This window comes from Pinus tabuliformis, chromosome Q (assembly GCF_031772625.1).
Source record: "Pinus tabuliformis cultivar Carrire ecotype Pingquan chromosome Q, CPIR1, whole genome shotgun sequence".
Classification (NCBI taxonomy): Eukaryota; Viridiplantae; Streptophyta; class Pinopsida; order Pinales; family Pinaceae; genus Pinus; species Pinus tabuliformis.
Genome location: NC_142296.1, coordinates 227,765,649 through 228,054,006, shown reverse-complemented (window position 1 = coordinate 228,054,006; position 288,358 = coordinate 227,765,649). Strand labels below are relative to the sequence as shown.

The 288,358-nt window shown below is 40.4% G+C and overlaps 1 protein-coding gene across 1 annotated transcript; it reads left to right on the top strand.

The window, feature by feature from the left end:
* The first annotated feature begins 65,174 nt into the window (after positions 1-65,174).
* On the top strand, positions 65,175-246,467 carry LOC149219026 (kinesin-like protein KIN-1). Its single transcript, XM_089386687.1, has 18 exons — positions 65,175-65,288; positions 65,384-65,507; positions 66,101-66,144; positions 66,227-66,256; positions 145,066-145,188; positions 145,327-145,352; positions 145,615-145,696; positions 145,865-145,906; positions 145,990-146,023; positions 146,172-146,247; positions 244,013-244,161; positions 244,251-244,312; positions 244,433-244,524; positions 244,773-244,921; positions 245,274-245,350; positions 245,436-245,645; positions 245,807-245,906; positions 246,038-246,467. The coding sequence occupies exons 1-18, from the start codon at positions 65,175-65,177 to the stop codon at positions 246,232-246,234; spliced, it is 1,731 nt and encodes a 576-aa protein (XP_089242813.1). The 3' UTR covers positions 246,235-246,467.
* The last annotated feature ends 41,891 nt before the right edge of the window (positions 246,468-288,358 follow it).

Genomic DNA, 288,358 nt, shown 5'->3' with positions numbered 1-288,358 from the left:
TTGTTAATTAAATATAACAATTAGGTGAATAATTTCTATTTTTTGCAATAGGATTTTGGGGTTTCAAAATATTCACATGGTATCAGAGCTCAAATGATCAACCAAAGAGATCAGTAGCAAAGGAAGAAGGAGTTTTGTTGTTTAGTGTGGGAAGCATATCGAAATGCTATAGGCAGTGCAGTCACCTTAGCCAAGAGGCCGAATTTCTTGAGGAGATTTATTTTTTATAAGTGTGAGGCAGAAAAAATTTGATCTCTCTAGATCGAGGGATTCCAAAGGCAAAGGGAGCAACCTAGTGTTTTCGCAGAGAAGATCTCTATCTGTACACAATAGTTTTGCAGTAGTTTGCTAGAGTAGAGCTAGCGTTAGGTGGAAGAAGAGCACACACTAAGGGAAAATTTTCCTCTAGGAACTTCTAGTCTCATGAAGTTTGATTTCCCTTGCAGATCAACAATCGTTGTGTGCAGAGTTTCTCACTCCATAAGTGAGTGCGAATTGTTGAGCAGCAGCTGAGCAGAAGGGAAAATGATATTTTCAACATTTGTTGAGATGACCACTGTCGGGCTTCGAGATCAGGATAGGTTGGATGGTGATTCCATTATGTCAGCTGGAAGGCAAGTTTGTTCTTCCTTCTAGATGAATATGTCAGGAAGGAATTTATAGATGCAGTGGTACCTATCCCCACAGATGCAGATCAACTAAAGGAGTAGAGAAAGGAGATGGCATGGGTGAAGAGGTTGATCCTTGACGGTTTTTGGGATCACATTGTTTCACACATATCTAGCAATGGGACTGCCAGAGAAATGTGGGAGACTCTCACCACGCTGTACCAGGACACTTCCAAGTAGAAAAAGGTGTACTTAGAGGAGAAGTTGAGTTGCATGAGGATGCAGAAGGGGGAAGGCATAGACACCTTCCTCACCAGGATTCAGGAAGTTAGGGACCAATTGTTAGTGGTTGGGGCAGTGCCTAAAACCACAAATATTGTGAGATTGGAACTCAACAGTGTCTCTGAGAAGTGGAAAGTCTTTGTCCAAAGAATATTGGGTAGAGACAAGCTACCAGAGTGGGACATGATGTGGGCTGACTTGCAGCAGGAGGAGTTGAGACGAGCTCTAGTGAAGAGCTCCATCAATGGCAGCAGCAGTGGATTGAAGCAGGTGAAGGAGGAAGAGAATGTGGCTCTCACATTGAAGGTTCCTAGTCAGGGACAGGGGGAGAAGAAAGAGAAGATGAAGGACTTGTCGAAGGTCAAGTGCTTCAGATGTGGTGAGCTTGGTCACTACAACACCCAATGTCCTCTTAGGAAGAAGGACAAATAGGAGAAGCAGGAATAGTAGGCAACATCAACAGAGATCGATAAGATTTCCTCTAGGCTGAATGAATACTTCGCCATGTGTGCAAACATACCCCTAGGAGTCAAGTGGGGTGATTTGGTGTTGTAGCCCCATAGCGCTACAGATGGGCATGATTCTTGAGGAGGTCCACCTCTTGAATCAATACCTTGCTACAGGGGCCCACAATATTTAGTAGTAGGATGGATTAGTTGCGGTAGATGAAATTAGATGCCAGAGTGACAAATGCAAAGTCTAGTTGTAGTCAGATGCTGGGGAGCGCAGTGCAGAGTTGGCAGCAGTGCAGGTAGCATAGTGCAGAGTCAGCAACAACGAAAATTCCTCAGTGATAGCGCATATACTAGCAGCAGTCAGAGACTCGGGAGACATAAGTATCATACTAATCACAGTTGATTTAGTATTTGGGATGCTTCTCAGTTGCAGTTATAGCAGTTGCAACAACAACATATGAGAGGGAGTTGCAGGGCAGATGAAGTGTTGGAAATAGTTCAACAGGGTCAACAACAACACAAATGAAACATATATCAGAGTTTCACAGTAGTTGGTGGGAATCATGGCCAGACATTAGCAGCATAATAGAAGATGATGCAGAGACAGGGTATTGCTACAGGAAGCAGCGACGCTAGAACACATTCCTCACTAAGAGGGAGTGTTATTTTTTGTAGCATCATATGTGTTATAACCTTGAAATTTTTTGAAGATACTAGAATGCATGAGATCTCCAAAACTCAAAAATCATTTCCGGAAATTGTGCCTCGAAATGACTTAATTAGATTATTATTCAGTTTTTAAATATTTCCTAAGTCGAAACTTAGGGAACATGACTAATTAATCAGAACTAATTAAGTCAAGGTGTGAATGTTATAGAAACTCACACGGATCGACTTCAAGTTTGTAGGTTTTAACCCTGTACAGAAATTACTTGCATACGAATTCTAAAACACATAAAATAAACAATGCGAGAGAATAACACATAAAACACATATACACAGAGATTTTCCCCTGGATCCCAAAACAGGGACTACTAGCTTGATTTTTCATTATGTTCCTTTCAATGTTACAATACATATTTATACATGCCAAAGCATCCAATACTATGGACCGAAAAACCATCGCGTCCAAAACCATGGACCGAAAACCATCGCGTCCAAAAACATGTGTGAAAATCATGAACAAAACCATAGGTGGGTCCTAAAGTGGGGTTACGGGTACCCCTCAGACCCCCTGTGATCCCCCCCCCTCTAATCCCTGGTTAACTACGTGGGCTAGTCATGGAAATAATATAACACAACCCAACATTTTCCCACTTGTTGTTTTCTTTCCACAGGGGGCCACAAGAGAGCTTAGTCATTTATCCAGCCCTGCAACACCCATTGTTTCTCTACACCAAGAGAACTTCTCGAAGCTCACAGATTTTGTTAATGCATCTGCAGTATTCTTCAAAGTGTCCACCTTTACCAGCAACACCTTTTTGTCTTCTATCATATCCCTCACAAACTGATACTGAACATCAATGTGCTTTGTCTTTGAATGATATGCAGGGTTCTTTGCCAAGAAAATTGCACTTTGGTTGTCACAGTCTATCCTTATAGCTTCCTGTACTAACCCCATACTTGAACACACTCTCTGCAACCAAACTGTTTCCTTGCTTGCATGAGTGGCTGCCATGTATTCTGCCTCTGTAGTTGATAGTGCCACTACAGATTGTTTCTTACTCATCCAACTGACTGCACCTCCAAATAGGTTAAACACATACCCACTTGTAGATCTTCTCTGATCCAGATCTTCAGCCCAGTCTGCATCAACAAAGCCACAAATATCCAACACTCTGTCCAATCCTGGTCTTCCTTGGTAGCACAAACCATAATCACTAGTGCCATGCAAATACCTGAAAAACTGCTTCACTATTGTCCAATGCTCCTTCCCTGGTTTTGACATAAACCTGCTCAATACTCCCACTGCATGTGCAATGTATGGTCTAGTATAGACCATTGCATACATCAGGCTATCGACTGCACTTGCATATGGAACACATGACATGTCCTCTTCCTCTTCTTGTGTCTTGGGACACTGTTCAACAGATAACCTCACACCTATAGGAATAGGAACCTTCACCGTTTTACTATCCTGCATATTAAACCTCTGCAGTATTGTCTCGACATAATTCCTCTGGTTTAACCAGAGCTTCCTCTTTGCTCGATCTCTTTTAATTTCCATGCCCAAAATATAGTTTGCAGCACCAAGATCTTTCATGTCAAATTTGGAGGACAATTGGGTCTTCAAATCCTGGATAATTTCTTTGTCATTTCCAACCAGCAACATATCATCCACATACAAGACCAAATAAATAACACGGTCACCAATTAATTTGAAATACACACAGTGATATGCTTTACTTCTGGTGAAGCCAAGTCCCTGTATAAATGTATCAAATTTCTGATACCACATCCTTGGTGATTGTTTTAACCCATATAGAGACTTCTTTAACTTACATACCAGTTCTTTCTCACCCTTCACCGCAAAGCCTTCAGGTTGCTTCATGTAGATCTCCTTTTCCAGATCCCCGTGAAGAAATGTTGTCTCCACATCCATCTATTCTACCTCAAAATCAAAAGCAGCAACAACAGATAAAAGTAATCTAATAGAATCTACCTTGGAAACAGGAGAAAAAATATCACCAAAATCAATTCCCGGCACCTGGCAATAACCTTTTGCTACCAACTGAGCTTTGTATTTCTCCACCTTTCCTTCAGCATTTGTCTTCTTTTTGAACACCCATTTGCTGCCAATGGGTTTCCTTCCAACCGGCAACTCCACCATATCCCAAGCCTCATTTTTGTGCAAAGATGCCATTTCATCAACCATGGCCTCTTTCTAGAGTTTTCCATCCTCTGAATCCACTGCTTCCTTCACAGTTCTAGGATCATCATCAGTGACAGACAAAGCAAAATTTGAACAGAAAGCAGATGGACTATACCTTTCTGGCTTCCTTCTTTCTCGATCTGATCTTCTCACAGCCGAAGTTTGTGGCTCTTCATCTTTTGATTCCTCCTCTTCTGTAGAGTCTAATTCTTCCTCCTTTAGCTCAAACTCTATCTTCTCAGGTTCCTTTGGTTGGACTTCGTGTTTAATAACATCTTTCACCTCTCTGAACACCACATCTCGACTGTACACAACCTTTCTTGTTACTGGGTTCCAAAGCTTATAACCCTTTAAACCATCCTTATACCCAATAAAGATGCACTTTTCAGATTTACTATCCAACTTGGTTCTTTTCTCCTTTGGAACATGTACATATGCATCACATCCAAATACCCTCAGATGTGAAAGAGAGGGTTTCTTACCAGTCCATACCTCTTGTGGAGTCTTATCCTCCAACACTGATGAAGGTGACCTGTTGACCACTTAACATGCAATATCCATCGCCTTTGCCCAAAATTCTTGTCCTAACCCGGCACCACTGAGCATGCTTCTTGCCCTTTCCATCAACGCCTTGTTCATTCTTTCTGCAAATCCATTTTGTTGAGGTGCATATGGAGTAGTCTTCTACCGTGATATACCGCACTTCTTACAGAATTCTTTAAATTCCTTGCTGCAAAACTCTCCACCATTATCTATCCTCAACACCTTTATCTTTTTCTCTGTTTGATTTTCCACGAGAGCCTTAAATTCTTTAAACCTGTCAAAGACTTCAGATTTCTTCTTAAGGAAATATATCCATGTATTCCTTGAGAAGTCATCTATAAATGATACATAGTACACAGACTTACCCAGTGATGGAACCTTCATAGGTCCAAACACATCACTGTGCACAAGCTCTAATATTTGTTTTGCTCTCTTACTACCAGAGGGAAAACTCACCCGATTCTGCTTCCCATATACACAATTTTCACAGAAATCAAAATCCATAGAGATATTACTCATACCTTCTACCATACCTTTGCCATGAAGTATTCGAAGACCCTTCTCTCCAATATGTCCAAGCCTTTGATGCCACAACATGGTCTTTTCTCCAGAGACCACTAGATTTTCTGCTCCACTTTCAGAAACCACAGAACTGTTGCACCCATCAATAATAGTGCTACCTTGCAGCTTGTACAGAGTTCCAATTTGAACTCCCCGCATCAATACCAGTGCTCCCCGAACCATTTTGTAGGTATCCTTGTCGAACACTGTTTTTACACCTGCATCATCCAGCTTGCCTACAGAAATCAAATTTCTGGCTAATGTAGGAATATGCAGAACACCCGGAAGTGTTCTAACCCTTCCACCTTGCAACTTCAACTTTACTTTTCCGCGACCAACGATCTAGCCTTCCTGTCATCCCCTAAGAAGACATCACCACCATCATATTTCTCATACTCGCAAAACCACTCTCTATGAGGAGTGAAGTGAAAGGATGCACCTGAGTCAATCAACCATGCCTCATGATCTACATGTGTACTTGAAGAAGCCAAGTACACACCCCCACCTTCATCTGAGGTGGTTTTTGCCTCTGCAGAAGGAGCATCATCAGATCCCTTTCCTTTGTCAGGAGCTTTAGATTTACATTCCCTTTTGTAGTGCCCTTCCTTTCCGCATTTCCAGCACACCACCTTTACAAGTTTTCTTGGAGATTTAGATCTCCCCCTAGATTAGATCTCCCACTCGATGACTTATTTTTGTTTCTGTTCTGGGACCGTCCTCATACAAACAAGGCATCGCCATTCTGGCTCTCCATATTTTTCCGTCTCATCTCCTCCGTCAACAAGGATGAGACTATTTCATCAAACTGCAGGGCAGTTGCATTGCTACTTATTGCAATAACCAAACTATCCCACGAATCTGGTAGAGAACATAACAAACTGATGCACTTATCTTCATTTGAAATTTTAATATCAACAAATGCTAATTGACTTACGATAGTATTAAATGCGTTCAAATACTCTGTCACCGAGTCTCCATCTTTCATCCTCAAGTTATACAGCTTTTTCTACAGGAACAGTTTATTCACTAGAGACTTAGATTGGTACAAAGTCCCTAACTTGTCCCACAAAGCCTTTGCCGTAGCTTCCCCTGATACATTCAGCAATACTGCATCTGAGACACACAATCGTATTATGCTCTTTGCCTTTCGATCCAACTTCTTCCATTCTTCATCGGACACTCCCGTTGGTTTAGTACCCAGACTGCCGCGATCCACTGATCTTTATCTACCAACAGATCCTCCATCTTGAGTTTCCACAACTCAAAACTCTGACCATTAAATTTTTCGATCTCTATCTTTCCACTGCTCGCCATCTTCTTTCACCAACATAATTGATCTCGTAGATCTCCTACTGAACAGGGTCTACCACAGGCCCAAGCGAAACCCCTCAGCAACAAAGGCGTCCCCTTGAAGCCAAAACAACTATAATACCAAATGTAGGTTTTAACCCCGTACAGAAATTACCTGCATACAAATTCTAAAACATATAAAATAAACAATGTGAGAGAATATCACATAAAACACATATACATAGAGATTTTCCCCTGGATCCCAAAACAGGGACTACCAGCTTGATTTTTCATTATGTTCCTTTCAATGTTACAATACATATTTATACATGCTGAAGCATCCAATACCATGGACTGAAAAACCATCGCATCCAAAACCATTGACCAAAACCATCGCGTCCAAAAACATGTGTGAAAATCATGCACAAAACCATAGGTAGGTCCGCCCAACCTAACATAGGGTCCAAAACCAAATTTTTCAGGGGCACTGTCCCGGACCCCATAAAGTGGGGTTACGTGTACCCCTCAGACCCCTTGTGAGCCCCCCCCCCCCTTCTAACCCCCGGTTAACTACGTGGGCTAGTCGTGGAAAGAATATAACACAACCCAACAAAGTTAATCCTAGCCATCAATTAAGATATAATCTTGGCCGTTGAAGTTTCAACAGAGGATTATAAGAAGAAGTTGACGGGGCTTGGATAAAGTACTTGAGTAGTTCAATTTCATGAGTAGATCGTTTTCCTAAGTAGTAGGAGTCAGTTGTCGAAGAGAGAGCCAGTGAGATCTAAGTAGTAATTGAGGGGCAGGGACAATGAAATAGAGGAAATATTTTATAGATCTAGGGAGGTAGCAGTAAGTGAGTCTAATTATCCCAGAGAGGAAACACAGAGGGAATGCACAATCCTTTAGTCAGGTAGATCGATTTGGTGAGGATAAAAATCCATTCTCAATTCCAAAGGTCGGGAAGGAGTCCCAGAGGGCTGGAGAGATGATTTCTCCACTTCCAGAGGCAGAACAAATTCATTTGAGGCCAATTTAGTGCAAGTTGTCCAGATTGCTACACAGAGCAGCGCAGAGGCTGATGCAGTGCTCCACGGGGTCGAATTTTGATAGGGAAAGTCCAGTTAGAGATATATTGTGGGAGAAGGGTAATTCCATTTAGTATTTTACTCAGATTTTCTTATTGTTTGGATAGATAGTTGGGTGTCCATAGATGTACTTAGATTTCACAGCTGCATAATAAATAAAACCCTCACTATTGCACCGGTTTTCCCAATTTGGGTTTTTTAGGGGACATTGGTCCAAAAATAACTGTGTTATTTTATGTGTGTGTGCTAGCATTTATTTCAGCATTTATTCTTCCGCAAATTTATTTGTGTAGGTTGCAGTGTGAGTTATTTAGTGTTTTTTGTAGGAAACAATAAATAAATTTTTAATTAAAGATAACAATTAGATGAATAATTTCAAGTTGCTGCAATAGGATTTCAGATTTTTAGAATTTTCACAATGTCATGAGGAATGATGATGGAATAGAGTGGGGGAAAGAGGGAAGGCTTCAAGCCACATTCCATGGTACAAGGGTAGCTATGATGAAGGAAGCCCACATATTTGGGTGTATAGATGTAGGAGGGAGAAATCATGATACATGAGTTACTCTGACCTTTGTTTTTCCACCCTTCCTCATATGCCTTTTTCCTTTTATTTATTTTTCTTTGTTTCACTACTCAGGGCTCCAGAGTATGAGAGCATGATGTGTATGATGTAGCAATGATTACCCCCCTTAAGGTTTGGCAGTTCATCTCCCAATAGGGGTTGGGACAATCATAGGTTCCTTAGTGATGCAGGGGTCACTAATAGGGGCCCTAGGAGCTAGGGTGATGGCCTGATAGGGGGTAGAGCTCATGTTTGGATTTTTCCCATGCACTAAATTTTTATGTTCCGATCATGTTTTACATTTTGTGGTACATTTCATGCTGTAAGTGGCCAAATTATGCTTTTATCTTTGTTTTTAGATGCATCAACCTTTGGGGCATCGTTCCAGGCTTGACCCAAAGTGTGGACAAGGGGAGGTGGAGGATAACACCTTATGGACCCAATGGAAAAATGTGGACCCAGATGGGAAAAATGTCAAAGGGGATTATAATGAATGGAGGGGAGTGAAATATATGGTGTTAGGAAGCAGGACCATGCAACCAAAATTAGGGTTTCCCATGTAATTCCAATCCTAAAGCTAGTAGGTTGTAGAGGCGATCGCACGGGACTAGGATACAAGAATAACCCCTAGTCTGAGACAAGGTGTTGGCTTGTTGGGGACTGAACCAGGTTCAGAGTTAATTAGCTAAATAAATCCCTGTACTACTAGCCCTTTTGGCAATAGTCCGCGAAGCGCGGACTGAGGTCTCACCCAAAGTAGTGTGGGGGGATGCTGGAAGCGAGTTTCCACACCCTGGAGATGTCTGAGGGGTTGATTTGGTCCAATTGTGAATCCCTTCATGCAGGTTACTTCGAGCACTTCCCTGGCCTACGAGGCCTTCGCGCCCTGATATATTCGCCTTCGCACAACCCTAACCAGTGGCTGTGGGATTTCGCACTGCTGGAGTAGCGATTTGCACTATTTCCCCAAGTCACACCGTAGATCTTACTTATCTTCTTATAACAGTTAATTATCTTCACATAAACAGATACCTTGTATTATATTCACTTACTCAGCACATTTATATAAATTCGTGCAGTAAATAAACAATAAAATTGAAATTCATACCCAATAATGCATAGAACAGAAAAGCTACACATAAATATGGTAAAAATTATTTTTATTAATGCTTCTTATATTTACAAACTCAACTTGCCCTACGCACTCAATTGCAGGGGTCCGCGCACTCAGCTGTGGACTACTAGGCCTCTACGCACTCAGCTGCAGAGCCTTCTCCTACTCTACGACCCAAAGACACAACTCTACACTTCAGATACTTTGTTATGCTTCTATTCCATGATCCTCAATCCATGATGTTTTCTACACTTAGAGCCTCTCTCTATTTATACAATCCCATGGTCCGCGGACCATGGGTAGATCTTTCAAACTGACATTACATTACAAAAACAAGGGCGGACGACCCTATGACTCCATTATGACTTCGCTCTTGCGCCCACAAATCACGGAGTCTTTATAATGGACTTAGTCAAAACTTGGGCTTTAAGCCCCAAGCCATACCTTAGGGGGATCCCACACCCAACAGGTCCCCAACACAAACATCATGACTCGCCCCCGAGTCACTCTATCGGTGCGAAGATCTTCACACGGAGACCCTCCAACTTTGCTCAGATGGCTGCAAGGTTGGCAGCGCACTGAGCAATTGCCTACTAAATCTGCTGTACTCATTGTTCTAAGACCGTGGTGTCAGAACTGCTTCCCTAGATCTGTTCCTGCATCCCTTGCATCTACGCGAGCTTGCCTTCAATTGTTGTTGTGATAACGAAGGCCTCGTCAATCCAAGGCTGAACACACGCCTTCAAAACTGCTTCTTTGTGTCGCGTTGCGTCTACTTGCTCTTTAAGCGCTTTGGCCTATTGCATTCGTGCGAGCCTCTGAGTGAGGGCCACCGTCTGTGCGGTCCCTTTGACGTTGTCGTACTGCAACTGTAGCTCACGCGCCTCTGTTTCTAAGCACTGAATATTCGGGTCCTCCTGCATATTTGTGATGACCTCGAATGATTCTTCCAACATTCTGGTGCAGTTCCTTACTGCATTGCTGATTTCCTCCATCCTCGACATAATGGCGCTGGCGCATTGTTCCCATACCTTTGGAGGAGTGGACGGATGTGCCTTCAACTGCAACTCTTCTATCTGAAGGTTCAGCTCTAGCTGAACCTTGGCCATTTCTTCTCGCACCTCATGCACCCCTATTGCTAATATCTGGATGCGCGCCTCTTCTAGTGCTTCTGCTGGGATGGCCAACTCAGGGACCATCTGGAAAGCTTCTTTAAGTACCTGTACCATCTGCCTATTCTGAGACATGACCTCATCGCGTTGCAAGCTCAACTGCTCCATGTTTATCTTTTGCTCACTCAACACCTGTAATGAGCTGTTGTCCCTAGCCCGCAGTTATGCAGTAATCCCATCCTGCAGAACATAGAGTGTCTCCTGAGGGAGCGCAACCATGTTGATCCCTATCCCCTTCAATGTACTAACCGTAGACCGCTTGGCCTCATTTGTTGTATCCAGTGCCCCTTCTGGAAACACTATTGTGTTGGTTGTACGAGCGCGCAACATTTCCTCGGCTACGACTATCCCAAATGTGAGGCTGGTCGAGAGAGTACTAGCCTAAGGAGTGCACACCTGCAACTCCTGAATCTGTGCTTGGAGGGCCCCCAACACAATATGATTCTCCATCACGAAGTTCTGGAGGGCCTTTGTAGTGACGTTGCGCACTGTCTCTCCTATATCGTGCAACTCCCCCTCAGTAAGGGTGATCGGGTTGATAGATAGCTTGGACGCTTTTACCTTCTTGCGTGGCCCTGTCCGCTCGCTCGGGTGCTGGCGCTTCAATTGTGTCGACGCTATTTGTGGGTCCATGCCGCCCTCATCTTCCTCTGTTTCCATCTCTTTCTCCTAATCAGGCGAAGGCGACTTCTGGCCTTTGCGTGCCTTCTGTGCTGCTACTGCTGCGGCCTTTTTCTGTTCTGCGCACCGTCCCACGCCTCCTGTGCTTTTATTGTTGCTGCTTCTTTCCATCTCTTTTTTTCCAACTGCGCCACGCGTAGTTTTTCCTCCTCCTCCTTTTTCTGCGCAACAAACTTTTCCAGCGCAGAGATGTCTGGAGCGCGCCACTCCGGCGGCCACATCTCTAGTACATCGAAGATCACATCATCTATGGCCATATATGGGAGCTCCTTCCACTTCTTTGCAGGGTCCTTGTACGCCCTAAGGTAGATGTGATGAAAGTCCGTTTTAAATTTTTCAAAACTTTGCAAGTTGTTGTAGACAGTGGGTGATAACCGTGGCTTGTGGTTAATCCCCATTCTGATGTTCATCTCTATGAACACCCAAAATATTTTTCTGTCGCAGATCCTGTTTGCGTCCTTAGTGGCCCACAACGAAGCGTACTTTTCGGCCTCCGGTAGATTCCTTGCAATTGTGGGGAACTGGTTGTCCTCCGACAATTCCCCAGCCACCAGCACTATGGATAGCAGAAGTCATGCATAATGGAAAGTTTTTCCTTGTTCCTGTGCCTCGCGACAATTCTCCAAGAAATCCTTACACAAGAAATCATACCAGTTAAACTGAACCCTTCTGTGCACTATTTAGCAAGTGCCATCGCCGGTGCATGCACCTCATCTGTGCGACACTTCCGCATGAGCTTACTTGCTAGTATCTGAGTCACAACTCTGACTACTTTGTTGTTGATGTTGGAGATTGCGTAGCCCCTCTTTTTCTTCTCCAGTTTGTATTTCTTTTTCATGGCCTCCGTGATGGCTAAATCATTTCTCTTACCCTCCGAAATGTCTGCAGGATCCTCTCCTTTACATGGGAGCAGGGTAATTTGATGGATTAGGTGGTCCATGATGGGGATGGGCTCCTCCAGACACAAACACCCACCATGCACCAGGCAGATCAACTGCCTTATGACAAAGATAATCACTGGGGCATGATGGTAGTGCGACACCCATAGTAGGTTCAACAACCTAGCCTTTTCGACTCCGCATAACCACTTGCACGGCTCCAATTCTATAACTCCCGTCGCGGTGTTCTGCTTTGGCTTCATGAGCTGTGCGGTATCCAAATGAGGGAATTTCTCATGGTTGGCGAGATCCCAATCTTTGAACTTCAAATTCGGCATCCGTCCTAGGTGCGTGCCTTAAAAAATGATATCGTCCAGGAGGAACGGAGTCTATAGAGAGCTCGTGCTCTCATCGAGGTCCTTGGGCACCTTTGCCTTCCCTTTCCGCGGGGGGACAAATGCAGGCAGCTTTGTTGGAGAGTGTGCAGCTGGGGTTTCTTCCTCCACACCCTTGTCCTCATCTTCTTCAATTATGAGATCCTCAAGGTTTTCTTCCTCCTCATCAGTTTCTAGGTTAACTGCTTTCCCCTTTTCCTCCATCGTTAATATGGTTCACAACGAGTTTCGAGGGGACACATGCTCCAGAATCATTGGATGTTTATCTTTCTTCGGTCTCGGCGTGCATGGTGATTTAGGGATTTCCACAACAATCCCGACGCTCTCAAGGGCATCTTCTATGTTCATAGCCTGCGCGGCTTCTTTGACAGTCATCTCTGCAATTTCCTTGGCTTCTTCAGAAGCTGCCATCTTGTTCATCCATAAATCTCTTAACTATTCACTCAGGCGCTCAACCAACGTTCTCCACAGGACAAACATATCTTGATTCAGAATACTTGGTGTGCTCGACAGCTCAATTCGCAAATGACCAAGTGTTGTTTGCTGGGCAACCCTTTGTATTTTATAACGCCTTTTGAATTTGAATTTGACCGTTCCCCCCAAATCCGGTCCATTAATGCTCCCTTGGCGACAGATTTGCCCAAATATTGCCCATAAAACTTGTCTTAAATGGCTGCCACCCACTCCATTTGGTCTCAAGTCAAGCATCACATCGTGAATAGTGACTACAACAGTCACTTTCCAGCCAACCCGCGCGGTAGTGTAGCCCCCCTTGTGTGGTCGCGGACCTTGTGACACTTTGCTTCTGCGCGCACCCCCAACATTGCGCAGCTCTCGAGCAAAGTAGTTTATAGTCCCGCGCCTCCTTTCAATTGCCGAGAGTGCTAAGACTGTACTTCCCACGGTTAGTCAGGTGGCTGCGCCACTTGTACAATGTTCCAACTAGTCATCCATCACTTTTCCTGGAGAAAAGAGGCCTTTTATTTTGACTGTTTGCGTTGTGTATTTTACCATCGGCATCACGCCACCATGGGTGATCCCTTTAGTAATATGTAGTCCAATCCAAGGCATCAGGCTGATCAATGCATGTCAGTAGTCCCCAAATTCGTCAACGTAATTGTGCGCACCCTATTTTATTACCCTGGTTTTCTTATCGAGACAATCCTTCTTTATTTCGTCCTCAAGCTTCTTGACTTTCGCTTCCACCAGAGCATTTTTCTCCCTTAACTGCACCCTTTCTTTCATGAGTTATTGGAGCCTAAGATCACCTTGTCGGATTTTTTCCTTAGGTCCCAAGTGTTCGTCTTCGTTTAGCTGCGCTATTCCTTCTTCCAAGGCTTTGCGAACCGTCATATCCACCTGCGCTGCTATGCGTAGACTGGGCATACTATACTCGATTGGAACTACAACGTTTGCTCCATAGGCCAACCCAGAAAGCGTCTGCCCTGTCAGTTTCTTGCATGTTGTCTTATAAGCCCATAGAACTGCTCGTATGCGCAGGTCCCAATCACTCCACTGCGCATTATATACCCTGTTCAATGCTTTGCATACTCCGTTAAAGGCTTCTGCGTGGGTAGCTTTCTACGCACTTGTTCCTTCCACACTTCGTCGTCCCAATTGGAGGGACCGTTCGCGCAATTGCCTTGCCAACACTTGCTTATTAACCATGTTCCCTAACGCGAAGTCCATGTGCATCCGCACATGTTTTTTAGCATATGTATGTACCCATCTGGACAGATGCACGCACGGATCATTCCGTCTATCATACTTGTCTTTTAGACGCATCTGAGGTTTCCCAAAACGCATGTGCATCATTCTCCTCCATTCGCGCCAGTTCCCAAAGCTTCCTTGGTGCGTACCCCACCACCTCGCGGGTGTAGCATGCAATACCCATTTCAAAACCTCGAACCATTTTTGTTTCAGCACCTCTCTTTCAAATCTGTTCAAAAAATATTCTACCTCACTTATCCCATCATAAGTAGGTAGATCCCTTACTTCCGTTGATACGCAGTGCAACGATCTTGTCATCATGTTGCAGTTCAGCGTGGTTACCTTGTGTAACCGGCTCTGCCATTACTCTATCTCTTCATTCGAATTCGATGTACAAGAGCTTTCGCGCTCCCATGAGATTCGTCCATCTGCGGTGGGATTTACCCAGTCTTGCTCTCACGCGGTTATCTTGTAGATGCAATCTAAGTCGTCGTCGCTTTCACATTCGCGCACTGGCTCCGTGTAGTACAATCCTTCTGCAGGGTCCAAAGGTATGACTACGCGTAGAGAATTTTTCTCAAAAATCATCTTGCGCTTCTTCAGATTCATCACCCCGTTCATGTCAGTGGCCCAATCTATTCCTAATAGCGCAGGGTAGGGATCGCTATCATCAACAATCTCTATCACTTCAAAATCTGCCAGCGTGCTTGCTCCTTCAATATCCATGGTGATTCTCTGCAATATTCCCATAGGTAGGATCTATTGTTGATTCGCCATTCATAGTTGGATGGGAGACCATTGTAGCGTAGGCCTTCCCATGCGCTCCCATGTCTGCTTCAGTAGAACGTTCGCATTCGATCCTAAATCTAGAATCACTTGGTCGATATCATATTCTCCAATCTACGCAATTAATCTCATTTCTCTTCCCGTCCTTGTCGCATGCTTTCCAATCTTTCAGACTATGCGGGGTTCTCCTGGCGCAATCCCAGCGCATCCATTTATGAGTTCCTACAATCCCTTTACAGCCTTGCTGTCACGCAGTAGCTTCATGCATGTTTCTAGGAACGTCACGAGCATTGATGGGTCCATATCTGGCTCTGGTCTATCTTTGCTTCCTGAAGTGGAGGCATCAATGAATCTCTTCCTAGCTTCCATGAAGGTTTCCTTGGCGTGCTCCAAATCAAACTCTGGTTCCTTCGTCAGAGCCTTATGAACCCAAGTACTATCTTCAAGCTTCTTTCCCTTATCATCCCCTGTCGTAATTCCACTTCCAAGCACAATGTTTACATTAGGGTCTTCCTTGTGCAGCTTAGACCTCATCATTTGTAGGTTCTGAGTCGGGGGAGGTTGGAGCGCTCCCTTGTCGCGCAACCTCGTTATCAGTGTGGGAAAATCCTTCGTCTCATGATCAAACAATGTATAATACAAGCATGATGGGCGCGTTGGATTTGTACAATCACGGGCATAATGTCCTGGCCCCCCGCAATTGTAACATATCAGCTATCCGTGACCTCTTCTAGGTCCTCCTCTACCTCAGCCTCATCGCGCCCCTAAAATCCGGTTCGCACCACTCCTGCGTTCTAGTCAAGGGGCCGTGTTTCGCCCTTAACTCTGTAGGTGGTAGTCCTATCCATCATAATCTCATAGATTCTATAGGTGCACTCATCATGTCCTACTGATCTACAAAAATTACAGAATAACTATTGTGAATTCTACATGTACTTCTGCAACAAATGGCAGTTGTCTGTAGCATGCTTTCCTCCTATTTGACAAATCGTGCACCACAATGCAGGCACCGCGCTAGGTCCTATTTGGGCTTCCAGTCTTAACAACATCGGTCCTCCTCCTGTGAGGTAATTCGCAAACACTGGGCAGTGGTCCTTGTCATGACCTTGACCCTTACATTTAACACACCATACATGTTCGTGCATCTCCGGGCGAGCTGTCTTGTCCTGTTTCAGACTCTGCATCTGAAGGCATAAGTTTTTCAACTACGTGTGCATCTGCTGAACTCTTAGGTTAGGATCCTGTATCAGGGTCTCATGCAGCCTCATTGTGATCTCCAAGGCCTCTGCTTGAGTTGTTAACCTCTGTTGTGACAGCACGTTCCTTAAATGTGGCATTAGCGATGCTACAAACCATTCGCGGTGTTGTCCATCCTTCAAAGTCATATTAGCTTCGCAAATTGTGCACTTCAGTCTCTGATCCAACTCCCAATGAGTCTCACCCCATAGCATCGAGATCTCCTTGAACCCAATGATCGACTGCGCTTCTGACTTTGGTCTGCTAAATTCTCTATTCAGAGCAGTTTGGATATCCATGATCCCTGCATTCGGATTGTCATTAGAATGCTTAATATACCAGGTCAGCGCATGATCCTGCAGAGCGCTGACCAACGCCACCTTCTTTATATTGTCGTCTGTAACTCCCTGCGCTTCCCATACAACTTTTATCACGAACCAAAACTGGTCCAGATCTTCATTTCCTACTCCCTTGAACACCAACAACTTTATCACTCTTGCCATATTGAATCGCAGTGGTGGCAGAGGTGGTACGGGTGAAGATAGGGGTGAAGGCGATGAAGCTGGTGGTGGTGTGGGTGGGGGTGGTATGCACGGAATCCTCTACCTTATCAAATTGATCACACTTCTTGGTGAGACCTTCACGAGCTCTTCCTCGTCCCCTCACGGAGGTGAAATCAAGGGGCTAGTTTCTAGTTCTATACTACCTTCGTTTTTGTAAATTCTCCCACTTCACGTAGCCCCAAACATCGATGTATTCGCAATATTCACTTTTCACAAAGTAGCATTTTAATCCAAGTGTTCAAAGACTTAACGTACTTACCGCGGTCCTTTGAGGAAGCATCGTTCTGCCTTGCTATAGATGACTGAAGTATCTATTGCGAACTCAGTAATGAATCCTCCTATAATTCGATCGATCCAATGATCAACAACGCGCGCGATCTTATCCTCCGATGCTTCCAATCTGCGCACCAACTCTAGGGTCGACACAATAGGATTGTCGAGCTTGCACCTTCCTTGGCTATCTGCTAACTTCGCAATCCACTCATACAACTTAGTAGGGAAAGATGCGAAGAAAATTTCATGGATTTCTGTGTACAGGTAGTAGTCTAACCACTCTTATCTTGATAGTTGCAGATTCCTATTCTCCTGTGCTGCGAAATCATGAATTCTCCTGTCCAGCCAACCTTCAATTTCTTTCTTAGTTGGATTCCAATGATATGACATCAGACATCTCTATGCAGATTCTAGTTTCGACAACGAAACCATTTGTTGGCTTGTTGGGGCTTGACCCAGGTTTGGAGTTAATTAGCCAAACAAATCCTTGTACTATTGGCCCTTTTGGCAACAGTTCGCGGATCCCGGACTGAGGTCTCACCCGAAGTAGTATGGGGGGGTGTTGGAACCAGGTTTTCTCACCCTCGAGATGTCTGAGGGGTTGATTTGGTCCAATTATGAATCCCTTCATGCAGGTTACTTCGCGCACTCCCCTGGCCTGCGAGGCCTTTGCGCCCTGATATATTCGCCTTCGTGCAACCCTAACCAGTGGCTGTGGGTTTTTGCACTGCTGGAGGAGCGATCTGCACTATTTCCCCAAGTAACACCATGGATCTTACTTATATTCTTATAACAGTTAATTATCTTTGCATAAATAGATACCTTGTATTATATTCACTTACTCAACACATTTATATAAGTTCGCGCAATAAATAAACAGTAAACTTGCAATTCATACGCAATAATGCATAGAACAGAAAAGATACACATAAATATGGTAAAACTTCCTTTTATTAATGCTTCCAACAATTACAGACTCGACTTGCCCTATGCACTCAATTGAAGGGGTCCGCACACTCAGCTGCGGATTACTAGGCCTCTGCGCACTCAGCTACAGAGCCTTCTCCTACTCTACGACCCAAAGACACAACTCTACACTTCAGATACTTTGCTATGCTTCTATTCCATGATCCTCAATCCATGATGTTTTCTACACTTAGAGCCTCGCTCTATTTATACAATCCCATGGTCCACGGACCATGGGTAGATCTTTCAAACTGACATTACATTACAAAAACAAGGGCGGACAACCCTATGACTCTATTATGACTTTGCGCTCCGTGCCCACAAATCGCAGAGTCTTTATAATGGACTTTGTCAAAACTTGGGCTTTAAGCCCCAAACGATGCCTTGGGGGGTTCCCACGCCCAACACAAGGGAACAAGAGTACAGTACAAGCCCATCTTTCCATCGAATCCCCCACTAATCCATGTCCAACTGTGCCCTATAAAAGCAAGCATAAGCACCCATTTACATAATGAAAAGTCATACCTTCAGGGTTAGAAGGCCCACCTTCAACCATACGATCATAACAGATGGGAGATGACACACAATGGTTGGCTCAGGTGGCGGAGAATGGTGGCATATTGAGCTATTTGGTGGCTACAAAGGGTTGATGGCAATCGGTTGAAGACAAATCTAGGAGAAAATTTCTCCCATAGGGGTCACCCACTGGTGGTGGGTAACACATCCAAACCTATTTAAAGAATATTTTTTTGCTTATTTCATTTTGATGGTTGTTTTACAGGGCATAAGAATGCACATATTGTTGAACCTTTCAACTACCACAAATAAATAGTCACGTACTTTCTGAGTTATTAATGAACGACTTGCAAAATCCATTGAAATTTTTTCACAAGGTTGTGTGGATATAGGTAAGGGAAGGTATAGAACTTTCCTTCTATTAATGGGCTTGTTAGTGCAACAAGATACACATCCTTTAATATATCATGCTAAACCTTCTTATATTCTAGGCTAGTACACATACCTTTGTAAGTTAGTAATTGTCTTCCCAACACCAAAATGCCCTGGAAAATTGAAGGTGTGAGCCTCCTAGATAAGATGCAATATTTCACATTTAGGAACACAAAAATTATCCAGATTGTGGAGCAACCCATTTTAAAGATTATATTCAGCCTTCTTATCTCCTTCTTCTACATGAATTTTTCCCTCTTGAAGCTATCATAGTTTATGTATGCCTCTTTGTATGTGTCATGGATAAAAGGTTCCATGAGCATAAGAGTGCTTGAAGTTGTAACCATAGATGTGGGTGGCATCGATGCCATGTCTGCCAACCTATTAGTGTTTCCCTCCTCATACTTGATGATTAGATGAAAGTTCTATAAAAAATCCATTCACTAATAATGTCTAGTTTGTGAAAGCTTACTCTAGGCCTGCAAATATTGTAGTGGTTGGTGATTTGTGTGGATGATTGTTTATTTTCCCATAAAATAGTGCTTCCACTTCTCAAGAGTGTGCACTAGGGCCTATAATTTCTTATCATAGGTAGGGTAGTTTAAGAATCCCCGTTGAAACATGTCCAAATGATATCATATTAGCTTATCTCATTGCATCAAGACTACCCCTGTGACATACCCATTTCCATCCATATCCACTTTGAAAGGATTTTAAAAGTTTGAGAATATGAGATGGTGCTTAACTAATATTTTGTTTTAGCTTGTCAAACTCCTTATTTTGATTCTTTCTCGACTGAAAAATCTTATCACTTGTTTTCATGATGTGGAGTGGTGCAACTGCCACTAAAAAGGATACTACGAGCTTTCGTAGGTACTATGTTGGCCCTATTACCCATCTACATACATGGGTAACCCTAGGAGAAAAAATTCTCGTATAATTTAGCTTGCTAGCCAACAACCCCTACCATGAAATATAGATAGATAACGTCAGATGCATCTCACCCATTCTTTAATCATTATATTCATTTATCCATCATATTCATCCATTTAATTTGAGGACATATATTTTTAGGTACATTAATCATATTTGTATGAAATTGATTTCATTTAATGTTTTTGGAATAATATTTTGGATTATGGGTTGAAATTGGATTACATACCATGATGCCTGGGTTGTATACTTGTTTCTTTATTTCTCCTTGGTGGTTATCTTTTGTTCCTTGTCTAGTGTTACCTAGCTTATGGTCTTTCTTTCACTATCTAGGAGGGGAACGAATATGAGGCTTTGATTGCGGTAGAATTACATGTTGCACATACTTAACATTTGTTATGTTTCCCTGATTCATTCTCCGATATTTTGACTTGTTTTTGTTAGTTTCTCATACTGGTTTCCTATCTACCTTATCCTATGATAAGGGGTTGAAAATGCTTGAGGTTGATGCAATTGTAAAGCAAAGAGAGAAAAACATAAGCCGAATGCCAAAATGAAAAAGAATGGCAAAGGATGTAAAGAAATAAAAAGTCATTTGTTGCTTGAGTATCCACCCCCTCTTACATAGCCACTCACCCTTAGAGTATCCATGTATATTTCATGCCCATCAAAGTAAAAGGAACTCTCAAAGAACATCTTGCACCTGATGATGTGATAAATTTTCCATCATTAAAGGGGCTTACATCATATTTACATTTAAATAAATTAAGGTTGTTAAACAAACCAATTAGAGCAAAGAAAAAGGAAAATCAAGGGCTTGGAAAAAGAAAGGTGAGAGAAGGTAACTTAAGTAGCTAAGAAATCATTCTATAGAGGTGCTAATGGATGATGGTATTGCATAACATAGCATAAGAATATGAAACCTTTCATGAAGTAAAAACCCAAGCAAGAACATGTATCACTTGAACCTATAATTTAAAAATAGTTGGCCTAGGAATTGTTCCCCCCCTTAGAGTTGGAAGTACCTGATATGGTCATGTGATAACCCTCCCATACCTAGGTATCACAACTTGAATACAATCATAGGTTAATGATACATTTGAATATGATATGTGTACAAATTACTTTGATGGATTTGACACTATATATGGTCCACCTTAATGCTCTTAGGGTTCTCATACCCATGATATTGGTCTCACTTGTTTCCTTGAGTATGTATTAGACGAAGTTTCAAATACAACTAATATCCTTTATTGAACGATGTGATTCTTCTCTAACACTTCATAAAGGATGTTCCACCACCTTCCCTGATGACGCAAAGTGCTTGATGGACAACGTTGGGGTATACTTGAGGAGTTTTTACCTTATTGATGACCCAACACAATTATTGAGACTCTCCTCTAGCTTTAGGACCTTATAATGGATTTTTCGCTAACACATTACCTTGGGAATAAGTGAACCCATGAAATGACAAGATGCCCCCATGTTGGAATTATACATTCTTGATGGATATTTATCTTCTCTTAATGATTAGTGATGATGATGATGACTTGAGATCCCTTTGGAATGTAGATTACACCTTCTACCTTCATTATGCCATGCCCTAGCTCGATGACATCATTCTAGCACTCTATTTGATGAAGACATGAACATTTGGAGGGTGACATAGGAATTGAGAAGGCCATTTTGGTGATTAGGCACATCTTTTAGATGGAAATACATGACTTATGGGATGAGATACATCTCTTGATCCATGCATTGCACCTTTTCATGGAGAGACATGTCTTTTTTATGGTGACATCACCCTTGGCGACATTGCTACTCACATATATGGGTTAATTGAGATTATTTTCCATGTTATTTCATTTTAGAAGTTATCTTTTGGGTTGGTATTGATGACCTATCCACCTTGTATCATGGATTTAGTAATTTTTTTAGGGCCTAATTGAGGAAACTTGCATTAAAGAATCCGAACTAAAGTTTTTCATGCATTTCATAGAATTTTTCTGAGGCTGACATCAATGAATTTATTTCCATTTTTAAGTCCTATATAAGCCCCATGTTAACCTTGAAACCCCTTGCTAATTCATATATATTGAGTGATTACATTTCTATCGTTATATTGTTACATAGTCTAGAACCTCTAATGGTCCCATTTTATTATAATTGTACCATTTTTCTCCTATATATATACCAATGATGCCTAGTATTAGAAGCATCAAATATTGTCTAGTACATTGCATTCAATTGTAAAAGGAGGCTTTTCCCTCAAAGAGGACTTTAATTATTGGTTTCTAACCATTTTTAAGGCACAAGGTTCATCACATTTGGTATCAAAGTTCATGATCCTAGGGTTTTTCTACTTCAAGTAGGTCATCGTGGCATTTTCACTATATCATTTTTTCAGAGGTTTCAGATGGTGAAACTTGCAAAATATTAAGGAGATATATTGAGTAATATCTATTCCATATTTAAGTTCTTGGTTTGTTATATTTTGGAGATATGCTTCAAGGAAGTTAGGAATCTTGAATGCTCTTGAAATCGGTCCCAAACAAGTCCGTTTGTTATAACTTTTTATGTGAGATCTCAAACCATGAAACTTGGACCACATTAAGGTGAAATCTTGGTGAACATCTGATTCAAATTTCATATCTTGACTCACTTTAATTTAAAATATATGCTCTAAGGAATTCTGGGTTCCTCAGTGCTCCTGAAATCAATTTCAAAAATGTTAGTTTGGAATTTTCATATTTTTTTTAGGAGATATCAAATAGTGAAACTTGGACCCTATTAAGGAGAATATCAGGCAATATCTAATTTAAATTTTAGAATGTTTTTGTCTATACCTTTGGAGTTATACCTTGTGAATGTGACGGTTTGTGAACAATCATAAAATAAATTTTGAACATTTTAGCTTGGTATTTTTTCTATATCTTCTTTTATGGGATTTTCATACTGTGTAATATTCAAGGATTTCAATAGACATACAAAATTATCTAAACTACAAATTTCATAATTATATTTGAATCATTGGACATGTGGCATGCTATACAAGTTTTCTCGTGGGAAGAGGCCAAAAGTTAGCAAGTTTTGGGAAAGTTACCATAACTTTCACTTGGCATATCAAATTTTGTTCACACCTATGGAATTGCATAAAAGTCTATCAAAGTATTACATACAAAAGTTTTATATCCAAAAGGACTTCACTATCTATATATATATATATATATAAAGAAAACTTCATCCATTCAAATATTTTCCAAATTAAAGTATGCAATTTACACATGACCTAATTATTGATTAGAAGATCCCATTTTTTATGACTAAAAATTGTGATAAAGAGGAGTACTATTATTATTTTCCAACATGCCTCCAAAGAAAACTACCACACCAATTAAATATACTGAAGGATAATCCTTGACTCGTGAAGAAAGTGAAGACTTAGAATTTAGGTTATCTCAGTTGGAGAAAAAAGTTAATGAAATGGATGGTAGTATGTTAAAAAGGTGGATTTGTCAGGTTCTCAATAAAAACTTAAAATAGATAGAAAAGAAGATGAATGAAAACAAGAAAGGAATATAAAACAAGTTGAATGAAAATAAGGAATAAATAGAAAGAAAGATGAATGGAAATAAGGAAGAAATAGATAGGAAGATGAATGAAAATAAGGAAGAAAAACAAAAATACATTATGGAAGAAATAAAATAATTACAAAAAAATCTCTTAAAAGATCTCCCCAAAAGGGATGTGGAGATACAAGGAAATCATGAACATAATGAGGAGAATGGTTTTGAGAATTAATCTCATATAGGGAGTATGTTATCACAATGGGAGAGCACAAATATTGAATCGTATAACCATAATCATGAATTTTCAATCAAAGATCCACATAATCAGGGCTTCAAGTTAGCACCAAGGAACTACTATATTTTTAAGATCAATATGAGGAAGTTTGATGTTAATGATCCTATAACATGAGTATTTAATATGGATTAATACTTTGATCTACACCAAGTGGAATCCTTACAAAAGGTAAATATTGCATCCATTTTTAAGACCGACATGTATGGTATCAATAACTTTGTTAAAGGAAAAAGGATTATGTTATATCTTGGTTTATTTTTATAGAGTAATTGATAGCATATTGTGGGGATATTATTAGCAATAAATTCCTCAGTCAATTGGTAAATATTTGACAAAATGGTCCAGATACAGAGAAAATTCGATAATTCCAAAAGTTGAGTCTGAGTAAAGAATATTTCAAAGAATAATTTGTTAGACCTATTTATGGGAACTTTAGAACAAAGCATGCAACATGAGGTGCATATATTTGAACCTAAATATCTAGAGTATGCTTTCAATATGGAAAGGAAAGTTGAAAGTAAAAATATGACCACTAGAAAATTGGTCACTAATATCTATAAAGAAAATTATGCTCCCTCTCCTAAACCGATAAGGTTGAATCCTCAACAAATGGATGAAAGACGAGCAAAGGGACTATGTTACAACTCTGATAGCAAGTATAGTAAAGGGCATAAATGTATTTAGAAGAAATTATTCTAGATAGGATGTGAAGATGAAGAAGATAAAGAAGTGAAAACTTCACAAGATTTAGAGCTAGAAGAGACTACTGCAACAATCTCTTGGCATGCATTGGTTGGAATCAATACTCCAAAAACCCTTAAGATAGAGGGATATATCAAAAATAAAAAGGTAACAGTATTTATTGATTCATGTAGTACCCATAACCTCATCAATTACAAATTCGAAAAACTTCTTAATTGCTTTGTATATCCAACACTAGAATTTCAAGTAATGATTGCAGATGGAGGTACCATAAATTGTTTAGGAAAGAGCCATAATATTAAGTTGAATATGGGGGATTATTTGTTGGTTAGTTCCATGATTTCAATCCAAATAGGTGGTGCTAATTTTAAATTAGGGGTCTGTTGATAGTGCTAGAAGTCTGTCAACCAAGGGGGTCTCCCTGATGTGAAGTCCCAATTAGACCTCACACCATTTGGAGTAGGAGACCCATTCGGAGTATCGACCCATCCACCATAACTCAAATGTTTTCCTTAGATGCAATGGATAAAAAAAGAGAGTATGCACATAACCTTTGAAATCAGTAAGAATGTTGATATTGTGAAAGACCAATTGCAATGTGTAAAAGGAGACTTTCACAAGGGGAGAGATAGGAGTGAGTCTATGGAAGGAAGTAATAATACTAACCTAAAAGAGACACATGAGAGCATGAAAAGATTTGTTAGTTATCTAGTGAAGTAGTTCACATAGACAAAATGATCATTGAAGAAAATAAAACACACATTAAACAAGATAAGTACCAAAGCCACCGAAATAGTTCAATTTCCTTAGCACATGTGAACCAAAAACATGCCGCAAACATATAAATAATAGTCTTACTACATTCACGATACATGCATGAAAATGTGTTCACTGATCGAGCTTCTAATTATTAGGTGAAAAATGAAAGTACATAGTTACAACTGCGAGCCACTAGCTCCAATAGTGGAACATTAAGTCACTTGTTGCTTCTCGAAAGAATGATCCTCTCTCCTATGCTAATCTAGAGAAGCCAAGACTAGCTCTCCAAAGGCTAAGCCTCCAAAATCCATTTTCTTGAGTTATGAGGGTGTATTTATAACAAGAGGGATGAATTTTCATATCCCCATGACTCTTAAGATTCCCTCATGACTCTTAGACTTATAATGTGACTTTTGGAATTTCCCTAAAGACTCTTTTGTCCATACATTTCATATTCCACACATGACTCTTGGACTTCCACACATTACATTTTGTCCTTTACTTTTAATAATTAAATCATTACATCCACAAATGATGTGTAAAGACACATGGACACAAATGACATCGTGATGGCACTGGTACGAATCACAATTTAACAATGATGACATGGACACCATGATGAATTGGCAATGCCAAGTTGTTCCTCTTGCTACTTTGTCTTCAATGTTCGTGAGAGGTATGTTTAGTACTTCATGTTCATGAAAGATCTACTTTATTATTCTTCTTCACTCTCCAAGGGGCTTAATGGTATGGAGTCTTCATGTGGTCATGATCTTTGGTCTTCTGTCGTAAAATGGTGTCCCTTCATATTATTGCTCAATGATCATCTTGTCTTCACAACTTCCCAATTGTCTTTTAGCATAGTCTCCTTTTCCTTTTCTCTTAGCATCATCCTATCATGTCAAGTTGTAATACCTGCATGAAATCCACTCATGACAAGATGAACTCAGTCTGAAAAACTCCTAGTCTAACATACTTCATGAAAATCACTAACAAAGCTGCAAATGGGTACTAAACTGGGAGGAAGTATCAAGGATTACACAGTGCGCAGTTTTAGAGGCCAGGAGTGGAGGACTGAGGCTTGAGACTGCACAATGCATATTTCTAGAGGCATGGGCAAGATGACTACACAATTGAGGAGCTTAGTGAGGCAGTCTTGATTCTTGAAGTTTCCCAATGTGCAATACAAGAGAGAGAAAGGCCTAGGGATTGAGAAATTGTGCATCTCAAGGAGGCAGGATGACAACTTGAGGCTTGCTACTATGCAGTGCACAAAGGTAGGCTGATTGGGAGGATGAAATACATAGTTGTGGAGGTCAAGGGGCCAAAGTTAATAAATAAGACTATGCAATGTGCAATCCTTCGAGGAAGGAATTTTACATTACACAATTCCAAGAGGAAATGGATAAGCGTAAGGGTTGACACTACGCAGTGCGCAGTTCTAATGGTTGAGTGAGGCCAAGTTGATTGGGTAGGAACTTTCCAAAATTTGACTAAGTGTGGGATTATAAAAATTGATGACACAAAATTTATCACTTAGTACACAAGAACACCGTGATCCCCTCAATGCGACGATAATACAACAATCTCCTCTAAGTGCGACATTTATGATATACTTTGCAACGACAATGAGGACACTAGTGCGAAATTACATAACAATTTGGGAATGAAACTAATACATGTGTATATGATAAATATGACCCATTGACACCAAATTTTCCTGTTGAAATGAACCATAATTCCGCCTTTTGCGATGTGCGACACTTCCCATACCAAAAGACGACACTTACAAAAGTAAGAGAAAAGTATAAATGACACTTGTAAAGGCTGAAGAAAGTGGAAACAACACTTTCAAGAGTGAGATAACATGAAAATGACACTTATCAAAGTGAATGCAAGAAAAAATGACAGTTGTGAACGTGAAGGTGACACTTGAGAAAACAAAGGTGCACCAGAGTGACAGTTGAGGAAACTCACCAAAATGAAAGTGCAATTGCAATCAACGTGAGGGAGCCTATGCACACTAATTGCCAATATGTATTGCACAATGCACTTTGCTTATGGATTGCACAGTCACTATCACTAGTGATCACGCAAGCCTTACCTTCAAGAGCTGCACAGTGCCTATGTAAGCTTGCATCAAGAGAACTACACCCATGAATTCTTCAAGAACTGAGCATGCATAGGCAAGTGAATTTGACACTTAGAATTTGAGGTAAACCAAATTGACCATGAAGAAAATATGAACCAAGGAATGACAAATCCTTAAATCACAAGTAGGCTCCAAAATTCAAGTGTAAGAAATTTTTTTGAGGGTGTTTGTCACAACGAAAACACTTGGCGACACACTGGTAGAACTCCAACTTCTCTGCTTGGGTTTCACCCTTAAGTGCAAGGTATCAGTCTTTCAAGAAGTATTGATTCATCGCATGGATTACCATGGCTCCCCAATTTGACTTGGGTATGGAAATAGTCTCCTCTATTCCTTTTCTTGGCTAAGCACATTCACAAAGATTTACAAATCACAATTGTTTCGATTCAGGAGAAGGGTAATATAAAATTGTGAGTTTTAAGATAATCAACGTGTAGAAAATTTCTACAAATCTAGCTCTGATACCATGTAGAAAATCTGATGTAGGTTAACCCAATAATGCAATATAAATCAAATCAGAATACTATAACCTACTTCTACTATCAATTTGCGGAAGCTTAAAGATTGAGTTGAAAAATATAACCAAAATAAGAAGAATCAATCGCATAATACACATGAAAATACTTTGGGGAAAGCCTCAGCTAAAAACCCCATTATCTGTATTATCATACAAGGTGGAAATACATAGGAATTATACAAAACCTTAGCTCTCACAGCTAGCCAACTCTCAGTACAATCCTCACAGATGCTCATAGGAAATCTTGGCTGCTCTCCAGCCTTCCTCTCTGCCCTCCAAGCTCCTATTTCCTTGTGTTGTTCCTTGTGGATGATTCACCTTCAACCAAGTGGAAAACCTTTTTACCAAGTGGATGATCTCTTGATCTCACACACTGTCAGAACTACACAATCCTCAAGGAATGATACCTTGACTGCATGCATGAGTTTTCTTTATAAGAAAACACATGCAACTGATAGTACACTATCCTTGACATTTAACTCAACTGGGTCTTTCTCAGAATAGAAATGCATGAGTTTTTGATGAGGGAATCTTCAGTTAACTGGAGTAGCATTAGTTGAGTGCATGCATACATCAACTGACTGTTAACTCACCATTAGTTCCTCAAACAGTTTGAAACTAATTTAACTGGACTTAACTAAGTAAACTGAGTTAACTAATTACAACTCAAATATACCTCAATCTTATCTCCTTAATTTAAGGCTTATCTCCTTAATTTAAGGGATAACTATTGCATGACTTTAGAAAGACATCTAACTTGAATTTCTCCAACTAATTAAGTCAAAATAACTTAATTAATTATTTCCAAGTAGTTGTTAAGACTAAATTTGATTTTAATTCACAATTTAATTCAAGGGAAAATAAATTGGAATATTCTTGTTGGCACATTTCAACACTCTCTCTCAACAAGAAAGGGATTATCTGCCACCTTGATCCTATCTCTATGGAACTCGAATTTACACTTTGACAATGCCTTTGTCAAAATGTCAGCATCTTGCTCCTCTGTCGAAATATACTGTAGCAACATGATCCTCTTGACCTCTGAAAAGCCACGGGCAACAAAACTTTCCTTATGCTTCTCCACACTACCATCAATAGCTTGCTTTACCCTGTAAAGCCAATGGGAACTCACAACTGACTTGTTCTTGGTCTCAGAACCATGTCCCAAACATTATTACAAACTATGGAGTCATACTCCTCCACCATAGCATCAACCCAAATCGGATGCTGCACTGCTTCCTAAAAGGAATATGGCTCGGTCTCAACACATTCCCTAGCAAGGGCCATGTATCCAGTGTACCTCTCAGGTGACCTCCTCTATCTGCGCTGAGAAGATGGTGCTCCCACATTCTCTCTCACATCCTCCAACAATCTGTCAGCTTCTCTTGTGCGCTTCCATCCATCTCTGGAAGACTCTGCTTGAGTGGATGTCTCCCCTCCTGGAACCTCTGCATGCGGCTGCTCTACATCAGTTTGAGGTTCCTCCTCCTTAGGAACCAACAATTCCTCCACAGCCTATAGTTGGAGCTCCCTCTCAAGGGAAACTCACATTGCCTTCTGCTCAACAAACTTGAGATCTTTGCGAATCATTGTCCTCCGACTGGTAGGCAAGTACACCCAATAGTTGTGAGGTGTATCAGTGTACCCCACAAGTATCCCCAACTCTGCTGTCGACTCAAGCTTCTTTCGTGCATCCTTTGTCCCACAGAAATATACCGATGAGCCAAAGATCCTGAAGTGACCCACATATGGTCTCTTACCGGAGAAAGCTTCCTCTGGTGTCTTCATCCCAAGTATGCGATGCGGGCTTCTATTCTGCAAATAGACCGCTGTGTTGCATGCCTCAGCCCACAAGTGAAGTGGTAGGCCTTGGTCATGTAGCATTGCCCATGTTGCCCCTACAATAGTTCTGTTTTTCCTCTCGACCACCCCATTCTGCTGTGGGTTATGAGGTTTCGTCAACTCTCGTTTAATTCCTTCCGCTGCACAGAAGTCCTTAAACTCTTGAGAGACATATTCTCCACCATTGTCGCTTCTCAAGGCCTTGATCTTCTTCCTTGACTCTTTCTCAACCAAATATTTGAACTCACAAAACTTTGTGAAGGTTTGGTCCTTCTTCTGCATGAAATAAATCCAGCATTTACGAGAATAGTCATTAATGAAAATCACATAATACCTTTGCTTTGTTGTGGATGCCGTCGAGAATGGTCCACACACATCAGTATGAACTCGCTCTAAGATAGCCTCTGCTCGAATGTCTCGATCATGAAAGGAAGACTTAGTGTACTTTCCTAAGGTACAACCTTTGCATGTGTCAACTTGCTCAAGTTTACCTTTGGGAAGCCCTGTAGATATCTGCTGCATTATCTTCAAAGCCCCATGATGCAAATGGCCCAACCGCCTGCACCATAACTCGCCAATGTCTTGGCTTTGCACCAATTCTGCTTTCGTACTTAATGCTGCACAATCATCTAACTCTAGTTTATAGAGATTCTTCACCTGAATCCCTATCCTCTTGGTCTTACCCGCGGCTATGTGTCTTAGGAACGAATTTCCTTTACTGAAGACAACATCGTAGCCTTTGTACTCCAACATCATGACCGATACCAAGTTCTTCTTTAGTCCAGGCACATACTTCACATCTGTCAAGGTGATAGGAGCTCCATGCTCCCTCTGAAAAGCAACAGTGCCCACTCCTGAAACACTATACCTTCCATCGTCACCCATCTCTATGCGCATCTTGAGGTATTTCTCCTCCAAGGTACTGAATAAATTTTTATCATCGGTCATGTGGAATGAGGCTCCACTGTCAAGATATCAGACACAACCCATCATCGATGACACCATGCATGCGATGAGGGTAAAGTCCATTTCGAACTGAGATGCTAATGCCTCACCTTCCGATCCTTCCGAGGATCCCTTCTTGGACTTCTTCAATGGGCAATTAGTTGCATAATGTCCCATCTTGTGACAATTAAAGCATCTTACTTTAGACATGCCACCCTTCTTCCCTCCATGAGAAGAATTCGATTTGAAATGGGAAGCCTTCCCCTTCCCTTTCCTTGCCTTACTTGCTAAGGCCAGATTTTCTTCATCATCATTCTTGGATGAAGAACCATCTCGTGTGCTCCTCCTGATATCCTCCTGCATAAGATCCAACCACAGTCGTTCCCAATCTGACAGTTTCTCCCTTCCATTCACAGAGTCCCAGTAGCTATTCCAACTATTTGGAAGGCCAAGGAGAGCAAGGCTCACCATATCATCATCGACAGTAGTTATTCCCATACTACCAAGCTCATCTCTACAAGTGGTGAGCTTGTTCAGATATGTGGAAATAGTATCGCCCTTCTCCATCTTGATTCTTCGAAGCTTATCCTTGAGCGGCAATTTCCTCTGGTCACTACTGTTCTGGTAGAGGTCCTTCAATGTCTTCCACATTGAAAATGGAGTATCCTTCCCATGGAGACTCGAGAAAATATGTCTCGAACTCCCTCAAGGATGATCCGTCTCGCCTTCACCACTCATTTCTTCCACTCAGCCAACTCTTGTGCATTAGTTGAAGCTGGCTTTGGGATTTCTTGATCAATGAATTCCTTCAAGCCATTGTCTTCTAATACAATCTCCATTCTATCTTTCCATGCTATGTAATTTGAGCTACCTTCCAAGGCATACTCAAGTCTCAAGCCCTAGAACGCCATTGGCCAACCTTGAAGTATGATATGAATTTGATTTTCACCTGCAACCCCGAACTTCAAGCTTCGAATTCTCTTCTAAGTATACTATTCACAGCTACGATACCATTTAGGAAATTTCCTACAAATCTAGCTTTGATACCATGTAGAAAATTTCTACAAATCTAGCTCTGATACCATGTAGAAAATTTCTACAAATCCAGCTCTAATACCATGTAGAAAATCTGATGTAGGTTAACCTGATAGTGCAATATAGATCAAAGAAGAATACTATAACCTACTTCTACTATCAATTTGCGGAAGCTTAAAGATCAAGCTGAACAATATAACCAGCAGAAGAAGAATCAATCGCACAATACACATGAAAATACTTTGGGGAAAGCCTCAGCTAAAAACCCCACTATCTATATTATCATACAATGTGGAAATACATAGGAATTATACAAAGACTTAGCCCTCACAGCTATCCAACTCTCAGTACAATCCTCACAGATGCTCATAGGCAATCTCGGCTACTCTCCAGCCTCCCTCTCTGCCCTCCAAGCTCCTATTTCCTTGCGTTGTTCCTTGTGGATGATTCACCTTCAACCAAGTGGAAAACCTTTTTACCAAGTGGATGATCTCTTGATCCCACACACTGTCAGAACTGTGCAATCCTCAAGGAATGATACCTTGATTGCATGCATGAGTTTTCTTTATAAGAAAACACATGCAACTAATAGTACATTGTCCTTGACATTTAACTCAACTGGGTCTTTCTCAGAATAGACATGCATGAGTTTATGATGAGGGAATCTTCAGTTAACTGGAGTAGCACTAGTTGAGTGCATGCATGCATCAACCGACTGTTAACTCACCATTAGTTCTTCAAATAGTTTGGAACTAATTTAACTGGACTTAACTTAGTAAACTGAGTTAACTAATTACAACTCAAATATAACTCAATATTATCTCCTTAATTTAAGGGATAACTCTTGCATGACCTCAGAAAGACTTCTAACTTGAAATTTTCCAACTAATTAAGTCAAAATAACTTAATTAATTATTTCCAAGTAGGTATTAAGACTAAATTCGATTTTAAGTCACAATTTAATTCAAGGAAAAATTAAATTGGAATATTCTTGTTGCCACATTTCAACACAAAGTCTTAGTTTTCATCTCTGGTGTTGCTCCACTACCAGTAGGCCTAGACAATACCCCGATGGAGTCATTGCATGAACACAAGTATTGCTTTGTTTCCAATGATCCTGAACAATACCCAGACGAAGTTATTTGCTTCACCTCTCTACGCAAGAAGCCTTTCTCTTCTTTCAACCTTTATTTATTTATTTATAGGATTTTTGCTTAGGCACTTATTTATTTCGTTGGGATGGTAGAGGGGTCCCGACTTATTGAGTGTTATGAAACCAGCTCAAGAAAAGATAGATCAACGCCTTAGAATTCAGCCTCTTCGAGGGGGCAACCTCCTTTACATTACATAAATGAACAATTCTTGGATGATACAAATGACAAAACCTCCTTTCTATATATAGGAGTCTAAGGAGTCACAATATAATCCAGCCGACCTAACAATAATAATATAAAGCCACAAAAATAACAATAGAGGGATTCTATGGGGCACAGAAATAACAATATGGGGGTAATAGGGGCACAACAATATAACTACAATAGTAATGGGGTAATCACTAGTATTATAGGGACCCAGCATGCCCCTCTCCTTCAAAAAAGTGTTGTCCTCAACGCTTGAGTAGTTATGGATACTTCTGCATAAAATTCTCATCCTCCCATGTGGAATCTTTAGCGGATAAGTTCTTCCACTTGATAAGATACTCTGAAATTGATCGATTTCGTAGCTGTCGAGTTCTTGTTTCTGTGACTGCTTCCGGTTCCAATATAATTTTTCCTTCCTCGTCAAGTTCTGGCAATATTGTTTGAATTGGGAGCTTGTCGCCTATAACCTTCTTTAAACATGAAACATGGAAGTGCAATCGAGAAGCTGCAGGAAGCTCCAATTTGTATGCCATAGTACCAATCTTTTGCAACACCTTGTACGAACCATAATACTTTGGTGATAATTTATTATCCTTCTTAGCTTGCTTTAGGGACATTTGCTTATATGGTTGTAGCCGTAGGAATACCCAATCACCTACATCAAAACTTCTTTCACTGCGATGTTGATCTGCCTGTTGTTTCATTCTATTTTGTGCCAACACGAGGTTATCCTTTAAGAGTTGGAGGACTTGTTGTTGATGTTTGATGTGATGTTCCACTGCCTGAACCTTAGAATTTTCTCTTAAATATGATGTGATGGATGGTGGTTGATACCCATAAAGTGCCATAAATGGGGTCATTTTTGTTGCTGTATGGAAGGAAGTGTTATACCACCATTCAGCCAGAGGCAACCATTTGACCCATTGTGTCTGTTTATCAGATACAAAGCAACGAAGATATCCTTCCAAACATTTGTTTACTATCTCAGTTTGCCCATCAGATTGAGGATGATAAGATGAGCTATGAGCTAACTGAGTACCAAGACAAGAAAATAATTCTGTCCAAAAATTTCCAGTGAAAATGGGATCTCTGTCACTTACAATAATCTTTGGGTTTCCATGTAGCTTTTGAACTGTTTCCATAAATGCAGTAGAAACTGTACTGGCTTTAAATGGATGTGATAATGCACAAAAGTGTGCATACTTGGTAAGTCTGTCAACTACCACCATGATGACACTTTTCCCTGGGTAAACCTGTGATAAAATCCATTGAAACCTCCTCCCAACGTTGGCTTGGAATGGATAAAGGTTGTAATAGACCCGGTTTCTTAATTGTTTCAACTTTATTTTGTTGGCAAACCAAACATTCCGCCACAAACTTTTGAATATCTGATTTAAGGCCATCCCAAAAAAATTCCTTCTTAACCCTGTGGTAAGTTTTTAAAAATCCTGAGTGCCCTCCTAAGGGAGAAGTGTGCAATTCCATAAGAATCTTTTGTTTTAGCTGGGAATTCTTACAGAGGTATAAGCGATCTTTGTACCATAACGAATCATTTTGCCAGCTAAATGTATCAGAAGTACTGGAATCTTGTTGTAGCTTTCGAATAAGTGCCCACACTTCTTCGTCATTCTTCCATTCCTCCCTTGCTTCGTTTATCCAATCTGGTTGGATAATAGAAATGGCACACAACAATGCTTCCACATCCTCATCCTTTCTTGAGAGTGCATCTGCCACCACATTTTGCTTCCCTTTTTTGTAGATGATTTCAAAGTCATAACCCAACATCTTTGTGACCCACTTTTGTTGCTCTTCAGAGGATAATCTTTGTTCTAAAAAGTATTTAAGGCTATCATGATCCGTTTTTACCTTGAAGTGTCTTCCCATTAGGTAGGGTCGCCATTTCTTAAGTGCATGGAGTATTGCCAACATTTCCTTCTCATAAATAGCTTTGCTTAAAAACTTTCCCTTGATTGGACGACTTTCAAAAGCAATGGGTCTTTCATCTTGCATTAGAACAACACCAATTCCATTTCTTGAAGCATCACATTCCACAATAAAGGTTTTGTGAAGTCCGGTGTAGCTAAGACCGGTGCTTGGCACATTGCCTCTTTAAGATGTTTAAAGGCCTTTGTTGCTTTCGGAGTCCATGAAAATGAATCTTTCTTCAATAATGTTGTTAGAGGTGCTGCTATTCTCCCATAATTCTTAACAAACTTGCGATAATACCCTGTCAACCCAAGAAATCCTCGCAGATGCTTTATGGATGTGGGGATTTTCCATTCCTTAATGGCTTTAATTTTGCTAGGGTCTACCTTAACTCCTTCATGAGATACAATATGACCCAAATATTCCACCTCCTGGACTCCAAAGAAACATTTGGATCTTTTTGCATATAATTGTTTCTCCTCCAATAGTTGTAGCACCCTGTCAACATGTTCAACATGATCCTTCCAAGACTTGCTGTAGATTAGTATATCATCAAAAAATACTAACACAAATTTTCTAAGGAATGGTTTGAAAATTGAATTCATCAAACCTTGAAATGTTGAAGGTGCATTGGTAAGGCCAAAAGGCATGACCAAAAATTCATAATGACCCTCATGAGTTCTAAATGCCGTTTTCGGAATGTCTTCAATCTTCATTCTGATTTGATGATATCCCGAACGAAGATCCAACTTGGTGAAGTAAATTGATCCATGCAATTCATCCAGTAATTCATCAATGACAGGAATGGGGAACTTATCTTTAATAGTGAGCTTGTTGAGCTCCCTATAATCCGGACACATGCGCCATGATCCATCCTTCTTGTGCACCAATACTACTGGAGCTGAGAAAGAACTTTGACTCGGTTGAATTATACCAGCCTCTAGCATTTCTGCAACCATACGTTCAATTTCACTTTTTTGGACATAGGGATATCTGTACGGCCTGATGTTTGGAGGAACACTTCCTGGAATCAGATGAATAGCATGATCATGATCACGCATAGGTGGGAGACCTTTGGGAGTCTCAAATACCTTGGAATGATTGTCCAGAACTTTTTGGAGATCTGGAGAAATAGATGATTCCAATGTGGAAACATCTAGCGAACATAATTGTGCAATTACACCTCTTTGCTCCTTTTTTAGAAGCTTTGTCATGCCATTAGAGCTGATTATCTTTCCTGGTTTCCCTGCAATACCCCTTAATTCAACTTCCTTTCCTTCCGTAGAAAATTTGATGAAAAGTTCTTGAAAATTAAAAGCTATTGTACCCAAGGATTGTAGCCATTGGACTCCTAGTACAACATCAGCACCTCCCATTGGAATGGAAAGCATTGGGCTAGTCAATACATATTCTCCCATGGATAGCTTGATATTATGGCACTTTCCAGAGCAATTTATTGTTCCTCCATTTGCAATCATCACTTGACACTCTGGTGCTGGATATAGGAAGCAATTCAATTCTTTTGCTACCCTACAATGAATAAAATTGTGGGTGCTTCCTGAATCAATCAACACTATTACCTTTTTCTTCTTGATTTGTCCTTCTATCTTGATGGTTTGAGGAGTGGTAATTCCCGCCAATGCATTACAAGATATGGTCGGATTTATTTTTTCTTCATCTAGGCTTTGTTCCTGGAGTATATCCTCTTCTTTTGACCTTTCTTGCTCCTTTTCTTCTTCCTCTTCACAATCTATGTAGAATAATTTCTTCTCAGCACACTTATGACCTTTTGTGTATTTGCTATCACAATTGTAACAAAGCCCTTTTGCTCTTTTTTCTTCCAATTGTTGTGGTGTCAACCTTGTAGGTTGTGGAAGACTAGGGGCAACAACACTTCCGTCTTTATAGTTGTGAATGGTATGCTTCCTAGTTGCCATAATTTTGCTTTCCATTTTTCTTGCTAACCTGAATGCCTTCTCTAATGAATCAGGTTCCCAAAGGTGAACATCATGTTGGATATTATCCTTTAAAGACCCTATGAACACATCAATCCTATGCTCCTCTGGAATATCTTTTACCCTTATGTTCAATTTTTGGAACTCCTCAATGTGCTCCATTATTGAACCCTTTTGTTTGAGACTTATCAATTGGCTAAAAAAAGTGTTGCTTTTTGTATCCTCATAATGTGCTATCAATTCTTCCGTAAAAATTGCCCAAGTGATAAATTGTTTACGAGAACAAAGCCATTGATACCATACAAACTGATTTGGTTCCAAATATACAGTTGCCATACGTACCTTTTGTGCGTTTTGCACATTATTGAGATCGAAGAATTGCTCCATTTGTAATATCCATGTGGCGGGATCCTTGCCATCAAACTTCCTCATATCGATTTTTGGAATATGGTGATTCTTCGATCCAACATTAGCGTCTATGGAATCATGATTAATATTTCTTTTGTTCTCATCATGAGTTTCCTTCACTACCTTTTCACCATTAGTAAGTATTTCTTGTAGAAAATTTGTCAAATCTGTCTTCAAATCTGCCATGCCTGTCTTCAAATTTGTGTTCAAATCTATCTTCAAATTGTCCATCTTAGCTTCCATGCCATTCATCTTAGCTTCCACGCCATTTATCTTAGCTTCTGTTAACTTTTGTGAGCGTGACATTTGTTGCACTTGTTCTTGTAATTTTGATATATCATGTAGCATTTCTTCCTCTTCTTCATGAGTCATGCTAGAGCTTTCAGGTTCCTTACTAGGTGTTTGCATTTTCTTTCCTCGGGGCATCAGTTACCGATAACAATGCTCTACTATGCCCTTTGAATTCCTTCAAAATAAATTTTCAAACCAAGCTTAAGCAAAAATTTAAAAAAATCTACACACCTTTTTTCACTTTGTAGGAGCTTGATATTGCCTCTGATGTATCTCTGTACTTTCCAATCATCTAGTTCTGAGTTTGTGACCTGTAGTAGCTCTTTGTGTCCTCTTTCTAATGCCACCAGTCTGATCCAAATTGGATTCTCCAAGAAAGAGTTATGCACAATCTCCCAAGATGACCTGATTATAGACCTTTCCAGAAGAGCGAACTTGTATGAAGTGCCACGTGTAAAATTTTAGATCTTTGGTTCTGAAAAAGATATACAAGAAACTACAATCCATCCTCTTTCTGTACCTTCTTACGAAATTTCAATCTGATTCCCAGAGAGAAAGTTATGACGATTTTCCCCAGGTCACCTGTTTTGAATGTAATTCAGGAGTCTACAAAAGACCAACTTCCTCAGATCATATCTCCACAAATATCGCGCGAAAAGCTCTGAAATTCGGACCCAAAGTTCAACGCGATTTCTTCTCAAATGGATTTTTTTGCGACTTCTGAAACGTCACAGAAAAATAGTTATAGTGAAAATGGCACGATGACCTGTTTGGAGCAGCAAAACCCTAGAATCCAAAGCTCTGATACCAAATGTTATGAAACCAGCTCAAGAAAAGATAGAAAAGATAGATCAACGCCTTAGAATTCAGCCTCTTCGAGGGGGCAACCTCCTTTACATTACATAAATGAACAATTCTTGGATGATACAAATGACAAAACCTCCTTTCTATATATAGGAGTCTAAGGAGTCACAATATAATCCAGCCGACCTAACAATAATAATATAAAGCCACAAAAATAACAATAGAGGGATTCTATGGGGCACAGAAATAACAATATGGGTGTAATAGGGGCACAAAAATATAAATAAGGGGTATAACTACAATAGTAATGGGGTAATCACTAGTATTATAGGGACGCAACATTGAGAGTAGAATAGGTTGTTCCCTAAGAGAATGTTATATATACCTCTGATATTGGTTTGCTTGCTATTGATTTTTCCCTTTCCCTTCTTCTACTAGATTAGATTGAACATAGGAACACTATTTAATTACAACATTGAGTCAAGGAATGAAGATCCTAGAATAGATACGAGCTTTATAGTTCAAACAAAGGCTTTCCATTCGAATGGATAATATTTTCCATTCAGGCATCATTAAATTTAGAGATATGTAAACCCAATATAGAGAAGAGGATAACAAATAAGGAAAGCATTGTTTGTCATCAAAATTTCCCTTTTCAAATTTTTCCACATTGTATTTTGAGCCAAAAAATAAAATCTTTCATGCAAAGTCTTATTAAGAAAAACATGAAATAAAAGACAAAACAATGAAATAAGAACAAAAGACAATCGAATGGAGGTTGAACATAAAGAAACATTTAGACAGAAGTAAGAAAACAAAAGAAATGCATAAACTAGATGGAGACAAAACACAGGATGAGTGCGAAAAGAGAAACTAGAATATATCTAAACCTACTCCTAACCTAACCAACTAGAAGGTCAGGGTCAAGTGTAATGAGATTTCCAATGTAACCACTGCAGCTACTCCTAACTTGCAAACACAAAGATACCAACAATTAAAACTGATATATAATGATGTGAAAAAGAGAATATAAGAACGTGAATTGCTTGCACAAACTATTGAAGGTATTTTTTGAACTTAGACTTCTGTGATCCATAATAATTATCTTAACATCTTTCGAAAGAAATCATATAAGAGAGATTCTCGTCGACGCGTTTTGAACCAGCCAATGTGGTTCATCTTCAGGAAAAGATGAGGAATCCAATCCAGGCATTTAGATAAATAGATGTAGAGAGCCGCTAACTAGTCGTTAGGGATAACAACTAGTTTGTCTGAGGGTAGGAAATAGAAAAGGTTAATGACCAAAAGGGTAGGGAAAGAAATAAAACAATTATTATTATTATTATTTTGGATAAATTAATGATGTAAAAAGTTATAATTTAGAAAAAATAATAACCCTTTATAACTAAATTAATTAATATAATATTAAAAATTAATTTTAAGAGCCATAAATTGGGCACTATGAATAAATGATATTCTAAAAGGTATTAATATTTTAATCTTATTCATATAATTATTATTTAATATTCAATAGTCAACATTATAAAACTATATAATATAATCATATTGAATAGGGAAAATAAATAGAAAGGGATTTTACCACAAGGTTAAGGGAAACTAATTAACCTATTTTTTATATAGTAAATTATTCTCCTTAACAATTTAAAGAGATATAAATTATTCTCCATTTAAAGAGATATTTCACCATGTAAAGAGATATGAACCAAATGCATAAAATTTTATTTAAAGAAATCCTAATATGTATTTTCCTTAGGAAATTCATAACATAGGTGAAGGAATAAATTAGCAAAACCATCAATTGATTTACTAGGGTTCATTCTTAGTTGATTAATCCTTTTAAGGGCATCCCGATAATCATACTTATCGAAGGCTAAATAGAGATCCTTGATGAAGTGTTCAAAAGAATGGATGGAAGAAGATGGTAAGGTATGACACCATCGGTTAACTTGACCTTCAAGACTAAGGAAGAAAAGTATAAAAGCAACATCTTCATAATCGATTTCATAAAATTCACAAAAATAGAGAAAGTTAGAGATATGCTTGGCTATCGATATTTCACCCTCACCATTGAATTTTAATTGAGACAAGTTATAAATAGATTCATCGGGGATGGGAAGTTTACCATTGGATTTATTAGAAAAACACCTCAGAAGTATGATTTGGGGAAGAGCAATTTAAGATAAGAGATTTAAAAGACACTCAACAAGCACAGCTAATTGTCATATGGCCCTCCTTCTAGCACCAACTAATGATGGTGCTGGAAATATATCAACCAAGGGGGTCTCCCCAATGTGAAGTCATAATTACACATCGTTTGGAGTAGGAGCCTTATCTGGAGTATCGACCCGACCACCATAACTCAAAGGTTTTCCTTAGCTGCAATGGATACCATAAGAGAGTATGTGTTTTGGGAAGTTTTAGTGTTTATGGATAAGCGCTTAAACCCCTAGACTAGTAGCTAAGTCTAGAACAACAGTGCAAAGCATTTTCTACTTTTTCTATGACCAATAGATTAAATAAGACGTAAAGAAGCCTACCTGTAGCTTTCACTTACTCTTTATATCCCTTGACCAATTTTGTCGCTCCTTTCTGTACTTAATCCACTTGAAGAGTACCTGCACACAGACAGAAGACAAAAACCGATCAAAGAATATGATAATGATCTATTGATTAAACATAGTATGGAATCAAGTACATAGTACACATATGAAAGCATCAATGAATAACACGAGCATATGGAAAAATATTTGAACACTTTATTAGTAAAAGGAAGAGTTACAACCCAATTTGTTTGATTCAACATTACTCCTCCAGTTCAATCCCATCCTCTCCTCATAACAAGCAAGACAATTTGACATCATTACAATACTTGAAATCAACTCAAGTCTCATACTAATAGCATCTCCCTATAATTCAATGATTTCCAGCCCCTAATCACATAGATGAGTGGTCTTTTTATAGGTGAATGAAGGAAGTTATGCCATAAATGATGATAATGAATGCCCTCTCAAACTTAGGATTTAGTTCCATGGATGAAGGGATAAAGGGATTGGTGTTCCTTAACTCCCTATCTCATCCAAATTCGAGCTTAAAGGAGTAGATAAACTTGGTAAACTTCTAGATGCATCCAATGGATAAGAATATTCTAAACCCCAATGCAATTTCACTCAAATTCGCCCAGCGCAGGCCAAAGAGGGCTCAAGTGTGCTACATAGCACCCTATCAGTGTATGGACTACACTGCAGCGCACCCTAATGAAGGCCTGCATGTGCTGATCTTCTTAGAGGCAGTTTTTGGATGATTTTAGTCATGGAACTTCTTGGGAAGCTAGGGATTCTGATGGTTGACTTCTTTAGGGCATGTAACAACTGAATTCGGGTTTGATGGGCCCTAATAGTACTAATCTGTAGGTTGGGGTTGATGTGCCCAAATGGATTTGTAACAATATGCACATTAACTTTGAAATCAGGAATAAAGTTGACACTGTGAAACACCAATTGTAATTTGTAAAAGGAGACTTTCACGAGGGGAGAGAGAGGAGTGAGTCTTTGGAAGGAAGTAATAGTACTAACCTAAGAGAGACATACGAGAGCATGAAAAGATTTGTTATTTATCTAGAGAAGTAGTTCACATAGACACAATGATCATTAAATAAAATACAACACACATTCAACAAGATAAGTACCAAAGCCACTAAAATAGTTCAATTTCCTTAGTACACGTGAACAAAAAACATACCGCAAACATATAAAGAATAGTCTTACTACATTCATGATACATGCATGAAAATGTGTTGGCTCATCGAGCTTCTAATTATTAGGTGAAATATCCAAGTACACAGTTACAACGATGAGCCACTAGCTCCAATAGTGGAACATTAAGTCACTTCTTGCTTCTCCAAAGAATGATCTTCTCTCCTATGCTAAGCTAGAGAAGCCAAGGCTATCTCTCCAAAGGCTAAGCCTCCAAAAGCCCTTTGCTTGAGTTATGAGGGTGTATTTATAACAAGAGGGATGACTTTTCATATCCCCATGACTCTTGAGCTTCCCTCATGACTCTTAGAATTCTAATGTGACCTTTGGCCTTCTATATGAATTTTGGACTTTTCTTAAAGACTCTTTTGTCCATATATGATTATGTGACTTTTCATATTCCACATATGACTCTTGGAATTCCACACATTACATTTTTTCCTTTCCTTTTGATAATTACATCATTACATCCACAAATGATGTGGCAAGGCACATGGACACACATGACATCATGATGACACTGGTACACATCACAACTTGACAATACCAAGTTGTTCCTCTCGTTGCTTTGTTTTCACTCTTCGTGAGAGGTCTGTTCAGTACTTCATCTTCATGAAATATCTACTTTATTCTTCTTCTTCACCCTTTAAGGGGATTAATGGTATGTAGTGTTCACGTGGTCCCAATCTTTGGTCTTCTATCGTAAAATGGCGTGCCTTCATTTTATTACTCATTGATCATCTTATCTTCACAACTTCCCAAGTGTCTTCTAGCATAGTCTCCTTCTCCTCTTCTCTTAGCATCATCCTGTCATGTCAAGATGTAATACCTGCAAATGAAATCCACTCATTACAAGATGACATCAATTCATAAAACTCCTAGTCTAACATACTTCATGAAAATCAATAACGGAGCTGGAAGTGGGTAATGAACTCGGAGGAAGGCTTAGGGACTGTGCAATGCACATTTCTAGAGTTCGGGAGTGGAGGACTAAGGCTTGAGACTATGAAATGCACAATTTTGGAGGCCTAAGCAAGATGATTGTGTAGTTGAGGAGATTAGTGAGGCATTCTTGAGCCTTGAAGTTGTCCAATGTGCAGTACAAGAGAGAGAGGGACCTAGGGATTACGATATCGAGGAGGCAGGATGATAGCTTGAGGCTTACCACTGCGTAGTGTATAGAAAGAGGCTGACTGGGAGGATGAACTGCATAGTTGTGGAGGTTAAGGGGCCAAAGTTAAGCATTGAGACTACGTAATACACAGTCCTTGGAGGTAGGAATTGTGTATTTCATGGTTCTAAGAGGCAAGGGATCAACTGAAGGGTTGACACTACACCAGGTGTAGTTCGGGGGGGATGAGTGAGGTCAAGTTGACCGGGCAAGAAATTTCCAAAATTTGACTAAGTGTGGGATAAGTGAGGTAAAATTGAGTGAAGATAGAACTTGAACATGATCACACACTCATAAAAATCAATGACATAACATTGATCACTCATTATAAAATAACAACATCATCTCCTCAATGCGACGACAATACAACAACCTCCTCCAAGTGCGACACTTAGGATGTACTTTGTGATCACAGTGACAACACTAGGGTGAGAGTGCATAAAAATTTGGGAATGGATCTAATACATTTCTATATGATAAATAAGACCCATTGACACCAAATTTTCCCCTTGAAATGAACCATAACTCTACCTTTTGCGATGTGCAACACTTCCCATGCCAAAAGATGACACTTACGAAAGTAAGAGAAAAGTGAAAATGACACTTGTAAAGGCTTAAAGAAAGTGGAAATGACACATGCAAGATAAAATATACACATGAAAATGACACTTATCAAAGTGGATGCAAGAAAACGTGACAATTGCAAATGTGAAGGTGACACTAGAGAAAGCAAAGGTGTGCTAGAGCAATATTTTAGGAAACTCATCGAAATGAAAGTGCAATTGCAATTGAAGTGAGGGAGACTGTCAATGGAGAGTGCGCACCAACTACCAAAATGTATTGTGTAGTGTACTATGCTTATGGATTGTGTAGTCACTATCACTAGTGATTGCACAAGCCTTACCTTCAAGAGTTGCGCAGTGCCTATGTAATCTTGTATCAAGTGAAGTGCACTTATGAATTCTTCAAGAATTGAGCATGCATAAGCAAGTGAATTTGACACTTAGAATCTAAGGGAACACCAACTGATCATGAAGCAAATATGAAAAATCAAGGAACGCTAGATGCTCAGATCACAAGTACGCCCCAAAATTCAAGTGTAAGAAAAATTTTGGAGGGTGTTTGTCGCATCGACAACAGGCTCCATTGGTTAAAATCATTGGGAACATTGAACCTTAATTTTCAAGATATTCTAATAATATTTTTCTTAGAAGAAGAGGAAAATGAGCTTAAAGGTATCCAAGGGAAACCCGATAAAGTGCTAAGCTCTAATAACATGAAAAAATTGCTAAAAAAGGGTTACCACGGTGTAATTGCACAATTGTGTTTATTAGATGTTCAAACATCTATATCCTCTACTCCATTGGATCTCCAAAAAAATTATCAACAATCTTTATAAGGTATTTGGTGTGATGCATAAGGGTCTTCCACTTGCTTGAGATCATGACCATGCTACTTATTTGCATCTCCAAAGTGTACCACCTAACATTAGGCCTTATAGGTATCCACATGCATAGAAGAGTGAGATTGAGTGTATGATTCAAGAAATGTTAGAGGCAGGCATCATTCAACTCAACCAAAGTGCTTTATCTTCACTAGTGGTGATGATTATAAAAAGGGATTGTTCATGGTGTATGTATCCATATTACAGAAAACTAAACAAAATGACGATCAAAGATAAGTTTCTTATTCCTATTATTGATAAATTATTAGATGAATTGCATGGAGCAATTTTCTTTACTAAATTGGATCTTTGTCCTAGGTATCATCAACTTAGAATGAGACAAGAAGACATTCCCAAAATAGTCTTTAAAACACATGAAGATCATTATGATTTTTGGTTATGCTATTTAGATTTACAAATGCACCCTCAATATTTTAAATCTTTTAAAAATTAATTTGTAAAAATCAAGTGAAAATTAATATTTATGATAATAAAATAATCAATATGAATAATACAGAAAAACATAATTAATATTTTAAAACTTGTAAAAATCAACTTAAAAATTTGTAAAAAATCAATTTATTTATATGTAAAAATTAATATTTATAATAATAAAATAATGCAATATAAATAATAAAGAAAAACATAATTAAAGTAGTAGATGCTAAAATGCAGTGAAGCATGGATTCTGAGTCATAATCCTCTCTAGACCGAATTGATTGTATCTAGACGCCGCCACTGGAAGAATTGGCAGGCGATAGAGAGATAAAAAAAGATTGATTTTGAGGGGATGAGGAGGTGCGTGTCGAGTGTGGAGGAGCGACCGAAGCTCAACGAACCAGGCCTTTCGAAACTCTGGTGTCCATGGCCTTGACCAATCGATGATAGGCAGGTATAATCGAAGGACCAATGCATGCTTGATACTCCGCCGCAAGTCATCCATGCATACCTACCCTCCATCGTGCCGATACCTACTGTTTGTTGTCTAAAACTTCTCATGTTTACAGACTAGTATCTTAGTCCAGGTTGCCTTTTACTCGGTTCAAAGGAAGTATACTTCTCTTTGGCTGGTCTCTCCCAGTTTTTTCGTTTGTTCCTGTCATGGTTTCCATTTCTCTGGTTATTTTCCACCTGGTTTTCGTTTATGCTGGCGGACTTCATGCTCTCCCCTCGGCACGCGCCTGGTAAGAGGTCAGTATATTAATTTATCTCTTTAATCCTATACAGCTTCTTACGTTGTTTACGTTTCTGCGTTTTTCTATGTATCTGTCAAGGTATATAGCATGGCTTCTGAAATTTAGTGATGGTTTAGTCTGGGGATACTACGACGAATTATTCTTATGGTTCTGGTCCTTTACAAGTTAATTCTTGAATTAATCCCCCCAACCTGGTTGAGTTTAGTGGTACTGGGTATGTTATAGACATTTTTGTGCCTTGTAGCACCAAGCATGAAATGTCCATAAACCAAGGGCTCCTAAGTCCGTAAAAGTGTTGTTCCAACCCCTAAAGGAACAAGGTCAACAAATTACAGCTTCTCCCAGAAGTTCTCCACCAGAAACTGCTCAGAATCAGTCAAATCAGGATCATTTCAGCTGCTCCACTGGCTAGCTGCGTTGCATAGCACCTAAATACACTAGCTAGGTGCGTTGCAACGCACCTAAATGCACTATCAGGGTGCGTTGAGCGGGAAATGACAAATGGCAGTGTCATTCCGCGAGGTGGAAAGACAATGGAAGCTTCCAGAATCTTCTCCTATGACACTTGCCTCACTGAGTTCGACCAAGGATGAGTAAGAGGCTTTCAGTCTCCAAGTGGAAGCAAGAACTGACAGAGAGAAGACACTAATCAAATCATAAGCTGACTCATCCTCCTTGCATACATCTATATATGGATCCCTCATCCCAGAGATCCAGAGGCTGGAATTTTGTGCATTGCAAGGAATTGCTGTTGGTTTTAAGATAGAGATCAGAGTATTGGGTGATTTATGCTTTGTTGGAGGTGAAGAAGGGGCTTCTTTGCTGGGAGGTTGATGCTGGGTTAGGAATCATCGGTTGTAACTCCTCCTGGATCTTCTTGTTATATCAATAAAACTATTTGAGTTTCTCCTACATGCTTGTGTATCATTGATGCTTGTTACATTTGTATGTTTAGCTTAAATCTGATCCTAAGCTGTTTATGAACATAGATCCATGTCTTTGTATAGTTTTCTTCTTCTGTGATCTTAAAGGAACTTGGTGAAGCTGGGCAAGTAAGGGAGCAGGTAGCTGGAAGCTGTCAAAGAAGAGAGGGATTGGATCAAAGGATTAGCGCAAGACACAGGTCGGTTCTTTCTATCCCCCTCTATCTTTAATTAATAAAGGAAATACAAAAGTAGTTTTCTCTATTTGTTTCTAAGGCAGCTGTCACACCTTAGTGGGATAGAGCAGTTCTAAATAGACACTTTTCCCGGTAACAAAATGGCGACTCCACTGGGGACGATTGTCTAATTAGTTTGTTTGTGTATCTTTTGTTGTTTGTTTCATAAGCTTATAAGTAGCATTCGAACTGCATTTGCCATAACAAATGCAAAGTAGACATCTGCTACTTCAATCCATTCACTGGATCTGTTTATGATTTGAACAACTGATTCACAAATGATCTGATTGCCCTTTGTGATAGCTCTTAGACCCTCCTTAGATCTACCCCTGATTGTGCATTACTGATTGCTTTTACTCGGCCAAAAACCAAAGACTAAACTGCAAACCGTGACCCAGAACCCGGATAGAATTCTCGTTTCTTCCCCAGCGCAGGTACTGTGAAGAGTTCCTGCATTTCAGCGCAGTTCCCGAGAGGGCAACCTGCGCTGCAATCCAGTTTCTCTGTGTTACAGGTGCGCTGATCAGACTAGCCCTGTGCAGCTGAGGTTCTTGTGCTTCATTCTTTCCAGTTTTGTCTCTGATTTTTGCAGCCTGTGATCAGTGTATGTGTCTGTTTAAAAACCCCTTTTCCTTGCTGTAATTCCGCCTCCTTTGTACAAAAGAACTGTAGATGTTTTTGTGTGTTTGTTGCGTCGTTTACAGTTTTCCATTGCAAAAGTAGAATAGTCGTACTGTCGTCCTTTGATTTAGATCTGTCGCAAGTGTCGATTTCGATCATAGGAGAAAATTTGATTGCTGTTGATAGTTGACTATAATTTTACTTTTGCCTTTGGTCTGAATTTGTGATTTTCTAGTGTCAAAAACAAGTATTTATTTCAAAATCGTAAAGCGTCGTAATCCTCTTTATCTTTTGATTTCGAAAAGAAGCTTGTTTGTGTTTGCCGCTTGAAAGCAAATTCAGATTTGTACATCAACTTTCTTTTTAGCATCAATATTAAGGAAGTCGAAAACAAATATATGCACATGTGCATTTGCATATTGACGGTCTGTTTGGCTTGATTTAGGAAAGTGCATTTACAGTGTGCTCTTTGCTCTTTGTGAAAAGATTGTGTCTTTCTTTTCCCCTTGTAGCCAGGATTTTCATTGCTGAAAAGAGATAAAAGTTTGCTTATCATCTTTAGATTGCATTTTAGGAATTACATCTACATCTCGTGGTGAACCCAAAAGGCAAACTTCATAAGAAAGATCAACTTAAAATAAATTCAATGAATCTAACAACACTTTGGAACTTAACGCACAACATTTAGAGGTCTAGGCTAGAGACGTAATCCGGCGTCGTAAAGCCTGGTAACTGTTGTCCTCACTGATGCTTGGGTGATTCCTCCACTTGGAGACGATAAGTGCCAGTACGGACTTGTGCTCCCACGTACTGTCGAGTATATATTGGGAGACCCCTATAGGCTTAAATCCTTTATCCATAGGAAGCCGTGTCTGCCGCCCTATCGATTGCAATGCACTGAACACATCATTCGAGAAGATTGACTACCGTACCGTAAAAAGTATTCTGCAGTTTTGCGATTGGTTTGGTACTCCCTCTACCTAGATCTCCAGAGCAGTCCCTTTCGATCCTTTTCAGACTCCTTAACAGAAAAGGTCCATCTGAGCACTTGTCACTTCAGGCTCATTAAAAATCGAAGGAGACTAGAGTCATCTTTTGTTTTTTCTCGACTCTTTAAAACTGAAAAAACAAGTTGTGTCAAAGCGTCTAAAAATTTATTTTAAACGGAATATTCACTACCCCTTTCCTACGTTGATCTTGGGTTGAGAAAATGGAGTCTACCAACCAAGGGATTCCCCTTGGTGGAAATCCTAGTCCCTTCTCCTCTTGGGGAGATGTTGGTGCACCCCATATGGCCACATTGTCACTTCCAGGACTGACAATTGGTTTGCCTGTATGGCTCTTCTCAACCTCTGTCGTTCAGAACACCACTATTCCTGAACAATCGAATCAGCAATTAGACGAGTCCAGAGTTGCCCACCAACCTTCTACTTCATCTAATTCTTCCTCTCTTCCTTCCTCTTCGCTTGATAGGGCTGGTAAAGCCAAAAATCAAGTTCCTAAGGAGAAGAAGGAAAAGAAGAAGAAAGAGAAGAAGAAGAAGGAGCCAAAGGCAAATGGGGGAAAACGAGTGTCATCTAACGAAAATCCACACACTGCACCGACCAGGCCTAAATCACCATGTGTCATTTGCAAAGGAGACCACTTTCACAGAGATTGTCCTTGCATCCCTCGGATATTAAGGGATTGGTCTCCTAGATTGCACAACCCGGTGTCGTCAACCTTTGATGATCATGTTGAAAACACACCGTCGACTAGTGAAAGTGAAGTCCCAGGACAAAAAGGAAAATATAGATTTCCTTGTAGGCTGTGCGAAGGCGATCATGCCGTACACCGTTGTCCCTTCTTAGACGAAGCCAAAAGAGTTTTGGATGATCGTCCGGTTTCACCGTTACGACTTCCTCCTGGATATAAAAAACTCTTGCCGAGTCCATCACTAGTTGAAAATCCGGCTGGCCCGCTCAGGTGGTCGGCTGAAGCACCTACCATTGAAGATAAACCATCTGGATCCATACCAGACGAAAGTCAAAAGGTCGAGGTGGCAGTTGACCCGGTCTTGCCTTCAGAGGTTTCATCTTCAGATGATACACTCACTGAGGAGAACAAGGATGACACCGTCCAAATTCTCTTCATAAACACAGACTCCAACGAACATGGGGGCAATATACCCGTTCCTTTACCGCAAGAAGGAAGTTCGTCAGAGTCGTACCCGGCCGTCTATTCGGTCTCACCTCCAAGCAACCTAGTTGTCTCCTTCGACTGGAATCAACTAGGCAGACCCCGTTTACCAGCTAGTATACCATTCCGAATTATCGTTCAAATATATAGAATGGTTATGGCTGGTACCATCATAGATGAGGGGGCTTCTGTGAGTATCCTTTCCTCAACTGCTTGGAAAGCGCTTGGTTCGCCATCGCTTTTGCCTGAGATGAGAAATCTGATAGGCTTTGATAAAGGAACCAGTCGACCTTTAGGGATCCTTCCCGATGTGCCCATAACATTGAGAGGGAAAACCGTTCACCTGAACGTAATGGTAGTTCAAGGACCCCTAGATTACAATCTACTCCTTGGACGAGACTATATTTATTGCATGGGAGCGATTGTCTCCTCACTCTTTAGAGTAATGTGTTTTCCGCACGAAGGAAGAGTGGTCAAACTCGTGGACGAGCTTTCATTCCCCGGATCATACAGAGCAAATAGTCATATACCATCCCTGAATGGTCTTTTCACGCAAGAAATGTCTCAATCTCCAGTCTGTCCTCCCGATGAGCGCGAGTAATTCGGAGGGATATGACTGAAACCCAGGGGGCATGCATCCTGGTCTGCTTCGGCAGGAAAACTTCGGGTATAGAGTAGGTTTCCGCGGGAGAATATGCCTAGTCTGTACCCCCGTCCGTGAGTGGAAGAGGGGGTTATTCTAGTACAAGATTCTCTTGTCAAAGTTATGTAAGTTGGCGAGCACCGCCACTCACCTTTGTTTATCTCGGTAGACATCGCCGAAGAAGTGTTTTGTTTGCGCTGCGAATAGAACAATCTTTGGGTAACCTGTAAGAGGTTTACCCTTCCTGATAAAACGAATGTTTTGTCAGCTCGAATAGAGGGTGACCTTGAAACTCTGTTTTATACCTGGGGGCATGCAAGCCTTTTGGCATGCGAGTGAAGAGCGACTATTTATTTTTTTAAATTTTTAGGACCTCTAACCCTTTAAACCCGTAGGATTGGTCGTTTCCTAACTTGCATAAAGAAAGGATGTGGGGCAAAACTCTAAAAATTTCCATTTTTATATGAGACATTCTTATCATATGACTGGATTAATCGAGCAGTGTTTACCGCGAGGTTCAAGCTCGTTAAAAAATAAACCCGGACCGAGCAAATGTTTCCACCCGCGTTTAAGCTCGTTAAAAAATGAACTATTCCCCGGTAAATAACCGCCGTGAATGTAGTACTTCAGCCATTAAAGCCTTGGTCGTGTTTGCACCGTCACCTCCACTTTTACATTGGCCGATCATTCACCTCCATTTGATTGTTTACCCATTTTGAGGAACAGTTGCGAAGAGTGATTTCACTAGCCATCCTTGTGACACTGCCGTGATTGGAAAATTCCAAACCTTACCTGGAATCAGCTGCTACCCATTTTATCACTCGTTCCTCAAAAGACGAGTCTCCTTTAAGCTCTTTTCAACTGACTCGTAAAATATGAAAAGATTGCCGAGTCCTTGGCCTTCCAGCTCGTTAAAGGGACAGGAAGTGCTATCCCTCCTCTAGATTTTAATCTTTTTGGACCTGAGGGATTATTGCACAAAAAGATCGAGCGCTTGTTTTGTTCGGCTCGTTAAAACTATCGAAAATTCATCCCTTCTGTATTGTTTTATACTTTTTAGGACTTAAGGGATTAGATGAAGAAAAAGGAATTTTGGAGTTACCTTTACGTACCTTTTCAGACTCTCTAAAAATGAAAAGGACCGAGTTATCTTTGTCGTTAAACTCGTTAAAAAGATTAATAGCGACAAACTTGTCTTTAGACGAGAACGAGTTTCACTATCGCTAGGCTCGTTAAAAAATAGCGATGGGTTTGCCCAAAGGGAAAATTATAGAACAAGCATATGTTATCCTCCTCAAGCTTGAAAAAAATAAAGAGGTACTGGTCAGCAATGACTGGGGAAAAATTGGGAAGAAAACTCAAAGAATCTTTGTTGGTAGCAAGTCGCTCTTGAACATGACACTTCCACTCCGTGTCCGAGTCGGGTTGGGTTGTTTCATTCACCGATCACATCGCCATGGTCATGCCATACCATCCACATTTGGGGTTAATGCTACCGATCCATCACATAAGTGTCACCGACATGTTCAAGAGAAGTCATCCAGAGAAGTCACCTGTGTCCCACCCACTACCATACATTATACTCCATTCTTTCATGACCGCCATCCTGAACCATATATCATCAGATCGTTTTCACCTCCATCAAAATCATTTGCTCCGTTCCGTGTCATTGATGTGGGATTCATTAAGGCCCTCCTTTGACGGATCACTTCTTGTCGACATCAGCTCATTATCCAAGAAGTTGGTCTAGGAACACCCCATTCAGTACTTTGAAGCTTGCATGCCTTAATGGCAAGTTTCTCACTTCCGGTGACAGGTTTACATCAATGGCCTTCGACCGAAAGATTTTGCGTGGTGTTTGACGCCAAGTCCTTTATTCACACCACGTGAATTGTACTGTAGTACCTTGAGGATCATTATCATTATCGGTGATTCCTCTCGCGCTTGTTAACAATTTACATCATTGACTGGTAATCAAGTGATGTCTTTCCATGTTCGACTTCAGAACATTTCTCACATGGATCGACTTGTACTTCGAGTGAAGATCGGACGATATTGAAGACCCCGGATCTAGTTTCATCCATCCGGGCTGCGATATATATTCAGGAAAATAAAGACATTAAAATGTACAGCATTGCAGCACAGATAATCATCCTACCAAAAGGATGATGGCTCTATCAGAATCATCAGTCTACACTCAGACGATTGTCTGTCCTATGTACATGAATATGAATTTATAAAGCTGAGCATGGGAATGCCCGCCTCAGCTAGATCATGAAAAACAGTATGAAGATAATGTATTGTATTGTATCTTATTACAGGTCTCCTCCCAGCATTGAAAGAACTTCGGATCCTCATAATAAAGCATTTCACCCGATTAACGGCCTCATACTTTAGGGGGCAACTGTTATAGACATTTTTGTGCCTTGCAGCACCAAGCATGAAATGTCCATAAACCAAGGGCTCCTAAGTCCCTAAAAGTATTGTTCCAACCCCTAAAGGAACAAGGTCAACAAATTACAACTTCTCCCAGAAGTTCTTCACCAGAAACTGCTCAGAATCAGTCAAATCAGGATCATTTCAGCTGCTCCACTAGCTAGCTGCGTTGCATAGCACCTAAATACACTAGCTAGGTGCGTTGCAACGCACCTAAATGCACTATCAGGGTGCGTTGAGCGGGAAATGACAAATGGCAGTGTCATTTCGCGAGGTGGAAAGACAATGGAAGCTTCCAGAATCTTCTCCTATGACACTTGCCTCACTGAGTTCGACCAAGGATGAGTAAGAGGCTTTCAGTCTCCAAGTGGAAGCAAGAACTGACAGAGAGAAGACACTAATCAAATCATAAGCTGACTCATCCTCCTTGCATACATCTATATATGGATCCCTCATCCCAGAGATCCAGAGGCTGGAATTTTGTGCATTGCAAGGAATTGCTGTTGGTTTTGAGATAGAGATCAGAGTATTGGGTGATTTATGCTTTGTTGGAGGTGAAGAAGGGGCTTCTTTGCTGGGAGGTTGATGCTGGGTCAGGAATCATCGGTTGTAACTCCTCCTGGATCTTCTTGTTATATCAATAAAACTATTTGAGTTTCTCCTACATGCTTGTGTATCATTGATGCTTGTTACATTTGTATGTTTAGCTTAAATCTGATCCTAAGCTGTTTATGAATATAGATCCATGTCTTTGTATAGTTTTCTTCTTCTGTGATCTTACAGGAACTTGGTGAAGCTGGGCAAGTAAGGGAGCAGGTAGCTGGAAGCTGTCAAAGAAGAGAGGGATTGGATCAAAGGATTAGCGCAAGACACAGGTCGGTTCTTTCTATCCCCCTCTATCTTTAATTCATAAAGGAAATACAAAAGTAGTTTTCTCTGTTTGTTTCTAAGGCAGCTGTCACACCTTAGTGGGATAGAGCAGTTCTAAATAGACACTTTTCCCGGTAACAGGGTATGTTTTTTTTTCCTTGTTTCTGGTCTGGTTCTCCAAAATGCTTTCGGCATTTATCCTTAAACTGAAGAAATCCATAGTATTTTACAAACCGTGCTCTGACATTCGCTTTAGAATAGGGGCATGGTGGTGCATTGTTGAGATTTACTGCTGCTGCTTAGTTTGCCAAGAATCCTCTTCCAGTTAGATGCTCTTTATCTCATTCTCTGAGCGACCTGAAGCACTTTCGAACCAGTGCCAGTAATGGCTTCCTCCATTGGATGCCCGGATTGCGGGATCGGAAAATTTTCTCCAGGACCGGAAATCCCGTAATCTATCTCCGGAATGGAAATTCAAATTTCATTGAGATCTGGATTTTGTCCTTTATATGACGTGTTTTGTACATAAGTGTACAGTCAATCTAGGAACATCCCTCTTTAGTCAAATTGCCGGTGCGCTATCGTCATCCCTAGTTATGGTCCCTGGCTAAAAGTTGGTCTATTAATCTGCGCCCGCCTTGATTTTTGGAGCCATCCTTCCAGAGTCTTCTAAGCGCTGGTCCCAAAGTCTGATCTGATCCATCCTCACTTAATTCCCCTCAATTGGCATTTATCTCATCCAGGTGATATGTTCAGAAATGGATCAGAGGATGATTAATTTCTTGTACAATCCTGATCTGGAATTTAATTAGGACCCCAGGGGTTAATCTACCGAGGCGTGGTTTTTCTAGAGTCGAATGGACGTTGGGTTGGATGCATCGGCCACGGAGGCCATGGTCCGAGCCACTATTCTGGCTGAAAAGGCACGAGAGGCTTCCACGTTGTCTGCTGGGTGGCAATCCACCTTGGACGACATGATTGTCAAACCTTCGTGGCAAGATGCTGATTGGGAGAAGGATGGGCTCCACTCAATTCATCCGTCTCGGAAAGCATATAGCAAAGAGGAGTCCCACCTGAAGGATAAGCGGCTGCGCGATCATGCGAATCATTACAACAAAGCCAGGAACCCTGTCAAAACCACCCCCCCGCCTTCTGCTATCAATTTGGACAGTTCTCATCTTTCTGAAAGAATTGAAAGCCTTCAGGATCTCGCCTTGGTGGGCAGATGGCATTTTCCGGAAATGGACGATGCCGCGATGAGAAAATGGCTTGAGGACCGGTGGAAACCTCTGATCGGTTATACCCCCATCATCTCCCTCCTCATGAAAGAGTGGTATTGTTTTCATTTCCTGAAGGCCTGTGACTTAGAAACTGTCTTGAAGGGTCCTTGGGTTTTTAGAAGAAGTTTTTTAGCTCTCTACAGGTGGTATATTGGATTCGACCCGTTAAAAAACACTCCATCAAATAATTTGATTTGGGTTAAACTCCCAAATCTCCCTCTGGAGATGTGGTCCATGGAATCCCTCGCTGTAATAGGCAACTCCATTGGTAGATTTGTTTATGTTGACCCATGGTGTCGTGGAGAAAAAGACAAAAGGATAGCGTGGATTCTCATTGAGAAGGCATATAAGGGGGGTTTTCCAGATCATATTGAGATTGCTTGGGGGCACCTGAAAATTAAACAAAGGCTAGATTTTTGGGGCATCCCCTTCAGGTGCTCTGCATGCCACAAAACTGGGCATTTAATTAAAAATTGCAGGCGGCATGCGGCCCCAAAACCAAGGTTGTTTCATCGCAGATCCCGGATAGATTCTCCCATACCCTCTAAAAAGAAGATCTCTTCGCCTTTAGCCAGCTTATCGACGACCGAACTTGTGGATGATCAGGCCCTTAAAAATCTGGAACCCACTCTGTCCCCGCAGTTGTTGTCTCAGGATTTTTCTAATGGGCCTGAATCCAGACCAGTTTCCTCTGCAAAGGCTGCCTGTTCCACTATTAATAGGGCTCCGTCTATCTTCTGTTCGCCCATTCCAGAACCAAGGGATGACAAAGCTGTTCCCTCTCTTGCGCCCTTTCAGATTAAGGATTTTATCGTTGGCTCCCACCCCATAGTGATATCATCTTCATCCCCGACGCCGGACAAGAGTCATCTTCTTTCCTCAAAAGGCAAAGAGTCGCCGGACAAGAGTCTTCTTCTTTCCTCAAAAGGCAAAGAGCCTTTGGTGGCGGCCACTCCGTTCAATTCCCCTGAGTCATCTCCAGTTAATATGTGTGACAGTGATATAGATTTTTTACTTAGTAGAAAATCTCTCGAGCTGGAGCCTCTGACCATTCATAAACCGAATAACCCTGCTTCTCCCTTCATAAGTCCAAATTCTGCAAGGAATATTACAGTAAGAAAGAAACACAATGGAGGGAGCAGACATTTTAGGGGGAGGACAATTGTTTCAGAAAGCGGAGTAAGGAACTTATCCCTGATCGATGTTCCCATATATGATATGACTGAATCACAGCCTCTTAGAGCAAGCATGGCTGGTGACTCGTCCAAATGACCTTTATTGTATCCATGAATATTAGGGGTTTAGGCGCAAACCCAAAATTCTTGGTGCTAAAGGACATCTTTCACACAGCTCGGCCAAAAATTATTTTAATCCAAGAAACCATGCACAGCAGTCAGGTATCCATATCTTACTTTAGGAAAATGCTTCCTTCATGGTATATGGTTGCCTCAGAGGCAAGAGGCCTGTCAGGGGGGCTGGCAGTCTTATGGGATCCTGAATGGATCAGAGCCAAAGCCTACAAGTGTTTTGCTGGTATTCTTATCTCGGCATTTATCAGAGGTCAAAGATTCCAAATTAATATTTTGAACACCTATGCGCCTTATAAGAACAGAATCCCTTTCTGGGAAAAATTGTTTGCCTCGGAAATTTTTGATATTGAATCTCTGATGATTGCAGGCGATCTAAATGTAACTTTAAGCACTGACGAATGCTGGGGTAACTGCAGAAAAAGAGACTCGCTTGCTGACCGTATTAAGTTGGAACTTCTGAATAGAAATCTTGTGGATATTGCTCCTTCAAAAATGATGCCTACTTGGGATAACGGAAGGTCAGGAGAGGCGTATATTGCTAAAAGGATTGATCGGTTCATAATGCATGTTAGCATCATAGACAAAATGGGCATGCCTATCTCATCCATCGGGAACGCCTTTACATCAGATCACAGGCCAATTTTCCTCAGCTGGCGGGAGAAGGGTTTCAGAAAGGGTTATCCCTTCAAATTCAATAGAACATGGTTAGAGGACCCAGATTTCAATAAAATCATTTCAAATGCATGGAAGGATCTATCCGCAAGAGATTTGTCCCCCCCATTTATGACGTTTAGAGACAAGATGTCTGTTTTGAGAAAGGTGGCAAAAGAGTGGCAATATGATAAAAGAAAAAGGGACAGACAGGCGCTTCAAGAAATACAAAAGGAGTTGGACAGGATATTAAGGTCTATGGATGCAAATTTTTTTCCTCTTAGCATGAAATGCCGTATAAAAGATCTTGAAAAAAAAAACAAAATCTTTTGGAACAGGAGGAGGCCTCATGGAGGCTCAAAAGCAGGGCAATATGGCTGAAGGATGGTGACCAGAACACTAAGTTTTTTCATAAATTTGCAAATTCCAGGCGTGAAAAAAACACCATATGGAGAATTAATGATGGTAAGGGTGGTTTTTTCGTATCTCAACATGATATATCGAATGAAGCTGTGAGGCATTTCAAAAACCAGTACAAAAGAAGGGAAGTCTGTGATTTTCAGGACATTCTATGGGGTATTGAACTGGCTCCACAAATGTTTGATGATGAGAAAAACGAGAGCCTATTTTAGCCAATCACAGAGGAGGAGCTCCTTGGAGTTCTGAAGGCTTTCAAAAAGGATAAATGCCCAGGCCCGGACGGCTGGACCATAGAATTTTTTACTCATTTTTTTGATATCATCAAGAAAGACTTGCTGAGGATGGTTGAAGCATCTCGAATCTCTGGAAATATTCATCAGATCACAACATCCACACAGATTGCTCTAATCCCAAAAAAGGCAGAAGCGGAATCTTTCCAAGATTTCAGGCCGATCTCATTATGCAATATATCCTTCAAAATTATCACTAAAATTATTGCTGAAAGAATGAAAACGACTCTGGCCACCTTTCTTTCCAAGGACCAACATGCTTTTTTAAAGGGGCGTAACATTTTGGATGCAGTTGCAATAACACAGGAAAGTCTTTTTTCAATGATATCAAGAAAATCAGATGCGGCCATTCTGAAAATTGACTTACAAAGAGCCTGTTATCACTCAGGTTGTCCTTAAGCTCCGGAAAAGGATACGGCCGAGGTAACCACAGACCAGCTTTGGACTGCAGGTTCTAGCCAACCTGCAATCAGAGAGGGCTCTCTCTTTCAGATTTAGCTTTGTTGAAAAGGATTTTAGGCTAGGTTTTGAGTTCAGAGGGTTCTTGTTTTGTTTTTGGTGGGAAAATTGATGTTTTCAGACAGAGAGGCAAGGCATAGTCTGGAAGTTTCAAACCATTGGGCGTGGAGTCGAGGAGGAGAACTGCTGGTGCATTTCTTCGGTCACAAGAGAGGAAAATGGAGCAAGATAGCTGCGCATGAAACAATATTTCAGGTTTAAATGATGGAAAGAATGCTAAGTAATGAGAGGCAGTTAAGAATCTCTCAATCAGCTTAACAGATGGGGGTAACAGAGCTCTACCTAGGGGCAGCGAAGAATCCCTAGATAATTGGCCAACACAGGTGAATCGGGGTAAATATGAGCCAGGAGGAATTCATATTCATAACCTATTCATTTAGAGGAAAACATAAAGAAACAACAGAAATTGAGCATAGAGTGTACTTAAACAAATTCTAAGCTATTCTTTCTTTCTGCTATTTAGATAGTGGTAAACAATAAACAGAGGTAAGATGCACTTATTGCTTCAGACTGCAGCACAAGGATTCCATCTTCAGATCTTCAAAACATTCATTTACAACAGACAGTTTGCTCTCCAAGCTTTCAGCAATCTTTGATTATAGAAAAAACTCAGGTATACAATGCGAGTCTCTAGTGAAAATTCTCAATTAACCAGCACTTGTAACAATGTAGAGGGCGGTATATATAGGGAAAAACTCTCTACAACTGCTTTTATTACATCTTGACCTAAACAGGTCCTAAAGAATGATTAATTTGACCTAATCCTATCTGAAATAAATGCATGAAAATATCTTTGGCTGCACTGAGGGCCGTCGTATCAAAACTGAGTAAATGATGTTGTCCTCGGTGGCTTGGTGCAGTGTTTTCCGAAATAAATGTGTATGGGTTTCTGCTTCTTTGTTGTCTGCTTGTATTTAAAGCTTTAACTATGATTTGAGGGCAAGGACAGGCTTACGCCTCTTGATTTGACTTTCTAGGGGGCTCATCAATGTTCAGGTGCTTCGAGCCCCTAAAAAATCTTGACTGATACTCTTTGGCTCTTCTTCTTCCTCTGATACTCTTTGACAATAAACTGGGCCGCTGTTTTCCTTTGCTGCGGGTCTAATCACAAATTAATGGCCGCTGTTCGGCCTCTGTTTCCTCTAGAACTGTCTTATGCTCCTTACGGCAAGCTTTGCGAAGAAAAATGGGTCATTCAGCGCCTTTCGGGCTTGCTAGGCGCAAATCACTCATCAAAAACTGCCTCAGAAACTGATTCCGGGGCTCCGGAGTGCGATTTTCGCCCTTCGCGCTAAAAATGCTGATGACGTCAGCATGACGTGACTTTGTACGGCAGATGACGTCAGCAGAATGACGTCATCACGTACGGAGGTGACGTGGCAGTACGACGGGTCTGATGGTGTGGCAGGACACGTGGCAGGTGACTCGGCGGTACAGTGGCAGGAGGTCCACGCAGGCGGGTGACGTGTCATGGTGACTGGGCAGGGGGTGACGCAAGCAGGTGACGTCACCAGGCAGGGGCGGTTTCCGGTTTTGGGGCGCACCGCCTTTGGGCATGAGCGGTTTTGTCAGAGGGGGCTCCGCCACAGCCCAGGAGGTGACGCGTGGCGGGAGGTACGGCGGGAATACCGCCCATCTCCCGGACGCTAACCTTCGGGCGGTTCGGAGATGGGACGGCCCGTCAACCATTGATCTGGGCGCAAGACGATCGGACGATTGGCGGGAAGGGTGAGGCGACGGGAAGTTAGGGAGGGGAATATACAAGGGATATTCCGATTTTAATAATGCGCGGCGGGGGTTGTAGACTTAGGGAAAGTGGGTTATGGGGTTTAAAATGGGCAGGTTAATCTATTTACAGTTGGGGCTTAGGGATAAGGGGTAAAACATGGGTTTAATGCGCATGGGTTTAACAATTTCTGCCCGAAACTTAAGGTAAGGGGGCGAAAAAGAGGGTTTTTGAGGGTTTTTAGGGCTAGGGGAGAGGTTGTTAGCATGACCAGGTGTCATCTAACTCCTGCTATGACTCGGATGGGCTAAAAACAGCCCCAGGTGGACCATTTTTTCCCGGACTTGGAAAAAATATGGCTATATTGCCAGGGAGGGGATATTTACATAGGGGAATTTTATATACATAGTTTTAGTAGGGGAAGGGGAAAACTAATAGGGAGTTATATACTAGAGTTAGTAGTTAATATGGAGATGATAAGCAGGCGCTAAGGTCAGGGACCTTAGGCTAATTTTGGGGAAAAGAATTTGAAAAGAAATAAAATCCTTGAGTGAAGCAGATCTTCACCAAGGCAACTGATATGGATGATGATGAAACTAAGAGGAATCAAGTAGATCTTGACCTCTTTGGGAAGTTAGTAAGTGACTTTAGGGAATTAGAAGAAGGGGGAGTTAGTGATGTTCACCTTTGAGCTCCTTTGGATGAAAACTGCCTGCACTGTGATCTGTAAAGATGAAGCACTTTGTAACACAAAATTGATCATAAATCATCATTCTGCAACCTCACAGCTACCTACCCAGCCTACTTTCCTAACATTTTTTCTTCTTTTTGGTTTGGGTGCACTTAGACTTGCAGACCCTGATTTACAATTTTTCTTTTGAATGTTTCCTATCTAAGTCTACACTTATTTCTGCCAGGGGCCCAGATTAAACAGTTGGGTCCCTTTTGTTTCTCTACCTATCTACAAATCTGCCAAGATTAAACTGTTTGGACAGATACATTCTCTATATTCTAAAGCAAGAAATTGAAACCTAGGGAGACCAAGATTAGACTGTTTGGACCTCCCTTAATTGAAAACTCTTCAAAACTGGAACAACTCATCAAAATTGGAATTAGCAGTGGCATTTGGACTAGCACACTTCATGGCTTTCTTGTGGAAATATGGAACACTGCAGCTTGCAAAGTATGACATATTTGGCATGTAAAAATGTCAATCATGAAAGATAAAACCCTGTTGCAACAGGAGGCTAACAGAGCCTACGATTGTTTAGATCGGGGATTCATTAGATGTTTATTGGCAAAGATCGGCCTAAAATCAAACTCCATCAACTGGATTATGTCATGCATCGAAAATGTACACTACGCGGTCATCATAAATGGAATGCCTTCTCCTTTCTTTCCAGCGGAAAGGGGTCTTCGTCAGGGGTGCCCCCTTTCCCCTCTTCTGTTTATATTGGCAATGAATTCTCTTAGCCTTCAGATAAACAAGGCAGTGGCCGAAAATAGGTGCAGGCCTGTCAAGATTTGCAGGGACATCTATATCTCTCACAACCTCTTTGTTGATGACGTGCTCATCTTTGCTATGCTATGCAGGGTGTCCTGGATATGCCTCAACGATATTCTTAATAGATTCCAGAGAGCTACTGGGTTACAAATTAATAGAGCAAAATCTACCCTTTTCCACAATGATACCAACATGGAAATGGTGAATTGGATCTCTGAGCTGCTCGGTATAGAGTCGAGATCGCTAAAGGAGGGTTTGAAATATCTGGGATTTCAGCTGAAGGCCAAGGGCTATTCCAAAGCGGATTGGCAATGGGTGATAGAAAGATATTACAAAAAGATTTCGGCGTGGGAATATAAGACTCTTTCCTTGGCAGGTAGAATTATTTTAACACAGGCGGTCTTAGCGCAATTAGCTGTTTACTGGGCTCATATTTTCTACCTTCCAGCAAGTATCATACACAAAATGAACAGAGTTTCTGCAAATTTTATATGGGGCGGAAAATCTAAACAGAGGAAACTCCATCTGTCCAAAATGGATAAGATCTCTCTACCAAAGAATCTTGGCGGCTGGGGCCTGTTAGACTTGCGGAATTTTGGTAAGGCGCTCCTATGCAAAACGCTGTGGAGGGGTATTTATGGTGAAGGGCCGTGGAGTATCACTATTAAAAAGAAATACATGAAAGGTAAAGATTTGGAATTCTGGTACAGGAAGGGATCAATTGGAGCCAAACAAGGATCTGCTATTTGGCTCAGTCTCCACAAAGTTGAGCAATACTTCTTAAAGAATCTGAGATGGAGTCTTTATTCTGGCAGCAGAATTTTAATTGGAATTGACCCCATTATGGGTGGGCGCGAATGCTTATCCATCCCTGAAAGCCTCTTGTTCTTCTTTTACAGAAATGGCATTTTTACATGGGACAAATTAATATCAGTTTGGCATGGCCCAATTCCCTTATGGAAAGAAGCCCATGATCTTCATCTGTCAGAACCTCTGGTTTCCGTATGGAAATCTGTGAAGGATGCTCTTTGTAGTTATGGTTTCCATCGCTCAGGGACTGCGGATCATCTTATTTGGATTGTGCCAAATGCAAAGCTGCCGGCTCGTGTTAAAGATATTTACTCTGATATGATTAAATCAAAGGCATCTAGTTCCTGTTCTATATATCCTCTGATCCTCTGGAAGTCGGGATGCCCTCTTAAAATGATTCTTTTCTCGTGGCTGGTCTTCCACAACAGAAATTTGACTTGGGAAAATTTGAGGAAAAGGAACTGGCACGGACCGAGTAGATGTTCTATGTGCGAATCAGCGGAGGAATCCAATTATCATATGTTCTTCCAGTGCAATTCTTCTCTACAAATCTGGTATGAATTGTCTCTGCTTTATGGTTTCCCTCATGTTGTTTTTGTTTCAATCCAGGCAGCTTTTGAATGGTGGTGCGCTCAAAGAGAATCATGGAGATCTCTCATTATCATTGTCCTATGGTGCGCATGGAAATGGAGGAACGACAAAACCTTCAAAGACTCAAAGGAACCCCTAAAGTCTATCTTGCATCATATTATCTCCATCCACGATGCAGTGCCATTAAAACAACCCAAAATGAAAAAAGGTCGCATGAAAGAGAATGAAAGCCCTCTCAACAGAGTTCCTTGTGCTTTTTTTGATGGGGCCGAGCAACATAATATTTGTGGCTGCGGTGTCCACATTATTATGGACGAGAAGCTACAATACTTTATATCATGGAACGGTGGGAAAGGCTCTAATAGTTTGGCTGAGGCGAGGGCTCTTGCAGGCCTGCTTGCTTTCTGTGTGTTTTTTGATATTCAGGATATTTCAATTTACGGCGACTCAAAAACAATGATTGACCATGTAAAGGGTGCCTGCCACATTAGTAGTCCTCATTTGACTGGGTGGATGGACAAGATTATGTTTTTCTGGGGGCGCATGAAAGATTGCTCCATTCACCACATCTTCCGTTCCCAAAACGTCCAAGCTGACTGTCTGTCAAAGAAGGGGCTGACTTTAGATTCTGGCTCATGGTCCATGATGGTTTCTGATGGAGAGTTCTCTTGCTTCATCCAGGACTTTTCTATTCCTGGGTTATGAGTCTCTTTGGTTTTTAATTCAGCGTCTTTCTCTTCATCTTTTCTGCTTCTTTTAGTATATATCAAGTTTTTCTGGCTATCCTTATGCACTATCTCTTTTTGTAATATGTGTCTAGCCATCTGATGCTCTTTTATCTGAAGATTGTTAGCTGTGATTATGGACTGATGATGTTGGCTTCCGTATCCTTTGGGAAGTCCTATTCCTACAGGTTTTTTGTCTCATATATGCTGGTCTGCTGGCTATTTTTGAGCCCTTATGTACCATCTGAACTTTTATATTGACTCAATATAATACTATGATGCTTTTTCTCTCTGAAACAAAAAAATGCAGTGAAGCACATCTAAGAAAATTGTAATGACAAACCTACACATGATAAACTTGCTACTAAATGTAATGGATAAATTATAGTAATAAATTATAAATAATAAATTTGCAAAAAAGGGAAATTATTGATAAAGGTGTCAACGAGGATGATAAGAAAAGTGAATCGTCAATGAGGGTTTTCATCCACAAAAGGACCAACACCAAACACAAACAAGATGACCAATGACAAACATGTTGTTGACAAGTAGATCGTTGAGAGAACCACTAAAAAACGAACCATGGATAGGAAGACTACGGATAATAAAATTGTCGATAAGTGTGTTGGCAAAGGAACGAGTGATAAGAAAACTCTCGGTAAGGGATTTATTGACGAGTGTTGTTAGAGAGCAGTGCCAATGGAAAGTCAATAAATAGGAACCATGTTGGTGAAATTGTTATTGTCAATAGAGATGAGGTCAAAGAAATTGTTATTAATAATTTATGTACAAATTGTTATTATTATATATATATATATATATATATATATATAAATTGTTATGATATGGATTTATTATTCATAATTTTGTTGGGTTATTATTTTGTATTTATTAGGTTTCTCACTAATTTTTTTACCTGAGTTAATTACATTTAACTCAAAAATACATAAGAGATTTGGTACGGTAATCTCCGAATAAACAAAATATTTAATAACAAAAATTCAACCAACTATCTTTTACCCTCGCTCAGAACTCTAGGAGCTATATAAAATGCGACGTCAACAAGATGGGAAAGATGACTATGGGAAAGCCATGACACCAAAAAGAGCGAAGAAAACCTTGAACGGAAGTTTGAAAATAAAAAAATAATCCGACATTTTGCCCTATCAATGACCGTTAAATATAAAATCGCATTTTCTTTTGGGAGGAAGTACAATTTAAATTGCCTATATAGACCAGCGGCAAATGTAACCAAATAACGATTCTAAGTTAAGAAAGCAGATTCCGGCTAGAACATTGACTCTTGCAAGTTTTTCTCGAGAAATCTTTGCTGCAAAAAGCCACCGCTTCTTAAAGCCTCCGTGACAGGCTTTAAAGATGTCAAATCTCTCTGTCTGCGTTCGCTTTAGACCATTTAATGCACGGGAAAGACGGCAAAATGCCGACGCTTCTTGTATACGGCGCGCCGAAGATCAATCTTTTGATTTCAAGGTTTTCTTTGCCCAACGCCGTTTCATATTTTTTATTTTTGATGTACATGTCCTCTCAGGTAGAAAATTTCCACGACTTGGCTTGAAAAGTGATAATTCATCTCGAAATTTCCACAGGACGACAAGGAAGGAGAATTCACGTTTTGTTTTGATAGGATTTACTATGAAGACTCGACTCAAGCTGAGGTTTTCGAGTTTCTTGCCTTGCCTATTGTCAAAGGTAAATGACGCTTGAGCTCGAGGATTTTGGCAGATATTTATGAATAAAATAGTACAAATCAAGATTCTTATAATACAATAATTTCTGGTTAAAAAGCAAAACCGAGAAATGTAGATAAATCCGGTCATATACAGGCTACAGTATATTGTAATAATTATCAAAAAAAAGAAAAAAGTTACATGTATGATGGAAAAACCTGCCACAGATAAATAATTAGAAACAGACGAACTTATAACTTATCTTTTTCATCACAGATAAATGAAGCATTAATGATATGCATAAATACATTCAATCCGGCGAAAGAACTATAAATAGACGAACTCGAACGAATTTCAGACATATTTTGTTCATCCTAAATATTTGAGGCATTAGTGATTTGCATGAATACATTTAACGAATTGAAACATATTTTAACAAAATATATAAATAATTACCGTTTTGCATATACATTGAAGAATTTGCATAAGAATATTTAGTAATTTGCAAGATATAATTCTCATTAAAGAGCTGTGACTTTTATAAATTTTCATGCTACATCTATTTTCCTCTGAATGGGTCCGTTGATGAATTTACCTGGTTATTTTGCCTAATAGACGCAGTAAACGCAATTAATGGGACGATTCTCACCTACGGTCAGGTGAATATATTTTCGTCATGCAAACGCTTCTTAAATTCTCTCATGTTCGCGTGTATTTTATGTTTCCGTAACTCTTTGGCAGACTGGAGCAGGAAAGACGTACAGCTTGGAGGTAAGTTATTGTATTGGTTGATTATTTCTGCTAAATGCCGCTACTCGAATTATTTCTTTCAAAAGCAAGTAACTGGAGTGCTTATAGGTACGAATAATTTGTAAATTACACTGGTTCAACGCTGGCAAAATCCTTAACGTATTCATCGGGTTATTTTATAGGACACATTATTTTAGGGTTTTGCCAAGCTCTCTGCCGCTTTGCCGTTTGCACAGAGTTATTATGAATTTAATTAACCTTTTCCCGTTTTTTTATTTATTGAAGTGGCAATTCAGCAATTCAAAGATTTCGCTGCGCCTGTGTTGTCTGCATAGAGTTACTTTATGAATTTAATTAACCTTTCCCTTTTTTTATTTATTGAAGTGGCAATTCAGCAATTCAAAGATTTCGCTGCGCCTTTGCCGTTTGCACAGAGTTACTTTATGAATTTAATTAACCTTCCCAAAATATCTCATGTGATAAATTTATTTATGGATTTAAAAATACATTTTAAATAAAAAAATCGTTAGAAATGCTTTTTAAATAACAAAAAAATCCATAAAATCATAAAAAAATAAATTAAAAACATATCTCACGATGTATTCTATTTCAATGTTATTTTATTACGCACACATCTCTTCCACTTGAGCTATGAGATCGTCTATGCAGAAGAACTTTGACGTTGTTATTATTGTGCTTAAAAGTTTGTCGTTCCAAGTTAAACAGAGTTTCAAACTCGTTTGTCTGAATTTGTCTGTAAGTATTAAGTGACCTTCAATCACCCTCAGACTAATTCACAGCAGAATGGCGGAATGCAAGTAGTGTTTTGTCCTGGTTCAAATTAACTGCCAACCAAGTATGATTTCAGCTTACTGATAATAGTATGAACACCTCACTTCTCTTGGTGCATTTTTTTAAATTTTATTTTATTATGCTCACATTTCTCCCGCCCAAGTTATAACAGCACCTCGATTGTCTGTCCAAGTCATGCTATTCAGAAATGCCCTTTTTTCCGAAGTAAGAAGAGTTTAATACTTATTTCTCTTAATTTGTTTGCGAGTACTAAGTGGCACTCAGTCAAACCAATTCGTAAGAAAATGGTGGAATGCAATAATGTTTCGTCTTGGCTCGACTGTCAATTGAATATGTTTTAAACTTAATCCCAACATAGTAAAAGTTAAGAGACGGATAAGCACTTAATCGAATCTTGGGGTTAATGTAACTGTTATAAAATCTTCTTTGCACCGATGAAGATATAAGCTTACGCTTAAATATTTTACTAATTCGTTGAAGCATCGTACTGGTTCTGTAAAGAGACTGGTAAGAGTAATTCTCAGTAATCTTCACCGACTACTGTATTTTCCCTTTTTTGAAATATACTACTGTTGTTTAGAATAAATTCTTTTCATACAATATTTAAGAAAAAGAATATAATTAAAATGTTGTTTTAAGTTAGAATATAGTAATATAATTTGGAGTAAAATTTTGATTTTTTAAGGTATAAATAGATTTAATTTTTTAAAAAACTCACAAAAATATTCAAGCACTATATGTTTACAAATTAAATAATTTAAATATTAAAATATACACACTAAAATCACAAATTCATCTTAAAAATACCTATTAAAATATTATATATTTACAAATTAAATAACTTAAACTTATAATTTTTAAAATATTAAACTTATAATTTTTAAAATATCACAATTTCATTTAGTAGTGGCTGTGATTACATATATGTAAATTCACTCCTATGCAACTTCAAGACCCCTTCGATGACGACTTAGTTTATCTGTTCCGAAGTCTTTAAATTTTAGTCTCCTCCAGAGCGCATAATCGTTATTCCACATCAACCAAGCAGCTTTTTTCCCCACTAACACCAAGGGCATCTTTTATTGCCTGCAAGCTCTGATTTGAATTCAAACTCTGTTTAGCGGGAACCTTGTGATGGCGGCAGAGCAGCTAGACTGCCGCCAAATCTTCTCCAGCTTCGCCCACGCAACAGCCGTGGCCCAGGTTAATTCCTCCTCTGTCAACGACTGTGTGTCGCTTCCACTCTTAACAGCACTGCCGGTGCTTTCCCCAGTTTCTGAGCCTCTTCATGGGCATGGCTTCGCTCAGCCTTCGCCCCTATCTCCTCTATTCACCCCCAAATTCTTAGCCTCTTGATGGCGATGGCCTTGGCTCAGCCTTCGCCCCGATCTCCTGTATTCACCCCTAGTTACTGCCGTGGCTAATCAAGACTACGGGTCACGATACCTCTTTTACAGTGCAGTGCCTGTTGGTGCCTTTCTTGACAGCCCACAGAGCCACCATACCTCGACACAGCGTAACCCCCAAACTTAACGGGAGTCTCAACTCCAAAAGCGCAATCCTGCCCGTTCTTCAGATTTAATAGCCCTTAGCACCCGGGGCTTTCCCTCTTTTGGGCATATGGTCGCGCAGCCCTTAGCACCCAGGGCTTTCCCTCTTTTGGGCATATGGTCGCGCCCAGAACCAACTGCTTCCAACTGCTTCTCTTCGGAGGATCTAAGGCCTCGTGGCTCCTCCTTATTGGCGGAAAACATATTATAGCAATTCACCCCTTTTCCCCGATCCAACAACCTTCGATGGCAACCAACGCGGCTTTTCCCCTTTCCGGCACGTGATAGATCGTGGTAGCGGGATCTCAGGTCTCGGCCCGCCGCTGGGTCCGAGGCGCTCGAGCTGCTCCTCTACGCCGTTCTGCCATGTCCAAGAGCAAATTGTGCTTGGCTCTGATACCATTGTGATGGATGTCGGGCCCATTCCCAATTATGTTCGGCCGGTCCTCCCTAATTACGTCCACGATAACAGCCGTGGCCAAGCTGTTCGCTTGCTGTTGGCCGCAAGACTACAACAGAGTGCCAACTCTGTCACACGCAACCCTCAAGTTTACGTGCCCGCACCAGGGCTTAACCTCTTCATGGATACGACAACAGCTGGGACCCGCTCCGCTCCAAAGGCGCTAGGGTCTATTATTACCCGTGACCAAGAGTGGGTTTGGGTTTCGCTCCATCCCACTGTTCACAGATTCGACGACGTACTATCCGTCCCCACGTCTCGAGGGGCGATACGATCAATGACGGGGAAAATTACTGTCTATAGGGCCCGTTAAGTTACAGGTCGGCCCGTTGCATTTCGGGCCCTGCTGGCGACCCTCGTCGGCACTGAACTAATGTCCCGGTCGCCTGACACTGATAGACGAAGACGGCGCCGGATATTTTTCGGTTTGCCTGGGCCGTCAAATAACAGATCGGCCTATTGGGTTTCAGTTCTTGCTGGCGGAGGACTGGGTCCCGGTCGCCCGATGACCGATAGACAAAGACGGTGACTACAACTGACGGAGCTGGTTCCCATCTATCGGGATTCGGCACCATCAGCTTGACGGGGTCGCTAAGACGTCAATGGGTCGGGCCTTTTGGAAGACTCTCGCACGCTGGACTTTGATATGATATATTTTAATGACTTCCACCAGACCCAACTAAGGGACTTAACTCCACCCCAAAAAAGACCTCACAGTGTCAAGTTTCCTTCTAAAACAAGGTTTTTTCCATGAATCTTGATCAAAAAATTCGCAGTTTTGTGAAGCTTTGCTTCCTCAAACAGTTTGCTCACATTGTCCACCTTTAGACCACTTTCAAACTGATTATGAATGTCCTCGTACGCTGGACATTCCATGATAAAGTGCCACTCAGTTTCAACCTCTCTTGTCCTACAAAAGATACAAATTCTTTCTTCCCACTCTTCCTTGGGGGTTATCCATCTACCTGTTTCGCACTTAAGATGGTGAGGACCAGTCCTCAGCTGCGCTATTAAAATTTTAGCCTTTCCCTTTATTGTGACACTCAAATAAGTCTTTTCATCATGTGATTGTGATGGGTTGAAAATTTTGACATGTGGTGCTTTTTTTCTGCCCACTTGTTTTTCCCACATGACAGACCTGAATTTTTCAAGCAACCAATTTTTTATCTCCTCTTTAGAATTAGGACAATATTGCTTATTAATTCCCCATTTGCTCATCCATTTGTCATTTTGCTTCCTCCAAATTTTCTTCCTACGCTTTAGCTCCTTTACAATGATCATCTTGGATCAATGATGTGCATCTAGGTTTTCCACCTTTTTTAAATAACTTAACAAACGATTGATTGTTGAAGCCTCCATCAAGAACATTCCAACCTCAGCTAGTAGGATCTCGTATGGGATCGTTGACTTGACTTTGAGGTTACTAATGATTAAATGTTTTTGAATTCTTTCTGGTTGTCTCCACTTGTGATTTGACATGTTGCTCCCCCAAACTTCACATCCATAGAGGACAACCGAGGTAACCAACACTCCAAAAAGAGTTTTCTTGGTTTTCCAGTGCCATAATTCTGCGTTCCTACATCTATTTTGAAGAAGGTAAGAAGCTCTCCAACCCCCTTGGATCCTTTTAGTTATGCATGTCTCCCAACTAAGCCTATTGTGAAAAACAATTCCTAAGTACTTGTACTCTTCCACTATCTCCAAGGGTTTTTCCTCAAATATAAAGCTAACCTGCTGCTTTTTCTGTTTCAAAGAGAAGATCATGACTTTGGTTTTGCTAGTGTTTACTTGCATCCCAACCTCTTGACGGAAGAGCTCTAAGGCCTTCAAATGCTCTCTCAGACCATGAGCAAATTTTGCAATTAGGATAAGATCGTCAGCGTACAAAAATAGCTTCACCACATAACCTGCGAGTTGAATCCCCTCTCCATCGGTGATATTTACTTATCAATATATAAACCAAATAGAGTGGGGGAAGGGGGCACCCCTGCTTGACCCCAATGTCACTATCAAAGCATTATGAGAAGCCCTCTTTAGTTCTGATTTTAGCGTCGACTTTCTCATATAGTTTATGGACAACAACTCTATATTCATTTGAGATTCCAAGCTCTTCCATTCTTCTCCAGAGCTTGTCCCTAGGAACAGTGTCAAAAGCTTTTTTGAAATCAACAAAGCAACAAAAGGCTTCCCCACCCTGAATGTCCCATACTTTTTCGATGAAGTGCCTAAGAGTGATGCAATGATCAATTGTAGAGTGCCGTGGCCTAAAACCAGTGTGTTCTTTTGCTCTTTTCCCCTCTTTTTCTGCCCAACTGTTGATTCTATGCTCCATCATGCTCCCAAACAATTTTACAAGAAGAGGATTGACCATAATAGTGCGATAATTAGACGGATTATTGGTGTCTCCAATTTTGTAAAGAGCGATAGCAACACTTGTTGCCCATTCAACTGGAAAATTGTCTCATGTGATGTTGTTGAAGATCCTTTTGATGATTGGGCCCAAAATTTCAACAACCCATTTTAAAAATTGTTCCTGTAACTCATCAATGTCTTGGGCTCTACCACTTGCTAGATTTTTTATACCACGTTTGACATCCTCCTCTGAAAATAACACGGTTGTAGAGCTAATTATGGGCGGCTACTTTTCTCATGTTTTCTCTCATAGAGGAGCTTTGCATATTCCAACCAATGAGTATCCAAGATATTATTATCTATGAGCTTTCTCTTTTGTTGCAGTTCCTTTGAGGTTGTGCTTTTCGAAAGAGATTAATTCATTTCTCCTTGAAATTACATGAATTTTTTTTGTTTTTGTTTTTATCAGATTTTTTATTCTCTTTCCTGGTTTCACTGTCTGCGTTTTTCTCAAGGGATCTTTTAACAGCCTTGCAAGGATTAATTGGAAAAGTGTTTGAGACTCTCTTCTTAGGCCGAGATCTTTTGCACACCTAAGGCTTAGTGGATTAGAGGGATCAACCTATTGTTGCGAATACATTTTATTTCTGCATTGTCTTCCTTGTTTTTTTCACATCGAAGGTGTTGTTCTAGAGCAACAGCAAAGAGCTGATGCCCGGTGGCCGCTAGGGGAAGATAGTAATGAGAGCCCATTTCATCCGGTTGTTTGTCCAGTTACCATGTTACCATGCTTTCAGACCATGGTAGACTCCTCCCCTTCTCTCTATCCTGTTCAAACCAAGCAAAAGGTTGTTGGATGGTTCGAATCGTCCTACGATTGGACCTGAGGCTCTGTCACTTCGAAACAAGAAATCGAATATGCACACATAATACAGGATTAAGCTAGAAGCATGAGATAACTGAGAGCAAGAGATGGATACGCAGGGACAGAAAGAAAGAACATCAGTCTGGTTATTCCACAAGATAAGACTACACAGGTAACTCTATTCTATTAGCTTCTGGTCTGAAATCAAACAAAAGGCCAGCGCTTGTCTTGACCTAAGTAAATATCTTAAAACAAAAAGAGGTTTTAAGTAACAACCATCTCCTAATCCTCCATTTGTTTTCTCTAGAAGCTAAATGCCACTGTATTAATCCTCCATTTGTTTTCCCTAGAAGCTAAATGCCACTGTATTAAGCCTAATATTTGAGGACACCTCATGATAACTACCTAACAATAGAGATTCTTCTAGTTAATATCACGACTGCAGTATTTACAAAAAAAAAAAGGGAAATCGTTCATATTGCAAAATAAAATTGTGTTAGGATGCTCTTACATCACCTTGTCTACCTTATCTAAGAGGAGCATGTAACTTCCAATCATTTTGGTCAACCTCATCCTTCCAGATCTAACTGCACAGGATCCACAGGGAAGATATATATTTTACTTTAAATTCCCTGCTGGTGTGATGACTCAAAGAAGGAAAGGGTTGGTATCTCATGTGGAAATGAAAATTCAAATTTCATTGGCACTACCAAGAAGAAATAAATGAACTCCCTCTAGAGCTTGAAGTTAATTAGACCCACGGTAACTCTTGGCTCTGCTTGGGAAATCTTACTAACTAATCATGCTTGATATGTGGTATTTGTTGGACACCTAATGTTTTAAGGGTTGGTGTGGAATGTGAGGAGTCAAAGGGAGTCCAAGAGACCTTGGAATATGGAATCCAATGGTCACTCCAATGTATTATAAAATGTATATCATGTGAATAATATATGCATTCAATGCTTATCCTTCACTCTTGTTTTCACCATGGTGATGTCTAACATGGTATTAGAGCGGGCCATCCTGCCTCACTCACATTTGAGCCACTGGTTTTGTGGCCTCTTTGTGCATGATAGTTTTTCCATTTCTGTTCCCTATCACAAGTGTTTACTTTACTCACCAAACCTACTTACAGAAATTGTTGGAAGTTTGACAACGAATTATGTAAATATGAGTAATAATTGTATTAGTTACTACTAGTTAGTTTTATACCAAAACAATAGTTATGTAACGGAGGAGGCTCGTATAAAACTAGTGAATGCCTGAGAAAATGTAATCATGGAGAATCATTGTTGATTGAATAGAGATTCCAATCCCTTGCCCGGTGGATGTTTCCTTGACACCCTGTTAAGGTTTTACCACGTAAATCCTGTGCTGTTACTTGTGTGTGTGAATTCAGTTTTCCAAACAGTTATATGCTTTTTTGGTCAATGTATAACTAAATGTTTTCCTTCTTTACTCATTTCCCATTCGAACAACAATTGGTATCAGAGCCAAGTTTAGTTTTTTGAGTGAGCAATCTGTCATTCGTGTGAAGAGAAGAGCTGTGCGAGCGGCTTGTCATCGGCGTGAAGAGGAGTGCTGCATGGGCTGTTATCTGCAAGGAAACCTGTGTGAAGGTGTTGCTGCCTATCGCGTGAAGGTATTGACGCCTGCGTGAAGGTATTGCTGCCTCTACGTGTATTACCTTGTCATCTGTGTGTAAAATCAAGCAAATGCGTGAACTGTCTGCGTGAAGGAAGAGTTGCTGCCATTTGCGTGAGTGCAAGCCGTGTTATGCGTTTGAGCTGTGCGTGCTGCCATCTGCGTGAGTGCAAGCCGTGTTGTTGCGTGCTGCCAGAGAGCCACTGCCCAGGAGACCCACTGCGTGAAGGCCTGTCTGTCATCTGTGTGAAGGACTGTTGCGTGCTTCCAGAGAGCCGCTGCCCAGGAGACCGCTGCCTAGTCCAGCAGGAGCAGAGTAAGAGCCGCTGCCCAGTGAAAGACCCTGTCACCGGAGAAGGAAACCCGCGATTGTTGGCCGACCTCTGCGTGCTACTAGAGCCTGATCAGCAGATATGGATCTGGGTATTTTTAATGCTTGAGAGAAATTTTTTTTTCCAGAAAATTTTCAGAAATTAAAAAAATAAAATAAAGGGTGGATTTATTCAAATTTTGGAGGAAAGAACTTCAAGAAAATCAAATCAGAAATTTTGTTGAAAACAAATAAAAGGAGTTGATTTATTCAAATTTGGAGAAAAAAAATTCAAGAAAATCTTTTTTTGTTTTCACAAAAACAAAGGGTTTGAAATGAAAGAAAGGGTTTGCAAATAAAATTTTTTTTGCTGAAGGGTTATTTTTTGGGGAATTATTTTCTTTACACAAAAGTTTTTTTTGAAGAAAAATATAAACCCTAGTTGAAAGACTGAAGATTGAAACCCTAGAAAAATGGCCAAGATGTCGAATGCAAAATTCAAGGTGGAGAAATTCACCGGAAAGAGCAATTTTGCTCTTTGGAAACTGAAGGTTAGGGATTTGCTTGTGCAACAAGGGTTGCACAAGGCATTGGATGGGAAAACTAAGAAATCTGCAACTATGACTGATTCAGACTAGGATGGATGCCTGAGCTCTCAGTACCATTAGGTTATGCCTGGCAGATGAGGTTCTCTTCAACATTGTTGAAGAGAGTACAACTTCAAGATTGTGGGAAAAACTAGAAAAACTCTATATGAAAAAGTCATTAACCAATAGAATTTATCTGAAAAGACAGTTGTACAGTCTTCGAATGAAAGAAGGTTCAAAAGTTGCAGAACATTTGAATGTTTTTAATACACTTATATGCCAATTAACAGATATGGAAGTTAAAATTCAGGAAGAAGATAAAGCCATAACCTTGCTGTGTTCTCTGCCCGAATCATGGGATCACTTCGTAACTTCAATCAGCTTGAGCACTGCTGATTCTTTGAAGTTTGAATCAGTCGTGGGAGCTCTCTTGTCTGAAGAAGTACGAAGGAAATCCAGTACTGAAACAACTGCATCAGAAGCCATGATAGCTAGAGGATAGTCAAAGGAAAGAGGAGAAAAGACAAGGGGGTCTTCCAGATCTAAATCAAAGGGAAAGAAGTGTAAGGCAAAATGTTGGCATTGCAATAAAATTGGACACCTGAAGAAAGATTGTTGGAAACGAAAAGAATCTGATAACCTGAAGAAGGAAGCGAATCAGGTCGATTCAGGTATGATAGACGAAGTTTTATCTACTGAAGAATTATGTATGATAGATGAAACTTCACCTGAATGTAATGTCTCTCAGGGTTTAGAAAGCTGGCTGTTAGACTCTGGTGCTTCTCATCACATGTGTCCACACAAAAATTGGTTTACTTCGTATGAAAATGTAAATGGTAGTTCTGTGTTTATGGGTAATAATGTGTCATGTCAGACTGTTGGGATGGGAAATATCAGGATTAAGATGTATGATAATACAGTTAGAACATTAACTAGTGTTAGACATATACTTGATTTGAAGAAAAATTTGATTTCTTTGGGAGTGTTGGATTCGGATGGTTATAAGTTTACAGGTCAGAATGGCGTGTTGAGAGTCTTTAAAGGATCCCTAGTGGTTATGAAAGCAGAAAAGGTCGGAAATATTTACAGGTTAAAAGGAAGTACTCAGGTCAGTGAAGCAGCGGTTGCGTCAGAAAAGGAAGAAGCAGGTACTCGTTTATGGCATTGGCAATTGGGTCACATGAGCAAGAAAGGTCTTCAGACACTGATGAAATGTAAATCTCTTCCCGATCTGAAATATTTGAAGTTAGATTTATGTAAACATTGTGTGTATGGAAAAGAGTGTAAACAGAGATTTAAAATTGGAAATCATAATGGTAAAGATATTTTAGACTATATTCATTCTGATTTGTGGGGACCATTCCCTGTTGTATCATATGGAGGTGCTCTATATTTTTTAACGTTTATTGATGATTTCTCCCATAAAGTTTGGGTCTTTATGCTAAAAAGGAAAGCTGATGTATTCAATGTCTTTAAACAATTTAAAGCAATGGTAGAGAAAAGAACAGGGAAATCTATTAAATGTTTAAGAACTGACAATGGTGGTGAGTTCACTTCAATTGAATTTGAACAATACTGTAAGTATGAGGGAATTATTAGACACAAAACTATTGTTTATACTCCTTAGCGAAATGGTGTTGCTGAGCGTATGAATCAGACTCTTATGGAAAGAGCCAGAAGCATGATCAACAATGCTAACTTGCAAAAGGAGTTGTGGGCAGAAGTAGTATCCACTGCTTGTTATTTAGTTAATATATCACCTTCGGTAGCAATTAATTGTAAAATTCTTGAATAAGTTTGGACATGTCAGTCTTGTGATTATTCACATTTAATGATATTTGGCTGTGATGCTTATTTTCTTATTCCTAAAAATTAGCGTTCAAAATTAGATCCAAAATCGAAATGTTATGTCTTTGTTGGGTATGACTATGCAGTGAAAGGATATAGGTTGTGGGATCCTACATTGCGGAAGATAGTCATTAGTAGAGATGTAACATTTGATGAATCTTCTTTTTTAAAATCAAATGTTGAAAGAATTGAACAGGAATAGGTATCGCCAAATCAACGAGTTCAGTTGGAGGCTAGACTTTTCGGTGACAGTCAAAAGGAAAGAGAAACTTCTGGAGAAAAAGGTGTTGAAGATACAAAGGAAGTAGTTGAAGTTTCTGAACCAATTCAGCAATCAGTCACTCTAAGAAGGTCTACAAGGGAAATAAAAACTCCCAAAACGTATGAAGATTCTGCTTCATCTTTTGCTTTGATTACTGAAGATGGGGAACCTTCTTGTTATCAGGAAGTAGTAGATGATACAGATAGCGAAAAATGGAAAAGGGTTATGAAAGAAGAAATGGATTCCTTAGCCAAAATCAATACCTGGGATCTTGTAGAACTTCCTGAAGGGAGAAGTGTTGTTGGATGCAAGTGGGTCTTCACACTGAAACAGAAAGTTGATGGAAGTATCGAAAGGTATAAGGCGAGACTGGTAGCAAAACGGTATTCTCAGGTTGAAGGTATTGACTTTCATGAGATTTTTTCTCCAGTTGTAAAACTTGTTTCTATTCGTATTGTGTTGGCATTAATTGCATTACTTAACCTTGAGTTAGAATAGTTAGATGTTAAAAAGCTTTTCTACATGGTGATTTGAATGAAGAGATATTTATGGAGCAGCCAGAAGGTTTTGTACAAGGTCGCAGCAGAAGATTAGTTTGCAAGCTCAGGAAATCATTGTATGGTCTGAGGCAGTCTCCCAGACAATGGTACAAGAAGTTTGATTCCTTCATGGTGAGCCAGAACTTTATAAGAAGTAAGTATGATCATTGTGTATACTTCAAGAGTTTCAATGGCATATTCATTATTTTAGCTTTGTATGTTGACGATATGCTTATTGCAAGCAAAAGCATGGAAGAGATCAACATGTTAAAGGCTCAGCTCTCTAGGACATTTGATATGAAGGATCTTGGAGCAGCAAAACATATCTTGGGCATGGAGATACACAGAGACAGGAAAAATGGTAAGCTTTGGTTATCACAGCAGAAGTATGTGGAGAAAGTACTTGAAAAGTTCTGTATGAACAATGTGAAACCTGTTAATGTTCCATTAGCTTCCCATTTTAAGCTTTCTTCGGTTTTGAGTCCTAGAACTGATGAAGAAAAGCAGTATATGTCTCATGTACCATATGCAAATGCTGTAGGCAACTTAATGTATGCGATGGTATCTACAAGACCTGACATTTCACATGCAGTTGGAGTTGTCAGCAGGTTCATGGCAAATCCAGGTGAAGAACATTGGCGAGCAGTGAAATGGGTGCTTCGATACCTAAGAGGCACAAGTGACCATTGCATCATCTTTAGTGGTAGTGAAGGATCAGTCTGCGGATATGTAGATGCTGATTATGCAGGTGATTTGGACAAAAAAAGATCTACTACAGGTTATGTCTTTACTCTTGTAGGTGGAGCAATTAGTTGGATGTCAAAGCTTCAAGAAACAGTTGCATTGTCCACTACCGAAGTAGAATATATAGCTGCTTCAGATGCCAGTAAAGAAGCAATCTGGTTAAAGGGTCTGCTTGATGAGATTGGACGGACACAGGAGAAAGTGAATGTACTTTGTGACAGTCAAAGTGCTATTCACTTGGCTACAAATCCTGCTTATCACAGCAGAACCAAGCACATTGATGTAAGGTATCATTTTCTGAGACATGTGATCAATGGTGGAAAAGTAGCTCTTCAAAAGGTCCATACGCGAGAGAATTGTGCAGAAATATTCACAAAGCCAGTTATAGTAGAGAAGCTGCGATGGTGTTTAGCTTCTCTTGGCTTGCAGAAAAGATGATGAATGGGCATGGGCAAGGGATTAAGAAAATTGTTGTCAAGGTGGAGTTTGTTGGAAATTTGACAACGAATTATGTAAATATGAGTAATAATTGTATTAGTTACTACTAGTTAGTTTTATATCGAAACAACAGTTATGTAACAGAGGAGGCTCGTATAAAACTAGTGAATGCCCGAGAAAATGTAATTATGGAGAATCATTGTTGATTGAATAGAGATTCCAATCTCTTGCCCCGTGGATGTTTCCTTAACACCCTTTCAAGGTTTTACCACGTAAATCTTGTGTTGTTACTTGTGTATGTGAAGTCAGTTTTCCAAACAGTTATATGCTTTTTTTGTCCATGTATAACTAAATGTTTTCCTTCTTTACTCATTTCCCTATTCGAACAACAGAAACTCTTGAGTATGCAGTTAATTCCCTGAAATTTTGCTCTTGAGCTATGTGTTGAAGCCACTGCGTATTCTTTGTGCGTCAAGAGGAACATTCCTTTTACTAAATGATGGTGGCTGCTCACATCTGTGTTGAGGGATCTTCTATATGTAGAAACGCTCCTCTCTCTGTTAGAACACGTCAACTGCGTTTTTCGATGTCCACCATAGGTTGTTTGCAGTTTCTTTGGAGAGATTTCAAGTGAGCGTGTCTCTGTATGCGAGTCAAAGGAATTCAAAACGACGCTGGTCAAAGGAATTCAAAACGTTTTGAACGACCCTGTCCGTAGTCTCCATGTGTAATTTCTGGTATGAGAGTTGAATGATGATTCTCTGTGTTGAAGCCAGCAAGCATCCCATTTGCGCCATACCAATCTGCTCTCATATACGTTTTACGTTAGCTTTTAATACCTCCCACCCGTTTACGTATTGGTGATACGTTGCCATATCTGCCATATGCTGCCATACACTGTCATACCCGCCATACCTGTCATATGCGTTTAATACGCTGTTGTGCCAAGAACCATTGTAAAATTTCCAAACGTTAGTTGTGTTATCACACCTACCGGACACGAGCTTCTGAACGGGATCTAAGGGCTGACCCACAAGGGAACCAGGAGCGGAAGCGGGCGCCCATGAAACCGCCGTCACGCCCACCTGGTGAGCTTGATCTATAAGCGTGTTTGAGATTGAAACACAATCTGGTTGCAGTTTTTCGCTATTGGGCTTTTGGGTCTCTTCGAATCGATACTATCTGGCTTTCAGATGTCTTTGAATCAATATCTGATTTACGAAGGATGCGTTTTCTGGTTATTAATAGAAATATAACCATCAACGTTCGATTCCTGCCGAAAGTCACTAGAAGCCGCGGACCAACCAAATAATTAGGCGTACAAAACAATATACCGTGTATCCCGCTTCAATTCAATTTTCCAGGATCGACTCATCGAACTTCCTGGTGAAGCAACACCCGGTTTGGATTTTCGAGCGACAATTATAAGTAGGTCATGGCTTCGGCGTGGGAGCACAATAATAATGGGACTGAAACAAAACGAGGTTACTCTTAGAAAAACCGCAACCAATTCTATGCATTCGATTCTTTTAGTACTGTGACCATCAGTCTTGCACAAGTTTGACAACACCACCGATAGGTAACAAAAGAAAGCCGAAGAGGAGATCCACAAAGTCTTTTCCTGTCTCTCCATAGAGGACCTGTCGAGTTTTCTTGTTTAAAGAAGCCTTACATCCATTTTGCAATCAACGCTAGTACCATCCTCTGCCATTGTAAATACCCAATGGCCCCTGACTGAGATCTTCCTTCCAGAAGACCAGACAACGAATCTAGAGCATTGGTCGGATGTTCATGAGCGCTGATTGAGGTATATATATACTACTTATATGGCGTTGATGACATTGTTCTTATATCTATGAAATCATGTAATGTGAACTATGTTCAAGTTCATCCATGGTACTCTCAATAAGGTTTGTTGGCTCTTTATATATTGAATGTTGATGAGTCTTGTAGATTGAGGATTGTGCGCATATATGGTTGAAGATGAATTATAGAGGTGAACTTTGAGCTATATGGTTGTACCAATGTTGTTTATAGAACCCATTGTGTATTTTCTGCACTTAATATAAAAACAATCTTTTGTGGAGCAGGGAAGACATTTGTATTCGTTGTAATATTGGTGCATTTGTTGTGAAATGATTATAATTGGTGAAGTACTAGAGTTTTTGAAAACTCTGATACATTCCATTGGTCATGATACAGTGAAAATCAGCAAGAACACTCTTTGTGATATTAAAACATGTCTGCAGTATACACAGGAGAAGGTAGAATTCTTGGAGCTTGAATCTCAACTTCAGCAAGAAGAATTACAACAATGGAGTCATCGTTCTGACCCTGTTTATGTTCAGAACATTGAGACAAACTCCCATAAGCAACGAGTCAATAATGTTGCAATTGATTCAGATCCAGTGCCCAATGAAGCAGCAAAGTTACGTGCAAATACAAAAATTCAGCCTGCACTTCCCATGTGCATCATAAGACATTGGGAATAGCTTGTCTATAACAAGCACAAAATTGGTCTTGGATATGACAAGCATGTGTCCTTTCATATGTAGGAATTTACAGGGTAAGTTCCTCAGAAAGAATACCAAAAGGACACCGCTCACAACCAGATCACAGATCAATACACCAGTATTTTTGACGTGGTTAAAACCCTCAAAGTGCAAGGAGGGAAACAGTCCACGGCCTGTCCCAACGTGGGTACTACAGGCAATTTATTAATCAAAGAATGAAAATTTACATAAGCTTCTCTCATGCACGGATTACCCGAACAATGACCCTCCATGCGCTTTAAATAGAACTCATGGACCAATCGGGTGTCAAGCCACGGATCAAGTGTCGGTAATACCGAGGTGAGAGTGAACCGTCGGATCACTACATATCGTGACCGTCGGATTGTAAGTTACAAAATGTACAACGGTAAAGAAACACACTTTACCTAACTCTAACCTAACTCTATACTAGACCAAGTTGAACTTAACTATATCCTATGTGTCGGAATATCCTAACATCCCCTCTTAAGAACAACTTGGGATAGGATTGAAGGATTTACAAATATGACACAATAGGAGAAGGAAGGAGGCACTAGAGCCTATCCCCCCTTAGTGACAACTTCCTGAACTCCAAGCATATATCGAAGTTTAGTGAACTTCGCCTCTGTGAGAGCCTTTGTGAAGATGTCTGCAACCTGATCATCTGTTGGACAATATTGCACTTCAAGAACATGGTCATGAATGAGCTTTCTGATGAAGTGCATGTGTAGTTCAATGTGTTTGCTGCGCTGATGCTGGACTGGATCTTTGCATAGCTGAATGGCACTTTGATTATCACACCAAAGTGTGGTTGGATGCTGCTGCTCAAAGCCAAACTCTGATAGGATCTGACGAAGCCACAAGGCTTCCTTACTAGCTTCCACGGCACCACGATACTCTGCTTCTGCTGACGAAAGAGAAATGGCAGCCTGTTTCTTACAAGCCCATGTAATAGGTCCTGAACCAAGAGTGAAGACATAACCGGCAGTAGACTTCCGATCATCAGGGTCACCAGCCCAATCAGAATCAGTGAAACCAACTAACAGAGGAGCTGCTTTGGCACTGTAATGAATCCCAAACTGTACTGTACCTCGAACATAACGAAGTATTCTTTTAGCTGCTTTCCAATGACTTTCACGGGGGTTTTGCATAAAACGAGCAACAAGGCCAACAACAAAGGAAAGATCAGGACGAGTATGGGTTAAATACAAGAGTTTTCCGACAAGTTGACGGTATAAGGTAGCATCAACTTCAGGAGAAGTACAAGAGACTGAAAGTTTGACTCCAGACTGAAAGGGAGAAGGGGCTGGCTTACAGTCTTCCATGTGAAAATGACGAAGAATATCACAAGCATACTTGGACTGGGAAAGGAAAATACCCTCCTGGGATTGCAAGACTTGAAGACCGAGAAAATAGTGTAAGTGTCCTAAGTCTGTCATTTCAAATTTCTTTTTAAGGCTGGACTTCACATGGTTTATAAGGTTGGGATCACTACCAGTAAGAATAAGATCATCAACATAAAGAACAAGGATGATAAGAGAGTTGCCCACTTTCTTGGTGTAGACAGTATTGTCAGAATGACACCTAGAAAAGCCAGATTCTAAAAGAAAGCTATCCATTTTGGCATACCAAGCCCGAGGAGCTTGCTTGAGGCCATAAAGGGATTTCTTAAGTCGACAAACAAGGCTGGAGTCTGTTTGTATGAAGCCAATGGGTTGTTCCATATAGATTTCTTCCTGCAAGTCCCCATGCAAGAAGGCAGATTTAACATCCATCTGATGGACTTCCCATTTTAAAGAGGCAGCAAGGGAAAGAACAAGGCGGATAGAGTTCATTTTGGCAACAGGGGAGAAGGTTTCAGTGTAGTCAATGCCTTCAACCTGTGAAAAGCCCTTAGCAACGAGACGAGCTTTATGTTTATCAACTTTCCCATCTGGTCCATACTTGGTTCTGTAAACCCATTTACATCTAACAAGTTTGCGTCCCTTTGGTAGAGGAACAAGATCCCATGTATCATTTGTCATCAATGAATGATATTCTTCATTCATAGCTGCTTCCCAATGTGGATGGCCTGAAGCTTCTGCAAAAGTGTCAGGATCATGATTTACTGGAGCTTGAGCCAGTAAAGAAGAGGCTCTTTCAAACTGAGAACGTGTACGTCGCTGATCTGTAGGATCACCGGCAAGATCACCTGCTGCATCCCGAGTAGCACGGACCCATCTTGGAAGTTGAGGATCCTGAGAAGGTGGGGGAGGATTATCATCCTCGCTTTCATCATCTGAAGAAGAAATGTTTTCAAAAGTAGAAGAGATAGGAAGAGGTGGCACATCCGCCGGACTAGGCTCGCAGGCCGATTTATTTTCATCAAATTTTACATCTCTTCTAATGATAACATTTTTGGACTTAAATGGAATAAGTCTATAACCTTTTACATCTTCAGAATATCCAACAAAAGTACATTTCTCACTCTTAGGTTCTAAAGCTTTATGCTTTTCATCTGGAATATGGGCCCATGCTTCACTTCCAAACACACGAAAGTGACTTACATCTGGTTTAATGGAACTCCAAGCTTCTTCTGGAGTGATATTCTCTAGAACCTTAGTAGGAGTGCGATTGATTATATAATTTGCACAATTAATTGCTTCGGCCCAAAAACTAAGACTGAGTCCTTTAGATTGCAGCATACAATTAGCCATTTCCTTTAAGGTGCGATTTTTCCTTTCAGCTACACCATTTTGTTGTGGAGTGTATGGAACAGTATGTTGCATTTGAATTCCATTTTCGGTGCAAAAGTTGATGAATGTGTTTTTAACATATTCTCCACCATTATCAGTTCTTAGCTTAAGAATTTGATGTCCAGATTGTTTTTCAACAAAGGCTTTGAAGGCCAAAAAAGTGTTAAATACTTCGCTCTTGAGTTTTAAGAAGTATACCCAAGTGCGTCTGGAGAAATCATCAATGAAAGTTAAGAAGTACTTGCAGCCAGAGAATGAAGCAACAGGAAGAGGACCACATAAATCACTGTGCACAAGCTGTAAAGGGGCTGAGGCGTGCCAAGAGGCACGTTTGTCAAAACTGTCCCGATGATGTTTTCCGAGTACACATCCGGAACAAACACCATCTCTGCAAGATACCATAGGAAGACCTGTCACCATATTTTCTTTACATAGATGCTGAAGGGAGCGATAGTTTAAGTGACCAAATCGCTCATGCCAAAGTTTGCTCACTTCATCATTATGAGCAACAAATACTGAGGGAAGATGTGATGACCCAAAGTTGTGAAACTTATACAACCTTTTGGAATCATCAGCAAGACCAGTAGCTAGAATCTGTTTAGGATCTTTTAGATCCTTGATTACAACATCATGAGGTGAAAATTCAACAATTTTACCTTCACCTGAATGAGTTATCTGATAGACAGATAGAAGGTTGCAGGATAAGGTTGGAACACATAATACATCATTAAACTGACCATTGTCTAGATGAACAGTTCCAGTCCCTACAACATTAAGAGATCTATCATCACCAATATATATATTTTTGGTGTTACAATCATTTAAAGAAGAAAACATGGCTTGGTTTTTGGCCATGTGATAAGAGGCTCCAGAATCAATGAGCCACTCATGAGAATGAGAAGAAGAAGAAGATACATTTAATGCATAACCAGACTGAGATGATTGACAACGACATGCAGAAAGTGCCATTCCGGAAGTTGAAGTTGAAGTAGGCTCCACATGGATGTTATGTTTTTCATTGCGGCTTCCAAGGCTTCCATCTTCTTAAAGCATTTAGATTCTAAGTGGCCATCTCGATTACAAAAGTTACAATGTCTATCAGTCTTCTTCCATTTGTTTTTATTGGTCTTATCATTTTGCTGAAATGATCTTTCATTTTGAGGCTGAGATGGTTTAGGACCATTCTTTTGAGGATATGACTTCTTAGGATTCTTTGAATTTGGTTGCTGCTGGGCGGCTAACGCTTTCGTGGAAGAGTTTCCAAGATTAAGAAGACCAAGGTGTAAGAGTTTTTCTTGTTCTCTTATTAAGGAATCACAAAAGGAGTCAAAGGAAGGGGCCTTGTAGTCTTTTCCTTGACAAATGAAAGCTTCCCTTGTAGAATGGAAAGTGGAAACAAATACAGAGTAGGCTGGTCCCAACTTAGTAAGGATGGAATAAATAAGGTTACCATCTTCTTTCTTAACTTTAACACCTTCCAAGAGATATCTAAGGGTCTTGAATTTGGACAAGAAATCTTCAATGCAAGAAAAATTATTAGGATCCAAAGTAAGCAACTCATTTTCAAGTTGATGGGCTCTAATTTCATTTTTAATCCCAAAAACTTTAGCGAGTTTTTCTAATGCTTCATGAGGAGTCTCAAGTTCTGCAATGTGGAATCTAAGATCAGGAGAAATAGACATCCCTATCAAACCACGTGCTTGATCTTGTCTATTTTCCCATTTTGCAGCCTTGTCTTCATCTTTTGGTTTCTTCTCTTGGTCTGTGGCTATTCTGAAGAGACCTTTACTTCTAAGTAAATCTTCCATGTAGGCTACCCATTGGAAGTAGTTAGTGCTGTCAAGAATGACTTGGCATGGACTTTCCATTTTAAAAAAAAAAACTGAAGCTGAAGATGCTGAAAGTAAGTGTTCCAATGGATAGATCTCGAAAAAATAGGTGGTTTTAAAAAAAACGGCTCTGAAAAAGGCTTCCGGATGAAGAAGTTATGGCTTTTTGAAAAAAAATTGTTGACGTTGCCGGCAAAGTGCGCGAATGTGCGGGAATGAAAAAAAATCCGCCCCCACAAAATGGAGACTTGAACCCAAGACCTCTACTCTCTTAAAATAGCTTTGAACCAATTGATCTATACAAAAAATTTGAGAGAGAGAGAGAGAGAGAGAGAGAGAGAGGGGGGGGGGGGGCCTTGGTTTGCGTGCTTGCCTTGAGAAAGCTCTTTTTCCCTACAAAACACAAAACACAAAACCCAACACGAATATGCAAAGAAAAACGAACCTTGCGGCTCGAAGTTAGCTTTAGCCAAAAAACTAGAAAATTTTAAAAAAAATCTCAAAGTTAGCTTTAGCCGAAAAACTAAATATTTTTCTCAATGTTTCTGATTTTCCGAGATCACACTAAGGTGCAGGGAAAAGAGCATACGCATGAGAAAAATCCTTCCTTTCTGTTTCTGATTTGCCCAGATCGCACAGAGTCGCAGGGCAAAGAGCATACGCAGAAATGAAAGGTATAGATCCGGTTAAAAAAAAGGCTAAATAAACTGAGACCGAAATAAGCAGAGAGAAAATAACAGTAAACTGCAAAAAACATTGTATACCTCCCGATCTGAAAAATGACGCAGCTAGGGCTACCAGAAACCTTTTCGCGTGAAACGAAAGGGGTTCCTCACTGGAACAGATGCTCCGAATGCAACAGAGCAGTCCTCTCGGCCCGAAAGCAGTCAGAAACAGCAGATCTAGGAAACGACAGCCGCATGCAGTTCTACCGGCTTCAGATTTGGATCACCAACGGACGCGGCCCTCAAATAGCTCCGATACCATGTAGGAATTTACAGGGTAAGTTCCTCAGAAAGAATACCAAAAGGACACCGCTCACAACCAGATCACAGATCAATACACCAGTATTTTTGACGTGGTTAAAACCCTCAAAGTGCAAGGAGGGAAACAGTCCACGGCCTGTCCCAACGTGGGTACTACAGGCAATTTATTAATCAAAGAATGAAAATTTACATAAGCTTCTCTCATGCATGGATTACCCGAACAATGACCCTCCATGCGCTTTAAATAGAACTCATGGACCAATCGGGTGTCAAGCCACGGATCAAGTGTCGGTAATACCGAGGTGAGAGTGAACCGTCGGATCACTACATATCGTGACCGTCGGATTGTAAGTTACAAAATGTACAACGGTAAAAAAACACACTTTACCTAACTCTAACCTAACTCTATACTAGACCAAGTTGAACTTAACTATATCCTATGTGTCGGAATATCCTAACATCATATTCCAGATTACTCAAAGCCCATTCAGTTTCAGAGTTCTGGATTCCTTCATGACAGTTCACCTTCAAATGTTCCAGATTCTACGCCTCTTCCACAACAACAACAACAGAATGTTAAATGCCAACATTGTGACTGAGTTGGCCATATGAAAGATCACTGTTTTGATCTTCATGTGAAAATTCCTAATCCTCAAGGAACCCCTATTGCAGCGAATCTGAATCTACTTCAGCTACTTGATTTTAATTACATTCATCAAGTTATTCTTCTGAATACTGAAGCAAATTACTTCTGCAACCTACACTACTTAAATTTGATTTGCATAAAGGGTACAAGGGATTTGAAAAGGAAAACCCACCGCTTCACGCGCGCAGCAGCCCCTGGTGCGATCTGAGTAATCCCTTCATCGCCATGGCCCCAGGAGGGGGCCATGAGGCCCCTCCTCCTTCACCTCCTCCACCAAAGATCCTTACGTTCAGGACGCTGATCGGTGATAGTAGTAAATGCCCAGTAGACATTTACTCCCCTCATAATATAATAGTGGCTGGAGATCTCAGCCTCATCATTGATCCAAAAGAAAAGAGAGGTGGCAATAGTGGCAAGGTCCAAATGCTTCCATTAGTAGAGGAGCTAATACTTCATTGGGATCTTCTTGACTTCAAACCGAAGAAAGGTCTTTACACCTGGACAAACAATAGAGCTGGGGCAGAACACATCTCTGCCCGCCTAGATCGTTTCCTAGCGCAAAGCTCTTTGTTGCTAGGAAAAAGACTGATCTCCTCGAAAATTCTCCCAAAGTTGGCCTCAGATCACAAACCTATTCTCTTACAGCTGGAAGAGGAAGAAAATTTGGGCCCTATCCCCTTTAGATTCAACCCGCTTTGGTCAGGGAAAGAAGGGTTCATGGAAACTGTTCTGGAGGCATGGTCCATACCCGTGACAGGATCTCCCAGCTTCGTGTGGGAGCAGAAACTAAAAATAACCAAGAGAGCTCTGAAAAAATGGATTAAAGAACCCTCAAATTCTCCTACCAGCAACAGAAAGGAGACAGTTCAGTTTTTATCAGATCTGCAAATGGATTTGGAAAGTAAGGAGATCTCTGCTTCAGATTTAGAAAAAGAACAAGCTGCCCAAATCAAATCATTTCGCGCTTTCCGCCATGAAGAAGAGACTTGGAGGCTTAAGTCTCGTAGCCTGTGACTTAACTCTGGAGATTGAAATACCTTTTTCTTCCATTGGCAATATAGAGCCCAGCTATCTCGATATCATATCTCTAAAATCACTTGCTCAGATGGGACTGTGCTCAAAGGTCAAGAACAGCGGAAAAAGGCAGCAAAAGATCATTTCCAGAATCTGTATAAAGAGGATGGGAATGGGAGTGAAGAAGTCATCTCTGAATTTCTCTCCCACATTCCATCTTTGGTAAGCAAGGAGGACAACACTAGTCTTACGAAACCTTTCTCCGAGGAAGAAATCTGTAAAGTAATATGGTCCATGGAACCAGACAAGGCACCAAGACTTGACGGCTTCTCAATTCATTTTTATAGAATCTGCTGGGAAATAATAAAAACTGATCTTTTGAGGATGATTAAAGCTTTTCATCAAAAAGCCAAAGTGGGAGGCAGTACTAACTCTACCTTCCTTGCATTAATACCAAAAGAAGTGAATCCGGGCACTTTTGACAGGTTTAGGCCAATCTTGCTCTGCAATGCATCATACAAAATCCTGACAAAATTGCTGGCAAATAGAATCAAGCCACTGCTTGGGAAACTCATTTCTCCCACCCAAGGCGGCTTTGTCAAAGGGAGACATATTGGACATGTAATATAGGTGCAAGAAGTTATACATTCCAGTTATCTTCGGAAGGAGCAAGGTATGCTCATAAAGTTAGACTTGGCAAATGCATTCGACCGGGTAAATCTTTCTTTCCTGTACAAAGTCCTCCTTTCCTTTGGTTTCAGCTCTAACTTTGTCAATTTGATTAAATTTGTATTGAAAAGCCATGGATAGCTCCTTTAGTTAATGGCAGGTCAACGAACTATTTCCAAGCCTCGAGGGGAATAAGGCAAGGCTGCCACCTATCCCCTTTCTTGTTCATTCTGATGGCAGACTCGTTAAGTAGAAAACTGATAGCTGAAAAGAAAGCAGGGACAGCTCTAGGAGTCAGGTTGACGAAAGGGCTAGAGCCTCTCAATCACGCACTATTTGCAGATGATACTCTTCTTTTGGGCGGAGCCTCCATCAAGATAGCCAAAGTTTATAGTGGAATTCTTCAAAAATTCTGCAGCATATCAAGAGCTCTTATAAATAAAAGGAAAAGTGCAATATACGGGTGGAATGTGGATCAACAAGCAATTCAGAGAATAGCCCTCTCCTTAGGCTTTTTGGGATTCGCTTCTTGGGATAAAATCAAATATCTTGGGTTACCAATAACCTTGGGCCCTAACAAATTATCATTGTGGAAAGAGGTGATAAGCAAAATAAGTCCAAGATTACAGCGTGGGGAGGTCAATGGCTCACCAATGCTGGCAAACTCATCCTTATAAAATTTATTTTGTCCTCCCTGCCTATTTATCAGGCTTCCTTTCTTCTGGCTCCAAAGAAGATCATGGAATAGATCTCTAGACTTATCAGGGATTTTCTGTGGAGAGGAGGAAAAGGAAACCAAAGAAAATTCCACCTAGTGAATTGGGATATAGTTAAATGCCCCATCATTGAAGGAGGCCTACAAATAAGAGACCCAGGCCTTTGCCAATCTGGCTCTTGGAGGTAAAATACTTTGGACCCTCTTCTCAAACAACAAACACCCTGTCAGTCAGGTCATAAAGAAAAAATATCTAAAAGGCTCATCGCTAAGGAACATTCAGATAGATAACAGCATTAAAGAGACATCGATATGGCATCTCTGCCGCTGTGGGTTAGAGTTCTTCCAAAAGCACTTGTATCGCATTCTTGGCAATGGAAAAAACACGATGCTATGGCAAGACAACATAATGGGACAGTCACCTTTGAGCAAAAATGAAGCAATCAAAGAAATCTGGAACTGGCTCATTCAGGAAGGATTCCTCACCCTGGCAGATATCTTGACATGGGACGACTCCAGAAAATGGCGAGATTGGGCGCAGTCAAAAGACACTCCTGGAAGAAGCGTTAACGGGACTAGCACCGGTTCACATGCGTTTGATGGACAAATGGGGATGGGGAAAGACTGGAATCTACAACGCAAGGCATGGATTTGCCTCTCTTCAACCACAGCAAGCTTCGAGCCATACTGCATCTGTGTGGAAACAAGTCTGGGACCCTCTCGGTCTCCCCAAAATAAATTTCTTCACCTGGGTATTAATGCATGGGAAAGTGCTAACTGGCGACAATCTGAGTAAAAGAGGTATTCACGGGCCACATCGGTGTTCTCTCTGCTGCAAAGCCCAGGAAACCATGGAGCATGTGTTTGTGGATTGCTCTTTTGCTCAAGAAGTCTGGGACTACATCCTTCAAGGCCTCAATGTCTCTGCCCCATCGCAAGTCAAAGTAGCTAACCTTTTTAGCACCTGGAGAATGCGTTATCCTCACATGACCCAAAGAAAGACAACATGGAACAGAATCTGGAAAGTAGTACCTAAATACGTCTGCTGGAAAATATGGCTCGCCAGAAACGACCAGATCTTCAACAACATTCTGAACTCCCCTTTGAAGGTGGCAGCAAAAGCAAAAGCATTACTCCTCGAGATTGTGGCCAATCATCCCCTTAAAAATGATAACATGCTTCTCCCGGAAGAAAAAAATGGATGGGAACTTATATATTTCGAGACAGGATAAACAACACCACTTTCCCCAGTAAAACTCTTGTATGGAGACTACGAGAAGCGGACGCAGATTTTCAAGCTTGGTGGAGGAAATAGGGTAAAACAACAATCTTTTTTGATGGTGCCTCCAAAGGCAATCCAGGGACAACAGGAGCAGGCAGAGTGATCTACTCCCCGGAGGGTATTTGTGAAGATAGCTTCAGCTAGGGACTTGGACAGAGAACCAAAAACCAGGCAGAAATCCTTGGGCTGCTAAAAGCTTGTCAGATAGCACGTGAAAAAGGCATTAAGGAAATACAAGTCTTCGGGGACTCATAAATTTTGATAAAGATATTAAATTCGGAGGACCACTTCAGCAATCCGGCGCTCAACAAGACACTTCAAAGGTTGAGATACGTGCTCCAAGACTTCTCTTCCTATCTCCTTTTCCATATTCTACGTGGCTCAAATAAGGAAGCAGACGCAAAAGCAAACCTGGCATGCCTCTTGCCACAAGGAGCCTTAAATAAGAATGATGAAGAACCTACATGGAACCTGATCTCGTAATCTAGAGTAAATCTACACCTATGTAAGGAAAAGGAGAGCTGCAACTAAAAGGAATTCTGAATATTGTAATGATGGTTGTTTTGGTTTCTGCCCAACTGGTTTTAAATAATTAATACAACCGTTAGTTATAAAAAAAATTGATTTGCATAGAACAAGGAAACTGAGCAAAGAACAAGATACATAGGACACAATTATTTTTGGACAAAATAGTCCCCGGAAAAACCCAATGCGGGAAAACCGATGCAACAACTCTAAGGGTTTATTATTATGCAGGAGAAAATTCTGAATACAAATCTAGGATGCTTCAACTAGCAATCCTTTACAGAGAAAATACTGGACAAAATACTAGTGAAATAATCTCACCCTATCACTGGAGAATCAATGACTGATCCTCAGCTTTGGGAGGCTCTACGTCACCTTTTGATGGCCTCTGTGTCAAACTGCGTCACCCTGGGCAGCTTCTGCATCACCCCTCCTAGGTATTACACTGCCTCTTTGCTCTGGATCTTCTGCTGGCTAAAAATTCGACTTTCTTGCCTCCAGTCTCACACCCTGGCTTCCAACACCTATGTTGAAGTTTCTAAGTCTAACAGTTAGAAACCCTCCATGCACTTTACTGATTTATTCCTACCTACTTGTTCTGTTAATTAACAAGTTATTTACCATGTAAATACTAAAAATAAATACAAGTGCATGCTCAACACATTACAGATCATCAACTGAAGGAAATAGAAACAAGCACACAAATGACACCGTTATTTTTGGACTAATGCCCCCATAAAAACCCAATGCGGGAAAATCGGTGAAGCTATCTGAGGGTTTTATTATTAAGCAGTTCTTTTCTGAGTACACTGGATGCCAAACTGGCTAACCCAACAGAGATAAAAAATCTGGCAACAATACCTCTCTTCGGAAACAGGTATTTAGAAAGCTTGCTCCACGAAATCCCTCTCCAACACAATCTGAAGCTTAGCGTTAGCCCTGCTAGCCTCTGTGTCAGTCTGAAACCCTCTGCGTCAGCCTACTGAGGCTCTGCGCAACCTCTCTGGCTCTCTACGTCACTCCTGCAGCCTTTGCGTGGATGACGCAGGCCCTTCTGGCTCTGCGCAGTCTCTGCTGCCTCTATGTGGCTCCCTCTAGCTCTGCGTCTGCCTCTCTCTGCTTCTGTGCTGGTCTCTCGGCACTGTCCTTGCCTCTCTGCCTCGTACTCACTGCCCCTCGTCGTAACTGTTCACTGATTCTATCTCTCTTAGCAAACCCCGCTCTAGAGAATAGAATGATTGACCACTCTGGTGTATCCTCCAAGTGACCCTTAAGACTCCTCTTATACTTTTCTCGTTGACAAATCAACGGCCAAGATTAAGTCCCTAATCGACGGCTAAGATTAGATCTGGCTTGATCCATGTCTTTTGGACCATTCTAACACAGTTTTATATTAATTCACATTAATATTTTAATTTCCCTAAGTTTAGACTTAGGGACTCCATTAAAAATATTAATTATTTTAATATCTCCCTAACTGTTTAGAATCTGCCCAAACCCTTTCTGGGTATTGGAGATCTCATGTGCCCTAACCTCTCCACCAAATTTCGTGGCTAGAGCACATCCGATGCTACCCCAAATCAACACTCCCTCTTAGCGAGGACTGTGCTCTAGCAATACTCCTCACTGAGTATTACCTTGATCATCCGACATCGGTCCCTGTGCTGATGCTAGGCCTGCTGCCCAACATCCTCTGCACTGCTGCATCCTGTACTGCTGCCCATAGCTTTGCCACTGCCATTGCTGCATCTGTACGATAGCTCCCTCTGCATCCGTGCTGCTGCCCATGGCCTTGGCAGTGCCACCTCTACGTCTGCACGGCATCTCCTCTCATCATGCTGCCCATAGCACTACCACTGCTAACTGTTGCACTGCAACTCAGTTACTGAGAAGTAAGTAACTGATCTCCCAACTCTGACCTCTCTGTCAAGCTAGAGTACTCCTGATATTGAAGCTTCCTCTCCCGCTGACAAGTGCTCCCTCTCTGACCTCTACGCTGCTGCAACAACTCCCTGCATTTCGCACCATTGCACACCTCTCTGTGCCATCCTCCACTAGTGCACCAATCCCGTGCCTCTCGCACTGTTGCAGCCTACTAGCCTTGCGCTGTCCTGGGAATTCTGCATTGTAGCTCTCTCTGCTGCTTCATCCGCATCCGTCTCTACCCACATCCGCCAGTCCTGCTACTCCTCTTTGCGTCGCCCGTAGAAAGGTATAATCCAAGAGGCTGGGTACCTTGAGGATCCTGGCCCTCATCACCTGTAGTTCGTCTAACTACAGCTCGATGTCTCCCCACTTCCGCTCAAGTGGTGTGTGTGCACTCATGGCACAGCCATCGTCTGTCTCCACTTCCTTCTCTGGCCTTCCTGGCACTGCCTTGGTCTCGGAGGCCTCTCCCTTGTTCTTCTTCCTTGGACACTGGATCACATAATGACCCAGCTCCCCATAGTGGAAGCATTTGATCTTGGAGTGGCCCTTCTCTTGTTTCTCTTGCTTTCCCTCAGATGCTAGGGCAACATCCTCCTCCTCCTCCTTGACTCTGATCTCCTTGCTGCTGCTTCCCGCCTTGCTTAGCCTTTTGATCTCTTCTTCGCGAAGAGACGCCCACATTTCCTCCCAATGTGGAAGGGTTGTTCTGCCCAGTATACTCTGGAAAAATACCTCCTAGTCTTCTGAGACTGCATTCAGGGCCATTCTCACCATCAATTCCTGATCTGGCATGGCCCCCATGGAAGTCGATCCTGGATCTCATTCAGTCGATCGAGGAAGGTGTCGATCGATTCTCCCTTCTTCATTTGGTATGACCGCAATTGATTTTCTAGTAACATCCTTCTCTGCACAGAAGTATGTTGGTACAATTTCTTTAGGGCCTCCCACATCTCATTTGCTGTTTCCTTCTCAACAATGTGTGGTACTACATGGTCCTTGACCCCATCAAGGATGATGCTCTTGGCCCTCGCCATTGCCTCTTCATACTTGTCGTTATCAACTGGGTCAACTGGGATCGCTATCGTCCTCAAGGCGAAGTGCTTGACACGATTTCTATCAAGTACATATAAGATTCTGGCCTTCCAGACTGCGAAGTTTGAGGCTCCGTCCAGTTTGTCCTGGTCTCTTACTCAGTGTAGTGCCATGCTGCTCTTCTACTTCCCTCCTAGAACTTCTCAATGTGACTCCTTCTAAGCCTTGATTTCCCTCCTGGAAACCCTTCTGCCACTGTTGAGATGCCCCCTACTCTGATCGTCTGTGCAACTGCACCACTGATTCGGATTTCTCGGCTAGAAACCCTTGGTAGCAACTCCCTCCTCCTTGGCCTTGCCCTGTTAGGTACTGTTCTGACTACAGTACCCCACCAGCTCCACTTTGTAACTTACCCACAACCTCCTAAACCCCAGCAACCTGAAGGTGAGAGCTCCTAGGCTCTGTGCAGTCTCGACATCGGAAAACTAGCTCTGTCAGCCAACTGTGTCAGCCCTCCTGGCCTCTGCGTGGCTCTAAGTGAGCTTGTCTTTGCCTCCTTCAGCCTCTGCGCAGCTTCTTCTTGGCCCAAACTTGATGACGCAGGGATTGCGTCACCCCTTCCTTGCTGCTTTGCTGATAGGAACAACTTCTGTCACTCGAGATAGTTGTTTTCGCTGATGCTGCTCTGCTCGGCTGATGCCCTCAGTTCTCCTGTGATCTGCAACTTGGCTCTGATACCATGTTGAAGTTTCTAAGTCTAACAGTTAGAAACCCTCCATGCACTTTACTGATTTATTCCTACCTACTTGTTCTATTAATTAACAAGTTATTTACCATGTAAATACTAAAAATAAATACAAGTGCATGCTCAACACATTACAGATCATCAACTGAAAGAAACAGAAACAAGCACACAAATGACACTGTTATTTTTGGACTAATGTCCCTGGAAAAACCCAATGTGGGAAAACCGATGCATCTATCTGAGGGTTTTATTATTAAGCAGTTCTTTTCTGAGTACATTGGGTGCCAAACTGGCTAACTCGACAGAGATATAAAATCTGGTAGCAATACATCTCTTCGGAAATAGGTATTTGGAAAGCCTGCTCCACGAAATCCCTCTCCAGCACAATCTGAAGCTCAACGTCAGCCCTGCTGGCCTCTGCGTCAGCCTACTGAGGCTCTGCATAGCCTCTCTGGCTCTCTGCATCACTCCTGCAGCCTCTACGTGGATGACGCAAGCCCTTCTGGCTCTGCGCAGTCTCTGCTGCCTCTGTCTGCTTCTGCGCTGGTCTCTCGGCATTGTCCCTGCCTCTCTGCCTCGTACTCACTACCCCTTGCTGCAACTGATCACTGATTCTATATCTCTTAGAAAACCCCGCTCTTGAGAATAGAATGACTGATCACTCTGGTGTATCTTCCAAGTGACCCTCAAGCCTCCTCTTATACTTTTCTCGTTGACAAATCAACGACCGAGATTAAGTCCCTAATCGACGACTAAGATTAGATCTGGCTTGATCCATGTCTTTTGGACTATTTTAACACAGTTTTATATTAATTCACATTAATATTTTAATTTCCCTAAGTTTAGACTTAGGGACTCCATTAAAAATATTAATTATTTAAATATCTCCCTAACTGTTTAGAATTTGCCCAAACCCTTTCTGGGTATTGGATATCTCATGTGCCCTAACCTCTCCACCAAATCTCATGGCTAGAGCACATCTGATGCTACCCCAAATCAACATTCCCTCTTAGCGAGGATTGTGCTCTAGCAATACTCCTCACTAAGTATTACCCTGATCATCCGACATCGGTCCCTTTGCTAATGCTAGGCCTGCTGCCCAACATCCTCTGCACTGCTGCATCCTGTACTACTGCACATAGCTCTGCCATTGCCACTGCTGCATCTGTATGACAACTCCCTCTACATCCGTGCTACTTCCCATGGTCCTGCCACTATCACTGCTGCGTCTGCATTGCATCTCCTCTCATCATGCTGCCCATAGCACTACCACTGCTAACTGTTGCACTGCAACTCAGTTACTACGAAGTAAGTAACTGATCTCCCAACTCTGACCTCTCTGTTAGGCTAGAGTACTCCTGATGCTGAAGCTCCCTCTACCGCTAAAAAGTGCTCCCTCTCTGACCTCTGCGCTACTGCAACAACTCCCCGCATCTTGCATCGTTGCACACCTCTCTGTGCCATCCTGCACTGGCGCAACACTCTCGTGCCTCTCCCACTGTTGCAACCTCTAGTTCTCTCTGCTGCTTCATCTGTATCTGTCTCTACCGACATCCGCCAGTCCTGCTACTCCTCTTCGGGGTGCCCATAGCAAGGTATAATCCAAGAGGCTGGGTACCTCGAGGATCCTGCCCCTCATTGCCTGTAGTTCGTCTGACTACAGCTTGATGTCTCCACACTTTTGCTCAAGTGGCGTGTGTGCACTCATGGCATAGTCATCATCTGTCTCCACTTCCTTCTTTGCCCTTGCTGGTGCTGCCTTGGTCTCGGAGGCCTCTCCCTTCTTCTTCTTCCTTGGACACTGGGTCACATAATGACCCAGCTCCCCACAGTGGAAGCATTTGATCTTTGAGAGGTCCTTCTTCCTCCGTTTCTCTTTCTTTCCCTCAGATGCTAGGGCAACATCCTCCTCCTCCTCCTTCTTGACTTTGATCCCCTTGCCGCTGCTTCCTGCCTTGCTTAGCCTTCTGATCTCTTCTTGGCGAAGAGTCGCCCACATTTGCTCCCAATGTGGAAGGGTCATTCTGCCCAGCATATTCTGGACAAATACCTCCCAGTCTTCTGAGATTGCGTTCAGGGCTGTTCTCACCATCAATTCCTGATCCGGCATGGCCCCTATGGAAGTCAGCTGATTCCAGATCTCATTCAGTCGACCGAGGAAGGTGTCGATCGGTTCTCCTTTCTTCAGCTGGTATGACCACAACTGATTTTCTAGTAACATCATTCTTTGTGCAGAAGTATGCTGGTACAATTTCTTTAGGGCCTCCCACATCTCATTTGTCGTTTCCTTCTCGGCAATGTGTGGTACTACATGGTCCTTGACCCCATCATGGATGATGCTCTTGGCCCTCACCATTGCCTCTTCGTACTTGTCGTTATCAGCTGGGTCAACTGGGATCGCTATCGTCCTCAAGGCGAAGTGCTTGACACGATTTTTGTCAAGTACGGATAAGATTCTGGCCTTCCAGACTGCGAAGTTTGAGGTTCCATCCAATCTGTCCTGGTCTCTTACTCCGTGTAGTGCCATGTTGCTCTTCTACTTCCCTCCTGGATGTTCTCGAAGTGACTCTCTCTGAGCCTTGATTTCCCTCCTGGAAACCCTTCTGCCGATGTCGAGATGCCCCTTACTCTATGCAATTGCATCATTGATCAGGATTTCTTGGCTAAAAACCCTCGGTAGCAACTCCTTCCTCCTTGGCCTTGCCCTGTTAGGTACTGTTCTGACTACAGTACCCCACCAACTCCGCTCTGCAACTTACCCAAAACCTCCTAAACCTCAACAACCTGAAGGTGAGAGCTCCTAGGCTCTGCGCAGTCCCGACATCGGCAAACTAGCTCCCTCAGCCAACTGCGTTAGCCCTCCTGGCCTCTGCGTGGCTTTGTATGAGCCTATCTTTGCCTCCTTCAGCCTCTGCACAACCTCTTCTTGGCTCGAACTTGATGACGTAGACACTGCGTCACCCCTTCCTTGCTGCTTTGCTGCTAGGAACAACTTCTGTCATTCGGGATCGCTGTTTTCGCTGCTACAACTCTACTCAGCTGATGCCCTCAGTGCTCTTGTGATCTGCGTCTTGGCTCTGATACCATGTTGAAGTTTCTAAGTCTAACAGTTAGAAACCCTCCATGCACTTTACTGATTTATCCCTACCTACTTGTTCTGTTAATTAACAAGTTATTTACCATGTAAATACTGAAAATAAATACAAGTGCATGTTCAACACATTACAGATCATCAACTGAAGGAAACAGAAACAAGCACACAAATGACACCGTTATTTTTGGACTAATGTCCCCAGAAAAACCCAATGCAGGAAAACCGGTGTAGCTATCTGAGGGTTTTATTATTAAGCAGTTCATTTCTGAGTACACTGGGTGCCATACTGGCTAACCCGAAAGAGATAAAAAATCTGCCAGCAATACCTCTCTTCGAAAACAGGTATTCGGAAAGCCTGCTCCACGAAATCCCTCTCTAGCACAATCTAAAGCTCACCGTTAGCCCTGCTGGCCTCTGCGTCAACCTGAAACCCTCTGCGTTAGCCAACTGAGGCTCTACGCAACCTCTTTGGCTCTGCGCAACCTCTCTGGCTCTCTGCGTCACTCCTACAGCCTCTGTGTGGATGACGCATGCCCTTTTGGCTCTGCGGAGTCTCTGCTGCCTTTGCGTGGCTCTCTCTGGCTTTGCATTTGCCTCTCTTTGCTTCTGCGCTGGTCTCTCGGCACTGTCCCTACCTCTCTGCCTCGTACTCACTGCCCCTCTCTGCAACTGATCACTGATTCTATCTCTCTTAGCAAACCCCGCTCTAGAGAATAGAATGACTGATCACTCTAGTGTATCCTCCAAGTGATCTTGAAGCCTCCTCTTATACTTTTCTCGTTGACAAATCAACAGCCAAGATTAAGTCCCTAATCGACAGCTAAGATTAGATCTGGCTTGATCCATGTCTTTTGGACCATTCTAACACAACTTTATATTAATTCACATTAATATTTTAATTTCCCTAAGTTTAGACTTAGGGACTCCATTAAAAATATTAATTATTTTTTAATATCTCCCTAACTATTTAGAATCTGCCCAAACCCTTTCTGGGTATTTGAGATCTCATGTTCCCTAACCTCTCCATCAAATTTCGTGGCTAGAGCACATCCGATGCTACCCCAAATCAACAACCTAAACTTCAAATTCCCTCAGCAGAAACTTGACTTCCCCTCACTGACTGTGCTGCTTCTACGTCAGCACTGCGTAGGCTAGCACCAACCCTCCTCTAGATGTCTTCTGTCCTTTCTCTGCCTTGTATTCTTCAGAAAGTCCTCCTGGAATCTCATTGCCCCTATGCTGCAAGATCTCCCTAATTTATTTTCCTCTCGAGAACTTCTCGCCTCAGAAAATCGGTTTCCTCAATCTCTATGTGTGTTTCTAAATGAATGCCAAGCCTCCTTCTTATACTTTTCCTATTTAGACTTCAACGGCTGAGATTAAGTCTCTAATCAACGGCTTAGATTAAAACATGACTTGATCTGCCTTCTAGATCATTCTCACCCATATTTTGATTAATACCTATTAATATTTTAATTTCACAAAGTTTAGACTTAGGAACCCCATTAAAAATATTAATTATTTTAATAAATACAATTCGGGTGGAATTTCACAAAACGGTTTATGGGTTCTTTAAACCTCATGTGCCTTAGCCTCTCCACCAATTTCAAGGCTAGAGCACTTCTGATGCTACCAAAAACTAACACTCCCTCTTAGCGAGGAAAGTGCTCTAGCAACAATGTCCAACTGCATGCTGCTCTGTCTCTGAAGCACCTCCTTTCCGCACTGTTGCTGCCACCAACACTATGCTGCTGTTGCTACTGTACTGTTGCCCATGACACTACCACTGCCACTACTGCATTTGTACTGTAGCTCCCTCTCAAATGCTGCATCTGCTATGTTGTTAGCACTGTCACTGCTAACACTTCATACTGCAACTTAGTTGAAGAGAGAAGCAACTGAAAAACATTCAAAATTAACTGAACTTAACTTTGTTCAACATAATGCCATGAATGTTGGAATCTGACTGCTCTAGTCTCTGACCCTTTGAATCTTCTGCACTGATGCTCACTTCTGCACTGTGCCATCTGCACTGCTGCCAACCTTTCTCCGCGTTGATCAATCTCTAGTCTTCGGCCACTGCATCTGTCTCTCCAAACAATCCACTGCATCATCTGACACTAAGTCCATCTCGCTACTGCTGAATCTTGGGATCCCGTACCAAGGAATTGATCCAAGAGGTGGACTCCTCAAGGATCCCGCCCACATGTAGTCCTCCCGACTACAACTCAATATCGCCCCATTTCCCTCCTGGAGGTGCGTGGGCATTCATGGCAAACTCGTCTTCGTCAATCTTTGCTAGAGCGACCTTAGGATGATGTTTCTTATCCTTATCCTTTTGATTCAAAGGAAACTGGGATGCAAAGTGGCCCATCTCATCACATCTTAAACATTTCACCTTCGAAATGTCCTCCTTTCTATTCTGCTTTTGCTATCCCTTCGATGCTAGCGCTGTGTTCTCCTCCTCCTCCTTAGTCTTCGTGCCACTTCCACTGCCGCCATTGAGGTTGACCTTTACAAGGTCCCTCCTTAATTCCTCTGTTGAAGGGCTGCCCACATCTCCTCCCATGAAGGTAGTCTTTCCCTGCCCAATATACTTTGGACGAAGACTTTCCATTCATTCGAGACTCCATTTAGGGCTATCCTTACCATCACGGTAGACTGAGGAGTGGACCCCACTGCAGCAAGCTGGTCTCTGGTGTCCTGAAGACGTTGAAGATAGGAGTTGACTCCTTCTCCCTTCTGCATCAATGTCCACTGCAACTTTTGCTCTAGGTACATCTTCCGCTGTTCGAAAGAGCCTTCATACAGAGAAGACAAGGCTTCCCACATCTCTCGGGCTGTATCCTTGCCCTGCAAGTGTGAGACCACATGATCTCGAACTCCATCGAGAATGAGCCTCTTTGCCTTCCCCTGCTCGGCCTTGTACTTCTTCCTTTGATCATTGTCAGCAGGAACAACTACAACACTTTTGACATAGGCTTCGAGATCGTACTCCTCCAGAACAACTAAGATTCTGGTCTTCCATATGACATAGTTGGAAGCTCCTTCCAACCTGTCCCGATCTCTGAGCCCATGTGATGCCATCTCACCCAAACTGTTGCACTGACTCCTCTAGTCATTGCTCAACATTGTTGCCTGACAAGTGAGAAATTCAAACTTTTGGTGAGAAAAGTTCTCTGAGGAGAAAATTTCCCTTCTATGTGTCTTCGCTCTTTTCCAATGGATTTTTGCCCAGACAAAAACTACGCCTCTGCAAACTCACGAACTGGAAATCGTACCTCTTTGTTGACTCTATCAGAGAGAGATTTCCTCAGAATCTCTGCTTCTCGGCAAGGACTGCGCAATCCCTTCAAGGGGATTCGAATTGCTGCCAAGTGCAACGTTTGGCCTCTCTGCTCAGCACTGGATCTGCTTCCCTGTTTCAAAATCAATGCTCCAATACCATGTGAAAATTCCTAATCCTCAAGGAACCCCTAATGTAGCAAATATGAATCTACTTCACCTACTTGATTTTAATTACATTCATCAAATTATTCTTCTTAATACTGAAGCAAATTACTTTTGCAGCGTACACTACTTAAATTTGATTTGCATGAAACAAGGAAACTGAGCAAAGAACAAGATACATAGGACATAGTTATTTTTGGCTAAAATAGTCCCTGGAAGAACCCAATGCGGGAAAGCTGGTGCAACAACTCTGAGGTTTCAACTAGCAATCCTTTACAGAGAAAATATTAGACAAAAGGTTGGTGAAATAATCTCACCTTATCACTGGAGAACTAGTGACGATCCTCAGCTCTGGGAGGCTCTGCATCACCTTCTGATGGCCTCTGCGTCAAATTGTGTCACCTTGGGCAGCTTCTGCGTCACCCCTCCTGGGTATTACGCTGCCTCTCTGCTCTGGATCTTCTGCTGGCTGAGAATTCGACTTTCTTGCCTCCAGTCTCACACCCTGGCTTCCGGCACCTGAACTTCGAATTCCCTCTGCAGAAACTCGACTTCCCCTCACTGACTGCGCTGCCTCTGCGTCAACACTGCGTAGGCCAACGTCAGCCCTCCTCTGGACGTCTTCTGTCCTTTCTTTGCCTTGTATTCTTCAGAAAGTCCTTCTCCTGGAATCTCACTGCCCCTCTGTTGCAAGATCTCCCCAATCGATTTTCCTCCTGAGAACTTCTCACCTTGAAAATCGATTTCCTCAATCTCTGTGTGTGTTTCTAAATGAACCCCAAGCCTTCTTCTTATACTTTTCCTGTTGAGACTTCAACGACTGAAATTAAGTCTCTAATCAACAACTAAGATTAAAACATGACATGATCTGCCTTCTAGATCATTCTCATCCATATTTTGATTAATACCTATTAATATTTTAATTTCCCTAAGTTTAGACTTAGGAACCCCATTAAAAATATTAATTAATAAAATACAATCCAGGTAGAATTTCACCAAACGATTTCTGGGTTCTTTAGAACTCATGTGCCTTAGCTTCTCCACCAATGTCAAGGCTAGAACAGTTCTGATGCTACCAAAAACTAACACTTCATCTATGCGAGTATTGTCATAAAACCACTCATTCTTCACACAGATGCTTCAAAAACAAGCCTCCTGCAAGAACAAAGATTCATATTGGATGGATCGCTTTTTGGCAATGGACTTCAACAGCTAAGAATATATGTCAGTCATATGTCAAAACTTGTTATAGAGTATTGAATAGTCTTGCAGTTGAGTTTTCTTTATCATCTCACCTTGTATCTGATAGGGGGGAAGTGATGGTCATATAAAATCTTCAAAGCCACATCAAGTGAGCCTGAGCCACAACCTACCATACCAGATTCAGAGTTGTAGCCAAAGACAGAGATGCCTCTGAGCATGCCATTGGTTGGTGGTCAATCTTAAACCATCTATAGGGTGTGAGACCTCCCTTTTTAGGCTGAGTTTCTCCCTCTTCAAAGAATTGAGGATACTTCCTCTAGCAGAAGACTTCAGCTTCTTGCCAGTTTTGGAAGAGTTCCAGGAAGTGAATTAAGCATTTAAGAGTTGGTGGTCATCCTTAAACCACCACAGGTTGTAGACCTCCCTTTTCTAGGTTGAAAGTCTCTCTCTCCAAAGCGTTAGGGACACTTCCTCTAGTGGAATAGTTCAGCATGTTGCTAGACTTGGAAGAATTTTGGAAACTGCATTAAGCGTTTCAGTGTTGGTGGTTATCCTTAAACCACCCCCTTATACCAACATTTCAGAGAGCACATTCAGCCTAGTGTTGCCATGCATTTTTGCACATTTTGTATTACAACTCTCTTCTTGGACTCATACATACCCCTTCAGATTAAGGGGGAATGTTCAGACACCTAATCCTCTAAGGATTGGTGTGGAATGTGAGGAGTCAAAGGGAGTCCAAGAGACCTTGGAATATGGAATCCAATGGTCACTCCAATGTATTATAAAATATATATCATGTGAATAATATATGCATTCAATGCTTATCCTTCACTCTTGTCTTCGCCATGGTGATGTCTAACAGTATCAAAGGCTTAAATGCCCAAAATTCAGTAGTCTTAGGTGAATGAGGTTGCTTGGCGTGGAAGAGGTTTATTCAGCTTTTCAGGGCAACCTTCCAAATTTCAGGTGATACTCCATCGTTAGGGTAGAATGTGGTTCATGGGAATTGACGGCTTATATTTGAATTTCTGGTTGGATGGACTTTGACCACGCTGAGAATGTTTTGAAAAATTGGGAACAACATCGGAATTTAATCTTTTCTCTAAATAGACAAAGAGGATACAATTTGTGGCCTCTGCAAAGGTTTATAATAAGGTGAGCTTGGCACAGGGTGTTATAGAGGCAATATATTCAAAGTTAATCTAATCAGTGAAAGTTGGGCGACATACAAAAATTAGATTACGAATAGGTCCCCTTTAATTGTGGAATATGTCAATATTCAGGCATTTCATGCTGGATTGCCCCTCAAGAAGGAATAAACCAGTGTCTAGGGAACAAGTTGAAAATAAGCAAACAAATGCTTTCTTTAAAGAACCAGTTTAGAAGGCTCCACAAACTAAGTTTTATATCCTCGAAAGCATAGCTCATTAAAACTAATTCTCAAAAGGAGCCTGAGAATAAAGATAATTTCTGATTTCGAAAGCCTACCAGGATACTTGTAATCCAGATTCCAAACGGAACAAAAATGTTTTCCAGACACCGTACTAAATCATAAATTATTGTGGATGTAATAATGAAGATTGTCTCTTACACTTTGGAAATGGACCGTTATAAAGAGAAGAGGATTATGACCAAACATGGAGCAACATTAAAGAAAAAGAAGCCAAAAGATCTATTAGATCAACCAGTATCCAGATAGAATCTCAAAACAATTGGCCGCTTAGTACGTCAATTTGGTTAGATTTAAAGGTTTCGATTAAAACCGAAAGGAAGAAGTTTTAATTAAATCTTTTACCATGGAATGTTAGAGGTTTAAGATCTAACTGGAAGTTAAAATGTAATTAGAAAGATGATTGGGTTTTTGGCAAGATATTGAACTAAATGTGGAATATATAGAAAAGGTGACCAACAAGCTTAAAAAGAACTCTAAAATAGAAGTGGAGGTTCTATCCAAACAACTATTAGCTATTTAGTCTTATTGCAGAAGTGTAAAAATAGACGACATGGAATTATCAAAGAGAGGAAGAGGGAAAACAAATAAAAAATTATATCATGGGAAGAAGATTTAATCTTGTATTATATAGTAGAGATAGTTGCGTGCCATGATAGACTACAGTTGGAGTATCAAAATCATGCGGTAAGGGTGAGTTGTTTTAATATAATAATATTTTGATGGAACTTAAAGTCTTATAAATCTAATACATAAAAAATTAGGAGTAGACAATATATATATAGGTGTTGAAATTTGATACCGGAGGACAGGTGGTTCCCTAAGGCTTTGATCTTTGGCCTAGGGAAAAGTGTCCAAAAGAATTTAATTTTTCTCCTAAAGTAACTTTATAATTTTTTATAAAGTCAAATCTAATTTAAAAGTGACTTTAAGTGATAAAGTTACTAAAGTCTAATTTTAAAGTGACTTTTATAAAGTCAATGAAAAATTAGAAAGGAAAAGTGACTTTGGAAATAAATGACTAAGTGGGTCTTTATTAAAGTGGGGTGAATTAAAAAAATAGAAAGTGAGATTTAAATGAGCATTTAATCTCAGTGCTAGATCTCAATCTATTTCAGCCATTGGATTTAGGGATCACCCAAAAGTCACTTAGGGCTCGATTAAGGGAGGAAAAGGAGAAAGAGATCATTCATTCTTTCATGAGTAGATTGAGAGAGAGAGAGAGCAAGAGAGCAAGGGAGATTTCTAGACAGGGAGGAGAAGGAGGTAGCAGCTTGGCACACATACCAAGGTAGCAGTTAAGCAAATCCGTACAGCTGAATGAACAAACAGTAAAAGCAGATTTTTGCACAGAAATCGAGGCAGCTGATTTTCTGCACAAAAATCGAGGTCTTTACAGTTCGCACAGTCTATCCGTACAGTCCGTACAACCGTCTGTACAATCCGTACAGTAGTCGTACAACATTGTGTTGCTGTTTGGAAATTTCCAGTGGGCTGTGAGGCTCAGAAATCGAGATAAGTTGTAAATTTGCTTGCTGATTTTTGCCGAATATTTCTCACTGTAAAAGGCATTTTCCAGAAATAAAGAAGAGCTCTCAAACTGGTTTTCCCCAAGAGTTGTAGGGGGTTTTTCCAGGGTCACATTGACCAAAAATCACTGTGTTTAAATGTTTTAAATGGCTGTTTGTACCTGCTAATTTTTATTTCTACATTTTCTAGCATTCTGTAAAATTTCCAGAATTTGTGTTTTCAGCAATTTTTTTTTTTTTTCAGTTGTTGAATGTATGGATATGGCAATGGGTATTTAACTGTATGGGAGAAATAAGGTGAAACTGAAAACCGGGGTGGGAAAACAGAAATTTTTACCTGGTATCAGAGCTTGAGTGCTGAAGTGCAGTTTGGGACAGCAAGGAAGAAAAATTACAGCCTGCTGATTTTTCACTCAGAAAATTCCAGCAAGCTGATTTTTTCACAAACAACAGTTTTATCTTTACTACAACAGTGCTATTTTTCAGTTTTAGGATAGCAGGATGTCATTGGGATTGAGGGTGGAGGATAGGCTGGATGGGCATACAAATTACAACGTTTGGAAGGAGAGAATGCAGAGTATCCTTGAGGAGGTAGAAGTCTGGGATATCATGGTGCATACCACACAAAACCCTGTTGTTGTGCCCACTGATGCTACTTAGTTAGCTGCTTATAATAAAAAGAACAACAAGGGTAAGAGACTGATTCTAGACAGAATCAAAGACCATTGCATTCCTCATGTGAGAGGAAAGAGCAATGCCCATGAGATGTGGACAGCATTGTCCAATCTCTTCCAGAGTACCAATGAAAACCGGAAAATGGTCCTGAAGGAGAAGCTGAAGAACATTAAGATGGGTAATGATAGTGCAGCTGGATATCTCACAAAGATTACTAATGTGAGAGATGAGTTGGCAGCAATTGGAGAGGCTATTCAACCCACTGAATTGGTGCGAATTGCAGTGAATGTCCTCCCCCGTTCATGGATGAACTTTGCTGATGGGGTTTGTGCACGTGAGACCCTTCCCACATGGGAGAGGTTTTGGGATGATTGCATTCAGACAGAGATCAGGAAAGGTCAGCTTGGGGCAGCCAAGCCAGTTGAGCAGGATGAGGATGTAGCACTGTGGGCTGGAGGCAAGAAAGGCAAAGGGAAGAAGCAGGCTTCCACAAGCAATGGTGGGGGCAAAGGCAAAGGTAAAGGTAAACAGGGTGACACACAGAAGGACTATTCCAAGGTGAAGTGTTGGAATTGTCAAAAGATGGGACACTATGCAGTTGTGTGTCCGGAGAAGAAGAAGAAGAAGGGGAAGAACCAGAACGTGGCAGTTTCAGTAGAGGTTGAGGACTTTGCAATTCGTTTTGACCGAGATTTTGGGTTCACTGCGTATGAGTCCTCTAGTGCAGGATCACCTGCCACACAGGTTCAGAGGGAGCATGCTTTTCCCTCTATTAGCGGAGCATCTTCAGGTATCTGGTATGTGGACAGTAGGGCTTCACGTCACATGACAGGAGTCCGTGAGTACTTCTCAGAGCTTTCAGAGAGTGGAACTGATATAGAGGTAGTACTCGGTGATGATAGAGTTGTTAGAGCAGTAGGTGTGGGGACTCTGACATTTCAGAGGGAGTCCAAACCTCCCTTGAAGGTGTCAGATGTTCTTTATGTGCCAGGGATGAGGAAGAACCTCATATCCGTCTTAGCTTTGGAGGACAGATGATATGAGGTACTGTTCAGGGGAGGACAGGTGTTGATGTATCCCAAGGGCACTCTAGCTGATTCAGCTAGAGTGATAGGTGTACGCCATGCAAAGGTGTACAAGTTTGCATTCCAGTCCCTTGTGGCATTGAGCAGTAGTACCGACAGCAGAGCTAGCAGTTCTGAGCTGTGTGAGATTTGGCACCGCAGGATGGGGCATATGTATCATGGAGCCTTGAGGACATTGCGGGAGATCACTACAGGTGTGCCAGATTTCAGTACTGATCACTTTGATACTTGCAGAGGATGTGCGATGGGCAAGTTTGCCAAATCCCCTTTTCCCAGCAGTGACAGCAGAGCGACTGAGATACTTGATTTGATTCATTCCTATGTGAGCGGTTGGATGTCTCATGTTTCCTTGAGTGGATATGAGTACTATGTTTTATTCATTGATGATCACTCCAGGAGGACCTGGATTTATTTCTTGAAGACCAAGAGTGAGGTCTTCAAGTAGTTTCAGGAGTTTAGAGCTCTTGTGGAGACACAGACAGGTCAGAAGATCAAGTCCCTGAGGTCAGACAATGGAGAAGAGTACACCCTTGGAGAGTTTGTTGACTATTGTGCAGAGGTAGGCATTAGGAGGGAGTTCACTGTTCCTTACAACCCCCAGCAGAATGGGGTTGCGGAGAGGAAGAACAGATCCATCGTAGGGGCTGCCAAAGCCATGTTACATGATCAGGGATTGCCATTGTTCTTGTGGGCAGAGGCCTGCAACACTGTTGTTTATTTGCAGAATAGGAGTCTGCATCGTGCCTTGGGGCACATGACTCCGGAGGAGGCTTTTTCTTGGAAGAAGCCTGATATTGGTCATCTTCGTATCTTTGGGTGCATCACATACTCCTACATATCCAAGGAGAAGAGGACAAAACTAGAGCCCACCGCAGAGAAGGGTATCTTTGTGGGCTACAGTGAGACCTCAAAGGCCTTTCGGATTTACATTCCTGCACAGAGGAGAGTTGTTGTTAGGCGGGATGTGAAGTTCGAGGAGGACAGGGCCTTTAGGAGATCACGAGAGTTAGAGTATCTGGATCAACCAGACCCTCAGCAGCAGTTGAGTCAGTCGCAGGGATCCAGTGGGCAGGGATCAGGAGGATCTGGAGGTACATCTATGAGGATGTCAGGTCCGTCAGTGAGCAGTGGCTCATCGAGCCAGAGGGGTGGTGCTCCGGGCAGCATGCAGAGCAATTCACAGAGCAGTTCACTAGGGAGTCCACTGATGGATAGTTCACACGGTACCTCAGCTTCTACAGGTTCAGGTGCAGGCAGGAGGACAGCAGATAGACAGTCAGGAGTTCAGGGTCCTGATGATGATGGGGAGGAGGAGTTTCATTCTCCGATGGGAGAAGTGCACTCAAGGAAGAGGAAGCCCAAGTGGCTTCAGGACACCTTGAGAGATGCCACATCTGTTGCTGAGCCAAAGAGGCCGGTCAGAGAGAGTAGACCACCTGAGAGGTTTTGTAGCTATATGGCAATGGTTACCAGCATCCTTGACTCTGAGCCTTCTAGCTATGAGGAGGCAGTTAGCCAGCAGGTATGGAGAGAGGCCATGCAGGAGGAGTATTCTTCTATCATGAAGAATGATGTTTGGGAGGTGGTGCTGAGGCCTGAGGGAAAATCCGTGGTTACTTCCAGATGGCTTTACAAGGTAAAGCATGCTGCAGATGGCAGCATTGAGAAATTCAAAGCGAGGTTTGTGGCTAGAGGATTCTCCCAGGTAGAGGGAGTTGATTATGAGGAGACCTTCGCTCCCGTGGCTCGATATACTTCGATCCGCTCCATTATATCGATAGTAGCAGAGATGGGTTGGAAGATCCACCAGATGGATGTGAACGCTGCATTTCTCAATGGCTTCATATAGGAGGACTGTACATTGAGCAGCCACAGGGCTTTGAGGTGCATGGGAAGGAGTCCCATGTGTGCAGACTGAAGAAGGCCCTTTATGGCCTGAAGCAAGCTCCCAGAGCTTGGTACTCCAGGATAGATACATACTTGCAGGGGTTGGGTTTCACAAAGAGTGAGGCAGATCCGAACCTTTACTTTATTGTGATAGGTGAGGTGCCTCTCATTCTGGTGCTGTATGTGGATGACTTGGTCATTACAGATGCAGAGAGACTCATAGAGCACTGCAAGAGAGATCTTGCGGCGGAGTTTGAGATGAAGGACATCGGCTTGATGCATTACTTTTTGGGTTTGGAGGTGTGGCAGGAGGAGGGGCATTTCTTCCTGGGGTAGGGGAAGTATATTGTAGACCCATGTCGACACCGATGATCACCAACTGGAAGAAGCTTCATGCTTCGGATTCTGAGTTGGTGGATCCCACATTATACAGGCAGCTGATTGGTTCCTTGATGTATTTGGTCAACACTAGACTAGATATTTGTTTTGCAGTCAACACGATGAGTCAGTTTATGTGTGAGCCTAGGAAGGTTCACTAGGTGGCTGCAAAACACATTTTGAGATACTTGCAGGTGACAGTGGATTATAGTCTGGACTACATGCAGGGGGATGGAGTGAGATTGAAAGGTTACACTGATTCTGATTGGACAGGTTGTGCTTCTGATAGGAAGAGCACTTCAGGGTGCTGTTTTGGGTTGGGTTCGGCAATAGTGTCATGGTTTAGGCGGAAGCAGCAATCAGTAGCATTGAGTTCAGCGGAAGCAGAGTATATGGCAGCCAGTCTAGCTAGTTGTGAGGCCATTTGGCTTCGCAAGATGTTGTTTGGCTTATTTGGTCAGTCGTTGAGACCTTCAGTGATTTACTGTGATAATCAGAGTTGCATTAAACTCACGGAGAATCCAGTATTTCATGACAGGTCAAAGCATATTGGGATCAAATATCATTTCATCAGAGCTGTGTTCAGAAGGGCGCTGTGAAGCTTGAGTATATTCCCACTGATGAGCAGGTTGCAGATATTCTTACCAAAGCCTTACCACCGGGCAAGCATGACCACTTCAGAGAAAAGATGGGTGTGGTGAGGAACACCTTCCTCGGTAAAAGGGAGTGTTGAAATTTGGTACCGGAGGACAGGTGGTTCCCTAAGGCTTTGATCTTTGGCCTAGGGAAAAATGTCCAAAAGAATTTAATTTTTCTCCTAAAGTGACTTTATAATTTTTTATAAAGTCAAATCTAATTTAAAAGTGACTTTAAGTGATAAAGTTACTAAAGTCTAATTTTAAAGTGACTTTTATAAAGTCAATGAAAAATTAGAAAGGAAAACTGACTTTGGAAATAAATGACTAAGTGGGTCTTTATTAAAGTGGGGTGAATTAAAAAAATAGAAAGTGAGATTTAAATGAGCATTTAATCTCAGCCCTAGATCTCAATCTATTTCAGCCATTGGATTTAGGGATCACCCAAAAGTCACTTAGGGTTGGATTAAGGGAGGAAAAGGAGAAAAAGATCATTCATTCTTTCATGAGCAAATTGAGAGAGAGAGAGCAAGGGAGATTTCTGGACAGGGAGGAGAAGGAGGCAGCAGCTTGGCACACATACCAAGGCATCAGTTAAGCAAATCCGTACAGCTGAATGAACAAACAGTAAAAGGCATATTTTTGCACAGAAATCGAAGCAGCTGATTTTCTGCACAAAAATCGAGGTCTGTACAGTCCGTCCGTACAGTCGTCTGTGCAGTCCATACAGTAGCCGTACAACATTGTGTTGCTGTTTGGAAATTTCCAGTGGGCTGTGAGGCTCAGAAATCGAGATAAGTTGTAAATTTGCTTGCTGATTTTTGCTGAATATTTCTCACTGTAAAAGGCATTTTCCAGAAATAAAGAAGAGCTCTCAAACTGGTTTTCCCCAAGAGTTGTAGGGGGTTTTTCCAGGGTCACATTGACCAAAAATCACTGTGTTTAAATGTTTTAAATGGCTGTTTGTACCTGCTGATTTTTATTTCTGCATTTTCCAGCATTCTGTAAAATTTCCAGAATTTGTGTTTTCAGCAAAATTTATTTTTTTCAGTTGTTGAATGTATGGATATGGGAATGGGCATTTAACTGTATGGGAGAAATAAGGTGAAACTGAAAACCGGGGTGGGAATACAGAAATTTTTACAATAGGAGTACACATGTAATGAGTAAATATATATGTAATATGGCTGGTTTAATAAGGGGTTACATGTGCAATGTGTGAATAAGTATATATATATATATATATATATATATATATATCCAAATCACAGTGTCCTATATATATATATATATATATAGGACACTGTGATTTGGATATATATATATATATATATAGTCATTATTTAGGACACTGTGATTTGGATATATTTGGAGAAATTTCTCCTATTATTTCAGAAGTTATTTAGTAACTTAACTCTTTTATCTATATTGGAGTTGTGCTCCATGCTTAAATTGTGTATATGATTTATACTTCTGGTTTCTATGTATTTGGACCACAAAGTTTTTAAGTTATTTGGTTCATAACATATTTGGCCTAAAAAGCTAGGCCAAAAGCTTGAAGGAGAAAGGAATTGATATGACATTGGTGAAAAAAAGAACTTGTTCTTGGGATAGATATGTATAAATTTCAAAGAAAACTCGTAATATTCCAATCAAATGTAAAAAGCTTTGTTAGGAGCTGGAAATCTTGAAACAAGATTAAGAAGAAAACTAAAAAGCGTCCATGATCACATTTGGATATATAATCCTATAGTATTTTTGTATCATTGTAAATAATTCTAAATATTAGGAATATGAAAACATAGGCGAACTTCTGGAAAGATGAAATCAAGAGTATTATATTAAATATGATTGTAAACTTAATGAAAGGCATCCAATTCTGGAGTTATATCTAACGTTGGTATTCTCTGCTTATTTGTGTTCTGCTAGAACCTGTAACAAGTAATATTCCTCATCAAGGGTTACTCCCACGTTATTCCTCTTCCAACTTTACTCCTTATCTGGCATTACTCCTCTGATCCTGTTCCAAGGTTCTGCTCATTAGCTTTCATCTCTATATAGTCGTGTCTTCGAATACCTAGTTCATTGCCTTTTTTTAATGCATCTAGTTGGGAGTTATACTTAGATCCTTGTCGTGGCATGCTTTTCTTTTTTGGTTAGACTACTATCGTTATCGTTAGATAACTTTGGAATTCTGGCTTTGTAGATTTTGAAACATTCTCCATGATAACTCTGGAAATTTGGGTCCCCAACAATAGTTTTCTATTCTTTGGCCATAGCCATTCTTTAAGTGACAGTGACTATGGTAATGGCGACTCCTTAGTTCACTTTGATAATGTGAAGGGTCATCAGCAAAGACGGAAATACACCTGCGGGCAGCTGGCAAAACCCACAATTACAAAAATGATTGTTAATAGGAAGACTTCTTGGGATGGACATGGCACAAGATCAAAGACTCCATGCGCATATACTGGTTGGCACTATTGCTGGTGGTATCATGTATTGTAAGTGATTCAGGACCTCACAAAAAAGAGATTTAGTGGATTGGATTCATTGGTCTACTTTACCAATATGTTATAGATTACATCCTCTTTTGCTTGATATGAATCCCATTGTTCTTTATCGAGTACCTAGATTTGAGATTGGACACTTGCAAAGTAGGACACCTGCAAAGTAGGTTTCTAACAAAACAAAACTTGAAATATGGGTTATGATGACAAGTGAGAGACATGATAGAGTTGATATAGATCTAACCTTCTATTTATTTTGCATTTGCAACAACAATAATAGTTTAAAATTCAAGCAAACATCCTTGTTGATTATAGAGATATTATTTCCATAAGAGATTATCATTATTGCAAAGATATGGTTTATTTAGACCTTGTCACTGTTCAAACTAGTAGGGTTCCTAAAAGGGGATCCTTGGAGGGCTACTCCCAGATTAAGGGCAACAATGGAGCAATAGCCCACTGTCACCTCAGCTATGGATCCTTGCTCTTTACGAACTTTCACCAATGGGAGGAGACCCGATATAATAAGGACCACTAAAGAGAATAGATCAATGATAGGATGAGAGGTGATCCTAGAAGCCTATTCACAAGAGAGGCTCAAATATATGGCTTGCTTGCTTTGAAAGCAAGATGAAAGACTCTTTAGGAACGGCTTGGGAAAATTCTAAGAGCTAGGGTTTGAGTATGTGACTTGTCAAGAAGATTCTTAGCTCCTAAAATCCTTGTGGAAACTTGGTTTCCAAGTGGTCTTTGTGAAATTTGCTTCAGTAAGTCGTGGGACCACATAGGACCAAGTGGACCCGAGGTTAGGTCAAAGGAATGGGTTTGAGCAACCAATGATGTGCTTGACCTAATCAGGGAGGAGAAGGGGATCCAAGAAGGAATTTTCAAAGAAAGGTAATGCAATGATCCTAGTGAGGTTTCTAGCCAAGGGAAACCTAGGGCAAGGAATGGTCCCCAAGCTAGGGCTTGCAATATCTTGAGATCCCACTGTTAGATTTGCTTGAAATTTGGAGGGCCTCTAGAGAAAACTCCCGTGCAGTTGTGGACCAAAACTTGAGGTATTTGGATGGCTATATTGTGAGATAAGTGATGCCCTAAGGGACCCACTGGGCTAGGCCAAGAAAACAAGAGGTGGGGGAAGAAAATAGGTTTAAGGTGATCACCTTATGGTGGACTAGTGCCTAATCCTTTGGGGAGATTTGGATTCAACCGTAATTATGACTATGGACATTGAATTTTCTATGTCAAGGAGGCCTTAATGACAACTCTGCATAGCATTAGGGCAACAACAAAAGCAAATTCAAGAACTTTATACTTCGTTTTGCAAAATTGATGGCTTGTCAAAATGAATTTCAATGAAGAAGCATCTCTAGGAACATTCATTCATATTACATGGCCCATACACGAAGCATCACTATCTAAAAACCGAATTTCCACAACTTTGCATAAATGGATGCAGTAAATTAGCCCTGGTATAGTGAAATTCCAACAACGATGTATGTGACAAAATATAAAGATAAAAGAACATTAAATTGTACTTACATGTATTAAGAGTATATCCAACCATCAAGAATTTTCCAATCAAGAAGCTCCAAGACGAGAAAATAATCCAAACATCAAAATTCATTCCATGCTCCAAAATTCATCCTCCAAGAAGGATAGCGAAATTCTCAAGAGAGATACGAGTCCAATCCAAGTGATGATGCTAAAATGAATTCACATCACTTGTATTTATATACTTCTAATGAGTTCGATTTAGCTAATTAGGCCTACATTAGCCTATAGAATAAAATAATGTGCAAAATAACTAACTTTTGGTGACAAACCGACCAAACTAGCTCATCAACAAAAGAACAAGTCTCTCAAGAGGTCGAATGATCAATAGTACATGTCGTTGGGCCTTTTAAGAAGCCTGATGAAGTCCATAAGTGCCATAATGAGAAATAGGACTCCCAAAAGTAGTGGACAAAGGGTTGGCCCCTTGTTCTCCAAATAATAAACCTATGGTGCTCCCAATGGGTGTGAGGGCCCACAAGTAACCTCCTGGGTCTCCAAGTAGATCGAAGACGCCTGTAGACTATTTGTAAGGGCTCAGATGATGGTGTAAGTGATGCCACATCAGCGTACAAGTCCTGGGTCATCTGCTAAGTGGATGGTACAACTGTGGGGTCAGCTGGGCATGGTGAACCAGGTGCATCTTCCTCGTCCAATAGGTGAATTTGGAGCAATCTCTGAACATCTCTTGGGATACATGGAGTGATGTCTACTGCTGTGGAGGCCCATGGCTCTCTACACACACCCTACATGTGCTAATGTCACCCTCTAGAGGGTTAGGATCCCGTATAGGGAGACCAAACCGAAAATGGAGACCATCTGCAATCTTGTATAAGATCTAATGCATCCCCTAGCTTTCCACTACAACAAGTCATTTAATGAAATCGAGTTAAAGAGCTTACAAACCATGGACAACACGAGGGAACTTCATAATGGCATGCCTTTCCATAGTCGGCTTTGGCATGCGGTAATGTCTCCAAACTCCAAATGGGGTTAACAAAGTACCCTATTGGTGGTTTCTACCTTTAAAGAGGATGGCATGTCCAAGGTACATCCTTCAAAGGGTGGTTGCATATGATAAATAAATGAACGGAGTAGGGAATGAAAGGGGCAACCGTGGGCCACATGTTGGGGTACGAGGGTAGCTAGTAAAAAGGAAGCCCCCACTTGGGTATATAATGTATAGGAGGGAGCAATCGTGGTGCATGAGGTGCTCCGACCTTGATTTTTCCACCCTTCTTTATATGCCTTTTTCCTTTTATGATTTTTCTTTGATTGATTGCTCGGAGCTCAAGGGATAAGAGCATGATGTGTATATCCCCTTTAAGGCAAGGTGGTTCATTGCCCACTAGGGTTGGGACAATCGTAGGTTCTTGAATGATAGAGGAGGCTCGTCTAGGGCCTATAGGAATTAGGGTGATGGCCATGATAATGGGGTAAAGCTCATGTATCGAATTTTGCCCATGTGCTAAATGTGTTTGTCTCGATCATCTTTTGCATTTTGTGGTACATTTTCCTATTGAATGTGGCCAATTATGCTTTTACTTTTCTTTTCAGCTACATCAACCTCTAGGGCATCGTTTTGGGCCTGACCCAAGGTGTGGGCAAGGGGAGGGGGAAGGCTAACCTTATGTGGACCCAGTGGAGGAACGTGGGCCCAGGTGGGAGAAATGATGAATGGGGTTATAATGAGTGGAAGGAGAGTGATATATGTGGATGAGGGAGCAGGACCACGCAACCAAAATCAGGGTTTCCCATGTAGTACCATCCCTAAAGCCCAAAGGTCAATAAAAGAGATTCCACGGGACTAGTGTCTAAGGTTAACATCCAAAAGAAGTCTAGGGGACAAGAGCACAGACCTAGCCCACTCTTTCCACTGAATCCCCCCATTAATCCATGCCCCAAAGTATCCATGATAAGCAAACTACAAGACTAAATTACCAAATGACAAGGAATACCTTTAGGTTCGGGAGGCCCACTTTCAAACATATGATCATGACAGATGGGTGAGGGACCACATGGCTGGCTCAAGTGGCAGAAAGATCGCACAACGAGCTAGTTGGTGGTTGTAAGGGGTTGCTGGCTGTCGACTAAAGACCATCTTGGAGATTTTTTTCTAGGGATATCACCCACAAAATAATGGGTAACATCTGGCTCCAACTGGGACGTGATCTCTTGAAAAAGTGGACAAAGCTACTTGAACGGGAAGTCACGAGAACTCCAACAATCTCTTGGTTATTGTAGACCTGTTACCTGCACAAATAATAGATGAAAAACACGGGGCAACATGTTTGTACGATGTCTTATGATCACCCATGCTTAATGTTAGGCCGTAAAATCAACAAATAATAAAATGTGCAAATTTTAATCTAAATGCATTTAATCTACCATGAGAAATATCATATGACATTAATTCTAATGCGAAAATCAGCATGCAATGCATCCTACCCTAACATGCATATGGTACAAAACTAATACTAAATGTAATCATGAAGCCAGTGCAACCAACATATCATCAAATGAATATAAATATGCTAGCCTATATGATTACTCATGCAGCAAATCACAAAGCAAACGTGGACAAAATCACATGGATGATAAGGCTGGTGGGAGGTAGGAAAAGAGAATGCCCACACATGGATGATCCTGTGAGAAGAGTTAATAAAATGATGTAATCTAGTCCATGAGATCCTCTCTTCTAACCAAAATATAGAGATGTCAATGATTAGGCTCACAAACTTCTGATGGATGGCAATCTCGGGAATTTTATTTCCATGATAGTCCTTATCATTATGCCATATTTTATGGCCTCTACAGGGTTATGATGACATGGAGAAACACAAGTATGCTGCCCATGATGATCACATTGGAAAGGGAGGATTATAGATTGATCATGATCCTGAGGGGGTGCCCAAGGAGATAAAGAATATTCCATGAGGGGTTCTCCCTCAACACTATACTTCGAAAGGGGAGAGGGATCATAGGTGCAGGAATCACTCTCAAAAAGAGAAGAAGGCAAAGGGGAGGGTGGAGTGTTATATCCAATAGATTTTTCTTCCCCAAAATCATAATCTAAAGGCTTAGGTGATTTGAATATAAAATCATAAGGAGGAGCCTTATTGATTTCCTTAGTATCATAGATTGGGCCTCTCCTAATGCAAGGGGAAATAAAATTTCTCCTTCCCAAGGGCATCAATGGATATGTTATCATAAATAATACCCGAGAGAAAGGGAGGACCAATTTCAACCTCATCCTCCTTGTTGTTGATTTCTGGTAGCATCGGATGTGCTCTAAACCTCAAAATTTGCAGGGAGGCTACAACACATGCATTCTCCAATACCCAAAAATCGTTTTGGGAAATTCCACCCAGAGACAGTTTTATTAAATAATTAATTATTTTTAATGGGTCCCTAAGTCCAAACTTAGGAAATTAAAATAATTAAAGGGTATTAATCTAACTGTGCGTGAAACTTCTAGAAGAAGACGGATATCGAGTCCAAATGATCTGAGCCATTGATTAGAATCTAATCTGGGTCGTTGGTTCTCAACTGGAGGATTATAAGAAGGACATCAATGGGCACTTGGAGAACACATTGAGTGAAGATCAGAAGATTGATTTTTTGAAGCAGAGCAACTGCTGGAAAGAATTTCAAAGTGATCTTTTGCAGTGAGGGGCAGGGATAGTTTCGGTTGGAGATTACTCCTGATCCGGGAATACTCAGTAGAGAAGGCAGAGAGAGATTTGAGAGAGGCAGCGCAGTGGCTAAGCTGGCCAGCGTAGGCTGACGCAGAGGCAGTGCAGAAGCCTTGAGGAGGTTCGAAAATTTGCTAGAGGAATCGATATTAGAAGCCAAAAGCCGAGGTGTGAGACTGGGAGGTGAAAATCAAAGTTCCTGGGCAGAAAAGCGACCAGCAGAGAGGGTGACGCTATCCCTAGAGGTTGTGATGCTGGGCTAACACTGTGATTGCACAGAGGCAGCCAGGGGTTGTTCATTCAGTGGTTGGATCAGATAGGATCTCCAGTGATAGTGCGAGATAATCCTCCTTATCTCTCTGTCAGTGATATTCTTTGTATTGGATAGCCAGGAAGGCATCCAGAGATTGTATTCAGAAATTACTATTGCTTAATAATAAAACCCTCAGCTGTTGCACCGGTTTTCCCACAATGGGTTTTTTCGGGGACATTTGTCCAAAAATAACTGTGTAGATGTGTTGTATTTCCTTCTTGCTCAAATTCTTGTTTCCACATTTTTATTTAAATTGTGAAGGATGCAGTGTATTAGTTTTGGCATTTAATGTAGGAAACAATAAATAATTTTGTCCAATAATTAACAAATAGAAGAAACATAATCAGTTGTTGCAGTAGAAACTTTGGCATCCAAATTTTCACATGGTATCAGAGCTGCAGGTGAAACAAGAGAGCAGTGTCAAAAGAGCCCAACGCTGAAGGAAGAAGGGAAGTCGAAGTGCTGCATAGGCAGCCTATCGAATCCCCAAAGGGAGTGCGTAGTTCAGGCCAGGAGCACAATATTTTCGTGGTAAATCTCTCTCTGAGTGAGTCAACAGAGAGGTAGGATTCCAAATCGAGATTTGTCAGTGGCAGTCGGAGCAGTGCATCAAAAGCTTCAGCGAAGAGGGGTTCCTAGTGTGACACAATTTTCTGTAGGCAGTTGCTAGGTAGAAAGACGTCAAAAGAAAGAAGTGACACTTGAGGGAATTTCTTCCTCAGAGAATTCCTATCCAGGGAATTCAAATTCTCATTTGCTGAGCAACAACAGGAGAGAGGAAGTCATTCAACTTTTTCGAGTGGCAGAAATGGCAGCCAATGGGTTGAGAGATTAGGATCGGTTGGATGGTGCATCCAACTATGTGATCTGGAAGGCAAGGATGTCATGCCTTCTGGATGAATATTTTCTCAAGACCTATGTCGACAGTGTGGTAGTTGTGCTCGCAGATCCAGATCCTCTCAAAAAGTACAAGGGAGAGATGGCAAAGACAAAGAGAATGATCCTCGACGGAGTGAAGGATCATGTGGTCTGTCACATCGCTGGCAGAGGGACTGCCAAGGATCTTCTACGCAGCGGAAGATGTACTTAGAGCAGAAGATGAGGTCCACACAGATGCAGAAGGGGGAACGCATTGATCTGTTCCTTGCAAAGCTTCAGGAGACCCGAGATGAGCTAGCAGCTGTGGGGTCTACACCTCAGTCTTTCGAGATGGTAAGACTGGCCCTCAACTCAGTTTCAGAGGAGTGGTAAGTATTTTTCCAGAGCATATTGGGCAGGGAGAACTTGCCAAACTGGGAAGTAATGTGGGCAGCTCTTAAGCAAGAGGAGCTGAGGAGGAAGAGAATGCAACCCTCGCATCCAAGGGGCAGCGAGAGCAGTGGAGGTGGAAGAAGGACGTCTTGAAGATTAAATGCTTAAGGTGTGGTGAATTTGGTCACTACGCAACATAGTGTCCTCTCAGAAAGAAGGACAAAGATGAGAAGCATGATCCAAAGGCTGCACCCACAAAGATTGAGGAGGAGGAGTTTGCCATGACAACCCACATACCTCTAGGGGAGAGGTGGGGTGATCTAGTACTGTAGTTCGAAAGAACTGTAGATGGGAAGGATCCTTGAGGAGTCCACCTCTTGGATCAATACCTTCCTATGGGATCCCATATCAGAAGTAGTGGGATGGACCAGTGTTAGTTGGTGCAGAGGAGTGTCGAAGTGACATTTGCAGTGGCTAGGAGCACTGAAGACTGAACAACATAGAGTAGAGTTGGTAGCAGTGCAGTTGGCACACAGCAGAGGTCAGCAACAACATAGAGGCTTCAAAGGGTCAGCGTAGAGACTAGCAGTAGTTAGACTCCAGCGACGAGATGCATCATACTAAACACCTGTTCAGAAATTTGGGATGCTTTTATATTGTTGATGCAGTAGCAGCAGCAATTGGAGAAGGTTGCAGTGCAGACACAGTGTTGGCAGTGGTAGTGCCAACAACAACATAGTTGCAGAATTTGAGAGGGAGTTGCAGTACAAATGCAGTGTTGGCAGTGGCAGTGTCAACAACAGTACAGATGCAACATTTGCGCAGTAGTTGGTGGGCAGTGATGTCAAACATCAACAACGCAGAAGGAGATGTTTTAGAGTCAGAGTGATGCTTCAACAGGTTGCATTACTAGAGCACTTTCCTTGCTAAGAGGGAGTGTTGATTTCTGGTAGCATCGAATGTGATCTAAGCTTCAAAATTTGTAGGGAGGCTAGGACACATGCATTCTCCAATACCCAGAAATCGTTTTGGGAAATTCCACCCGGAGATAGTTTTATTAAAATAATTAATTATTTTTAATGGGTCCCTAAGTCTAAACTTAGGAAATTAAAATAATTAAAGGGTATTAATCAAACTGTGGGTGAAATTTCTAGAATAAGACGAAGATAGAGTCCAAATGATCTAAGCCATTGATAAGAATCTAATCTGGGTCATTGGTTCTCAACTGGAGGATTATAAGAATGACATCAATGGGCACTTGGAGAACACATCGAGTGAAGATCAGAAGATCGATTTTCTGAAGCAGAGCCACTACTGGAAAGAATTTCAAAGTGATCTTTTGCATTGAGGGGCAGGGATAGTTCTGGTTGGAGATTACTCTTGATCCGGGAATACTCAGTAGAGAAGGCAGAGAGAGATCCAGGAGAGGCAGCGTAGTGGCTAAGCCGGTCAGAGTAGGCTGACGTAGAGGCAACGCAGAAGCCTTGGTGAGGTTCGAATATTTGCTGGAGGAATCGATATTAGAAACCAAAAGCTGGGGTGTGAGACCAGGAGGTGAAAATTGAAGTTCCTGGGCAGTAAAATCGTCCAGCATAAGGGGTTACGTTGTCCCTAGAGGATGTGACATTGGGCTGACGCAGTGACTTCACAGAGGTAGCGTAAAGGCTGTTCATTCAGTGTCTGGATTAGACATGATCCCTAGTGATAGTGTGAGGTAATCTCTCTTATCTCTCTGTTAGTGATATTCTCTATATTGGATAGCCAGGAAGGCATCTAGCGATTGTAATAAAAAATTACTACTGCTTAATAATAAAACCCTCAACTGCTGCACCAAAGATTGTATTCAAAAATTACTGCTGCTTAATAATAAAACCCTCAGCTGCTACACTGGTTTTCCCACACTGGATTTTTCCAGGGACATTTGTCCAAAAATAATTGTGTAGATGTGTTGTATTTCTTTCTTGCTCAGTTTCTTGTTTCTGCGTTTTTATTTAAGTGGTGAAGGTTGCAGTGTATTAGTTTCAGTGTTTACTATAGGAAACACTAAATAATTTTGTTCAATAATTAACAAATAGAAGAAACATAATCAGTTGCTGCAGTAGAAATTTGGGCATCCAAATTTTCACACTTGTCGGTGTCGTAAATGGGAGAAAAATCAAATTGACCAACAATTTCCCATTTCTCCTTTTCAATATGGAAGTAATCTCCAATGTCATATTCTAAGGGGCAAATGGGATCACCTTCCTCAAGAATATGAAAAGGAGAGTCATCAAGAGTAATATCCTCGAGAAAGGTAAGGTCAGTCTCAACTTTGTCCTTCCCAACACGTGTTCTTAAAATCATCCTTTTCGTCATCTGGACCTGAGGAGGACTCGTCTTCCTGCTCATTACTTAGATTCTCATTGTCTTGATGATGGCCAATGAAGGCTTCCTCTAGGATGCTTAATGTGGGGCATACTTGAAAATGTCTAAGAAAACCATCAACGAACTCCTCAATAGATAAGATGCTCTTAGGTTCATGATTATGCAACCATGAGTTATGACCACCGAGAGATCCCATGAACAAGAACATAAGGACATCTTGGTGAACAACCTCCTCTCTTGAAGCATGTGCATTAAATATTTCTACATGGTCAATTGCAGAGAGTGGATCACCATCAAACACAGGCACCCCACGAACCATCCTTCCCGTGACATGATTAGGGTGCCCGGGGATGCTAGCAATGTCCAAAGCGGAAAATTTATAAAAGAAAGAAAACCTATTTGAGATATACATGAAAAATATGTAGGAGTCACCAGGGTGAATATAAAGATGCCTAGAAAAATGCTTGCTTCACCCTACAAGCATCAAACTTAAAGTTCAATGAAGAACTAGGGCTTCATTCTTCCAATGGAGTCGCCAATAATGTTATGTCAATATGTCATGTGGGGAACCAAACACACATTTTGTGTCCTCAACAACGGTACTAGAAATGTTACCACTCAAACTAGTAGGGGTCCTAAAAGGGGATCCTTGGAGGGCTACTATTAGATTAAGGGCAAAAATGGAGCAATAGCCCACTGTCACCTCAGTTATGGCTCCCTCCTCTTTATGGAATTTCACTGATGGGAGGAGACCCGATATAATAAGGACCATGAAATAGAATAGATCAATGATAGGATGAGAGGATATCCTAGAAGCCTATTCATAAGAGAGGCTTAGATATATGGCTTGCTTGCTTTGAAAGCAAGATGAAAGACTCTCTAGGAAGGGATTGGGTGAGTTTTACGAGCTAGGGTTTGAGTATGTGACTTGTCAAGAAGATTGTTAACTCCTAAAATCCTTGTGGAAACATGGCTTCCAAGTGGTCTTTGTGAAATTGGCTTCAGTAAGTTGTGGGACCACACGGGACCAAGTGGGCCCGAGGTTAGGTCAAGTGAATGTGGTTGAGCAACCAGTGATGTGCTTGACCTAATCAGGGAGGAGAAGGGGATCTAGGAAGGAATTTCCCATGAAAGGTAATATAATGATCCCAGTGAGTTTTCTAGCCAAGGGAAACCTAGGGTAAGGAATGGTCCCCGAGCTAGGGCTTGCAATATCTTGAGATCCCACTGTCGGATTTTCTTGAAATTTGGAGGGCCTCTAGAGAAAACTCCAATGTAGTTGTCTCCAAAAAATTGAAGTATTTGGATGGCTAGATTGTGAGATAAGTGATGCCCTAGGAGACTTACTAGGCTAGGCCTAGAGAAGAAGAGTTGGGGGAAGAAAATAGGTATAAGGTGATCACCTTATGGTGGACCAATGCCTAATCCTTTGGGGAGATTTGTAGTCAAACGTAATTATGTCTATGGACATTGAATTTTCTATGTCAAGGAGGCCTTAAAGACAATTTTGCATAGCATTAGGGCAACACCAAAAGAAACTTCAAGAATTTTATACTTCATTTTGCAAAATTGATGGCTTGTCAAGATTAATTTCAATGAAGAAGCATCTCTAGGAACATCCATTCATAATAAATGGCCCATACATGAAGCATCACCATCTAGAAACCGAATTTCCACAACTTCGCATAAATGGATGCAGTAAATTAGCCCTAGTATAGCGAAATCTCAGCAACAATGTATGTGACAAAATAGAAAGAGAAAATACCATTAAATTGTGCTTACATGTATTAAGAGTATATCCAACCATAAACAATTTGCAAGTCAAGAACCTCCAAGACGAGAAAATAATCCAAACATCGAAGTTCATTCCATGCTCCAAAATTCGTCCTCCAAGAAGGATCTAGAAATTCTTAAGAGAGATACAAATCCAATCCAAGTGATGATGCTAAAATGAATTCACATCAATTGTATTTATACAATTGTAATGAGTTTGATTTAGCTAATTAGGCCTACATTAGCCCCTAGAATAAAATAATGTGCAAAATAACTAACTTCTGGTGACAAGCCCACAAAACTAGCTCATAAACAAAAGAATAAGCCTGTCAAGAGGTCGAATGATCAATAGTACATGTCGTTGGGCCTTTTAAGAAGCCTGATGAAGTTCATAAGTGCCATAATGAGGAATAGGACTCCCAAAAGTAGTGGACAAGTGGTTGGCCACTTGTTCTCCAAATAATAAACCAGTGGTGCTCCCAATGGGTGTGAGGGCACACAAGTAACCTCATGGGTCTCCAAGTAGATAGAAGATGCCTGTAGACCATCTGTAAGGGTTCAGATGATGGTGTAAGTGATGCGACATCAACATACAAGCCTTGGGTCATCTGCCAAGTGCATGGTACAACTGTGGGGCCGACTGGGCATGGTGAACCAGGTGCATTTTTCCTCGTTGAATAGGTGAATCTCGAGTAATATTTGAACATCTCTGGGAATCCATGGAGTGTTGTCTACTGCTGCGGAGGCCCATGGTTTTCTACACACACCCTACATGTGTCAATGTAGCCCACTGAAGGGTTAGGACCCCGTATAGGGAGACGAAACCAAAAATGGAGACCATCTGCAATCCTACATAAGATCCAATGCATCCCCTAGCCTTCCAGTACAACAAGTCATTTAAGAAAAACGAGTTAAAGAACTTACAAACCATGGACAACAGGTGGGCACTCCATAATAGCGTGCACTTCCATAGTGGGCTTTGGCATGTGCTAATGTCTCCAAGCTCTAAATAGGGTTAACCAAGTACCCTATTAGGTGGTTTTTACCTCTAAAGGGATAGTATGTCCAAAGTACATCCTTCAAAGGGTGGTGGCATGTGATAAATAGATGAATGGAGTAGGGAATGAAAGGGGCAGCTCTAGGCCACATGTTTGGGTATGAGGGTAGCTAGTAAAAGGGAAGCCCCACTTAGGTATATAATGTATAGGAGAGAGCAATCGTGGTTCATGAGGTGCCCCGGCCTTGATTTTTCCACCCTTCTTTATATGCCTTTTGCTTTTTATGATTTTTCTTTGATTAACTACTCGGGGCTCAAGGGATAATAGCATGATGTGTAAGGTATAGAAGTGGATATCCCCTTTAAGGCAGGGCGGTTCATTGCCCACTAGGGTTTGGGACAATCAGGGGTTCCTGAATGATAAAGGAGGCTCATCTAGGGCCTATAGGAACTAGGGTGATGACCATGATAATGGGGTAGAGCTCATGTATCGGATTATGTCCACGTGCTAAATGTGTTTGTCCCAACCATCTTTAGCTATTTGTGGTATATTTTCCTGATAAATGTGGCCAATTATGCTTTTACTTTTCTTTTCAGTTGCATCGACCTCCGGGGCATCGTTTCCGGCCCAACCCAAGGTGTGGGCAAGGGGAGGGGGAAGACTAACCCTATGTGGACCCAGTGGAGGAATGTGGACCCAGGTGGGATAAATGATGAATGGGGTTATAATTTGTAGAACGGGAGTGATATATGTGGATAAGGGAGCAGGACCATGCAACCAAAATCAGGGTTTCCCATGTAGTACCATCCCTAAAGCCAAAAGTGTTGATTTCTGGTAGCATCGGATGTGATCTAAGCCTCAAAATTTGCAGGGAAGCTTGGACACATGTATTCCAGAATACCCATAAATCGTTTTGGGAAATTCCACTTGCAAAAGGTTTTATTAAAATAATTAATTATTTTTAATGGGTGCTTAAGTCTAAACTTAGGAAATTAAAATAATTAAAGGGTATTAATCAAACTGTGGGTGAAACTTCTAGAAGAAGATGAAGATCAAGCCAAAATGATCTAAGCCATTGATTAGAGTCTAATCTGGGTCATTGGTTCTCAACGAGAAGATTATAAGAGGAGGCTTGATGGGCATTTGGAAATCACATCGGGGAAAGATCAAGAGATCAAATTTCTCAGAGAGGGCAGTGCAGCAGTTGCTAGAGAATCGATTGAAGTGATTTCTTGCAGTGAGGGGCAGGGATAGTTTCGGAGGGAGATTTCTTGATCCGAGAATACATCGCAGAGGAGGCAGAGAGAGATCCAAGAGAGGCAGCACAGAGGCTTTACTGGGCAGCATAAGCTCACGTAGAGGCAACCCATAACTTCAGAGCGAGTTCGAAGTTCAGCTAGGAAATCGAGTTCTAGTGCCAGAAGCCGGGGTGTGAGACTGGAGAGCCAGAGGAACGAAGCTTTAGACAGCAGGAGATTCGGGAAGAGGTGATGTAGATCCCTAGAGAGGTTGACATAGAACTGTGTAAGCTTATGCAGTAGCTGCGCAGAGCCAGCGTGGGGCTAGCCACCTAAGGCCTAGATCAGTGTCGGATCGCCAGTGATAGTGTGAGGTATTTCTCACTTATCTTCTGCCAGTCGGATTCTCTGTATTGGATATCCAGCAAGGCATCCAAAGATTGTATTCAGAAAACTACTGCTTAATAATACAAACCCTCAGCTGTTGCACCGTTTTCCCACATTGGGTTTTTCCGGGGACATTTGTCCAAAAATAACGGTGTCACTTGTGTTGTGTATTTCTTTCTTGCTCAGTTTCTTGTTTCTGCATATAATTTTAATTGGTGAAGGCTGCAGTGTATTAGTTTCGGTATTTGTTGTAGGATGCAGTGAATAATTTGTTCAGTAATTTAACAAATAGAAGAAACTTAATCAGTTGCTGTAGTAGAAATTTGGGGCTTCCAAATTTTCACATGGTATCAGAGTTGCAGGTGAAGCAAGAGAGCAGAGCCGAAAGAGCCCGGTGTTGAAGGGAAGGAGGGTCGAAGTGCTGCGTAGGTAGCAAATTAAATCTCTAGAGGGATTGCGTAGTCTAGGCCAGGAGGGCGAAATTTTCGAGGAAGGTATCTCTTTGAGTTAGTCGATAGAGAGGTAAGACTTCTAGATCGAAGTTTGCCAGTGTCAGAGGGAGCAACGCAAAAGCTTCAACAAAGAGGAGGTTTCTGGTGAGACGCAATTTTCTGCAGCAGTTGTTGGGGCAGAAAAACATTAGAAGAGAGAAGGAGACACTATTTTGAGGGAATTCTTCTTCAGAGGACTTCGAGCCAAGGATTCTGAATTCTCATTTACTGAGCAGCAACAGGGAGCAACAGATCTACGAACTCCAGCAGGGAGTGTGTAGACCAACCTAGTAGCAGCGCAGAGGATAGAGGAGGCAGTTCGACATTTCACTAGTAGAGATGGCATCTCATGGGTTGCAAGATCAAGATCGGTTGGAGGGTGCATCCAACTACGTGATTTGGAAGGCAAGGATCTCATGCCTTCTGGATGAGCACGATCTCAAAACCTATGTTGACAGTGTGGTAGTTGTACCTGCAGATCCAGATTTGCTCAAGAAGTACAAGGCTGAGATGGCAAAGGCCAAACAATTGATCCTCGACGGAGTGAGAGATCACATAGTGTGTCATATTGCCGGAAAGGATACTGCTTGACAAATGTGGGAAGCATTGGCCACGCTATACGAAGGATCTTCCAAACAACGAAATATGTACTTGGAGCAGAAGATGAGATCCACACAGATGCAGAAGGGGGAACACATTGATCTGTTCCTAACAAAGCTTCAGGAAATCCGAGACTCGTTGGCAACTGTGGGGTCAACACCTCAGCCTACCGAGATGGTGAGGCTGGCCCTGAATTTAGTCTCAGAAGAATGGCAAGTGTTTGTCTAGAATATCTTGGGCAGAGAGAGATTGCTGGATTGGGAAGGAATGTGGGTTGCTCTTCAGCAGGAAGAGATGAGGAGAGACTTAGTCAAGTGTAAACTTGATAGCAACAACAGCAATGGGACGAAGCCTAAGGAGGAGGAAGAAAATGCAGCCCTCGCATCAAAGGGGCAGCAGGAGCAATGGCCAAAGAAGAAGGATGTCTCGAAGATCAAGTGCTTCTTGTGTGGTGAATTTGGTCACTACGCTACACAGTGTCCTCTTAAGAAGAAGGACAAAGACAAGAAGCATGATCCGAAGGCTGCATCTGCAAAGATCGAGTAGGAGGAGTTTGCCATGGCTGCCCAGGTACCTCTAGGGGAGAGGTGGGGTGATCTAGGACTGTAGTTTGAAAGAACTATAGATGGGCAGGATCCTTAAGGAGTCAACCTCTTGGATCAATACTTTTCTACGGGAGCCCATATCAAAAGTAGCAGGATGGACCAGGATCAGTTGATGCAAAGGAGTGTCGGAGTGACAGTTGCAATAGCTAGGAGCGCCAGAAACTGAGTAGAGTATAACAGAGTTGGTAGAAGTGCAATTGGCACAGTGCAGAGTCAGCAGTAGCGCAGAGACTTCAGAGGGCTAGCGCGGAAACTAGTAGCAGTCAGAACTCCAACAAAAGATGCATCATGCTGAACTCCTATTTAGTAATTTCGGATGTTTTTCCGTTGCTAATGCAGTAGCAACAGTAGTTGGAGAAGGTTGTAGTGTAGATGCAGTAGCAACAACAGTTGGAGAAGGTTGTAGTGCAAATACAGTGTTGGCAGTGGCAGTTCCAGCTGCAATATAGATGCAAAACTTATGAAGGTTGCAGTACAAATGCAGTGTTGGTAGTGGCAGGGTCAGCAACAGTGCAGATGCAACATTTACGTGGTAGTTGGTGGGCAACGATGTCAGACATTAGTAGCGCAGAGGGAGATGTGACAGAGAAGGGTGATGCTTCAGCAGGTTGCATTCCTAGAGCACATTCCTCGCGAAGAGGGAGTGTTGATTTCTGGTAGCATCGGATATGCTCTAAGCCTCAAAATTTGCAGGGAGGCTTGGACACATGTATTCCAGAATACCCATAAATCATTTTGGGAAATTCTACCCAGAGAAGGTTTTATTAAAATAATTAATTATTTTTAATGGGTGCTTAAGTCTAAACTTAGGAAATTAAAATAATTGAAGGGTATTAATCAAATTGTGGATGAAACTTCTAGAAGAAGACAAGGATCAAGCCAAAATGATCTGAGCCATTGATTAGAGTCTAATCTAGACCGTTGGTTCTCAACGAGAAGATTATAAGAGGAGGCTTGATGGGAATTTGGAAATCACATAGGGGAGAAATCAAGAGATCGAATTTCTCAGAGAGGGCAGTGCAGCAGTCGCTAGAGAATCGATTGAAGTGATTTCTTGCAGTGAGGGGAAGGGATAGTTCTGGAGGGAGATTTCGTGATCTGGGAATACATCGCAGAGGAGCTAGAGAGAGATCAAAAAGAGGCAGCGCAGAGGCTTCGCTGGGCAGCGTAAGCTCACACAAACACAACGCAGAGCTTCAGAGGGAGTCCAAAATTCAGCTGGGAGTCGAGTTCCAGTGCCAGAAGCCGGGGTGTGAGACTAGAGAGCCAGAGGAATGAAGCTTCAGACAACCGAAGATTTGGGAAGAGGTGACGCAGATTCCCAAAGAGGTTGATGCAAAACTGCGTAAGCTGACGCAGCAGCTGCGCAGAGCTAGCGTGGGGCCAACCACCTAAGGCTTGGATCAGTGTTGGATCACCAGTGATAGTGTGAGGTATTTCTCACTTATCTTCTGCCACTCAGATTCTTTGTATTTTTTAGCCAACAACGCATCCAAAGATTGTATTTAGAAAACTACTGCTTAATAATACAAACCCTCGGCTGCTACACCAGTTTTCCTGCATTGGGTTTTTTCGGGAACATTTGTCCAAAAATAACAGTGTCACTTGTGTTGTTTATTTATTTCTTGCTCAGTTTCTTGTTTCTGCATATAATTTTAATTGGTGAAGGCTGCAGTGTATTAGTTTCGGTATTTTCTGTAGGATACAGTAAATAATTTGTTCAGTAATTTAACAAATAGAAGAAACTTAATCAGTTGCTGCAATAGAAATTTGGGTCTTCCAAATTTTCACACAAAGGTTAGTAAAAGAGATCCCACGGGACTAGGGTCCAAGGTTAACATCTAAAAGAGGTCTAGGAGACAAGAGCACAGACATAGCCCACTCTTTTCGCTGAATTCCCCCATTAATCCATGATAAGCAAACTACAATACTCAATTACCAAATGACAAGGCATACCTTTAGGTTCGAGAGGCCCATTTTCAAACATATGATCATGATAGATGGGAGAGGGACCACATGGATGTCTCAGGTGGCAGAGAGATGACACAACGAGCTAGTTGGTGGTTGTAAGGGGCTACTGGCTGCTGGCTGAGGACCATCTTGGAGAATTTTTTTTCTCTTAGGGATATCATAGACAAAATGGTGGGTAACAAAACTCAACTCAGAATTCTGTTTGTAGATGCATTCCCTCTTTTCCATTGTCAGCATAATGATCATTCGTAAGAAGAACTACTAGGAAAGATTAAAATCGCTCTCATTTTCAATGATTTGTGGGATGGCATCTGTGAAGGAGAGGAGGATGATGGACCTAAGAATGTTAGTTTTTGAAGCATTGGATGTGTTCTAGCCATGAAATTTGGTGGAGAGGCTAGAATGCATGAGACCTCCAAAACCGAGAAACCATTTCTGGAAATTCCACCTAGAGATGACTTAATTAGATTATTAACCTATTTTTTAATGTTTCCTAAGTCTAAACTTAGGAAAACTAGTTAATTAATCAGAATTAATCAAGTCAAGGTGAGAATAGTATATAAAGTCACATGGATTGACTTCAAAATGATCCTAGCCTTTGATTAAGTTTTAATCTTGGTCATTGGGGTTCCAATAGAGGATTATAAGAAGAATTCGATGGGCACTTGGAGAATACACATAAACACTTGGAGAGTTTGATTTTCTAGAGTAGCAGGGTCAGTTGCCAGAGAGTTCGAGCTTCAGTGAAGAAGTAGAGTTAGTGAGGGTTAGAGACAATGATCCAGAGGAATTTTTCTAGATCTGGAGAGGCAGCAACAAGGGGGCCGAGTTATTCCCAACGAGGAAATGCAGAGGACTACGTAGTTGCTTCAGAAGAGCAATTTGATTTGGTTGGAGGAAAATTCAATTAAGCTTCCAGAGGCCAAGAAAGTCTTCTAGAGGGTCAGAGAATCAGTTTCCTAAGTGGAGACAAGTAGGACGTCTTCATTAGAGGCAGTTTTGGGCTAGACATGTAAGGGTCTGTGCAAGCATTGCGCATAAGCTAACACAAAGGGTCCAGGAGGACGAGTTTTATGAGGTAGAGTTGTGCCGAGATTGCTTGTGGAGGAAGGGCAATTCCCTTAGATAATTTTGGCCAGATTTTCTTCCAACCAATCTTGATGTCTCTATGTATGCATGCTTTTCTTCCCGTGTTCCTTATGTTCCGCTGCATTATTGATGATGTTATTATTGTTCTTTCTACCTAGTTGCATAAGCTGATGAATAATGATGTAAATCAAAAACATGTTATGATGTTATGGGGTGAACTTAATGTGTTAACTGTTAATAATAAAATGCAATTATCAAAGAAAAGAACAATATAGCCCTATGGAAAATTTAACACTACGTAGTCCCCATAAATTTGTCCTGTTGCTCCCTCTGAACACCGAATTTCTTCCTCCGCTTCTGAGCTTCCCCGTCTGATAAAAATCGCTCTGATACCATGAGAAAATTTCACTACTGAAATTCTATTGCAATTGTGAAATTTTTATCTATTGCATTAAATGGAAATTATTCTTCTAACTATAAATTTGATTATGTAGTTTATTTGTCACAACAAACAACGAATAAAATCACAACTGCAATTTTCACCATAAAAATACTTCAGAAAATAAAATATTGAAAACTGAGAAATTATAGCACACAACAATTTTGACACAGTTCTTTTTGGACAATTGTCCCCGGAAAAACCTAATGTGGGAAAACCAATGCAACAGATGAGGGTTTTGTTATTATTCTTTAACAACAATTCTGAGTACAATAATTTAGATGCCCAACTGACAATCTAATCTGAGGAAAACATTGGCAAAATTATTGTGAGAATTTTCTCTCACCCCACAGTTAATCTATGCTTCCGAAATTACCTCCCTAGCCTCTGTGTTGATCCTCTTGCGTCACCCTGTGCGTAGAGCTTACACTGACCCTATGAGAATTTCAACCTTCCTTCCTTTGCCTCTTCTAGGGACTGGAAACCTTCCTCTCGGAATACTGCTACCCTCCTCTTCCACCTGCTACTCACCCTCTGGCTCTATCTTCTCTGCTGAGCTACTGCTACTGAGAAAATTGAACTGCCTGGGCAACTGAGTATTTGCACTGGTGTATTCTCCATCACCACATCGACCTCCTCTTATAATCCACTGTTGGAGCACCAACGACCAAGATTAAAACTTAATCAATGGCTAGGATCATCTCTGGATCGATCCATGTGAGTTTCTAGATGATTCTCACCTTATCTCAATTAATACTGATTAATTAACCATATTCCCTAAGTTTAGACTTAGGAAATATTTAAAAAATGGTTAATAATCTAATTGAGACACTTCTAGGCGGAATTTCCAGAAACAATTTATGGGTTTTGGAGATCTCATGTATTCTAGACTCTCCACCAAATTTCGTGGCTAGAACACATCCGATGCTACAAAAACTAACACTCCCCTTAGCGAGGAATGTGTTCTAGTGTTGCACAACTTGCCACAACACCCTTTCTCTGCATCATCTCCTGTCAGGTTGCTGATGTTTGGCTATTGCTGCCCACTAACCACTACGCAACTCTGATATACGCTACATCTATGCTGCTATTGACCCTATTGTACTGCTGCCAACACTGCATCTGCACTGCAACTCCCTCTCATTTGTTGCTGCTGCAACTGAGAATCATCCAAGGTAATCTAGCCCTACTATTGAAACGGGTTCTCCACCATACCCATTTGTTCTTTGAAATAGATGAACTTAGCTCTTCCTAGAGCTTTCGTGAGTATATCTACAACCTGCACTTCTGTGGGAACATACTATAGCTGGACTGCTCCACGTTGTACACAATCTCTGATGAAATGACATCGAATATCTATGTGTTTCAACCTGTCATGAAACACTGGATTCTCAGAGAGATTTATGCAACTTTGATTATCACAGTAGACATTGGTCGCCTCCATCCTTCACTTGAACAAGCTCACTAGCAGCTTCTGAATCCATATAAATTCGCACGTAGATGTGCTTGCTGCCATATACTCTGCTTCTGCAGAGCTCAGTGCAACTAACTTTTGTTTTGTGCTACACCAAGAAACCATTCCTGATCCAACACTGAAGGAGTACCCAGAGGTATTTTTCTTGTCCGCTGAACTGCCTGCCCAATCTGCATCTGTGAAACCGCATAATTTGACATCATCTCCTCGGGTATATCTCAACCCACACTCAACTGTGCCACACACATACCTCAGAATGTGCCTCCCTGCTGCCCAATGTACCCTCTTCGGATCTACCATGAACTGACTAAGGGTATTGACTACGAAGCAAATATCTGGCCTCGTATTGACTAGATACATGAGAGATCCAATAAGCTGTCTATACAAGGTGGGGCAACATCCTTGTCATCCGATGCATTTATCTTCTTCTAGTTGGTGATCATGGGCGTAGACATGGGTCTGCAATCTTGCATTCTGAACCTCTTCAGATTATCTGTAGCATATATTCCTTGCCCAAGGAAGATCTCCCTATCCTTCTGCCATAAATCCAATCCTAGGAAATAGTGCATCAACCCCAAATCCGTCATGTCGAACTTTGCTGCTAGGTTCCTCTTGCAGTCCTCTATGAGTCCTGATGATCCTGTCAAAAAGAGATCATCCACATATAAAACTAGAATGAGTGGCTCACCCTCTACCATCACATAGTAAAGGTTGGGGTATGCGTCACTCTTAACAAATCCCATCTGCTGCAAGTAGCTGTCAATCCTACCATTCCATGCTCTTGGAGTCTGCTTAAGTCCGTATAGAGCTTTCTTTCAGTCTGCACACAGCAGTGCGCCTCTCATGAGTCTCGAAGTCCCCTGGCTGTTCTATGTACACTTCTTCCTCTATAACCCCTTTCAAGAAGGTTGTCTTGACGCCCATCTGGTGAATCTGCCATCCCATCTGAGCTGCTAGGGATATAACTAACTGGATAGAAGTGTATCTGGCAACTGGGGTGAAGGTCTCCTCATAATCTATCCCTTCTTTCTGTGCATGCAGCATACCCCTTTGCTACGAACCTAGCCTTTTATTTCTCCACACTGTTGTCTGCAACATATTTTATCTTGTAGACCCATATAGAACCTACAACTGATCTATCTTTCGGCCTTCTATCTCCCAAACATCATTCATCATGATAGAGCTATACTCTTCTACCATGGCATCTACCCATACTTGATGCTGTGTAACCTCCTGAAAGCTAGAAGGTTCTACAACCTGAGCTACCAATGCTTGGTACCTATTAGACTATTTGCGTTGTCTTTTGTTCTTCCTAGGAGTTCCAATAAACTCCTCTGCTGGCTCGACCACTAGTCGTGGGAGGCTCAACCAGCTCCTTGTCTTGCCTTTGCTACTCCATCTGCTGAGAACTCCTCGGATTTCCTGCACTTGAGGAAATACTGGTACTGGTCATAGTGCTCGATCCTTGTGACTGTCCTCTTGCTTGTCCCACTGGCTATGCTTGCTGTTGGACCAAAGGAGCTTCTGCTGACTGATTCTGATCACCTGTAGGCATCTAACAAGATCTCCTGAAAGCTCGGTCCTCCATGAACTTCATGTCTCGCCTTACTTCAATCTTCCTATTGCTAGGAATGTAGATTCTGTATGCCTTTGAGGTTTCACGGTACCCAATGAAGAACCCCTTTTTTGCAGTCTGATCCAGTTCGGTACGCTTATCATTTGGCACATGGTAATAAGCAACACTGCCACAAATTCTGGAGTGGCTAACTTCTGGCTTCTTCCCTGTGAAGGCTCCTTCTGGCATTTTCTTCCCCAATGCTCTATGAGGAGTCTTGTTCTGAATATATACTGTCGTGTTACATGCCTCTGCCCATAGAAATCTGGGTAAATCCTGGTCATATAACATAGCCTTTGAAACCCCAACAATGGTTCTATTTTTCTGCTCCACTACACCATTCTGTTGTGGATTATATGGAGTTGTCCATTCTCTTTTGATGCCTTCCTTCGCACAAAAGTCTGTGAAGTCTTTATCAATATATTCTACACGATTATCTAAGTGAAGCACATTGATCTTTGTTGAAATTTCTAAGTCTAACACATCAAAAATACCTATTGCATTATTTGGTTTATTATGTCCTACTTGTTCTTTCCATTAACAAGTTATTTATAAATATAAACACTGAAATAAACACAAATGCAGCATTAACACATATACAGATCAACCACTGAAATAACTGAGACAATCACACAAGGAACACCGTTATTTTTGGACAATCATCCTCGGAAAAACCTAATGCGAGAAAACTGGTGCAGCAGATATGAGGGTTTTATTATTATGCAGTTTTTGAATACAACTAGGGTGCTAGAAATGGCTCACCCTTCAGAGATTTTCCTTGGTAGAAGTACCTATCCTCGGAGATAGATATTCTGGCTGATCAACAACTAGATGATTGATCCCACAACAACTTCAATAGTTCCTTAGCTAGATAGCGAAAGCTGCTCCAAGCTTCTCTCAAGAACTGCGTCACCCTCCAGGCACTGCATCACCCTCCAGGCACTGCATCACCCTCTACGACTCTGCGTCAGCTAACCAACTCTTAGTTTGCCCCACAAAAATTCCTTAGCGCTGCCTCTTCAACCTAGCGTCAACTCTGCTAGCCTCTGCGCAACCTCTGTTGCCTCTGCATCAGCCTCTTGGCCCTCTGTGTTGGCCTCCTTAGCCTATGCGTCAGTGCTGGCTGCCTCTGCATCAGCGTTCCTAGGCTCTGCTCTATCTCTCAGACACTTTCTCTGCCTCTCTGATATGTATTCTCGACCTTCTGCCAAACTGTCCCTCGCTACAACAGATCACTAGTTCGATTTCTCAACAAACCCTGCCCCAAAAAAATGAATTGATTGATCAACTTGGTGTATCTCCAACTGACCCTCAAGCCTCCTCTTATACTTTTCCTGTTGACGATTCAACGACCAAGATTAAGTCCCTCATCAATGGCTAAGATTAGATTTGGTTTGATCCTCGTTATTTAGAACTTTCTCACCCATATTATATTAATACACATTAATATTTTAATTTTCCTAAGTTTAGACTTAGGAACCCCATTAAAATATTAATTATTTTAATATCTCTCCATCCGGGTGTAATTTCCCCAAACAATTTCTGGGTCTTGGAGATCTCATGTGCCTTAGCCTCTCCACCAATTTTCATGGCTAGAGCACATCTGATGCTACCAAAAATCAATAATTTTCTCCACGAGAGCTATAAACTCTCTGAAACGAACGAAGACCTCATCTTTGGTCTTCGAGAAGTAGATCTAGGTTTTCCAAGAATGATCATCAATAAAGGTGACGAAATATTCAGCACCACTGAGAGCTCTAGTGGACATTGGGCCACAAATATCTAAATGTATAAGTCCTAACATGCCATCGGCTCTGCTGTCACTTTTGGAAATGCTGCCTTAGCATACTTCCCGAGTATGCATCCTATGTACACATTATCATGTTCCGTGCCAAGTTCTGGAACCCCTTGTTATTGTTTCTCTGAGCATCCTGAGTGCTCCATGGTGTAGATGTCCCATTCTCCTATGCCATAACTCATTTAGCTCCTTCCCACTGCTACTATCACTACCTATTAGTGCCATTGGAGAATCAATATGTAACCAGTACAATCTGTTACTTCGAACTCCAACCTGTCTTACTTTTTCCAGTTTGCGTGTTTGACATACACTTTCTTTCCTACGAAGTGAATATCATACCCCTTATCCTGTAACTGGGATACTGAAATCAGTTCATACCCAATCCTGGCACATGCAATACATCTCTAGCATTGGTGCTTGCTCCTGACTCCCTCTGGAAATCTATGGTACCTCTCCCTACTGGAGTACATTTCCTTCTGTTTCCCATAGTAATCTGGAAGTCCATCTACTCATCCTTGTAGCTAGAGAAATATTCTCTAACCCCTTTCATGTGAGTTGATGCTCCACTGTCTATATACCAGACACCTTGTGAAGCTGATCCTGATAAGCAAGCAAATTCGTCCTCCAATCTGGAAGACAAATCTGAAGTCTCCAGAATGTTACTTCTGTCCATGGTTATGCTGAAGAATTTATAGTGTGCTATTCCTCTTTTCCACCTCAACACTAGCTCTGCTCTAGTGAACTGCTGCAAAAGCCCTCTACATCCAGCTAGAGATTTGCCCAATGAAAAAATCTGAGCTGCTCCCTATACCTCTGGAATCACTCGATCTTAAAGGATTGAGTTTTTCTACCCCTCTCAGAAAAATCAGTCTTCCTTAAGCAATTCAACCTCTTGGAAAAATACTGCGTTGCCCTTGGGAATTTTGGCCTGCCACCCACACTGAGCATCAAAATTCCTTCTTTTCGCCTTTGAGCTCTCTGGATGATCAATTGTGCTCTAATTCCATGTGAAATTTTTATCTATTGCATTAACTGTAAATTATTCTTCTAACTCAAATTTAATTATGCAGTTTATTTGTTACGACAAACAACGAATAAAATCACAACTGCAATTTTCACCAAAAAATAATGCGGAAAATAAAATACTGAAAACTGAGAAATTCTAGCACACACACAAGAATTTTGACAGTTTATTTGGACAATTGTCCTCGGAAAAACCCAATGCGGGAAAATGGGTGCAACAGATGAGGGTTTTGTTATTATTCCTCAACAACAATTCTGAGTACAATAATTTAGATGCCCAACTGGCAATCTAATCTGAGGAAAATACTGACAAAATTATTGTGAGAATTTTCTCTCACCCCACAGCGAATTTTTGCCTCCGAAATTACCTCCCTAGCCTTTGTGCTGAGCTTCCTGCATCACCCTCTGTGCAGAGCTTACACTGACCCTATGAGAATTTCAGCCTTCCTTCCTTTGCCTCTTCCAGGGACTGGAAACCTTCCTCCCGGAATGTTGCTACCCTCCTCTTCCACCTGCTACTCACCCTCTGGCTCTATCTTCTTTGCTGAGCTACTGCTACTGAGAAAATCGAATTGCCTGGGCAACTGAGTATCTACACTGGTGTATTCTCCATCACCACATCAACCTCCTCTTATAATCCACTGTTGGAGCACCAATGACCAAGATTAAAACTTAATCAATGGCTAAGCATCACTGGATCGATCCGTGTGAGTTTCTAGATGATTCTCACCTTATCTCAATTAATACTGATTAATTAACCATATTCCCTAAGTTTATACTCAGGAAATATTTAAAAAACAGTTAATAATCTAATTGAGACACTTCTACATGGAATTTCTAGAAACAATTTTTGGGTTTTGGAGATCTCATATATTCTAGCCTCTCCACCAAATTTCATGGCTAGAACACATCCGATACTATAAAAACTAACAGCAACAACTAGAATTAATTCTTCTAACTGTTAATTTATTTAGTAGATTATTGCTATAACAACAACAAATTAATCACACTGCAATCTTCACAAATAAAAATACTGCAGAAGATAAACTGGAAACTGAGAAAATACTGGCACACTCACAAAATTATAACACCGTTATTTTTGGACAAAAGTCCTTGGAAAAACCCAATGTGGGAAAATCGATTGCAGCAACTGAGGGTTTTTATTATTAAGCAGTAGTGAGAAATTATGAGTACAATAAATATCGCCAAACTAGCGAATCTATCCAAGAGAATTACTGGCAAAAACTATCTAAGGGATTTTACCCTCTCCGAGCAATCCCGGTACTTGACTGGCTCTCAAAAGCTAGCTGTCCAACTAGCTTTGCACAGGCCCTGCGTCACCCTAGCGCAAACCCTCACATGCTCTACCTGAATTAGCTGTCCTGCCTACTGTTGATTGGAAAAATGCGTCTCGGGCCCTTTGGAACTAAAAACCTCTTCCTCTTCAGCTGGATCATATTACTCTTTTGAAGCAACTATGCAGTCCTTACGCTGCTTCCTCGAGAAAATCTTGGCCTCCTCTTTCTGACTCTTTCGGAATTGGAAAACTTCCTCCAGACTCACTGTCTTTGCTTCCCTTCTCTAGCTCGAACACTTCTGGCAACTGTTGCTGCTCTCTAGAAAAATCGAACTGCCCAAAGAAATCGATCTCAAGTGTGCTCCTCTATCTACCCATCAACTTCTTCTAGTACTCTCGCTTTGGGACTCCAACAACCAAGATTAAATCTTAATCAACAACTGAGATTCCTTGTCAATCCGTGTGAGTTTCTAGAGAAATCTCACCTTTCTCAATTAATTCTTGTTAATTAATCATTTTCCCAAAGTTAGGCTTAGGATTTTAATCGTTGATTAATTAACTTAATTAAGGCATCTCTAGGTGGATTTTTTTGAAACCTTTTCTGGCTTATGGAGTCTTAATGTTTCTTAACCTCTTTGATAACTGTCGAGACTAGAACACCATCCGATGCTACAAAAACTAGCAGTCTCACCCTTTGAGATGTGGGAGCGCTAGCACCATTCTCTGAGCCCTTAACGATGGAGCAGATTCAGACTATTCGAGATTTCCATCACTAGGAGACCCATGACACCCATTTTGTGCACCAAACAAAATTGGGGCCCACATGATGAGTTTCATGGATATCTAGGGGCCAACCCCTAGAGGATGATTTTTGGAGTCCTCTTCCTTTAGTTTGGTACCAAGAGATCTCAACGCATGTCTCCAAGAGGCCTATGTAGGGTTGACATCGACATTTCGGCCCTCTTGTGGGTTTATATTTATGATTTTACATTGGCTATGTGGTTGGCTTGTAACCACAATTAGTTTTTCCCTCCATTTGACAACTAAGAGGGGCTTCTAGGCTAAAATTAGACTTGATAGGACGTGTATAAATAGAAGAGACCTCATTTGAGTCTCTCATCATCATCACACTTGAGATTAGTCTTCTTGGGTAAATTTGCACTTGTTTCTTTGGCTATTGGAGATCTTGTGGATGCATTTCGATGTATGGAAGCTAGTTGACATTTCTTCTTTGGAGCTATTTCTTGGATATTGGATGGATATATTGCATGTCATCTTGTAAGTGCCTTATGTTGATGAATTTTTTCTCTTGAATTTGTTTAATGTATCGAATTACTACTTTTAGAATATGCTAAATTGTGCCTTGATCGTTGAAAATTAATTTTGAAAGACTTTTTAGTTGAGAATTGCATATGTTATTCAATGTATGACATGTAACTAATGTTCCTAGTGGAGGAAAATATTTAAAATCTCCATGACACTGCATTATCTCTTGAAGTGGGTAAATTTTTAGAATTGCACCTAGGGCATCGATTTTAGGCCTCCTTAGAGACATCTTAGCTCATCTTGAACAACCTAAGACGCCATACATCCAAATGACAAGGCACTAGTCCAAGTCTTTGGTGGCCAAACTCAATTCTTCTCCATAAATTCTCCTCCCTAATTTTGGTCCTCTTCATGTAGGACGACTATCTAGGGATTAGAGCGAATTGCATAGGAGGTTTAGTGGGATTCCAAGAGCCTAAACATCAAGCCTAGGGTCTTGACTACTTGATCCTAAAGTTTGGTGGGCATCCACTTGGATTTCGTCCGTAAAATCTCTTGCCCTAAGAAGGAAACCCTAGCTAGTTTTTCCTCAACTTAGGGACTTCTTTGAGAGTTGTATGAGCTTAGTACTTGGTGAAGTATATCATAAGAAGCCCTTTCTCATTATTGCTTGGTTCTCGGGAGTACCTTCATCCACGATTATCCAAAAATCCCTAGGTCTTGCACAATCTATGTCTAGGTCTCTCATAGGGTGTGAAGTGCCTCTTGAAGCATTATATCATAACCTTGTGCATTCCTTGAGAGGTCCTAATCCATCACCTTGTACCCTAAACCATTTAATATCTATTAAAGTCGATTATTATCTCACTGAGGCTCCCCCCATCGGTGAAATTCCATAAAGAGCAGAGGACCTTGGCTGTGGTTACAGTGGGCCACTGTCCCATTGTTAGCACTTAGTTTAACTTTTATCTTGTAGGGTTTCCCTCTCCAAGGCCTGCTAGATTTTTGTGGTAACAATACTCACATTGAAATCTCTAGCATGTGATGAGAATCACATCTTTACCTCTCATAAAGTATGAAGGGTAACAATCCCAAGTCTATAAGAGTTTCCACCATTGTGTCAACATTGCATCAATATAACTATTTGTGAACTTATTTGAAATCATTCCAAGTTTGATCTGAATCTGGTATGAGGTTGTGAGTCCTATGGGTGTATATATGCCACTACATGAGATCATGTTCTTCTATGTGTACCTCAACTATGAGTATCCTTTGAGCACTTGTCAAAGTAGGACAATTTTTTTAGAAGGCTTCCAAACTACAAATTGAGGAGTTGACCTTTCCCCAATTTAGGGCTGAGTCAAATTTGGGGATGAATAACTTTGTGTCTGCCATGAAATACTATTTAGTAAGGGGATACCCATGGGTGTAGAGGGTTGCTGTTGCACAACTTGTTGGAGGGCCTATTGATGGGTTGTGAGGAGTTACCGGAGCATACTCATCATATTCTGCATCATTTTCACCTGAAACTGTTGTCACTGCTAGACCTGCTGATGTGGTAGAATACAAATGCTTTCCAGCAAGACATGGTGTTGGTCTTGGTTTTGCTCAACTAAAATTTGGGTAAATCTGGAGTCTTAAGAGTATACAGAGTCACTAGATGTTTCATGGATAGCAACAAGACATGTGGAATGCTTGATGATGTTGGTTTTTTCAAGAGACTGATGATCTACAGGTTACAATTGCAACTGGGGCCTCTAGCATCTAGACCTATCCAAATGTTTAATCAGTGAAATGGTACCTTCCCATAGGTTTGATAAGTGAAAAAGGTACTTTTTTTGTGGGTTTAATCAGCAAAATGGGACCTTTTTGTGGGTTTAATCAGCAGCATGATACCTTTCTATGGGTTTAATGAATGAAATGGTAACTTTATGTGGATTTAATTAGATGGGAAGAAAACTGAAAGCTTTTTATTACCACTACCAAGACCTGTGATTGGATAAAATGTATGGAAAAAAAGGATGTAAAGGCAAAATTGGTAAGGGCAATCCAAGCAAAAATCAGTTCCCTGTTTGTCTCTTGAACTGTTTGAAAAGAGCTTGATGAGAAGTTCCAGGTAGGAAGAAAATCCCAAAGGAGACCGGAACAATGAAGCTCTTTGGAAACCCTAATCTTATGCCTATGATACCAATAAATAAAGGCACAAAACAACAATATGAATACTCGCAAACAAGATATCACAAGAGAGCAAGTATACAAAGTATGATGGAGAGATATTTCTATAATATAAACATATGATACTCTTCATTTCATTATTATTTTAAAATGAAAATGATATTTTAGCGTCCACAAGACTAAAAATAGTCTATGGGACCACCGGTCTCCCTGCTTTTTGCCTTTTGCAATTCAATCATTTTCTTATTCAAATTGATGATGAGCTGGCCCAATCTTCTAATAGTCCCCTCGTTGAAAATACAATGCCAAGGAACTGATGCTAACATATTCCTAACTGTCCCCGATGTCTTCAAAACTGGTGGGACCAAGTTTTACATAAGATTAAGTTGGACAAGTTTCTTAATATATATATGTGTGTGTGGGTGTGTGTATGTGTGTTATATATATCAAGTGTTACCAAGCCCTTGAATTATGTACATTGAGATATTAACTTGCAATGATAATACATTGTCTAACTAAGCTCACTAGGAACTTTGGGGCTAAATCCTATCAGGGGGGCTTGGAAGCCAAGCATCGACACTCTTGCATAAGAGCTGAAAAATGACGCCATCGCCAAGAAGGGTAATGGAAGGCAATATCCACAGCATATTCGTTAACTTTATCATAATCAAAACCACTATGGACAGATTTATGGGGATTAAAAAGGATAATGCTGAATGCCTCAAAGGAATTATGCATGCAACTGATATTTTAATTTCTAAGACGGAAACCAAGATAATGTCTTGACTCTTAACAGTCAAGATGAAAACCAAAAGTGAGCTAAATATCTAAATAGTCAAGATGAAAACCAAAAGTGAGCTAACTTTGGTGAAACTTGAATTCTAAATTGATAAAGATGACCTTAGATAGCGATGATAAAAGCTGCAGTATGAAGCATGGAACAAATAGGTTGCAGAGTTTTTGGATGAATAACCATTTTCTTTCTAATTTTTCACTTGTTGGTATTTTGATCTATTGATTAAAGTTTATTATGCCCTAATAGTGAAGTATGTTGTTGGAATATAATCCCGAGTAAAAAATCAGGCTGCAAATGCATTTTTGTAAAGCAGTGGGGATGCAAGTCAATACCAGCAAGACCAAAATAATGATTTTATGAAATAAAAAGAAGCAAAGCCAGCATACGTTCTTCTTTGAAGGCGACATTCTTGAAGAAGTAAATGAATACAAGTACCTCGGGATTGCTTTCAACAACAAGCTTAATTGGGAGCACTGCAGAAAGGAGAATTTTAGAAGGGTGAAAAGCATTATATGCTCTTCAAAACAGATATAGAGAGGCAGAGTTATGGGATTGGAAAACAATTAAAGTGTTTTTTGGGCTCCTAGTTTGTCTAGTGATATTATATGGGTGTGAATTGTGGGCTAGCAGCATCCCTATCTCAAAATGGAAGCAAATTGAGAAAATCCAAAAACATTTGATCATGAGCAAGTTTAAAATAAAAAGTTCGGTTTCTTATGAGATAATGTTGAGTGAAACAGGAGAACTTCCATTGAAGCAATTGCTATGGTGCGTCTCATAAAGTATCTTCAGAGAATTGAGCAAATGGGAGAAGGTAGATGGCCTAAAGTTATCTTCAATGAAGGAATGAGTGAAAGAAAGAAATCATGGATGAGACAAAACAACAAATGGATGCAAAAATAGAATATTTACCTCAATGCATGTCCCACAAATAGCAAGGATCTAAAGAGTTATGTTATGGAGAAATTTTGTAAACATTATATGGGGAAAATAGTTCGGTAGAAAGAAGAAGTACTATGTTCAAGAATTCAACCCCACGTGTGATCTCCAACAAAAAGAGTACATTAGAGCTAGCATTCCATGGAGAGCAAAGATTCTTATTGCTCAATTAAGAACTAACTCGCATCAACTGTGGTGCGAAATAGGTCAGTGGAAAAGACCTAAAGAAGCTTGGGAAGAGTGGGGTGTACTTTTTGCACTTCTGGGGCAGTGGAATCGGAAAAGAAATTCATTTTGGAATGTGATGCTTTCAGAGACAGTTACAGTAGTATGTTAACATCGGTTCTTTGTCATTGTCTTTTCAGTGAGGGGTCTGTTAGAAAGTTGGGTCAGCTCATCATTAATTTGAATAATAAGAGGATTGAATTGCAAAAGGCAAAAAACAGGAAAGCTAGTGGTCCCATAGACTATATCTAGTCTCGTGGATGTTAAAATTTAATTTTCATTTTCATAAGAGAGCTTAGCATAGAGGTAGCTCTATACTTTTTTGTTTATTAATAGAATCATGTTTCTGTTAAAGAAACATTGGTTAATATGTAAACGGTATCTTTAATTTTCCCTTGATTGGAAGGCTTTTTGAAATGATCGTTGGATGGAGACATTTGTATCTAGAGGTTGATTACAAACCTGGACCTCTAAGTGCTGGATTGGTCTCTTACTGCAACAGGGTCCCACTATGTTAACATCTGATCAGCAGCAGAAGGGCATTCTTCCTCGAGTTGTAGAATGCATATTTGAATCAATAGAAGATGCTGAGACAACATCTGAGTTCATTATTAAGCTCTCTATGGTATCTTTCTTAGCTCCCGTGGATATTCGTTTTTGTTTCCACAAGTTGACAAATGAGAAATATACAACTCTCTTTGGTAAAGATGTTTTAATCATGCGCATGTATAACTTTTTTTCTATTGGTTTTCATTTGGGCTAGGTGGAAATCTACATGGAGAGGATAAGGTCAGAGATTGAGCTTCATTATTAGAAATTTGAATATAAACAAGAAATTCAGGCGGATTGTCAAAATTTACAGTAGTTGCCGTTCTGTCTCCATCAAATTTTCTTCTTTGTTTTGTTATAACTTATAAGGAGATTACAAACTGTATCTGGAAATTTTATGAGAAAATTTCAACAAGTTGCAAAGTCAGATGATATGTTTCAGCTTATGATATCTAAATTTCTCTGAACATTCGAAACTGATATTGCATAATGTTTCTAGCAGAGATTTGTTTGATCCCTCGAAGGACAACCTACAGGTGAAAGAGAATAAAGGCAACGGAATCTTTGTTTCAGGAGCAACAGAGGTATGGCCCCTTTCTTAGTGTTATCTATAATTCTTGTTTAAATGGAAATTGAAATTAATAATACACATAATCATATTCCTATCCATAGCTCCATAGATGAGTATCAAGATCAAATGACATTAATAATTTTTATTCTCTTGTTTTTTCTTTCCTGGCCTTGTGTCCCAGATTTATGTCCAGAATATTCAAGAAATGCTGAAGCATCTTGCTGTAAGAAATAAAATCCCAATCTTTCGGTGATATAAATGTCAAAGGCTTTATTTAATGATGCAGGTCTTATTTGGAAACTGCAGGCAGGTATTGCCAACAGAGCAGTTGGAGAGACCCGTATCCTATTCCTATATTCAGTTTAGACACCATCTAGAATATTAAAGACTTCATGATTCCATAAGTAGAAATTTAGAGGCCTCGGTCTACTTTGATTTCATGTTTTAACCCTCTTATCCTCTATCTTTAAGTGTACTTAACTAATCAGAAATGAACTCTGCAAGTAGCAGAAGTCACTGTGCCTTTCTGATAATAATTCAGCAGACAAACACTGAAGACAGGAGGTGATTCTAGAAAGTTTCTGTGCTTCATGTTTTTTCTGTTTCCATAATTTATCTATATTGATATTTCTTTCTTTTCTTTTCCATGTATGCGTGCATGCATATGTGAAGATGTGTCTGTGAGAGGGAGATCAGTATTTTTGGGTAAATTTTAAGTTGTAATTACAAACCTCATCATAGACATCTTAATGATTGTAAGTCTTCCAAGATTGGTGTTTTTCAGTTTCAGTGCTTTTACGATAGGAATATTTTGTCTGGAATAAAATGCTAACAAGTCAATTCTTGGTCTTACAAACATCCGTAGTCTCCTCCTGTGTCTTGCCCTCATATACTATAATCATAATAATAGTAATAATAATAATCTAACTGAAGGTCACAGCCTATTAAGATGCCAAATTGACAGAACGGTGGTATATCGCTCTTCTTTGTTCTTTCTGCAATTCTCTTGACACATTGTCAACATTAATGGCACTGGTGATAGTGACACAGTGAAACTGCAGCAACAACTCTACTGGTGCTTGTGTCACAACTCTTCTTAGTGATTAAATCTTGTTGCTATTACTGTCTTTTTGTGGTATGGTCTTGTTACCCCTCATGTCAGTGGGGGTACATACATTTTTACACTTTGCATTATCACCGTTGTAAGCCCAAGGTCACAAGTCAAAAGGCTTGTTAAAACCATGGAGTCTTCGTTTGTATGTAGGTATCCTAGGCCTTGTGATGGTCGGCCATGGTCTGTCCTGTTGGGGTAAGTCCTTGGTCTTTTTGTCTTGTATAGGATCATGGGATTGTGGATGGATCTCAAGACTCATGGTTTACAAAAGGCTTGGTTATGTAGGGGTCATCACCGGTGTACGGATCAGTCCAACTTGTGTTAGGGTACACCTGTCTTATTGCATGGTTATTTGTGTCATTGAGGTGTATGTGACCTTGGCCTTGGTGTAGTATTCCTTAGACAATTCTCAACATGGCAGTCTCACAAATTCAACAAGTCCCAAAAGTAAAAAAGTCAACTTGGTCTCAAAATGTTAAGAATGATGAGGAGATGGCATGCCATGTTGAAATTTTTCTAAATAGTGAAGGCATGATGCAAAAATGGGTTGTTAGAGTTGGTAAGAGGGCATGTGGGGCTCCTAGGTGGCAAAACAAGCGTAGGACTTGTTAGATTTTTCCACGCATTACGTCAACTTTGGACTATAGGATGAGAGGCAATGTTGTGAAAAGCGCGATCGGGATTAAATCGGCGCGGGGAACGAATCGGAAAAAATCGGAAAAATCGGGAAAAAATCGGAAAAAAGCGGGAAAAAATCGTTTGGTACAAAAATATTCATTTTTTTTCAATTTTTTTAATATCTAAACCATCTACAACATAAAATAAATACATTGACACATAAATATGATAAAAAAACTAATATATAAGATGTTTAATATCATTTCTAGCGCTAAAATCACACATAACATTGAATCATGTCCTGAATAGTAAGTCCTGACTCCTGTGTCCCAACTCAGCCTCAAAATATCAACAAAAAATATGATAATGTATCTCATCATGTCATAATGTCATATACAATAAAATGAAAGTCTAATCCTATTGATTTCCTCTGCCCCTCTTGCGAGAAAATGCCACAGCTTTCCCTTTCCCTCTAGATGTGCTGGTGCCCGTGCAGGTGGAAATGGCAGTGGAGTCTGATGTGCTCTAGACGTTGAAGAACTAGAAGTAGGAGCTATAGGAGGTAGACCACGTCCTCTACTGGTGGCAGGGGTAGCCCGGGCAGGTGGTGTCACCTGGAAACATTACAATCTCCCAATCCTGAAATCCTGAAAAACTGATAAGTCTGCTGAATTTTAAATGAAATCTAAAATTCTACTTTCTCCATATGAAATCCAATGAGGCTGGAACCACTCTCAAACATCCTGAGTCATTTCATGGTAATGTTAAAAATTTAAGTAAAAGGATGAAAATGAAGATTAAGGAGAATGTCACTTTTACTTTAAGAATTTAACATTACCATGAATAGCATATCCATACTAGGGCCTAGACTTGATCATTAAGCTACCCCACTCAAAAATTATTTGTTTCTTTCAAAAAACATTGCATGAAAAAACCCAAAAAAAGTTATAAAACTATGCTGTCCTGAGCCCCCACGATTTTTTCGTTAAAAATCACGCTTTTTTTTAAAAAATCGCGATTTTTTGAAAAAAGCGCGATTTTTTCAGTAAAAATCGGCAAAAAAAAAGTAGGCGATTTTTTCGTATAAAAATCGCGATTTGATCGGCAAGCTGAAAAAATCGCGATTTTTTCATTAAATCGCGATTTAATCGCGCTTTTCACAACACTGATGAGAGGAACACAACCCATGTGGCAAATTTCCAGGATTTTTTAGGGTGTTAGAGATGTCATGGATGGGCATGGTGACATGGCATATATGGTGATGATGTCACAACACAAGGCACTATTTTAGCCTATGGGGCTAGTGATAGTTGAAATCAAGGCAAAAATCAGCAAAGACAAGTGAAATCAAGGCAAAAGGCACTAGGACGTTGGAGATCCAAGCTAAAGGTGGCGATGTCGAGTTACTACTAGCCATTTGGACTAAAAAGATACACATTTGATGTCGAATGTAGCTGTTGCAAGGTCAAGAGGTCAACGTTGGGTGTTTATTGGACTGCATGTTAGGAAATGAATGCAAGGTAGCCATTATGAAATCAAAGATCCTTCCTTTCAACCAAACTGAGCTTCAAGGGACCAAATTATACCATTTTCCAAGCAAGTTGAGTTGTTCTCCTAGTCATTAGTGGAATGTTGAGCTACAAAGGTGGAACGTTGAGCATGTTTGGGACACTATTCTTCATCTCTTCAATTTCCAACTCAAATGTAAAGGGAGCATTAGATTACTAAGGGACTTGTGAGCCAATTTGAACCCCATAAGTGGGAAAAAACATTGTAATGTAATAATATTTACTAAAAGTCTGTCTTAGTTTCCAACACATGGATGACAAGTAAATTATTTTCCTGTCGGGAAAGTCAACTAACCGTTATCTAGGTGTGAAAGACAAATTATAAAAGGCTAGCCTCTTTTCTCTTTCAAGTTGTTGTTGATTTGTGAGCATTTTAATGCTTTAATTTAGAATTGTAATTTTGCAAACACCTTTTATGTTCTCTTGATATATGCTGTAACATGGCTCATAATAATATTTTTTTCAATTAATAAAGATCACACAAGTGTTGGAGGAACAATCAATCGAGGGGCCACATAGCCACATGAAGAGGGTGGACTAGGTGCTAGTCTACTTCATCAATTCTTGTTGTATGTGGAGTGATTTGAAACCAAGGTTTGCACCAATCCTTTTAGGAGATGACTTCAACTTTGTGAAGAGCATTCCATCACATAGTCGACTTGAAGAATGGAGACGTCTCGGTAGAGGATGCTCCTAGTTGGATCTAAAGAGTTGTGAGGAGTTTTATACATAGGTGGGGGTGATATGTTCTTCTCGAGTCCAAACCCACCTCACTGTCCAAGTTACATTGTCAACTTGAACATGATTATGGTTCATGTTGCCTCAAAATCTAGTAGGCCTTGTGAGAGGATTCACAAGGTGATGCCCAAACACTGTAGCAACAATGAGGTAGATTGCCACTATCACCTCAACAATCTTCCTCCTACTCTTTAGTGGAATTTCACCATAAGGGAGGCTTCCCACTACTCACCTATAAGGATGTTCTAAGTTCTAGGGTCCGAGATAATGAAAGTATAGGCTAAATGAAGACACTCTATTATGGACAAAGGCTCAACTCTTCTTGACAAGGAGCAAATATCATGCACCTAGACTAGATAAGGACTTGTATGATCCTAGGTCAAATGGTTCAGCTTCGACTTTGGGTTCGACAACCATTAAGTTCAATTTTGGTTTGAATTTTCGTACAAGGTTTGGATGAGGTTCGGATTTGTATATTTTTCATATATATATATATATATACATATAAGAATGAAATATAACATAAAAAAATAAGAAATCACATCAATAAACACATGTAATAGAAATTTTGATTAATAAATATAAAATATATATAAAGAAATAATCTCAAATTTGACAACAATATAATTCAATAACAATTCGTCTAGACACAAAGGATTCGATAAAGTTCATCATTAAATTGGATTATATATATAAATTTATATTTAACTATATAACTTACATAAAAAAAGTAATGCAAAATTTAAATATAGTTAATTATATAAGAGTTTATATATATAAGTTATATTTCAATTATATATACATAAATAAACTTATATTTAATTATATAATTGATATAAATTTTTTAATATAAAATTATATAATTAATTATTTAAAACTTATAGTGTTAATTTTTGTAGCATCAGAGGTGTTCTAGTCTCAAAACTTTGAGGTGAGGCTAAAACACAAGAGTTCTCCATAACCCAAAAATTGTTTTTGGAATTTCCACCTAGAAGTATCTCAATTAGATTATTAGCCTATTTTTAAAATATTTCCTAAGTCTAAACTTAAGAAAAGTGGTTAATTAATCAGTATTAATTGAGATAAGGTGTGAATAATCTAGAAACTTACATAGATCGATCCAAATATGATCTTAGCGATCGATTAAGATTTAATCTTGGTCGTTGGAGGTCCAACAAAAGATTATAAGAAGTTGATGGGTAGATGGAGAACATACACACGCTTGAGATCGATTTCCTTGGGCAGTTCGATTTTCTAGAGAGCAACAGTAGTAGTTGGAACTTGGAAGAGTTTGAGCGAGAGAAGGAAGCAGAGACAGAGAGGGGCAGAGACAGTGAGGTCGGAGGAATATTTTCCAAATTCAGTGAGTATTGTGGGGAGAGGCAGAGATAGCCACAGAGAGGCTGTGCAAGGGTTGTGCAGAAGCCTTTAAGAGGCAGTTCGATTTTGCTGGAAAGAAGCTGGTTTTCAGTTCCAGGGGCTGAGAATATTTTCCAGAGTGACAGAGAGAGTTTCTCGGTTAGCAACAAGCTGAACAACTTGTTTAGCAGTTGATTCAGGTAGAGTGTGGAAGGGAATGCGCTAGGGTGATGCAGGCCTACACAGAGTTGGTTGGATGGCTAGCTAGTCAGTAGTAATTAGAGCCCAGATTGCTTGTGGGGTGAGGAAAAATTCCTCACTAGATTTTTTCCAGTATTTTATCTGTAGGATTGCTAGTTTTCTGTAGGTTTTAACCCCGTACAAAAATTCCCTACATACGAATTCTAAAAAATATAAAATAAACAATGGTGAGAGCATAAAACATAAAATAGGTATACACAGAGATTATCCCCTGGATCCCAAAACCGAGACTACCAGATTGATTTTTCATTATATTCCTTTCAATGTTACAATACATATATATACATGCTAAAGCATCCATAAACCCCAATCCATTAACCCTGGATTAGAACATAACCGTAGTTCCTTTGACCGAATTTACAAAATACCATGGAAAGAAAACCATCATGCCCAAAATCATGTGCCAAATCCATGCACAAAACCATAAGTAGGTTCGCACGTGGGGTAGTTGTGGAAAGAATATAACGCACACCCAACATTCTCCCACTTGTTTTCTTTCCATAGGGGGCCACAGGAGAGCTTAGTCATTCGTCCAGCCCTGCAACGCCCATTGTTTCTCTACACTAAGAGAACTTCTCAGTGCTCACAGACTTTTTCAATGCATCTGTAGTATTCTTCAAAGTGTCCACCTTTACCAACAACACCTTTTTATCCTCAACCATATCCCTCACAAAGTGATATTGAACATCAATGTGCTTTGTCTTTGAATGATAAGCAGGGTTCTTTGCTAAGAAAATTGCACTTTGGCTGTCACAGTCTATCCTTATAGCTCGCTGTACTAACCCCATACTTGAATACAATCTTTGCAACCAAACTGCTTCCTTTCTTGCATGAGTGGCTGCCATGTATTCTGCCTCTGTAGTTGAAAATTCCACTACAAACTGTCTCTTACTCATCCAACTGACTGCAACTCCAAATAGGTTAAACACATACCCACTTGTAGATCTTCTCTGATCTAGATCTCCATCCCAGTCTGCATCAACAAAGCCATGAATGTCCAAAAATCTGTCCAATCCTGATCTTCCTTGGTAGCACAAACCATAATCACTAGTGCCACACAAATACTTGAAAACCCGCTTCACTACTGTCCAATGCTCCTTCTCTAGTTTTGACATAAACCTGCTCCACACTCCCACTGCATGTACAATGTCTGGTCTAGTACAAACCATTGCATACATCAGGCTACCGAATACACTTACATATGGAACACGGGACATGTCCTCTTCTTCTTCTTGTGTCTTGGGACACTGTTCAACAGATAACTTTACACCTACACGAATAGGAACCTTCACTAGTTTACTATCCTGCATATTAGACCTCTGCAGTATTGTCTCGACATACTTCCTCTGGTTTAACCTGAGCTTCCTCTTTGCCCGATCTCATTTAATTTTCATGCCCGAAATATAGTTTGCAGCAGCAAGATCTTTCATGTCAAATTTGGAGGACAATTGGGTCTTCAAATCCTCGATAATTTCTGTCATTTCCAACCAACAACATATCATCCACATATAAGACCAGATAAATAACATGGTCACCAATTAATTTAAAATACATAGTGATTTGCTTTGCTTCTGGTGAAGCCAAGTCCCCGTATAAATGTATCAAATTTATGATACCACATCCTTGGTGACTGTTTTAACCCATACAAAGACTTTTTTAACTTTCATACTAGTTCTTTCTTACCCTTCACCGCAAAGCCTTCAGGTTGCTTCATGTAGATCTCTTCTTCCAGATCCCCGTGAAAAAGTGTTGTTTTCACATCGATCTGTTCTACCTCAAAGTCAAAAGCAACAACAACAGATAAAAGTAATCTAATAGAAGATACCTTGGCAACAGGAGAAAAAATATCACCAAAATCAATTCCCAACACCTAGGTGTCGAGCTATAAAAAGGGTCTCTTTCACCTCTAATTACCTCACATTAGTTTGTCAATCCAGGAACGTTTTGTTATTTCAAAGAGTGTCTCAGTCTGAGGCTATCATTTGCCAGAGTAATGCTAGTAGTACAGTGCTTAAAAATACAAGAGTAAACGGATGCTTGTTTATAGCAAACTACTTCAAAAAATTGAACTACACATTCAGAAAACTAAGCAATTTATCAGTCAAGGGTTCAGTAGCAGTAACTCATCCCTTTGTAAACTGATGGAACTAAAGTAAATCAAAGAACAGATCGTGGATCTGGGAGCCGAACAATAAATGTCAGTGCTCACTACAGCCTTGGATCGTTCTTCACACCAAAATAACAAATGACAGGAAATGGAACGACAAATAAGAAATGGGACAACAAATAAGGAATAGAACAGCAAACCTGAAATGGAACAGCAAACCTGAAATGGAACAGCAAACAGAAAACTGTAACAACAATTAACTCTAACAAGCAGGAACACCTTAATCTACAAGATCAAATGCACTAATCGTGACCTACAGGAATCAAATGGCAATCCTTCACTCTTAAGGACGAATTGAACAACACACCAAAATGGAACAACACTAATTAATGATGAATTATAGAACAACACTTGAAAACCATATATGCACACGACACACCTTAATAGTAACCTGATCTTGGTAAACTAGTTATCAATCTTAGTTATAAGAGATTACGACTGTGTTTTAGAATGGAACATCAATGTCTATAGATCCAACAATCGCAAAGAACATAATCGCTAAGATGAATTCTGTAATATCAGTGAATGAGTGCACAGCACAGAGGCTCTGTAATTGAACAGCAACAATATTCTGTAAAGATCGGCGATACTATATAGTGCTTAAAAGCGCAGTAATACATTGCAAAGTTAATACAATGGTTCTGTCTTCAGAAACTTTAACAAATCAAACATAACAGAGCATGTGATGTAAACTAACAAAACATATCAGATTACCAAATAACGCTGATAAGCAAACCACGCATAAACCAAACGTAATAGTACAGGAGCAAGTGTCCTCCAGGGCCGGGCCCTTAGCCTCCAGGGGTACACCGCTTGAAGTTATTCTAGACTCAAAGATGAAATAGCAACCGAGTTTGTATTAATGCATAAGACGGAATTACAGTAGATCAGTTCTCAACGAGACTCGATGATCAAAGTTTCAATCTTAAGAGAAATTACATAAAACATAAGGACTCGACAGACCCCTCGAGCTAACAGTGCTGCCCCTTTTATAATGGTGAAGGCGGAGATGTCTAGGTGCAAAAAATAGTTAAAGCAGCGATCCCTCAGGATCAAGGGATCCTGAGGGATTCGCCGAACTGTTAGTCCTTAGTTATCTCTTTTCTTTCTTGCGCCGAGCCGATATCTCCACTTCCTTTCCAGGGTTGATTCGCTTTGATTTGTTTTGCCTTGTTTGCATATGGTTCCCCGTCAAAGGGACAACGGTTAACCCGTCCTTGTCCTCTCCTTTGGAACGACAACTTTTCGTTTTTCCTTCTTCCTGCATAAGAAAATGACAATTGTCAGTGTTTTCGTTTTGCACATTAATCTCACAAGTTTTATTACAATCCCTTATCATTTTCCTAGTTCATGATGCAAAAGGTTTGTAAGTTCTAATGAAAAGATGCTGAAATAATTACCAAAAACATACCTTCTTTAGTACTCCACACACCCCCCTGCTTACCCTTTTTCATGCCCTCATGAAAACATTGTAGTTGACATGTAAGGCAGTGAGAGAGTAGGCTGGAGATGGAATCTCATGTGGAGGTCTACAACCATGATGCATAACTAGGTGTTTGAAGAAATGGCTTGTCTGACCCTCAGGCATCTCATACAGGGCTTGGTACCCAGGTGCAGGGTGCCAAATAATTGGACTCCGGAACCTATATCCTAACCAGGATGGCCCTGCCCTCAAAATGACTTCGCCATAGAGGTGCAAGCGGTTGGCAGCTAACTTAAAATTTTCATACTTAAATGGCTCCCTGAGTTGGATATTCGGATTTGGGATCTGATATCGAAATTTAGCCGCATCAATGGCAAGGTCTTTAATAGCGAAAAAGTATCCTATTCCTTGCTGATTGATTGTTGTATGAATGGGTCCTAATGCTTCAATTACACCTGGAGTCTTCATGAGGTTCCTATGTTCTCTCCACAACTGTACTGGATTCTTAGGCTCAGCTCTTACCCACAAATCTAATCCGTTTTCTTGCCTTTGGAAAGCATTATAGGCTTTAAGCCATTTAATTTGATTAACCCCAAATGAAATAAATGCCTGCGATTGGATATCCCCAACAAAAGGGCCAGGGTTCAGCTTGGTCTCCTGATCTAATACAAGGTTATGCAAATAAAACTCACACAGTAGTCTTTGAACTTTTACCCCGTAGTGCTTACAGCAGTTTATAAAATTATCAATGGTGTTAATTTGTATGGGAGCACCTGCTTTAACAGCCTTTATTTTCAATTGCAAATATTGTTCCATTAAAAAGAAGGCATAATTCTTAGCAGGGGCTCTACATGCTAGGACGTCATTGTACAAAGAACATAAGGTATCCATCTGCTTGATAACTATATCTAACCTACGAGTTACCTTCGCGACTTTTTCTTCTTCCGTTCACCATCCTTCAAAGGCCTGGCTTTTGGATAGATTGACGTTCCTAAGTTGTTGTTGTAGCTCTTCATACCTTTCTCGAGGGACCATTTGCTCTATGAGCTTTTCTGCTGCTTGTTGAGCTTGCGTCAAACCCTCCCGTAGGGTTACCGTTCTCGGATCTCTTTCCCATGCGGCGGTGGAGACCGGGAGTTTTACCTAAATTTTCCTATTGCGTTGTCTTGCGTTCATGGCCCTTATCACTCCCGAGGGTGGTGCCTCTGTCTGAATTTCCTTATCGCAGGTCAATATATCATCTGTTTGTATCTCAACGTGGGTAACAGTCAAATGCTGTTCCTTTTGAATTTGAACAGCAGTCTGCTTCTCAACAACATTTGGAATAGCAGCCCGCTTTTCGACAGGGTTTTGAACAGCAGGGTGGACTCTGGTCCTCCGATCCTTTGTCTTGAGGGGTTTTGCTGGAGTAATTGCATGTTTCCTTCCCGAAGTCCTTTTTACCCTTTTCCTTGCTTTCAAAATCCTAATCTACTATCGAAGTTGAACTATTACATTCAGTAGTCTTTGCTGTTCTTTCCGTAATTTCTTAATTTCCTCAATTTCCTTAGAAGGAACAACAGACTGTTCACTGCGGCCTGGACTATGATCAGTTCCCTGATTTTCTCTTTGGGGTGCTTCTTTGTTGCTCTGCTCTGGTTGCTCCGGGGCAAGAACCCTAGCTGGTTCTGTTATTTCTTGGGTGACTTCCTTTTCTGCCCCCCTTCTTCCGGAGTTTCTTCTGGTGTCGTCTGGCTAGGAACGGATTGTTCCTGTTCTGCATCTCCTGTCATGTTTTCATCATGAACAGGCTGACTCTCCTCTTCTACCTCCTCTACATGTGATTCTTCAGGTGCATTCTTTTGGTTCCTCTTCAGCATGGAAATCTGATGGGCTGGAAGATTGGCCATATTCGCCCATATTGGCCAAAACTTTGGCCAATTCATCTTCTCTCAATGGATCCTGCACTGGGCTGCCTTCCTGCTGTTCCGTTTCCTCCTCCTGCTCAGATTGCTCGGTTTCTTCCTCCATTTCTCCTTCCTTGTTTTCTTGCATTACTTTCTCATTGTCTTCTCCTTCTAATCGTGGGGGTTGCTCATCCCCTGTATCTTCTATCTCTACCAGTTGGCTGGTATTTCCTTGGGGCTTCTCCAGCCTTCCTCGTAGCCGTGCTAGTCAGATCGATTTCCTTCGTTTTTCTGGACGCTCAGGTGTACTGGTGGCATGTTTACGTTTTGGGGATGGTGTGGTCAATCCTCCATCTATCATGGCAATTAGCTCTTCCCAACTGCTCTACTGCTGGGTAAGGCTATGGCTGACTATTAACTGTATCAACCCATGATGGCTAACAACTGATTCTACATGCTGTGCCTTTTTCATGCTCCGTGCAACATCATGCAGTAATGAATTCAAAAATGCAGGTAAATTTGCAGGTAAATTTACAGAGCATTTTTGCTTTAACACAGCTAAAAGTTTGAGGTGCCGTGGTCTTACCACGTCTTTTCTTCCTTCACAGGTGATGTAGCTTTGAATGGTATTTGCCAATTCCGCCCACGGTTCTCCTAATGCTGCTGGCAGAACCCCCTTTCCTCTAACTGTCAGGCTCTGGCCTTCCTCCTAGAAGGTTTCTATAATCTTCTGCAATCTCTCATTCTTTAGCGTCCATACAGGTCTTGTGGCTGGCAGTCCCGAGACCTCTGCGATTATGTCATCGGTGACTGCTATGTGTCTCCCCCTCACTGTGGAGTGATCCTCTTGCAAGTTCTGCAAGAATTCAATTGCTACAGTCTCGTTGGATTCCTGTAAGCGATTGAGATAAGTTAGCCACCTGGCTCTTGCCAGGATTTCCCGTGCAGCATCAGAGACTGTTAACACCTACGGTTCTCTCCGAATCGATCTTCCTCCCATGTTTATGGTTTTGCTGTAAAATCTCAGAATTTTGACAATGGAACAGCAGCTGTTCACGCTGTTAAAACACAGAGAGGCTGACAGACGCAAGACTCGCTCAAAATCTAATGTTGCAGAGTATACAATGGAAATGGCTTAGGAACAGCAAGTCATGCAAAAAATAAAAAAATAGTATACCGTTGAGCCGTGCTATTCCCAAGTACGCAGTTTCCCGAATAGCGGTCTGACACGTCATCCAAGGAATGATGAGGTTAACCTCCCCCCGCAATGTGATAGCCTGATAGGTCGTCCCGGCTGTCAAATAAAGGAGCGGCGTGCCGTTCTGTTCTGAAGCAGAGTCATAAAGGAACAGCGTATGGCAATATGCCATGTTTACAAAAGTAGCAGATTACCGAAATCGAGGTGTCAAGTTGGATTGCTTAATACGTAAGAGACTGCTGTGATATGATGCGAGGCTGGGAGGATAGGACATCTGCCGTACATACCGAGTCTCATGTGGTCATTGTCAATTGTTCTGTCATGATTGGTGATAATAGATTTACATGCGTTGTATGGTTCGGAAAATAATATACATTCGTCTTATGTGATTGATTACTAAGGTATAAGAAACAGAAGGGTGCTAATAACTACCTATTGGTGTAAATAATGTGACTTCAATACCATTAACAGTGCTCTGCTGCCGACAGGTGTCCATAACCTTGGCAGAGTTGTTTATTTCACCCATGGAACCATGATCCTTTGTGTATGCTTAGGAAGTGTTGTGTGATGTCAAAATGTAGGCCATTATGCTGGCTTGGTGACCAGTTAGCCATAATGCCATTCACGAGGAAGGAGCGAAAGGTGGGCAGGTTGGCTCGTGATGAGACCTCATGTTCCAAGGGTTCTTTATTTGATATACCTTTTGGACCATATCCCTGGTGTGGTGGCCATAGTGGGAATGCCACTTCACTTTCTTCCTCATGATCATGGTAGGCTGGCTCTTGATGAGACCCCCTATCCTGCATTTGACATCTTTATATAAACAAGTCAGTTTGCTCTTTTTTCTTTCTTTTTCATAAAGTACTTTCCCATTTATACACAAAGGGTGGTTCAACACTCCTTAAGAGTAGGAATGGTGGAAGAAGTCTTAACATCTCAATAGGAAGATATAAACCCTTTGCTCCTATTCCTGAATAATAATCAAAGAGGATTTAAAAGGAACCAACATGATAAAGATAACCAATCAGAGCAGAGTTAGTGAAACAATGACAGCAAAAGATAATGGGTAAGTGTGTCCTTCCCTTTGTCCTTTTACCACTTCAAAGCAATTTCTTATAAAAATAACGATTTTATAATTCACTTGATTTCAGTGTGTTGTGATTTTGTATCCATTGCATAAGTGCATAGTTGTATTCCAAAAGACTTGAAAGAACAGGCACAGTAAGCATCCTTAATTTAAAACAGCAAGGGGACCAAGCATAAGTAAAAGGAATACGAGGATGTTGCTGTTTCAAAGAGGAAGAGCAAAAGAATACAAGTGGTGTTCCTTTTGGAAAAAGGAACAGCAAAGATAAAAAACATTGTTCCTTTGGAAAAGGAACAGGAAAACACACAAATGCCGTTCCTTTGGAAAAGGAACAGCAAAAATCGAAAACGTTGTATCTTTGGAAAAGGAACAACAAAACACACAAATGTCGTTCATTTGGAAAAGGAACAACAAAAATCGAAAACGTTGTTCCTTTGGAAAAGGAACAACAAAACACACAAATGCCGTTCCTTTGGAAAATGAACAACAAAAATAAAAAACGTTGTTCCTTTGGAAAAGGAACAGCAAAAATCGAAAACGCTATTTCTTTGGAAAAGGAACACAAAACACACAAATGCCGTTATTTTGGAAAATGAACAGCAAAAATCGAAAACGCTGTTCCTTTGGAAAAGGAACAGCAAAACACACAAATGTCGTTCCTTTGGAAAAGGAACAACAAAAATCGAAAACGTTGTTCCTTTGGAAAAGGAACAACAAAACACACAAATGCCGTTCCTTTGGAAAAGAAACAACAAAAATCGAAAACGTTGTTCCTTTGGAAAAGGAACAGCGAGACACACCCAAGTGCCGTTCCTTTGAAAAAGGAACAGCAAAAATGAAAATGTTGTTCCTTTGGAAAAGGAATAGCAAAACACCCAAATGTCGTTCCTTTGAAAAAGGAACAGCAAAAAGCAAAAGTGTTGTTCCTTTAGAAAAGGAACAACATAAAGCAAAAATAAAGAAAAAGAACAAAATTAAATCAAAATGACGGCTGATCCAACAGGTTCTGTTCTTTTGAAAAAGGAACAACAGAACGAAAATGTTGTCCCTTTGAGAAAAGGAACAACAAAAATAATAACATTGTTGCTGCTTCGAAAAGTAACGGCAAAGCGTTTGATTCAAAAATATGTACAAAAACAAAACAAAAGAAATTATGTACAAACTGTGAAAAGAGATAAATTACTTAATGAATCACAGGTGAGGAAGACTTCTCTCCCTCCCCCAAAATTTCCATATCAGAGTCTTGGCATAGCTGCTGGCAGAAGGACTCCCGAGTGAGTGGTTTGCGATAAAGGCGAACTCGGTGGCCATTTGCCTTGAAGGCATATCCAGAACCGTCAATAGTGATTAGAGTAAGAGTACCATTGTCATGTACCTTCTGGATTTCGTATGGTCCCAACCAACGAGTCTGGAGTTTCCCGGGAAAGTCCTGAAACCTGGAATCGTACAAAAGTGCCCAATCTCCTTCGTGGAAGACGCTATTTTTAATGAGAGCATCATGCCATTTAGCTCGCTGCTGTTGGATAAGTGCAGTATTTTCGAGTGCAGAAAGCCTAATTTCATCGAGCGCATTGATCTGATGTAATCGATTAATCTGTACCTCAGTTAAATCTAAGCCAACTTCCTGTGCTGTTCGCAGTGTTTGGATTTCGAATTCTATGGGAAAAATGGGTTGCTTGCCAAACACTAATTGATAAGGTGAGTAACCAGTGGTACTTCTCCATGTTGTTCTGTAAGCCCACAGTGCCTCTGGTAGTCTGGCAGCCCAATCACGTCTATGTGACGCAATTGTTTTTGTTAGGATTGCTTCTATTATTTTATTGCTGCTTTCTACTTGACCATTTGCCTGTGGGTGGTATGGAGTAGTGATTTTATGCTGGACATGATAGTTTTTGAGTGTTGCAGCTATTTTGTTCCCAACAAACTGTGGTCCACCGTCTGTAATTATATCTCTTGGAAGGCCATAACGCACAAATATATGGAACAAGAACTGTATGACAGAATCTTCTGTAGCTCTCGGCAACGCCTCTGCCTCAACCCATTTGGTGACATATTCTGTTGCCACCAGAATATATGTTTTCTAGTTTGAGGGTGGGTTAATTGGTCCAACGAAATCAAGGGCCCATCGTTTGAATGGTTCAATGACTAACTGTGGGTTCAAGGGCATCTCATCGGACTGACCAGGGTGTCTTGCTCTCTGGCAACTGTCACAAGCTTGGACGAATTTCTTTGCATCTTTGAAAATTGTAGGCCAATAATACCCTGTTTGCAACACCTTATGTCCAGTTCTGCGATCGGCGAAATGTCCGCCACATGGTCCGTCATGGCAGGCTTTTAAAATGTCGAAGATTTCATCCTCTCGAACGCATCTTCTGATATGCATATCTGCCCCTATGTGGAACAGGTAGCCTCCAACCCACGAGAATCGAGCACTCCTCTGAACAATCTGTTTCCGCTCATTAGGGGTTAGATGTTTCGGTAGTTTACCTACTGCTAGGTAATTGGCAACATCAGCATACCAGGGTGTTTGAACAACCATAGCAAACAGATGCTCGTCCGAAAATTGATCTTCAACTACTGCTGCATCGATTGGCTTTGGCATTCTTGAGAGAAAATCGGCTACAGGATTTTCTTTTCCAGGTCGATCCTTGATTGTAATATCAAATTCCTGCAATAAAATCAGCCATCTAGTTATTCTGCCATTTGTGACAGGCTTGTTTGCTAAATATTTGATGGCAGAATGAACTGTATACAAAATAACAGGATATCCAGTAATGTAATGTCTAAACATATTGACAGCATGTATTACAGCTAGAACTTCTTTCTCAGTAACAGTGTAATTTAATTCAGCAGGGGATAACTTTTTGCTAATATAATAAATTGCATATGGTTTTTTATCCTCTTCTTGCCCAAGGACTGCTCCAATGGCTATATCTGAGGTATCAGATGATATCTGAAATGGCAAATCCCAATTTGGTCCTCTAAGGACTGGGGCTGTGGACACAAGCTTCTTCAGATCCTGGAAAGCATGTTCACATTTTCCTGTCCAAAGAAAATCGACGTTACCAGTTAGTGCATATAGAGGTGCAGCAATATGCGAAAAATATTCTATAAACCTCCTATAATAACCAGAAAATCCAAGAAAACTGCGTACCTTCATTTGAGTGGTAGGAGTGGGAATAAGCAAAATTATTTGGATTTTGGCTGGGTCTACCTGAATGCCAGCTGCTGAAATATAGTGTCCTAGAATAAGTCCTTCAGTCATCATCATATAGCATTTTTCATGGCTTAAACAAAGCCTGGTAGCAATGCAGCGTTGTAGGACTTTTTCCAATGTATCCAATGCTGGATCGAAATCGTCTCCATACGGTGTAAAGTCATCCATGTATACTTCAAGTCCTTCATTTATTAAGTCTGCAAAAATGCTGAGGATAGCCCTTTGGAATGTGGCAGGAGCATTGCATAAGCCAAAAGGTAGAACTCTGTAGGCAAATGTTCCCCAAGGACAAGTAAAAGTGGTTTTGTCTTGGTCTTCAGGGGCAATCTGAATCTGATTGTATCCACTGAAGCCATCCAGGAAAGAAAAGAATTTCTTTCCTGCCAAAGTGTCTAATACTTGGTCAATAAATGGAAGAGGGAAGTGGTCTTTTGTGTTGCTTTATTTAGTTCTCTGTAGTCCACACAAATTCTCCATTTCCCATTCTTTTTTGGTACCACCACAAGCGGAGAGACCCATTTACTATCGGAGATAGGATAGATGAAATTGACATCTAAAAGTTTTTGAAGTTCAACTTTTACCACATCTTTTAGATGAGGATTAAGTCTCCTCTGAGGCTGGCGGACAGGTCGCGCATCTTTTTCTATGTAAATGTGGTGGGTACATAATTGGGGGTCAATTCCTTTCATATCAGGGTAGTCCCATGCAAATGCTTCTTTATATTTCCTCAACAAATGGATGAGCTTCGTTTCTTGTTCGGAGGTGAGGTTGGCATTAATGTTTAAGGTTTTTCCTGGTTCGATTTCCACAATTTTACTATTTGCAAAAGAGGTAACAGGTATTGTTTGATCATGTGGATCTTTAAGAGGATCTTCTTCTAATTCGTTATCGAATGCTGCCTCTATCATGTGACACTGTGTGCGGGATCTGAATTCAGTTTGACTAATAAATTTATTAATGGCATCGTCCTCTGTCTGGTCTTTAAAATCAAGTGCCTCTTGTATAGTTAATGGAGATCTAATGTTGTCAGTAAGGTATGATACAGGGTGCTTATTAGTTTTGATCATTGTGACACTTGGCTGTGCTGGAGGATATAAGGCTAAGTTCTTGATATTCGCTCCCCTCGTTATGGTCATATTGCCTTGTTGGCAGCCAATATAGGCATCGGCAGTTGCAAGCCAAGGTCTACCTAAAATCAATGGGTGTCCATCAAGTCGGCTTTTGGGATTTATTATCAGAAAATTGGTCGGATATTCCCAGGAGTCAACAGATACCATGACATCATGTAGTGTGCCCTCTGGCCTAACCACAGATCGGTCAGCCAGCTCTAGCAAGGTAGAGGTGGGTTCTACAGATGTAATGCCTAGCTTTTGGCAAGTAGTTGTTAAGATGTTGATTGCAGCTCCTAGATCAACTAAGGCATTAGGGAAGGTTTGACTATAAATTTGTACGGTGACTATTATATTTCCTGGGTCTTCATATTTAATGGGTGTTTCTTTTCCTAATAATAAGTCAGATAGAGTGCCAACTACTTGGACTCTTGGATTATTCGCTGCATTCCTCCTTGGTTTCTTTATACACAATTCTTTGATAGTCTTTGCATATATCGGGATATCTTAAATGGCTTGGAGGAATGGAATTTTTATGTACAAATTTTGTAATTCTCCCAGAATGTCAAAATCAGGATATTGTGTAGGTCGAGGTATGATTAATCATTCTGGGAACGGGGGAGAGGATGTGGTTGCTTGGTTATAAGTTTGCTGTTTGTTCACATCCTCTTCTTGTGACAGGTGTTCTCTGGGTAACTGATTTTCAGCATGGGCTGTCTTATCTCCCTCAGTTTCAATAATACGCCTAGATCTTAGCTGAAGATCATTACACTCCCTTAGATCAGCTCCTATTTCTGATGTTTCTACTATTTGGACAGATTGGACCGATTTGTTATTTGGATTGGGATTGGGTTGGGCTGGGAGTTGTGGTCTCAGATTAGACTGGGGATTTTGTTGTAAGGCTGGCAGTGTAGGTTGAGGGAGCGGCATGGTTCCTACTGGCTGATGCATCGGTCTTTGCCAGTTTGTCTGCCAGGCTGAACTTTGTGAAGTAGGGGGAGTCCATTGTGCTGGGTATGGGTTATTTTGCCAATATGGTGGGGCATAGGGAAAATTCGGCCAACTAGATTGGCTTGCCTGATTCGGCCACGGGGTTGATGAAGGAAACGACTGTGGTGACCAATTTGGAAACGGGGGTTGATTTTGCCACATATTATATTGTTGAGCATTATACTGTGGAGACTGAAAAGAAGAGGTTGGGTCCGAAAACATACCAGACTGTCGCGGCTGCCACTGACGGCGCTGGTTGAGCAGATACACCGATTCTGGCTCTTCTTCTACTTCCTTATATACTGCTTTTAATCCGGGAAGTGAGGGACAACTTTCCGTAAGGTGATCTTTTGTGCAGATGGCGCATGTTCGGACTGCATCTAGTGGACACTCCTTATGGCTATGTTTCTTCCTGCATCGGGGACAGAAGATTGCCAAATTCTGCTCTGCCTCCATTTGCTTCTGCTTGGCCTGCATAACATCAAGTTGTGTAGTTAGCGTCCCTAGTATATCAGTTTTAAAATTTTCCAATAAATTTCCAATTTCTGCACGCGTTACTCCTTCTGTCGAAATTTTATTATCTCTTACAAACCGATCATGTTCTGCCAGTTTTAATCTTGTGCTGCCTCTCGAGCTCCTGATACATAAGTCAATAATGTCAGCAAAATTTTCCTGATAAATATCTCATTTTCCCATAATGTTTAATGTTTCAATCCATTGTTCCTTCATGCCCCTAATTAATGTTGTTTTTAACACATTATCAGGTAAAGGTAGTGATGCATAAGGAGGTATTTGAAGATTATATTGAAAACGTTCCACATACTCCTCTAATGTTTCATTTGGTCTAGCTACCATCTGGAATATTTCGTCCTTTAGTTCTCTAGACCTGCAATAGTCCTGATATTTTTTTAGAAAAGATTCTTTCATTTGATCCTAGTTATTTATAACCCCGCCACCTAATCCCATAAACCATCTTAAGGCAGCCCCTTTTAATGTAGAGGGAAATAATTTTAGTTTCTGGGGGTTGGTGGTGTAATCATATCCCCTAGACAGCACATCGAACTCAAATAGAAATGCATCCGGATCTTCTGATGTAAGACTGTGGAATGTAGGGATATGTTGAAGAGGGATTGCTTTCATGGGCGCATTTGTTGCAGTATCCACTATGGGGTATTGCAATGTAGAGGTTTGGGTGTTTGGCTGGTTTTGAGCCATTTGGTCGAATATATGCCAATAACCTTCTGGGATATCTAGGAGGGTATTCCTAGGTTGAGAAGGAATGGCTTTAACAGGAATGGTTTTAATAGCACTTCCTCTATCTGGGATAATGAGAGTGCCTAATGTCTGAGGAGATTGGGTTTCTTCAACAATGATTTTTGCAGCACTTCCCTTGTCTGGGCTGTTCAATGGTTGAGTTGTCCCAAGAGGAGACCTCGGTTCCTCAGTTTCTCCTGTCTCTCCTCCTCCTTCACAAAAATTGCTGAAATTCCCTTCTTGCAATAGTTCTGGAGTAGAATTTTCAATTTCTTGAAAGTCCTGCTCTTCAGTTTGACTATGCACCTTAGCAAAGGCTACAGATGGTGATCCTGTGGCCTAAAGGGAACTAGTAGGCTGTCTAGAAATAACTTTTCTGGGTCCTACTGAAGGCTGAGATTCTGCTTTCTTGAAGATTTCGTCTATGAAGGTTGATCGGCCAAGGGTCACCGGCCCCTTAGCTTTTTCTGGCTTGGGTAGAGGTTTGGGATTCTTTTTTGGCTTTTTCTGCTTAGTCATGCACACAAATCAACTGCTAGATTCTACCCAAACAAAACAGCAACAAATCTGTAGGAAAGCAGGCAAAGGAGCAGGGCTGTTACATGCTCCACACGTAGGTTCTTACCTTCCATTTTTAAAACCCAATTCTTCCCTAGCAGGTTCTCACACTACTCTGAAAAAGAACAAATGGCTACACTCTTTCCCCAGCAACGATGCCAAAATGTCGAGCTATAAAAAGGTTCTCTTTCACCTCTAATTACCTCACATTAGTTTGTTAATCCAGGAACGTTTTGTTATTTCAAAGAGTGCCTCAGTCTGAGGCTATCATTTGTCAGAGTAGTGCTAGTACTACAGTGTTTAAAAATACAAGAGTAAACGGATGCTTGTTTACAGCAAACTACTTCAAAAAATTAACTACACATTCAGAAAACTAAGCAATTTATCAGTCAAGGGTTCAGTAGCAGTAATTCATCCCTTTGTAAACTGATGGAACTAAAGTAAATCAGAAAATAGATCGTGGATCTGGGAGCCGGACAGTAAATGTTAGTGCTCACTACAGCCTTGGATCGTTCTTCACACAAAAATAACAAATGACAGGAAATGGAACGACAAATAAGAAATGGGACAACAAATAAGGAATAGAACAACAAACCTGAAATGGAACAACAAACAGGAAACTGTAACAACAATTAAGTCTAACAAGCAGGAACACCTTAATCTACAAGATCAAATGCACTAATCGTGACCTACAGGAATCAAATGGCAATCCTTCACTCTTAAGGACGAATTGAACAACACACCAAAATGGAACAACACTAATTAATGATGAATTATAGAACAGCGCTTGAAAACCATATATGCACACGGCACACCTTAATAGTAACCTGATCTTGGTAACTAGTTATCAATCTTAGTTATAAGAGATTACCACTGTGTTTCAGAATGGAACATCAATGTCTATAGATCCAACAATAGCAAAGAACATAATTGCTAAGATGAATTCTGTAATATCAATGAATGAGTGCACAGCACAGAGGCTCTGTAATTGAACAACAACAATATTCTGTAAGGACCGGCGATACTATATAGTGCTTAAAAGAGCAGTAATATGTTGCAAAGTTAATACGATGGTTCTATCTTCAGAAACTTTAACAAATCAAGCATAACAGAGCATGTGATGTAAACTAACAAAACATATAAGATTACCAAATAACGCTGATAAGCAAACCACGCATAAACCAAACGTAATAATACAGGAGCAAGTGTCCTCCAGGGCCGGGCCCTTAGCCTCCAGGGGTACACCGCTTGAAGTTATTCCAGACTCAGAGATGAAATAGCAACCGAGTTTGTATTAATGCATAAGACGGAATTACAGTAGATCAGTTCTCAACGAGACTCGATGATCAAAGTTTCAATCTTAAGAGAAATTACATAAAACATAAGGACTCAACAGACCCCTCGAGCTAACAGTGCTGCCCCTTTTATAATGGTGAAGGCGGAGATGTCTAGGTGCAAAAAATAGTTAAAGCAGCGATCCCTCAGGATCAAGGGATCCTGAGGGATTCGCCGAACCGTTAGTCCTTAGTTATCTCTTTTCTTTCTTGCGCCGAGCCGATATCTCCACTTCCTTTCCAGGGCTGATTCGCTTTGATTTGTTTTGCCTTGTTTGTATATGGTTCCCCGTCAAAGGGACAACGGTTAACCCGTCCTTGTCCTCTCCTTTGGAATGACAGCTTTTCGTTTTTCCTTCTTTCTGCATAAGAAAATGACAGTTGTCAGTGTTTTCGTTTTGCACATTAATCTCACAAGTTTTATTACAATCCCTTATCAATTTCCTAGTTCATGATGCAAAAGGTTTGCAAGTTCTAATGAAAAGATGCTGAAATAATTACCAAAAACATACCTTCTTTAGTACTCCACACTGGGAATAACCTTTTGCTACCAACTGAGCTTTGTATTTATCCACTTTGCCTCTTGCATTCATCTTCTTCTTAAACACCTATTTGCTGCCAATGGGTTTCCTTCCAGCCGACAACTCGACCAGACCCCAAGCCTCATTTTTGTACAAAGATGCTATTTCATCAACCATGGTCTCTTTCTAGAGTTTTCCATCCTATGAATCTACTGCTTCCCTCACAGTTCTGGGATCATTATCAATAATAGATAAAGAAAAATTTGAACAGAAAGTAGATGGACTATACCTTTATGGCTGCCTTCTGTCTCGAACTGATCTTCTCACAGTTGGAGTTTGTGGCTCTTTATCTTCTGATTCCTCTTCTGCTGTAGAGTCTAATTCTTCCTCCTTTAGCTCAAACTCTATCTTATTAGGTTCCTTTGGTAGGATTTCATGTTTAATAACGTCTTTCACCTCTCTAAACACCACATCATGACATTACACAACCTTCCTTGTTTCTGGGTTCCAAAGCTTATAACCTTTTAAACCATCCTTATATCCAACAAACATGCACCTTTCAGATTTACTATCCAACTTGGTTCTTTTCTCTTTTGGAACATGCACATATGCATCACATCCAAATACCCTCAGATGTGAAAGAGAGAGTTTCTTACCAGTCCATACCACTTGTGGAGTCTTATCCTCCAACGTTGATGAAGGTGATCTGTTGACTAGGTAACATGCAGTCTCCACCGCCTCTGCCCATAATTCCTGTCCTAACCCAACACCATTGAGCATGCTTTTTTCCTTTCAAATCAATGTCTTATTCATTCTTTTTGTAACTCCATTTTGCCGAGGTATGTATGGAGTAGTCTTTTGCCATGCTATACCACACTTCTTACAAAACTCTTCAAATTCCTTCTTGCAAAAGTCTCCACCGTTATCTGTCCTCGGCACCTTTATCATCTTCTCTGTTTGGTTTTTCCACCATAGCCTTAAATTCTTTAAACTTGTCAAAAACTTCAGATTTCTTCCTGAGGAATATATCCATGTATTCCTTGAGAAGTCATCTATAAATGATACATAGTACATAGACTTACCCAGTGACAGAACCGACACAGGTCCAAACACATCACTGTGCACAAGCTCTAATCTCCGTTTCGCCCTCTTAGCACTAGAGGGGAAACTCACCCGATTCTGCTTCTCATATACACAATTTTCACAGAAATCAAAATCTAGAGAGCAATTAGACATACCTTCTACCATACCATTACCATGAAGTATTCGAAGGTCCATTCTCTCCAATATGTCCAAGCCTTTGATGCGATAGCATGGTCTTTTCTCCAGAGACCACTAGATTTTCTACTCCACTTTTAGGAACCATAGAACTATTACACCCATCAGTAACAATGCTACCCTAAAGCTTGTACAGAATTCCAATCCGAACTCCCCGCACCAATACCAGTGCTCCCCAAACCATCTTGTAGGTATCTTTCTCGAACACTATTTTTACACCTACATCATCCAACTTGATTACAAAAATCAGATTTCTGGCTAATGCAGGAATATGTAGAACACCCAAAAGTGCTCTAATCCTTCCACCTTGCAACTTCAACTTGACTTTTCTGCGACCAACGATTCTAGCCTTCCTGTCATCCCCTAAGAAGACATCACCATTGTTGTCGTTTCAAATCGCATCAGCAACACAAGTGTTGCAGGGGAGATAGAAAGCCTCCTAGAGACAGCCTCTGGGTTGATTGTAGACTAGTGCCTAGGACATCTTAAATAGAGGAGTGCATGAAAGGTTATATGTGAGGGGTTTGCAGCACTCCAATTGTCACGTAATGAAAGATAATAAGGGGGCTCAGTTCATTCCTCCAAAGGTATGAGTTATGTATTTTAGGTACTTCCTCACACACAGTTCCCAGGAGTATCACATAAAATAGCGGAGGCCAATTAATAATCTTGTAGAGTAAATGAGAGAGGATTAGGAGAAAGCATAACTCATCATATAGAGCCCAAAGCATCCAAAATTCTATATTGAACACATAGAGCTGCAAGCCATGGGAAATTCTACACTTGTTTGAGTTACAAGCAGAGATAATGGACTAAAGAGAGGATGGGTGCTATGATTCATATAGAGCAGTTTGAAGATATAACTTCAACCCTTCATACAAGCATTATGCATTAATAAATCAACACACATGGATCTGTAAGGAAGCATGAAATAATTTCTAGCAACTATTATAGCATGAATGCAAAGAAGAATATGAACATAATGGAATTAAACAGGAGGATAACATACTGTAATACTAAGAAGGGGGAATCACCACCATTTCTTTGATAGTCTGAAAGATCTGCTTGTGTAAAGTAATACAATCTGAAATACAAGTCATTCACTTACAGATTTACGAGCCAAATTGGTATCATAGAGTTCAAACCCATTGGGTGAGAAATTTGGAACCCTCGTATAATGTTGCTTTCCCCTATTTATAAGAAGAGGGGAAGATCTTGGGTTACAGTTAAAACAAATATCTTGGCCTGAGCTCCAGCTATCTGCTAGACTAGCTGTCTCGACTAGTGTAAGGCTCTGTTGCCCAAAGATTACAATCAGGATTTACTCCCTTTCTTGGAAATAAGAAACTATAGAAAATAATAAGAAACATGAAGAAGATGGAGGAAGAGGTCCTTTGTGGTTCCTGTGAAGGCTTCTGATCAAGCCACGTCTCTGTCATCATGCTCTTTTCTGCTGCTGAGGCAGTTCACTGTCCATTCTCCCTTAAATGCCTTTGGCACTGACTCTGGATGCATGCTACGAGAGGGCCTTATCTTGAATGCGCCCATACCTGGCTTGAATGCTCCATACTTCAATTCAACACCCCACCTGCCGACCCATACATTCTTTAAAGCTCTACGGAATCCTTTTCGGCGCTTTGATACACCTAGGGACGCGTTTTATGATGTAACAAGCAGTCTGTTGGGTGCGGGCCTTTAACACAGAAATAAGACGAAACATGCGAGTTTTGAATTCGCTTTAATCCATGATGCTTTCAGCCCCTTTCTACGACTTCCTTCATATGACCGGGGGCTTGAACCAAGTGCTTAGCCCTTTTGGCGCTAAGGCTTTCCACTACTGTCCGGGGGGCCCTTTCCTTTATAACACAGAAAGCCTTTGATACTTCTTTTACCATGCTGGTTGATATTTCGGACGCGGAATATTTATAAAATATAACCCATGACATATTGCATCCGGGAGGATCCCCCGCATATCACAATCGCCGGCTAGGAAGGAGTATTGGCGAAGCAATAAGCTTTTACTTTGTGCGATCGTCAATCGCCGATTCAAGGGGTGACGTCATCATTGCCACGTGTCTCCTACAAATGGCCCTATAGGATCCCTGAAAATGTCGAAACTGAGTGACACGTGTCCCCGTATGGTCACATCACCTTCTGTACCGCCACATGGAGGAGAGAGAAAGGGCCCGCCCAACCTTGGTTTTTCCATTCATTTCCTTTGTAAATCGTTTTCGGCCTCCCTCGACACTTTTACACTGGATCGCAAATCAGCGATATTGCATGATGTTGTGGGACTACGGGACTGTGGGACTGCAGGACTGCGGGTAGTTTGCCACGTGGCCCCCTTGGAGGAGAGAGAAAGGGGGGCCACCTACCCTTGGTTTTTTAGTGATTTTCAGTGTAAATTGACCTCTGCCCTCCCCGGCGCTTTAACACTATCGACGTGTTTTCCCCCCGCAATTCCTTAAGGATGGCCCATTGGGTATTGTGGGGGCCATGCAGGACTGCCGGATCGGGGTGCTGCGGGGCCTGTGGGATGCGGGATTGCGATATCGCGGGATTGTGGGATTGTGATATCGCGGGAATGCAGGATGCGATATGGCTGATATGTGGGATTGCGGGAATGCAGAATTTGCTGTGCCTGGGGCCCTCCAATGTGCTCCTCTCTTTCATTTCAAGGCAACAAAACCCCCATCTTCAAACTACTCTAACTTTTGATATATCGTTGGACTTCTATATATCGTTGGAAATTTTATCACGAGCACTATGCAGTAGAGAGGGTCCGATTTGACCTTAAGAGCTTCAGTCGCTTGGGAAATAGCTTTAAAATTTACTGCTTTTCTGCACTTTGGGAAACTAAGCCTCTTTAATGCCCATGGCTAAGAGAAACTAAGCCTCTTCAATGCCCATGGCTAAGAGAGAAAGAGGGTTTCCTAAGAAGAACTCGGCCTTGCCCAAGAAGAAATCGGCCTAGAGAGGGAAATAGTTTCGAAATTTGAGCCCCAAGGTCCTGCGTGCAAACTTGTAAGTAATTTGGAGATGAATCCCATGAGTTGCTGCAAGAAAACAAGTTAGAAATGGGCTACAAAACACATGTATTAGCTCAATAAAACTACAAAATATGTTACAAAATAATCTACAAGAGGCTAGGCCAAAGAGTATGAGCAAACTCTCCTCTTTGGCTAGCCATGTCTTGGCTCTTTGAAATAGACAGATATTGATAAATGAAGTGCAATACGTAAACAATAAAATTTTTAATGTGATTTTGATGCAATAAATAAGAGCCTAAAATCTAAAAGAACACCTACAAGACAAATCAAAATAGATGAGACTTTAGAATTTAACACATGCAGGTTCTCCTTGAATATTTTCAAGAGTGGGTTGTGTTGACACCTAATCTTTGTGATTGGGTGAATTTATGTAAATAGATAAATAGGAAATATGAACAGTCATCGGGAGACGAACTGAACAGTCTCTCCCTCATGTATATAATGAAGACCTACCTGATGAAATAGAACAGTCGAATCATTTTTGCATTATGGAGTTACTGCCTGGCCTGACATGGTATCAAAGCCAGCTCCTTTTTTTAGCTCTTATGTCCCTTGTAACTCCCTATTCTACTCCTCTGCTCTCCATTCAAAGGTGTTGTCCATACTGCCATTTTCCCTGTCTAATGTCTGTCTCAATTGCTATTTGTGTAGCCTGAACGTTTGACTGCCTGAATGACCTGCTCCACACAGTGACTTGCTCCACCCAATGCCTGTACATTTGTCTATAATTCACTGTCCATAAACGTTGGTGTCAGTGGTCTGATACGTTCCTTGCAACCTCCCCCTTCCCACTTCCCTTCTCTTCTTTTCTCCGCGTGCCTTGCCAGGCTGCCTTGTTGTTCATTGGATTCCTCTATTTCTTATTTTCATTCCTTGAGGTTTTGCTTCGCAGTAAGCAAAATTTTGACTCTCTCTATTGCTCATGCGAGATTTTGCTTCGCTGTAAGCAAAATTAAATTCTGACTCTCTCTCTATCATTCGGGTGATTTTGCAGGGAAGAATTTGGGATCTCAGTCTTTGGCAGCTCTGTTTTACTGATTAAGCTGCCAAATCTCGTTTGGGTGGTTAACCTCATATATCTGTTCTGCAAATTTTGGACCTGCAGACCATTTTATTTTGGGTCACCAAGTTCATTTGGGTTGGCTGGAATCTGCCATAGGTGGATTTCTGGGATTGTTGTTTCACTCTTCGGCTCAAAATTTGCTGTTTATGCTACTGAAAATATCTTCCCCACTGGGCATCTTGCACATGATGCATGGTCAAGGATGGGTGCCTTGCAAAGGATGGATGGTTGAGAATGGGAGGAGTTTCTGGCCGCTCTGTACTATGGAAGAGTTGAACGCTGGATGCTGATAGGGTTGAACGCTGGTATAGTTGAATGCTGATACAAAGCGCTGCTCCATATACGCTGAAGAGTTGCGCTAGAAGAGTTGAACGCTGGACGCTGATAGAGTTGAACACTGATACAAAGTGCTACTCCATATACGCAGTCGATTGGCCCGGAAAGGGTTGTTTTTTTTGGTAATCTTTACTCTTTCGAATAACTTCTCCGGCATTTTTTTTAACGCTGGCTGACAGAACGCTGCTTTGAAGTTTTTCACATTACAATTGCTGGTTTTTGTCTGAGGGGTTTCGAGCTCATACGTGGAGGCACCATGAAACACTTTGAAGCGAAAATTTTGATGATGCCTTTTTTCTATTAGAGTTTCACTATAAACACATGCTTCGAAGTTCGATTGGTTTTCATAATTAGTTACATTTTGTGGGCCTCATCTATTCAAATTTCCAAGGAGGTATCAAAGCTCAGGGTCTCTTATTGGGAATATAGACTCATTTTCTCATTTTCATGTGAGTGCACCAGCCGAGAATGCCAACTGCGCCTTACAATCCACGCTCACTGCCCCTTGGTGATTGAGAAGATGTAAATATACCTTTGTTGGAGCACTGTCCAGTTGAATACACTGTGCAGTTTTGTATATTTACAGAGTTTTGTGTATTGACACTATATTTTTCCTTCCCATTAAGAGTAAAATTTTGCAGCAAAATTTTTGCAGCAGAAGTATTTTTTGTTACAGTATGCATTCAAGAGGAAGAGGAAGATATTTCAGAGGCAGGGGGGGCAGACACCCTCAAGGAGAAAAGGCAAATTTGCACTGCAAGCTACCATGGGACAAAATTGAGCAGCAAAGAAACCAACAGAAAGGTAAAACTGATGATACAGACAAAGGTAAAGCACCTGAATCCGCTCACTATGTTGTGGCACAATGTAACATTGGAGTAAATGAAGATTTATTTAATGCTTCACTTGCTTCTTGGAAAAATGATTGGTTGCTTGATTCAGGAGCAACCTGCCACATGACTCATAGAAAAGATTTTTTTGAACATTTCACTGACAATGTTGATGGAGCAGTATACTTTGCAGACCAATCCAAAATCAAGCCATCAGGGCTTGGCACAATCAGGCTTAAACTGCCTGGTCTTCCAGACTTTCTTTTGCATCATGTTCTATATCTCCCACAGCTCAAGAGAAAATTGCTGTCCTTGGTCACATCCGCCAACAAGGTCACTCCATTCATATGTTTGATGGCAAGCTTGAGGCAAGAAAAGCATCTGACCACTCACTTGTCATGAGGGGAATAGAAGAAGAAAGGCTTCTCAAACTGCAAGGAACCTCTGCTCATGCACAACATTTCTCATACAATTCTCATCATGAAGAAGGTACACTTCCATCAAGTTTATTATGGCATGCTAGACTTGGACATTTGAACTATGACAGTCTCCGCTTGTTGAAGAAAAATGGTGTTGCTGGTTTGCCTACAATTCCCAGGAAACTTAAGCAATGTGATGCTTGCATTCTAGGGAAGCATAGCAAACAGTCCTTTCATGGTTCACATTCAAGAGCACATAGAAAACTTGAACTCATTCATTCAGATTTATGTGGTCCAATGCCTGTTCCTTTTGCAAATGGAAATAAATATATCATGACATTTATTGATGACTACACCAGAATGTGTTGGGTTTATTTATTGAAGAACAAATCTGATGCTTTTCGAACATTCAAGAATTTTCATAAATGGATTGAAAACGATGCACAATCTCATATTAGGTCTATTCGCACTGATAATGGAAAATAATACACATCAAATGAATTTGAAAACTATCTTCGCCAACATGGGATCAAACATCAAACAACTGTGCCTTATAATCCCCAACAGAATGGTGTAGCTGAAAGAATGAATAGGACAATCTTAAATATGGTACGATCCATGCTCTTCAAAAATGTAACGATAATGTTTTGCGCTGATGCCGTTCTATGTGCTGCATATATAAAGAATAGATGTCCATCTAATGCTATAAGAAACAAGACTCCATATGAAATGTGGTATGGACATGTTCCTTCGGTAAAGCATCTCAGGGTCTTTGGTTCCACCTGTTATGCCTTGATACCAAAGGTACATAGAAACAAACTTGGTGCTAGAAGTCGTAAGTGTATCTTTCTGGGATATTCAAACACCTCCAAAGCATACCGTCTTTATGATGAAGTAAATAAAAAGTTTGTTCTATCTAGAGATGTAATTTTTCTTGAATCATCCAAAACTGACAATGTTGTTGAGCGGCAACTTGATTGCTTGAATAGATTTGCAAAAGCAAAATCATTTCAAGAATTTGATAATTAGATTCCACATCTTGAAGGGGGGATTCCTATATTAGATCAACATGTGGAATCTTCTTCTGAAGAACACTCTCCCCCGCATGAAACTCCAACAACGGATGATGCTTTAAGTGATGTGATTGATAGAATTGGGAGACTCAATCTTGATTCAGTCCCAACTCAATCAACGGAGTAGCCTAGACCATCTGAGAAAGGTCCCCCAAAGTGGCTGACAAAGACACTTGAAAGTGTTCATCCTGATGAAGTTGGAAAGACAGGAACCAGAAATTCAAACCAGCAAAATGGAGGTGATGTAGATGACTCTAATTCATCTGTTGATATGGATGTTTCTTATGATTGTGAATTGAACTTGTCTACAGATTTTGAACCAACTTCCTTCAAAGAAGCTGCTTCTCATGATGAATGGAAAGAAGCGATGCAAAAGGAGTATGATGCCCTCATAAAGAACGGCACATGGAAGCTGGTTGATCCTCCATTAGGAACCAAACCAATTGGCTGCAAGTGGATCTACAAGAACAAGTATAAAGCTGATGGCTCACTTGACAAGCACAAAGCTAGGCTTGTGGCAAAAGGTTTTGCACAGAAGGAAGGGGTCGATTATGAGGAGACTTTTGCCCCCACAGCAAAATGGGCTACCATTCGGACACTCTTTGCACTAGCAGCTCAGAACGGTTGGAAAGTCTATCAAATGGATGTAAAAACTGCTTTCTTGAATGGAGATCTAAAAGAGAATGTTTTTATGTTCCAGCCTGAAGGATTTGCTATGAAAGGACATGAACATAAGGTATGCAAACTTGTGAAGTCCTTGTATGGCCTCAAACAAGCACCGGGAGCCTGGTATGAAAAACTAACTGAGCATCTTCTGAAACTCAATTTCAAACATTTTGATCTTGATGATGCAACTTTATTTTTCAAGAAAGTTGGAAAAACAGTTGTATATCTTGTGGTATATGTAGATGATCTTTTGATGACAGGGAACAATGAAAGCTACATTGCATCCATAAAGAAGGAATTGGGGAAAAGTTTTGAAATGACTGATTTGGGCTATGTTCATTACCATCTTGGAATTGAAGTAACCCAACATCCAAAGTCCATATTTCTTTCTTAAAAGAAATACATTGGAGATCTGTTGAACAGGTTTGGCATGACAGAGTGCAATCCTCTTACTACTCCAATGGAATATACTTAAAGCTCACATCTATTGAAGGAAAAGAATTTGAGGATGCAACAAAGTACAAACAGCTTGTAGGAAGTCTCAACTATCTAACTACTACCAGACCAGACATTTCATTTGCTGTTGGAATCCTCTCCAAGTTGATGCAAAAGCCTTGTGAGGGACATTGGTCTGCTGCAAAAAGAGTTCTAAGGTACTTGAAGGGAACTCAAGACTTTGGAATCAAGTATACACAGGTGGACGACTTCAGTTTGATTGGATACTCTGATTTAGACTTCGATGGAGACAAAGAAACTGGGGTATCAACTTTAGGATATGCTATGGGTCTTGGATCAGGAGCTGTCTCCTGGAGATCACGCAAACAATCAGTTCCAGCAGATTCCACAACAGAAGCAGAATACGTGGTAGCAGCTGAAGCAACAAAAGAAATTGTGAGGCTCAGGAAAATTCTTGAAGATTTGTAGGTAAAACAAGTACAATCAACTCCACTCATGATAGACAATACCTCTGCAATGAAGTTGGCCAAGAACTCAAAGTTCCATGATCGAACAAAGCACATCAATACTAAATATCATCTGATTTGACATCATGTTGAGGCCAAAACAATCCATCTCCGTCATTGTTCCACAAATGAGCAAATTGTAGACATCTTCACCAAAGCGCTTGGAAGAGAAAAGCTTGAATGATTTAGAACGATGCTTGGACTCACCAACATCCCTTCAGATTAAGGGGGGGAATGTTGACACCTAATCTTTGTGATTGGGTGAATTTATGTAAATAGATAAATAGGAAATATGAACAGTCATCGGGAGATGAACTAAACAGTCTCTCCCTCATGTATATAATGAAGACCTACCTGATGGAATAGAACAGTCGAATCATTTTTGCCTTATGGAGTTATTGGCTTGACAGGTTGGTTCCTCCAAGAACTTCCCCTCACGCTTGAAAGCTTGACAAAAGACAGATTTTTCTACAAAACATATGCAAGGAGAAGAACACCATCACAAATAACCCCAAAGTCTGTTGTATTATATTGCAAAATGCGTGTAGTCCTCAAGCCCAATAGCTTGTATTACATGATTACAAATGAGAGCCAATGGCTCATTTAAATAGAACTATGGGAGCAAATCCCAATGACCAATGCAATGAAAAATGGTTGAGATTGACAATCCAAGGCAAAGTTGAATTCTCCAAGTGGCAAAAGAACTTATGTAGCATGCTGTGAAGTGGCAGTGAGTTCTTCTCTTTGCTGGTAGCTAGTTCCCTTGACTGATATGTGCATTATTTTCATGAGACAATTGTCAGACTAAGTAGGAGAAATATCCCACTCAACACGTTGTTAACCCAAGCATATGAACCTGTGATAAACATGTGCCAAATTTGGTTGCGTATTAGTTTAAGTGGCACAAGTGTGCAACTATGTGGGAAAGAAGGGAAATATATCCCACAATTTTTTGGTGAAGACTTCCAGATCAACAATTATATAACTATTGTGAACTATATGTACCCATAGTCCTCCAAACATGTGTAAATTTGTCCATACGTTGACTGTGTGTATAAGCTGATGATAAGTTGAGATAAGTAGAGTTTAATTCCCATGTAAGACTACTTCCCAATTCCCACGTGAAATTGATTCCAACATGATGCTGAAGTGTTGATTGGAGTGGTTGCGTGGAGCTGAAATGAGGTACCCTGTGTACAAGTGGAGACTGCTAGCATAACATGTGCAAACCATGTGGAAATAAACTTTAATAAAAACTCAATTTATCAACCTTTGACCGTTCACATCGTAGTGTGGACTTCATGCTTGGAAGTTCGAAATGGGCATGTGTGTATTGTTGTTTGTATTTCCTTCGAATGGGCATGTGTGTATTGTTTTTTGTATTTCCTCCTACGTGGCTTATATGAGGAGTGAGGTGGGGTCCAATCCCCACCCACTTTATTAAAGTTCAGACTTAGACTATGCCCTATCAAATTTTAATCCATAATATTTGAATTTTATGAAAGGTGAACTTTTAGCCATATGTGACATTTCATGCAACCAACGTGATACTTTTGACTTCCATTTGACTTGCCACTTGGAACTTTGACTTTGACTTGTGATTTATGTGGTGGGCCCCACATATTTTCCACATCACCTTTGACCTTCATTGGAATATTCCATGTCAAAATTTGACTCATTTTGACTTTGGAAAATTTTCTAGATTTTTCCAATTATTCGTTTTTTTGAATTTTTTTCCTCAGTTTTGCCACTGACATTAGGAAAATTGGCTTTTGAGTGACTATAAGTCGGTTTTTGACCCTCAAAGTGCGTCCCAAGATAATGTTGGGTCTCTGAGGATGAGTTTCGAGTAGTCATACACCCCAGACATTTTCTAAGGCCACTTATTTACATCATTACATAGAAATTAATTAAAAAATCTCGTTTTGCAGGAAATTTTTAATTATTAAAAAATCCTACTTAGACCTAGTCAAATTCCGCGAAATTTCAGAGATGACCTAGCATGGTAATATACATTGACTCTAGACATTAATATGCATTAGGGGCTCAACCTTCAAGTCGTTACCCCGACTTTGGGGTAATGTAGTGAGTGAAGAAACCTAGAAAATTATTCACTGCTAAAAAGCAGGAATAATTAACCAAGTAAAAAAAACACTCCAAGGTGTACTCGCTTGTTGATCGAGTCCCAAAATCCTAGGCCTGTTACATGGCTTTATTCATCATGCTAATGACATTTATACAATATCCCCGTAGGGACTAAAGAAGAAAATGAGAAGAAGAAGCTAGAGTTGAAAAATTCTGGTAATATGATGATGACTGATGGTACAAGCATCCTTTGGTACATTCTTGGGCATGGAGTCTTCAGATAATCATCAGGTGCCACTCCTGTGGTCAACATTTGGTTCCATATGGGGATGCATGCTAGATATGAAGTGATAGTGTGCAAGAACCTGGAATCTGCATCCACCGACAAAAGACATATATCAACAGTATCCATTCAAAACATCATCAAATGAAATCAAGTACAGAAATGAAGAAATGGAAATTTATTCTAAGAGCATAAATGATAATTTATTCATGAAATGAAACTACTTAACCAAAATGACAAGGGATAAGGTTAGAAATATGATACAAAAAGATGCCCCATGGCATCAAATGTCCTCAATGAAGTTCATGCTGAGAACCTGCTTACTTTCAGGCAGATCCATGGGCTGCTTTTCTGATGTGCCCTGTCCAATTCTGAATATCTTAGGACTTTGATCCATCCCAACACTGTGTTGTACATGGTCATCAGATTTACCAAATCCTTTCTGCTTTTTTCTTTTCTTCTTAATAGATTGTGATGTTGATGCGATCAAAGTAGACCTTTTTGCTTGATCTTGAAGATGCTCAGATGGAAAATTCAAAGTATCCAATACTTGTTTGACCTGCATTTCTCCATTATGCATCTACTCTGACATGGTTGATGGATCAATCTCATCAGTATAAACCTGATTCCCCTCAGCTTCCTTGCTATCTAGATCTCCATCAATTAGCCATTTTTTAATGGAGTAAATGACCTCCTCATAATGAGATGAAGATTGCTTTGGTGGATTGGGAGGCTTATGATTTGTTTCTTTATTCTTTTCCCATTGGTCATCTGACCTAAGATGGAATTTTTATACCTGTGATCTTTCCATTTCCACCAACCTGTTCTAAAAAGTGACTTGATTAGCCTTCATAACACTTATCTCCTTGGCATGATTCTTTTCCATGGTGTTGATTAACTGTACTTGCTTTTCTTCCATGGCAAGTAATTTGTTTTGAAGAGCGGCCATTTGACTAGAATGATTAACCTCCATGGTACTCATTTCCTTTGCATGATCTGCTATTAATCTTGTTTGATTGAGTTACATGTTCTTAATTACTTATGCATGATTTACCTCCATGGTCTTAATGAGTTGAGCTTGGTTGAATTGCATATCCTTAATCATTGGGTCAACCCCTTGATGAGATCCTTATAATTCTCATTTGCTTGATTTTTTGCTTTGATCTATCTTTCATCTCCATATTTTTCTTCAACGACATCAATGATTGATTCTAGAGAAGCAAAATTGTTAACAGGTAACTCTGACAACCAATCCATAGCATCGCCATCTAATGAAAAGATGAAAAACCTCATTTTAACATCCTCATGGTTAATATCATGGCACCATTTGCTCACACAAAGGTGGAAATTCCTAACGTGAGTTTAAGTACGAATAGCACTGTTGCCTAGAAAACTAGGCAACTCGTCAATAACTTCAATGGATTCATCCGAAATAAAATTCAAATAGCCTAGAATGTTAGTAAAATCACAAGGGGCAAACAATTCATTCATGATGTCAGGCTCACTTGACCCTGAAAGAGCAAAGGGATACCAGAGAGAGTATCCTATCCAAGATTAGCAAGAAGTTTACAAGAAGCAAGCTTCAAGCAGAAATCTTTGCAGAAAATGAAATAAGTGGAGTCTCCACTTGAACATGAATCTCATTTTAAAAATCCGAAATGAAAAAACCAAAATTTAGTCATTTTTCCAAGCACAAGAAAGCTTGTTCCCCACATTGGCGCCAAAAGATGTTGACCTTGCCACCCACACCTACCTACAGTTAGTGAGAAAAGCCTTTAACTCCACATAGTGTGGTTGGTGGTAAAGAACCTAGAGAAGGGGCTATCACCTATTCCCAACTCTCTCCGTTTAAGTTATCTCCTAGGTTAGCTATGGGAGGTGGTCTCTAAAGGAAAACTAAAGTTAAAAGAGTTGTTAGACTTAAATATATTACTTCTTAAGATTTATAAGTAAATGTGATATGAGCAATAACCATCAACAACCATCAATACACAACATATTAACAACTAGTGCCTTCAAGTTAATTGCTCTAAAAATAAAATTATATTTTCTTAAATGAGGTGAAATGCTTTCAAATGGATAGCAAAAGTAATTCTGAAAAGTGAAACAAGAAATTGTTCACAAGATACTATAAATGCAAGATACAAGAATGCTTTTAAAGTAAACAAATTTATGAATCAAAGCATGTGAAGCTATCTTGCCCAAAAGGAAACAATTAGTAATCTACCTATGAGAATGTAAATGAGATGATAGAAAAACTCAAATGTTAGACGAAGATGACAACATGCAATTACGTTTGCAACCCAAAATAATAATACTTGAAAGTGAAAACAACTATTCAAGACAATATGCAATTAAATTACAAAGAAAAGGCAATTTCCAAGTACAAGAAAATTAAACTTGTTGAAAAATTAATAGATTACAATGCGTGCATCCAAAGTGCCTCTTGGAATAAGATTTGCATGTGAAACTTTAAACCATCAAGATAACAAGAAATTTGAGAACTTTGCAAATAAAGTGAATGTGATTAAAGAGTGTTCTTGGTTTATTTTATTAATTAGCTCTAAAACAAAATTGCAATTGAACTCTAATCCTCCGACCTCACCCTCACCCAAAAATTTGGATCTCATAGTGAAGAGCTAATAGAGGTAGAGCATCCCTAAAATGTCTATTCAACCAACTTAAGTTGGAGGTAAATTTTAGTGATGTTTGGGGCATGTAAGTAATTTAACCAAACAATGAAAATTAACTTCAACTTGAAATGTACTTGCTTGATATGAAATAGAATGTTACTTTATGGAGAAAATTTGCTCAAATACTTGATGCATGTAAGATGTGTTTAATGGTGAAGCATAAGTAAACTTGGAACTATGTTCAAGCCCCATAAAATAAAGTAAAAACTGTTTGCATGCAAAAAATCTGAATTTGTTATGGAATTACAACATGTAGTAAATCAAACTAAAAAGCACACGGAATGAGTGTGATGCATGATTGTATTAATACCACAATTAAATGAGATGCATGTAAATGAAATAGATCAAAGATCAAGCCACCAAGTCTTTCTAAAAGGTGGAGAGATAGGGATACCAATGGGTAAAACCCACGCTTCTAAAATAAAACAAAAAGTTATTAGTTGTTACAAGAAGAAAAAGACAATGAAGTCTTCTCTAAAATCCAAGGAAAGTCTTCACAATTGAGCTTTAAGCCATAGATCTTTCCTTGCTAAAAAATTTCTGCAATTTGAGGCCCAAAAAAAACTCAACAAAATTAAGATTTTATAGGAGGAGAAGAGATGCTAAACCTCTCCAATGCCCACAGCCAAGAGAGAGAGAGAGAGGGCTGCCCAAGAAGAACCCGACCTTGCCTAAAAGGAACTCAACCTAGAGATGGAAATATTTTCGAAATTTGAGCCCCAAGGTCCTGCATGCAAACTTATAAGTAATTTGGAGATGAATCCCACAAGTTGCTGCAAGAAAACAAGTTAGAAATGAGCTAAAAAACACGAGTATTAGTTCAATAAAACGACAAAATATGTTATAAAATAATCTACAAGAGGCTAGGCCAAAGAGTATGAGCAAGCTCTCCTCTTTGACTAACCATGAGTTGGCTCTTTGAAATAGCCAGATATTGATAAATGAAGTGCAATACGTGAACAATAAAATTTTTAATGTGATTTTGATGCAATAAATAAGAGCCTAAAACCTAAAAGAATGTCTACAAGACAAATCGAAATAGATGAAGCTTTAGAATTTAATGCATGCGGGTTCTCCTTGAATATTTTCAAGAGTGGATTGGTTCCTCCGAGAACTTCCCCTCATGCTTGAAAGCTTGACAAAAGACATATTTTTCTACAAAACATATGCAAGGAGAAGAACACCATCACAAGTAACCCCAAAGTCTGTTGTATTATATTGCAAAATGCGTGTAGTCCTCAAGCCCAATAGCTCGTATTACATTATTACAAATGAGAGCCAATGGCTCATTTAAATAGAACGATGGGAGCAAACCCCAATGACCAATGCAATGACAAATGGCTAGGATTGACAATCACAAGGCAAAGTTGAATTCTCCAAGTGGCAAAGGAACTTATGTAGCATTCTGTGAATTGAAAGCGAGCTATTCTCTTTGCTGGCAGCAAGTTCCCTTGACTGATATGTACATTATTTCATGAGACAATTGTTAGACTAAGTAGGAGAAATATCCCACTTAACGAGCTTGCTAACCCAAACATATGAACCTGTGATAAACATGTGTCAAAACTGGCTGCATATTAGTTTAAGTGGCACAAGTGTGTAGCTATGTGGGAAAGAAGGGAAACATATCCCACAATTTTTTGTTGAAAACTGCAACATAAACAATTATATAATTGTTGTGAACTACCATTAGATCAGTGTTGTCCCATGTACCCACAGTCCTCCAAACATGTGTAAATTTTTCCATGCGTTGACTGTGTGTATAAGCCTATAAGGTGATGATAAGTTGAGATAAGTGGATTTTAATTCCCATGTAAGACTGCTTCCCAATTCCCACGTGAAATTGATTCCAACATGCTGCTGAAGTTTTGATTGGAGTGATTGCGTGGAGCTGAAATTAGGTACGCTGTGTACAAGTGGAGACTGCCAGTGTAACATGCGCAAACAATGTGGAAATAAACTTTAATAAAAACTCAATTTATCAACCTTTGATTGGTCACATGGTAGTGTGGACTTCATGCTTGGAAGTTTGAATGGGCATGTGCATATTTCTGTTTGTATTTCCTCCTACGTAGCTTATATGAGGAGTGATTTGGGGTCCAATCCCCACCCACTTTATTAAAGTTTAGACTTAAACTATGCCCCAAGGAGGTGGAGATTGAAATTAAGAAGCTGAAAACAGAAAAGGCAAAGGACTTGGTTGAACTTCAAGCATAGTATCTAAAATGGGGAATGAACACTCTTGCACCGCACATCATGGAAATATTCAACAACATCATTCAACAAGGATTCCCAAGAGTCTGGACAACTAGCCTAGCAATACCCCTTTTAAAAGTGGAGACATTAATAATCCTTTCAATAATAGAACCATTATGATCAATCCTTTGTTTGCAAATCTTTTTGGCAGCAGGGTAGAAAATAGAATCAGTAAGTGGGCAGAAGTAAAAGAAAAGAGGGCAAGAGGACAAGCGGGTTTTAGGCTGAAGTATTCTATAATGGATCATGGTATCACGTTGAGACACATTGTTGAAAATGTTTGAGAGGACCAAGAAGAAGAATTCTGCTGCTTTGTTGAATTCAAAAAGGCATTTGACACAGTCCCTAGAGATAAGTTGTGACATCGAATGGAAGTACTTGAAATTCCTTTGCATTATAGAGTTGTTGTCCGTAGACTTTATGAAGAGGTGAAAGTCAAAATTAGAACCTCAGTTGGTATTTTAGAAAACTTTAGAAGTGACATTGGAGTCAAGCAAGGTTTCCCTCTATCCCCTACTCTTTTTGGTTTATATATTGATAAACTAGAAGAGTGGTTAAATCTGCAGGGTGGAGATGGTGTTCGGTTGGGGGAGTTTGTTATAAAGCTTCTTTTATATGCTGATGATCTTGTATTGATTTCTAAATCGGCCCATGGATTGCAGATGCACCTGTATGCCCTTGAGCATTTTTGTAGAGCAACGGAGATGCAAGTCAATATTAGCAAGACCAAAATAATGATTTTCTCTAATAAAAGGAAGCAGAGCCAACATACGTTCTTCTTTGAAGGCAACATTCTTGAAGAAGTATATGAGTAAAATTACCTCGGAAATGATTTTAACAACAAACTTAATTGGGAGGACTACAAAAGAAGAGAATTTTGGGAGGATGAAAAGCATTATATTCTCATCAAAACAGATGTAGAGAGGCAAAGTTATGGGATTGGAAAACGATTAAAGTGCTTTTTGGACTCCTAGTTTGTCCAGTGATGCTATATGGGTGTGAATTGTGGGCTAGCAGCACCCCCATCTCAAAATGGAAACAAATTGAGAAAATCCAAAAACGCTTGATCATGAACAAGTTCAAAATAAAAAGTTCGGTACCTTATGAGATAATGTTGAGTGAAACAAGAGCAACGCCCATCAAAACAATTGCTACGATGCGGCTCATAAGATATCTAAAAAGAATTGAGAAAATGGGAGTAGGTAGATGGCCTAATGTTATCTTCAATGAAGGCATGAGTGAAAGAAAGAAAACATGGATGAAACAAAACTACACATGGATGCAAAAATGGAATATCTACCTCAATGCTTGTCCCACAAATAACAAGGAGCTAAAGAATTTTGTTATGGAGAAGTTTCGTAAATAGGTATGGGGAAAAGAGTTGGGTAGAAAGAAAAAGTACTACATTGAGGAATTCAACCCTACATGTGATCTACAACAAAAAGAGCTCATTGGAGCTAGAATTCCATGGAAGAAAAAGGTTCTTATTGCTTAATTAAGAACCAACTCGCATCAACTTCGGTGTGAAACAGGACGGTGGAAAAGGCCTAAAGAAGCTTGGGAAGAACGGGTGTGTACATTTTGCACGTTTGGGGTAGTGGAATTGGAAAAACATTTCATTTTGGAATGTGATGCATTCAAAGATATCAAAGAAAGTTATGGGAATATATTATCATCGGTTTCCTGGCATTGTATTTTCAATGAGGGGATTGTTGGAAGATTGGGCCATCTCATCATCAATTTGAATAAGAAAAGGATTGAATTGCAAAAGGCTAAAAGCAGGGAACTAATGGTCCCATAGAATATTTTTAGTCTCATGGACGTTAAAATATCATTTCATCAAATTTTAATCCATAATATTTGAATTTTATCCAAGGTGAACTTTTAGCCATACATGACATTTCATGCAACCAACGTGATACCTTTGACTTCCATTTGACTTGCCACTTGGAATTTTGACTTTGACTTGTGCTTTATGTGGTGGACCCCACATAGTTGGCACATCACCTTTAACCTTCACTGGAATTTTCCATGTCAAAATTTGACTCATTTTGGCTTTGGATTGGAAAAATTTCTAGATTTTTCCAATTATTCATTTTTTTAATATTTTCCTCATTTTTGCCATTGGCATTAGGAAAATCGGCTTTTGACGGACTATAAGTCATTTTTTGACCCTCAAAGTGGGTCCCAAGATAATGCTTGGCCTCTGAGGATGAATTTCGAGTAGTCATACACCCTAGACATTTCCTAAGGCCACTTATTTACATCATTACATAGAAATTAATTAAATAATCTCGTTTTGTGGGAAATTTTTAATTATTAAAAAATCCTACTTATTCCTAGTCAAATTCCGTGAAATTTCAGAGATAACCTAGAATGATAATATACATTGACTCTAGACTCTAAGATGCATTAGGGGTTCAAAATTCAAGCCGTCACGCCGGCTTTGGGGTAATGTAGTGAGTGAAAAAACCTAGAAAATTATTCAGTGCTAAAAAGTAGGAATAATTAACCAAGTAAAAAAACACTCCAAGGTGTAGTTGCTTGCTGATCGAGTCCCAACACCCTAAGCCTATTAGATGGCTTTATTCATTATGCTAGTGACATTTATACAATATCCTTGTAGGGCTACGAAATCTGAGGACTGAAGAAGAAAATGAGAAGAAAAAGCTAGAGTTGAAAAACTCTGGTAATATGATGATGATTGATGGTACAAGCATCCTTTGGTACATCCTTGGGCATGGAGTCTTCAAATAATCATCAGGTGCCACTCCAGTGGTCAACATTCTCCAAATAATAAACTTGTGGTGCTCCAATTGGGTGTGAGGGCACACAAGTAACCTCATGGGTCTCCTATTAGATCTAAGATGCCTGTAGACCATCTGTAAGGGCTCATATGATGGTGTAAGTGATGCCACATCAGCATATAGGTCCTGGTTCATCTACCAAGTGCATGGTACAATTGTGGGGTCGCTGGGCATGGTGAGCCAGGTGCATCTTCCTCGTTCAAGAGGTGAATCTTGAACAATCTTTGAACATCTTTGGGGATCCATGGAGTGTTGTCTACTGTTGTGGAGACCCATGGCTCTCAACACACACCCTACATGTGCCAATGTAGCCCTCTGGGGGATTGGGACGTTGTATAGGGAGACCAAACCCAAAATGGAGACTCTGCAATCCTGCATAAGATCCAATGCGTCCCCTAGCCTTCCAGTACAACAAGTTACTAAAGGAAATTGAATTAAAGAGCTTACAAACTATGGAAAACAGGCGGGCACTTCATAATGGCATACCCTTCCATAGTGGGTTTTGGCATTTGCTAATGTCTCTAAGCTCCAAATGGGGTTAATGAAGTATCCTATTAGGTGTTTTCTACTTTTAAAGGGGATAGTATGTCCAAGGTACATCCTTCAAAGGGTCATGGCGTGTGATAAAGAGATGAATGGAGTAAGGAATGAAAGGGGCAGCTCTGGGCCACATGTTGGGGTACAAGGGTAGTTAATAAAAGGGAAGGCCACGCTTGAGTATATAATGTATAGGAGTGAGAAATTGTGGTGCATGAGGTGCCCCGACCTTGATTTTTCCACCCTTCTTTATGTGCCTTTTGTGATTTTTCTTTAATTAACTGCTTGGGGCTCAAGGGATAAGAGCATGATGTGTAAGGTATAAAAGTGGATACCCCCTTTAAGGCATAGGGGCTTCACTGAGTGAGCAATACCATACCACGTGGGTTCATATTGGGGGATATATATTGAGGAAAAAATGGCACAATATATTGGGGGATATATAGGGGGTAAAGGGTTTTTATATTGGTAGATATAAAAAATGGACGTCAAAGTTAATGAAAAAATATAAAGGGGTATAAAAAATGTTAATGAAAAAATGGATACCTACAATATCTGGTGTAAGAAAGGGTTTTTTAAATTGGGAAGGTGTATTGGGTTTGTATTTGTAGGGGGTTAAATAATGTGAATTTTAGGGGTATTTTCTAATATGTAGTCAAATAAGGGTATTGTTGAATATGCCACGAATGCACATGATAGGTCAGAGGTTCATTGAGTGAAGCCCTCGTGCTTTAAAGTAGGGAGGTTCATTGTCCACTAGGGGTTGGGACAATCATGAGTTTCTGAATGATAAAGGAGGCTCATCTAGGGCCTATAGGAACCAAGCTGATGGCCATGATGATGGGGTAGAGCTCATGTATTGGCTTTTGTCCACATGCTAAATGTGTTTGTCCCAACCATCTTTTGCATTTTGTGGTACATCTTCTTTTTGAATGTGGCCAATTATGCTTTTACTTTTCTTTTCAGCTGAAACAACCTCTGAGGCATCATTCCAGGCCTGACCCAAGGTGCAGGCAAGGGGAGTGGGAAGGCTAACCCTATGTGGACCCAGTGGAGGAATGTGGACCTAGGTGGGAGAAATGATGAATGGGGTTATAATGAGTGGAAGGGAAGTGATATATGCGGATGAGGGAGTGGGACCACACAAGCAAAATCAAGGTTTCCCATCTAATACCATTCGTAAAACCCAAAGGTCAATAAAAGAGATCCCACGGGACTAGGGTCCAAGGTTAACATCCAAAAGAGGTCTAGGGGACAAGAGCACAGATCTAGCCCATTCTTTCCACCGAATCTCCCTATTAATCCATGCCCAGAAATATCCATGATAAGCAAACTACAATACTCAATTATCACATGACAAGGCATACCTTTAGGTTCGAGAGGCCGATCTTCAAACATACGATCATGGATGGGTGAAGGACCACATGGCTAGCTTAGGTGGTGGAGAAAGGACACAATGAGCTAGTTGGTGGCTGCAAGGGGCTGTTGGTCGCCGGCTGAGGACCATCTTGGAGAAAATTTTTCTCTTAGGGATATCACCCACAAAATGGTGGGTAACAGGTCAAAGGATCAAAAGTGACACTTCAATAGGCTTAGTCAACGTACTCAAACTAGGAAAAAGGCTCAATTCTTTGTGATAGGGAATAGCATACCTATGAAGAGACTTGTTTCTGCCTAAATCCACACCCTGGTTAATGTGGAAAAAGTCTTTAACTCTACTTGGTGTGACCTTTGGGGAAATTCTTGAGTTGACTAGTTGTCATTCAATTCTAAACTTCTCCATCTAGGCTTACTCCTAGCGAAGCCAAAGGGGGTGGACCTTGTGAGACAAAAAAAAATACTAAGGCTTGATTAAGCTAAGAAAAGTAAATCAAGTTCTAGGAGTTAAAAGAAATTAGACAGATACAATCCAATATCAACAAAATGGTTTACAACGTGTACTTCAAAGTTCAAAGCATGTAAGTGATTTCATAAGCATCATAGCCATTCATAAACAATGGATGTAAATAACCTTGAGCATAATAATCATTCATAAATAATGGAATTGATAATGACAAGAAAATGAATGAACTACTTGAAAAGCAAAAGATATGACCAATAAGACCAATGCCGAGAGAGTGCTCAAAGGTATATGCTTGAAATAAAGTACTTGAAAATGTAAAATGCTAGAAAGTAAAGTACTTGGAAAATAAAGTGTTTGAATTGAAATGACAATTGCCCCAAAGTAAATAAGCTTGTAAAATAAGAAGGCAATGATATAAAAAAGTACAATAGTGCTGCAAGATAGAATGTGATGGGGTGTATTCGGTTGATTTTAGATTAAGTTTAGATTTTTACTTGAGATTAAGTTAATTCAATGTGTGCGTGCATAGCATGCAAATGTGTGATTGCCAAAATTTAAAACTAATATAAGATTAGCTTTATTGTCAGGCCTTATCCTTGTTGGGTTAAGGAAAGCCGCAAGGAGATCCAAAAGGAGGAAGCTAAGGCTTCATGCACTCCCTTGACTTCACGAATCAACCTGTCGCAATGTAATATCCTAGTTAGATATTTTGTAAACTATTCTAGAATTTTCTTCAGGAAATTATGCTCTAATAACACTGTAATATCCCGTTTTAATTATTTGAATTATATTACAGGAAAGTTTCTTCGGAAAATTATGTAATATATTTAATCCAAAATACCCTGGAAATTTATCAATTTATACCAGAGAAATTGCTAACATAAAAACTCAAAAATTAATAATTACTGTTACTACAACAAAATTAAGATAAAACACGACAATTATAATATGCAACAAATCTCATATTATTTATATTAATATAAATCTGATATTACATGCTCATACAAATAATTGAAAAACACTGAGATAAAACCCTTTGACTATTGAAAACCGGATCTAGCGTCAAAATATATCTTCTGCAACATTAGATTTGGCCTCCCAAACTGGAACTGCAACATGAGATGGGTTTTTGTCTATTCTCACCAAATCAACCAAGGGTTTTTGTCTTGGGGTTAACTGAAGCTAAGAACCAAGTAGATAATGACTTCGACACTCATAACTGAACTCGGCCCACAAGAAATTCGGTCTGGGAAATGAGATAAACTCAGCCCTCATAGCAAATGGTATTGAGCTCAGCGACTCGGCCTCCAAAGGATAGTAGTGTCTATGCCTCCCATGGGAATTTGACTCCTAGAAGTGTAATCGACTCAGCCTATCAAAGGAGAACTCGACCTCTCTGCATGAATGCTTAACTCTGACAAAATGGATAGAACCCCAACAAATAAATATCAGCTCCGACAAGATGGATAAAACCCCAGCAAATAAATATCAACTTCGATAAAATGGATAGAACCCCTAGCAAATAAATGTCAACTCTAGCAAAATGAATAGAAACCTTGCAAATAAATATCATCTCCAGCAAAGCAGATAGAAACCCAACAGATAACACAACTCCAATAAATAATATCTGCAAACAAACTCAGCCCTTTGAATAGCTAATGAAACTTGACCTAGCAGTTGAGATGAATTCGGCCCACTGAAGATAATGACAAGAGATAAACTCAACCTTCTTAATAAATTTGATCCCAACAGTAGCAACTCGATCTCCAACAAATATATATAAATTCGACTCCTTGAGAGATAGCTACAAATTAACCTGCAATTTAAGCACAAATGGAAATTTGAATAATTTCCCCACAATGATGTCCAACACAATTGGATGATTACCAACTAGGGTGGCAATGAATGTCCACCAAAATTGGATGATTACCAACTAGGGTGGCAGAATGTCCATTGAAACCAGTTTGAGGGTCACACTTGAAACCCTTGAGGGAAACTTGCTTGAGCTCCCAAACCTAACAACAAGAAATAATCATTAACCAGATCTCCCCTTTTATAATATTTTCCAGGATCTTCTCCAATCTTCTAGAAATCTCTTTTTATTATTTTATTAATAAGCCACCTAGTTCATTTTCCTCCTATTTCCAAGTGACTTTTGCCCCCTTTTATTTACCTATTAGATAAAAACAATTTTTCTCCTTTATTTAATAAGTAACTTTTTATTACTATTTAAGTCACTTTTATCTCCAAAAAATGCTTAAACTGCCACCATGATCACACCGGTTTCTCAAAGTCCCTTTTCATCATTCTTTCTTATAGATCTTTTCGTCGTGATTCCAATGAGCTATTACACTAAGGTGTTTCTCCAAGTAATCAACCTGAAACATCACCTTAAGTGTAATTAATTAAAATGCCCAAAAATAACTCCATTTTATGGAAATCGTCAGAATGTAGCAGAACCAAGATCGAACTATGCAGAACTTATCTTGATGATGAAAAATGGCAAGTGATCCCAGTTAGCCCCCATAAAACTCCTCAAAATCCTATTGAACCACCAATAATGTAATCCTGCTCTTGTGGCCTAACTAACATAAGCTCTGGAAATCCCTCCTAATCTCACCACAAGGAAATCCAAAAATTGGGGACATTACAGTCTCCCCTCCCCAAAATTTCTTGTCCTCAAGCAATGTCATCACATGCTGCCAGTCCACAAGTCGATCCAAACTAATACCAGGGTCCCAAATGTGCCATTGCGCCACTGGAGACCGGTGTGCTACCCCAACACAAATGGATCTTATGATACTAGGGTCCCAAACCATCATGATCATTGTGAAGCATTCCTTGCTTCACTCACTCCACAATAAGGCATATACACTAAAGGCCCTCTACATATTGCCAATAAGTAGAGTATCTCGAAAATCTAAAATCCTGATCATCTCCTCGAGAAGTTGCTCTTTTAGAAAACCCATCTCATGTACCTCATGCTCATATAAGGCAACGGAATGTCCTGGCGAAAGTGTATCATGCATCTCCATCAAGATCATCTCCCTAAGTGTGAACTCAGGGACAGAACATATACTAACTATATAGTAGATCACACCATCCCTAAGCCTTTATCCATCAACTCGCACATCGTCCATATGACTTAATTGGGAAATTTCTCTCTAGATGCAGTGTGTCTCATCCAATTGTGTCAAGTGAGCCTCTCACATCCTGTTGCTCATGATGAGAGCATCAAGGGACAACGACCAAATCCTTTGTGATTGCAAGCAATACAAAAGAGAAATAGGTGTGTGAGTCCCTACGGGTATGATCAAGAGATGCTCATCCGTCTCCTCATCAATCTTGGGTAAGATACATCCAATGGTATGCTCGACGTCCTTATCATGAGGTCTCCCTAGAGGCAACGCTCCAAAATCCCACTGTGCAACATCATACACTATTGCATGCAACAACATATCCCTACACTCCTCTACATAACGTTGTATTGTGCACCATTAGATAACATTGCCTGTTGCCATACCACCCAGTATCATCTAGTATCCCACATGTGACAATGTATCTGCCACTTTATTAGTGAACCCATTGTGATGCGAGTCACATCTCCTAAGATGTCTTGGTAAACCTGTGATCCAAAAATGGATCCTGGATAAACCTCTAAGTCTAAAAGACTTCGTGCAAGGGGTAAAAGGTGCCAAATGGCACAAATCCTTTGTAAATAAAAGGAAAATGAAAGTCGCAGGCTGCTCTCAGAAATAGTTTCATTGTAGAGATGTCCTCATTTTGAATCCAACGCAACTTGAATGGGAAAAAACGAACTCCGGATGAAGGAGTTATTGTAAAATGAAAATTGCCCAATGTCCTTAGGAAAGGAGGCAATTTCATTAAATTCTGAACTATATCAAAAATTTTGATTTTAGTATAGGCTCACGGGCCAATCCACAGCTGACACATGGCAGGTCGGGATTGGGCCACGTGGCCTTGTTTGATTGGGCTAAGAGAAAATATCACATCGCAAGTATTTATAAGGGAAGGACCTTGGGCCATCAGCGATTGCTGCTTTATCGCATCGCACAGATTCAAGAGGACTTAACAAAGGCCGAGGCCGATGCGACATGCGACTGCGATCGCCGATATCGGTGGATTGCTGTCGGCGATCCCAAAGGGAAGGACCCTGGGCCGATGCGACTTGCGACTGCGATCGCCAATATTGGTGGATCGCTGTCAGCGATCCCAAAGGAGAAGGACCCCGGGCCATGCGACTTGCGACTATGATTGGAACCAGACCCGAAAGGGTTCCAAAACATAAATACATAATATTTCACATCCGGACCAAAGCCATTTCCATGGGTTTTTGCGATATTTGCCATGTTTTAATATATTTACAAAATACAAAGGGGCAGGGTTTATAGCCATTACGACTTACGATAGTGACCTACAGGCAGACCCGATAGGAAAATAAAGCATAGCTATGAATTCTTTCAAGTCCGGTGAACAGTGCCTTATGCGGATTTTCCCATGTTTTACAACGTTCTCTATGTAAATAGAGAACGACTGTTTCTGAAGAATTTAAAGCGCCGATTGCCCTTCTGTTACCAAATAGGTGGCATTCTTACCTAAAAGCATTAGCAAATGATTGTTAAACGCTCAGAAGGGGACTTGAGCAAACAAAGGCCGGGAAGCCGAAGGGGAAAACAAACCGACCCACGCCGATTGATTAAAAGAAAAAAATAAATCCATAGAATAAAAAGAGGAGGCAAGAAGGCCGCGCTGAGGGAGAACAAAAAAAAAAAGAGAGGCTTGGAATTTGTCAGGAGGGTAGTCCACAGCATGAAGTGAATGCCTGAGCAGAGTTGGAGCGCTGAGGAACCCATTGGGAGGCTCAGTGTGCCAGAGCACTTAATAGAGCGAAGCCACCAGAGGTTGGAGGCAGCGCATAAATACTTCAGTGAAGTATCAGACAACAAAGAGACCGAATGCTCAAGCTATTGCTGGTGTTGTCTGAGTTGAAGACACAAGAAGGATTCCAGAGACAGTAAACAATTCTGAGGGAGTCAGAGAAGCTAGAAGCTCAAAGGAGCTCAGAGCACTGACTGAAAGAATTAGTCCAGAGAAGCCTAGAACTGTTTGCAGCTAAAGGACAGCCAGGGGTAAGATGGTATTCTGAGCCCATTGGTTCATTTGTAAACCATATGGAGTTGAGTCAAGGACTTGTAAAAAGAATTCAGCCATAATCCCAAAGAGCCTAATCGAGTTGATTAGAGCTCAAGGAGACGTAGCCCAAGATATCAGGGTGAACTCCATATTACATTGTTGTCTTATGTGTATTGTTTACTGCTGCCTTATTCACTGTTATATGCATTTATGTATATGTTCAAGCACATTTAAATATCAACATACACAGCAGATTTTAAAGCACATAACAACCAACAATAAAAACAAGCATATGCCTATACTTTAAAAGCATTTCTTAATTCCACATTGGTTAATCATTAAAGACTTGGGAAAATTCAAGCTTTGGAAGTGGGAGAGGTTCTTGTAAGCTAGATAAGAAGCCTAAGAGCCCCATTTTCAGATCAGGTGGTATCAGAGCTTAAGATTGATTAACCACACCTTTAGGAAGGTTATATCAAAATACTTGATTGACAAAGCAAAGACTGTTTGTCTGAAAGGTGTTTGAACAGCAAGAGGCTGATTGTATGCTTGTTTGCAGACTGACTATTTTCTGAGTTGTAGAGGTGAAGGGAAAGCTATTGATAGCTCAGTCCAGGAAGGACAAGAAGGAAGAAGAGCTGAAGGCATTCTTCTATCCCAAAGGACCTCAAGGCAATCCAAAGCACAAGAGGTTTGTTGCAAGAGGTTGCTTAAATAAGCTCTTTATTTATCTTGTTGAAGTTTTTTTGTTCATTGGCATAATGACAACTTCTACAAGTGGGTCCTCAAATTCTACTCTCTTCACGAGACTCTTTGATGAAGACATGAAGCAAGAATTATCCACCATGATGGATATGGTGAGAGAAATGTATGAGGATGGAAGGAAGAGCAACATACTTAGAAAGTAGCTGAATTCCATGAAGGAAGAGAAGCAGTTGCTTGCTGACAAATTGCAGGAAATGGAGAGGCAACTTCATATTGCAAATATGAACTTGAAAAGGATGCATGAGTTGGAGTCACAACTCTTTGTTTCCCAAGAAGCCTTAGTCAAGTATCAGCTTGAAGAAGAGGTAAGCCATTCCAGTTTGTCTTCAAATTCTTCTGAGAATGCTTGTATGGGTTCTTTTGAAAAACATACTAGAGGCATAGGTTCCAAGCTAATGTCCAAAATGGGCTATGAAGGAAAGGGCTTGGGAAAGCATGCACAAGGTATTATTGAACCAATAATGATTGAGGAAAGGCCTAAGTATTTGGGTCTTGGCTATGGACAGTCTTATGGAGAGAGTTCCAAAGCTACCATGAAAGCCATTGAAACCATTCCAAGAAGGAGTTTCATTGCAAGTCCTCTATCTCAAGAGTGTGAAGATTGTGTTCAAGAGGAATGCAATAGCTTGAAACATCAATTGCAGGATGCAGGTGTTCAGAAGCACACCCTTGAACCAGAGAGTTGTGGAAACTTTAACAGCCTTGAAGAGATTGACGGGATTCCAAAGGGAGCCACTTCTTCATTTGCTTCACCTCCTTATGAAGACAATAAAGGTGAAAGAGGCAGGTATAAATCTGGTTCTAACCATAGTCCTTTTGATTTGCAAAGCATGATAAATTTCCACAAAGATATGGGAAAAGAATTGCATGTTCCTTTTGTGGTTTGGATAACCATCATGTTTCTAGATGTTGGAAGAGATGGCCACATACAGGAAACTTTTGAAGGAAAGAAAGCAAGCAGCTAAAGGTCCATTGGACAAGGCAAATCATGCTATCAAGAGGATGCATATATGGTGCACTTACTACCATAAGGAAGTGCATCTTGCTGAAAGGTGTTGGACTCTGAATCTAGCAATGCTTCCACAAAAGCTGAAGGAGAAGGTGGAAAGAGAAGATGGCAGAAATGGAAAGGAAGATTCCATGACTGATGTGTCTCAGAATGATTCACATATTGATGCTGATGTGCAGACAAAGGAAGGACCTTTGAAATGGATTGGTAAGAAATGGTTAGAGTTCTTATCCAATTAAAGATTGCATGTCTATTGATGCATCTGTTTGCATTTCTTTGTTAATGGAATGCAAGTTGCAGGATTTTACCAAGAAGGTGAATGGAGAAGTTGAGTGGGAAGCTCACTTTGTTGCTGCAACATCATATCATATTTCAGCTTCGAAAGTACAGTGTGCTTAAACGAAAGTTGAAGGATGAAATGTATGCATGAGATGATGTGCATGAACACAGGGATGTTGATGTTTTCCTTGTTTTCGGAACATGTGTGTGATTGACTTGAAGGGTTGATTGCTTTAAAAGCATGTTTTGTGGGCTTGTTATCTAGTCCATCATTTGTATGCAGATGTAAGACATGGAGGTGTTCACAAGATGTGAAAATCTGTTTCTTTTGTTGAAGCAGGAGTTTAGTCCATCTAGTTGTTGTCTGTATGCTTGTTGTTGTTAACAGTTGTTGTTGGCAGCTTGTCAAACAGGTACAAATGAAAGTTTTGTGGAGCAGACGAACTTCACATTTGTGAGCCACCTTGGATCAATGATCAATGCAAAGCATCTCAAACTACCTTCTATGACCATTTCAGCAGGAGTTCTGCAGGAAGGCAAGGAGGAAGACAGTTCTTCTCAGGAAGACCAGCCCATCCAGAGAAGGGAAGTGGTTAGAAACTTTGGTTCAGAGGCACTATGCAAAGGCAAGTGTAGGGAGGCTGAAAGAAGAGGGTGAGTCACTCTCATTTACTGTTCAGATCAGTATATCAGTCTTTTGGAGACCAAAAGTTCTTTTAGTGGGAAGGCGTGATCCAAAAATGGATCCTGGATAAACCTCTAAGTCTAAAAGACTTCATGCAAGAGGTAAAAGGTGCCAAATGGCACAAATCCTTTGTAAATCAGAGGAAAATGAAAGTCACAGGTTGCTCTCAGAAATAGTCTCATTGCAAAGATCTCCTCATTCTGAATCCAACACAACTTGAATGGGCGAAAATGGACTCCGGATGAAGGAGTTATTGTAAAATGAAAATTGCCCAATGTCCTTAGGAAAGGAGGCAATTTCATTAAATTCTGAATTATATCGAATTTTTTTTATTTTAGTATAGGCTCGCGGGCCAATCCACAGCGGACACGTGGTAGGCAGGGATTGGGCCACGTGGCCTTGTTTGATTGGGCTAAGAGAAAATATGGCATCGCAAGTATTTATAAGGGAAGGACCTTGGGCCATTAGCGATTGTCGCTTTATCGCATCACACATATTCAAGAGGACTTAACAAAGGCCGAGGCAGATGCAATATGTGACTGTGATTGCCGATATCGATGGATCGCTGTCGATGATCCCAAAAGGGAAGGACCCCGGGCCGATGCGACTTGTGACTGCAATCGCCGATATCGGCAGATCGCTGTTGGCGATCCCAAAGGAGAAGGACCCTGAGCCATGCGACTTGCGACTATGATCGGAACCGGACCTGAAAGGGTTCTGAAACATAAATACATAATATTTCACATCCGGACCAAAGCCATTTCCATGGGTTTTTGCGATATTTGCCATGTTTTAATATATTTACAAAATACAAAGGGGCAGGCCTTAGAGCCATTACGACTTACGATAGCGACCTACGGGCGGACCCGATAGGAAAATAAAGCACAGCTATGAATGTTTTAAGTCCGGTGAACAGTGCCTTATGCGGATTTTCCCATGTTTTACAACGTTCTCTGTGTAAATAGAGAATGATTGTTTCTGAAGAATTTAAAGCGCCAATTGCCCTTCTGTTACCAAATAGGTGGCATTCTTACCTAAAAGTGTTAGCAAATGATTGTTAAATGCTCAGAAGGGGACTTGAGCGAACAAAGGCCGGGGAGCCGAAGAGCCGAAGGGGAAAACAAACCGACCCACGCCGATTGATTAAAAGAAAAAAAAATCCATAAAATAAAAGGAGGAGGCAAGAAGGTCGCACTGAGAGAGAACAAAAGCAAAAAGAGAGGCTTGGAATTTGCCAGGAGGGCAGTCCACAACGTGAAGTGAATGCGTGAGCAGAGTTGGAGCGCTGAGGAACCCATTGGGAGGCTTGGTGTGCCAGAGTGCTTAATAGAGCGAAGCCACCAGAGGTTGGAGGTAGTGCATAAATACTTCAGTGAAGTATCAGACAGCAAAGAGACCGAATGCTCGAGCTGTTGCTGGTGTTGTCTGAGTTGAAGACACAAGAAGGATTCCAGAGATAGTAAACAATTCTGAGGGAGTCAGAGAAGCCAAAAGCTCAAAGGATCTCAGAGCACTGACTGAAAGAATTAGTCCAAAGAAGCCTAGAACAGTTTGCTGCTAAAGGAAAGCCAGGGGTAAGATGGTATTCTGAGCCCATTGGTTCATTTGTAAACCATATGGAGTTGAGTCAAGGACTTGTAAAAGGAATTTAGCCATAATCCCAAAGAGCCTAATCGATTTGATTAGAGCTCAAGGAGACGTAGCCCAAGATATTAGGGTGAACTCCATATTACATTGTTGTCTTATGTGTATTGTTTACTGCTGCCTTATTCACTGTTATATGCATTTATGTATATGTTCAAGCACATTTAAATATCTGCATACACAACAGATTTTAAAGCACATAGCAGCCAAAAATAAACACAAGCATATGCCTATACTTTAAAAGAATTTCTTAATTCCGCATTGGTTAATCATTAAAGACTTGGGAACATTCAAGCTTTGCAAGTGGGAGAGGTTCTTGTAGGCTAGACAAGAAGCCTAAGAGCCCCATTTTCAGATCAACCCGAGCGACATAGCTCCTCACATGCTAATGGGAATGTCACGGTTGCGCTAATCCTCGCTAGCTTCTATGCCCAATACATCAATGGAAGAGCATGTCTCCATACAATGGCCTGCCTGGTGACATATCGATGCCATCCCATCCGAATAACTCCTGCCAAGGCATGTTGACCACCTTGCAATCCCATGCATGAACGATGTGCCAGGACATCTCCCGAAGTCTGCACATTCCCAATGGAAATGTGAAGGAATGTGTGCCCTCGGTCACTGGGTCAATCACCCCATCAACGCCATAATCATCCTGCACCTTTGGTATATGATGAAAGCCCCACTTGGATCTCAATGGTAACCTGGGCTTCCAGTATGCACTCCACTCGTGTCAATTGAACCTGGATCCCAGATGGATGTACTCTCGTCTGAAATATACCTGTCTCCACATCCCATGGATGCATAATCCGAACCCTCTGGAACATACCTCTATGCAAGTTCCTGTTCATCTGGGTGTTCCTCGTGCTCAAATATCACAGGAGGTTCCTTTAACAAATCACGAGTGTCCCTAACATCCTCGTGTGATGGTTGCCAGAGTTAATTGACTGTCTACCATGGGGGATGAAGACCCATAGTTGTCCAAAATCATGCTCTTTGTAATATTCTAACTAGAGAAATATAGTGAATACCAAGAACATGAACTATGCTACAACAAATAATACAACATGCGACTGAAAATTTCACACATGCAAAAACAATCAAAACACCATTGAGCAGGAGCAACAATTCTGAGCCATTTTATTGCAAATTGTAAGTCAATCTGTGTACAATATGAGATGGAATGTGTGCACCTGGGCTTGCTATAGCTAGCATGCAAAACCCAAGTCAACTAGTGTGAATCTCCCCGCTGGAGTTGACCCAACTGGCAGTATGCTCTGCTAAGAAATTTACTATTGCTATTGCTAGAGGCAAATTGGGATTTGGGGCCTCAAATCAACTCCAAAAATTCTGTAAAATTAGAGGTAGGCTCTCCAATCCCAAACCAACCAAACCCATAAATATTTTAGGCTGGCTCCAACCTCCCAGAATTGCCCAAATTTGTATGATTTTCTCCAACTACTTGGCTCTACGTCCCACCTAGAAACACTATTACACTTCAGTTCCAAATCCTCCCTCAAATGTCTAGAAAATTCTCAGCAAACTATCTCTGTGGATGTATGTAAAATTCCTTCCCCACTCCGGCACAAATCCTGCTCTGTAATTTCACCTAGAAAAATCCTTGTGCAAGCCCTAACAGAGATAAATTTAGCCCTCATAGAATCAACACTTTCCCTCTCTGCAAATCGCCTAGATAACTAGTCCTTTATTAAGGGAAATTTCTGCAATTTCTCCAAGTGTTTCCTCCCCGGAAGCCCCTCAACCAAGCTATGTGAAATTTTGCCTCTGCGTCCTCCAGGAAACTCGCATTGGCTGTTGCAAGTGATAGATTGGCTCACAATAGCTGGAAATTGGTTCCACAAACATCTCCAAATTCTCTCCTAGGGTGATAATCTTGGTTCACTGAAAGAGAGTTGGGATTTTCTGCTTGGAAATCCCTATGCTAAGAAACACTAGTTAACTTGGCTAAACAACTCAAGCAAACTCTATATCAAAAGATTCACAATCAATGAACCCAAAAAATGAATTTTCTTCTCCTATTTATAATTGTTTCTCCTCTTCCTTGTGGGCCCACTAGTTCGAACTCCCCTTTTGCCTTCTTCCTCTTGTGGTTCGAATTTCTCCAAGGGGTTCGATTTCCCTCTTTGGGTGGCCCCCACAACCCACCAACTTTAATTTTTTCCTTTTTCCTAAGTTGGTCACCTTTTCCTTCTCAAAATTTAATTTATGCCTCCAACCCCTTTCTCCTAATTAAAACATTTGTCAATTACCAAAATTGCAAAATTGTGAATTCTCCTTAGCAAAATTATTTGTTGGGGACATGACAGTCCTCCCCTCCCAAATGTTGCTTGTCCTCAAGCAACTGTAATGCTGGGTGCTGCAAAATCTGCTCTCCCTCCCAGGTGGCATCCTCCTCAGGTAAGTCCTTCCATCTGACAAGAAACTCCCTGATTGTCCTGCTCCTGAGCTTCCTTTCCCTCTCCTGTAAGATAGCCTCTGACACCAAAACTAAGTGCCCCTCATCATCCATGGGCGGTAACTCTGTAGTAGTTGTCACCTGTTGTCCCAAGGCCTTTTTCAGGCAGGACACATGAAATACATTGTGCACCTTGCTCCCTAGTGGGAGCTCCAACTCATATGCTACCTCTCTTACCCGTTGGATCACCTTGTATGGTCCATAAAAGCGTGGCTTGAGCTTTTCAACTCCCTTCTGCTTCAACGTGGACTGCTTGTATGGTTGAAACCTCAAGAAAACCAAGTCCCTCATCTCAAAATGTCGCTCAAATCTACCTTGTTTTCATACAACTTTTGTTGGTTTTGAGTAGTCTGCAAATTATCCTTAAGGGCTCTAAGGATATCCTGACTTTCCTGTATCCAATCCTTGGCCCCTGGGGCCCTGCTGTCTCCAAAGACCATATCAGCAAAAGTTAGTGCATCATAACCATATAAAGCATGAAAGGGTGACATACCTATGGACATATGATAAGTGGTGTTGTAGCAATACTCCCCAAGGTGCAACCACTTCACCCACGCTCTTTGTTGCCTAGTCACATTGTTGTGCAAATAACCCTCCAATCACTTATTTACTATCTTCATTTGTCCGTCTGTCTGGGGATGGTAGCTCGTGCTCAGGGTAAGCTTTGTGCCCACAAGTTGAAATAACTCTTGCTAGAATCCTCACATGAATATGCTTTCTTTGTCACTCACAATTGTCTCAGGCAACCCATGCATCCTGTACACCTCTCGGAAAAATTACTTGGCTACCTGTGAAGCTAAGTATCTGGCTAGAATGGTGAAAAAGTGGGCGAATTTTTTCAATCTGTCAACCACCACATAAATGCAATCTTGCCCCTGAATTGTTGGCAACCTTGTAATGAAGTCCATCGATATGCTCTCCCATTTCCTCTCGGGAATAGGAAGAGGTTGTAGTAGACCAGCTGGATGAGTGTGCTCTCCCTTGTTCCTTTGGCAAACATCGCACTCCCTAACATGCCTTAGGACATCCTCCTTAAGACCTTGCCAAGTGAAATGCTCCCTAATGGTCCTGTATGTCTTGTAGAACCCTTGGTGCCCTGCCAATGGTGAGTCATGAGCTGCACGCAGGATCTTCTCCCTCAACTGTGAGCCAGACACTAAGTAAATTCTGTCCTTGTAGTAAATAACCTCATCCATCACCCGTACCTATCATCCCCTTGAGTACCGTCCAAGAAATCACACGCCTGCCAATCCTTGGAGTACTCTACCAATAGTTGTGCTCTCCATTCCTGTATGATATCCGTCAATGAGAGTATCACAAGTCTCCATGATAGTGCATCAACCACTATGTTATGCTCTCCCTTGACATACTCATTCTCAAAATCGTATGCTTGGATCTTGCTCACCCATTTTTGATCTTGCAGAGAGATAGCGTACTCCACAAAGAGGCTGACGCAGTGAAGAGAGGCAACGCATAGCTTCAGAGGGAGATCTATATTTTGCTGAGGAAAAGTCGAGATTCAAAGGCATGAGTTGAAGTGGGAGCTTAGAGGCCAGAAGATCGAGTTTCCAGAGCAACAACTAATCAGCAGAGTGAGAGAGACGTTGGTCCCAACTCGCTGACACAGAGGCAGCACAGAGGTAGCAAGTGGCAGCTCATCTTGAGCTAAGGTCAATGTCGGATCACCGGTGGAAGTGAGATTTTTCTCACTAGACTTTTGTTAGTATTTTTCTTTGTATGGAAAGCTAGATTTGAGCTTCCATAGATTTCTGCTCAAATTTACTACTACATAATAATAAGACCCTCAGTTGTTGCACCGATTTTCCCAAGTTGGGTTTTTCCGGGGACATTGGTCCAAAAGTAACGATGTAATATTGTGTGTGTGCATCTATTCTTCCAATGTTTTTATTTCTTCCACAATATTGTATTTGTGAAGGCTGCAGTGTATATGTTTCGATATTTGCCGTAAGAACTGCAAGTAATTTGTTTGATTAATTTAACAAATAGAAGAAACATTATCAGTTGTTGCAGTAGGATTCAGGATCACTAAATTTTCACAGGAACAACCACATGAAATTGGCTTAACAAGTGCACGACTCCTCTAAATGTGGTCAAGAGTCTCCATAACATGTCTTCAAGTCATCTCAAGATCATCAAATTCATCTTAAATGAGTGCCACATCATTTCTTCAAGATAAAAGTTAAAAGGTCGCCCAAATTATCTACCCAAGTCATCACATGCTCCAAATAACCCCCACGGCTATCATAAAGCTCTTGTGTGTGGGTCAACCCTCATAATAGGTGATAATATCGAAACATAACAAATTTGGAGAGCATTTTTCATTATTCAATGTGGCATGTGTAGGTGAGGTCCATATGTGCATAGATAGTTGAAAAGTGGTTTGGAAGATGTGATCTATGCCTCGTGATATGTTCAATTGCCTATGTGAAACTGGATGATCATTTACAAATCACCTCCAAGAGCTCATGGCCAAAGTGTGGTACATATATAAGAAAAGCGATCAATGTGAGGCATAAAATAGGTGTATGAAACCATGTATATGACAACCTTTACATCAAGAGCATCACCTTTACATAGCATATAAAATGAGTGACTAGGGGATCTCCTAGATCATGTGTCCTAGTAGAACCACCTCAAGATGTTCGAATACCTACAAGGACATAAATGGCTGACATGATGGGGCATTACTACCATCAAGGGGTAGTTAGTTGTAGCAATAAAACAAAGCACCTTGAAGTGGGGACTATTAGTTTTTGTAGCATTGAATGTGTTCTACCCACAAAATTTCATGGAGAGGCTAGAATACATGATATCTCCAAAACCCAGAAATTGTTTCTTGATATTCCGCCTAGAAGCGTCTCAATTAGATTATTAACTGATTTATAAATATTTCCTAAGTTTAAACTTAAGGAATATGGTTAATTAATCAATATTAATTGAGATAAGGTGAGAATCATTTAGAAACTCATATGGATCGATCCAGAGATGATCCTAGCCATTGATTAAGTTTTAATCTTGGTCGTTGTTGCTCCAACAGTGGATTATAAGAGGAGATTGATGTGGTGATGAAGAATACAGGAGTGCAAATACTTAGTTCCCCAGGCAATTCGATTTTCTCGGAGGCAGTAATTCAGCAAACAAGATAGAGCCATTGGGTGAGTAGCAGTGGAAGAGGAGGGTAGCAACATTCCGGGAGGAAGTTTTTCGATTTCAGTAAGAGGGAAAGGAAGGAAGGCCGAAATCCCCACAGGGTCTGCATAAGCACTGCACAGACGGTGACATGGGAGGCTCAGCGTAGAGGCTAGGGAGGTAATTTCGAAGGCAGAAATTAGCTGTGGGGTGAGAGAAAATTCTCACAATAATTTTCCCAAGATTTTTCTCAGATTAGATTGCCAATTAAGCATCTAAATTATTGTACTCAGAATTTTTACTGGAGAATAATAATAAAACCCTCATTTGCTACATCAGTTTTCTCGCATTTGGCTTTTTCCGGGGAAAATTATCCAAAAATCACTGTGTCAAAATTCTTGTGTGTGCTAGAATTTCTCAGTTTTTAGTGTTTTATTTTCCGTGGTATTTTTATGATGAACATTGAAGTTGTGATTTTATTCGTTGTTTGCCATAGCAAATAAACTGCATAATTAAATTTACAGTTAGAAGAATAATTTCCAGTTGCTGCAATAGATAAAAATTTCACATGGTATTAGAGCACAGTTGATCAGCCAGAGAGCTCAAAAGCAAAAAGAAGGAATTTTGTTGTTTGGTGAAGAACAATAGGCTGGAATTCCTAGAGGCAGTGTAGTCTTTTGCCATGAGGCCGAGTTACTTGAGGAAACTTGATTTTTCAGGGCAGAAAATTTGATTTCCCAGGTCGAGTGATTCCAAAGGCAGAGCACGCAGCTCAAATTTTTTCGTTAGGCAGATCTCTAGTTGGACACAAAGGGTTTTGCAGCAGTTGCTAGAGAAAAGCCAACGTCGAGTGAAAGAGGAATAACACTATAAATTATTCAACATTACCATTGACATAATTGACATTTAGGAGGCTTCAGATTTGTCTTCCAGGTTGGAGGATGAATTTGCTTGCTTGTCAGGATCAGTTTCACAAGGTGTCTGGTATATAAACGGTGGAGCATAAGCTCATATGACAGGGGTTAGAGAATATTTCTCTAACTACAAGGAGGAGCAGATGGATTTCCAGATTACTATGGGAAACAAAACGAAATGTACTCCAGTAGGGAGAGGTACCATAGATTTTCAGAGGGAGTCAAGAGCAAGCACTAGTGTTATAGATGTATTACATGTGCCAGGATTAGATATGAACCTGATTTCAGTATCCCAGTTACAGGACAAGGGGTGTGATATTCACTTCGTAGGGAAGAAAGTGTATGTCAAACACCTAGGCTGGAAGAAGGTAAGACAGATTGGAGTTCAAAGCAACAGATTGTACTGATTGCAGATTGACTCTCCAATGACACTAATAGACAGTGATAGTAGTAGTGGGAAGGAGCTGAATGAGTTATGGCATAGGATAATGGGACATCTACACCATGGAGCACTCAAAATGCTCAAAGAAATAGTAACAGGGGTTCCAGAATTTAGCACAGAACACGATGACGTGTGCAGGGGACGCGTACTTGGGAAGTATGCTAAGACAACATTTCCAAGAAGTGACAATAGAGCAGATGGCGTGTTAGGACTTATACATTCAGATATTTGTGGCCCTATGTCCACTAGAGCTCTTAGTGGTGCCGAATACTTCGACAAGTTTATTGATGACCATTCTAGGAAAACCTGGATCTACTTCTTGAAGACCAAAGACGAGGTCTTCGTTTGTTTTAGAGAGTTTAAGGATCTCATGGAGAATGCAACAGGGAAGAAGATCAAGGTGCTTCGCTCAGATAATGGTGGAGAATATATTGATAAAGACTTCATAGATTTCTGTGCTAAGGAAGGCATCAAAAGAGAATGGACAACTTCATATAATCTACAGCAGAATAGGGTAGTGGAGCGGAAAAACAGAACCATAGATGGTGTTGCAAAAGCTATGTTGTATGAGCAGGTTTGCCCAGATTTTTATGGGCAGAGGCATGTAACACGACAACATAAATTCAGAACAGGACTCCTCATAGAGCATTGGGGAAGAAAACGCCAAAAGGAGTCCTCACAGGGATGAAGCCATAAGTTAGTCACTTTAAGATCTTTGGCAGCGTTGCTTATTGCCATGTGCGAGATGAAAAGCATACCAAATTGTATTGGACTGCAAAAAATGGGTTTCTAGTTGGGTATAGTGAGACCTCAAAGGCATACAGGATCTACATTCCTAGCAGTAGGAAGATCGTAGTAAGATGAGACATGAAGTTCATGGAGGGCCAAGCTTTCCGGAGTTCTCGTGAGATGCTTGCAAGTGATCAGAATTAGTCAGCAGAAACTCCTTTGGTCCAACAACAGGGGCAGTCAATGGGACCAACAGGAGGACAGTCAAAGGGATCGAGTATAGTGACTACTGCCAGTATTTCCTCAGGAGCAAGAAATCGGGGAGTTCTTAGCACACGGAGAAGCAGGGACAGGATGAGGAGGAGTTGGTTGAACCTCCCACCACTAGTGGTCGAGCCAACAAAGAAGTTCATAAGACATTGAGAGATGCATAGGAGTTTATTGGAACTCCTAGGACAAACAAAAGAAAACGCAGACAGCCTAACAGGTACCAAGCATTGGTGGCTTAGGTTGCAGAACCTTCCAATTTTCAGGAGGCCGCACAACATCAGGTGTGGGTAGATGCCATGGTAGAAGAGTACAACTCTATCATGACGAATGATGTTTGGGAGGTGGTGCCAAGGCTTGAAGATAGGTTAGTTGTAGGTTCTAGATGGATCTACAAGATCAAGTATGCTGCAGATGGCAGTGTGGAAAACTGCAAGGCTAGGTTCGTGGCAAAGGGATATGCACAAAAAGAAGGGATAGATTATGAGGAGACCTTCGCCCCAGTTGCCAGATACACCTTTATCCAGTTAGTTATATCCATAGCAGCTCAAATGGGATGGAAGATTCTCCAAATGGACGTCAAAACAACATTCTTGAACAGGGTGATAGAGGAAGAAGTGTACATAGAACAACCAGAGGGCTTTGAGACTCATGAGAGGCACACTCATGTGTGCAGACTGAAGAAAGCTCTATACAGACTCAAGCAGGCTCTCAGGGCATGGTATGGTCGAATTGACAGCTACTTGCAACAGATGGGATTTGTCAAGAGTGACGCAAATCCCAACCTTTACTATTTTATGGTAGAGGGTGAGCCACTCATCCTAGTTTTGTATGTGGATGATCTATTTTTGACAAGATCATCAAGGCTCATAGAGGACTACAAGAGGAACCTGGCAGCAGAGTTTGACATGAAGGATTTGGGGTTGATGCACTATTTCCTAGGATTGGAAGTATGGCAGAAGGATGGGGAGATCTTCCTTGGGCAAGGAAGATATGCTATAGATATTATAAAGAAGTTCAGAATGCAGGATTGTAGACCCATGTCTACATCCATGATCACCAAAAATAAGAAGATAGATGCATTAGATGACAAGGATGTCAACCCCACCTTGTATAGAAAGCTTATTGGATCTCTTGTATCTAGTCAATACCAGGTCAAATATTTGTTTTGCAATCAATACCCTTCAGTTCATGGTAGAGCCGAAGAGGGTACATTAGGCAGTAGTGAGGCACATTTAGAGGTATGTGCATGGCACAGTCAAGTATGGCTTGAGATATACCCGAGGAGATGATTTCAGGTTATGTGGATTCACAAATGCAGATTGGGCAGACAGTTCAGTGGACAGGAAAAGTACCTCTAGGTACTGCTCCAATGTTGGATTAGGGATGGTTTCTTGGTGTAGAAAGACGCAGAAGTCAGTAGCACTGAACTCTGCAAAAGCAGAGTATATGGCAGCAAGCACAGCTACGTGAAAAGCTATATGGCTTCCGGAAGCTGCTAGTGAGCTTGTTCAGGCAGAGGATGGAGGCGACCAATGTCTACTATGATAATCAGAATTGCATAAATCTGTTTGAGAATCCAATGTTTCATGATGGGTCGAAACACATAGATATTCGATGTCATTTCATCAGAGATTGTGTACAACGAGGAGCAATCTAGCTACAGTATGTTCCCACAGAAGAGCAGGTTGCGAATATACTCACGAAAGCTCTAGGAAGAGCTAAGTTCATCTATTTCAGAGAACAGATGGGTATGGTGGAGAACCCATTTCAGTAGCAGAGGCAGATTACCTTGGATGATTCTCAGTTGCAGCAACAACAGATGAGAGGGAGTTGCAGTGTAGATGCAATGTTGGCAGCAGTACAACAGGGTCAACAACAACACAGATGCAATGCATATCAGAGTTGCGCAATGGTTGGTGGGCAGTATGGCTAGACATCAGCAGTGTGACAGGAGATGATGCAGAGACAGTGTGTTGTGGCAGGGAGTGCAGCACTAGAACACATTCCTCGCTAAGAGGGAGTATTATTTTTTGTATCATCAAATGTGTTGTAACCACGAAATTTTGTGAAGAGGCTAGAATACATGAGATCTCCAAAACCCAGAAATCGTTTCTGGAAATTCCTCCTAGAAGTGTCTCAATTAGATTATTAATCGATTTTTAAATATTTCCTAAGTCTAAACTTAGGGAATATGGTTAATTAATCAATATTAATTGAGATAAGGTGAGAATCATCTAGAAACTCACACAGATCGATCCAGAGATGATCCTAGCCATTGATTAAGTTTTAATCTTGGTCATTGGTGCTCCAACAGTGGATTATAAGAGGAGATCAATGTGGTGATGGAGAATACACCAGTGCAGATACTCAGTTGCCCAGGCAGTTCGATTTTCTCAAAGGCAATAATTCAACAGAGAAGATAAAGCCAGAGGGTGAGTAGCAAGTGGAAGAGGAGGGTATCAACATTCCAGGAAGAAGTTTTTCAGTTTTGGGAAGAGGCAAAGGAAGGAAGGTCGAAATCCCCACAGGGTTTGCGTAAGCAATGCGCAGAGGGTGACGCAGGAGGCTCAGCGTAGAGGCTAGGGAGGTAATTTCGGAAGCAGAAATTAGCTGTGGGGTGAGAGAAAATTATCAAAATAATTTCGCCAGTATTTTCCTCAGATTAGATTGCCTGTTGAGCATCAAAATTATTGTACTCAGAATTGTTGTTGGAGAATAGTAATGAAACCCTCATCTGCTACACTGATTTTCCCACATTGGGTTTTTTCAAGGATAATTGTCCAAAAATAATTGTGTCAAAATTCTTGTGTGTGTGCTAGAATTTCTCAATTTTCGATGTTTTATTTTCTGCAGTATTTTTATGGTGAAAATTGTTGTTGTGATTTTATTTGTTGTTTGTCGTAGAAAATAAATTGCATAATTAAATTTACAGTTAGAAGAATAATTTCCAGTTGTTGCAACAGATAAAAATTTCACAAGGATTAAGACTAACCATGACTAACCACCGAAGGGGTCTGGGCTACCAACTAGACAAACACTTTTACATCAATCATCCCAATATGGCCAGATACAATACATAAATATAATAATCATCACACTTTTTGGCTCATCTATAAATAAATGTTTTCCTCTCATTCCAGATTGTTGTGAATTATTGGAGGTCATTTTTAGAAGCCATTAATAGAAGATCTTTATGGTGTTTTGGTGTCAATTCTTGGAGCTCTCCCTTTATTGTTCATTTTTCTCGATTTATTGAATATATATTTGTGAATGTTCAAGACTTCTACTAGCTAATGTAACAATGGTGCATATCCAAAGTGTACTTTCCATTGTGGCACCATGGTTGGAACTTTCATAAGGGTGCTAATTTTGGCAGTAGCAATGTAAAATACATATGGCATTAACACTTATTATGAAGCAATGAACAAGTGTGCCTCATGTATGTCGGGCACCATAATCATCAAATGCAAGAGAGCTGACCAAAATGTGGGAAGCATCATTGCTCAACTATTTGTGGAAAACCATGGATGTCATCTGTGAAATTGTTGTTTATGGCCAATATATAGGAGAATAATTCTCCTCTATTTTCCCCTAGATGTGAAGGGGTAACAATACCAGAAATAAAATACTTGATAAGCATGTTTGATAAAAAGTATTTGAGCGAAGTTGGCTAGGGCCATGTTGAGCTAGGTATTTTCAATCTGTAGTTTTCAATTATCTATTGTTAGTGAGCACTTGCAATCTATTTCCTTTTTGCCAATTCTCCACTTCCTCAACATGAACTTTGTTCGAACCTTTGACCTAGTCACTACTCAAATGGTTGTTTGTTTGCATCTTACAGATATGCATTTACTGAGCAACCCACGTGTTGTTGCTTTTCATCCCATTGTGTTAGTGCATCATTCATGTGATAGTGGTTAGCCACGAATTTCTTCTGTCAAAAGTGAGTGCAAAAAATTCTTTGTTAATGTTGCCCCCTAACATCTAGTGGTAACTAAAGGATACTGTCTCCTAGGTTACTTATTACACATAGTAGTTTTACAGATGAGATCCATTTTTCTCCACAGATAGTGTTTATGATCGATGATGCTTTCCACTTCCTACCCAACTCACTCACATTTGATGTTTATAGTTCTTGACATACGTGAGGTACATTGTTTCATTGCTCCACATTACATGCTAATGTCTTACTTGTCATAAAAGCGATGACCATTAGTTGAGTCAGATAATGGACTATGCCATATCAGTATTATTTTATGTTACACATTCCCCTCGTAATTGACTGTAGAATGCACCTTTTGGTGCTTTTAAGCTTATTTGTAGTTTGCTTTGTATGCAAACCTGTTCATTGTGGTTGAGAAAAAAAATTCTATAGTTATATTATTGCACAATGAGCAGCTAGAGTGTAGTATATGTTAGAAATGACAACAAATTATCATTAAATGTATTGATGTAATTAGTAAAATTGAGTTATTGTTCAGTGAATTTTGTAACTATAGGAAGTTACGTAATGAAATAGTCCATATTAAATTGGTGATTGCATGAAAGGCTTGATGTAATGTTGGAGAGTCATTCTTGACTTTGGAGCAATAAGAATTCCAATCCCTTGCCCCATGGAGGTTTCCTTGACACACTGTCAAGGTTTTACCATGTAAATTCTTGTGTTAATTTGTGTGATTCAGTTTCTATTCTTTATGCATTTCTTTCTCAATTAAATGTTAATGGGCTCAAAATACCTAACAAGTGGTATAAGAGCTTTCCAAGGATGTGAGGGCCGTGAGGCAGTTGTAAAGAAAATTTGAAGTCGATCAGAGCAGAGGGAATGTGATTCTGTCTAGAGCCACCGCCTACGTAGAAGTGTAGGCCAAGTCGGACCCACTAAGTCGTGCAAAAAGGAGTGAAGTAAGCTCTGACTGAAAGAAGTAGTCGTTGTTTGTTTTCGAAGGCCGACTAACGCCAAAGAAATCTACTCGTTGAAGTCTCGTTGCTGCAGAAGTCTGCCAAAGAAATCCGCTCATTAGAGTCTTGAATTTTTTTTGGAAGACAAAGAATAAAAAAAGAGGAGCTGTTAGCAACTGAAGCTGAGAAGGCAGGGGTTGTTGAAGTTTTTTGATTTCGTTGAAGTAAGAAAACACAACAAAAACTGCAACGCTAAGCCAAGTGCAGACAACGCAGCAAAATAAGCCGGCAAGAGGAAATAATTTTTTTCTTTTAGACCTGCAAATTCGGGTTTTGGTTGAGCCATGCCATAGCCTTGTGACGAAAAGATTCAAGGCTCGAGTTATACCATGGAGTTTTCTATTGAGGCTGAGAGAGAACACTGCTTGACCATCCACACTAGACACTGAGGAGCATGTTGGGTAACTTAAGATTTTATTTTTTTTTGAGATCTTTGTGGAAGATTTTTCTGAGTTCTGAAGTTTTTTTGAAGGCTATATTTTTTAAATAAAATTCTTGTTTGACTATGTCAAATAAAGTGGGGTTTGTCATTTTAAAGAACATAAAACAAAGATTGGTTATTCTAGGAAAAGAATAAAAATTTTCTAAGGAAGAAACCCCAGTTGAAATCAAAAGGTGAAACCCTAGTAGGAAATTTATTACAGAAAGAGGAAACCTTTGTAAACAAGCAGAAGAAAATTCAAAAAAATCCTAGCCGAAAAATTTGAAAGCAAATTTTTTTGAAAGAACCCAGTCATTAGTAAAGAAATTTTTTGAAAGAGCCCATGTAGGAAGAAATGGCTAAAATGACTAATGTTAAGTTTGAGGTGGAGAAGTTCACCAGTAAGAACAATTTTGCATTGTGGAAACTGAAGGTACGAGATTTGTTGGTGCAAAAAGGGTTGCACAAAGCATTATATGGGGTTAGAAAGAAACTTGCTGGCATGACAAATTTGGATTGGGAGGACTTGGATGTCCGAGCTCTCAGTATCAACAGATTATGCCTGGCAGTTGAAGTTCTCTTCAACATTGTTGAAGAAACCTCAGCAACAGGTTTGTGGGTAAAATTGGGAACACTGTATATGCTCAAATCTTTAACCAACATAATTTATTTGAAGAGGTAGTTGTGTAGACTACGGATGAAGGAGGGTATTAAAATAGCATAACACTTAAATGTATTTAATACACTTATTTTCCAGTTGTCATATATGAATGTTAAGTTTGAAGAAGAAGATAAGGTTAACTACCTTGTTATATTCCTTGCCCAATCTTGGGATCACTTTGTGACTTCTATCAGTTTGAGCACAACCGAATATTTGGAATTTTATTCTGTTGTGGGAGCTCTATTATCTGAAAAAGTATGGAGGAAGTCTAGCATTGAAACTTCTGCACCAGAAACCATGGTAGCCAGAGGTTGGTCCATGGAAAGAGAGCAGAAAGCAAGAAGTTCTTCCAGATTCAAATCAAAAGGCAAAAAGTGTAAAGTCAAATGTTGGTATTGCAACAAAACATAGCATCTCAAGAAAGACTATTGGAAAAGAAAGGAGTCTGTTGAAAACCCAAAGAAGGAAGCAAATCAAGTTGAGTCAAGTATGATTGATGAAGTTTTATTTGTTGAATTAGGTATGGTAGATGAAGCTTTTCCTATTTGCAATGTTTCTCAAAATTATGAAAATTGGTTGTTAGATTATGGTGCTCATCACATGAATCCGTGCATAAATTGGCTCACTTCATATCACGTTGTGAATTGTAGTTCTGTGTTTATGGGTAATAATGTATCTTGTCAAACTGTTGGGATGGGAAATGTCAGAATTAAAATGTATGATGATACAGTTAGAACATTAACTGATGTTAGACATGTACTTGAGTTGAGAAAGAATTTGATTTCTTTGGGAGTATTGGACTCAGAAGGTTACAAGTTTACAGGTCAAAATGGAGTGCTGAAAGTTTCAAAGGGCACTATGGTTGTTATGAAGGCAGAGAAGATCAAAAATCTTTACAGACTCAAAGGAAGTACTCAGGTCAGTGAGGAAGTGACTGTATCTAAGAAGGCAAAAGAAGATACTCGCCTATCGTATCGGTCGCTGGGTCACATGAGCGAGAAGGGCCTTCAGGAACTGATGAATTGCAAATTACTTCCTAATTTGAACTCCTTGAGTTTGTATTTTTGCAAACATTGCGTATATGGAAAACAACGTAAACAAAAATTTAAAACCAAAAGTCATAATAGTAAAGGAATTTTGGAATATTTTCATTCTGATCTTTGGGGACCATCTCCTACTATATCTTATGGAGGTGAATTATACTTCTTAACACTTATTGATGATTACTCCAAGAAATTATGGGTCTATATGTTGAAAAGAAGAGCTGATGTCTTTTTTGCTTTTAAACAATTTAAAGCTATGGTGGAAAAGAAAACAAGAAAATCAATTAAATGTTTAAGAACTGACAATGGTGATGAATTTACTTCCTTAGAATTTGAACAATATTGCAAGGATGAAGGGATTGTTAGACATAAAATTGTTGTCTATACTTAGCAAAATGGCGTTGTTGAATGTATGAATCAGACTCTTATGGAAAGAGCCAGAAGCATGATCAGCAATGCTAACCTGCAGAAGGAGTTGTGGGAAGAAGTAGTATCTATTGCTTGTTATTTGGTAAATAGATCACCTTCAGTTTCCATTAATTGTAAAATTCCTGAAGAAGTTTGGTCGGGTTAGTCTTGTGATTATTCACATTTAAGAATTTTTGGTTGTGATGCCTATGTTCTTATTCCAAAGAATCATGTTCAAAGTTAGACCCAAAAGCAAAATGTTATGTCTTTGTTGGGTATGACTATGCAGTGAAAAGATACAGGTTGTGGGATCCTTCTTCATGTAAAATAGTCATTAGTAGAGATGTAACATTTGATGAATCTTCTCTTCTAAAATCCGATGTTGGAAAAGTTGAACAGGAATAGGTATCGCCAAATCAGAAAATTTAGTTGGAGACTCAGCCTTTTTCGGAAAGTCAGAAAGAAGAAGAGACTTCTGAAGAAAAAGAAGATGCAAAGGAAATTGTAGAAGTTCAGGAACTAGTTCAACAACCAGTCACTCTAAGGAGGTCTACAAGGGAAAGAAGAACACCCAAAAGGTATGAAGATTTTGCTTCATCTATTGCATTGATTACTGAAGATGGGGAGCCTTCTTGTTATCAGGAAGCAATGGATGATGCGGATAATGAAAAATGGAAAAAGGCTATGGATGAAGAAATGGATTCCTTAGCCAAGAACAAAACCTGGGATCTTGTAGAACTTCCTGAAGGGAGAAGTGTTGTCGGATGCAAATGGGTCTTCAAATTGAAGTGAAATGTTGATGGAAGTATTGAAAGGTATAAGGCGAGGCTGGTAGAAAAAGGGTATTCTCAGGTTGAAGGTATTGACTTTCATGAGATCTTTTCACCAGTTGTAAAACTTGTTTCTATTTGTACCGTGTTAGCACTAACTACATTACTTGACCTTGAGTTAGAATAGTTAGATGTTAAAACAACTTTTCTTCATGGAGATTTGGATGAAGAGATTTATATGGAACAACTAAAAGGTTTTGTACAACGTCGCAACAGAATATTAGTTTGCAAGCTCAGGAAATCATTGTATGGTTTGAGGCAGTGTCCTAGGTAGTGGTATAAGAAGTTTGACTCCTTCATGGTGAGCCAGAACTTCACTAGAAGTGAGTGTTGTAGCATTTTTTGGTTTTGATAAGATAGAATAAATTAGTCAAAAAATACATAAAAATATTTTGAAAAAATGTTAAGTTAGGATATGGACATAACAATATTGAATAGAATGTTTTTGAAAAAATATCTTGATGATGATGTCCATATCAAAGAAAATGTTAGGTTAGATGTCCTAAAAAATCAAGACAAAAAGAAAATGTTAGGTTAGAAAGAAAAGAAAAGAAATAAACTCTGAAAGTGAGCAAGTCTAAATGCCACTACTATTGTTTCTGCAAAATAATGGTTGTGTGCAGCTTGTCATAAATGCCACAACCCATGACAGTCAAACTATTTAATCTTGACTACTTCATGCTTTAAATTTGATGTTATAGTTAGAGAATAAGATCTGGGCAAACTGTTTAATCTTGGCAGATCAGTAGTTAGGTAGAGAATAATAAGGTGCTCATCAGTTTAATCTGAGCCCTTGGAGGTTATAAGGTTAAGCAAAGGGTAAGTAGAGAAAGGTTGCAGAAGTTTATTGATTGATTGGACAAAATGTACATTTATCATGTTTTACCATATGTTTTTATGTCCATGAGGCAATTACACAAAGCAAGTGAAGGACTACAAGATCCATTAATTAACTTCCCTCATCCCCATTCATCCCTATATTTACTAATTTCTCCCTTTCCACCTTCATACAGTTCATATTCATTCATTTTCCATAAAAACCCCTTTTCCTAAGGTTAAAATCCTTTTTACCTAGCAAAAGTGAAAACCCCATGTTAAATCCCCTTTTACCCAAAAACCCACAAAAAGTTGATTAGCCTAAGTATTGAATGTGAAATCATATAACTTATTAAAAAGCATCATACTTAGTCTATTTCCCCTTTTTGCTTATATTTCATATTAACTCTAACTTATAGTATTAAAACCTTAAAATTTCCCTTTCCCGTATATATTAACTCCTTTTATTAAAATATCCCAAAAACCTTTAGTTTTATTATAAAACTATGTATTTAATCAAACATCGCATTGGCAGATCGCAAGCCTTTCAACATGCATGCACTTTCCCTGCATTGCGATATGCGATTGCGATAGGCCTGGACCCGACGCAATATATATCATAATTCATCGCCCATTTTGCTTTCGCCCTCATCGCAGTCCCAGGTATAACATATACCCTCCGCATTGCAATATGCGATGTGCGACGGTGCGACAGACCCAATGCAATATATATCACAATCCATTGCCATTTTGCATCCGCCCTTATCGCAAGTCCTGGCTAAAGCAATAACCCTCTGCCGTTGTGATCTCCGATATGTGATAGGAAACCCGAACCCGATATCATTTATCCACCCGCATTCATATTATTCCAAGTCCGCCATATCTGTTTTGCGATGGATTTCTTTGTTAAAATGCTTTTTATGATTTAAACAAAGAATTAACCAAAACCTCCATTTAATCGCTAATCTCAGTTTAACCCATAAATAAATCCATTTGTCACGGTAATTAATCATTGGGACCTTCCGCGCTGCTCTTTTGCTCCACCACTGTCTGATCTAAGACATTCAAATCCAACGGCCCTAAGCGTTTTCGGGTTGGCTCTCTGTACGAGCATTACCCGCCCGAAAAGCGGTATTCAACTGACCTCCCTTTGCTACGTGTCATGCTCAGGTTATTTCGGGTGACCCCTCCCAAAACCGCCCGCGCCTCATAAAGCGGTGTGAAGAAAACCAAAACCACCTCCCGCATAACGACAAAATGACCACTGTTCACTTTGCCCCATATTTCAAAAAGAAAGTCGTTTCTCCGTTTAAACGCAAAAATTACCATTTTGCCTTTGTTTCGCCTGTTTTCACAGTAAACCCTCCATAAGCCTCTGCGACCAATTAAGCCATGGTTTTACCTTCTGATACCCTCTGGACTCCTTCCAATATCCTTTCGAGCTCAATAAATCCATTGATGTCCTCCTCTGTCACCTAGGTTTTCTTAACAATTTCTGTGTTTTGCAAGTAAAAACCCCTGTTCCAGGCTTACAAAGAAAAAATCCTGCATACAGTTTGAAGACAAATCTAAAAGGATTTACTGTTGAAAAACACAGAAAAACCTGAAATGCACAGTAAAGGAAAAAAAGAAACATGGTAAAGGTTACTCAAAAGGGTCAAAGGATATTTACAGAGTTAAAAGAGTATCAGATGAAATATCAAATGAAGAAATTCACCAGCGTAAAGGATACAAACAATCAAGCAGCTTAAAGGGGCAAAATATCAAATAGCAAAGCTAGCACAACCTGAATAAAAGGGACAACAAGAAGCAGTTCAACAACTGCCCCTATCTTCTTGTATGAAGATCTTTCCTTCCTAGAATAAATCTTAATCAGTTTTAGGATATTTCCTTAGTTCCATTATTGTATAAATAACTTTCTTCTCGAGTTGTTATGGGTTCAAAGTTCAAGGTTGATTATTCATTGCTTGTAAAGTCTTGACTGTTCATGCTACTTTGAACCTGGTTGCACCTATGAAGGAAACTTTTATAGACACTTGATGTACTCAGTGTTTCTGGAACCTTAATACAAAGCAGAGGATTCTGAATTTGGTTTTACACAGTTTGTGTTATCCTGTAAGTTTTTCCAGTTATCAGTCATTATGTTTTTCTTCATATGCTTATGACTTATAGAGATATCTAGGTAGGAATAATTGTGTCTCAATTAAGTCCTATAAGCTCCTGAAGTGATCATTTATTAAGAGAATGGATTAATGAACTGTCTGTTTAGCTAATCTCCTCTAATCAATAAATCGTCAGCATCTTATGTAAGCTTAAGTATATTGCCTTGAACCTTTGGAACGTAGTTTAGAAGGTTTTCATACTTATGATTGTTCTGGTTTACAGTCTGGAAATTGTGATAATCATATTATTTTTTGTCTTCTTCTCACCACTATTTTGATCTATATCATTGTGTAAAGCTTTATAGTAGCCCTTTGTTGAGATATTAATATAACCCAAAGGATTAAAGTATTACAATTCTACATCTGTCTTCATTCATTGGTCTTCCAAAACTAAAACCAAAAAACCCCCAAAACAATTATTTTAGATGCTCTAGCATTGGTAGCTGACCTACTACTATCTCAGAGGAACAACATCAGACTGGCACCGTTGCCGGAGATTCGAATTTCATTTAAGTTTCCCTTGGGACAACGATATTCATTCATTCTTTTCCTTTAAAGGTGATTAAAAGTTTAGAAAGGTCAAAATAATTCACCTAGGTGACTCCACACTCCCAAGTTGGCACCTTTTAAACATACCATATCTCATTCAGAAGCTGACATAGTTAGTCCTCTGTCAGATCCTGAAAGGCTTCTGAGAAAAGCCAATTTTAAAATGGGACACCAACCATCTTCTTCTTCCTCTTCAGTCCTACAGTCTGAACAATTAGAATCGTTTGACCCCTATAGTAATATCCCATTTGATCCTGATTACTCCCATTTATCACCTAGGATTGCTGAACTTCTAAATAGAGGAGTTGATTTTAAGTCATCCTACCTTATTCATTCATTAGAATCTCATCCAATACCCAAACTACCACTAGGATCACCTAAAACTGAATCTGATTTGGGTGTTAATCTACCAGAATATAAACCCACAGATTTCATATCCCCTACCACCTATCATTTTCCTTCCATTTTTGACCAACCTGAAGCTTCTTCTTCTAAACAATCTAAGGAGACCTTCTCTATATATTCCAATCCTCTCTTTGAAACAAAAGAAGGTATTCCTTTACAGGTCCCAAAGTTAGTTCTTAAGACTCCTTTGAAGTCTTTCAGGAGATCTCCTCCTCCTTCACCTCCAACTAGTTCATCAACTCCTAAATCACCATCTTCTTCCTCTACTTCTTCTTCATCCTCTACATCCACACAAACACCTCATACACCTCAAGCACTTCATACACCACTTGCTGTCATGGCTTTCCGACCTATTGCACAGGCTAAATATGCTGCCTTAGTCTTACCTAATAACCTTGATTTACTCCCAGCTGGATACTTAAAATCAATGTTGCACTAATCATTATCGGGATTAATTCGGCGCGAGGAAAAAATCGGAAAAAATCGTAATAATCGGTAATAATTGGGAAAAAATCGTTTGGTACAAAAATATTCTTTTTTTTTCAATTTTTTTAATATCTAAACCATCTACAACATAAAATAAATACATTGACACATAAATATAATAAAAGAACTAATATATAAGATGTTTAATATCATTTCTAGTGCTAAAATCACACATAACAGTGAATCGTGTCCTAAATAGTAAGTCCTGACTCTTGAGTCCCAACTCAGCCTCAAAATATCAACAAAAAATATAATAATGTATCTCATGAGTCATAATGTCATATACAATGAAATGAACAAGTTACAAAATAACTAAAGTCTAATACTATTGATTTCCTCTTCCCCTCTTGCAAGAAAATGCCATAGCTTTCGCTTTCCCTCTAGATGTAGATGTTGGTGCTGGTGGAGTTGGCAGTGGAGTCTGTTGTGCTCTAGAAGCTGAAGAACTAGGAGTAGGAGCTATAGGAGGTAGACCACGTCCTCTACTAGTGGCAGGGGTAGCCCGGGTAGGTGGTGTCACCTCCTCCTCCTGTTGCTCCTCCTCCTCCTCCTCCCCCTCCTCTACATCCTGCACTAACCAATCATCAGCAGACTCCATGAGAGGCCTCTCGACCTCAACCCTCCATTCAGCAGTGGTGTTAATCCCATCCAATGAGATGGCCTCCATATCAAGTGTCCTCTTAAGTTTCCTCACCCACAATCGAAGATTGTAGTAGACGTAGACCATGTCATTAAGTCGCTGGGACTTCAACCTGTACAAAGATCATGAAATAATAATTATAAAAAAAATATTGTTCAATGAATTCAAAAATCTATTTGGAAATTTGCAATATTTTAAATTTTTAAGTGTTAACCTGTTGCACTTCTTGTTATGTATTTTTTCAAATATACTCCAGTTGCACTCACATCCTGAGGAGCTACATATTTGGCTGAGGATTCGAATGGCAAGCTTTTGCAGAAGGGGTACCCTAGCACCATACATTCTCCACCATGCATCTACAACAAAATTACAATAAAATTTTAAATAAACATAAGAAAAAAAATAGAATTTGAAGAGACAATGAAATTTGAAACAAACTAAAAAATACCTGGCATTTTAATCGTCCTATCAGTCACAGCCATGTCAAAGCCAAATGTGCCACCTTCCATCCTATATGTCTCATTCTTTAGAGATTTCTGTACGTTCTGCTGGAGATCGCACCATTCTCTGGACATAGGTTAAGAATCCATCCATGATCTCAGCATCAAATACGAACCCACATGCGTAAGAAAATGCGGGCTTTAGGAAAATCCTAGTAGCATGAATGGGACGATGGAGTGTGTTATTCCATCGTTCATCAATCACTCCCCATAGGAGGAGTTGTCTCTGAAACCCCTCATCTCCCTTATCATCATAGTAGGCTCGAATGGATTCTTTGGCCCTGTCCATGGCCTCATACAAATAGCCCATTGCAGGCTTCTCACCATCAACTAACTGAAGAACCTTTACCAAAGGTTCAGTAACGGCGCACACCTCCTGCACTCCCACCCAGAAGTCTTCCTGGTATGAAGCTAGTTTTCATATGGCCTCTCCCTCTGGTTTGCAGCTCATTGGCAAAGCATGCCACTCCTCTGAAAGAAACATTCTCTTCACATCCCACATAGAATTCAAGAGGGATTGAAGAGATATGAAACTGGTAGCAAACTGTGTAATGGCGAGGCGCACCAACTCTTTGTTGTTGGTGAATCTTCTCATCAAGCTAAGCACAGATGTATGATTATATATAAATTTTGTAATGCTTTTGGATGACTCAACAATATCTTTGAAAAAGGAAATTTTCCCTATGTCCTCCAACATCAAATCAATACAGTGTGCAGCACAAGGTGTCCAAAATAAAGTAGGATGCCTGTCCATAAGCATCCTGCCAGCAGCAACATAATTTGCAGCATTGTTCGTTATGACTTGGACAACATTTTCTGCACCCACCTCCAAAATAAACACATCCAGCAAATCACATAAAGTTCTTGCATCTTTGATTTGTGCAGATGCATCAACAGATTTGATAAACATAGTCCCCTTGGGACAACTAACCAAGAAGTTTATAAGGGTTCTCCCCTTTTGGTCAGTCCAACCATCTGACATCACAGTGCATCCTATTTGTGCCCATGATCCCCTAAAATCCTCCAATCTTTTGGTGCAGTCAAGCTTTTCATTTTGAAGAATCTGGCCTCTCATGTCATGATAAGAAGGGATTTTGTACCCTGGGCCAACAGTTGCAATAACATCAACAGCAGGCTGGAAAAATGGATTATTCCTTACAATGCTGAAAGGAATATCACTCCAAAGGAGAAATTTTGCCAGCAACTTGTCAGCTTGTTCTTTCTCAGTTTTTTTAGCATTGAACTAATAGATGGCTATGAACCAGGTGTTGTTCGAGGAACAAAAAATGATGAGGCAGCTACCGGGTTGGTTGATGCTACAGTAGAACCACTGCCACTTCCTTGTTCAATTGACTTTTTTAGTTGCCTCTTCATTTCTGCTTTGGCCTCTCTATTGTGGTTTAAAGTTTCCATTGCATTCATGGCTCTTCGGATGAGTTCAGGGTTTGTCTGTTTGCAAGGCCCTACATCAGATCCAGGGATTTGTGCAAGGTGATACTTCAATTTGTACACCCCCTTGGACATATGGTGCCCACACAACTTGCAAGACAAGTTCATTCTATCATTTGGAGCATCAGGTTTACCAAATTTCTAGAAAGGGTCCAATTTCCTTGGCATGTTTGATTTTGAACTTTGAAGTTGAAAACTTGAATGGTGTTTCGGTGAACTTATGGGAAAATAAGGATTACAATTTAGTATTTACAAGTTACAAACTTACAATTTAATATTTTACTATTTACGTTGTACAAAAACTAAAAAAAAATTACATACAATATAAGAAACCCCATTCCAAACCCAACCAAAAAACTAAAAAAAAAATACATTGGACAAATGTCAAAAACCCCATTCCAAACCCAACCAAAAAAACTAAAAAGAAATTACATTGGACAAATGTCAAAAACCCCATTCCAAACGCAACCAAAAACATAGAAAAAAAACAAAAACAAAGTTACAAAACAATGAAAACACAAAACGTTGGTGCCCGTACCGGTTTTATGGAGATAATGTGTCTCCTCCTTAGCTCACTCTTCGATTTTCTCCTCCAGTTAGTTGATTTAGCTCCAAAATCTCCAAGTCTCCAAGTCTCCAAACCCCAGCGCGCCTTCTGTTGTCCAAATGACCAAAAAAAATCGCATTTTTCCCTTTAAACATGCGCTGCCCGACGGGCCCGCGATTTTTACCGAAAAAAATCGGCTAAATTTTTATTTATTTATTTATTTATTTTATTTTATTTTTCGATTTTATCACCCGATTTAATCGTGGTTTTGAAAAAATCGTGATAAAACTATAATATCGTGATTTTTCCCGATTAGTGCAACACTGCTTAAAATACCTTCCCAAGTACAATGGAGAAACTGGTCCCTCAGCTGAGGACCATCTTCAAGCTTTCCTAGACTTTGCAGACAACATGAATATTGAACAAGAAAACGTTTATATGAGATTGTTTGTACAGTCACTTGAAGGAAATGTGAGGATTTGGTTTAGGAAGTTACAAGCAGCTTCCATTAGAAATTGGGAAGAGCTTACAAACATATTTAAAAATCAATGGGGTGTGAAAAAGGATCCTCTTTACTTCCTCACAGAATTTGAAGAGCTTAAAAGGAACTTCGGTGAACCAGTATTAGATTTTATCAAAAGATTCAATAAACTCTATCACAAAATGCCTGTTGATTGTAAGCCCCCTGTAGCAGCAGCTAAGTCTATATTTTCTAAAGCTTTTGATGATGACTTTGCTATTATGCTACGAGAGAGAACTTCAAGAACTCTTGAAGATATGCAAACAAACGCTATAGAAGTAGAAGCAAATAGGGCAGCCTCAACTTCTTTAAAACTTAAGGAAGAAAAGGCCCAAAGAAAACTCAAATCTGTTCAAGAAGCCTCTAGTTCCTCTAAGACTAAATCAGAAGACTCAAAAATAGATGAAATAACATCTCTTCTTAGAAACCTATCAAATAGGATTTCAAAGATTGAGACCCAACCTAGGACAATACAACAAACAGTTACTAGACCTCAAAACCAAAATCAAGGTCAGTATAAAAGAAATCCACCACTACAAATTCTTCAGAGACCTAGCAATGATCAACAGGTTCCTACTCCTCTATTGATAGATGATCAACAACTTGATGATAATACTATGACAATTACTGAAGATATTAATAGTATGGATTCTTCTTCCAATCAAACAACCATCATTCCTCTCTCACAACAAAATTAGGTTCAAGAAGATCAGGAAGCTTCACAAGTCTCTAAATATCATGCTTTCTCTGAATTTTTAATTGCAGAGTTAAACAAGAGATATGATCTTAGGCCTAGGCCTGGTCCTGGGAGACCTCCAAAGGAAACTCCAGTAATTGAACCACGTACCAAAACTGCTGAAGCTCAAACAACTCTTATTCAGCGCTTAGATCAGTGAATTGATACTACCCAAACTGGTAAAAACATTTTGACTACATTTAATGTTGAAAAAGAATTAGAGAGGGTTAAGATCCCAATTCCACTGTCAGAACTTTCTAAAAACCCTGGTTACAAAAGCCAAGTCACAAAATGGATACAAAATACCTCGGTTGATGCTGAAGGTGATGTCATAAGTCTGCAAGATGAAAAACCAACAATAGTTTTTGGCCCTAGTTTAGACATGATAGATGAGATAGTGCCTCCTTTCTATGTAACTCTTAAAACAAATGATTCCATGTTGTATAACTGTATGCTTGATTCAGGAGCATCACACAATTTTATGCCAAAATCTATCATGGACCATTTGAAACTCGACATAACTAAATCCTACCATGACTTTTACAACTTTGATTCTAAAAGGGTGCCCTGTTTGGGATTGATCAAGGATCTAGTGGTTACTCTCGCCCAAATTCCAATGAAAAGTGTAGTACTTGATATTGTTGTCATAAATATCCCTCCCAAGTTTGGAACGCTCCTTTCTAGGTCTTGCTGTGCCAAATTAGGGGGAACTTTACAGATGGATATGTCATATGCTATTATTCCTGTTTATGGAGGAGAACAATTAAGATTATATAGAGAGGTAAGATTTGTACATACTGTTTGTGAGACTGACCAGCCAAGGAACCATCCAATTTATGCAATAGATCAAGACTTTGGTTGTTTTCAACTCACTTCAAACTAACATAAAACTCAAGTCAAAATTGAAGAGGTAGTTGAAAGTCCTGAACCAAACCAAACTGATATTTGGAAACTGTTCTTTGATGGCTCTTGCACGAAAGATGGGGCATGAGCTGGAGTAGTTTTAATTTCACCTGAAAAAGAAAATATAACCGAATCATGTAAATTAGACTTCGAAGTTACAAATAATGTGGCCGAATATGAAGCTTTCCTTTTAGGATTGCAATTAGCCAAAAGCTTAAAAGTTCAAAACTTAAGTGTTTTTACTGGCTCGGAACTTATTGTTAAGCAAGTAAGAAATGTTTGCCAGACCAAGCACCCTAGACTTAGGTCCTATCGAAATGAAGTATGGGATTCAGTTGAAAAATTCTTTGATGCTTTTAATTTGACTCATATTCCTAGAGATCAGAATATTCATGTAGATGCCTTAGCTGTCTCTGCTAGCTCTTTTAAAATACCTGATCATACCGATGTACTCTATCAGATACAAGTCAAATATAGGCGATCTATCCCAGATAATCTGAAACATTGGCAAATATTTGAAGATGATGAACATTTGAAATCATTTCTGCATGTAATAGATGATTTTTCATTTCTACAAATTGATGAAGATAGAAATGAAATAAATGAAAATGCAGATGGAAATGATACTTCAGATTTTAAACCCAAATTGCTAATCATGACATTATTCAATTATCTAACAATTTTATTCCAAAAGGACTTATTCCTTTAGAAAAATTGTTTGATCAAAATGATGTCCTCCGAAACCCTCAGTCCATTTCTTCAGAAGATGACATAGAAGAGATTAACATCGGAACTGATGAAGATATCAAAAACATTAAAATATGTGCATCTCTAGACCCTGAGATCAAAGCTCAATATCTTAAGTTACTGCGAAATTATAAGGATGTTTTTGCTTGGACTTATGCTGATCTAAAGACCTATGATACTTCATTAATACAGCATAAGATTCCTTTGAAGCCAGAAGCAAAACAGAAACTTAGAAGGATAAATCCAGCCCTTCTCCCAACTGTAGAAAGGGAGATTAAGAAAATGCTAGATGCTCAGATCATCCTCCCTCTTAGATATTCTAATTGGGTTGCAAATCTAGTTCCTATTAGAAAGAAAAATGGAGAAATAAGACTCTGTGTGGATTTTAGAAATTTGAACAAGGCATCATTAAAAGATAATTATCCTTTGCCCAGAATGGATCAGTTACTTCAAATGTTTTCAGGAGCACAAAGACTTTCTATGCTTGATGGTTTTTTAGGTTACAATCAGGTGAATGTTGATACAGCAGATGGAGAGAAGACAGCCTTTACTGCACCCTGGGGTACATTCATGTACGCTAGGATGCCATTTGGCTTAACCAATGTTGGAGCAAAATTTCAGAAAGCTATGGACATAGCGTTTATGGGTCAGGTAAATAAATTTGTGGTTATTTATCTTGATGAAATAACTGTTTTTTCTAAATCTGATCAGAAACATCTAAAGCACTTGATGAAGGTTTTTGATAGGTGTAGAAAATTTGGAATATCATTGAACCCTAAGAAGTCCTTGTTTGTTGTCAAAGAAGGAAAATTGTTGGGCCATATAATTTCAAAGGAGGGAGTAGTAATTGACCCCAAATGAGTATCTGCCATTGAAACATTGGCCTTACCTAGAAACAAGAAGGAGATTCAAGCTTTTCTAGGCAAGATCAATTTTCTAAGGAGGTTTATTCCAAATTATGCAGAGATTGTAAAAGATATAACTGACATGCTCTGAAAGGACCATGAAATCAAATGGACTCCCTCTTCTAGGCATGCATTTGAACAAATAAAAAGGGCTATCTCTGAAGCTCCCACCTTAGCCAGCCCTGATTATACTAAGCCATTTAGTATTTTCTCTTTTGCCTCTGAAACAACCCTTGTTTCCATTCTATTACAGAAAAATGAAGATTCCCATGGCCTTTTTTAGCAAGGTTATGAGAGATGCTGAGCTTAAGTATGATATCATTGAGAAGCAATCCTATGCCCTCATTCAAGCCCTGAAATCATTCAGAATGTATGTCTTACATTCACCTATTACTGCTTATGTCCCTAATAGTGCTGTCAAAATTGTCCTAACCCAACCAGACATTGATGGGAAAAGAGGTAGATGGATCACTCAAATTCTGGAGTTTGATCTAACTATCAAGACTACTAAGCTAGTGAAAGGTCAAGGATTAGCTAAGCTTCTAGCTGAATCCAACTGCAAAGTACTTGGAATCAATTCTGTTTTAGAAATACAAGGGAAGAATACACAAGAACCTTCTGTCCTTGCAGAAGGGGAGAATCCACAAGAACCTTCCCTTCATCCTCAAGGGGAGAATCCACAAGAACCTTCCTTTCATCCTAAAGGGAAGAATCCACAAGAATCTCTACCTTCTGAGCAGATCAGTCCTATACACATTGATGAAAAATTCTTGTTGTCAAACTGGTATCAAGATATTGTAAATTTCTTGATCCATTTTGAGTGTCCAGCATCATTCTCCAAAACCCAGTGTAAAACCCTTAAGTTAAAATCAGTCAAGCACTGCATTATAAATGCAAATTTATACTGGAAAGATCCACTGAATATTTTGTTATTATGTTTAACAGAATCAGAAATTGAAGGCATTATTGATCAGTTTCATACAGGATTTTGTCTTGGAGAGCAACAGCATACAAGATTCTAAGGGGAGGATTTTATTGGCCCACATTGTTCTTACAAGTAGGGGAAAAGGTCAGAGGTTGTGTTCCTTGTCAAATGTTTGCTAGTAAACAAAAATTAGCAACTCTTCCACTTGTTCCATCAATAGTTTCAACACCTTTTTCTCAATGGGGATTAGATTTTGTTGGAGAGATTCACCCCACTTCAAGTAATCAGCATAGATGGATCCTCACTGCAACAGACTACTTTACTAAATGGGTGGAAGCAATTCTAGTCAGAAATGCTACTGATTCAGTAGTAATTAAGTTTATTGAGGAAAATACCTTATCTAGATTTGGTTGCTCAACTCAAATTGTCACTGATAATGCAGCAACTTTTTCTTGTGTTAAAGTGATTGACTTTTGCCAGAAATATCAGATTTTGTTACATCATTCAACTCCATACTACCCTCAAGGTAATGGCCTTGCAGAGTCATCAAACAAAAGTCTGGTAAAGGTAATCAAAAAGACTCTAGCTGATCATAAGAAGTGTTGGGATTCACATTTGACTTATGCAGTATGGGCAAATAGAATTACTCCAAAGAGATCATCTGGCAAATCTCCATTTCAATTAGTCTATGGGAAAGATGCAATCTTCCCTACCAATTTGGTCTTCCCTGTTTTAAAATACCTGTAGGATTCAACAGATGAACCTGATGATTTTTCCAAAAGAATAAATCAAAGTATTGAACTTAATGAAAACAGATATGAAGTTCAATACAAATTGAATAAATATCATAATAAGATGAAGAACCTGTTTGACAGAAGAGCCAGAGAGAGGGACTTTAAGGAAGGTGATCTAGTTCTAAGATGGGATGCCAGGAGAGAAGAAAAAGGAAAGCATAGCAAGTTTGATAATCTGTGGTTTGGGCTTTTAGCAATTGCTGAAGTGAAGGGTAACAACACTTTTGTGTTGCAGAATCTTGAGGGGCTATATTCCACTTATCCTGTAAATGGAAAGTTTCTCAAACATTACATTCAGTACTAAGAAGTTGAAATATTTTTCATTGTAAATACTCTGGTTTTCTTTTACCTTTCAAGATGTTAGTGTGATTTTCTTACAACAAGGACTCCATAGCCCGAGGAGAAGGCACATGGATCTGTAGGTTCTCTGCATTCTACAGGAAAAAGCAATCCCTAGTTGGAGCCAATGTTGTAGCATTTTTTGGTTTTGATAAGATAGAATAGATTAGTCAAAAAATACATAAAAATATTTTGAAAAAATGTTAAGTTAGGATATGGACATAACAATATTGAATAGAATGTTTTTGAAAAAATATCTTGATGATGATGTCCATATCAAAGAAAATGTTAGGTTAGATGTCCTAAAAAATCAAGGCAAACAGAAAATGTTAGGTTAGAAAGAAAAGAAAACAAATAAACTCTGAAAGTGAGCAAGTCTAAATGCCACTACTATTGTTTCTGCAAAATAATGGTTGTGTGCAGCTTATCATAAATGCCACAACCCATGACAGTCAAACTGTTTAATCTTGACTGCTTCATGTTTTAAATTTGATGTTATAGTTAGAGAATAAGATCTGGACAAACTGTTTAATCTTGGTAGATCAGTAGTTAGGTAGAGAATAATAAGGTGCTCATCAGTTTAATCTAAGCCCTTGGAGGTTATAAGGTTAGAAATAGATTGTTTCATTTGAAGAATAAAAAAAAAAGGAAAAGGGTTTGCTAGCTTAAATGCACCCATTAAGTGAAGAAAAAATGATAGGATAAGCAAAGGGTAAGTAGAGAAAAGTTGCAGAAGTTTGTTGATTGATTGGACAAAATGTACATTTATCATGTTTTACAATATGTTTCTATGTCCATGAGGCAATTACACAAAGCAAATGAAGGTTTACAAGATCCACTAATTAACTTCTCTCATCCCCATTCATCCCTATATTTACTAATTTCTTCCTTTCCACCTTCATACAGTTCATATTCATTCATTTTCCATAAAAACCCCTTTTCCTAAGGTTAAAATCCTTTTTACCTAGGAAAAGTGAAAACCCCATGTTAAATCCCCTTTTACCCAAAAACCTACAAAAAGTTGATTAGCCTAAGTATTGAATGTGAAAGCATATAACTTATTAAAAAGCATCATACTTAGTCTATTTCCCCTTTCCGCTTATATTTCATATTAACTCTAACTTATAGTATTAAAACCTTAAAATTTCCCTTTCCCATATATATTAACTCGTTTTATTAAAATATCCCGAAAACCTTTAATTTTATTATAAAACTATGTATTTAATCAAACATCACATCGGTGGATCGCAAGCCTTTCAACATGCATGCACTCTCCCCGCATTGCGATATGCGATTGCGATGGGCCCAGACCTGATATCATTTATCTGCCAGCATTCATATTATTTCAAGTCCGCCATATCCGTTTTGCGATGGATTTCTTCGTTAAAATGTTTTTTATGATTTAAACGAAGAATTAACCAAAACCTCCATTTAACCGCTAATCTTAGTTTAACCCATAAATAAAGCCATTTGCCGCCATAATTAATCATTGGGACCCTCCGCGCTACTCTTTTTCTCCACCACTGTCCGATCTAAGGCATTCAAATCCAACGACCCTAAGCGTTTTCGGGTTGGCTCTCTGTACGAGCATTACCTGCCCGAAAAGCGGTATTCAACTGACCTCCCTTTGCTATGTGTCATGCTCAGGTTATTTCGGGTGACCTCTCCCAAAATCGCCCACGCCTCATAAAGCAATGTGAAGAAAACCAAAACCACCTCCCGCATAACGACAAAATGACCACTGTTCACTTTGCCCCATATTTCAAAAAGAAAGCCATTTCTCTGTTTAAATGAAAAATTTACCATTTTGCCTTTGTTATTCCTGTTTTCAAAGTAAACCCTCCATAAGCCTCTGCAACCAATTAAGCCATGATTTTACCTTCCGATACCCTCTGGACTCCTTCCAATATCCTTTTGAGCTCAATAAATCCATTGATGTCCTCCTCTGTCACCTAGGTTTTCTTAACAATTTCTATATTTTGCAAGTAAAAACCCCTGTTCCAGGCTTACAAAGAAAAATTCCTGCATACTGTTTGAAGACAAATCTAAAAGGATTTACTGTTGAAAAACACAGTGAAAACCTGAAATGCACAGTAAAGAAAAAAAGGAACACAATAAAGGTTACTCAGAAGGGTCAAAGTATATTTACAGAGTTAAAATAGTATCAGATGGAAGATCACATGAAGAAATTCACCAGCGTAAAGGATACAAACAATCAAGCCGCTTAAAGGGGCAAAATATCAAATAGCAAAGCTAGCACAACCTGAATAAAAGGGACAGCAAGAAGCAGTTCAACAACTGCCCCTATCTTCTTGTATGAAGATCTTTCCTTCCTAGAATAAATCTTAATCAGTTTTAGGATATTTCCTTAGTTTCATTATTGTATAAATAACTCTATTCTCGAGTTGTTATGGGTTCAAAGTTCAAGGTTGATTATTCATTGCTTGTAAAGTCTTGATTGTTCATGCTACTTTGAACCTGGTTGCACCTATGAAGGAAGCTTTTATAGACACTTGATGTACTCAGTCTTTCTGGAACCTTAATACAAAGCAGAGGATTCTAAATTTGGTTTTACACAGTTTGTGTTATCCTATAAGTTTTTCCAGTTATCAGTCATTATGTTTTTCTTCATATGCTTATGACTTATAGAGATATCTAGGTAGGAATAATTGTGTCTCAATTAATTCCTATAAGCTCCTGAAGTGATCATCTATTAAGAGAATGGATTAATGAACTGTCTGTTTAGCTAATCCCCTCTAATCAATAAATCATCAACATCTTATGCAAGCTTAAGTATATTGCCTTGAACCTTTGGAACATAGTTTAGAAGGTTTTCATACTTATGATTGTTCGGTTTTACAGTCTGCAAACTGTGATAATCATATTATTTTCTGTCTTCTTCTCACCACTATTTTTGATTTATATCACTGTGTAAAGCTTTATAGCAGCCCTTTGCTGAGATATTAATATAACCCAAAGGATTAAAGTATTTCAATTCTACATCTGTCTTCATTCATTGGTCTTCCAAAACTAAAACCAAAAAACCCCCAAAACAATTATTTTAGATGCTCTGGCATTGGTAGTTGACCTACTACCATCTCAGAGGAACAACAGTGAGTATGATCATTGTGTGTACTTTAAGAGTTTCAATGGCATATTCATTATCTTGGTATTGTATGTTGACGATATGCTTATTGCAAGCAAAAGCATGGAAGAGATCAACAGGTTAAAGGCTCAGCTTTCTAGGACATTTGATATGAAGGATCTTAGAGCTGCAAAACATATCTTGGGCATGGAGATCCACAAAGACAGAAAAAATGGAGAGCTCTGGTTATCATAGCAGAAGTATGTGGAAAAAGTACTCGCAAAGTTCGGTATGGACAACATGAAACCTGTTACTGTTCCTTTAGTTTCCCATTTTAAGCTTTCTCCGAGTTTGAGTCCTAGAACTGATGAAGAAAATAAGTACCATATGCAAATGATGTAGGCAACTTAACGTATGCGATGGTATCTACAAGACCTAACATTTCACATGAAATTGGAGTTTTTAGCAGGTTCATGGCAAATAAAAGAGAAGACCATTGGCGAGCGGTGAAATGGGTGCTTAGGTATTTGAGAGGCACAAGTGACCATTGTATCATCTTTAATGGTAGTGAAGGTTCAGTCTGCGGATATGTGGATGCTGATTATGTAGGTGATTTGGAAAAGAGGAGAACTACTACAGAATATGTCTTTACTCTTGCAAGTGGAGCAATTAGCTAGATTTCAAAGCTTCAAGAAATAGTTGTTTTGTCCACTACTAAAGAAGAGTATATAGTTGCTTTAAATGCCTGTAAAGAGAAAATCTGGTTGAAAGGTCTACTTGATGAGATTGGAAAGATGCAGGAGAAAGTGAATGTATTCTGTGATAGTCAGAGTGCCATTCATTTGGCTACAAATCCAGCTTATCACAACAAGACTAAGCACATTGATGTAAGGTACCATTTTGTAAGACATGTGATCGATGGCGGCAAAGTAGCTCTCAAGAAGGTCCATACATAGGAGAATCGTGCAGACATGTTCACAAAGCCAGTTTTAGTAGAGAAGTTGTGATGGTGTTTGGCTTCTCTTGGCTTGCAGAAGAGATGATGAATGGGCATGGGCAAGGGATTAGGAAAATTGTTGTCAAGGTGGAGATTGTTAGAAATGACAACAAATTATCATTAAATGTATTGATGTAATTAGTAAAACTGAGTTACCATTCAGTCAATTTTGTAACTATAGGAAGTTATGTAACAAAATAGTCCATATTAAATTGGTGATTGCCCGAGAGGCTTGATGTAATGCTGGAGAGCCATTCTTGACTTTGTAGCAAAGAAAATTCCAATCCCTTGCCCCGTGGAGGTTTTCTTGACACATTGTCAAAGTTTTACCACGTAAATTCCTGTGTTAGTTTGTGTGATTCAGTTTCTATTCTTTATGCATTTCTTTCTCAATTAAATGTTAATGGGCTCAAAATACCAACAGTATACAACCCAGTTTGAGGGACATGTGTAATGTCCATGCTTAACAATAATGTAAGTCATGGTATAGGTTGACCCAATATAATATTTAAAAATAAATAAACAAATAACATTCCAGATTGAAATTTGAATGCACATGTAACATCTATGCTCTTCAATCAAAATAAGATCAATAATATAAAAGTTAAAGGAAAAAACACTTTAAGAAAAGATTATCAAACATATATATATATATATATATATATATATATGCACACACTAGCCTAGCTGCATTTAACTCAGGATCTTTTAAGAACTAAGAGATTTCCATTTCAATCTTTTTCAATTCTTGTTAATGCTTGGTATTCTCCTATGTTGCACGGGGACCCGCCCCCCCCCAAAAATACTCATGTACCATGCGTCCCTGCGTTCCGGGGACTTTTGGACTTTTAGGAAACATCCCTAAACTATTGGGGACTCGCTGGCTGTCCCTGAGATGCACAGGGGCTTCACTCAATGAACCTCTGACATAGCGCGTGCGTTCGTGGCATACTAAAGAATACCCTTAATTTGACTACATATTGGAAAATACCTCTAAAAATCGCATTATTTAACCCCCTACCAATATGAACCCAATACACCTACCAATTTAAAAAACCCCTACTTTCACTAAATATTGTAGGTATCCATTTTTTCATTAACAATTTTTATACCCCTTTATATTTTCTTATTAACTTTGAGCTTGATTTTTTATATCTGCCAATATAAAAACCCTTTACCCCCTATATTCTCAATATTTTATGTCATTTTTTCCTGAATATATATCCCCTAGTATGAATGCACGTGGTATGGTATTGCTCCTACAGTGAAGCCCTCATGCCAAGATGTTCCTAACAAATTTCAGGAATGTTCTAGACAGATTTCAGGGATGTCTATGGTAGATTTCAAGGGTTTTTTGGGAAGATTTCAGTGATGTTTTGGGAAGGTTTTAGGGATAATCCAAGCATATAGCTTCAATTTTGACAATCATGGACATTGCTGATTGATCGTTGAACAATATGATCATTTTTTGGAATGCATTGAATCTAAGTTTTGTGTACAAGTTGCAGCTCAAAACATGGGTTTTGTATGATGGGTCTCATTTTGTATTTCTAGTGATTTAGATATTGTATTTTCAATGGTAAAATTACAAAAAACAACCTCCATGTCAAGAAAATGGAAAATACAATGTTTTAAAAAGCTGATCCTTGTGGTTATTTTTCTTGGTTTTTTCACTTTTTGGATCATCTCAACTTTTATATATTGTATGTGGGTTTTGAGGACTCATTCAAGTTTAGTGCTTCCATCATCCCAACCCCAAGCATTGTGAAAACAATCAGATAATAGTGAATTGGATTGGGTACTAAATGTTTAAATAAATTTCTATTCAATCCCTTAATCTGAAATATGAATTTAATATCTTTAAAAAGCCAAAGTAATTTATAGTGGTTTTCAACACAGTTGTAAAAGTTTGCAAAAGCTATTGAAAAGGGAATGCCTTTTATGTTTAACACAGTGATCATTAACAAGCAATACGAGGAAAAAAACTGCTATAAAGACAGTTCGATGTAATAAATTGTTCATGGACCTTATATAAAATTTAAAGTAGTTACACTTCAGATTCCTAAAGCTAAAGATCATATCTAATGGCCAATAATAATATGTCATTCAACCCTTTTTTAAATTGTTTGAAATTTTAATTGGCGAATGTAAGGGTTGTGCATAATACTATAAAGTATAGTTTGTTATACTTACAAGCTTGAAACAACTACAAATGTTATTATATATATAATTGTTGTCCCCAACCCACCGTCCCCTAAAGATATTCTGAAGACTCGGACTCGCCCCATCCCCAAAACCAATGCAACATAGGTATTCTCCAATATATACATATAATATATGAATTATTTTCACTCTATCTTTAATATGACCTACCAGTACATTGGTTCCGTACTTTCTGGATAGGTGTAAGGGTGGCTCCTAAGGGGCTCACCCTTTCCATTACAGTCACATGACAACGTTTAGAGAGGATTGAATTCCTAAGCTGAAACCTAAAGCTTAACCCCAGCCAGTGTATGGTATCAAACTCAGGGAGTGGCTATCCTTTGACCGAGACCATATAAGATGGTATGGTAATACTTTTGCAGAGAATAATTTATATGGCGAGTAGATAATTCTAAGAAAATCCAATTATGATAAGGTAGCATAGGGTAGCTAAGGATATGGATAAACTAGATACATATATCATCTGAGGTATATCCTAGCTATTGGTTCATAACCATTACAGCTTCCAAAGTACCACCTGTTAGGTTCCTATACCAATAGGAGTCATAATTTTGAATGACTAAGGTTAAGCCTTGTAATATTGTACATACCTTTGCTTTCTGCAAATGTTTTCCATATTAAGAAATTAAAAAATGTAAAGAGGGTATGTCCTAAAAGAATAATCAAAGGACAAAAAGAGTAAGAAAAGGTCCAAAAAATGAAAATATATGAACCCCAAAAGACAAAAAGAGACCATGAAAGTGAGCAAGTCAAAATGCCACTACTATTTACTTTTATGCATAATAATGATTGTGTGCAACTTGTTACTCATGCCACAATCCATGGTAATCAAACTGTTTAATCTTGATTATACCATGCTTTGAATTTTATGTTTATAGTTAGAGAATAAAATCTGACCAAACAGTGTAATCTTGGCAGATCATTAGATAGGTAGAGTAAATAAAAGGAGCTCATCAGTTTAATCTAAGCCCTTGGATGATATAATGTTAGAATTAGATAATTTGCTTTCTAAAAGAAAAGAAAAGATTGATAAGGGTTTGCTAGCCTAAATGCACCCAAATAAAGTAAAGAGAAAATTGTAGGATAAGCGAATGGGTAAGTAGAAGAAAGGTTGCACAAATTTCAAGTGATTACTCATGTTTAAATGCATCTTTCAAATGTGCATAAGTAGTAAACAAAGCAAAGACAATGGTTCACAGTATGGTTTATTTAACATCCCCTCATTCATTTTACCCCTTTACTTCACTAATTTCCCATAAATAAGTTCTAGTACTTAAATCCTTTAAGTCAAAGGGGCTTAGAGCATTTCTCTGACTTTTGGAGGGAACGGACCCCCGACTTGATGACTTGTGTGCATAAGTGCTAGAATTCTCTTCATCAAAAATTCACCTCCCTTCATTTCCCTTCATTTCCCTAATAAAACCACCCTTTCCTATGGTGGACACTTTTTACCTAGGAAAAGTGACTCACCCCCATGTAAAACCCTTTCGCACAAAAAACCCACCAAATTTTTTTATCCTAAGTGTAAGTCTAAATGCGCAATCGCATACACTTAACCCCTTTTACTTGAGAAAACCCACTCCGCCATCACTTTCATATTAATTAACTCTATTATATAAACCGATTATAACCCCTTTCCCGTAAATAATTAAAACCCTATATAAAATACCCCAACCCCTTAGTTTTAATAAAAACTAATATAAACTACCCCTTATCCCGATATAACTTCACTTAATTTACCTAACCCCGGTAAAACTTAAGTTAATCCCGTATCGGCTTCACCCGACTCCCTAATCCCTCACTAAACCTGGCCCGATCATTTAACCCAGGATTAGTCCCTAAACTAATCCCGAACCACCATAATTAAACCCCTGGGCCCCCCATCAACTCCCGTCATTTCCCCCCACGTAGCTTTGCCTCCCGACTACTGTTGATCATCCCTCCCCCACATCCAACGGCACACAACCATATCGATCGTGCCCGATGGCTGAACAATAACCACCCGATAAAGTGGTTTTTCTCCCAGCCCCCGATGCTACGTGTCAGATGATGTATGGCATCGGGTGACCCCTCCCGAAAACCGCCCACACCACAAAAGCGGTGCGACGACCCTCCAAAACCATTTCCCCCGCTCAACCGAAAAACCGTCAACTGTTCATCCGAAAGTGAAACCTGCCAAAATTAATCATTTTCTCTATAAAAGGCCATGAAGCCCTCTTTTGCCCTTTTCCGCGCATTCTCTTTGTAAGCTGTGTAAACCATTTCTACCACTATAAACATTGAAATTACCCACAGACTTCCAATTCCGCTCCAGAAGACATTGTGACAGCCCAGCCAACCTTTTCAGAATTGTACCAGGACCACACCAACCACTGCAGCTGTCGTGAAACACCATTTTCAGAACCAATTCGCCCAATTCCAGGTATTTCACCATGAATTACCTCTTACCCCTACAAATTTCAAAACCTTTAGCCTGTGCAGTGTTTTAAGGTTGAAAATTAAAGTAAGAATACTGCCAATTTTATAAACTGCTCACCTAAATCCTTTGAAAAGTCTCAAAACCTCTGATAAACCCCCCCAGAGCATAATTCAAATCCACAAGAACTGAATTATGGCTGCCCCTATCGCCATGGGCATTAGACCCATTACCACTCCACTCTTAGACCTGGACCACCTTCCCTTGGCTGACAGGGATTTCCAAATCAAAGACACAACTGAAATAGAGCTCCTGCTTAAATTTCATTACTTAAGCAAAGACAGATACCTGAACCATACAAATGATATTGGCCTCTGGGAGTCTAATTTACCCAGATACCAGTTCCCCCAAGTTCATATCTTTCCAAAAATTATTCATATGTGCTATACATGCTACATCCTCAGCCATAGAGCCATAATGTCTCATGACCAAAAGGTTCTATTTACTATCACAGCTGAGTCCATTAATGAAATGCTGCAGTTCCAACCAGGGCCAAACCTAACTCCACTCTCAATTGGAGACCTGTTGGACCAGTATCCCAAACTAAGCCCATCAAGATTGGCCCAGTTGTTTCAAACCTTCATTAGAGAGGAGAAGCACATCCCTAAGGACCCCCCTCCATATGTATCAGCTATTTTCTCTCAATGGGGCCAGAACATTCGAACCATGATATCTTGTGTTTTGGGTTACTCTACCAGTGAATACATTGATGAGCTTAGTTTTGCTTTCATGTCCATTTATACCCCAAGGCAGCCTCCTGCAATCACATATGACTTTGCCAAATTCATAGCCGATAGGATGCATGAGCAGTTCACAAGAATGGGCAATGAGAGAGTATTCAAATACTCCTTTGTATTGTACCATCTATTTTTGTATTATCAGTCGGATAAGTTTCCTTTTACTCTTCAAAAGCTTGACACCAAGGGCTAGCCCAGATCTATCATTTTTTGGACCCCACATTTCTATGAGTTTAGATCCCCATATACATACTCTGACTTCATAGATTCTTTTCTGTATCCAATCATGACTATGCTCACTGGAAATCCTCCACCTAGGATAAGTCCAGAGATAAAAAGAGTCCTCCATCTTTCCAAGCAAACCAAAGTGGGAGAGTTGTACCTTTACCAAAACCACACAGAAATCAAAATATATGGTTACCTGCTTGCACCATATAAGTTGCCAAGATACCTCCCCATGAGGTTGTTTACCTTAGAATATTATAGACAGATCATCAATGCAGATGAGGTCAACTTTGTCAATGCTAAGAAGAAGGCCAATTTCAAAATCAAAGACCAGTTAGGTCCCTTCATATGCAATTCCAGAGAGGCAGGGAAAGAGGTAGACCTAATCCTACAAAGCCTGAAATTCCAAAGGAATTTTGTATGGAGATATGACCTTTTAGAATTCATTACCAAGAAAAGGCAAAAGGTCAAGCTAGGACCTTTTATCCACCACCCCATACCAGAGATAGAGGCATATGCCAATCAGACAGAGTGGGTGGAAAATACTTTAGTAGACAGTGACAGCACAAGGGTAGATGTAGAAAATGCTCTGATTGATTTGGAAAAGCAGCTTGATGAGAGCTCTTTTCTGCAGGTACTAGAAGAGCAAGAAAGAGCCATGAGCACCCCTCCAGTCACACAAACTCCTCAGAATGAGGAGAAAAATCCAAAAAGAAACAGAGAGGGAGCTTCCACTTCAGGAATGGACACCTCTAATTTGCAGCAGGAAACAAGTCACAACAAGAGGCAAAGGCTCAATCCGGCCTCTGAACAGGAATATATAGAAGGATCAACATAGGTTACCAACACAGAGGTAGACAGAAGCAGGCCCACAACTCCATCTGAAGACATACAAGATCCTTCCACATCACAGACTCAGATGTTGGAAAGGCAGCTTAGTGTGGAAGTGTCTTCCTTCAGTAGGCCTGCTGACAAAGACCAAGACATAAAGGACAGGTATAAGGAAATCAAAATGAGGAATGAGAGGCTTAAAGCCCAAACATATGCTCAGTACCTAAAGCTCACTCCCACAAATCAAACAAGGCTAATGTCAGCCTTTGACATCAAGGAGGGAAAGCTGCAGATGTCCTTTATCAAACCTATAGCACAGCAGCCCAAGACATCATCAGATTACAGGAGGGTTGACTTTGAAGTGTTGGCAAGGGATATTCATCCCATAGACCAAATAGAACTACACAAACAGGCTGGAGAGATGATATACTCCACCCTAACAGGTAAAGCCATAGCTGCCCATTAGCTACAAAATTCAGTAAACAACATCTCAGCACAGTTTCAGTTGGAGAAGGCCTCCTCACAGGCCAAGGATACCAGGATTAAGTCCTTGGAAGACTTAATTATTGAATTGGGACACGATCCCAAGGATATTAAAGCTACTGAGCAACTGATAAAGAAGAAGAACGATGATATTGTTGCACTGAAGAAGCAATTGAAAATTCCCCAACTGCAACATCCTCAAACACTTGAAGTCATAGAGAACCAAACCAAACATGAAGAGTTGATGGACTTGGTCCTAAAACTCAATGATCAACTCAGGGAGACAGAGAAAGAATTGGATAACTTGATCCAATTGAAACAAACTGACATTGCATCAACTTCTGCAAACGTCATCCCTACTGTATCTACAACAGTCCCTTCTACACTGGCAGCTTCACTTGCACCAACAACTCCACCTGTCACAGCATTGCCAGTTACAACAGAGTCTACAGCAGCAGCAGATGCATCAGGAGAAAAGGCAGCAGAATTAGTTAGAGCCATGGAAGAGATGTCAATTCAGGCTACAGAAATGAATAAACTGAAGGAAAAGGTGGCAAGTTTAGAGACTGATTATAAACTTGCACAGATTATGCAAAAAGAAGAGGCACAGAAAGCCAACAGGATGAGTGAAAAGGTCAAAGCCTTGGAAAAGGACCTAACATTGGAGAAACCCCTTGGGCAAGCCAAGGAACTGTTATGGGCCAATATCATTGACTCCGTCAAGGATATTTGGCCATCTATTCAAGTTATTTTTGAGCAAATAGAATTGATAAAGATAGCTACAGTAGCTATTCAGAAAGTCAAGGAGGAATTGGGTGACATGCCAGAGGATGCCAATAGACTCATCCATTTCCTTAACAGCAAAAACAGATATGAGCTTCAAGAGCTAAATATAGAAGACAGAACTGAAACTATTTTGGAAATAAGAAAGGTTCTTTCCAAGAGGAACCTAATGCTAAACTTGGAGGAAAAGTGCAAAAACATGCAGGTGGCCATTGATAGATTCATGGCCAAATTCCAAATTTTGAGGGAAAAAGGATTGCCCAGTCCATTGGTCATCAATGACAAGCTTATGACATAGCAGGACTATGACAATAGACTCAGGCAATTGGCTAAAGAACAAGCTAGCACTTCATTTATTAAAGCCCTGCCAACAGGCAAAGTCTTATATAACACCTTTGAGAACCTGTTTTTCCTCCAACATGAGGTAAAACACTTGTTCATCACCAAGCCCAATTTTGCCAAGTATACTGACGCTGATGAGATATACCGAAGGATGATGAATGTCAAATTCCCTGAGGCAGAATGGTCGGAAAGCATGATTGATTTACTGTGAGAAATTTACAGTGAAAAGTTATTGCACAGTGAAAAAAAAGAGCAGCTAGATAAATAGATAAAAACAGGACAGCAGGGTCAAAGAGTATCAGGTGAAAGATAAAAATTGAAGAAGATTCCAGCGTAAAAGACCACAACTGCAAGCCAGCATAAAGAGCTACAAATCCAACCATAAAAGCTAGCAATACCACATAAAAAGGGACAGCGTGAAACAGTTCAATAGTTGTCTCTATCTTCTTGCAAGAAGATATTTGTATTTCCTAGATTAAATCTCAAGTTTGTTCTGAGATATTTTGTAATAGTTTTTGTATAAATACTTCACCATTCGAAGTATGTAGGCATGGATTCTTAGACATTTCTATAGACCTTTTTGATTAAAGACAGTTCAATAGCTGTCTCTATCTTCTTGCAAGAAAATATTTGTATTTCCTAGATTAAATCTCAAGTTTGTTTTGAGATATTTTGTAAATAGTTTTTGTATAAATACTTCACCATTCGAAGTATGTAGGCGTGGATTCTTAAACACTTCTATAGACCTTTTTTATCAAATACTGTAAGCTATTGTATCATTGATTGGACTAGCAAGCTGGATTAATGAATAAAGACAAGACATTTCACTGGATTCATGTGTAGAGCGAAGTGCAGACAAGTATTTTCTCGTGTTGTTATTTTTCTTTAAAAGTTTTCCACAATCTTTAATGTATCTGAAATCTTAATGCTATAATATGGAATGATATCTTAAAATTTGCTTCATTGCACTTTGTTTTAACTATTATGCATTTTAATGTTTTCTGCTAATTATCTAAGTTAAGAAATTCTTGATTGCTCCTTAGTTTAGGTAGTTTCCCTGTAATCTATAGCAAAGGATTCTTAGTTGCCCTTTGTTCATGATTATCCTCTGTTCCTCATTTTAATCCCGGTTTGAGAATTCTTAAGTGCTCTCTCACCCTGGTTAAGATCATTTCACCCATCTGACCCAAAGACCTGCACTTTACTCTGCTAGCTTGCCCTTTGAACACTCCCTTTAGTGAGTTAATTCCAGTTCTGCTGCCCTTCTTTGACTCCATAGCCCAATGGTCCAAAGACATCATTCTATCCATTTGTTTTAAGGATTCCACCATCCAACTTTCAATACAAATCAAAACCCCCTGAACTTTAAGAATTAGCCTAAAATCCCAGCAAACAAAGCTAAATCATATAGAGAGAGCTCTCTCTGAGTCATAGGTTGGCTAGAGCCTATACTTAAAAGATTGGTTTGTGGTTACCTCGGTCTTTTCTTTCTTCTGAAAACTTCTAGGGAAAAATTCTGAGTGATAACACCACCTATGCTGGCAAAAATATCTTTTGCTTATGTAGAAGGCGAAGGAAAGGCAGGATTGCTAATGGTATAGCTTAATAGATCCAGAGTTGAGATGGATCTATGTATAGATCCAGAGTTGAGATGGATCTATGTATCTAGTGAAATGAGTGCATAATTTATATACCCAAATGAACACCTTTTAACCTGATTAAGATATTTTTAACTAGACTAACATAGTGAGAACTAGGGCAGATGGATGCCTGCATTCTTGGAGAAATCTGACCTTTCACACTGCAAATATTATGGGTTTTTTTTCCGGCACTAAACAGGTGCAGGAACGCGAAGGGAAACAAAAAAAAAAAGCTCAGAACTGTAGATGTTATGAGTTTTTTCCCAGCAGGAAAGTGCAGGAAAGTGCAAGAACACGAAGGGAAACGGTCTAGAAAAAAATCTCAAAACTGTAAATGTAATGGGGTTTTTTTCTTCCGGATAGTAAACCAGTGCTGAACATAAAGGGAGATAGTTGTAGAAACATAATCACGGCCGAGAATAACATTATAAGACAATAAAGAGAGAAAATCATCGTTGCTTCAGATACGTCATAGGAATTAAACCGCTGCTTCTTCGTTGGGGTTACTCTACATTTAACTGTGTTGTTTCATATTGTACTTTTTATTCGTTTTGAAGTTAAACGGATTAGTGCTACTTGTACAAACACAGTAGCAGTTTCTTTTCATGGAACAAAGTTTGAAAGTTTAATGACATCAAGACTTTGAAATATTGTTGCAGCGTTAAAACTGGCAAGCTTTACCTTGTGGACCTAGCTGGCTCTGAGAAAGTAGAGAAAACAGGCGCCGAAGGAAAATTATTACATGAGGCAAAGACGATAAATAAGTCGCTCTCTGCTCTTGGAAATGTGATTAATGCATTGACTTCCGGTGAGCAGCAACACCTACATATATTTTATTTTGAGATTGAATGGTGTATTATAGCCGATGCATAACTAATTTGGGACCATATTTCACAGAGAAATTGTGCCATATTCCTTACCGTGATTCAAAGCTGACACGTATTTTACAAGAATCTTTGGTAGGTAGTTTCTACATAGCTATAATGCATTTACAGGAACTCAGTGTTCAAACATATAAAATTACTGCAAGATTTTTCCATAATCCTGTAGTGTACGCTCACATCATTTTCCATAAGTAGGGTGGTAATTCAAGAACAGCTTTACTATGTTGCTGCTCACCAAGTTCCTTCAATGCATCAGAGACTTTGTCTACTTTGCGCTTTGGTGCCAGGTACGTGAATATTCTAAGAATATTTATCTTTACCTGTATTTCTGCGGACTTTAAACCATGTAATTTGTCTTTTCTCTGGAATATTTTATGGTTTCGGGTAAGTTCTTAATATTTTCTTCCTTTTTGTCCCCACTTTTTAAACCTTCCTAGGTATGGCTTATATTGCATGTTCTCAATAGATACCCAGTTTTCAGGACTTAATCGGAAATTCTGCTGTTTGAAAAAAATATATTCAATTTGCAACGCAGGGCAAAGCAAATCAAGAATAAGCCTAAAGTTAATACTGAGCGAGGACAACATGAATTAGAACAGTTAGTCATCAAGTATGAGCAAGACTGTGAGCAGCTACGTCGACAACTTCTTATGCTTAATGCTCGTCTCAATTCACTGGAAAAAGGTCAATTTTTTTGGCATGAATGAATGTAGAGTGCATGTAATTACAGAATTTAAAATCCAGTTTGAAAAGTCAACCAACAGAGACATATGTATAGAATCAAAAGAGTTTTGATCATGGGCAACTTCCCGTTCACAATTTTACTATGGTCAATTTCCAGTAGTACAAGGCATCCCTTATTTGCCTACTATAATGAGACTTACCTCAGGATAAATCTGTGCAAGTTGGTATAAATAACGAAAATAAATGTTGAAAAACATCTCTGGAACGGGATGCACTGTCAAATGCTACTTGAAAATATAGAGACATTTTAGATACAGGCAGATTTTCTGAACAATATTTTGTTTTCATGTAGGCGAAATGTATAATATTTCAGCAGATTATCTAGAATCCTGTGGTAAACCTGGAGATAAACATGGGTTATTGGAAAAGGTAGGTTAGTCTATTAGAAAACTTTTGGCTAAAGGGTTCTGTTCTAGAGCAATGAGTTTTCTATAATGTGTTTTCTAAATGACAGTTAAAGCAAAGCTTATCCAAAAGAACCCCAGCTCTTGAGGAGATTGTTGATGTACTGAAAGATTTGCTGGTAGAGGAGGGAATCATCCCACAGCCATGCGAGGACGCCGAGCTGGGAGAAAACTTTCTGGATTCCACTGAAACAGAAGTTAACAAGACTATTGTTATCTTACAACAATCAGTAGAAGACCTTTCTGAAACTATGGACATGGTAAGACTCACAGAATATGTTGTTGGGTTGAAATTTATTATCACTCAGTATGGCTATCACGATTTGATATTTGGATATATATTGATCCTTTGTTTATTAGGATGGTTATTTTCATAGGCAAGGTCAATCTATTCACCTTGAATGTGAATCTGTATTTGCAGGTAGTCAGAGAAAACGAGGCCTTGAAGATTGAATTACGAGCTGTTGGGCACTTGGCACTCAAGCCCTTAAACGATAGCGAGCCTCTTACATGCAGCTTAGGTATTTTCCATAAGGCCAGCGGAATATTGATAGTTAGAGGTTTATAGAAAATTCAAGCAAAACAGAAGAATTTAATGATCCCAAATATCCCAAATTTAGTCATTCCATTTTCTTGAATTTTGTGGAAGCAGGAACTGCAACATTCAACCTTAAGGAGAAGGCACGTATAATCCGACCTCTTAGAGGTGGCTCTCAGATCACACAAGGAATCCACTCTATGGAAAGCCAGATTTCAAGTAATCGCAACATATCTGGCCTTTCATTCCTGCAGATAACATTGAGAAAGTTTAAGAGTAAATTTGGGTTTCTAATGAGCAAGATTTTCTAGTTTATGGAAGAAAGAAACTTTGTAGCTGGTTTGAATGTTGGTTTTAGCACAACTAAGTGTATCCTTCAATTATTCCAAGAAATATACTTTCCACATTGAACAACGGTTGTTGCACACTGCTCAAAAGATTATTACATACGAGGTAACATTAAGAATATTCTCTGGTACAAAGGATGCCATGAACTTGAGTACAACTCCAGAAAAAATGCATTGGTGTCAGATTCTTTCACTTGTCTTATGTTTTGGGAGTAAATTTCTCAAGCTTTAATGTAAGTTTACTAGCATTATTGTTTTAAGGTTGTAGATGTTGATTTTTCAAAGAGAATCTGATCTTCCAATCTGATAGTTACTTTCCGACGATTTCTTAATTACATTAACTTATGTCACATGAATCATTAAGTAACTATACATAGAAAATCTCAACAGTAATGCAATAATGATAGTAGGATCATAAAGCGATAGCCAAGCACACAAAGAGACACAAATTTTCATCTAGGAAACCCAAACTCGGGAGAAAACCCAACAATCTTTTCTACAAGAAATTCTTCAGTTTAGCAAAGTGACAATCTGATCTTTCCAGTCAAAATTGGTTAAACAGACCAAGAAATCATACAAGTCAAACCTGGTCAAACAGATAAAAAATTCAGCATTCTTGCTACTGCCTAGGATTTGGTCATCCCTAGTCAACAAGGCCTAAATTCAGCCTCCTGCATCTGCCTCAAATTCTCGGTCAACATGCCTTAGGGTTTGGTCAAACAGTGCCTCGGAAATTTCGGTCAGAGAGGGTCAACGTTGATCAAACTTCTATTTTATTCTCCTCTCTCTCCTTCGCACATGTGAACAAAGAACAGATGATTTGTTGATCCGAATCGGTGCCAAATGGAGGAGGTTGAGTGTCTTTATATAGTGGTCTAGATGTGCCCAAAGGGCACGTCTCCTTGTGTTGGGCCAACATGTACTTTTGGGGCTGACCTGAATAGTTTAATTCAAATTCAAATTTTTAATTTCCCTCCTTTTATTTCTGGGCCGACTTGAATACCGACCGCAGCTACCAAAATTCAATACTCTCTCCTAGCTAGGGAGGTATTCACCTTGACTTCCTCAAATGCCCTCTTTGTTGAACAATTTCTCCATCCCAAGAAAAGATTGAATGACCTTTCTATGTTAATGTATCCATCAACTTAATGTTCTATCCTAGAACCATGTGGAAAGCATCCTGCATCAACATCATCATGCAAAGGGGTCCAATTACCTACTTGTCAAACCTCCTTTGCAAATGGATCTAGTCACCCGCTGGCCAAATACCTTTTAGCCTTTTGGGGTCAACAAGACTAGTCCTGGGTCACCAGCTCAACAAGTCGTCACTTGGAGCAAGGTCAATACCTTTGACCAAAAAAATGGTGAAACCCTGGGCCAATTACCATTCTTGCATGCCAATTGAATGGTAATACACTTTCCCGATGCTAAAGGCACTCACTCTACCCACTAGCCAAGTACCTCTTGGCAATATGGTTAGAACCTTCTAACCAGGGGAGCACTCTGGGCCTTGATGCTCTTTGGGCCATTCTCCCTAGCCACATTACATGGCCCCTAGTCAATACCTTTGACCTATCAATATCTTGACCTAGGGAGAATGTCTTCCCTTGATGCTACAACATCAACACTCCCTCTAACTAAGGGAAGCATTCTCAACCACTCCAAGCTTGTCCCTGAAGTAAACAAACTTCATCTTGGGACAGAGGCTTTGTGAGAATGTCAACAACCTACTCGTTTGTAGAAATGTATTGGAGTTGTGTTGCTCCCTTATGTACCATGTCTTAGTACTTGATCTCAATGTGCTTCGACCTATCATCATGGTCATCTCCAACACCTAGTCAAACAATCCTGCGAGTAGCTTTCAAATCCACACTTCTTCACAACTCGTCAAACTAGTTGCAATATATTCAACCTCTGCAATGCTAAGTGTGATAGATGTTTGCTTCCTATTTATATAGGATATCACAGAAGAACTCAAACTGAAGCAACATCCTGATGCACTCTTCCTGTCTTCGACACTCCTTGCTCAATCTGAATATATATATCCCTGAAGTTGTACTTCATCATTTGAGGATATCGCAATCCATATTTAATTGTACCATGTTGGTACCTCAACACATGTTATGTCGCATGCCTCAGCTCAATCATAAACTAACTGGCTTCCTTCACTAGATCCATCACCATAACTGCTTTCTATTTACCCTGACTGGGTGCTTCCTCTAACACTAAAACACATCCTGCTGTGGAAATCTTGGTTACCCACGCTGCCACTACTACTTTCTAGTCACTGAAGCATATCTGTTGTCTAGCATGGTCGACTCATAGAAAATCGGAATCAAAGCCTCACAACTTCTTCAAAATGGTCATCATGGGAGTGTCCATGGATTTGTAGTTCATCATCCCAAATATTTGAAGGATCTCAATAGTATGCCTCCCCTTGACCAAGGAAGTAATGCATCAAACCTAGATCCTTCATCTCGAACTCAGAGGCCAGCTCCCTCTGACACTAAAGAAGGGCTTGAATGCTCCCTCTATCACAGAAGCAAATCCTCCAGCCATTGTTGTTCCTTCTGTCACTTGAGTCCTTCTACTCCCATCAAGAACAAGTCATGTAATAACAAGATCAACCAAGACTCATCATATATCCTTCAATCCGAGAATACCATGCCCGAGGTCCGTACAAATCTTTCTTTAGTCTTCAAACATAAGATTCCCTCTCATGTACCTCAAAGCCCTGAGGTAGCTCTATGTACACTTCTTCCTCAATTACTTTGTTTGAGGAAAGTCATTTTCACATCTATTTGATGCAATTTCCAACCCAAAAGCAATAAAAATAACAATTCTAATAGCAGCGTACCTAGCAACTAGAGAAAATGTCTCCTCATAGTCTTGTCCCTCTTTCTGGGAGACCCCTCATGAATCTTGCTTTGTACTTCTCTATGTTGCGTGTTTTATCTTATCGATCCACTTGGAAGTCACCACTGACTTCCCTTCATGTCTTGGCACAATTTTCCACACATCATTCTTCATGATGGCAACCTTCAAACTTGTTGGCCTGCTTTCTCCCTTTGAACTAGGAGCTATTTTGGTCATATGGCATGGTTCTAGATGTCAGTGCAATTTCTCCCTCTTGAGCACAAATCACTCTAGCTGAGTTTATGCCCGACCCTAGGCGAATCCTCTTGCCACACACTTTGTTTCATTCTTCCCGATGCTTCCATCTGCTACCAGAGCCTTGGCAACCTTCACGACGTCCCTGTAAACCTCATTAGGAGGCCATGGAAGAAAATATTATAACCAAACAAAAGATACAAAGACGAGAGGCTAAAAAAAAAAGAAAAAAAAAGTATTAATAATCAAGGAAGAAAGATATAAAGTACTTATCTTTTGATCTGAGGATTGTAGGGAATTGTCAACTCCCTCTTGATCCTTTCCTTCTGCAACCTCATCAAGCTAGAAATGCTCATCTTCATCATCAACTACTAATGCATGTAGCTTTCCTTTCCTTCCTTGCATGAATTGCATGAATTAGGGTTTCTTCATTCGGAAAATTCATTGATTTTAGGTCTAGCTCTAGGGTTTTATCCACAAACCCTAGGGATTTCTAAATTAGAAGATTTAAGTCTTTTCTAGGGTTTACAAACCCTAGGTCTACTAGCTCTTCCAAGAAGGACTCATACTTTAGCACACGAGTTATGACTTTTCTTGCTTTATATGAGAGAGCCTTTCTCCTCAACTTCCTCTAGCTCTAAAATAACATTCAATATGATATGGAAAAACCCTAGCAACATATCTCAGCCAATACATTTTTTTAACTTCAATAGCATATTCAAGTCATGTTCTTACACATACATGAGCAACACTCTTGATTTTGTCTCTTTCTAAACAGATTTCAACTTTGTCCTTGAAGTTGCCCAACTAGGCCTAAACGAGAGTCCTTGTATAAGATTAAACATGTCCCTGCTACTTTGCTTTATAGAGTTTTGTTCAACCCTTCCAACAAAGACGAAATATTGTAGGTTGAGCCATATTTACAAATCTCCAATATAGCATGCTTCATGAAAGTAAGATGTCTTCATTAAAGAGGGAATATGGCATTATGATGTCCTCTATAAAATCTTCCAAACAAACTCGTTTCATCGACCAATCCTCCATATATTTGCAAACAACAACCACAACTATGAGCCAGTCAGTACAATCAACGATATTGATTTGGCACAAATTTGGGTGCTTTAGAAGATAATTGCTCTAGATGCTTGGATGCCCTCAAAACATGCAGTGAAACTCTAGATATAGAACTTGGAAGCTCCTAGATCTCCTCCAATTGTAAACATCCTCCTTTAAACCATGAATCTCAATCTAAGAATTAAGAACTTGAGGCTTTCTCTTCCTTTGGTTCTAGCTTCGTTGACTTTCACAGTCAAGCTGTTGAATAACCTATTCAAACTAGATCTCTTGGGTAGCGAGACTGCCTGGCTCATAATAGTAACATCTAATAAGGAAGGAAATATCTAGTCCTATGCAACTTATATCAAGAATGACAATATCTAAATAATGTATTGAGCTTTTTTCTTATTGGACAACTCACAACAAAGGAGGCAAGTTCTAAAATATGTATTTGTAATCTCTTTAAAAGGCCATCAAGCCTCATGATAATACAAGTGAATGTTAGAATCTTTTTATCTTATTTTGTGTGATTGTGTTTGATTCATTAGTTTTGAGAAGATTTTTTGGAAGATCCAGTTGAGAGGCGAGGGTCTCTAAGTCAGTTCTCTAAGCCTCACCTCCGATCAATTGCAAATCAATTGGTATCAGAGCAAGTCGCTCCTTGAGGCCTGATCTGTTTTCTTTTCTTTTCTAATGCTCATTTATTTAATGCACTCCCTTTTCATGCGGCTGCCACATTTTCCATGTTGCATTTTATGTTCAAAGTTTTTTTTTTTTTTTTGGTTCAAAGTTTGTGTCCCCCACCCATATTCTTTCCCCACATTTTCTTCTTCCTTTCACACATTTTTAGTCTCAATTCCTCTGCCTCATCACACCATCTACAACACCCATGGCCACTTTTGTTAAATTCTGGAACACATTTGTAGTTCAAGTATATCTCTAGTGTGGCTTGTTTCTGTACCCCACCCAGAATCCATGAATTTTTATACTAGGAACAACATTCAGAGCAGGTTCCTTTTGGAGATGTGCCCTCCCACCCCACTTTAGTAGGCACCTACTTTCATATTCGGCATAGCAACATCCGGCTTGGGTTCCTTTAGAGATGTGCCCTCCCACCCCAAGCTATGTAGGCACCTGCTACTTCATCAACTATCAGCACAACAACATTCAGCTCAGGTTCATTTGGAGATGTGCCCTCCCAGCCCAAGCTATGTAAATACCTACTACTTTATCAACAATCAGCATAACAATATTCGGCTTGGATTCATTTGGACACGTTCCCTCCCACCCCAAGATATGTAGGCACCTACTACTTCATCAACAATCAACATCACATCACATCAACTCCAACATCCAAAAATCATTTCAGCCATGGCTTCACACTTAAACCAAGAGGCAGAAATCAAGGGATGCTTTATGTTTAAACCAAAAGGAATTGGATAGTCAGGCTTCCTGGCTCATAATAGTAACATCTAATGAGGAAGGAAATATCTAATCATATGCAACTTATATCAAGAAAGGCAATATCTAAATAATGTATTTAGCTTTTTCCTATTGGACAACTCACAACAAAGGAGGCAAGTTCTAAAATATATATTTGTAATCTCTTTAAAAGGCCATCAAGCCTCATGATAACAAATGTGAATGTTAGAGTCATTTTATCTTATTTTGTGTGATTGTGTTTGATTCATTAGTTTTGAGGAGAGTTTTTGCAAGATCCAGCTGAGAGGTGAGGCTCTCTAAGCCTCACCTCTAATCAATGGCAGATCACCTCCTTTACAAAATAATCATCGGCAACTTTTGGGCATTGGTTTTGGTCACAGATTAGAGGTTTCGACCCTCTTCTAGGGTACAAACAGAGTCTCGATTTTCCCAACAAAATACTTCTTAGCCAGGATCATTAATTTGGCAGTCCTTCTTCTTTAGTCTAGGGGGTACAAAATAGTCTTCCTTCAACCTAATCTTAGACAATCCACTCAACTTCTTTCTCTTCCTAAGACATAATCAAAACCTTCTTTAACTTGTTCTCTCTTGTTTCTTGCGGTTTTCTACCTTGAACTAGGGCTATAGAATTCAGAGTAGCGCTTCTCTTTTGTCCCTTGTTGGCCTCTCCATAAAACTGAGGTACCTCGTCCCTATTCATAGTCTCTTGAGGCCTTTCAACCCCCCATCTCTGCTTGCGGCCTACCTCAGACAAGTCGCGGCCTAGCCTCAGTGATTTGTGACCCTGTCTATTCATGACCTAAGACATCTCGACCTCCATTCTAGGGCTTCGATCCTCCTCCAAGGAACAATAAAAATAAATTAAAATTAAAAAATAAAACTCAATTTTACCTTAAACATCAGACAAATTACTATGTAACCTTAGTAATACTACCTACTTCTAGTCTTTTTAATGGTTTTTCTTTCACCTAGGCTCTGATACCATGTTGATTTTTCAAAGAGAATTTGACCTTCTAATATGATAATTACTTTCCAATGACTTCTTAATTACATTAACATATGTCACATGAATCATTAAGTAATTGTACATAGAAAATCTCCACAGTACTGCAATAATGATAGTAGGATCATAAAGAGACAACCAAGTATAACAAAGAAACACAAATTTTCACCCAGGGAACCCAAACTCGGGGGAAAACCCAACAATCTTTTTGAGGATAAATTCTTCAGTTTAGCAAAGTTACAATATGATATTTCTAGTCAAAATTGGTCAAACGAACCACATAAATCATACAAGTCAAACCTCGTCAAACAAACCAAAAATTCGGCTTTCCTATTGTTTCCCAAATTCAATCAACGTTAGTCAACATGGCCAAAATTCGGCCTCCTGCAGCTGCCTCAGAATCTCAGTCAACCTTCCTTAGATTCGGTCAAACAATGCCTCTAAAAGTTCGGTCAAAGAGTGGTCAACGCTAGTCAAACTTATGTTTTCTTCTCCTTTCTCTCCTTCGCACGTGTGAACAAAGAATACTTGATTTGTTGATTAAAATTAGTGCCATATGGAGGAGCTCAAGTGTCTATATAATTGTCTATAAGTGCTCAAAGGGCATGTCTCCTTGTGATGGGTTGACATGTACTTTGGGGCGATTTGAGAAGTTTAATTCAAATTTGTATATTTGATTTCCCTCCCTTTATTTATTTCATGGGCTAACTTGAGTACCGACCGTAATTACCAAAATTCAACAATACACGCATTACATATTTCATCATCAATTTACTATTATCGTTACTATTTCATCTTTCATTTCTTATTCTCTGAATGAAGAGAGTTATGGCAAGTAGACCACCTGTTGGTTCCTTGATTGTTCTGACGGAGAAGAAAAAACCAAGAGGACATTCAGTGAGGATATGAATCCTCCCACTTCAAGTAAAAGCACTGGTCTCCCTTCCCCTTTGGGGGTATTCCCTATTTTTATTCTCAAAATGTATTCAAGTAAGCAAATATATAGGGCCAAATTAATGATATGAAAGCGTTTTTTAAAGAACGAATGGTTAAGCTTTGTTATTAAATGGGAGTTATATAAATTATATGATTTCTTGAACTTAATGTAAACTTAAGGATTTAGTCATAATAAATAATATAAAAACAACAAAAAATGACATAACGAAAGGAAAATAAAGAAAAGGTAAATGTAAAAACACATATAATCCTTGGCAATATATCAAATTTACCCTAATAATTCTAAAGAAATAATCCCAATATCATGTATTGTGGCACTTCATCTACACAAATCAAATAAATATTTTGAATAAAAACCCAAGATATTATATCCCTGAAGGTAAAATATTCAAGTTATAGTTATAAAGAAATGATGGTGATCATGTCAACCATCAAACCCTTACAGACACCAAGATAAGAAAATAAAATAAATAAATAAGCACATAATCATATAATAATGTTTCTTATGAAGGGTACAATAAATTTATCAATATCAAGCATTCCAAATTCAACCTACAATCAATCAAAAAACATCATGAAACATCATAATTTGGGTGCTTCGGATAGTATAGATATCTAGAAACAATACCAAATTAAATAATATAAGAACAATTTATCATCTCATTGTGTCAATTTATTTAAATTATTATCTGTATTGTTAGCACTCCTTAGTTTTCCCAAGGCTGAGAAAGGAAGGCAAGGAGGTAACCTCAGACCAAATTTGGACTTGGTAGCTAGCCCTACCAAATCAGAGAGGGCTCTCTCTTCAATCTCACAGCCAATGAAGTGACTGGAGAGAAAAATAGATCTTAGGCTAGGTATTCAGCTCATTAGGGTTTTGAAATGGGGTTTGTTGGATCAAGGTCATAGATCTAGGAACTAGGTCAGGGTTTCGAATGATCAATTGCAGGGATAAAAATGAGGCAAGGTAGGTATGTTTAGTGACATATTTGGGTTGTCATTGTGGTATAGGGTTGAAAAATGAAGGATCAAAATGAGCATATGACTATGAATTCATTCATCAGAAGAAATGGAACACAAACATGAAGATCTCATCAAAACAAAGCATAAAACTTATGAATTCTACTTAAAAACTAATGATATGATCACATGAAATCATACATATGGTTGCAAGGAGAAATAAACTTTCAAATTGATGATAACACTAAGAAGAAACATTGTCAATAAACATACCACAGGAATCCCAAGATTATAGATGCATCTATCTTTAATATAATTGTAAAATGGTGTACACTAGCTCCACACTATGATTACCAAGTATCCAACCCTTGTTTTGACTTCAATCAAGCTTCATATAGATGAGAAACCACATTCCCCCTCCCAGGGGTCGAATCCATCATCATAGGAACTAATTACATCAAAATCTCTAACTGGGTCGAATCCATCATCATAGGAACTAATTACATCAAAATCTCTAACCATGCCAAAAACTAGGGAGGTTAGAAACCAACTCCCTTTTTACACTAACTGACTTAGTTGACTTTGAAAGCATTGATTACAATGAGATTTACTCTTACCATCACTAGGACACTTAATTAAATCATGTAAAAATCATTAGAAGATTAATTACATCAAGAAAAGTTTACTTTGACCATGAAAACTCGAAAACAGGGTTTTCTCCACAAAAGCGCAGCGAAAACCACAAAAGTGTAGCGTGCTTTGAGTGAGTGTTTGGATGACTTTGGTTGATCTCTGAGCTTAGCTGAAGGTTGGTAAAGGTAGCTGAGAATGTCCACTAGGCCTATGAAGCTTAAAATCAGCAAAAACTCACCTCCAAGGCACCTCAAAACTCATTCTACCAAAACTACTCCAGAAGCGCAGCGTGTACCTCAAAACAGTGGCAGAAGTGTGAAAAACTGATGGTTTTTGACCTTTTCCTGCAAATTTGTGAGCTGACATGAGAGACCAAGTGGATTTCTGAGATGCACTAGTCAAGAGACACCTACAAATGGTGACCATTCTTCATTTGGAGCCTCTGAGAAAAAGCGCTGCGTGGCCACACGGCGTTTCTATAGGGTCAAATTTATGGGTTTTTTGCAAAAATAGGGCTCAAAGATGGAGAAATATCTCTCTAACCGTAAAATATTTTATAAAATGGAGAGAGGTTTTTTATTTTAGGTATGTTATGAACAAAAACCGCCTCCAGTTGTCAAAAATAATTTTCCATTTGTTCATAATCCAAGTTTGAAGTTGGTCACTAAAAACGAAGCGAAAAATTGTAGAAGCGTAGCATGTGACAACAGAAGCGTAGCGAAAGTTTGGAGAGTGATTTGGAGACCTTCCTAGAGGATTTTTGGGCTGAAAGTGGTATGTTTGGAAATATTATGATGTCTACTACAAAATAGAGTCATCAAGCACTGCAAACACCTGCTCCAAACCCCTGAAAAACTGACTTGAAGTCAAGTTGTCCAAAAGTGCAGCAACTCTCCTATAGCAACTGTATTTTGGAAATTTATCTCAAATCATAACACATGTGCATAAACTGAAGGAGTTTTTTTCTATTTGGTCTATGATTGACAAAAAAATCTTTCACTTTTATAAAATTCATCTTCATTACTTCAGAAACGGATTTTGAAGTAAGATTATCCCTGTGTGCAGCAAATGGCCTCAAAACCCTAAAAATCATGCCAATCACCTATGCTAATACCAAGAAGTCCATCCTTGCTATGGTGGTCTTGTTCCTTTTGAAATTGGTGGCAAATAAATTGGTTAGCTCACGGTGATAGCCCACCTCTTGTGCCTTCTCACAAAACCCTAGGCAGCCTACTTGTTCAAATGATTTCTTGATGAATTGTGAAGCATTAATCTCCTGCATATGAGTTGGCTCATATCTGGAGACATGTCCTCCCTTGTTGTACTTCTTCTTTTCACTGGCCATGTTGTTGGTTTTCTTGGCAGAAAACCCTAGTTTGATAGGAGGGAAGGGTAGGGTTTAGGATTGGAAAACAAGGGAAAAAGAGCAGCTAGTTTAGGGAAGGGAATGGAGGGGATAGGGATTAGGAAAAATTCTAGGAAAAATTCAGGGGGTAGGGGTAGATGTTAGGGACACATGGGAAGTGAAATCTCACTGAATGGATGAGGGAAGAAGGGAAAAAAGTGCCAAACACAGTGCAAACCCAGAAACGCAGCAGAAGCGCAACTTGGGCTAGGTTTTTTGGGGAAAAGTGGTGAGATAGGGAAAATAGGTATGGTAAATGGTTGGGGAGGGTGTTGGCTTGTTGGGGCCTAACCCAGGTTCATAGATGATTTAGCCAAACAAATCCCGGTACTACTGGCCCTTTCGGCAACAGTCCGCGGAGCGTGAACTGAATCGAAGTAGTATGGGAGGGTGCTAGAACCAGGTTTCCGCACCCTGGGGATGTCTGATGGTTTCAAGTGGTCCGTGGTTCGACCCTGCACGCACGTCGCTATGCGTACTTACCCATACCTCGCAGCCTGAGATGCTGCCTTCGCGCAGCCCTACTTAGGGGCCGAACAACGTTATTACCCAAGTTTGTACTAGTAGCCCGATATTAGTTGATTAACTTAGCTTATTTGTTCGCTTTCAGTTATACTTAACAATAATCATAATTCATACAAGTGCGCGCAGTAAATAAACAATATAATTGCAAATGAGATCAAACATATAATAACTCAGAATAGATGCACAGAATTTGTAACAGAACCTTTCTTTATTAATCTTTTCTCTGATTACAGACTCAACTCTACCCTGCGCACTCAGCTGTAGGGGTCCACACACTTAGCTGCGGACTCTACTAGGCCTTTGCGCACTCATCTGCAGAGCCTCTTCCTACTACTACGACCCACAACGCACTTAGACTCTTCTTCTATGATTTTCTATCTCATTCTATCCATTCTATCATCATCTGATTCCCCTTACAACTTAGAGCCTCGCTCTTATTTATACAATCCCATGGTCCGCGTACCATGGGTAGGTCGACATTACATTCAAACTTAGGGCGGATAGCCCTATGACTCTAACATACATTCCACGCTCGCAATTCGCAGGGTTTTACAATAATATTACTCAAAACTTGGGCTTTGAGCCCCAAAACATGTTGTGGGGGGATTCCATGCCCAACAAGCCCCCAACACAAACATCGTGACTCGCCCTCGAGTCACTTTGTTAGCGCGACAATCTTGGCGCAGAGTCCCTCTAACTGGTCCCGAACGGTCCTGATGTTCACAGCGCACTGAGCCGTTGCTTGTTGAACCTGCGGCATCCATTCTTCTAAAGCCTCTGTTTCCTGTGTGCTGCCCTGCGTCTGCACATGCATCCCCTAGATGTGAGTGAGCTTCCCTTCAATGTTTGCTATGATTGTGAAGGCTTCGTCAATCCATGGCTAGACACGCTCTTTGAGAACTGCTTCCTTATGGCGCGTCGCGTCCACCTGTTCCTTTAATGCCTTGGCTTGCTGCATCCTCGCAAGCTGTTGAGTGAGGACTACTGTCTACGCAGTCCCTCTGATGCTGGAGTTCGCGTGCCTCTATCTCCAGCCGCTGGATGTTGGGATCCTCCTGCAAAGTCGTGAGGACCTCCAGTGCCTGTTCCAACATATTCGTATAGTCGCGCACTGCACCTCCAATATCTTCCAACCCTGCTGCAATAGCGTTGGCGCGTTGTTCTCTGATTTCCGGGGAGTGGAAGGCTGCGCCTTCAACCGCAACTCGACGATCTGGAGATTCAGCTCCAGCTGCACCTTTGTTGTCTCTTCTCTCGCGTCGCGGACTCCACTTGCCAAACTGTGGATCCGCACTTCTATCGGTAGATCTGCTACGATGGCTAGCTCTGGGACGTGTCAGCAAGCGTCATCTACCATGTGCACCAAATGTTGATTCTGCGACACCAACTCGTTGCGCTGCAAGTTGAGCTGTTCTATGTTAATTTTCTGCTCACTGAGAACCTGGATCGTGTGGCTCTCCCTAGCCCGTAGCTCTGCCGTTATCCCGTCCTGTAACTGATATAGTGTTTCCCGGGGAAGGGCAGCCAGGTTAAGGCCAATGTCTTTCATCATGTTAAGCGACATCCGATCCATCGCATTGGACGACACTAGAGCTCCCTCTAGAAACACTATTGTGTTTTCCATCCTTGCACGCAACATCTGTTCTGCTGCTGAAGTGACCGTTGCAACATGTTCCTTCCTAAGGGGGTCGCACCTCTAACTCTTACCACTTTGCCCTGAGGACCCCCAACACAGTCTGATGCTCCTGCATGAACTCCTGAAGTGCTTCACTTGTGACATTGTGAACCGTCTCGCCGATGTCATGGAGATCACCTTTGGTTAAGGTGATCGGGTCAATGGCCAACTTCGAGGCCTTGACCTTCTTTCTTGGGCCCGATCTCTCTGCGATGCGTTGCCTCTTTAATTCTGTGGATGTGGTCCTTGGGTCCACGCTCCCTTCTGTTGTTTCTGTTTCTTCTACCTCATCCCCTGAGGACATTGCTTGGCCCTCTTTTTCTTGTGTCGTTGCTGCCTGTGCTATTGATGTTACTTCGGCAGCCTTCTTCTGCTCCGCGGCTTCCTGTGCCGCTTCGCGCACTACCCTTACCTCAACTGCTACTTTTTCATTCTGCCTTTTCTCCGCCGATTGAGTGACGCGTAACTTAGCATCGTCCTTTTTCTTCTGGGCTGCCACCTTTGTTGACCTAGATTGTCATTGATGTCAATATGGCAATATTATAGATGAGTAAACAATGATGTGAAGCCAAGTAGAGCGGATCCATGAAGAAATAGGAGCAAGAAGCCAAGGAGCAAAGCCATCAGGGAAGCCATCAGAAGAGGAACACATCAGAGGAGTATTGCAGAATATCAGAGCAGAGAATATCGGAAGTCACAAGAGCTATCAAGAGAAGCATATCGGAAGAGTTCATTAGAAACAGGTTATTGGAAGCCATCATGAAGCCAAAGCATAAGAGGAAGAGGTCATTGGAAGCAAAGAGGTCATTAGTTGTTGTGTGCAGGCAGAATTCAGTGAAACATAGAGAGGAGAAGAAGAGACAGAGGAATCATAATGGGTCTTTGAATCTGGTTGAAGAATCAGAGTGAAGCTCAGAGAGAATCAGCGATGTATGAATTCGCAGAAGGTAGGCTCAAAGAGAGTTGAGCAGCGGAAAAGTGAAAGGCCGAAACCCTGAAGAAAACCCGAAACCACAGGAAAAACACTGAAGAAATGAATCAAAGTCAAAGTGAGGAGACAAATGAAGATTGAACGCACAGGAACCGTTGGATCTTGGAGATCAACGGACGAGATTGTTTGTAATGAGCGGCCAGGATTAAGTCACGCAGCGTAAAGTCAAAGAAATGAACGACGAAGATTAATTTAAGTATTAGCGGATGAGGAAATCGGAGGAGCCATCGCAGCCGTCAATGGTAGAAGATCTACAGTCATCGGGCGCTAAATAGCTCGGGTGTTAGTCAAAGAGAAAGGTGGGTTTATAAGCAAAAATGGTTTATCGGGTTGAGAATAAGTGGTAATAGGAGGGAGTCACCCGATTCCATTAAGCAATTGACACGTTGCACGTCGAAGGAGAGAGGAAACTGCTTTATCGGGCGGGTAATCCTCGTGCATGTATCTCACCCGATATCATTGTCGAGTGTTGGATCAAATGCGGTGTTGATCAATGGCGAAGGATCAACGGATGGTTTTTGGGTTGATCGAGTTAAGTCGGGACCGTTAGATCTAGAGAGAAGAGATCTACGGCGCAGCAAGCTTCTGATGGATTGTGTTGATCAGACCGAGTGGTGATCGTCGGATCTAATACAGAAGAAATCGACGGTGCAGAACGAGGCGCTGATTAAAAAGCGAAAAGTCAATGTGGGACCTCTCTGTTGACAGAGGAAGCCATGGACTAGGAAGCCGAAGAATCGAGCGAGCGTTGAGGAAGCCGAAGCTCAAGCATGGAAGGAGGAAGCCAAAGGTTAGCATATCAGGCTTATATAACAGAGAAAAAAAAGGTGGTTGGGGTTGGCGAACTGTGAGAAAAAAAGGAAGTCGAAGTTCTGGCAGAAGTGGAAGGAACAAGAGGACAAAAGTAAGTCATAGGTCCAGCAGGGTTGGGAGTAGAGAATTACAACCAAATAGATCTAGATAGTTTACAGTAGAGGGTTGGAGCCCTTGAGGTTGGTGCCTCAGAACTGAAAGGATTGGTGTCCTGGGAGTTGGTGCTCCTAAATTCAAGGTTGGTGCCTTGATAAGACAGAGTTGGTGCTCTGGAGGTTGGAGCCTCACAAAGAGTCCAAGTTGGTGCTTGGCAATTGATTGAAACCATATATATATATATAGATATTGTACTTGATTTATTGCAAAGATCACATTAATAAAAGCATCTATTCCTGTTATCTATTTCTGTGTTCCAAATATAAATGTTTTTAACTGATAAAAATAATAATTGAAAAGAAATACTGATTCACCCCCTCCTCAGTATTTCCAACAATTGTTATTAGAGTGGGCTTCTTCATATCAACCTAATAGCTTGAAGAAGGATTCTTAGTCATGATGAGAAATCAAGAAGTGTCAGGAAGACCTCCTCTCTTCGATGGCACAAATTTTGGTTTCTGGAAAAAGAGAATGTCCTACTACTTAATGTACCTTGGACCTGAAGTTTGGCATTCGGCCTTAAATGAGTACATAGCTCCTTCCACTCTTCCAACAGATCAAGACCTACAATTCTTTTGATCCCTTGGCCAAATTTGATCTGATTTGCTCATTTTGTAATAATAATGGACACAATGAACAAAATTGACCATTCAAAAGAGGAAAAGAAAGAATTGAGAATCCCAACACAAAGAAATGTGGCCTAGCTCTATGTGCTCAAATTAACGAAAATCATTGGTTTGTGGATAGTGGGTGCTCCAGACACATGATAGGGGACAAAAGGAAGTTTGTCTCATTGAACAAAAAGGAAGGAAATGTATCCTTTGGAAGTGGATCTGCCAAAATTGTTGGAAAAGGAACTGTTACTCTTATTAATGGAAAAGGAAAAGCTCAAAATGCTTTGCTAGTAAACGAGCTCAAACACAACCTCCTGAGTGTTAGCCAAATCTGTGATCAAGGACATAATGTTGTCTTTAGCACCAAAGACTGTGAAATAAGGAACTCTTCCTCAGGGGAACTTGTGGCGAAAGGGGTTAGAACACCAGACAACATCTACATTCTAAACAAGATTCAAGAAGATAAATGCTACTTAAGTCAAACAGATGAAATTTGGTTGTGGCACAAGCGACTTGGACATACAAGCTTCAATAACTTGATCAATATCAGCAAGATTAAAGCAGTACGAGACATTCCAAAGTTATTCAAACCAAATCAAGGAATATGTGGTCCATGTCAACATGGAAAGAAAACCAAAACCAGCCACAAGACCAAGGAGTTTTCTACATCAAAGCCTTTGGAGATCATCCATGCTAATTTATGTGGACCAACTAGAACTCTGGCACTCCAAGGAGAAAGGTACTTTGCTTTATTTGTTGATGACTATACTAGAATGATGTGGATATATTTTATAAAATATAAATCCAAAGCATTTGAGTGTTTTAAAAATCTTAAAGCTCCTGTAGAAAATGAAAAGGACTCAAAGATTAAGTGTCTCAGAACAGATAGAGGGGGAGAATTCACATCAAAAGAATTTAATGAATTCTGTAAAATACATGGAAGTAAAAGATAACTCTCTGCTTCCAAAACACCCAAGCGAAAATGGGGTAGTTGAAAGAAGAAACCGAACAGTTCAAGAAATGGCAAGAACAATGTTAATAGCAGTTGACTTGCAACCAAAATTGTGGAGAGAAGCAGTCGGGACAGCTGTCTATACCTTGAATCAAACTCAATTAAGACCAAATAATGAAAAGACTCTTTATGAATTATGGAAAGAAAGACCTGCTTCAGTAAAATACTTCAAGATTTTTGGAAGCAAGTGCTTCATAAAAATCAATGATGGCTCACCAAGAAAATTTGATTCACTGGTTGACGAAGGGATCTTTCTTGGATATTCTAGAAGAAGCAAAGCCTACAAGTGCTACAATAACCGACTACGGAAAATAGTGGAAAGCATTGATGTAAAAATTGATGAAGACCTTCTAGAAAAAGAAATTGAAGAACATGAAGTTGATCCTCTCATTGAAGAAGAAGAAAAAAACCAAGAAAAAACCAAGGAAAAAGAACCATCTCAAACCCTTCAAAGATGAAATTTCTCCAAAAATATCACCTAGAAGAGAAAATTATTGGCAATATGGATGAAGGGATGCAAACCCGAAGAAGGATGACTAGTACACCAAAGAAGAATGATGTTGCTCATGATAGAACCAGAAACATTTACTCAAGCAAGGATCCTCAATGGGTAAAAGCCATGGAAGAAGAAATGTCTCAAATTGAGAAGAATGAGACATGGGAGTTGGTACCTCGTTCAAAGGAAAAAAACATAATAGGAACCAAATGGGTTTCAAAAACAAAATGAATGAAGATGGACAAATCATCAGAAACAAGGCAAGGCTTGTTTGTAAAGGCTATTCACAAATTGAAGGAATTGACTTTGAAGAAACATTTGCACCAGTAGCTCATGTGGAAGCTATCAAGATGTTCTTGGCATTCGCTTGCTCAAAAGGATTCAAAATCTATCAAATGGACGTAAAATCAACATTTCTGAATGGGGAACTCAAGGAATAAGTCTACATGGAGCAACCAGAAGGGTTTAATCTAGCAGAAGGAAAGGACTTTATTTGTAAGTTGAAAAAGGCATTATATGGGTTGAAACAAGCTCCTAGAGCTTGGTACGCAAGATTGGATCACTATCTACAACAACAAGGCTTCAAGAAGGGGGTGGCAGGAAGTAATCTCTACATAAAGACGGATGAGGATAAGTTACTAGTCACACTTATTTATGTTGATGATCTAATTTTTGCTAGTAATAATGATGAGATGAGCCATGAGTTTTCTCAAAATATGTCAAAAGAGTTCTAGATGTCAATGATAGGAGATTTATCTCACTTCCTTGGACTACAAGTATCTCAAACCATGGCAGGCATGTTTATATCTCAAGCCAAATATCTTAAAGACATGATTAAAAGATATGGAATGGAAGACTATGCACCCATGAGCACACCTATGACCACAAGTTGCAAATTGAGCAAAAATTATGACTCCCCTCCCATAGATGCAACTCATTACAGGTCAATAATTGGAGCCCTTCTGTACTTGCTATGAGACCCGACATTATGCAAGTAGTAGGAATGGTGGGAAGATTTCAATAAGCTCCTAAACAATCCCATTTGTTGGCTGTAAAAAGAATTATCAGATACCTAAAAGGAACACCTGATTTTGGTCTTTGGTACCCTAAGAGCTCAACTGTTACTTTGACTGCATACACTGATGCTGATTGGGCCAAAAGTGTCGATGATCGGAAAAGTACTTGTGGAAATGCATTCTTCCTGGGATACTGTTTAGTATCTTGGCTCAGCAAAAAACAGACATCCATATCACTATCCACAGCTGAAGCCGAGTATATAGCTGCCGCAGATTGTTGTACTCAAATACTATGGATGAAGGAAGCTCTAAAAGATGTCAACATAGGTACAAATCAACCAATTACCATTTATTGTGATAACACAAGTGCAATCAGCTTCAGCAAAAATCCAGTGATGCACTCAAAGACCAAACATATACCAATCAAGTATCATTTCCTTCTTGAACAAGTAGCTGAACAAAATATCATCTTGGAATATATCAATACTAAGGAGCAGATAGTTGATATTTTCACAAAACCTCTTCCTCGAGAAGCATTTGAACGTCTTCATCAAAAGATGGGGGTTATCTCTTTAGCATCACTTAAGTTGATTCATAAAGATGTTGCAGAACAAGGGGAGTAGTTTGACAAGGGGAGTCCTTGTGCACTCCTTTGCCACTAATGTCAAAGGGGGAGAGAAGAAGAATATTTCCATCAATGACAAAGGGGGAGATTGTTGACCTAGATTGTCATTGATGTCAATATGAAAATATTCTAGATGAGTAAACAATGATGTGAAGCCAAGCAGAGCGGATCCATGAAGAAACAGGGGCAAGAAGCCAAGGAGCAAAGCCATCAGGGAAGCCATCAGAAAAGGAACACATCATAGGAGTATTGCAGAATATTAGAGCAAAGAATATTGGAAGTCACAGGAGCTATCAAGAGAAGCATATCGGAAGAGTTCATCGGAAATAGGTTATCGGAAGCCATCATGAAGCCAAAGTGTAAGAGGAAGAGGTCATTGGAAGCAAAGAGGTCATTAGCTATTGTGTGCAGGCAGAATTTAGCGAAACACAGAGAGGAGAAGAAGAGACAGAGAAATCATAATGGGTCCTTGAATCTGGTTGAAGAATCAGAGTGAAGCTCAGAGAGAATCAACGATGTATGAATTCGCAGAAGGCAGGCTCAGAGAGATTTGAGCAGCGGAAAAGTGAAAGTTCGAAGCCCTGAAGAAAACCCAAAACCATAGGAAAAACACTGAAGAAATGAATCAAAGTCAAAGTGAGGAGACAGATGAAGATTGAACGCACAGGAACCGTTGGATCTTGGAGATCAACGGATGAGATTGTTTGTAATGAGCGACCAGGATTAAGTCGCGCAGCGTAAAGTCAAAGAAATGAACGATGGAGATTAATTTAAGTATTAGCGGATGAGGAAATCAGAGGAGCCGTCGCAGCTGTCGATGGTAGAAGATCTACAGTCATCGAGCGCTAAATAGCTCGGGCATTAGTCAAAGAGAAAGGCAGGTTTATAAGCAGAAATGGTTTATCGGGTTGAGAATAAGCAGTAAGTGGTAATAGGAGGGAGTCACCTGATTCCATTAAGCAATTGACACGTCGCACGTCGGAGGAGAGAGGAAACTGCTTTATCGGGCGGGTAATCCTCGTGCATGTAGCTCACCCGATATCGTTGTCGAGCGTTGGATCAAATGCGGTGTTGATCGACGACGAAGGATCAACAGACAGTTTTTGGGTTGATCGGGTTAAGTCAGGACCGTTAGATCTGGAGAGAAGAGATCTATGGCGTAGCAAGCTTCCGATGGATTGTGTTGATCGAACCGAGTGGTGATCGTCAGATCTAATATAGAAGAAATCGATGGTGTGGAATGAGGCGCTAATTAAAAAGCGAAAAGTCAATGTGGGACCTCTCTTTTGACAGAGGAAGCCATGGACTGGGAAGTCGAAGAATTGAGCGAGCGTTGAGGAAGCCAAAGCTCAAGAAAGCAAGGATGAAGCCAAAGGTCAGCATATCAGGCTTATATAACAGAGAAAAAAAAGTGGTTGGGGCTGGCGAACTGTAAGAAAAAAAGGAAGCCGAAGTTCTGGCAGAAGTGGAAGGAACAGGAGGACATAAGTAAATCATAGGTCCAGCAGGGTTGGGAGCAGATAATTACAACCAAAGAGATCCAGACAGTTTACACTAAAGGGTTGGAGCCCTTGAGGTTGGTGCCTCAGAATTGAAAGGATTGGTGTCCTAGGAGTTGGTGCTCCTAAATTCAAGGTTGGTGCCTTGACAAGACAGAGTTGGTGCTCTAGAGGTTGGAGCCTCACAAAGAGTCCAAGTTGGTGCTTGTCAACTGATTGAAACCATATATATATATATATATATATATATATATAGATAGATACTGTACTTGATTTATTACAAAGATCACATTAATAAAAGCATATATTTCCATGTTCCAAATATAAATGTTTTTAACTGATAAAAATAATAATTGAAAATAAATACTAATTCACCGTCCCTCTCAGTATTTCCAACAACCTTCTCCAGTTCTGCCAAGTCCGGGGCATGCCATTCGGGAGGCCATGTCTCCAAGATAGTGAAAATCGCGTCGTCAGTGGCTACAAACGGTAGCTTCGTCCACTGCTTCGCTGGATCCTTTTGTGCCCTAATATAGATGTTGTGCATATCAGCTTTGAAGTCTGCAAAACTCTACAGACTATTGTGCACCGTAGGTGATAGGTGTGGCCTCTTATTGATCCACATCCGGATGCTCGCCTCCATGAGCACTGAGAAAATTCTGATGTCGCAAATCTGTTTTGCGTCCTTGGTGGCCCAGAGCGAAGCGTACTTCGCGGCCTCTGGTAACTCTCTGTCAATGTTGGGGAACTGATTGTCCTTCGGCAGTTCTCTCGCTACGAGCAGTATGGATAATAGCAACCACGCGTAGTGGAAGGTCTTACCCTGCTCCTGGGCTTCGCGACAGTTTATCAAAAACTCCTCGCAGAGAAATTCGGCCCAGTTGAACTGGACCCCTTCTCTGCATTGCTTGGCCAGCGTGACCACTAGCGTTGGTACCTCATCAGCGCGGCATTTTCTCATAACTTTGCCGGCCAGGAGTTGGGTTGCTACGCACACCCCCTTGTCCTTGATGCTGGAGATGATGTAGCCCCTCTTCTTCTTCTCCAGCTTATATTTCGCCTTCATGGCTTCCGCGAGAGCCAAATCGCTACCTTTTCCGGCTATAGTCGCGGGGTCCTTTCCTTTACAGGGGAGTCGAGAAATCCTATGAATGAGGTCTGTCGTGATGGGAATAGGCTCCTCCAGCCATAGATACCCATCATGCACTAGGCAGAGTAGCTGCCTGATGATGAAAATGGTGATGGGCGCGCGGTGGAAATGTGGTATCCATAACAAGTGCAGCAACCTGGCCTTTTCCACACCATGCAGCCATTTCCGCGGCTCCAACGTGATCACCGCCCCCTCAGTGTTTTGCTTCATTAAGTTCCCAGTCTCTAGGTGCGAGAACTTCTCGTTGTTAGCAAGGTCCCAGTCTTCAAATTTCATGGTTGGTATGTGGCCTAGGTGATCTGAAAATGGAATGTACTTGTTTAAGGGTGCAAGGTATCCATTTCCAATCATTTCAACTCTGAGCTAAACACTCCAAATGACCTCTAAAAATGTATAAACTTCTTATTTCTTATACAGAGATAGACTGTAGGGGCATTCACTGGACATGTCACCTCTAAAGAGAAGATGAGTTCCAGAGGCTACCTGGCCCTCTACAGGCTCTGCCTAAAGAAATAACAAAGTAAACACTTAGAAGTCTTTGACATACACATACTTGAAATTTGCTGGCTTGCGGAATAAGACAAATAACTTTCTGCAGCTTAACAGGTGATTATGTGTGTATGCAAGTTATATTTATTTGCTATTTAAAACTTTATATAAGTTTTGTTTAGCATCTCATCTTCAGCAAATAAAGACATCAAAATGATAAAGCAGTTCACCCCTTCTGGGCTACATCTGCTGGACCAAGCCTCTCCAACTAGGCTTGTCCTCTTGTATTAAAATTGCTACAAAGGCTAATACAAGAATATGGTGTCTCAAAGGACATATCTGACTGTAAATACAGAATCAGAAGATAGGAATTAGCCAAACATGCTCTTTCCCAAACACTAAACAGTGAATTTTGTACCTTACACAGTACTTTCCCCAATTGGCCCTGGTGGCCCTTTAAACTTGCATGGAGAATTTTGAGGTGAAGATGACCTCAATTGGTTCTGAAACCTCTTCCATTAGACTCAGAAGGTCGAAAATAGCAGACATAGGCTTTTGAATCACCAAAAACGGATGAACAGAGCCCCCAAACAGCTCAATCCCTGAAATGGCCCTGGTGGCCCTGAAAGCTTCCCTGAAGCTAAACAGTGAGAAGAATGTCTCAGAAGGCAAAACAAGTTGTAGAAATGGATTCAGAATGCTGAAAACCTTCATAAATTACCTTCGTTCCACATTCACTGGCTGCACAATTCCCAATGCAGCGCCCAAACTGGTTTGGCCCTAGTGGCTCCTGAAACTTCCACGAAGCAAAAACACCTGCAAATGACCTCAGATGGCTATAATACCTGCACCAATGGCTTCATAAGGTCTAAAATATCCAAAATCAAAAAAAAAATCGTCCAAAACCGACTTTCCTAGCCAAAGTTATGGCCATTTAAAGTTTCTCCAGTTTTTCCCTAGAAAAACTCCAGCTAACTTTAGTTAACTCCAGATAGCTCCGCCAATTATGGCGGGTCCGCCAAATTTGGTGCTCCTGCCAAAATTCCGCCAACTTAACTGCAGTTACATTTAATGTTTGGTGGTTGCCTCGAATTTCGTGCCAGGCGGAATATTCCTTTTTTAATTTTTTTTTGAAAAATTAAAATTTCTAATGTTATGGACAAATTCTTCTTTTTGCCATAACTTCCTCATACGGCGACCGTTTTTTGAACCGTTTGCGGCGCCAGAATCGGGAAGACGAGCACTTTCCAGTCATTCAACTTTGAACCAATTCTAAGCACTTTAAATTTTGAGCATTTTACGACACTTAGGACATGAGCACCTGATCACTAGGTGCTTACCCTCAAATACAATGCCGTCGGGGAGGAGTGAGGTTTTGAGCGAGCTTTTCTTTTCATCCAGGTTCTTTGGTACTTTGGTTTTCCCTTTCCGCAGAGGGACATACGCTGGCAGTTTTGTTGTAGAGCGCAACGGTTGGATATCCTCCTCCACTTCTTCTTCTTCTTCCGCTGCGGCGATTAGGGCCTGTAAGTCTTCTTCTTCCTCATCTGTTTCTATTGTGACTGCTTTCCCCTTCTCTTCCATGGAGAGTTTGTTGTGCCACAGATTCCTCGGGGACATGCGTACTGGACCCATCGCCTGTTTATCCTTCTTAGGCCGCGGTGTTCGCAATGATTTGGGGATTTCTGTCACCAGCCCAGTGCCTTCTGGGACATCCCCCACCATTTGGGTCTATGCGGCCTCACCGGCGGTTACCTCTTCAATTCCCAGCCCATCCTTAGTGGTCGTCATCATCTCTAGACTATATTCTGTCTCTCGCGAACTTAGGAGCTCAATTATCGCTCGTCTCTCAACACTTTGTGCTCTGCTCAAATGCTCAATTCTCAAATGACCAAGTGTTGTTCACTGGCCAGCCCTTTGAGTTTTATAGCATCTTTCGAATTTGAATTCGACTGTTCCCCCCAATTTCGGGCCATTAATTCTTTCTTGGCGGTAGATTTTCCCAAATCTTACCCATAACTCGCGTCTTAAATGCCCGTCGCCTGCTCCATTTGGCCTCAAATTGGACATCCCGTCATGAATAGTGACACCAATGGTCACTTCCCAGCCAACCCAAGCAGCAGCGCATCCCTCCTTGCGTAATCGCAAACCCTGTGATCTTCTAATTCTGCGCGCATCTCCCGTATCGTGCAGCCCCCAGGCAGAATATTTTATAGTTCCACGCTCCCTTTCATCTGCCTGGAGCGCTAATACCGTCCTTCCTATGGCGAGTCAGGTGGGCGCACCACCCGTTCGGGGCTTCATCTCATCCTCCACCATGGTTCGCGGTGAATCCCCATCTTCCATTATGGTGATCAGCATCGCGCACTCTACTATTTGCACTGCGCTACCCTGGTCACTATGTTTGGCGAGATGCGGTCTCAGCCACGGCAGCAGACTAACCAGTTCATGGTGATAGTTTTCCAATTTTTCAGTATGACTGTACGCACCTTGCCTTGCCATCCTGGGATTTTCGATGAGAAATGATTCCTTTATTTCGTTTTCCAGCTTCTTGACCTCTACATCCATCAAAGCGCTTTTCTCCCTTAGTCGTACCCAGTCTTTTTCAAGTTCGCGAAGTCTAAAGTTTCCCCATTAGATTTCTTCCTCAAGTCTTATATGTTCTGTTTTGCGTAACTGTGTGATTTCTTCGTTCCAATCTGCCCGGACCATCGTATCTACGGGTGTTGTTATGCACGGACTTGTCTTTGCATGCTCCATAGGGACTATAACCCCTGCTTCATACTTCAGCTTCGGAAGCGCTTGCATGGTCAGAGTTTTGCACATGGTCCTATAAGCCCATACAACCGTTGGTATGCGCAGGTCCCAGTCAGTGCGTCTCACATGGTGGACCCTGTTCAGCACTTCGCACACCTTGTCAAAGGCTTCCCCGTGTATGATTTTTGGCGCGCTAGGTTTTATCATGCTTCGTCATTTGCGCACTTGTCTTGCCTGCTTCTGCTTGTTGTTCCTGTTTCCTATCGTGATAGCGGTGTGCGTTCGTGCGGGTTGCGTACCATACGCCTGTACCCATCTGGAAAGGTGAGCGTGCAGGCTGTTTCGTCCATCATGCCCGGCTTCCACCCGCATCTGAGGCTTCCCAAATCGTAAGTGCATCATCTTTCTGCATTCGCGCCAACTCTCAATACTTCTCTGATGTGTACCCCACCACCTTGCGGGCGTGGCCAACAGTGCCCATTTCAGAGCATCGAACCGTCGTTGTTCTAGCACCGCACTTTCAAATTTGTTCAGGAATTCATCCATCGCTATCAACCCGTCATACATAGGCAGATCCCTTACCTCTGTTGTCACGCAGCGCAATGATCTTACCATCATGTTGCAATTGAGTGTGGTTACCTCGTGTAACCAATTCTGCCATCGTTCTGTTTCTTCATCCGAATCTGATGTGCAGGAGCTTTCATGCTCCCACGAAATTCTACCATCTGTTGTAGGATTAACCCAATCCTGTTCCTGAGCAGTTATCTTGTAGATACAGTCTAGCTCGTCGTCACGCACTGGCTCTGTGTAGTGCGATCCTTCCGCAGGGTCTGGAGGTACCACTACGCGCAATGACTTTTTCTCAAAGATAATTTTGTGCTTCTTTAGATTTATCACTCCATTCATATCAGTGGCCCAATCTATTCCTATAAGCACGAGATAGGGATTGCTGTCATCGACAATCTCTATCACCTTGAAATTTGCAAGCGTGCTCGCACCTTTGATGTCTACAGTTATCCCCTGCACTCTTCCCATCGGTAGGATATTCTGCTGGTTTACCATCCGTAATTGAATAGGGGACCATTGCAACGCCTACCCATGCGCTCCCATGTCTACTTTGGCAGCACATTCGCGTCCGATCCTAGATCCAAAATTACTTGATCCATTTCATACTCCCTGATTTGCGTAGTCAATCTCATTTCCCTTCCTGTTCACGATGTGTGCTTTCCGAGCTTCTGGACTACGCGTGGTTCTCCCGACCTAGCGCACCTAGTGATAAGCTCTTGCAGTCCCTTCACAGCCTTGCTGTCGTGCAACAACTTCATACATGTCTCCAGAAAGGTAGTGATCATTGAAGGATCCATCATCAACTCTAGTTGATCCTTACTACCTGAAGTGGAGGCCTCCATGAAGCTCTTCTTAGCTTCCATGAATGTCTCCTTCGCGTGCTCCAAATCAAATTCAGGTTCCTTTGTAGGAGCCTTGCGAACCCACGCACTTTCTTTAGGTTGCTTACCTTTTTCATTGTTAGCTCTGCTACATAATTTGGTTTTTGCCGGGTCAAAGACACTATGACCGTGTGTTTTCTGCAAAAGGGAGCTTGCAACAGTTCATTTGATCCTTCCCCCTTCATTTGCATTATACCCTTATAACTCCCGCTGCCTCCGTTTCCTCCTCCCCCTTCATTTTCCTTACTCTCCCTTAACCCCGTTCTTTCCATTTCCCTCTATAATCCTTTGTAAACCCTGTATAAACCCTTTTCCCTCGGGTCCCGGGTGCAAAGTTAACCCATTAGTCTGTGGTCATATAACCCCCGGCGCTAAGGTCTTAACCCTTTATAACGCCGCGCATACAAAAAATCAATACCGCCGAGGCCCTCCCCTGTCACATCATTCAACAAACGTGTGCATTAATCCATCGCCGTCCGATCCTCCACCTCGGGATCCAACGATAGACGCTGCTCCCGCCCACGCAATCTGCACGAACGATAGCCCATGGGGAAAGCGGTTTCCCGCCGGACCCACCAGCCACGCATCGCTCGTTGAACGTGCTCGTGCCCCCGCATACGGATACCGCCTACCTCCGATGAGCGGTGCGGGGAAACCGCCATCCGCCCAAAACCGCTTTCCCGGCTGTTAATTTCCCCGCAGCTTCCGCGCCCGTCGACCGTCCGATCATCCATCCCGAGATCCAACGGTCCTCGATCTCCCTGCTCCCCTATCTTCCGATATCCTCCGTCAAATGATCTCCGCCGTTCATATATCTGATCCGACGGCTCGTAGTTGCTCTACCCCACGTCTTCCCATCACCTCCCGCCATGAGATCTCAGTCGTCCGTCCGCTTCATCCAACAGCTAGCATTCATTCCCAGGCCCTCGTTCATTTGCCATGCAGTTTCCGTGTTTTTGGCCTGTCCTGTGCACGCAAAGGAGGAAGGAAGCCATGATCCGGTACTCTACGCATTGAATCCTCAGCAACCACATTCAAAGAGCAGCATGGCCGAGAAACAAAGGACGATCCTCGAGCAGTTCAATGCCTACAGCAGTTATTGAAATTTATTCAAACAATACTCCACCTGTTCAAGAAGGACAACAAAGTACCAGTGAATGTCAAATTGATTTATTAAAACACAGAGTTTGCAACAGAGACCCATATTAGATTGTAAATGTGGTTGGTGGTCCATTATGAACCCTCCACGCATAGGATAACAGACATTTTTGTAATCAGCCTCCATATATACCCAGAAAGAAGATGTAATGGGGGTTGATGAATGTTATTTTGATGTAAAGTTTGACTTCTAGAGACTGTAACTACTGTGATACCTACAACTTCTGGTCTTCATTTTCAGCTATTGCAAGCTTCTTTTGTTGTCAATTGCTCACTTTCCACTTCTTCTTTGTTCCAGGCTGTGCCTGTTATGCATTGTTCATATGCTCTTGATGTTTAGCATTAAAGGGGCTGTCATCCCACCTCTGTGTTAGAATCTAGTATGTATTATTGAATGTGTATGCAGGTTTCTGTTGTTTTAATGCCAGAGAGCTGTCATCCTGTCTGTGCATTAGGAAATAGATTTACAGACCTTTAAACTGGTTGCAGCTGGCCATCACAGGGTCCTGTGCATCTGCTAGTGTGATCAGTATTCTCCATTTCCACTTAATCCTCAAACTATGAGTAATTGGTGGTCTAAAGCCTTGTAGTCTGGGGGTGTTCACCCATGTCTGGGGTTAAGCATAGTAGAAGTGGTTATCTGGCTTGAATATGCATCATTTCATTCCATTCATCCACCTATTCCAACAATTTTGTTGATATTGTAATGTTCCTTAGCATCTCTGATATACAACCTAGGAGAGTTTCTTGGGGTGATAACATAAATTGGTGCCATTGCCGAGGAGAGGAGATTGAAGCTCAGCTTCCCTGGGAGAATGACACAGTTCCAGATTTTGATGATAGAGAAGGTATGGGCACATTTCTGGTTGTAATCATCTATCTGGCGACTCCATTGGAGGAAGACCAACCTTTGGTGACTCCACATTGAAGTTCTGGCTCAGTTTGTGAGACATACTCGAAGAAATCCTTAGAAATCACCAGCTGAATCAGTGCCTGACCCTGAGAGGACTGTCAAATCGAAGAAAACATCACATAAAGGGGCATCAGGATCAGGTAAGCCTAAGAAATCTCATGCTTCTCTGAAAGATAAAGTTATAGCTGAAGATATACAGTGTGAAGATTTAGAGCCCAACATTGTTGATAAGGAAATTCCTTCAAAGATTAATACAGCCCCTTGTGCAGTTAGTTCCCCTTTGAATCTCAATCCAAAGAAAACTTCCCATACAGTCCATAACATCCCTTTGTCTCTGCCATCCATTACATTACTTCTTACCATTCAATCTCCTATTATCCTTCCACATATCCCAATCATGGCAAGCCAGCAAGCACCCACGAAAATAGAAAGAATTGTTGCTACTAGATATGGACCTCTGGTATTGCCTGTTCCTTTGAATCCTATGCCTGTGGGAGAATATCAGAAGTATATGCCCAAGTTTACTAGCACAAAGGGAGTAATAGCAAAAGAACACTTTGAAGCTTTTTATAGTTATGCTGATAATTTAGATATAAGTGAAAATGATGTGTGGATGAGAGTTTTTGTCCAGAGCCTTGATGGAGAGGCCAGGAAGTGGTTCAAAGAATTACCCCAAATATCTATAACATATATTGAAGCCTTAGATGATGCATTTTTGAAGCACTGGGGAGATAAAAAGGACTTGCTATATTACCATACAGAGTTTGGTAACCTGAAGAGGGAAAATGCGGAATCATTGCCTGATTTTAATAAAAGATTCAACTGTATGTATAGTAAGATACCAGTTGAGGTAAAGCCTAACCCAACCTCTGCCAAACTCACCTATGCCAATGCTTTTGACTCTGATTTTTTCCTATTGTTGAGAGAAAGGAGATGTGCAACTCTGGCAGACATGCAGGATGCAGCACTAGAAGTAGAGTCTAATATTATGGCTGTAGAAAAACTAAAGAGTCAAGCTGACAGAAGGAGGCAGAGAGGTCAGGCTTCTACCTCCTCTGCATCATCTTCAGAGCCTAAATTAGATAAAATGACTAAGATGATAGAGTCATTGGCTGCTGAAATTTCTAAGCTAAAGGTTGAGCAGAATTCAGGAAAAACAAGGCAGCAGAACACATTTGCTCCAAGAAATCCAAATCCATTTAGAAAATCAAATGAACAGTTACAAATAATTCAGAGGGGTGAAGAATCAAAAGAAGAACAGAAAGTTAAAGCTCCTTTCCAAAATGTAGTCATGGAAGAGGAACGATTTGAAGATGAGGATGAAATTCATTGCATGGAAGATAAAGGCAATGCTGCATTTTTGACATTGGCTACTTATAAAGAATCATTGCTTCAGGAACAAGACAATCAAGAATGGGACAGAGAAGCTGTTCTACAGACTAGTGAACAACAAAGATATAATCTGAGATCAAATGCAAAAAATGTCAAGGAAAATATTGCCCAAAGAGTTGTTGTCCAAACAGAGCCACAGAATATCAAACAGAGAAGACCAGCAACTGATCCAGTCATCCTCAAAGCTCCAATTCAAGAGGTAAGAGGTTCTGATAAATTACCTTCCTCTTTCAGCTTAGAGTCAAAAGTCCAGAAGATGAAAATCTCTATGCCTTTGGTAGAGTTGGTAAAGAGTGAAATGTTTAGAAAGCCTATCCTTGAAGCTCTTGAGCTGGAAACCACACAAACCTCCACTGATGTCGTTAATTTGCAAGATGACAAGCCTACTATTATGCTAAGCCCCATGATTGAACCTGCTGATAATAATTCTCCATCTTTTTATGTCTCCTTGACCATTCATGACAAAATCCTCCACAACTACCTGCTAGATACCGGGGCTAGCCACAATTTAATGCCTAAAGCTGTCATGGAAGAGTTGGGCCTTGACATCACCAGACCTTATCATGATTTATTTTCTTTTGATTCAAGGAAAGTGAAATGCCTAGGGTTAATCAAAGACCTGGCCATTACCTTAACTCAGCTGCCCATGAAGAGTATGATGATGGATATTGTGGTAGCAGATGTCCCTCCTAAGTTTGGCATGCTGTTGTCCAGAGGATGGATTAAGAGACTAGGTGGGATGTTACAGAATGATCTATCTTATGCCACTGTCCCAACTTTTGGAGGAGAAAGCAGGAGATTGTACAGAGAAACACAGCTGGCATACATCATCAGTGATGAGAAGAATCCTACTAATCATCCCATATATGCTGTGGACATCGATTTTGGAGCATGTATCCTTCAAATAGAAGAATCCCAGAAGGCCTCAATGCAGCTCAGAAAACCAACAAATCAGGCCGAGGAAGAGCAGGGAAGTTAGGTTTGGGAGATGTTCTTTGATGGAGCATGTTCCAAGGAGACTGCAGGAGCAGGGGTGGTGCTGATATCTCCACAACAAAAAAGCACACATTTGTCTTTCAAGCTGGCTTTTCAAGTCACCAACAATATAGCAGAATATGAGGCTCTGCTGTTGGGCATTAATGCAGCAAAAGACAGAGGAATCAAGAATTTGAAGGTATTTGTAGATGCTGATTTGATCATTCAACAAGTAAATAAGACATTTCAGGCAAAGCATCCAAGGCTGAAAGCATACAGAGATGAGGTATGGAGACTCAAGGATTCCTTTGATTATTTCTGTATTTCATATATCCCTAGAGCTCAAAATCAGCTTGTTGATTCCTTTGATGTTTCTGCTAGTTATTCATCCCTCCAATGCTTCCCAGACTGGTGTATGAAGTCCAAATGAAATACAGACCATCCTTGCCTAATAATGTCCAGCATTGGAAAGTTTTTGATGATGATGATGAGAAATAGGTTTCTGCAAGTCATTGATGAGTTTTCCGAAGTACAAATTGACCAAGATAATGAAGCCTTGTTAGAAAACCCCAAGTCCCAACTTAGAAATAAAATTGGTAGAGATAGCATTGTCCAGCTTCCCAGCAATCATATTCCAAAGGGTCTAATTCCTCTTGAAATACTATTTGACCAGAATGATGTGCCTTACAAGGCTACCCAAAAAGAAGATCAATCTGCAGTCTGTAAACATGATATAGGGAATCCAGGTCAGCCTAGATACATAAATCTGTCCACTCATCTGTTTGCTGATCAAAGTGTTGAATACTGCAATTTAATGAGGCAATTTGCTGATGTGTTTGCTTGGGAGTATAGTGATCTGAAAATGTATGATAAGAACATAATCCAGCATAAAATCCCTCTGGAGAAAGACACTATTCCTTTCAAACAGAAGTTGAGACCAATAAATCCTATGCTTCTTCCTCTAATTGAAAAAGAAATTAAAAAATTGTTGGCTGCCAAGATTATAGTTCCTCTTAGATATTCAAAATGGGTAGCCAACCTAGTAGTGGTGAGGAAGAAAAGTGGAGAAATCAGACTGTGTGTTGATTTCAGAAACTTAAACAAATGCTCTAAGAAAGACAACTATCCTCTACCAAAGATGGAGCATTTGCTGCAAAAAGTCTCAGGAGCCAAAGTGATGTCTTTCTTGGACGGTTTTTCAGGCTTTAATCAGATTGTTGTGCATCCAGATGACCAAGAGAAGACTGCATTTACCACTCCTTGGGGCACTTTTATGTATGCCAAGATGCCTTTTGGATTGATGAATGTTGGAGCAACCTTTCAAAGAGAGCTATGGATATAGCATTTGTGGGAGAGAAGGATAAATTTGTCCTCATCTACCTCGATGAAATAACAGTATACTCCAGCAACCATCAAGATCATTTGCAACATTTAAAAAAAGTGTTCCTTAAGTGCAGAAGGTTTGGGATTTCAGTCAATCCTAAAAAGTCACAATTTGCTTTAGAAGAAGGCAAGTTGTTAGGACATGTTTCTGTTGCAGGTGTCTGAATTGACCCAGAAAGAGTCAAAGCAATACAGACTTTGTCTGTCCCAAGATCAAAGAAAGATATCCAATCCTTTTTGGGCAAAATTACTTTTGTAAGGAGATTTATACCAAATTTTGCATAATATGTGAAGCATATTACCTCCATGTTGAAGAAAGGAGCAGAAATCAAATGGACTGATATAGCAAGAAAATCATTTGAGTCTATTAAAAAGGATATTATGGAAGCTCCCACTTTAATAAGTCCAAATTACAGTAAGGAGTTCCATATATTTTCTTATGCCTCTGAAGACACCATTGCAGCAGTTTTATTGCAAGCAGATAAAGAAGGTTCAGAACATCCAATAGCATTTTTCAGCAAGAACTTGAGGGATTTTGAACTGAGGTATGACATTATTGAGAAACATGCATATGCTCTTATCAAATCCTTGAAAGCTTTCAAATTTTATATCTTGCATTCCAAGATAATTGCATATGTACCTTCTGCTGCAATAAAAGATGTCTTAACACAACCTGATGCTGATGGAAGGAGGGCTAAATGGATTGCAAAGCTGATTGAATTTAATATAGAATTGAAGCCCACTAAGCTGGTCAGAGGTCAGGGTCTTGCCAAATTATTGGCTGAAGAAAATTGCAGATCATTGGATATTGATTTCCTGTGTACAATTGCAGAAATTGGTTAGACAGATAAAGAAGAGAAAGCAGCTGAACTAGAGAGAAAGCAGTCAGTGGCCGAAAATCTAGCTTCTTGTGATTGGTATTCTGCAATAATTAATTTCTTGCTGAAGCTAGAAATCCCTTCAGGATTTACTCAAAGTCAAGCCAGAACTATTAAGCTTAGGGCAGCTAAATATTGCATTAATGAAAATCTGCTCTACTGGAGGGATCCATCTGGAGTGCTTTTGAGGTGTCTGGACAAAGAACAGTCAAAAGAAGTTATGCAGCAATTTCATTCCAACATGTGTGGAGGGCACCATTATTGGAAAACCACTGCCCATAAGATTCTTAGAGTTGGGTACTATTGGCCCACTTTATTTTCTGATGTATTTGCTTTTGTTAAATCTTGTGACCGGTGCCAAAGATTTGAAGGAAAACAGAAGTTGAAGTCCCTGCCCCTAAAACCAATACATGCAAAAGGACCTTTTCAGCAGTGGGGCTTGGATTTTATTGGAGAAATCAATCCACATTCCAGTGGCCAGCACAGATGGATATTAGTAGCCACTGATTATTTCACCAAGTGGATTGAAGCAATCAGTACCAGGAAGGTTGATTATAATGTGGTCATGAAGTTTTTGACAGAGAACATCTTCAGCAGATTTGGTCGTCCACATAAATTAATCACAGATAATGCAGCAACCTTCAGGGTAAAAAAATTGGTGGAAATGTGTGATTCAATGGTTATTAAACTTGTTCATTCCACCTCATACTATCCTCGAGGTAATGGTCTAGCAGAATCCTCTAATAAAAGCCTAATAAGAATAATTAAGAAGTTGTTAGAGGACAACAAAAAGAATTGGGATTCAAAGCTCAAGTATGCACTGTGGGCTGACAGAGTGACCATTAAGAAATCCACAGGCAATTCTCCTTTCAAGCTGGTATATGGCACTGAAGCTATATTCCCAATTCAGTTAACTCTCCCTGTGGCAAAATTCCTTCAAGAAGAGCAGAATGAGGAAGAAGAAATGGCAAAGAGGATCACTGATTTAGCAGAAGTACATCAGATTAGAGAACAACTGGTTGAAAAGGCTGCAGCACATCAGAGAAAGATCAAGGAAGCCTTTGACAAGAAGGCAAAAACAAATAATTTTCAGGTTGGTGACTTGGTTTTGAAGTGGGATGCATTAAAAGAAAAGAAAGGCAATCATGGGAAGTTTGATGCTTTCTGGACAGGCCCTTTTATTATTTCACAGATTCAAGGGAACAACACCTTCATACTGAAAAGTATGGGAGGAGAAGCAGTTTTTGATGGCCCAGTTAACGGGCGTTTTCTGAAAATTTATGTGATTTAAGGTCTTTTGGCCTTAAAGGTTGTAAATATTTGGTTTTATCAGTTTTAGTAGACTCCATGCCCAATGGAACACTAGGAATTTTGGCTAATTTGTTTTCAACTAGAAAGGCATTGATCTGCAGGTTCTTGAGACCTCACAGGGAGGATCTCATCCCCAGAAGGAGCCAGTGTTAGCTCTGCTACATAATTTGGTTTTTGCCGGGTCAAAGACACTGTGACCGTGTGTTTTCTGCAAAAGGGAGCTTGCAGTAGTTCATTTGATCCTTCCCCTTCATTTGCATTATACCCTTATAACTCCTACTGCCTCTGTTTCCTCCTCCCCCTTCATTTTCCTTACTCTCCCTTAACCCCATTCTTTCCATTTCCTCTATAATCCTTTGTAAACCCCATATAAACCCTTTTCCCTCGGGTCTCGGGCGTAAAGTTAACCCATCAGTCTGTGGTCATATAACCCCCGACGCTAAGGTCTTAACCTTTTATAACGCCGCGCATACAAAAAAATCAATACCGTCAAGGCCCTCCCCTGTCACATCATTCAACAAACGTGCGCATTAATCCATCGTCGTCCGATCCTCCACCTCGGGATCCAATGATAGACGCTGCTCCCACCCACTCAATCCGCACGAATGATAGCCCGCGGGGAAAGAGGTTTCCCGCCGAACCCACCAGCTACGCGTCGCTCGTTGAACGTGCTCACGCCCCGACATACGGATACCGCCTACCTCTGATGAGCGGTGCGGGGAAACCGCCATCTGCCCAAAACCACTTTCTCGGCTGTTAATTTCCCCGCAGCTTCCGTGCCCGTCGACCGTCTGATCGTCCATCCCGAGATCCAACGGTCCTCGATCTCCCTGCTCCCCTATCTTCCGATATCCTCCGTCAAATGATCTCTGTCGTTCATATATCTGATCCGACAGCTCGTAGTTGCTCCGCCCCGCGTCTTCCCATCGCCTCCCGCCATGAGATCTCAGTCGTTCGTCTGCTTCATCCAATGGCTAGCATTCATTCCCAGGCCCTCGTTCATTTTCCATGCGGTTTCCGTGTTTTTGGCCTGTCCTGTGCACGCGAAGGAGGAAGGAAGCCATGATCCGGTACTCTGCGCATTGAATCCTCAGCAACCACATTTAAAGAGCAGCATGGCCAAGAAACAAAGGACGATCCTCGAGCAGTTCAATGCCTACAACAGTTATTGAAATTTATTCAAACAATACTCCACCTGTTCAGGAAGGACAACAAAGTACCAGTGAATGTCAAATTGATTTATTAAAACACAGAGTTTGCAGCAGAGACCCATATTAGATTGTAAATGTGGTTGGTGGTCCATTATGACCCCTCCACGCATAGGATAACAGACATTTTTGTAATCAGCCTCCATATATACCCAAAAAGAAGATGTAATGGGGGTTGATGAATGTTATTTTGATGTAAATTTCAACTTCTAGAGACTGTAACTACTGTGATACTTGCAGCTTCTGGTCTTCATTTTCAGCTATTGCAAGCTTTTTTTGTTGTCAATTGCTCACTTTCCACTTCTTCTTTGTTCCATACTGTGCCTGTTATGCATTGTTCATATGCTCTTGATGTTTAGCATTAGAGGGGCTGTCATCCCACCTCTGTGTTAGAATCTAGTATGTATTATTGAATGTGTATGCAGGTTTCTATTGTTTTAATGCCAGAGAGCTGTCATCTTGTCTGTGCATTAGGAAATAGATTTACAGACCTTTAAACTGTTTGCAGCTGGCCATCGCAGAGTCCTGTGCATCTGCTGGTGTGATCAGTATTCTCCATTTCCACTTAATCCTCAAACTGTGAGTAATTGGTGGTCTAAAGCCTTGTAGTCTGGGGGTGTTCACCCATGTCTGGGATTAAGCATAGTAGAAGTGGTTATCTGGCTTGAATAAGCATCATTTCATTCGATCCATCCACCTATTTCCAACAATTTTGTTGAGTTTGTAATGTTCCTGAGCGTCTCTGATATACAACCTAGGAGAGTTTTTTGGGGTGATAACAGTCATCTCCTGTCGTGATACCGCTTCGGAGCACTATGTTTACATTTGGGTCCTCTTTGTGCGGCTCAAACCTCATCATTTGCAAATTCTAAGTCGGGGGAGGCTGGAGTATCCCTTTATCACGCAACCTCGCTATCAGTGTAGGTCAGTCCTATGTCTCAAGACCAAACTGAGTACAATATAAACATGACGCTCTCGTCGGATTTGTACAGTCGCGGGCATAATGCCCTGGCCCTCCGGAATTGTAACAGATCAGCTGTTCGCAACCCCTTCCTGGTCCCATTCCACCTCGACCTCGTCCGCGCCCTTGAAATCCAGTGCATGTCATTCCTGCATTTGGATCGAGGGTTCACGTTTCGGTCTACACTATGTAGGTAGGGGTCTGATCCATCATTAGTTCATAACTCTTGCAAGTGCACTCATCATGGCCTACTGACCTATAGAAATTACAAAATAATTGCTGGGACGTTTGCATATACTTCTGCAATAGATGACAATTATCCGTAACATGTTTTCCTCCTATCTGACAAATCGCGCACCATAATGCAGGCGTCGCACTTGATCCTGCTTGTGCCTCTGGTCTTAATGGCATCAACCCTCCTCCCGCCAAGTAGTTCGCAAAGACTGGACAATGGTCCTTGGCATGCCCTTGGCCTTTTCATTTTATGCACCATACCTCCTCGCACACCTCTGGCCGATTTATCCTGTCTTGTTTCAAACTCTGCATTTCCAGACACAAATTTTGCAGTTGCGCATGGATTGGTTGGACTCCCAAGCTAGGATCTTGTATTGGTGTCTCATGCAGTCTCATTGCAATTTCCAACGCTCCGACCTGGGTGGATAACTTCTGCTGCGACAACACCATCCTTAAATGCGGTGTTAGTGATGCTATAAACCATGCGCGGTGCTTCCCATCTGTCAAGGTCATGTTGGCTTCGCGAATCATACTCTTCAGTCTCTGATTCAGATCCCATGGGGTCTCACCTAGAAGCATCGCGATCTCCTTAAACCCGATAATTGATTGTGTCTCCAACTTTGGCCTGCTAAATTCCCTATTCAGCGCAGCCTGAATATCTGTGATCCCTGCGTTTGGATGGTCATTAGAATGCTTAATGTACCATGTTAGTGCGCGATCCTGCAACACGCTTACCAACATTGTCTTCTTTATATTGTCATCCACGACTCCTTGTGCTTCTCATATGGCCCTTGCCACGAACCAAAATTGGTCCAGATCTTCGTTCCCTACTCCTCTGAATACTGGAAATTTTATCGCGCTCACCATATTGAACTGTGGTGGTGGCGGAGGTGGTGTGGGCGGAGATGGAGGTGAAGCTGGTGGTGGTGTAGGTGGAGGTGGTATGCGCGGAATTCGTTGCCTTATCAGACTAACCGCGCTTCTCGAAGAAACTTTTGCAAGCTCTTCCTCACTTTCCCGCCGTGGCGAAATCAAGGGTTATTTTCTATCTCTGTGCTACCTTCGTTTCTATATATCTTCCTACTCCGCGTAGCCCCAAACATCAATTTATTTGCATAACCTGCGTTTCACACAATAGCATCTTAATCCAAGTGTTCAAATATTTAATGTACTTACCTCGCGGTCCTTTGAGGAAGTGTCGTTTCGCCTCGTTGTAGCTGACTGTCATGTCTACCGCGAACTCGGTGATAAACCCCCCTATAATTCAATCAAGCCAATGGTCGACAACGTGCGTGATCTTATCTTCCGATGCTTCTAGTCTGCGCACTAATTCTAGAGTCCACACAATCGGTTTGTTGAGCCTACACCTTCCCTGACTGTCTGCTAGCTTTGCGATCCACTCATACAACTCAGAGGAGAAGGATGCAAAGAAAATTTCGTGGATTTCCGTATATAAGTAGTGCTCCAACCACTGTTCTTTTGATATTCGCGGATTCCTGTTTTTCTACGCCGCGAACTCGTGAATCTTTCTGTCCAACCACCCTTCAATTTCTTTCTTCGTCGGATTCCAGTGACACAACATCAGACATCTCTTATGCAGGTCTCGATCCCGGCAACGTAACCATTTGTTGGCTTGTTGGGGCCTGACCTAGGTTCGGAGATGATTTAGCCAAACAAATCTCAGTACTACTGGCCCTTTTGGCAATAGTCTGCGGAGTGCGAACTAAGATCTCACTCGAAGTAGTATGGGAGGGTGCTAGAACCAGGTTTTTGCACCCTGGGGATGTCTGATGGTTTCAAGTGGTCCGTGGTTTGACCCTGCGCGCATGTCGCTACGCGTACTTACCCGTACCTCGCAGCCTGAGATGTTGCCTTCACGCAGCCCTACTCGGGGGCTGAACAATGTTATTACCCAAGTCCGTACTAGTAGCCCGATATTAGTTGATTAACTTAGCTTATTTGTTTGCTTTCAGTTATACTTAACAATAATCATAATTCATACAAGTGCGCGTAGTAACTAAACAGTGTAATTGCAAATGAGATCAAACATATAATAACTCATAATAGATGCACAGAATTTGTAACAAAATCGTTCTTTATTAATCGTTTCTCTGGTTACAGACTCAACTCTACCCTGCACACTCAACTGCAGGGGTCCATGCACTTAGCTGCAGACTCTACTAGGCCTCTGCGCACTCAGCTGCAGAGCCTCTTCCTACTACTACGACCCATGACGCACTTAGACTCTTCTTCTATGCTTTTTTATCTCATTCTATCCATTCTATCATCATCTGATCCCCCTTACAACTTAGAGCCTCGCTCTTATTTATACAATCCCATGGTCCGTAGACCATGGGTAGGCCGACATTACATTCAAAATTAGGGCGAACAACCCTATAACTCTAACATACATTCCGCACTCGCAATTCGCGGGGTTTTACATTAATATTACTCAAAACTTGGGCTTTGAGCCCCAAAACATGTGGGGGGATTCCATGCCCAACAGAGGGCCTAACAAGTGTATACAAGGGTTTTTAGGCAGAAAACATATGGATTTCCTCTCTTAGATGAAGTAAAAACCAATGAAAACTAAAATCGCGATGAAACCCTAAGAGAGGGATTGTATTCAGTTTTTGTGAGAAATGATTGCATCAAAGAGGTGATGAAGGGTTGTACTTACTTGCTCAAAGGTCTCTAAAACTTGTAGAGTGAGGACTGAACCTATTGTTGCTTTCTTTGACCTCCTAACCCAAAAAAGCAATGTGCTCCCAGAAGCGCAATGTGCTAGTGTGGAAGTGCAGCGAGCTTGATGGCAAGGGTTTGGGTGATGAAAAATGAAGGCTTTGATAGCTGAGATGAGTCACAATGGTGGAGAAGAGCTCTTGGAGGATGAAATGAAGTCTTTGAATGCTTGAATGGTATTTTTATTGCTTGAAAGTTGATTTTTTGCTTTGGTGATGGTGTGACATCACATGTACCTTTGAGAAATGACATGATGAGGTAGTGTACTGTAGCTTTATTGCTCTTTTTGGAAAGATTACATTTCCATGTGGGGTAAATGTACCTTTGATACCTTTTTGACAAACTTATCCCTAATTACTAACTCCCATGTAGATTTTGATGACATGAGCCAATGATGATACCTAATCCATATCTTAACCATGATTTGGAACTTCGAACCCTTTAAGTATGCATGTGAATGACTTAATGTTAAGTTATGGTATGTTCTATGCTTATAACAATTTACTTCTTTTTCTTATTATATTCCACCGATTAGCAATCACATGTACATAAAGTAAAGTGCAGATAGAACATTAAACGATCGACAGAAAACAAGCCAAGACAAGAGACACAAGATGTGGCGGCTAGCCAGGGACAAACCCCACAATGTGTGGGGAAACCCTTTGATCAAATCTTCTTTTATCTTCAATAATTCAGCAGAGAGAAATAGTACAATAAATCTGATTCATATTAGCAGTAGCAAACCCTAGATCAGTAGCATCAGCATTAGCGGCTTCATTATCAAACTAGGGTAGACGATATCTCACAAACCGACCGTCGGATTGACTTCATTCCACCACCAAAAGTTTCGGCTTCCAGAGGAGGTTCAGATGAACCTACAACGCAGTTCAGATGAGGAGATCTTCTAGGCCACGCAAGTCAATCTTTACTTCTGCAGTTGCAGCTTCAGTTTCAGCAGTTTCTGGCTTCAAACTAGGGCAGTCGATATCTTGCAAACCGTTCGTCGGATTGACTTCATTCCACCACCAAAAGTTGCAGCTTTCAAAGGAGATTCAGATGAACCTGCAGCGTAGTTCCAAAGAGGAGATCTTCTAGGCCACGCAAGTCAATATTTACTTCTGCAGTTGCAGCTTCAAATTCAACAGCTTCCGGCTTCACATGTGTGAGAGAGAGAGACCTATTTCAGCGCAGTAGAGAAGAGACTCATATCTGCGCAGTAGAGAGAGAGAGATGTGATGAGATGAGTGAGTTTAAATGAGGAAAAGTCCTCTTATATTTATACACAACGTTGGTGGGTGAATAGATGCGACTGTTGGGCTTCTGAGCCTACATGAGTTGTAGGTCGGCTTGATAATAATTCCATAATCAAAATAAATTCATATCTCCATGAATACTTATCGGAATTGGATGATATTTATATCAATCCTACACCTCTCGATGAGTGGAATCTAATAAAAATATTATTAGCCATGAATAAGATGACCCACATGAAGTTTTGCCTTGGTTGCCAATTTTAACACTCCCTCTCAACCATGGAGAACTTCATCTGCAATCTGTCTATCGGTCATTACTATTCATCCATCAAATGCACTGCCTTGTACAACCTGACCCTTGCCCTACTCTGCTCTATTTTTCTTGTTCTGCTTTGTCTTGTTCTGCCCTGCACTGATCTGTACTGTTTTGTTCTGTTCTGCTCTGCTCTTGCATTGTTCTGTTCTACTCTGCTTTTGTCCGAATTATGAAGAAGAAGAAATGATCGAGGATGTATCATACTGACTCAAAGTCAGTCTCAGAGTATGTACCACTGGTCCCAGACCAGTCTCAACCAACCCAAAGTCAGCGTCATAGTGAGTACAACAACAATGGTCCCAGACCAATATCATCCTCCACTGACTCAAAGTCAGTCTCAGAGTATGTACCACTGATCCTAGACCAGTCTCAACCGACCCGAAGTCAGCGTCATAGTATGGTACAACTCCTACCACTGGTCCCAGACCAGTATCATTGATCCCAGATCAATGGAGGTCATCCTAGCGTAGGGAGTATGGTAGTTACAACGATGCGTCCATCGGTACTACTATGGTCCCTAACTTCATTTCCCTGCTCATTGATCAGATGAGAGGTACTTCCCATGAGTCCCAGACTGCATGGGTAGGATGCCTCAACAGGAGAACTAATCAATCCTGTCCTCATAGGAGAACACATCAATCCTGCTACAATTGCCATGGAGAACACATCAATCCAGGCCTCACAAGAGAACACATCAATCTTGCTACAATTGCCATGGAGAACACATCAATCCAGGCCTCACAGGAGAACACATCAATCCTGCTACAATTGCCATGGAGAACACATCAATCTAGGCTGCCATGGAGAACACATCAATCCAGGCCTCATAGGAGAACTAATCATCCTGCTACACAGGAGAGCGAATCATCCTATTCCACAAGAGAGCGAATCATCTTGTCCCACAAGAGAGCGAATCATCTTGTTCCAGTGTGCACCACCAGGGGAGGGTGAGTCACCCTGTGGTCATATGTTGCTCTAGTAGGAACCGCAAGCCCTCAGAGCTCCCAGAGCTCAATGTATGCAACAGGCAGGACCCTTGTACAAGGGTTTCTTGCCGACTCCAAGTCGTTTGGGAAAATCACAGATTAGATCTTTCCTCGGGGCTTTGACAAGGTGTATCAACCTGTACATCATCTTAATGTGATGGAGCTTCCTTGCTCATCGACTTACCATAACCCAGATGATGTCTATTTGTTGGAGCAATTGACGAATACGGGATTCCTCAATAATCGAATCCCACCTCTGGTTGTTATAGAGAATCACAGTGGTATCCAATGTAAATCCAAACAGCTCACTGAAGAGCTTTCGCAACCAGACTGCCTCACACGAGGTTATGCTAGCAACAATATATCTTGCTTTGGCGGTGCTCAAAGCCACCGACTTCTGCTTCCTGCTCATCCAGGATATCGAAGCAGATCCCAAGGTGAAACAGTACCCAGAAGTGCTCTTACAGTCCACCACATTGCCTGCCCAATCAACATCAGTATATCCAAGTAGTCTCACATCTCCGGCAGTGTATCTTAATCCATG

Excerpts from the sequence above, each read along its gene's own strand:
- LOC149219026 (XM_089386687.1), top strand. The coding sequence starts at position 65,175 with ATGTCAAATCTCTCTGTCTGCGTTCGCTTTAGACCATTTAATGCACGG. Across the intron at positions 145,907-145,989 it reads AAATGCTGAAGCATCTTGCT|GCAGGTATTGCCAACAGAGC; the intron begins GTAAGAAATAAA and ends TGGAAACTGCAG. Across the intron at positions 245,907-246,037 it reads GCCTCTTACATGCAGCTTAG|GAACTGCAACATTCAACCTT; the intron begins GTATTTTCCATA and ends TTGTGGAAGCAG.